Source organism: Bubalus kerabau, chromosome 23, assembly GCF_029407905.1.
Source record: "Bubalus kerabau isolate K-KA32 ecotype Philippines breed swamp buffalo chromosome 23, PCC_UOA_SB_1v2, whole genome shotgun sequence".
Taxonomy (NCBI): Eukaryota; Metazoa; Chordata; class Mammalia; order Artiodactyla; family Bovidae; genus Bubalus; species Bubalus kerabau.
The window spans coordinates 38,775,745-39,034,356 of NC_073646.1; the positions used below are offsets into that span (position 1 = coordinate 38,775,745).

At 49.4% G+C, this 258,612-nt stretch overlaps 6 protein-coding genes and 5 long non-coding RNA genes across 17 annotated transcripts; 3 read left to right on the forward strand and 8 right to left on the reverse strand.

Moving 5' to 3' along the window:
- The first annotated feature begins 23,104 nt into the window (after positions 1–23,104).
- Positions 23,105–50,344, forward strand: TECPR1 (tectonin beta-propeller repeat containing 1). 3 transcript variants are annotated; one of them, XM_055561800.1, is made up of 25 exons: positions 23,105–23,196; positions 27,931–28,166; positions 28,522–28,704; positions 28,955–29,077; positions 29,905–30,030; positions 32,500–32,674; positions 32,796–32,896; positions 34,070–34,171; positions 35,347–35,492; positions 38,283–38,596; positions 38,926–39,071; positions 39,496–39,651; positions 40,115–40,264; positions 40,353–40,510; positions 41,314–41,441; positions 42,253–42,355; positions 44,816–44,912; positions 44,987–45,066; positions 45,659–45,715; positions 46,118–46,298; positions 46,586–46,721; positions 47,490–47,582; positions 48,262–48,368; positions 48,528–48,647; positions 48,810–50,344. In XM_055561800.1, the coding sequence occupies exons 2-25, from the start codon at positions 27,942–27,944 to the stop codon at positions 48,951–48,953; spliced, it is 3,351 nt and encodes a 1,116-aa protein (XP_055417775.1). In that variant the 5' UTR covers positions 23,105–23,196; positions 27,931–27,941; the 3' UTR covers positions 48,954–50,344. The 3 variants fall into 3 exon arrangements, with proteins under 3 accessions (XP_055417775.1, XP_055417773.1, XP_055417774.1); XM_055561798.1 differs by lacking the exons at positions 48,262–48,368; positions 48,528–48,647; positions 48,810–50,344 and having other exon boundaries at positions 47,490–48,236; XM_055561799.1 differs by lacking the exons at positions 46,118–46,298; positions 48,262–48,368; positions 48,528–48,647; positions 48,810–50,344 and having other exon boundaries at positions 47,490–47,668.
- LOC129637589 (uncharacterized) lies at positions 45,689–46,719 on the reverse strand. Its single transcript, XR_008707539.1, has 2 exons — positions 46,581–46,719; positions 45,689–45,773 (listed from the first exon to the last, which is right to left on the reverse strand). It is a non-coding gene; the product is annotated as an uncharacterized LOC129637589 (long non-coding RNA).
- A 2,398-nt stretch (positions 50,345–52,742) lies between the features above and the next one.
- On the reverse strand, positions 52,743–53,376 carry BHLHA15 (basic helix-loop-helix family member a15). Its single transcript, XM_055562437.1, has one exon. The coding sequence runs from the start codon at positions 53,304–53,306 to the stop codon at positions 52,746–52,748; it is 561 nt and encodes a 186-aa protein (XP_055418412.1). The 5' UTR covers positions 53,307–53,376; the 3' UTR covers positions 52,743–52,745.
- A 2,844-nt stretch (positions 53,377–56,220) lies between these two features.
- On the reverse strand, positions 56,221–130,268 carry LMTK2 (lemur tyrosine kinase 2). Of its 2 annotated transcripts, none has more exons than XM_055562484.1 (14): positions 129,879–130,268; positions 104,744–104,868; positions 101,431–101,575; positions 99,406–99,479; positions 98,879–98,997; positions 94,949–95,036; positions 85,572–85,708; positions 78,220–78,304; positions 77,153–77,274; positions 72,853–73,002; positions 68,626–71,566; positions 60,174–60,306; positions 59,727–59,966; positions 56,221–58,942 (listed from the first exon to the last, which is right to left on the reverse strand). In XM_055562484.1, exons 1-14 carry the CDS (start codon positions 129,961–129,963, stop codon positions 58,914–58,916), a joined length of 4,473 nt encoding a protein of 1,490 aa, XP_055418459.1. In that variant the 5' UTR covers positions 129,964–130,268; the 3' UTR covers positions 56,221–58,913. The 2 variants fall into 2 exon arrangements, with proteins under 2 accessions (XP_055418459.1, XP_055418458.1); XM_055562483.1 differs by having other exon boundaries at positions 129,873–130,268.
- A 3,924-nt stretch (positions 130,269–134,192) lies between these two features.
- On the reverse strand, positions 134,193–137,411 carry LOC129638035 (uncharacterized). Of its 2 annotated transcripts, none has more exons than XR_008707666.1 (3): positions 137,282–137,411; positions 136,773–136,915; positions 134,193–136,345 (listed from the first exon to the last, which is right to left on the reverse strand). It is a non-coding gene; the product is annotated as an uncharacterized LOC129638035 (long non-coding RNA). The 2 variants fall into 2 exon arrangements; XR_008707665.1 differs by having other exon boundaries at positions 136,773–136,987; positions 137,282–137,384.
- A 4,575-nt stretch (positions 137,412–141,986) lies between these two features.
- LOC129638036 (uncharacterized) lies at positions 141,987–148,777 on the reverse strand. Of its 2 annotated transcripts, XR_008707668.1 has the most exons (4): positions 148,584–148,777; positions 147,288–147,405; positions 146,715–146,911; positions 141,987–142,102 (listed from the first exon to the last, which is right to left on the reverse strand). It is a non-coding gene; the product is annotated as an uncharacterized LOC129638036 (long non-coding RNA). The 2 variants fall into 2 exon arrangements; XR_008707667.1 differs by lacking the exon at positions 148,584–148,777 and having other exon boundaries at positions 147,288–148,549.
- A 50,031-nt stretch (positions 148,778–198,808) lies between these two features.
- Positions 198,809–204,364, reverse strand: LOC129637292 (uncharacterized). Its single transcript, XR_008707418.1, has 4 exons — positions 204,276–204,364; positions 201,416–201,518; positions 199,975–200,779; positions 198,809–199,820 (listed from the first exon to the last, which is right to left on the reverse strand). It is a non-coding gene; the product is annotated as an uncharacterized LOC129637292 (long non-coding RNA).
- On the forward strand, positions 199,898–203,773 carry LOC129637291 (oncomodulin). The gene is made up of 5 exons (XM_055561295.1): positions 199,898–200,033; positions 200,662–200,729; positions 201,406–201,538; positions 201,991–202,100; positions 203,490–203,773. The coding sequence occupies exons 2-5, from the start codon at positions 200,669–200,671 to the stop codon at positions 203,513–203,515; spliced, it is 330 nt and encodes a 109-aa protein (XP_055417270.1). The 5' UTR covers positions 199,898–200,033; positions 200,662–200,668; the 3' UTR covers positions 203,516–203,773.
- Positions 204,365–206,827: 2,463 nt separating the features above from the next.
- Positions 206,828–217,645, reverse strand: LOC129637591 (uncharacterized). 2 transcript variants are annotated; one of them, XR_008707541.1, is made up of 4 exons: positions 217,552–217,617; positions 217,095–217,224; positions 208,167–208,431; positions 206,828–207,128 (listed from the first exon to the last, which is right to left on the reverse strand). It is a non-coding gene; the product is annotated as an uncharacterized LOC129637591 (long non-coding RNA). The 2 variants fall into 2 exon arrangements; XR_008707540.1 differs by lacking the exon at positions 217,095–217,224 and having other exon boundaries at positions 217,556–217,645.
- A 22-nt stretch (positions 217,646–217,667) lies between these two features.
- Positions 217,668–233,502, forward strand: CCZ1 (CCZ1 homolog, vacuolar protein trafficking and biogenesis associated). Its single transcript, XM_055561801.1, has 15 exons — positions 217,668–217,857; positions 218,804–218,901; positions 218,995–219,088; positions 219,486–219,563; positions 220,620–220,667; positions 221,243–221,326; positions 222,670–222,845; positions 224,440–224,521; positions 226,418–226,479; positions 226,784–226,895; positions 230,301–230,334; positions 230,916–231,033; positions 231,801–231,959; positions 232,227–232,354; positions 233,153–233,502. The coding sequence occupies exons 1-15, from the start codon at positions 217,744–217,746 to the stop codon at positions 233,206–233,208; spliced, it is 1,443 nt and encodes a 480-aa protein (XP_055417776.1). The 5' UTR covers positions 217,668–217,743; the 3' UTR covers positions 233,209–233,502.
- Positions 233,503–234,128: 626 nt separating this feature from the next.
- Positions 234,129–258,233, reverse strand: LOC129637433 (radial spoke head 10 homolog B). The gene is made up of 20 exons (XM_055561584.1): positions 257,942–258,233; positions 256,173–256,525; positions 254,189–254,264; positions 252,901–252,969; positions 250,964–251,137; positions 250,672–250,757; positions 249,946–250,066; positions 248,214–248,390; positions 247,063–247,222; positions 246,335–246,456; positions 243,930–244,119; positions 242,468–242,582; positions 241,205–241,284; positions 240,956–241,104; positions 240,125–240,232; positions 239,059–239,202; positions 238,356–238,481; positions 236,910–237,003; positions 235,463–235,661; positions 234,129–234,480 (listed from the first exon to the last, which is right to left on the reverse strand). Exons 2-20 carry the CDS (start codon positions 256,427–256,429, stop codon positions 234,312–234,314), a joined length of 2,616 nt encoding a protein of 871 aa, XP_055417559.1. The 5' UTR covers positions 256,430–256,525; positions 257,942–258,233; the 3' UTR covers positions 234,129–234,311.
- Between the last annotated feature and the right edge of the window lie 379 nt (positions 258,234–258,612).

Sequence of the window (258,612 nt, forward strand, 5' to 3'; positions counted from 1 at the left end):
CGGGCCTCACACCCCGAGGAGACCCCCAGACACACGAACACGCAAGACTCCCAGAGGCGCCGCGCCAGCGCCGTCACCTCATGGCTTGTTGGCCGCGCCCTCCCAGCGCCAGGTCCTGATCTCGGAGGACGGAGACCCCAGGCCCGCCAGGCGTCCGGGGGCCCGAACCCACCCGTCCCGGAGGAGGGCCGGGGCCCATGGGCAGGGGCGGCCCGGAGGACGGGCCCGGCGGCTCGGGTCCCCGGGCCGCCCCTTGGTCGTCTTCGCCAGGGGCGGAGGACCGGGGACTCAGCCTCCAGAGCGACTTGGGTCGGGGTCGGGCAGCGCCCAGGGTCAGTGGAAGAAGCTGCGGCAAGCCGGGCCTGCTCGCGCCCAGCTGGCGTTCAGTGCCTCGGTTTTATTTTGATAAATCGGTCATGTATGGGGTTGTGGCCTCTGATTACAAATACTGCCCTGTTGGGGACGGCGGGCGCGGTCCCCTGCTCTTCCTGGGTTCACAGTCTTCCCAGCAACTCGGAAGTACTGACCCCCGGTCCATAGTCCGGAGACAGCTCAGAGGAGAGGAGGGACCTAAACGGGACCTCCAAGGCCTCTGGGCTGCACGCCCTCTCGGAAGCCCTGGGCCTGTCGCACGCCAGCGCGTAAGAGTTTGGTAATAAACTTGAACCTGACAGACGTGCATGCTGGGCCACACCGTGGCTCCCCGCACCCATTCCCCGCCTTCTGCAGCATTTGGGGTTTCCCAGCCTTTCTCACCTGACCAGCACCCTGATCTAGCTCAGGGACAGCTCTCAGAACCCCCCTCACTTTTAACTCTTCATAAGACAGAATCGTGATTCTTTATCAGGAGTGTAGCTCCTGGGACCCCATCCACACCTGTCATCCCAGTGCTGCTCAACTGCAGGCCTCCCAACAAGCCTGTGGGGAGGGACAAGGGGCAGCCAGATGGGGGTGGGGAGGGCTCCCAGTCCAGAATGGAGGCTGGACTCGAGAGGCCAGCGACTTCCGGCCAGAGAGGTCTAGGGAGGCCATGCCTTCCCAGAAGTCTGAGCTGTAACCAACCACAGAGTGACAGCAGTGAAACCAAGAGCCCCCCCCCCACGCCGCGCCCCCCTCCCCCCCCGCGCCCCCTCCCTCCCCCGCCGCGCCCCCCTCCCCCCCCGCCGCGCCCCCCTCCCCCCCCACCGCCGTGCCCTACTCCCCCCCCCCGCCGCGCCCCCCTCCCCCCCCACCGCCGTGCCCGCCTCCCCCCCCCCACCGCCGCGCCCCAGGGAAAACTGAGGCCAACCCAAAGCCTCACCAAGGAGAGAGAAAAAGTAGGCTCTGGGCAGGCCCCCTAATACTGGTCAGCTGTGGACACAAGGTGGGGGGCATCCTTCCCCCGTCCCCCCCTCCCCTAAGCCTTTCCTATCCAACTCCAGTTAAGTTGGCAGATGTTCCCTCAATTTCAGGGTTAATTTTCCCTTTCTCCAGTGTCTTTGTTTACAGATCAAACTCCACAGAACCATAGCCTTTGGCTCCCTTCTCTTCCTATAACAGATTTCTACCCCCAGCGGTGCCTCCACTGGAGCTTGGAAACCCTTATCTGTGAATGAGAGGACATGGGGTTTCCCAACAAGCAGGCCCCTCCCCATCACTGAGCCAGGTGATGGGAACCTGCTCTCCCAGCTCCGCCTCCCCACCCGAGCACAGATTGCAAGGGACAAAGATAACTGGTCAGGGACGCAGAAGAGAAGCAGCCAGACAGTAAAAACTCACAAAGGCAGCGCAGCGAGGCTTGAGCGGTCATTTAGAGGTGCCCATGGGCCCTGGCTGCCTCACCTGGAAGGAAGGCCTGGGGATAAGCATGCCTGGAAGAGTGAACTGCGGTCCAGAGAGCCGCAGCCACTACCTGCTGAGACACCAAGTCACCTGCCATGGCCGGAGCCCCGGGGGGAGGCCGAATTGCTGGGAGCTGAACAGGGCAGTAGGAGCATCAGATTTACTACTAGGAAAATGACTGGCAGCAGCGTGGAGTGAAAGGAGGCTGGGGAATCAATGGAGAAGGGACAGCTGGGGAGACAGGAGAGTCAAGGTGTGAGGGAGATGGAGAGCCTGTTAAGACCTGGCAACTTCCAGAGTGGATATGGGAGACTCCGGATGCTCAGGTTTCTGGCTCAGGTGATGGTGGTGGCTGTGGATTGAGAGGAGCCAGCAGAGAAGACACTGCACTCCCAATGCAGGGGGCCTGGGTTCGATCCCCGGTCAGGGAGCTAGATCCCACATGCTGCAACTAAGACCTGGCACAGCCAAATAAATGATTTTTTTTTAAGGTATCAAAAAAAAAAAAAAAAAGGGAGCCCCAGGGTGGACAGGTAAGGAGGCAAAGGAGCCCAGCAACACTTGAAACTTACATACCATGGAGAGAGACTGAGCAAAGGAAAGCATGCGCATCTGAGAGGCACTGCCCTTCAAATACAGACCTGAGACCATCTCAGTGACCGCTCACCCCCAAGTGTTCTGGAGCAGACACTCTGCCCCAGGAGGCAACACCACCAGTGACTGCCCAGCTCATGGAGCTGATGCTTTAATGGGCCGGGGCTGCAAAGCGGTAGGTGCTGGGGGTTGGGTGAGCAGGATGGGCCGTGTTACACTGGTATTCAAAGCAGGCCAGGCCGGAAGGTGCACAGGTATAGAAGGAGGTGGGAGACTTTACCCACAGGAGCCCAAAAGGACTAGCTCTTGTGTGTTGCGAGTTTGCGCGTGTTTGAATGGAAGGGGAAGTAACAGCAGGTTTGTAAGTTGGTGGGAACAATCAGATGCTGAGGGGGAGTGGGAGGAAGGGCTGGGGGAGGGGGAGAAAGGGGATGGGGTCCCTGGCGGGATCCTGGAGACGTGGGTGCCTGTGCAGGTGGCGCGTGGGTGGAGGGAACGCTTTCTTCCAATGGCCTCTGTGTGAAACAGGAAGCAAGACCCGCTTCTGGGAGTAACCTCACCTCCAAGCCATCTCCTACCTCAGCTCATCCCGGGGCCATCCCAAGAAGTCCCCCAACCACTTAACGAGGAAACCCGGGCAGAGAGGTGGCGGGGCCTTTCCACGGTCCCCGAGCCACAGAAGGTGGGTCTCTGCATCCCAGATCCAGTACTCCTGACCCTAATGAACCGGGCCTCCATGCCAGGTGCGCCAGAGAAGCCAGCCACTGGATGCTCATTTTAACAGAAACATGTTCTTCAAGAAGACTTGGAAACATACCTCCTCAGGCTTCCCTGATGGCACAGCAGTAAAGAATCCGCGTGCCAGTGCAGGAGATGCAGGTTCGATCCCTGTTCCAAGAAGATCCCACATGCCGAGAAGCAACTAAGCCCGTGTGCCACAACTACTGAGCTTGTGCTCTGGAGTCCAGAATCCGTGACTGTGCAAGCCTGCAGGCCCTAGAGCCCATGCTTCCGCAGCAGGAGAACCATGGCAGCGAGCAGCCCGTGTGCTGCCAGGGGGCCACAGCTAGAGAGAAGCCCACGCCGCAGCGAAGACCCAGCAAAGTCAAACATTTTTTAAAATAGAAAAAAAAAAAATACCTTCCTCCTGTGCATATTTTTCAGATCGCTGAAATTCTGCTCCTAATCCACTTTTACATCATGAGTACATTAACCAAAAAAAAATATATCTTAGCATTGCCAGTTCCACAGAAGTGAGATTATGGTTTTAACTGGTATGTGTGCATGTTTTTGCTGTGAGCCCTCAGCAGGGGACATGGTTGGGTCCACGTGGTCAGGTAGTGGACGCGCTGTCCCCTGGCTCGGGAGGAGGGTTTTGGAGGGGAGGGCAGAGAAGCTGCCACTGTCCTCCCTGCAGACCTTGACAGTCACCAAGAACTGTCCTCAGCTGTAGTCAGAGAAAACCAAAACCAGGATGGTGCCCTTTCTGGCAGGCTTTGAGAAGTGCTAACAGCCCATCACATGGGCTGCTCACACATTCAAGAAGTTACAATCTCACATGGTTGGGATTGTGGCAAAAAAAAAAAAGAAGGAGGAAGCAAATATCATTTCAAAATCCAAGACTGTAGCTGATTACAGACTGCCTGGCTCAGAGAAAGCCCTTACCAAATATCTGCTAAATGTTGCTCTTAGATAAACATCGAGTTTTCGGTTTGATGGTAAGCCTGTGGCAAGCCTTACAGTTCTACTAGACAAATCTTTCTAAATATTTTATAAATTAAGCACAGATGTTTTTTATACCACACAGGCGACAATTTTATGCAAGTCACGTGGTGAGTCTTGCTGAAAGTGAAGGCAAGACCTCATCTGGTGCACTTTGCAGATACTGCATTTTTTTTTTAATTAAAGAAAGCGAAGCCCATGGCAAGTCTGTCAGAGCCAGTTTTACAGCAGCACATGCTCACCTCGTGTCTGAGTCCCATTTTGGTAACTGTCCCAAGGTTTCAAGTTGGTTCATTATCACATTTGTGATGGTGATCTGTGATCGTGATCTGTGATGTCACAGCTGTGACTCACTAAAGGCTCGGGTGTTGGTTAGTATTTTTAATAAAGTATCTTTAAGGGATGGGGATGGGGAAGGAGGTTCAAAAGGGAGGGGATACATGTATACCTATGGCTGATTCATGTTGAGGTTTGACAGAAAACAACAAAATTCTGTCAAGCAGTATCCTTCAATAGGAAAATTAAGGTGTGTATGTTTTTTAGACATAATGCTATTAGACCACAGGGTGTTGTAAGCATAACTTTTATATGCACTGTGGAAAGAAAAAAAAATTGTGACTCACTTTATTGCGGTGAACCAAAACCCAAAATACCTCCGGGGTCTGCCTGGATGTATTACTGTATTTAAATCCATACTGGGACTTCCCTGGTGGTTCAGTGGTTAAGAATCCGCCTGCCAATGTGGGAAACATGGGTTCGATCCCTAGTCCAGGAACGAAGATCCCATGTGCCATGGGGCGACTAAGCCTTCGAACCACAACTACTGAGCCTGTGAGCTGTAGAGCCCGCGTTCCCCGAGAAGAGAAGCCACCGCAGTGCAAGCCCGCACACCGCAGTGGGAGGAGCCCCCATTCGCCTCAACTAGAGAAAGCCCACTCGCAGCAACGAAGACCCACTGCAGCCAAAAATAAATCACTTAAAATAAGATCTAAAAGTAAGACACCTTCACACCCTTCATTCTCTCAGAGGTGGGCCTCTCTGCATAATCCTGCCCAGAGGAATGCATTCTCGTGCAGTGGACCACAGAAATCATCTCTTGAAGTCAGAATTTCCTAGTAATTCTCACAGGAACAGAGTCAGTTGTGGATGGCAAGTTTCTAGCTAAGTAAGTTGCCAAGCAGCTGTACTCAACACCTCTGAGCAGCCCTGCAGTACCAAAAGATGTCACTGGCGTGTCTAGACCAAGCACGGGCTAAAACATGAGGTCCACACGTTTGTAGCGACCACACGCAAGGTGAACCAAATGCCTCTCATCACTACCGCGTTCAGAGGAGCAGAGCAGGGTGCTTCTGCGGGAGGAAGCGAGCTCCGGTCCCCGCTCTGCCTGTCCCACACGCTCCCCGTGTGACTTGACAAGTCACCTCGCCTCTGGAAGCCCGGCTTCCTTACACAGAGACACTGTACATCCCTCAGGATTATAACAGTGTCCCCTCTCCTGGGGGCAGATTCACCTCACCTTCCATGACAGAATCGCCGTTTCAAGGGCGTAGTCCATGTGTGTCCCACTCGGAGAGTGGGTGGACACTGCAGGGACCCCCACTTCGTATCAGGGCTGTGATGCTTGGGCACCACCCCAACCTGGGGAGACAGTTCATCTCCCCACTGAGTTGGGTCCACTGAGCCCCTGGTGTCTTATTTCTGCCCCCCAGTGCCTGGAACCTGCCGGATGTTCCATGAACATGTAATGGAGCTCAAGGTCGCCTGCCTGGGAGGGTTCACGCCTAGGTCCCTCTGCTCCAGAGACCATGAGGTTGTGCCCCTTGGGCTAGAAATAGGTCTGGATCATTCCCGAAGGCCATTCCCAGTTTTACAAAAGCAAAGGACCCAGGGACTTCCCTGGTGGTCCAGTGGTTAAGACTTGACCTTCTAACGCAAGGGATGCAGGTTTGGTCCCTGGTCCAGAGCTGAGATCCCACATGCCTCATGGCCAAAAATACAAAACATAAAAACAGAAGCAGTATTGTAACAGACTCAATAAAGATGTAAAAATGGTCCACATTGAAAAAGTCTTAAAAAGCCAGTGTCCGGATAGTAGGGAGATGCTTGTTAAGACGACGCCTGCTCTTTGGGACCCGCTCTGTTTTCTGTGATGACAGATTTCCACCCTCTGCCAGATGTTAGTGAAAGGTACTCAGACTGACAGAGGGGATTTCTCTCTGAAATCTGCTGCCTCATGGACTTGTGATGCTTTACCAAAGCAGTGAATTTGGTGACACCTGGGCACCTCTCTGGCTGGGGGCAAGTGAATGACCACTCCCACGCCGAGAGGAGAGGGCACAGCCTGGGGTCAGGAGGGGCCACCCCCCAGCACGTGCTCGCTCAGGGCCCTGCAGGGTGTGGGAGGGCCTCGATCTGCACTCTAGGTCATTACTCTGTCAGCGAGCCCTACAGCTCGCTTTTCCTGCAACCGCAGAGAGAAGCAGAAGAAGCCACGCAGCCCTGGCTTTGAAAACGGGCGGGCCTGGAGGACTGAGGAGGGCAGGGGTCCTCAGGAAGGAGAGGGGACCCTCTCCCCCACCCCCTCCATCCCCGCTCCTACCTGCCGCCTGCACGGTGGACATGGCTGGCTTCAGCAAGGGGCCCCTGGGCGGGAGGAGGGAGCCTGCGGACGGGGCCAGGAAGAGCGCCCTTACGCTCCAGCAGAAGAGAGCAGGAGGCTGGGGGCCACATGAATGAGGGACGCAGAAGGCCCCGGGGGCGGGGCCATCGCGGGCAGAAGGCCGGGAGGAGTGGGGCAGGGCCGGCCACGGGGGCACAGAATGCGGCCTCACAATCTAGGGTTCTCAGTTCTGAGCCTGCAGTCGCCACCGCTGGGAAGAAGCCACAGTCCGGATTCCACCTCTGGCAGCTGGGGCACTCAGAGAGGAGCCCATTTAATACCACTGTCCAGGGGATCCTTGATAAAAGCCACGACTTAGGAGTGGTAGTCTTGCCTGGAGACTTCCGTGGACAGAGGAGCCTGGCGGGCTACGGTCCAGAGGGTCGCCAAGAGTCAGACAAGACTGAGCAACTCACACAAAAATGAGTGGTAGGGGCTTCCCCGGTGGCTATGCCTGCCAACACAGGAGACCTGGGTTCGATCCCTGCGTTGGGAAGATCTCCTGGAGAAGGAAACAGCAACCCACTCCAGTACTCTTGCCTGGCAAATCCCATGGACTGAGGAGCCTGGCGGGCTACGGTCCAGGGGGTCACAGAAGAGTCTCGGCGACTAAGCAGCAGAAGCAGCCCAAGCCCCAGAGCCGCCAGGTGAGGACCCAAGGGGGCAGGCTCTCCCGTCCCCCAGGGCGGCGGGGAGGACTGTCAGCAAGCAGAGCGCTGAGGCCCCAGGAAGCAGGCGCCTCTTGAATGGGCCTGCCGCTCCCTACTTTGCTTCCGTGGTGGCTCCCCTTGCTTTCTGAGGACAAGTTCCTTCCCGGTTTCCAGGGAGACCCAAGGAAAGGACGGGGGTTCTGCAGCTCCGCCAGGAGGAGGGGCCCAAGGTCTGTGCGTGGAGCCAGAGAGGAGCCCAGAGGCGTGCCCCGTGATCACGACCGTCAGTACTTTTAGCTGCTGCCACGAACAGTGCTAACAGGTGTGGCCACGTGAAGGGCTCTGGGGCTCCCCATGGGCCGCCCTGCCCGAGGAACCCACTTCCAAGGCTGGGCTTTCTCTGCAGTTCACACGATTACAGTCAGCTGACCTAGACGCTGCAGCGCAGGACTGGGTCTTTGGTGCCTCCCACTAGGTAGCCCTCACCTCTCATTTAGAAGAGGCGCCCTTTCCTAAAACGGTCTCCTTCTGTCTTCCTACCTGGCGGAACCAGGGCCTGTAGCCTGTTGCAGGTGTAACGGTGTGGTCTCTCTTTTAAAGGGGACACAGCCTGCTCTTCCATCTCAGGGCTGCGTGTCCTGGCCCACTAAGGAGGAGCCCACTTGTGACTCAGTTTCCTCACCTGTAAAATGAGGTCAGTCAGTTCAGTTGCCCAGTCGTGTCCACCTCTTTGTGACCCCATGGACTACAGCACGCCAAGCCTCCCTGTCCATCACCAACTCCCCGAGCTTGCTGAAACTCATGTCCATCGAGTCGGTGATGCCATCCAGCCATCTCCTCTGTTGTCCCCTTCTCCTCCCACCTTCAATCTTCCCCAGCATCAGGGTCTTTTCTGATGAATAGGCTCTCGACATCAGGTGGCCAAGGTATTGGAGCCTCAGCTTCAACATCAGTCCTTCCAATGAACACCCAGGACTGATCTCCTTTAGGATGGACTGGTTGGATCTCCTTGCAGTCCAAGGGACTCCCAAGTAAAATGAGGTACTTCATCAGATCTCTGTGAGGGGACACAACAGCTGAGTGGGCGGCCGTCAGCGGAGTGTGGGGCGGCCTCGGAGCCCAGGCGCTGCTGGGGCCCCTGCGTGGGTGTGGCACACACCACACTGACTGCAGGTGCGGCCCACCTGCCTCCCCGCCCCCAACCCAGAAGTTTTGGCGAGTGGTTTAAGGTGAGAATTGTCATCGCTCTTGTTACATGTATATGCGAGGCTTCCCAAGTGGCTCAGTGGTAAAGAATCTGCCTGCAATGCAGGAGGCTCAGGAGATGTGGGTTCGATCCCTGGGTCGGGAAGATCCTCTGGAGAAGGAAATGGCCACCCACTCCAGTATTCTTGCCTGGAGAATCCCATGGACGGAGGAGCCTGGTGGGCTGCAGTCCATGGGGTCACAAAGAGTTGGATAAGACTTAGCGACTAAAAAAAAACATGCATACATGTAATTTGACAAGGGTTGACTTTTTCCCCACATGGGCTCACCTTTCTGTTTTGTTGTGCAATTTGCTTTTTTCCCTGGAGAGCTTTTGCTCCTCCTTCGAGATCCCATGATCTCCGTCCTCCGTCTGACCAGTATATATGCCCCTGCTCGTTGAAAGGCCAGGCCCCCCCTCAGATCAGATTGCAGTTTCCTTTCCCTTGTTGATGATTTCCCAGGAGTGCCCATGAGCTGTGTACTCTGTTGAACTCAATTCATGTTCAGTGAACCAGATTTTACAAATCTCTCTTTTTTGGCACATCTAAATAACAATTACAAATACATTAAAGTAGTTCTCTTATTAAACAATGTAACCTGCAGTTATAAGTGTGGCATGGTTAGATTCTTTTGATATTGCAAACACCTCAGACAACAAATAAAGCATATATTAATGCAATGATTACCAAGCCAACCTCTTATCCCAAGTAGCAACATCATGGATTTAACTAACATCTTCATTATTCCCTTTTTTTTTCAAATACCTTTTTCAGGTTACAGCTATATTTATTTTGATACTTTTCCAGGACTGAAGCCCCCAGAGAAGAGGAACACCATCTCTCATCAGCTGGGTTAAGGCATTTTGGTTATAGATGGAGGAATTCCTGGATGCAGCGGATCTAGACTGCTCTTCCCAGGGCCATCAGATTAAAGATGCTGTTTATAAGTAAACGTCATTTGCTGCATCGATCAGATTTGAAAGCTCAAACCCTTCACTTAGGTTTCAGTCCTTTTCCAGCTTGTATCTCCCCTAAAACGATGCCATCTGTAGTCCTGCTTGATGGTATTCTGTAACTTCTTATGAAAAAAGCCAAGCAAAATTCTTGGGCCATTACATAATCCATCTCTGGGTTTTTATGTTTGACTAACGCAGTCCTGTCATTATGAATTAGTGACTTGACCTGTTAGCATTATTAAAGAGTTATGTTTGCTCTGTTAGTATTGCGTGAAAATTAACAAGGCGGCCTAATGAAATGAAGGGTTGAGTCCTCCTGGACACCTGGGGAGACGGCTGCAGGATCCGGGAGCACCCTGCCGAGCCCACCCGCTCCCTGGCTGCTCTGTGTGAGTGCTAGGGCAGACCCCTCCTGCTTCTCGAGTGACCACCAGTGTGGACACTTCCCGCTTTCTGGGGGGCCAGTGGCTTTGCCCCTTGGTCCATGCAGTTACTGGTTTCTACTTTGACAGAAACAAGTAAGCAGCATCACTTTATAATGGGAGGAGGAACAGCACAGCTCTATGCTAGCAGCTGCCCCCTGGATTAGCTTTCTGTGCTGCCAAACAGAAGACCACAGACTTAGCAACTGAGCACAGCACCCCATCAGTGGTCTCACAGTTCTCGGGGTCAGGAATCTGGGCTCAGCTTCACTGGTCATCTGCTCGGGGGTCTCACAAGTTTGTGATCGACTGGGCTGCAATCTTACCTGGAGGTCTGAGTGAGAAGGATCTGCTCTCAGTCCATGCAAGCTGCCAGCCGGATTCACTTCTTGGAAGCTGCTGACGGAGGGCACCGGCTTCTTGACTGTGGGCCGCCCTTGGATTTAGAGGCTGCCCATGGTCCCCCAGGGGCTGCTCACAGCCTGGCTGCTTCCGCAAGGCCATCAGGAGAGAGAGTTTCTTGCCTCAAAGACTGAAGTCCCTCTGCAAAGGGCTTTTACATAAATAAGCCAAGCTCACCCAGGATAATCTTCATTCTGAATAACTCAAGACTCAACTGATGTGGTATTGTAATTACACCTGCAAAATCCCTTTCTCTTTGCATTCTTCTGCCAGCTAGAAGGTTGTTACATGTCAGCCCCCATTCCAGGGAAGGGGTTTTATGGGGGGAGAGGCAGAAACCTCAGGGACCACCCTGAGTAGACAGTGAAATCAGTGAAAGCTAAACACAGCCTATCACTCCCCCAGCTGCCCAGGTGGCACTAGCGGTAAATACCTTCCTGCTAATGCAGGAGGCATGACAGACCTGGGTTTGATCCCTGTGTTGGGAAGATCCGCTGGTGGAGGGCCTGGCAACTCACTCCAGGATAGTGTCCTTGCCTGGAGAATCCCCATGGCCAGAGAAGCCTGGCGGGCTATAGTCCATGGGGTCTCAGAGTCTGACATGACTGAAGCGACTTAGCATGCACACAGACACATTACTCCTCCACTTCTGTGTTACAACCACCCTTGTGCACCCTTCACAGTAACGGGTCCCTGCAGAGCATCAGTATGAGCTCATAGGTTCGCCATGGCCCCAGAGGCCACCTCCCTCTAGGCCATCTTTGCCCTGGCTACAGTCAGCTGGCCAAAGTCCCTGCTTCCGGGCCTTTGCACTTGACGTTCGTTTTGTCCACTCCCTCCCCCGCATCCTCACACCTTCGCTGTATCCTGGCCTTGGCTAAACTACCGCCCCATCAGAGAAACCCTAATGCCCCGAAAGCTGCGCTACACCCCTCCTGATCAGATGGCCCCCAGAGCTCCCAGGGGCCCTTGGCTTCTGCCTGTTTTCTGAACCTGGTTTGGCAGCCCGGTGCGGACTCCACAAGCTAAACAAAACCCATCACCAGGGATCCTCTTTCATGGTTTGGTTTGTGACCCAAGAATCCTGAGCGGCCGTGTGAACGTGGGCAAATTACTCTCCCTCCAGAAACCCAAGGATGCTGTCAGGCAGGGCTCAGGGGCTGTGTGAACTCAGAAGACCCTCCTCTTTCCCCAAGAGAAGTACCTGCAAAGGATGGGGTTCACTTGGGCTCAGTTTTTTGAGGATGACAATGAGATACATGTCTATAATATTTGCTAACTTGGCTTCATGTACTTATTTTCAAGCCACATTTGGGATAAATTATTATCTTGAAAAAACTTTTTTCGCTCTTACTTTTCTGGAAATGACTTTTAACTCAAGCGTCTCGTCATCTTCAATGTTGGTGTCGCTGTGACCCCAGAGTTCTCTCTCTGCCTCAGATTCCCAGCTCACCTCATCTTGTCTTATCTTCTGGACTGTTCCAGCTACGGCCTTTTTAAAAATCACGCGTGGGGGACTTCCCTAGTGGTCCAGTGGATGAGACTCCACGTCCCCAATGCGCGGGACATGGGTTTGATTCCACAAGCTGAGAGTGAAAAAGAAAAAAAATTATGTGATGCTGTCGTTGGTAAGTCATCCCACTCATGCAAAACTAGGACCCTCACTTTTACTATACATCCTTTTCAGAAAAGAAAAGGAAAAACCTTTTTAAATTGTAAAATATAAAACAGAGAAAAATATAGAAGATGTAAATGTGAATTATTTTAAAGCAAAACATGTAATCACCACATGGGTCAAGAACTGGAATGTTGGCAACAATCCCAAAGCCTCGGTATGTCCCCTTAGTGGCACCAAAGGCATCTACATCCCGGTTGCTATGGTAACATTACGGTACTCACGGTCTTGATGCTTTGACCGTTAAACATACATCCTTCGATGTTATAATTAAGTTCTTGCCTATTTTTGAGTTTCACCTATAAAAGGATCATAAAGGCTCTCTGGGGGTCTGGCTTGTTTACTCGGCACGTGTTTAAGATCCACCCATGTTGTTGCACTGTTGTGCTTCATTCTGTTTTTGTTGTTACCAATAATATCCCAAATATAAATAAATAGGCCACATTTATTCATCCATTCTACTGGTGATGGACACTCGGGCCGTGCCAGACACGGCTGCTGAGAATGCTCTTGCACCCGCTCCTGCTGTGTGTACTATCTAAGGCGAGGCTGTCCCCGGGCCAGTCCCAGCTTCGGCGTCAGAGATAAGTGATGATGTCAGACCGATTTCCCCAGTGACAGCATCAGCCCACAGTTCCATGTGGCCTTCCTGGGGGGTGTCTCATTGTGGGTTTTATCTGCATGTCTCTGCTTGCTGAGGTCGAGCACTTTTCCCTACATTTACTGACCATCTGTATTTCCCCCCTTTTTTTTTCTTAAAAGTTGATTCGAGTCCTTTGCTTTTTTTTTTAAGTGTTTGTCTCGTTCATACTGATTGACAGGTGTTGTTTTGATAATCTAGATCCTGGCTCTTTGTTGGCAACAGGTGTTGCAAATATCTTCTCCTGCTTGGTGGTTTACCATTTGGGGGTTTCTTTGTTAATATTTTATTTATTTAAAAACTTTTAATTTTATATTGGAGTACAGCTGATTAGCAATGCTGTGATAGTTTCAGGTGAACAGCAAAGGGACTCACCCATACACGTATCCACTCTCCCCCAAACTCCCTTCCCATCCAGGCTGCTACATAATGTTGAGCAGAGTTCTCTGCTATACAGTGGGACCTTGATGGTTATCTATTTTAAATGTAACAGTGTGTATATGTCGATCTCAAGGTGGCTTGCCTTTTCACCCTCTTAATGATCAACAGAAGTTTTCAATTTTAAAGTACTTGAAGGGGGAGAGACAAACTGGGAGATTGGGACTGATGTATACACACTACTATATGTGAAACAGCACTAATAAGAACCTACTGTATAGCACAAGGAAGTCTACTCAATACTCTCTAATGTCCTATATGGGAAAAGAATCTAAAAAAGAGTGGATATATGTATATGTATGTGTGTGTGTGTGTGTGTGTGTGTGTATGTGTGTGTGTGTATATATATATATATATATATATATATATATATATATGTCATGCCCTGTGGGGCCACCCAAGATGGGCGGGCATGGTGGAGAGGTCTGACAGAATGTGGTCCACTGGAGAAGGGAATGGCAAACCACTTCAGTATTCTTGCCTTGAGAACCCCATGAACAGTATGAAGAGGCAAAATGATAGGATACTGAAAGAGGAACTCCCCAGGTCAGTAGGGGCCCAATATGCTACTGGAGATCAGTGGAGAAATAACTCCAGAAAGAATGAAGGGATGGAGCCAAAGCAAAAACAATACCCAGCTGTGGATGTGGCCGGTGATAGAAGCAAGGTCCGATGCTGTAAAGAGCAATATTGCATAGGAACCTGGAATGTCAAGTCCATGAATCAAGGCAAATTGGAAGTGGTCAAACAGGAGACGGCAAGAGTGAACGTCGACATTCTAGGAACCAGCGATCTAAAATGGACTGGAATGGGTGAATTTAACTCAGATGACCATTATATCTACTACTGTGGGCAGGAATCCCTTATAAGTAAATGGAGTAGCCCTCGTAGAGAACAAAAGAGTCCAAAATGCAGTACTTGGATGCAATCTCAAAAACGACAGAATGATCTCTGTTCGTTTCCAAGGCAAACCATTCAATATCACAGTAATCCAAGTCTATGCCCCAAACAGTAACGCTGAATAAGCTGAAGTTGAATGGTTCTATGAAGACCTACAAGACCTTTTAGAACTAACATCCAAAAAAGATGTCCTTTTCATTATAGGGGACTGGAATGCAAAAGTAGGAAGTCACAAACCACCTGGAGTAACAGGCAAATTTGGCCTTGGAATACAGAATGAAGCAGGGCAAAGACTAATAGAGTTTTGCCAAGAAAATACACTGGTCATAGCAAACACCCTCTTCCAACAACACAAGAGAAGACTCTATACATGGACATCACCAGATGGTCAACACCGAAATCAGATTGATTATATCCTTTGCAGCCAAAGATGGAGAAGCTCTATACAGTCAGCAAAAACAAGACCAGGAGATGACTGTGGCTCAGACCATGAACTCCTTATTGCCAAATTCAGACAGAAATTGAAGAAAGTAGGGAAAACCACTCGACCATTCAGGTATGACCTAAATCAAGTCCCTTATGATTATACAGTGGAAGTAAGAAATAGATTTAAGGGACTAGATCTGATAGATATAATGCCTGATGAACTATGGACGGAGGTTCGTGACATTGTACAGGAGACAGGGATCAAGACCATCCCCGTGGAAAAGAAATGCAAAAAAGCAAAATGGCTGTCTGGAGAGGCCTTACAAATAGCTGTGAAAAGAAGAGAAGCGAAAAGCAAAGAAGAAAAGGAAAGATATAAGCATCTGAATGCAGAGTTCCAAAGAATAGCAAGAAGAGATAAGAAAGCCTTCCTCAGCGATCAATGCAAAGAAATAGAGGAAAACAACAGAATGGGAAAGACTAGAGATCCCTTCAAGAAAATTAAAGATACCAAGGGAACATTTCATGCAAAGATGGGCTTGATAAAGGACAGAAATGGTATGGACCTAACAGAAGCAGAAGATATTAAGAAGAGGTGGCAAGAATACACAGAAGAACTGTACAAAAAAGATCTTCACGACCAAGATAATCACGATGGTGTGATCACTCACCTAGCGCCAGACATCCTGGAATGTGAAGTCAAGTGGGCCTTAGAAAGCATCACTATGAACAAAGCTAGTGGAGGGGATGGAATTCCAGTTGAGCTATTTCAAATCCTGAAAGATGATGCTGTGAAAGTGCTGCACTCAATATGCCAGCAAATTTAGAAAACTCAGCAGTGGCCACAGGACTGGAAAAGGGCAGTTTTCATTCTAATCCCAAAGAAAGGCAAGGCCAAAGAATGCTCAAACTACTGCACAATTGCCCTCATCTCGCACGCTAGCAAAGTAATGCTCAAAATTCTCCAAGCCAGGCTTCAGCAATATGTGAACTGTGAACTTCCTGATGTTCAAGCTGGTTTTAGAAAAGGCAGAGGAACCAGAGATCAAATTGCCAACATCTGCTGGATCATTGAAAAAGCAAAAGAGTTCCAGAAAAACATCTATTTCTGCTTTACTGACTATGCCAAAGCCTTTGACTGTGTGGATCACAATAAACTGTGGGAAATTTTGAAAGAGATGGAAATACCAACCACCTGACCTGCCTCTTGAGAAACCTATATGCAGGTCAGGAAGCTACAGTTAGAACTGGACATGGAACAACAGACTGGTTCCAAATAGGAAAAGGAATTCGTCAAGGCTGTATATTGTCACCCTGCTTATTTAACTTCTATGCAGAGTACATCATGAGAAACGCTGGGCTGGAAGAAGCACAAGCTGGAATCCAGATTGCCGGGAAAAATATCAATAACCTCAGATATGCAGATGACACCACCCTTATGGCAGAAAGTGAAGAGGAACTAAAAAGCCTCTTGATGAAAGTGAAAGAGGAAAGTGAAAAAGTTGGCTTAAAGCTCAACATTCAGAAAACGAAGATCATGGCATCCGGTCCCATCACTTCATGGGAAATAGATGGGGAAACAGTGGAAACAGTGTCAGACTTTATTTTTTGGGGCTCCAAAATCACTGCAGATGGTGACTGCAGCCATGAAATTAAACGATGCTTACTCCTTGGAAGGAAAGTTATGAGCAACCTAGATAGCATATTGAAAAGCAGAGACATTACTTTTCCAACAAAGGTCCATCTAGTCAAGGCTATGGTTTTTCCAGTGGTCATGTATGGATGTGAGAGTTGGACTGTGAAGAAAGCTGAGTGCCGAAGCATTGATGCTTTTGAACTGTGGTGTTGGAGAAGACTCTTGAGAGTCCCTTGGACTGCAAGAAGATCCAACCAGTCCATTCTGAAGGAGATCAGCCCTGAGATTTCTTTGGAAGGAATGATGCTAAAGCTGAAACTCCAGTACTTTGGCCACCTCATGGGAAGAGTTGAGTCATTGGAAAAGACTCTGATGCTGGGAGGGATTGGGGGCAGGAGGAGAAGGGGACAACAGAGGATGAGATGGCTGGATGGCATTGCTGACTCGATGGACATGAGTCTGAGTGAACTCCGGGAGCTGGTGATGGACAGGGAGGCCTGGTGTGCTGCGATTCATGGGGTTGCAAAGAGTCGGACACAACTGAGCGACTGAACTGAACTGATATGTATATTGTACAATTGATCCACCTTGTTGTACAACAGAAACACAACATTGTAAATAAACTATACTCCAACTAAAAATTCATCAAAAAGTAAATTGAAGAAAATAAATGCTTTCTTTTAAAAAATTTTTTTTCTTTTTTTAAAATTTTAATTGAAGGCTAATTACTTTACAATGTTGTGGTGGTTTTAGCCATACATTCACATGAATCAGCCATGGGTGTACATGAGTCCCCCATCCTGACCCTCCCTCCCACCTCCCTACCCGTCCCATCCCTTGAGTCATCCCAGTGCACCAGCCCTGAGCACCCTGTCTCATGCGTCGAACCTGGACTGGTGATCTATTTCACATATGGTAATATACATGTTTCAAGCTATTCTCTAAAGTCATCCCACCCTCGGCTTGTCCCACAGAGTCCAAAAGTCTCTTCTTTACATCTGTGTCTCTTTTGCTGTCTCACATATAGGGTCATCGTTACCATCTTACTAAATTCCATATACATTAATATACTGTATTGGTGTTTTTCTTTGACTTACTTCACTCTGTATAATAGGCTCCAGTTTCATTCACCTCATTAGAACCGATTCAAATGCATTCTTTTTAATAGCTGAGTAATATTCCATTGTGTATATGTACCACATTTTTCTTATCCATTTGTCTGCTGACGGACATTTAGTTTGCTTCCATAATAAATGCTTTTAAAGACTCTTGTACAGAAGACTCCTGAGAGTCCCTTGCACAGCAAGGAGATCAAACCAGTCAATCCTAAAGGAAATCAACCCTGAATATTCATTGGAAGAACTGATGGTTGATGCTGAAGCTCCAATATTTTGGCCACCTGATGTGAAGAGCTGACTCATTGGAAAAGACCCTGATGCTGAGAACGACTGAGGGCAGGAGAAGGGGGTGACAGAGGATGAGATGGTTGGATGACATCACCAACTCAATGAACATGAATTTGAGCAAGCTCCGGGAGGCACTGAAGGACAGGAGAGCCTGACGTGCTGCAGTCCATGGCGTCACAAAGAGTTGGACACGACTTAGCAACTAAATAACAAAGTAATTGAGTATATTATTTTTTTCCTTTAAGGTTGGTGCTTTTTGCATCTTTTGTTGAAATCCTCCCTTCCCTCAAGATTGTTAGGATGTTCTCTTATACTGTCTTCATGATGCTTTGTTTGGTCTCGTACACTTAGCCCTGTGATTAGCGTGGTCATGTCTCGGTGTGTGCCCCTTTTCTTAGCATCTCTCCCAATGAGCATCGCTTTTACTCTCAAAAGTAAAAGACTTTACTGTAGAGTTTCCTGTAGAAATTCCTGCAGAATTTCCTTAGCTTTTCTTCCAGGACAGATGATACCTGCGGTGCTGGCCGTGGGCAGGGCTCCACTTCTATGCTAGAGGGTTGCTGATGGGGTCTGGGTTGGGAAACGCCACTCTGGAGTAGCTCAGTGAAAAACTTGGTCAGTAAATGGCTGTAAATGTCTTGACAATGAAGCACATTTTAGGTGCAACTGGAGTGCTGGGAAAATTATATTCCTGGAGTCAAATATACAGAACACTCCTTTTTTATGCAGGTCTAACACAGATCGTGGTCTGGTTTTGAATATTCTGTGAGACTTCAGTGCCATTTGACTTCCCTGGTAGCTCAGAGGGTAAGGAGTCTGCCAGCAATGTGGGAGACCCGGGTTCGATCCCTGGGCGGGGAAGATCCCCTGGAGAAGGAAATGGCAACCCACTCCAGTATTCTTGCCTGGAAAATCTCATGGACAGAGGAGCCTGGCAGGCTACAGTCCATGGGGTCGCAGAGAGTCAGACACGACTGAGCGACCTCACTTCGCTTCACTTAGCGCCATGAGAAGCTCCTCAAACTGCTCTTGACCAGTGGGCATCACCTGGTGGGGTACAGGGTGAAGCATAAGGCAAGTGGGGGGTGGGCCCTGCCTGAAAGGCTTCTGGTGGAGAACAGATAAATGTACAGACCTGTATGCCGACAGGTATATAAATACTAGGGACTTGAAGGTATGAGTGCAAGTTTATTTATTTGGCTGTGCTGGGTCTTAGTTGCGGCATGTGGGATCTAGTTCCCTGACCAGGGACCGAACCAGGGCCCCCTGCATTGGTGGGGAGTCTTTTAGCCACCAGACCACCAGGGAAGTCCCATGAGTGCAAGTTTAAGTTGTTTGTTGGAGGGTAGCTTATGTTAAGCAAATTAACCCGGGCTTCTTGGTCCACTCCTGACCCTTGTACTTCACCACTGACCTCATCAGTTTATCCTCCTTAACCCTTGATTAGCTGCCTTTATACACGCAACTCAAATAAACCCCTGCAGGTTACAGCCTTTTCTGCCTTCTCACCTATTTCTCTCTCCCCGATTGGACCTTTTCATTCAGATGAAGAGGTTTCTTGACCAATCTGAACCCCCAGTAGGGCCGGACACAGTGAGCACTCCTAAAATATCTGTCACATGAACGTTTGACTCGGCCGTATTTACATGACTTTGCATGACTGGGTGGGGGTCAGGCAGCTGACAGTGACTGTCGCTGGCTCCAGGTTTAGCTCGCTGTTTGTTAGAGGTTGTGTAGGTTTTCTCTTAGATACAAAACATCCCCTCTTCACGTGAAGGCACGGGTGGCTGACGTTGGCTGTGTGAATCTGGACATGCACGTGAGCTGCACTTTCTACACAGTGTTTCTGCAAGTTTTTCTCTACCACAGATGGGGGAAATACTACATTTTTAGCTGCTTTATCTCTTAAGTATCAAGTGAAAAACGAAAGTGTTGAAATTCATTTCATCAGCAGAGTAAAGGAAGGAGCTGCATGGCGTGGGCCACCCCGGGGGCCACCCAGCACTGGCTGAGTGGTGAGAAGGGGTCGTCAAGCTGAGGAGCGAGGCTGCCCAGAGTCCTGCCCCAGAAGCGCCAGTTTCATGGCCAACATATGACTGACTGGCTTTACAGAGGGAGGAACGACTGTAAGCAGAATTAAAGTGAAAAGACTGTGTACCGCTTGTGAGTAAGCGTTTACTCCCAGTGAAAAATAATGTCCACAGAGAAAGGAAACATCAGTGGCTAACAAAGAGAAATGCCATTGCAGTTTAAGAACAACCTAAGCACCTCAGCTTAGCTCACGGTAGACAGCCTACCGTGTCACGAGTGGGTGAAGACAGCCCCACACATTGCTGATAGGGGGGCTGAAACGCAGCCATGGGGTGAATGTGTGCGAGTCAGTTCTGCTAATCTCTGCCCTTTCGTTCAGGCTCTTCCAACATTTCTCAGTGTATGAATTTACCCTTCTTTCTGGGGGACTGAGGGAGGGATATTCATTCCTTTATAAAAATCAAGTACCTGTTGTGTGCTGAGCAATCATAAAGCCCTGGAAATTCCAATATAAGTAAGAGAGGCACTCCCTCGGAGATCTTATGGTGTGGTCAGGGAGACAGATGGGAAGACAAACAATTGGCATATGACACAGGAGGGGCTAGAATGGAGAATGTGCAAAGTATGAGGGTGTAGACTCAGGTCTATTTTCCCTTGGTAAGATCTGACCTTTGATCTGAGACTTAAGGTGGCATGAGAATGGACAGTGGAAGAAGGAAGGTGGACAGGACGTGTGGGACAGTGGGGTCTGTGTGCAGGAAGCCGAGGGGTCTGATGGAGCAAGGGAGGGCCCACATATGGAGTTCTGCCAAGGCTCAAGCTGAAAGGTTCAGGGGAGCTGAGGCTACCACGGAAGGGGAAGCCAGGTGGGGGAAGCCATGGGGAAGAACCTCAGGTCTTTCCTATGGTTGATGGGCAACCGCTGGAGACATCCAGTCAGCCCATCCTGGCATCAGTCCAGCCATGCCTCTCTGCTCCAAACAGCAGAGTATACACAGTAATGTCCACCATCCTGAAAGGAGCTCTCTACCAATCATCTGGAAGGGTGCTGGATCCAGGGTTGTTTAGTCTAAAGTGTTTCTGGAACTCTCACAAAGCAGTGATACTAATGGCCAAGTTCACCAGCCCAATTACACAGAGATGATAATAACACTAGAAATATACGAGTCCTCGCTGGGAACCAGGCACTGCTGTAAGCGGTCTACACACACCTCCTCACCTCATCCTCTGCACCACCCAAAGGTACAGATGGTGATGTTTTCCCACTTTGTAGATAAGGACACAGGAGCTGAGTGACTCACATAGCAAGCGATGGACCTGGAATCTGAACCCCGGGGAGAGAAGTGGCAAAGCTAGGATGGAGAAGAAACAGGAAATGAAAGTTGAGATTTTAAAAAGCAGAAACAAGAATGAGGATGATCGGTTGTGGTGAGGACAGAAAAATGCAGACCTCCTGACAGTAACTGAAAGGTCAGCTCTGCAAAGGCTGGAAGGACTGGGGAGTGGGGCGGGGGGGCGGCTGGGGAGGAACACGGGCCCCCAGAAGATCCACTTGGCAGACCCTGAATCCAGGAAAAATGGCACGAACTCTGTCACAGCACAGAACACTGCAAGGACCTTGGAGAGCTCCTAAGTCAATGGCCTGTTCTAAAGCAGAACCCAAGGCCAGAGAGAGGAAACAGCTACAAAGTGTCACGCGCAGAACAGGATCTAGTTCTTTCTACTTTAAGACTAATGTTTCTGCAGACCAGTGGCCATTCACGCTCCTGCTAATAGTACTCCAATTCTCCTCTGAGGAACCACCCCCTCTGTCTGGCTGGGCCCTTATGCTATGGGTCTCAGCTCAGGCTGCTACAACAAAAATACCACAGACTGGGTAGTTAAACAACAAATATGTCTCACAATTCTGGAAGCTGAGAGTCCAAGATCAAGGCACTAGTAGATACGGCGTCAGGGGACAGCCTGCTCCCTGGCTTGAGGACGGCCACCCTCTTTGCTAGAGCATTACAAGAGGCAGGGCTGTGAGGTCATCTCCTCATGAGGGCTCCACCTTCATGACTTAATCCTCTCAAAGGTCCTATCTCTAAAGGGATCCGAGTTTCAATTATGAATCCTGCTGCTGCTGCTAAGTCACTTCAGTCGTGTCTGACTCTGTGCGACCCCATAGATGGCAGCCCACCAGGCTCCCCCGTCCCTGGGATTCTCCAGGCAAAAACAGTGGCGTGGGTTGCCATTTCCTCCTCCAGTGCATAAAAGTGAAAAGTGAAAGTGAAGTTGCTCAGTCGTGTCTGATACCTCGTGACCCCATGGACTGCGGCCTACCAGGCTCCTCCATCCATGGGATTTTCCAGGCAAGAGTACTGGAGTAGGGTGCCATTGCCTTCTCCAAATTATGAATCCTGGGAGAACACAAACATATTATCCAAAACAACCCAGTTCTCCAGGCTCAGTCAGTCCACACATGCCATCCCCTCACAACACGCAAGATTCCGCAGAGCCATCCAGGGTGAACCAGAGGCTTCAGCTTTTTTCCCTCTGGAGACAATCCATGTGGGGCTTCCCCTGTGGGTCCCCAGAAAGGAACAAGAACCAGAGAAGAAGGGAGAGAAGCACAGTCCAACTGATACTGCTTCAGCCTCTGTGTCTGGCTGTGCCTGGCCTTTCCTCAATCACATCTCCTTTTCTGCTTTCATTTTTCTTTCTCCAGTCCAGCTTTGGGGAAAACATAACCTCCTACCTCTCTGGGTTGTTGGAGAGATGAATTGAGAAGGTCCACGTACAGCACCTACACCAGAGGCTTGCACCCATCGAGCACTCACATGTTGGCATTACTACACAAAGCTACCTGGAAGTAGGTCTTCGAGGGTAGTTAAACACTGGCAACACAGAACCTGAACAAAATGGTGACTTGTTATTGCTACCACACCATGTTGTACTCACAAAATCACCTGTCCTGGGATTTTTCTCAAGAAGGTTAAAGCTTTATGTGTAGGCAAGGCGACGTTTCGATTAGGTGGAAACCACCTGGACATCTGTTTTGGTGCCTGATTCCAAGCGCCCACAAGCCGGCTCGCGCCACTACCCCGCAGCCCGCTCCTCCAGTCCCTGCAGGGCTGTGCACCCAGGCGCCTCCCGACCCTGCCCCGCTCCTCGCCTGCGGCCCTGAGAACACACCGCCTGCTCCAATGGGTAGCCCCTGGGGGCGGCCGGCAGCCTCAGGAGGCGACCGGCCAGGTCCCGGGGGCCTGTGGACCATGTGCTGGGCCGCCTCGGCCCCGGGATCGCGGGAAGAGCGCGGAACTACCGCGGCTTCGCAGCACTTCAGTCAGACCCCGGAAGTGGGCGGCCGCGCGACCCCGACGAGACCCCGAGGCCGGCTGAGGACGCAGTAAGCCGCAGCCAATAGCGCGCCTGCAGTCTTTTGCGTCACTGCAAAGCTGACCAATGGGCGCGGGTCTGGCTGCCGCTTCCTGCCCACGGTCTCCTCCGCCTCGAGGGAGGGCCGGGCAGCTCTCCCCCCGCCGAGGAGCAATCGCCGCGACCCCGCCCGCGCGGTGCCCCTCTCCCGCAGGTGAGTGCAGCGGTGGCCGGGAGGTGGGATGGGCGCCTCGGTCCCTCCTGCAGAGGTTGGGGCGGCTGAGGCAGCAACTGCGTTTGTCTCACGAGTGCGGAGTGGGGAAGGGGCTGTGCTGGTGCTCGTTGCTGCACACCCGCGGGCGCACCGCCTCCGGCCCCCCGCCCCAACATGACACCCCAACCAGCATCTGCCCTGGAGTGACTTGGGAAGTGGCTGGAGGGTGGAGAGGATCGAGCCCGTCTCCTCTCCTGTGGGCAGTTATGACAGCAAAGCTGCTTGTCCTGGGATTAGCTCAGGCAGATGGTCAGGGCTGGCGCTGAGATGCTACTGGTGGCCCGGCAAGGGGCCCACCTGTCGCCCCACCACTGGGAACCAGAGTGAAACCAGGCTGACCGCCCAGATCAGAGAGCCGGGGGGTTATTTTCTGAGCTGCCAAATGTGAGAAAGGATGGACCCAGCTCCTCAGGAAGGGCTCAACTATCTTGCATGTCCTTCTGTTTCTTCCCACCGCTTTGACCCTAACATTGCCTTCCAGCAGCCCTCACAATTGTCAGGCAGGCAGTGAGCCGCTTTAGTAGCAAAGGGTTTTCTCTGTACAGGGGATGGGTGTGACAGGGTGTGATAAAAAGAAAAAAAAAAAAACATCAGAAAACCTTGCAGGAAGCAGTCCTAAGGCGATTGGGAAGTAAATGCTTCAGGCTCTCCTTTGGGACTCTCTCCCTTCCTCTACCACACCCCAGCCTACTCTCTCCACCCCCACCTTCCCTTGGGTACCTCCACTTCTCTGAAGGAATCTGTTAATTAACCATGCAGAAAGGCAGATGGTTCTGAGGGTGGCCAGCAAGTCTTCTGAGTAGAATGACTGAGGCACCAACTGGAATTCATCGTGCAGAATTTCTTGGTGAATCGGAGGTCACTTTCTTGGGAGATGTTGCCTCTACCTCTTCACTTCTACAAAACAAAGAAATCCCAGAATTGTGGAACTCAATGCTTCAACCTCCCATTCAAGAGTCCTCTGACCCAGTGACCCGATGTCCCTAGACGTGTTACCCCATCACCTCACAGCCAGAAACTGGCTTATGAGAAATTGTGACCACATCTTGGCCAAGGAGGTGGGACTAACCAAGGATGGCTACCTCCTGTCATCTTTAGCTGGGAAGTGATGGGCACCAGGATTTTCCACTCCAGAGGGAGTTTACAAACATCACCCCCAGGTGAGTCTTTTGTTTGTTAGCTGCCCAGAAGGCTCAATTATGTCTGTTTGGAAATGACCGTTTAGTCATTTCCAAATAACTAAGTTCAACATCATCATTCATTGAGCTCAAGATGCAGACTGGGCCTGACCTCACCAGTTACTTGTACAGTGAGCCAAGAAATCTCTTTGAAGACTGGGTTCACATTAAAAATGTCACCATGGGGGATGCCCGTGGTGGCCCAAAGACTAAGACTCCATGCTCCCACATTCCACATGCTGCAACTAAAGATCCCATGTGCTGCAGTTAAGACCCAGCACAGCCTAATAATAAATAAAAAAATTTTTTATTAAAAAAAAATCACCATGGGAACTGACATACCACCTTTCCCTATGTAAAACTCTTACTTTTCCCCAACAACTTATGAAGAGGATTGTCAAACAGAGTCAAATTGAAAGACTTATACGTAAGCACCCACATACTCATCTTCCACCTAGATTCTACTATTGACAGCTTAACATATTTGCCTTATCGCATACCTGTCCACCTATTAGAAGCTTTGTTGTTGTATTGTTGTGTAGTCGCTAAGTCGTGTCTGACTCTGGGAGCCCGCCAGGCTCCTCTGTCCATGGGCTTTCCCAGGCAAGAATACTGGACTGGGTTGCCATTTCCTTCTCCAGGGGATCTTCCCAACCCAGGGATTGAACCTGTGTCTCCTGCATTGGCGGGCGGATTCTTTACCACTGAGCCACCAGGGAAGCATGACCTAGGACCTTACTTTTAACCTGAAGTATTTGTGACATTTGGCTTCCCTGGAACCGTATTTTCATCTTAGCGCAGGGAGTCAGTGAACGTAGGTGGCAGTGATTTTCTGTAACTTTGAATAAACACTCACTTTGTGCAGAGCACTGGGAGATACAGAGGAAATGAGGAGGTCAAGGACTCAGACTGACCAGAAAGAGCTTTGATTTTTTTGTTTGTTTGTTTTTAAGAGAGAGAAGATTGGCAGTCTGGGATAGTAAATGCCAAGAAGTAAAATGATTTCAGTAACACTTGTTGAGTTCCTGCTGAGTGCTGAGCAATCTGGTATAACTCTGTGCCTAGGTTACCTCTTTCAGGTCTCACAGCAACTACATAAGTAGGTCAGTTCTCCTTTATGCCTTTTCCCGATTAGGAGATTGAGGCACAGAGAGGTTAGTCAGTGGACTTTTGTTCATGCTAGATGGTAGTGGGGCCAGGACCCAAATTCCCACAGTCTGGGTCCAGTGTGACTCTGGGACTCTTGAGTCACAGTGTAAATGCTTCAGGGGGAGAGTGGACCCTCAGGCTTGACCAGGGAAGAGCAGAAGGCATCTGGAGGTACCACAGCTATCTCAGGAGTCCCAGCTCAGGCACCCAGATGAAGTTGCCAGTTTTCAAATGGCTTCAGAAAGCTAGCGTCCTGACTTCCCATGTGTTTGACCTGGATGTTGGTGCCCCAGGTGGAAGGATCACATTTCCACATTCTTCCTGTCGCCACTGCCTGTCCTGGGTGTTTTCCAAAGTTTGGCGCGTGCTCCACCTCCCAACTTCCTATTTATCCTTCAGTCACTTCCTTGCAGCCCACACTCTCTTCTCCATGTTTGTAAGACACACTTTGTTCCAGACGAGCCTAGTTGCTCACAGCAGTTGCTCCTGTTTTCAGAGGTGCTCCGTCACCCATGTTGCCATTCCAGTTGTCACGCTTTCTGTGCCCCCGGGGCATCTCGAGCAGAACAGCCTGGCTCCAGCTGTGAGGCACCCAGGCTCCATCTTTTGGTCGCTCCGGTTTCCAAGTCAGACAAGCTATGTCCTCCTTTTGCGGCGCTGCTCGGTCTTGGGTGTTGGGGCTGCTCCATCAGGCAGAGCTGCTCGCTGTGACTCCCCCAGCTGCCCTCGTCCAGCTGCTCTGTTTTGCTGCCGTAGGTCTGGCCACGTGGCCTTGACGCGGCTCCAGGAGTCACGCTCCAGGGAGCAGCAGCCCCGTCGGCCCCAGGGTTGGGGGGTGGGGGGCGGTCGGTGGTGATGCTGAAAGCTCAGCTTCTCTACACCAGTGCCACACTGGATCTTGGAGGCAGACCCTAATGCTGGGAAAGACTGAAGGCAAACGGAGAAGAGGGTGGCAGAGGATAAGATGGTTAGAGAGGTTCACGCCCAACTCAATGGACATAAACTTGAGCAAACTCCTAGAAATAGTGGAGGACAGAGGATCCTGGCATGGTGCAGTCCAGGGGTCGCACAAAGTCAGACACAACTTAGCAACTAAGCAACGACAACCGAGTTCCGGGTGAAGTTAAAAAGGGTAGCTTTACTGCTCTGCCAGGCAAGGGGGACCACAGCAGGCTAAATGCCCTCAGATACATGTGTCCCCACGTGGGGAACGTAGTGACAAGTTTTGCAGTAATTGTCCAAAGAGGGTGTGGTAAGCTCATGGATAAGCTGATGGGTTGGTGGTGAGGTCAGCACCACCATCATCAGCCTTCAGCGTCATCAACCTTCGGGTCCAATGGCCTGGGGTCTGCGTGCTTGTGCGAAGCATACTACGGTTAATCATTAACTTCTCCCACCTGGAGGGGGTTTCGGTGTCTGCAGGGTAGCTTAAAGGTACTGTGGTGTGTGATGGGGAACCAGGGCCTTGCCCCGAGGCTGCTCTGGACTGTCTCTCCCTGGTCTTGCAGTCCCTCCCTTCCCTAATTACCAACTGCTTGAATCTGCCCCTTGGAACTCAGGGAATGAAGGCTGAATGAAGGCCATCCTCTACAGTCAAAGAAACGGAGGCCCTGTGCCCAGAAGCCCCACGGGGCTCTGTGCGGTGGCAGTGGCAGAGCACAGGCGTGCGCCTGCACACCCTCCACGAAGCAGAAAGGGAAAGCAGAGAAGAAGGAACAGCAGCGGAGAATGGCAGGAGGAGGGGGTCAGGGGGAGGTGGCCACTGAAGGCGGGTGAAGACAGGCCCCTGCCATCCCTGCCACCCGCTCAATCGAGCAGCTCCTACAGGACCACACAGGACTCTGGCTGGGGTGCTGGGCCTGTGCGGACGCCCCTACCAAACCCAGAGGAAGGGGGATCACGGGGGGCCCCACCAACGGGAGGGGGCCCCTGTGCACCAGAGGGTGGGGCCTCTGGGGAGGCCTTTCAAGGATTCATTAGATCTGCAACCCGTCATTTATTCTTTAGACAAGAAAGGTCCAAACTGTGACCGAATGATAACACTATTCATTAAACTGGGGGCAGTAGGTATTTGAATAGTATATATTTTTTTCTCTGGACGTTTTTGTGTATTTTGAGAAAAAAAAAAATCCTTACCATGAGAGGGAGAAAAGGCAAAGAACAGAAAAGGAACCTGGACTGAAGCTGGGCTCTGCCCTTGCTTTGCTGGGGGGTGGGGAGGGTGCTCAGCCTCCTGCAGCAAGAGAGCGTCACCCCGGGGTTCCCTGCCTCGCCAGGCGGTCCCCGGGGCCAGAGTCCTGGACCGGCCGTGCCCACTGATCTCACCCTCCTGCCTCTCTCCCCTCAGCCCCCGCGGCCATGCCCAGCTCGGCGCTGTGGGCGGTGGACCTGTTCGGGAGGGTGTTCACACTGTCCACGGCCGGGCAGCACTGGGAGCCCTGCAGGGACGCCCAGCTGGAGTTCAAGCGGGTCAGCGCGGCCAGGGACTGCTGCTGGGGCATCGCCTGTGACCACCAGGTGTACGTGCTCGTGGGTGCCAGCGACGTCCCCATCCGCTGCCAGGAGGAGGCCTATGAGAATCAGGTGGGTCCGAGGGGTGGCGGAGTCCCAGGAGACAGCCCTGCACCCCCGACGCCTGGCCTGTTCCCGCCTGTTCCCTTCACTCTGCTGAGATCGGGCCGCACAGCCTCTGCAGCCCGCGCCCCATCCTGTCCTCACCCAGGCCACTGGCCAGGTCTGCACAGGCTCCAGGGTGGGTTCCAGGAGCTCACAACAGCCGTGCCCCCCACCACCCAGGGCGGCAGGTCCCTGCCCTTCGGGTTGCGGTTCTGGTGGCCGTCTGCTCACTTCCTGTCCTGGAGACGAGGCGAGGGCCCTGCTAACCCTGGAGAGGCCTTCGCCGCCCGGGCCTAAGGCCAGTCTCTGCCTCCGCCCACAGCGCTGGAACCCCGTGGGCGGCTTCTGTGAGACGCTCCTGCCGAGTGACCGCTGGCCGTGGAGCGACGTGAGTGGGCTCCAGCACCGACCGCTGGATGGGGTGGCGCTGCCCTCGCCGCACTGGGAGTGGGAGTCGGACTGGTACGTGGATGAGAATTTTGGAGGGGAACCCACGGAGAAAGGGGTAGGTGAACTCGGGTCTTGCCGGCGGGGCTCCCCCGTCCCCCCACTGCTGTCCCCAGCGCCCCGTGTCATTGGACCTCGCCCTGGGCCCTGCGCGCTCCCTGCTTGCTGGACGGGGCCCATGGGTGACGCTTCAGGCCACACGCTGCCTCCCCGCCCTTCTTCCATCCCGCTCCCCCTTCCCCAGCTCTTTCCTGGCCTTCCCCGGGAAACTTCCAGAGGCCCCCCCCACCCCCACCTTGATGTTTCAGGGGTGGACGTATGCCATCGATTTCCCTGCCACATACACGAGGGACAAGAAGTGGAATTCCTGCGTGCGGCGCCGGCGGTGGATCCGGTACAGGAGATACAAGTCTCAGGACACCTGGGCCAAGGTCTGGGGACCTGCGGGACCAGGGGGCACGTAGACGGCAGGCCTGCGGTGGGGAGGGCCACGTGGACCCGCGTGCCTAGCCTGGGGCCTGGCCTCTGACCCCTCCAGTGTTGAACACTGTGACCCCATGTCCCTTCCTTTGGGAGGTGGCCACTGCGGGAGCCAGGCCAGACTGTGGCCCAGGGCAGCACAGCAGGGTGTCGCCCTGGTCTCTGGACTGCCCTATCCCGGACTGAGACTCGATCTGGTACATCTTCCTCCCCCACCCCCCAACCCCACCCCATGCGAGAGCCACTCAGGCCCTTGTATTTTTCCAGTGACCCAGAAAAACCAACCAAGGGGTGTGAGGCCTGGACTGGGGTGCTCGGGGGCCTTGAATGAGAGGAAGGCCTCAGACCCTCGCCCGACCTCTCTGGAGGGCCCATGCCATGAGGTGGGGCCGCTGGCCCAGCCTGCCTGGCCCCGGGGTGGGAGCAGCCAGGCAGCAGGGCGACGGCCAGGGTCACGGGAGCCCCCACCCCACGGCCGTGTTCTGGGGTCAGCTCCTTCTCCGTGGCGGATGGAGTCACAGCGAAGTGGGGGCCGCTGTGAGCCCTTGGGGCCAGCAGCCCAGCCTAGGGCTGGTGGAGGGAAGGACACGGCAGAGGGGCCCTCCGCCCGATGCTGCCCGCCCTGTGAAGTCAGTAGAGCCGGGCTAGAGAGCAGAGGGCAGCGTGCTGAGGGCTGGCGGGCAGCCGGGGTGGGGGCTCGCAGGAGCGGACCAGCGCCGCCCCGGGCCCAGGCACCCACAGGCACTGAGGCCTCCTGCCTCTCACCCCCTCGATGCAGATCCCTTCGGAGGACGACCCCCAGCAACTGCCAGACCCCTTCAGTGACCTCTCTGTGGGCGGGTGGGAGGTCACAGACGAGCCCGTGGGCCGCCTGTCCGTGTGGGCCGTGACCCTGCAGGGAAAGGTAAGGCCGCGCCCCAGAGCTGCGGGTGGGAGGTGGCGGACCAGGCCGCCCACGGAGTGGGTGGGGGAGAGGCTGCCCCTGCCGGCCTCCCGGGTGGACGAAGGAGGGCGCTCCCTGGGCCCTCCTCATGTCCTGTCCCAGCAGTGGGGGCTGCCTGAGCAAGTGGCATGTCGCTGGGGGCCCCACAGTCCCCCCTCCTGCGACCTTGCTGTCCTGGGGACCCCCTGGGTCCTCGTCCTCCCAGAGGCCTCTGAGCTCCCTGCGTGCCTGGTCCTGGCCTGTCCCTCCTCTGAGCACTTGGAGCCTTGGTTGGCGCCCACCCTGGGCTGGGTCGCATCAGGCTTGGCTCCTCAGAGCAAGGCTAGGCTCCCTTCCCAGTGCCCTGTGGTGCCTCCCACACAGCAGAGTGTCTAGTATATTAAGGGTGGGTGGGTAGGATGGGTGGATAAGTGGATGGATGCAGAGGGGTGTGGATAGGTGGGTGTGTGTGTATAAATGGATGGATAGTTATGTGGATGAATGCATGGATGGGTGGATGAGCAGATGGGTTGGTAGACAGGTATATGGATGAATGGATAGTGGATTACTAGGTGGGTGGGTGGGTGGGTAGATAGATGGGTAGATGGGTGGCTGGTGGATGGATGGATGCAAGGCTTTTGGATGGGTGGATAGATGGGTGGATGGGGGGAGGTTTAGAGAGGAGAGGAGAGTCTTTGCTCGGGGAGCTTGTGATCTAGGAAACGTGATTCAAAGAAACGAAACGCACCCCTGGCGGCAGCAGCGGCAGCGACACAGACGGTCCTGGACGCAGGTGACCTAACACTCTGACTCCTCAGTGCTCTGAACACAAACTGATCAAAGCTCTCTGGATGGCTTTGGAGCAGTCCCAGCGGGCGTTTATCAGGCCTACCTCCAGGTCCTGCTCGGTCCAGGCCGAGGCCACCCCGTAGTGGCTTTCTCTTAGCCACACTGAAGGGTGCTGGGGAGCTGGACCAGACGCAGCGCCACTGCGGGGCCACCTGGATGCAGAGAGAGGGGAGAACGGGTTTGAGAGCCGCGCCGGATGTGAGCCAGCACTCCCCTATGTCACTCCCGCGGTCCATTAAAGGTGGAACCAGGACCTGGGCTTTGGGCGAAGTTGGGCAGACAGTCGGGTCAAACCCAGCAGGCAGCAGAAGGGGGGCTGCCCAGGACTGGTTCTGCAGTGTGGTGGGCTGTGGGTCCAGCCGCTGGTTTAGTCACTGGAGGAGAAGGCAATGGCACCCCACTCCAGTACTCTTGCCTGGAAAATCCCACGGCATCAGTCCTTGCAAAGAACATTTTGAAGTGAAGTGTCTTTCTAGTCATATCCAACTGTTTTGTGACCCCATGGACTGTAGCCCACCAGGCTCCTCTGTCCATGGAATTTTTAGGCAAGAATACTGGAGTGGGTTGCCAGTTCCTTCTCCAGGGGATCTTTCTGACCCAGGGATTGAACCTAGGTCTCCTGCATTGCAGGCAGATTCTTATACCATCTGAGCCACCAGGGAAGCCCAAAGAACATTTTTGTTGTTGTTCAGTCACTCAGTTGTGTCTGACTCTTTGCAACCCTATGGACTGCAGCACACCAGGCTTCCCTGTCCTTCACCATCTCCTGGGGCTTGCTCAAGCTCATGTCCATTGAGTCAGTGACGCCATCCAACTATCTCTCATCCCCTCCTGCCTTCGATCAGAGTCTTTTCCAATGAGTTGGCTCTTCATATTAGGTGGCCAAAGTATTGGAGCTTCAGCATCAGTCTTTCTATGAATATTCAGGATTGATTTCTTTTAGGATTGACTGGTTTGATCTCCTTGCAGCTTGAAAAGTGAAAGTGAAGTTGCTCAGTCTTGTCCAACTCTTTGCGACCCCACGGACTGTAGCCTACCAGGCTCCTCTGTCCATGGGATTTTCCAGGCCATAGTACTGGAGTGGATTGCCATTTCCTTCTCCAGGGGATCTTCCCGACCCAGGGATCAAACCCAGGTCTCCCGCATTGTAGACAGGCGCCTTACCGTCTGAGCCACCAGGGAAGTCCAACATTCCTAAAAAGGAGGCTTGAAGGTTTTATCTAGCCACCCAGCCCCTGCTTCTCTTAGAGACAGGTGTACTGAGAGCATTTGGCCACTAGAGGGCGCAGGACACCCAGGCCAGGGCTGGAGTTCTCACAAGTCAAGCAGGTGACAAAAGAGGTCTGTCCCCTGGGACCGCCAAAATCCACGTGTCGGTGTCGCATATTCTAGCATAGGCAGGAGACATCTAATCTGGCTCGAGGCTCTGGATGGCAGTGGGGACAAGGTGAGGGAGATCTGGACGGTCCCCTCGAGACCCCGGGTCCTCTGGAGACCCCCATGTTTGGGCTGTGCACAGGCTGATGCCGATACAGCCGAATTCTGGAAGCTGACCCGGCATGGAGCTCTGGCCTGACCCTGCTGGTATCCCTCGCCTCCCAGGTGTGGTACAGAGAGAACGTCAGCCACCACAACCCCGAAGGCTCGTCGTGGTCCTTGGTGGACACCCCCGGGGAGGCGGTTCAGATCAGCTGTGGGCCCCACGACCTGCTGTGGGTGACGCTCTGGGAGGGCCAGGCCTTGGTTCGGGAAGGAATCAACAGGAACAACCCCAAAGGTGGGCAGCTCTGCGTGCTGTGCTGGGAGAGGCGGGCAGGGGGCGCCCGGCTTCAACGCCCCACCCAGCCCCGAGCTCCTAGTGATGGGGGCTGCCTGCACTTCCTCCTGGGGGCGGGTAGGAAGTTCCTGGTCCACAGTGGAGCCGCCCACGTCTGAAAATGGGATCCTGCATGTCTCCACGGGCGTCTGCGTGGTCTGGGCCGTCACTAAGGACCGGAAGGTAAGACGGTCCCTGGGGCTGGGTCTGAGGGCTCAGTTTAATGTTGACAGTCATGTGGGTTTTTGTCCTTGTGAGTGTGGTCTTAACTCTTCAGGGCTGCCCTAGTGGCCTGGTGGTAAAGAATTCGCCTGCCATTCAGGAGACATGGGTTCGATCCCTGATCCAGGAAGATCCCACATGATGCAGAGCAACTAAGCTCCTCGGCCACACCTATTGAGCCCTCGAGCTCCAGAGCCCATGCCCTGCAACGAGAGAAGCCACCGCATGAGAAGCCCTTGTACCACAACTAGAAATAGCCATGCTCACCACGACTAGGGAAAAGCCAACACGGCAACAGACCCAGCACTGCCAGTAGTTAAAAAGTAAAAAATAAAATTGTACTCTTTAGAACATAGCCGGCATCAGTCGAACCCTGTGCATTTTTCTGCTGTTGTCACTGATGATCTCTGAGCTCTTTGGTGACCCCACCCCCGCCTTGCCTGCACCCCTGTACCAAGCACAGAATGACTATCCCTCAACAGGCCATAGCATTCCAGATATCAGAAGCAAACTCTCAGCTAACTGACTGCCTACCCCTCCTTTCCAGAAGTGCTCATTTTTACCTTATCGGAGGGGGAAGACCAGTGAAATAAGCTTATTTTGAGTTGCTTTCACAATCTCTTTTCTTCTTGCTTCCACTATCTCTCATCCCAGGGCATCTTTTCTTTCTTTTTTAAAAGAATCATTTATTTTTTCTGTGTTGGGTCTTGGTTGTTGGGGCTTTCCTCCAGTTGCGGAGAGTGAGGGTCGCCCCCCCAGCCACGGTGCGCGGGCCTCTCACTGAAGGGGCTTCCCTTGTTGCAGAGCCCGGGCCCTGGGGCTCACAGGCCTCAGCAGGTGCGGCTCTAGAGACAGGCTCAGTGGTTGTGGCATTCGGGCCCAGTTGCTCCGCGGCAGGTAGGCCCTCCTGGATCAGGGATCACATCTGTGTCCCGTGCATTGGCAGGGGGATTCTTCACCGCTGAGCCACCAAGGAGGCCCAAGGGCATCCTTTCTGAACGGTGTGCTGTGCTCATCTGTGGTCTGAACCAAAGGACCAAATTACTCATTTATTCTTCCTGAGACTTTAAAAAAAAAAAAACCCTTCCATTTGAGTGGCACTCCAGGGGGGTGTGTTTATTTCTGATTTCCCAGGTTTGGTTCCGAAGAGGTGTCAACTCTCACAATCCCTGTGGCACCAGCTGGATCGAGATGTTTGGAGAAATGATGATGGTGAACGTGGGCCTGAATGACCAGGTGTGTGTGGTTCTGAGCCGTGGTCAGTGGGGGCAGCCTCAGAGCGGGTGCTCCCTGCTCCCTACTGTCCCTTTCCACTAGGCCTGCTCGTGAGGCCGCTAGGGGAGGGGTCTAGGGCCGGCACACACTGCAAGCCCACGAGGGCAGCTGGGGGGCCGCTTCCGGCTGAGCCCCAGAGCAGTGGTCACGAGCACAGATCTGGGCAGGGCGTTCACCCTGGAGACTGGGAGGCGTGCTAAGAGGTATTTGCGCACAGGTTAAGGACAAACATTTTCCAACTCTAGCAGCGGTGTCTCGCCAGCATCACAAACACCACAAGCATGGTTCCTACAGGGTAGCCTCCTCCTCGTAGAGAGAGGTTTGGCTACTTTTAAGACTTGAGGGTGCAGGTGACGCCTTTCCCGCTGCTCTAAAAGCGCTTCTGGGGTGCGGGGGTGGCAGCCTTTCCTGTGCCCACTCACCCTCTTCACCCGCCCTGGTGGGCTGGGCACAATGGGCAGGGGTGAGGTGGGTGCTAGCTGGTGCCCACGGGCCTGATCACAGAGGCCGTGGGCCATGACCAAGTGACAGAGATGCTATGACCTCCGCAGCAAGGTCTCCTGGGGCCACGGCTCTGCCTTCGGGCACCCCCAGAGCCAGGGCCTCTTCTCTGGGCCCCTCAGCTACCCACGTACCCACCTTCCTCAGCGCCCAAAGATAGAGGGCAGGAGGCTTGCTCGGCCATCTTCCCCCTAAAAATGAGATTGGAATCAAGAAGGCTATTTTGCCGCTTCAAAAAGACCAGGAGCATCCTCTGGGTTCACCTGGGGAGCAGCTTCCTTCCCACAAAATGCCACACGGAGGATGGGGACACGGGTGGGAGTCCATCCCCACGCAGCGCCCATGAGCACTGGCACCTCTGTGGACCCTGGTGCCCCAAAGCCCTGAGTCGGCCTGAGGTTGTGGAGCCAGGCAGGGGTCCCTGCTTCCCTGGGACTTGGAGCTGCACCCGCCCCGGCCCCTCTGGCCTCTGCTTCCTGCATCTGAGTCCTGTACTCGGCGCACAGCCCCCAGGCCCTTCCCAGGCACACCCCGAGATGTGTCCTCGACCTGGGGTGCTCGCCCCACGTGGTACCCACCCCTCCCACAAGGAAGGGGGCTCCACACCGCCCACCCAGCAGTATCTCTCTGTGCAGGTCTGGGGCATCGGCTGCGTGGACCGGGCCCTGTACTTCCGTCAGGGCGTCACCCAGAGCGAGCTTAGCGGGAAGACGTGGAAGGTCATCGTCGCCGGCCGGGAGGGCGACCGCTCGCTCTCCGGCAGCTCCTTCAGCCTCCACAGGTGACGGTGACGGGCTTGGCAGGCCGGGCTGGGCGGGCAGGGTAGGAGGAGGCAGGAGAGCATCAGGCCCGACCCATGGCAACCCGCGGCAGTGGGGCCTCCTCCCCTCCTGGGCTGGGGTCCTACTGGGCCCAAGGGCAAGCGCTGCGCGTGGGAGGCAGGAGTGGGCAGCTCGGCGAGGCCAGAGCGTCCGTCCATACGGGGCTTGGGGCTGTCCCGAGCGGGCTGACCGTTGGTCTCAAAGCCTCAGGGTCTGGGCGAGAAAAGGCTTCCTTTCCCGGGCTGCTCAGGCCCTGTGTCCGAGGAGAGGAGAGCAGGAAGGAAGGTGAAGGGTCTCTAAGCAGGAGGCGAGGCCCGGGACTGAGCCCAGAACTCCTGGAGGCCTAACTCCCTGGGACCCCCACGCCCAGCCCTCAGAGCTTCCTTTTCGAGGTTCTGCTTTTCTCGCAAGGTCCCAGGTGTACCCGGTCCTAGCTCTGGGGACCACGCCCTGGGCTCCCTGGGGTTAGAGGGGGGACACGGCCCAGCCCTGCCCGCTGGCCAGGGGAACGCTGGCAGGTGACCCAGCGCCTCAGCCGGCACTGCCTCTGCTCTGTGATGGGGGCTGCCCGCGTTCACCCTCCCGGGCACATGGCCCGCGATCCTGTCTGCAGCTTGGGCCCCCCTCAGATGCTGGTCTCCACCCTCCGCTCCCCCAGCTTGGCGGTCAGCACTCGGCTGCACCGGCAGCCTAGAGGGGCCAGGAGGCTGGCCAGGCGGGGTTTACCTGCGGGTTGCAGTTCTTCAGCCAGTAGTTTTCTAAGCGGTCAGCACATTGGAATCAGCTGAGAACTTCCAAAACCACTGATGCCAGATCTTTGTGACCTTGGGTTTGGCAACGGCTTCTTAAATATGACACCCAAAGCACAAGAAACCAAAGGAAACATAGATAAGTCAGAGTTCGTCAACATTAAGAAAATTCTGTGCCTCTAAGGACACTTTCTGGAGAAGGCAATGGCACCCCACTCCAGTACTCTTGCCTGGAAAATCCCATGGACGGAGGAGCCTGGTAGGCTACAGTCTATGGGGTTGCAAAGAGTTAGACATGACTGAGCGACTTCACTTCAGGACACTTCAAGAAAATGAAAAAATCGAAAGGATGGGAGAAAATACTGGAAATCATATATTTGACAAGGCCTACTATCTAGAATACATAAAGGGCTCTTGCAACTCAACAACAGATAAAAACAACTGCAAAGGGCTAAGGAGGGACTTCCCTGGTGCTCCCGCAGCTAAGGATCTGCCCTGCAATGCCCTTCTTTTCTTGGTTGAGGAACTAGGATCCCACGTGCCACAGCTAGAGAGTCCATGAGACATAAAGAAAGATCCCAAAACGAAGATTTCGCGTGCCGCAACCAATACCCAATGCAGCCAAATACATAAACGTATATTTTTAAAAACAGAGTGTGCATGCCACAATGAGGATCAAAGGTCCCACGCGCCTCAACTAAGGCCCAAGGCACCAAATAAATGAAAAGAAAAAGCAGGGAGGAGAAAGACTTGAATAGATGCTTCTGCATAGTAGGTACGTGAGTGGCCCACAAGCAGAGGAAAAGATGCTTGACGTCACGAGGCATGAGGGAAACACAAACAAAACCACATTACAAAGACAAAACGAAACACGTTGGATACCACTTCACACCCACCAGAAAAGCTATAATCAAAAACAGAGACAGAATCAGTGTTGCCAGGATGTGGAGAAACCGGCACCCTCCTGCCCTGCACTGCTGGGGGTGTGAACGACGCGGCGGCCACTTTGGGGAACAGCGTGGCAGCTCCTCACGAGGCTAAACACGGAGCTACCCCAGGACCCAGCAGTTTCAGTCCCAGAAAGAGGCCCAGAAGAACCCAACAGACGTTTAAGCAAATGTTTGTTCACGAATATTTATCGCAGCACGGATGAGCTTCCCAGGGGTTGCTAGTGGTAAAGAATTCGCCTGCCAGTGCAGGAGACGCAGGTTTGATCCCCGGGTCAGGAAGATCCCCTGGAGAAGGAAATGACAACCCACTCCAGTGTTCTCATCTGGAGAATCCCGTGGACAGGGGAGCTTGGTGGGCTAGAGCCCGTGGGGTCGCAAAGAGTTGGACACGCCTGAGCGATGGACGCACCCCTTATACTCACAATAGCCAAAATGCGGAAACAACTCAAATGTCTGTCAGTGGAAGAACTGATGGATAAAACAGCGTATCCATACAATGGAATATTATCTAACAATAAAAAGGAATGACGAGCTGCCACCCGCTACAGCACAGATGACCCTTGCCATCATTACACTAAGCAGCGGCGGCCACAAAAGGCCACAGTCTGACCATGCCATGCGTGTGAAGTGTCAGGAACAGGCGAGTCCAGGACACTGAGAGCCAGCTAGCCGTTGCCAGGAGGCTAGGGGGAAAAGAGGACAGTGGAGAGTGCCTCTTTAATGGCTACAGAGTTTACATCTGGGGCAGTGAGGTTCTGGAAGTTGGTTGTGGTTCCACAACACTGCAAATGTACTTAATGCCACTGCATTTTATAATTTTAAATGGTACATTTTACATCCCACAATAAAAAAGCCACAATGCTGCCAGATCTCCACCCAAGATACATTGGTTTGGTTGGTCCGGGTGTGACGCAGAGACCTTTCCAAGTTCCCGGGGTTCCTGCTCCCTGGGGAGAAGGTTTTGGTGTCTGTGGCAGAGAGGCAGTGATTTGCCCAGGAGGTCGCACAGTATGTGTTCAAGGGAGTCACAGGTTTGCCCACTTCCTTCCAGCGCCGGCTGCTTCTTTGGCAACGAAGTGAGGGGCAGTGCTGAGTCCTGTGGTCCCGGCGACATGGATGCCTCCTGGGAGGTCCCCGGCCCTGCCTCCAGCCCAGCTGGGCTGCGTGGGAAGGAGTCCAAAAAAGGGCCCAGCCACGCAACTGCCAACTTTCCGGAGGCCACCGACCTCTCCTCGCTGAGGCTCCTCCCGCTAGGCCTGGAGGAGCCCGACAGCGCTGACTGCCACGCACTGTGGGCCTGGGTGTCCGGTGGAGGCTGTGCCGTGGAGGCCCACACCACACTCAAGTGGTTCACCACCCAGTCGGGTAAGTGCAGCCGCCCAGCGCCACAGACGGGGCCCGGGGGGATCTGGAGCAAGCCTGGCGCCCCCACCATGCTCAGCCCATCTTTCTGGAGCCTTCCGCGGCTAGTCGGGCAGTCAGAAGGAAGGGCATTGGCCTGGCACCCCTCTCCTCCCCGTCCCAGCAGGGGCGGCTGTCCCAGGCTGACATGGGGGGACACCAGCTTCCCTACCAGGGTGAATGACGGCAGGGAGGGCTCACAGGACATTTCACAGAGATGCTAGCCTAGCCTTCCGGAAAGAAAGGGCTGAGGCTGGCCTGCCGCCCGGCACTGAGGCTGTGCTGGCCGGCAGGCCTGTGCCCCTCGGTGCAGACGCTCTCGCTGTCCATCACACCGGCCCAGACGGCCGCCTGGCGGAAGCAGATCTTCCAGCAGCTCACGGAAAGGACCAAGCGGGAGCTGGAGAACTTCCAGCACTACGAGCAAGCGGTGGAGCAGGTGCGCAACGCTCGGGGCACTTCCTCCAGCAGGCATCCATTAAGTGCCTGCTGTACGCCCGCCCCGAGGAGAGTTGTGCACGGCCCCACCGTGCTCCCGGCACAGAGGACCTGGCCCTGTCTTGGCTGGTGTGGGTCCCCGCGTTGGGCACAGAACCGCCCGGGGCCTCAGTTTCCCCACCCTGTGCAGAGGGTAGTGGGGTGCTGATCCCCAGACTCACAGAACATGCTGGCTGGGGGCCTGGCTCTGGGCGGGTGTCTGATGGTGTCACTTTTGTTCTTAGGGTGAAGTGGGGGAGGCCAGAGCCCCCTGAGGCAATGAAGGGAGCAGGGTGGCCCTGGGGTGCTGGGTGCAGGGCTGGAGTGTTGGGGCCCCCGGGGCTGGCCTGTGACTCCGTCCCCCTGTGCTCCCGGCTCTGCCCCAGTCTGTGTGGGTGAAGACTGGGGCCCTGCAGTGGTGGTGTGACTGGAAACCCCACAAGTGGATGGATGTCCACGTGGCCCTGGAGCAGCTCACGGGCCACGACGGGGCTCAGGACAGCATCCTCTTCATCTACTACGTGGTCCATGAGGAGAAGAAGGTGGTGGGGGTGTTGTGGAGGGGCGGGGGAGGTGGGGGGGTGTCTGGGGAGGGGCGAGGTACGGGGGGGTGTCTAGGGGAGAATGGGGTGGGGTGTCTAGGGGAGGGGGAGGTGCGGGGGGGGGTGCCGTGTCTAGGGGAGGGGTCTTCCAGGGAAGGGAGCTGGTGGCCGCATCCCGGGCAGTGGGGGCAGCATGTGCCAGCCCTCGAGTTCCAGAGGAGGAAGCAGGTTCTGGAGGCAGAGTCAAACTCCCACCAGGGCTGGGGTTTGAACCAAATCAATCCGGTCCTAAACATCAAAAAGGTCACTCAGGTTTCTGCTCAGGAGCGAGCCCCCACAGTGGCCGTGCCTCCCACTGCGCACAGAGCCCCACCGTTCTGGGGCCCCCATGGCCCTCTGTCCCTGCTCCCCCACGGTGCCAGGCTCCACCCAGGGTCCCGCTGACCCCCCTCTCTGCACGCAGTACATCCATGTGTTCCTCAACGAGGTGACGGCGCTGGTCCCCGTGTTCAGTGAGGCCAAGCACTCCTTCGCCCTGTACACCCCCGAGAGAACGCGACAGAGGTGGCCCGTGCGCCTGGCCGCTGCCACCGAGCAGGACATGAGTGACTGGGTGAGCACGCGGGGGTCCCTTGGCCGGGGGCGGGGGCCGCCGTCTTGGGGCCAGCCCGGCCTCGCTGACCCGCCTGCCCCCTCGCCAGCTCACCCTGCTCAACCTGTCCTGCTGTGAGAGCCGGAGGATGCATGGCCGCCCCTCCCCGCAGGCCATCTGGTCCGTCACCTGCAAGGGGGACATCTTTGTGAGCGAGCCCGGTCCGGACCTCGAGGGCCCTGAGCGCCGGCTGCCCTGCGACCAGATGTGGGTGGGCTGCACTCGACTGGGCTGGGGGCTGGGGGCTGGCCTGACCCCAGATGTGGGTTCCCACAGGCCCGGCCTGTGTGAGGACCCCAAGGGGGCATCAGGAACCTGGCGGGGCCTGGGGGTGAGGCAGGTGTGGCCCCCAGGTGGCATTTAAAACCACAAGGTGGAGTGAGGCCCCCCAGGGGGGCAGTGTGAGCAGAGTCCTGGGACGCAGGGCTCCGACTGTGTCGCTGCCCCCCGTCACCCAGAGCGCATGAGGACCGGGGCACGTGGGTGAGGCCGGGGCCCCGCACAGGAGGGAGAGGGCATGTCTGCTCGCACTCTGCTTGTCCGCTCCTGGCGGCCCTGTGTGCCCGGGGCCCAGACGAGCCCCCCTGCTGACAGTGCAGGGCCTCCGCCCTCAGGAGGCGACCCGGGTGGCCACACACCCCACATCCGGGAGACCATGCCGGCCCATGCGGTGGCTCACTCTGCTCTGCCATGACCCACCCCAACCCGGGGCGTGGGAACTCAAGGTGCCAACCTCAGCTCCCCACAACCGTCCCCGTTACCCACACAGCTCCACGGACAGGGACTCCTGCAGGCCCTGCCCACCGCAGGCCTGACCGGCTCCTGCTTCCGCTCTGGGCCCCCTTAGCTGGTTAATCCCCCTGGTGAAGCCGAGCGGGTTCCCTCGTTCTCAGTCGCGTCCGTCACTGGAGACCAAAGAGGAGTCAAACGGGAACCCTGGCGGGCTGTAGAGGGAGGGGACGAGGATGGAGAGACCTGCTGGACGTGTCCCCCCTCTCCTCACACTGCAGGTTCTGGCGGCAGATAGGTGGCCACCTGCGGGTGGTGGAAGCCAACGGCCGGGGCGTGGTGTGGGGCATCGGCTACGACCACACGGCCTGGGTCTACACGGGCGGCTACGGCGGAGGCTGCTTCCAAGGTGAAGGCAGGCCCCGCTCCCCCAGGCCCACCCCACTCTAATCCCTGGCTGGCTTCTCTGCCCCCGTGCTGACGCTTGGCTGACGGGTGATCTTCACCTCTGCCAACCTCCACGTCCCGGGGCCAAAGCACACGGCGCAAGCCCACAAAGGCCTGGCCTCCGACGAGCCTTCCTGGGCACCCATGGCTGAGCCGGAGACCGTGCAGGTTTCGGGAGGACAGCTGCCGGAACCACAGTCTCTTGATTCCCAGGCTTAATTCCAGTCCCTCTCTAGTGGGGGCTGTGCCTTAGGGGGTGACAGCTTGCTGAACCCCCGTGGGCTCTCTGTGTGCCAGAGGCAGGGATAAATGGAGGCAGAAGCAAACCCTGAAACAGGACACTTCACACCCTGGCCCACACACCCCACAGTGAGGGTGGCTAGCCCTGTGGAACTGTGGTCCACTGAGACCGCTGGAACACACGTCTACACAGGCTTAATGGCATCCCTGCTTGTGAGGCAGGAATTCCCTCTGTCCCCGTCTTACAGATGAGAACATGGGGTTTGTGGGGGTCATGTGAGGGGTCTGAGGCACCTCTGTTAGTAAGGCGTTGGGGGGGCCCTCACACCTGCCGGGTGCCAGGTAAATGAGATAGAAGGGGGAAGAGGCTGGGAGGCTGTGGCAGAAGAGTGGCAGGTTCTCCTGCCCCCAGGAAGAGAGAAACTAGAGCCAGCCAGCCCACCAAGCCCTCCCGGGCTGCCCGCTTGCCTACTCTCACCTGGCTGGGCGGGCAGCAGGTGTGGCTTAGGTGTGACCACCTCCTCTCCCCCCAGGCCTGGCCAGCAGCACCAGCAACGTCTTTACGCAGTGGGACGTGAAGTGCGTCCACATCTACGAGAACCAGCGCTGGAACCCTGTCACAGGCTACACCAGCAGGTAGGCCACGTGGGCGCCTGCGGAAGCAGGGCCCAGTCAGACAGCTGCGTCCCGAGCAGTGGGAGAGCTGGCGTCCGGCCCCCAACGTGGAACTAACTGGATCTGACTGGCTGCAGGATTTTTCCATGAATCTTTAAGTATAACACGTATTTTAAAAACTCACTTATGGAGAGCATAACATATATCAAGCTCATGAAATGTGCATATACATACATGCGGTGAGATGTCTATCGAAGTACATGTAGTCATACATAGACACGGCCACATCTATCACCGTGTATGTGCTTCACCGTGCTAAGTTGCTTCAGTCGTGTCCGACTCTGCAACCCCATGGACTGTAGCCCGCCAGGCGCCTCTGTCCATGGGATTCTCCAGGCAAGAATACTGGAGTAGGTTGCCGTGCCCTCCTCCAGAGGATCTTCCTGACCCAGGCACTGAACTCACACCTCATACTCCTGCGCTGGCAGGCGGGTTCTTTACCTCCAGTGCCATCTGGGAAGCCTGTGTATTACTGACTTATCAGAAATCAAACCCCAACATAATCACTACCAGGGTCAAGAGACAGAACACGGCCACCCCCTCCCCATCCCAGCTGGTGCTCTTTTTTTCAGGGGGGAGAGGGGAGTAATTTGACTTTTTTAAAAAGTTTTGCTTAATGGAAGCTACTGAGGACACTGTAGCCTCCACCAAAAATTATTTTAATTCTCCAGACATGAGGCTTTGGGACGAGAGTCAGTGGCACTGATTGGGACAGAAGTGGAGACACTCTAGAAAAGCCAGATCGCATGCCTCTTCTTAGTTCCTGCTCTCTCAGCATAGAAACATGTTTCTCACACTCGTCCTGGGACATGTTCTTTTGCTTGTTTTAGAAAGTAAACAAGTTGCGGTATTTCTCAGCCCTTAAAGCCGTTGCGTTGAGTTCCAGCGGCCAGAGCAGTCTTATCTAAGTTCAGCGTTGGGGAGCCTCCCGGGAAGACTTTGCCCTGTGGGTTTCTTCTTTCCACTGGTCCTGGTATAATAAAACTACGAGTGTTCTCTCCTAATTAGAGAGCTTTCCTGAGTTCTGTGAGCTGTTCTAGTAAATTAGTTGTGGTTAAGTGGATTCAGCTGCCCCATGGCATGAGGAATCTTCCCACAGCAGGGATCAAACCCCTGTCCTCCGCATTGGCAGGAGGATTCTTAACCACTGGACCACCAAGGAAGTCCTATGTAGATCTTTTAATTTCTTTTTAATAACATTTTGTGATTTTCTAGGAGACGAGGGTCTTGATATCTTAAAAATGGGATTTTTATATTTTTATATGGTTCATATTTTTGATACTAGGATAACTGGCACAAACTTTTTAAATGTCCTGTTTTTTCAAATTGATGAAATACAAAGTAACATGAAGAATAAAAACTCTAATCCCACTAACCAGACAGTAGCCACTTTCAGTGTTCTTCTACTTGTCCCTGTATGCCTGCGTTTGCTGGTCGTGGGGGCAGCAAGGGGGACAGTCAGGCACGTAGAGATGGTGGGTGACAGCCTCCCGACTCAGTCCCCGAGGGTGGACAGGCTTATCTAACCTCTCCTCAGCCGTGGATGTGTGGACCATTTGTGACCTTTCATACGGACAGTTTAAAGGGTTTCCTCACGTGTAAATATTTGTGTCTCTCTGTTCATCTCAGGATATCAGGGTTTGAGCTCTTCTAAGGCAGCTTATACACATTGCCTGCATGTGTTCTGGAAACCTCTGCCTCAGCTGTGTGTAGGGTCCACACAGGTGCTGAGCTGCCTGCCTCTGCCCTTCTTGCTCCCTCGCCCCTTGGTCCTTGGGCTCCCCGGGGTCAGAGCCACCCGGGGAGAGCATGCTGCACTGCGTGTGCTGGGAGTGTCAGGCAGGCAGTGTGGCTCTAACAGAACACCGCGGGCTAACAGCTCCAACAGCAGACGTCCACCCTCTAGGTTCCAGAGGCCTCGGAGTCTGAGTCAGGTGTCAGCAGGTCTCTTCCCCATGAGGGCCGTGGAGAGGATCTGTTCCAGTCTCCCTCCTGGCTGCAGGGGCCTCAGGCGCTCCCTTGGCTGGTGGCGGCATCACTTAGTCATTACATGGCCTTCTCCTGGTCTTCACATCAGCTTCCTGATTTGGGAAGCTTGGGTCCAAGTCGCCTCTTTCGTAAGGATGCTGTCATAGTGGAGCAGAGCCCACTCAGTAACTGTCGCATCTCAGCCAGGCCTTCTGGAGAGACCCCCTTTCCAAATAAGGTCACGCCCACAAGACGCGACCACACACAACATGAGAAGTGGGGTGGGGTCCACAGGCCCCAGGTTGGTGGGCTGGCTGTCTGGTGTCTGGAGCTCCTTCTGTTTCTGCCCGCCCCACCCCTCCCCACAGGAGATGCAGGCACCTGGGCGGCGGGCGGTGGCGGTGCTGTGTTCCCCTCTCTCTGGCGTCACCTCACCCCTGGTGTCCCGTGCAGGGGTCTGCCCACCGACCGGTACATGTGGAGTGACGCCACGGGCCTGCAGGAGTGCACCAAGGCCAGCACAAAGCCCCCGTCCCTGCAGTGGACCTGGGTGAGCTCCGGGCTGGGGGTGGGGCAGAGGTTACAGTAGGGGGTCTGCCCACACCGACCCGCCTGTTCCTCCAGGTTTCTGACTGGTTCGTGGATTTCAGCGTCCCTGGCGGCACGGACCTGGAGGGGTGGCAGTACGCCAGTGACTTCCCCGCGTGAGCATCTCTCTCTGTGGGCAGGGGCCCTCAGGGGGGCTAGAGCCCCGAGTGTCAGGCCTGGCAAAGTCAGGCGAAGCCCCTCCACCCTGCCCAGTGGCACAGGCCCTTCACGGTACACGAGTCACGTTCAGATGGAGGACGGAGCCGAGAAAGACCGAGCCAGAGCCTGAGCTGAGGCTTCTGAGCAGATGAAGTCCGGCGGGGAGGAGGTTTATCCTGATCTGAGCCTTCCCTTTGACCTCAAACCCTGAACTTGACGGCTCCCAGAAGAGTAATATGAGGCCTGGGATGGGGAGGGCTCAGAGGCTCAGAGGCCCCTTAGCTCGAAACCACCACCCCCCTCCAGGTAGCTGCCACGTCATGGCCTCAGTGAGGTCCCAGCCCCAGGGAGACCCTGACCCCACGGAGACCCCCCTCACGAGGGAGGCCTGGGTGGGGCTGGAGGCCCCTGAAGCAGGAGGATGGTGTCCTATGTTACCTGCTGCCCCTGCTTAACTCACTGAGGCCCCGGGAGAAGGAATGAGTGTGCAGCGTTGCTTTCTAGAAAATTCCACAGAATGGTGCTGACTTCAGCTTCTTCCTCTTGCAGCTCGTACCACAAGTACAAAACCATGAAGGATTTCGTCAGGAGAAGGTGCTGGGCCAGGTGAGAAGGCAGGTAACTGGGGGGTGTGGCCACGCCCCTCCCTGCTCGGCCTCAGTCCCTGTGGAAGAAAAGGGGAATTTACAACTGGGGAGGAGAAAACAGGATCAAAATAAATGTCAGCCCAGGAAGTGCCCCCGGGCTCCCAGGGCTGTTTCTGAAGGGTTTGTTTTCAAGAACAAATAAGAGAAATGTCATTGGCAGGGCCCCGCAGGATCTTGGGGGGTTGGGGGGGGGGGGGGGCTGGCTTGGAGTGGTGCCAGGGCAGGGCAGACAGCACAGGAGGGTGGTGCCCACTGGGTCCTCCCAGGGTCAGGGGTCTAGCTGCCCCTTCTGTCCAGAGCAGGTGGCCCTGGGGCTCCCAGCACCACCAGGGTGACAGGGGCTTTGCTCTCTGCCGCTCAGAAAGTGCAAGCTGGTGACCAGTGGGCCCTGGCTGGAGGTGACCTCCGTGGCCCTCAGAGACGTGTCCATCATCCCCGAGAGCCCAGGCGCCCACGGGAGCGGGTTGAACATCGCGCTCTGGGCCATCAGTGACAAGGGGGACGTGCTGTGCCGTCTGGGTGTGTCCGAGCTCAACCCCGAGGTGGGCACCCGGGGGGGGAAACCAGGGTCTGCCCAGCCCGCCAGCACCCGCTTCAGGGGTCGGGCGGATTCTTTCCGAGACACGCCTCCGCCGTGGGGTAGGGCTGGGCTTCGGCCTCCCGGGGCCTGCCCAGGAGGGTCCCTGGGTCCGGAAGTGGCCCGAGGTGGTCTCCAGGCCTGCGGGCGCTTGGAGCTGAGGTCGAGGTTGGCGTGAGGAGCCGTCCGCCCTGGGGCCGGGCGGGCGACAGGCGGGACCGAGCAGCCCTGAGCGTCCCTCCTTCACCTCAGGGCTTCTGCTGGATGCACGTGGGCACCGACCAGCCCTTCACCTCCGTCTCCATCGGCGCCTGCTACCAGGTGTGGGCCGTGGCGAGGGACGGCTCCGCCTTCTACCGCAGCTCCGTGTCCCCCTCCAGGCCCAACGGTGAGAGCCCTCGCCTCAGGCGGACGCCCTGCGCCTGCTGCCGCCGCCGCCATGTTGGGTCGAGCGCGAGGGGGCAGCTACGGCTACTTCCGCTTCCGGGGGAAGCCGGTGGACGGGGCTCCGTTTAATCAACGAGCGTTTACTGAGCACCGCCTGTGGACCCAGCATGGGGCCAGGCTGGGCTACCCCCAGAGTCCACACCCCCTCTGCTGGGATGACCCAGGGGTGGTCACTCCGTGACGGGGTTGTCCTTCACTACCCTCGGCCTCCTGCCCCTCAGGGGACCTGCCTGGGCGCCCCCCCTGGCCCCTCCAGTGTCTACCTCGACTGCTCTCCAGGAGCAAAGGTCATGCAGGCTTGTTCTTGGCTGGACATCTGGACAGTGTCCGGCACAGGGATTGCTGGGTGGGTGGTGGCTGGCTCATCTGTGCCCTCCACCTGGAGCAATGGGTTCGCACAGCAGCCTATGGCTGGATTTCCACTGCATGCCTGGCCGGGTACCTTCCCGTCCCTGTTAGGGCTAGCAGCCAATCAGAAGCCGCCGCAGCCTCGGGAGGGCCCCGGGCAGACCAGGGCATTGAAGGGACAGCAGGACCCAGGTCAGCTCCCGCCGGGCCCTGTCACTGGTGTGGTCCACCCGGTCTGGGGACAGAGGTTGGCTGCACCCGCTCGACCCCGCGAGCTGCAAAGGAGGCCAGGTGTGCCGGGAGCACCTGGGTGACAGGTGTGGTGCTTCCAGGTCCCATCCCAACCCATCTCCCACCGCAGGCGACTGCTGGTACCACATCCCACCTCCTCCCAAACAGAGGTTGAAGCAGGTGTCTGTGGGGCACACCTCGGTGTTCGCCTTGGACGAAAATGGCAAGTGGCTTCTGATCCCCAGGGGTCACCCGGGGAGGGGGTTCCCTGAGCACCCCAATGAGATGAGACCAGACCCTTACCCACCAAAGCCCCAGCATGAGACCTTCATGAGCCCCGTGAGAGCTGCCAGTCTGAGGTCGGCCTCCCCGCAGGCCCTCCCCGGAGTCATGCAGGGTGGGGAGCACCAGCCCCTCCCCAGGTGCTCAGGTCTGCCTGCGCCTTCGGCAGAGAGCACGGCGCCACAGCCCAGGAGCATCTTCTCGATGGTGTCACCCAGGCCTGGAACTCAGAGGTCACCTGCCTGGCCTGGGCCATCCCTGCCCCTTACCCAGGCCACCTCCGAGTGGCTCTGCCCGCGCCCTTTCCTGGCCTGTCATGAGCAAGGCAAGGAGCTGGATCCCAAGGCTCTTATTCCCGCCGGAGTCACTGTGTCGTTTAAAGAACTCCTTGTCCTCAGGTTCTCATGCGTGGACAGAGGACAAGGGTGCCAGCTGGGCCCAGCACGAGAATGATGTAGCGGGGCACAGGCAGGCCTGGGAGGGCAGGGCTGGCCCAGGCTGCAGGCTGATGGAGAGAGAGACCCTCCCCGCCTGTCTCTCGGTCAGACCTCCCGGCCTCGCAGACCCTGCAGGGGGGTCCGGACACTCGGGGTCTCATGCCACTGGCGTTTCTCTCCTAGGGAACCTGTGGTACCGCCAGGGGGTCACACCCAGCCACCCGCAGGGCGATAGCTGGGAGCACGTGTCCAACAACGTGCGCCACGTGTCTGTGGGGCCCCTGGACCAGGTCTGGGGAGACGGGGATGGAAGGTGGATGCTCCCCTGGGGGCAGGGACTAGGGGGGGTCTGGTTCCCGTTCTGGTCCCCCCCACCCCCGCTGCTGTCCCCATGGACCCTGTGCCACGAGGAGGGGGAGGGAGTGGGCTTCAGCGGGTCTCTGTTCCAGGTCTGGGTCATCGCTGACAAAGTCCAGGGGAGCCACAGCCTGAGCCGCGGAACCGTGTGTCGCCGCACGGGCGTGCAGTCCCTGGAGCCCAAGGGGCAGGGCTGGGATTACGGCATCGGGGTGAGCAGGCATCAGGCGGCTGTGCTGGCTGGGGTCTCCAGGCACCCAGGGTTCAGGTGGGGGTGGGCCCTGGGCAGAGCCCCTCAAGGGTCCGACCTGGAGGGAAGGTCTCTGCCCCTTGACCTCCTCGTGGCCCTGGGTGACTCTGTTCTCTTCTCCCAGGGGGGCTGGGATCACCTCTCCATTCGGGCCAGTGCCACCAGGGCCCCCAGGAGTTCATCCCAGAAGCCAGCCAGCAAGCAGAATGGGCAGCCCCCGAGCGTGGCCGGTGGCCCGTGGCAGACCCCCGGCCCCGTCTGCTGCTGAGGCCGCCTCCCCTCACTGGGAGCAGCCGTGGCGCTGGGCGCCAAAGACCAACGTTGATGTGAAACTTCCTGTCGGAGCCGTGCTCATGCAGAACACCCCGAAACGTGGATCCAGGGGGGTGGCGTCACCAGGCCCAGACTCTAGAGTCCATGCAGAGAACTTGGCCTGAGGTCACGGCCGTCTCAGAGGCTCTGAAACGGCCAGAAATGTGAAGCTCTGTGGATGCTGCGTGTCCCGGCCGTGGGGAGAACGTGGGGTGGGGGGCCCCGTTGCCTTGGCCTCAACTGCCTGCCCCCTGCCCCTCTGCCTCCTGCCTTTCGTGGCGGGAGCCTGGAGCCTTCCAGGAACACTGCCCCAGGGAAGAGGACCCAGGGAGCCCCCTTGGCCCTGGATGGCCCCAGATGGCATCGGGACTCTCCTCCTTCCCCAGGAAAAACGGCACCGGGGCTCAGGATGGTTTTGCCTGGGCCTGGTCAGTTCTCAGAACAGGGCTCGCAAATAGGACTTCATTTCCTAAGTTAAGGAAGGGGTTGGAAATAAATGCTGGGGAGGGGTGTCGTCTTCACAGGTTGGACGGAGGACTGCCGGCCTGCTGTTCAGTTGCAAGGTCAGCATCCCCGGCCCTCAGCCAGCCCTTTCCCAGGCATGGTTGGGGGCCGGAGGGCTCCTCTCACGGCAGATCCTGTTGCAGGGGGTGGGGTGGGTAGAGACCACCGGCCCGCGAGAGGAGCCTGGAGGCAGTAGGCCTGAGCCCAGTCCTAGGGAGGCACCCCCCCACCCCACCCACAAGTGACCCCACTCCCAGTGTACAGCTGCTTTTTACCAGAAAAATGGTGCACTTGAAGCCTCAAGTCGGCCTCCCACAACAGGTGATTTGATTCGTCCGAACCCACGTCCCATCTCTGCTCATTTTGAGACCCCCACGAGCCGACTCTGCTGGCCGCCCCGGTAGGCCCACCAGGAGGGCTCAGCTGTGCGCTGTTTGCCTCGTGTTTGCTGCCCAGAAGCTGACTCTGAGGAGGTGTCCCTTGGAGTCCCCTCCCCGGGGGGCACTGGAGGAAAGCTGGCGGCCACTGTCGGGTCGCCTCAAAGTGGGCCCAGGAGGCAGGAGTTGGGGGGCAGCACGGGGAAAGCTCAGGAAGGGTCGGCGCCCTCTTATCTGTTTACACTCAAGTTGTCAAGTCTCTCTAAGTGGGCATTAACGACTGCTTCTACGGTGGCCCTGTTGCTCTGCTGTGAATTGTTGGTTCTCCAGGGCGCCCATTCCGCCCCAGCTCAGCATCACTGAACCATCTCGATTCCTTGGATGCTTTATTCAATAAAAACTTAATGCCAGAATGTCAAGGACATGATAATTTTTTTTTTTTTTTACTGCTACCACTATGATTACAACAGCTCCCCACCCACTGGAGCATGGGGCAAAAGCACCAATCACCCCTGGGACCGTTTATTTTGGTTTCATTAGTATCTGAAGAGGCCATTAAGAAACATGAAAGCAAACTGGGCTCATTTAAGAAACATTTCCACCATAATTACAGCGGGGGCACTGGCCGTGCAGTTCCAAGTAGGTTTTCCCCACAGGCAAGCCGCAGTTCCGGATTCCCTGCGCCCCCGAGTTCACGCAGGTCTAGTCGGCCTGTGGGTCTGTGGCCCCAGGTGCCGGCCCCGGGCTCAGGACACGCGAGTCTCCGACTTAAGGAAACAGCCTGGGGGGGCCAGGCCGGGCGTCCTCACAGGTTCAGCCTGGGCTGGGAGTCCAAGTCGAGGGTCGACGGAGCAGACCCGGCAGCAGGCTCATCCAGCCCCCTCCCCATATTCAACAGTCCGAATCTGGACTGGGACCTTCCGGCCCCTTCGTGACATGGGCACGGGGCAGGCAGGTGCACTCTGGCCTCAGAGAAGACGACAGGGCCCTGGAGACCCTCTGGGAAGCAGATGCCAGTTTGGGACAGACAGAGTCACAAAGGCTCTTGTCCTGCAAGGTGGTGACCCACAGGCCCCCGGTCACCAGGCATGACCTCCTGGATGGAGCCTCTGCTGGGCCGCCCCCACCCCGTGCTTTCGGCTCAGTCTTTGGCTCATTCGGCAAGTTCAGGGACCAGCTGAGCCTGACTTGGCCTCCTCAGCCAGAAAAGAGCCTCCAGGCTTCTGTGTCTTCCTGTCCTGTGTTCCAGGCGGCCCCGCCGCCCACAGCAAGGACACAGGGGCCCCATCTGTCCCCAGCTCGGAGTCGCCCTCGACGTCAGTGCCCACTGGTGGACCCCGACCACTGACCTTCCTGAGTGGCCTCCCCTGGGGGACAAGCCAGGTGCACCTGGGGTCCGTCCTCACCCGTGCTGAAGGTAGGCTGGTGCGAGGGGCTGGGACCGGACCAGGCCTCCCCGGGCAGGCCTTTCAGAGGGCCTGGTCCTGGGGCCTGGCGGTGGCCGGCAGGGGGCGGGTGTCTGGCTGGTGGATAACCTGGAAAGTTGGGACTGAAGCCCCTAATGGCTGTTTCCAGGGGCACCACCTGCTGCCCTTGATGCAGCCAGGGCTGATGCCAAGACAGGCAGGACGTGAAGCGGCTGGGGCCCGGACAGTCAAGTCTGGGAGGCTGATCCTGTCCATCGGGGAGGGGTCCTGGGCTGTGACCACCCGGCCCCCGGCCGGGCTCAGCCCCTACCCACAGTGCCCACAAGGGGCCTGGCCCCTGGGGGCGCTAGGCCAGCTCCAGCCTTTCTGCAGCCCCTGTGGCTGGGGCGCCCACCTGAGGGCTGCCCCGTCCCCTCCCCAGACTGGCCCTGGGCAACTGGACAGGGGAGATGAGCTGCCAGGGCTGAGAGCAGAGTCACCCGGCCCGTCAGGGCCGGCGGGGCGGGAATGCCACAGCAGGAAGTGTGGCCCAAGGCGGCGGAGACCTGCCAGGCCACCCAGACCCACCTTTGAGGAGCACCCGGTGGGGGAGGGGAGCCCCCGCGGCCCCACACGGGCCCCCGAGAGCAGCCAGGACCCAGGAACATCCTGAAGTCTGTCAGACCACCGTCTGCCCAGACCCCTGTCTGCCACGGACAGGACCACAGATTCGACAACGAGCGGCAGACCTGGGGGGACCCTGAGGGAGGCGGGGGGACAGACCCTCCACCTGCAGGGGGAGATCCCCGACCGCTCCGGGGAAACCAGGCCTGAGCAGCCTCTGTCTCTGCTCTCCCACCCGGCCCTGTCTCCAGAGCCCTCAACACCCTGCCGGCCGCAGACTTTCCACAGTCAGGAGCCCCCACCCGGGAGGAGGGAGCAGAGACCCCCGGCCCTCTAGCCGGACAAGCTCCCTTTAGAATCAGTGGGAAGAAACCTGAAGGGCTTCCACCTGACAGGTGCTGAACTAGAGGCTCTGAGCACCTCTGCTCAGCCCTACTCCCCTCTATGTCTTGCGCTTTGTTTGCTCCGCGCCTCAGTTTACCCAGAACGCGGAGGCTGCGGTGTGGGTCGGGGGAAACCTCCTCCCTGGGCCCGGGTCTCAGCAGTAACTGGGGAACTTACCCAAGCCACCCTGTACATGGAATTTCCCCTCGCCTGGGGAGAGAGTGGGAGTGATGAGGATTCAGTGACCAAGGCAGGCCCGCTCCTGCCTACTCGATGAAAAAGCAGGTCCCGGGACCTGGAGGAGCTTTGGGCCTCGAGCTGTCCAGAGCAGCGGCCTGGACCAGACCACGATTCACCCGGCCTGGTCCTGGGGGGCCGGCGTGGGTCCGGGGAGGAGCTAAGCATCCGGGACCCCAAGCCCCGGGCACGGAGGGCCCAGGCCCGGGCAGTGCGCTAGGAGCCCTCACGGAAGCTGTGGATCTGGGTGGAGTATTTCTGCAGGTGGCCCTCGGGCGGGGCCTCGGCGGCCACAAGCGTGCCCCCGGCAGCCTGCTGCTGCTGCTGATAGTGCTGGTAGAGCTTGGGACCCGGCCCGTCCAGGCCTGGGAGGCGGCCGCTGGACATGGTCAGGATGGTGGCGGTCAGCGACTTGATGTAGTTCTTGGCCAGTGTGAGGGTCTCGATCTTGGAGAGCTTCTTGTCAGCACGCACGTGTGGGATGACCTCGCGCAGCGCCTGGAAGGCGTTGTTCAGCTTGTGCATGCGCTGTCGCTCCCGCTCGTTGCTCTCCAGCCGCCGCTGGACGCTGCTTTCCCGCCGGCCCCCAGGCCCCGGCCGCCGGCGCCCGCCCTCCGCCCGCGCCCCCTGCGCCCGCGCCGTCCGGCTTCTCAGAGCCTTGGTCGCGTCCGGCCCGCCTGAGCCCGGCGGTGGCCTGTCGGGCGTCCGCTCCCCTGGGGTGGCTTCTGGGTCTTGTGGAGGTGCCCGGCGCCGGGGTGGCCGGCTCTTGGTCTTCATGGCTCCAGACTGGTTGTCCCGCAGGTGGTGGCTTTCAGAGGGAGCGGGCCTTCGGAGCTGAAATCCAGAACACAGGCCACCCCGCAGTCACTCAGCAGGCCAGGGGACATTCAGGGCAGCTGTCCCCAATGACAGCTGACCGACCACTCATTGCACAGTGACCCCTGAGTCCTTCCCATTCACCTCGCGGCGCTGAGATGACCCCACCCCCACCCCCGGGGCCCCGCTAGACCTCACGTTGACCCCTCAGGCGTTTTCCTAATCTGGTGGGTGATAAGCTTTGCCACTGGGCCTTTCTCTGGCCCCGTGCCCCTCATTGCCGCCTGAGGGCCTCCTGAGCTTAGGTGGCCGGTTGACACTCTGCTGAGACCACCCAGAGGTGCGGCCCCTCCGCCAGAGGCTACGCTGCCTCCTGCTTGCCCGGATGGCCAGGCAGCAGCTCGGCCCCACCACGCTCGCCGTCCTGCCCCCAAGACGTCACACACGCAGGGACACTGGTGCCAGAATGGCTGTGGACCTGAGGCGGCTGTCGGGAGGTCAGAGGTGGACGGTGGCCAGAGCCCGCAGCAGTCCCCAGGCCCACCACGGGGATGGACGGCCGCGGCCCCGGGGGGTGGGGGCGCTGCAGACCCGAACCCCCGACCCAGGTTTTCCCCTCCAGTTGCCACCCCGGGTCCTGCCCCAGGGTCCTTTCCCCGCCGCCCCACCCGCACCCCCACCCCCCGTTACCTGGGGATCCGCGGCCGCAGGCGCTGGGGCTGCCCACGGGGGACAAGGACACGTCGCTTTAGGCGACCCGGGCGGGGCGGCGGCCGCATGTAAATGAGCCCGCGGGGCGGGCGCGGGGCGGGGCCGGAGTCCGTGCGTCCCGCCCGGCTGCGGGGGCGGGGGCGCACCTGCGGGCGGGGATCCGGTGGTCCGGCCCGGCCCGGAGCAGCTTTGGCCCCCGCAGCCCGGCCCGCGGGTCGAATGGGAGCACCGAGGCCTCGCCGCGAGCCCGCCGGCCCGGAGGGGAAGCACCCGGCCGTGGGGTTGTGAGCCAAAGTCAAACTCGTGGAGCAGCCGTTTGGCAGTAATGCTAGGGTCCCCAACTGGCCGCGGCCGCCACCCTGATAGAACAGCAGCCCGGACGCCCCCGCACCCTCACCCCACGTTTCGGAAGGACCCCTGCGGCACCCCGGGCTGCGGGCCCGCCCGCCAAGCCCGCGGCGCCGGCCCAGGTGCGAGGGGGCGGAGGCTGCCCGAGGCACCTGCTCCGCCGCTGGTGGGCGGATCACCGGGCAACAACTGATCAGCGGTTTTCCTTCGGAGGTCTCCGGGGCGCGGCCGCTTGAGCTCAAAACTGGCTGCCACCTACCTGCTCTGCTTAATCGCCCTTGGCCTCAGCTTCCTCACCTTTGACTGGCAGCACTAAACGGTGTTAACGGCAGCAACCGCTCAGGGGTTCCTGGGGGCTGAAGGGAGGCAGCCGGAGGGCAGGTGGTACCCACGGTGGCACACACCGTGGGCTACCACCCCCTCCCGGACTCGGGCCCTGCAGGCCCAGGGTCGGCGCTGTCTCCGCACCTCGGGGACAGGGTCCCTCGCTGCCCACCTTGGGCTCTCCAAATGGGGGTTCACAGGTCTCTTCCATCTACCTGCCCAGGGCCACTCCGCAGTTGGTGTAACCTGAACCAACCGGGGGACAGACCCCTGTTTTGGTACAAGGAAGCTGACTTCCCGGCTGGTGGCAGCTCGGACCAGGACATTGAGGAGGGGCCACTCAGGGCACAGAAAGGCTGGTTTTGAGCTGATTAGCCGCTGGGCTTATTAGAGCTCCATAGAGGCTGGATCTCCGAAATTAAAATGCTTCTGAAGTTCATCCGTAAGTGCAAACACCTTGAATTACAGACACACTTTATAGCAATGCAAACACTACCCACCAGCCCCCCGGTGACTATACAAATCCTTGCTCTTGGGAGGGTGGAAGGGGCTGGATTTAGGTATGGCACAGCAGAGGGCATCCCGTCTCTAGGGACTAGGGCAGCGAGGGACCCGGGGCTTCAGGCTCCCAGCATCCTCTGGGGCAGGGCCAGGCCACCCACCTTGGGCCTCACACAGTGGAACACAGAATCAGTGCAGCGACAGAGTTTATAAATATATAACTATATTTATTTTGAATATTAAATAGTTTTTAAATTACAAGCAATTTATTTGAATCACACTATGCATCAATATACAGTAAAAATCTTACAATTTAAAAATGTACACAATTTAAACTCAAAGTTCATTAACTTGTTATATTGCCGTGAACCTCTTACAACCGAGTCTAAGCACAACAGTGAAACCTCGGAGGTGGGACAGCCCTGCGGGGCGTTGGCAGCTGGGATGAAGCAGTGGCTACTCACAGCGGTCTGTGATTGCCATCCGTCTGTGCCTGTGCCAACCTGAACTTAACCGTGTTCCAGCCATTCACGTAACAGGTTGTTGGTGATTCAATATTGTCAACACATCTTTTGAGAACTCACTTATGTAACTAAAGAGAGCTTTCCTTTTTGAGAGCCAAAACTTGAGCCAAACCCGCCCCCACACCCTTACCACTTAGGAACAGTGTTTCTGAGGTTTTAAATCGGAAGTAACTGCGTACACCCACTCTTGTTTTAAGGCTACCTCTCAGAAGGCTAATGCTCTGAAGCCTCTGGTGATGAAGCCCCCATCTGCAGCCTCACACTCGGTTCACTTGTGGAACTTTCAGAAAACCAGGAGCTGCCTCCCTTGCCCCAGGGCCCTCAGGACAAACTTGCAGTAAGTCATTAACCCCACAGACACCCCATGGGAGGTGGTGATAAAAGGAAGAGGTTTTGAAAGGCATTTTATGGCAGCAAGACAGAGAAAAAGACTTTTCTGAGATAAATCCATTTCCATAGAAACAATCGCCTGCACATTTAAAAATAGAACAGATGGGTTCTGTTCTCCATTCAGCTTCCTGGAGCTTCTTCAGCCTTAAGATGAATGGCTTCTCACCCAGACGTACAGCCCAAGTTTCAGGAGGATCTGGGGGGAGCACTTTTCCTACCCTTCTCTTTCTGGCTTGTGACTGAGTTGCTAGATAACACAAGTTAACACCTAGCTAGGAAGGAGGTGAAGGATAGATTATCATGGGATTTAAGATACGTGAACTCTCCCAAAGTAAGACAGATCCCAAAGGAGGCCAGGAAATACCGCTGTGAACCAGGTATGATGAACCTCACTGACATCATCTAGAGAATCCCACCGATGTTATTTCACTGCGTAACTGAGAACAGGAGTGGTTTAGAAACCCACTACTGGTAACCAATTGAGTAAAACGAAACTGAATCAAACAACAAAGCATGTGCTGACATCTCAAAAATGGGCTGAAATTTTTAATCTACATAATTTCCTGTACATCATTTCCTGTGTATTGCTTGAGATTTTTCAAAAGAACATGTTAATTCACGTGTTTATTATAAATATAAAATCTTCCCAACCATGCAACACCACACTAAGACCTACTATTCCAACCCCCGCACCCACCCCCTTGTATAAAATGTTTTTGGCAATTTATGAGTGATACAGACCTTAAATTAAAATGGGAATTACGTTGTTAAAATCTTAATCGTAGTGAAAAATGTACAGCCCCAGAGAATCAATAAATTTACCCTGGGCTGACTGTATAAGACTATATATACAATGGATCTGCTTGATTTTAGTCATTAGAGCTGAACTCCTTAAACCTACAATTTAAAAAAAAAAAAAAAAAAACCATGAAACTAGTGTAATTGCATCTCATTTTTCTTTCAACCAAGATTGGTAGATGTAAAAACTCAGAACACACAGGAAGTCTCCATAGCAAGAAATTGAGAGTTACAACAGTTTTGGCAAAATTACCTCCTAATGCCGTTAGCTGTCTTTTCGACACGCGCGTCCCTGGGTCCAGCTTGGCAGTGTGCCGGGCTCACCCGGGGGAGGGGGGGGTGCTCCCGCCACCTGGAGTTGGCCTGCTCTGGAAAGTTATTGCTAGTGTAAAAAGGAGCAAGCCCGACTTGATAACGAAGGTCACGATGTACTACGGAAACTCGCCAGCGAACACACCTGCATCGGGGCCTGACGTCCCACCCCCAGCCTGAGGCCTGGAGGGTCGGCCCAGCGTCCTGCTAACACCAGGGAAGCAGGTCAGCACGGGAGACCCCGGGGGAGCGGCCGGCGTGCAGGACCCATGCTCCAGGGCTCCCCGTCCACATGCCAGCCTCCCTCCGCACCGGCTGCACCGCTGTGGGCAAAGCAGAACTCAGGGACCGCAGGGTGAGGGCCGCTTTCCATCACGGACGCCGGGCTCCAGCAAACACCACGACACTGCACTGGACGGGCTTGGTCCTCTCATAGCAAGGGGAGAACTGGGGGCTTAACACAGAAGGGAGGGGTCAGTGCAGGTGAGCCCAGGGAGGGTGACAGCCACTCGGGCCGCCCCAGGCCCCGACAGGGAGGACGGGCTGCTTGTGGCGACTCCCCGGTGTCCCATGTCCCCCCTCACAGTCAAGGGGTGTAGTGAGTACCCATGGTTCCAGACACCAGCCTCACCCAGGCGAGACGTAATCCGGACTGGCTCTGGGGGCTGTGAGCATCTCAACACCTCGAGTGCACAGACAGGAGGAGCCTGGACAGGCCTTGGCTCCCAGAGCCCTTCGCGGAGCAGCTTCTTTGCGCCTGAAGGCAGGCGTGACCACAGGGGCCCCAGGCCACCGCCACCTGCGCTGCTTAAACCCAGCACAGGGGACTCGGGCCCCAGCTGGGAGGGGGCTGGACGTGCCAACTGCAGCCAGCTCTGGGAACCACCCGTTGATTTGTACCAAGAGGGTTTTCTGAAAGTCGGGGGAGGGGCGAGTGGGAGAACCACACAGAGGGGCTGCAAGACCCGTCAGCTCCTCGGAGAAGCCTCATCTACAACAGGGACAAACCACCTTATAGAGAACAGACAGAGATGTGTTTCATTCAATCAACGAAACAGAGCAGTCTTTTTCGACTCATCAAAAATATTTCCTATAAGAACATAAAATACTAACATTCGGAATCATTTATCATTTACGAAAGAGTACCATATGTACAATTCCAACAATTTCTGAAGACAACATAACACTCAAAATACTTAAGCTTTACAAGTACCATGCAGAGCAAACAAACTATAAAACAGAAGGAAAAAAAAAAAAATCAAACTAGTGGGTAGCACCAGCTTGACCTGCCTTATTTTCCTTGAATAATTTAAGATTCTGTACAGTATCAGGGACTCTTAGGACATTTATCCACAGTGCAATTACAGAAAGCAATTAGTGATTTCTTTAAAAACAATAAATATGGCTCACTGGTGCCAATTCCCCTTGTGGTCCGCAGGGCCCTGCACACGAACGGGACACACAGGTGTGTATGCGGAGGACACTCCACGTGGGAACCGGAAGCCACCTGGAGCCCACAGCCCCCACGCCAGCCCTTTCGGTGGGCAGGGGAGGCCTGGGCGGCAGCCGGTACAGGAGAACTGGCCAGGCGCCCGCAGCCTCGTCCCGACCCGGGACACCGCTGCCGGAACAGCCTGGGTCCGTGGGGCCTAGGCATCGCCTAGTCTTTCTCTCCGTCTTCGCTGCTTCCTAGAAGGAGAGAGCAAGCAAAGCTGGGTTTTTAAACGGATCATCAAAGGTAAAAATAGCACGGACTGCGTCTGATCTTCACTGTAGAAAGAGGAACTGAAGCCAGAAGGGCAGCCCTCAGCCACCTGCCCAGCCGCCTGTGGCACCTGCAAGCGCTCCGGCTGACACGTGTGTGCACTCACACGTGGCTCCGTGTCAGAGCTCGGGGCCCCGCACATCTGCCCCGGCAGAGCGGGGTGACGGCCGCTATCTAATCAGCACAGCGAGGCTGGGGACAAACAAGCGGTCTTTATGTTTCAGTTATTGTTTGATCTGCAGACTCCACATCAGAAAGTGTACCTACTAACCGGTATCTTCCGATCTAGCCGTGGGGGAAAAAAGGCTCCATATGCCCAGCGACCACCCCAAGGGCCCCGCCCATTCCCCCTGCCCCGCCCCAGGCCTCCTGGTGTCAGGTGAAGACCAGGTAAAATCAACATTCCCGGGGCAGGGCCCCAGTGGATTTGGGCTCAAGGCCAACATCATAGCCAAGTGTTCTTCAGAGCCCTTCCCTTGGGGGGTGCCGGGGAGGGGAGACGGGAGCTAACAGCAAGAAGGGAAAAGGGAGAAGAAAGGGGGGAGCAGCCCTGGTCCCCCGGCCCAGCGGGGCAGAGACAGTAGGAAGCGGAGAACAGGCCCCAGAGCACCGGGCTGTGAGCCCTTCAGAGGGATCTGCATGACGCTCTCCGGGATGCCGGGACAGCCCCTCAGCCGCGCCCCTGCCCCAGCACCTCGGCCTCCTCACCTCCCTGCTCCATGTCCGAGTCCGTGAGGTGTGTGAGCGAGAAGCTGGCGATGCTGGCGGGGGTGATGGAGAACCTGGAGTAGGGGGCTGCGTGCGGCCAGCTGGGCTCCGCGCTGCGGGGCGGCGGCGGGGAAAAGTACTTGGAGGTCTGAAGGGCCGGCTTGGAGCTGAGGAGGTGACTCGTCGTCCTTGACAGGAAAGGGTCTGGGGAGAAGTCGTCGTCCCACTCGAAGCCTCCACCTGGAAGTAAGCCAGGACTCACCCTCCTCTCCTCCCGAGGAGCAGAGCACAGGGCGGGGCCCACAGACCACCCTGTGCACACGCGCAGGCGTGCCCCCCGCCCCGGTCAGGGGGGTCCCTGAAAGCGGTATGTGGGGTCATTCTCAAGAACAGTTCACACCCCGTGGATCTTTCGCTGCATTCTGAGCCTGCCCCCGAGTGCAGTACCTTCTTCATCAGTGGAGCTCTCAGAGTTCAGGCCCCGGCTCAGGTGCGGGGAGCCCACCGCTGGTGCAGGGCTGCTCCGCTCGGGGCTGCGTGCGGCTCCCCCGCCATGGCCCAGCTCTTTGGTCGGGGTTTCCTGAAAAGCCCAACACAAGTCCCGTCGGCCCACGGACTGAGCAGCTGTGACGTATGCCTCCCACCCTGGGGCAGACAGGGGCGAGTCCCCACCCCCTCCCTCCCGCTGGATGGGCTCGGAACCCCCGCAGACACATCAAGTGGCTCCAGGAGGCCGAGGAGGAGGAGGACAGTGGGCAGGACGGGGAGGACGCTGGAGTGAGGACACCAAACCAGCTGTGCACACAGCCTGCCCACCCACCCCACCCCCGACACTTGGGTTCTGGCTCCAGATGCAAAAGGGGGTCTTCTGATGCTTACAAAAGATGAGAGGAAATTCCAGATTTTTCTCTTTCCCCCGTTCTCTTGCTCCCACCGCCAGCTACCCTGGGGCCTGTGATCCAGAGGGTGCTGAGCTTCGTCTAAAGCTGGAGGAGCGGGCGTGGGGCAGAGGGCAGGGGAACCCCCACCCCTGCTGCCTTTTCCCCCTGTCCTCCGGTCTCGCAGCCACACAGGGCAGTGCAGTAACCCACACCGCAGCCCTCTGGCAGGAGGACCAAAGAGAGGAGGCCCGAGATGCGGGACGGCCCAGGGGCTCCACGGGGAGCAGGGGTCTCAGCCCGGCTGCGCAGGGCAGGCCTGACCCCAAGCAGCTCACCAGGCTTTGGTGGTGGAACTGCGGGGGGACCACTGCCAAGGCCCAGTCTGGCCAAGGGGCGGCACACGCCCAGGACAGGCTCACACAGCACAGCAAAGGCTATGAAAGGGGACCCCCAAACCCAGGGAGGCTGTGTGGAACTTGCGACTTGAACCCGACTGGGTCAATGCCTTCTAAGATGAAAACATCTACATGCTCCACAGAGTCTATAAACAAGACAAAGAATCAGATAATGAAAAAATACAAGGTACAACCTAGAGTCACTCAGCAAACAGAATAAGGAAAACCTGGATTTACAGGAGAAAGGACAACCACCAGATGCCAGCGCCAAGTCACCCTTAGATGCTAGGATTACCTGAAGAAGACTATTATAAATGCGCCCCCATACAGTAAGGGAAAACACTCCGGAAGTAAACGGGAACGTCTCAGCAAAAAGAAGAGTGTAAAAATAACACAATGCACATTTTGGAATAGAAAAATACAATCATCAAAATTTAAAACTTCACTGCTGCTGCTGCTGCTAAATCACTTCAGTCGTGTCCGACTCAGTGCGACCCCATAGACGGCACCCCACCAGGCTCCCCCGTCCCTGGGATCAGTAGCTGGACTCAACAGCAGGATGGAGGTGAGAGAGGACATGATGTGTGCATGTGATCCTCAGAAACGAGCCAACCTGAACAGCAGCGAGAGCAGAGACTGGAGGGGAGAGGGGATGGCGCCTCAGGGCCTATAGGCTAGTTGTTTGGTGACTAAGTCATGTCCAACTCTTTTGTGACCCCATGGCCTGTAGCCTGCCAGGCTCCTCTGTCCATGGGGTTTCCCAGGCAAGAATACTGGAATGGGTTACAATTTCTTCCTCCAGGGGATCTTCCCAAACCAGGGATCGAACCCACATTTCCTGCACTGGCAGGTGGGTTCTTTACCACTGAGCCATCAGGGAAGCCCCTATATAATAGAGACCAAAAGGTGTAACATTGGAGTCCCAGAGACAGAGTGTGGTATTAAAAAAAAAAAAAAATATATATATATATATATATACACACACATAAAATATATATGTGTATGTAAGAAATAATGCCTGGAAACTTCTGAAACCTGCTGAAAGACACAAAACTATGCGTTCAGAAAGCTCTATAAACTTAAAATGAAACAAAGAAATCTATGCCTGTAATCCAGAAACCCATAATCATACTCCTGAACAACAAAGACAGACTCCCGAGGGCAGTCAGAGACGATGCTGAAAGGAAACACTGTGGCCTGAGAAGTCCATGCTCAGGAAAAATATCCTTAAGAATTGAGTGGGAAATACAGAGACTCTCAGGTGAAGAAAAGCCAGGGGAATTTGCTTTAAAAAAAAAAAAAAAAAGGCCAAACAAACAGAAGGGAAATGCTAACAGAAAGGAACCTGGGATGTAAGAAATGGAGAAAGAACAGTGGTAACCGCCTGAGTGAGTCCAGTCCTACTCGTCTGCAGCTCCTGAAAGCATGTCTGATGACTGGGAGTAAAGCAGGGAGCGCTGCGTGAGGGGTGTTCAATGAACAGACGTGTGACACACTGGACAGCTTGAGAACAGGCCTAGGAGAGGATGACGGGCCTGCAGAGCACGGAGGTCCCTACACTCCACTTTACATGGTCAAACACAGATTCTAGGGAGGCTGCGAAATGCATGTACATTGTAACCCCAAGAATATTCCAGAAACTATACGAGAAGAAGATATACAGTAAAAAATACAATAAATAAAGAAGAAGACTGAAAACTGTTCAGATTACCAAAAGGAAAGCAGAAAGAGGAGATCGTTAAGAACTAGTGGAACAAACACAAACACTGAATAAAGTGGCACCCCTACATCCAGACTTGAATAATTCTATTCAACGTAAGCGGCCCAAAATACCAATTAAAAGACAAGAGGGAGGAGGAAACGCCCACTCCAGCATTCTTGCCTGGGAGATCTGCATGAAGGAGCGTGTCAGGCTACAGTCCACGGGGTCACAGAAGAGCTGGACGTGACTTAATGACCAACGATGAACAAAAAGACAACAAATTTCAGAACACCTAAGGCAATGGCACCCCACTCCAGCACTCTTGCCTGGAAAATCCCATGGATGGAGGGGCCTGGTGGGCTGCAGTCCATGGGGTCGCTAGGAGTCGGACACGACTAAGTGATTTCACTTTTCACTTTCATGCACTGGAGAAGGAAATGGCAACCCACTCCAGTGTTCTTGCCTGGAGAATCCCAGGGACGGGGGAGCCTGGTGGGCTGCCGTCTATGGGGTCGCACAGAGTCGGATATGACTGAAGCAACTTAGCAGCAGCAGCAGCAACCGTGCTTTCCAGAAGAAACTGCTGTTAACTACAGGGATGCAGGTATGTATAAAGATGGAAAAAAGCGGCAGCACACAACTACTAATCAAGAGAAAGCTGGAGTAGCTTTATGAATATCAGACAAAGGAATAAAGAATGACATTACAGCATGACACAAAAGGTCAATTCACCAAGAAGATGTACTAATTCTAAATGTGCACGTAGCTAACAAGAGAACTATGAAACAGACAAAGCAAAAATGGACAGAAACGAAAAGAGAAACAGACAAATCCGTAATTACAGCCGAAGACGTCAATGAATACTTGTCACTCAGGAATAGAACAAGTAGAAGAATCAGCAACAGCGCAGAAGAAAGGAACCAAGCGCGTGTGACGTTTAGAGAACAATCCACCCGCCAGAAGTGAAACACACATTTTCAGGTGCACATGGACCACTGACCAAGGCAGACCACATGCTGGCTCTGCAAACAAAACAACGCAGATGAAGGAACTGAAACCCTCCAAAACGTGTTCCCTGACCAAAACAGATTACACCGGAAATCAGTAACAGAAAGGTTAAAAAAAACCCTCCAACCCTTGGAAATTAAATAGTATTTTTTTTTTTTAATAAGTAATCCTTGGGTCAAAGGGAAAGTCTCAAGGAAAATCAGAAAATATTTTGAATGAAAAACGCAACTTATTGCATTAAATGTTAATAGTAAAATGAAAAAAGGTCTTAAATCCCTTGCTTCTACTGTAAGAGTCCAGAAAAAGAGCAAAATAAATCCAAAGCAAGCAGAAGACATAAAAGATAAAATAGAAATTGATAAAATTAAAAAGAAAACAACGGAAAATGTTCCATGAAACCAAACGCAGTTCTTCAGAGAGAGATCAATAAATCCACACAATCTCTTCCCAGAAAAGGGAATACAGCTGACCTGACTGATGCCCGTGGGGCGAGGGCACTGATTCCGGCACAGCTGAGGATCCACCTGTAACTGTACCGTCGCCCCTTGATATCCAAGGTGCTACATTCACAGATTCAACCAATCTTGGATCGTGTAGTATTTGGTAGGTGTTTAGTGAAAAAACCCACGTGTAAGTGGACCCACACTGTTCCAACCTGTGTTATTCAATCGACTGTGACTTTTCAACTCGCTTTATGAGACCAGCATTACCTTGACACCAAACCAAAGACAGCACCAGAGTCAGCCAAGTAGTCACACACCCGCCAAAATTACAGACCAATATGCAGACCTCCACAACATGAAATCCTCCACAAGAGAACCAGCAAGTCAAATCCAGCAACATGTAATAAGAATACCTTAAACCAAGTGGGCTTTACTTCCCAGGAATGCAAGGCTCATTAAATATTGAAAAATCAATCAATGTTAGGTAAACCCTCTATTGAACACTGTCCTGGAAGTCCTAGCTAGTGTAATAAGATAAGAAAAAGAAATGAAAGAGATACAGTTTGGAAAAGAATAAACCTGTCCCTATTTGCAGGCAACATGCTTGATCGTGTAGAAAACCACAAGGAATTTGAAAACAAAATTCCTAGAACTGATAAATCAGTACAGCAGGATAGAGTCAACATACAAAACTCAACCACACTTCTGTATACTGGCAAGGAGCAAATGGAAGCCAAGATTGTGGTAAAGGGGAAAACATACAGATCAATGGAATAGAGCAAGTCCAGAAACAGATCCATTAAAAAAACAATATGGCCATTTAACTTTTGATGAAGGTGCAAAAGCAATTCAATGGATAGAGAATAGTATTTTCAACAGATGGTGCTGGAACAACTGGACATCCATCCGGAGGCAAAACAATGAACCCCAACCTAAACATTATACAAAAACTATCTCAAAATGTGTAACAGATCTAAATGAAAAATGCAAAACTATATAAAACTTTTAGAGAAAATATTCAGGAGTTAGGGTTTGGTGAAGAACTTAGACATGATACCTAAAGCATGATCCATAAAACAGAAAAAAAAATTATAAACTGGAATTCATCAAAATTTAAAAACCCCTTGCTCTGTGAAAGATAAGCTATAGATTGGGAGAAGTATTTCCAAGCCATATATCTGACAAAGGACTCTTATCTAGAACTTATAAAGAACTTCCAAAACTCAAAGAACACAGAGAATTCACCCAGAAAATGGGCAAAAGGGGCACCTCACTGAACACGTGGATAGCAAAGCAGCCCACGAAAAGACAGCAACATCACGGTCCAATAGGGAGATCCAGTTTAAGACCATGATGAAGTATCACTTCACGTCTGTTAGAAAAGCCAAAATAAAAAATAATGGGAATTCCCTGGCAGTATAGTTGTTAAGACGCGGTGCTTTCACCGCCACGGGCCTGTGTTCGTTCCCTGCTTGGGGAACTAAGATCCCACAAGCCACACGGTGCAGCCAAAGCAAAACAAACCACAAGAAACTAGATCTCACGTAGGCTGTCCAGAATGTAAAATGATACAGCCGCTCTGGAAAACAGTTTGTCATTTTCTTTAAAAACTAAACATACACTGTAAATCAACTACTGTTACTGTTCAGTCACTAAGTCGTTGGTCAACTCTTTGCAACCCCATGGACTGCAGCATACCAGGCTTCCCTGTCCCTCATTATACTTCAATTAAAAAAAAAAAAGCCTAAACACACACACACACATCATATAACCCAACAATCACGCTCCTGGGCCTTTATCTCAGAAAAAGTAAAAATTGTGTCCACACAAAAACCTACAGTTGTTCAAAGCAGCTGTATTTGTGATAGCCCCAAAGCGGAAAAACCAAATGTGCCTCCGCAGGTCAATGGTTAAAACGATCACAGGTCCCCAGGATGAACTCGTCTAAAAGGGAGGGGCTACTGCAACAAGCAACGCCTTCTAGGGCTCAGAGTGAAAACAGTCAGCCTCCGAAGGTTACAGGCTGTGTCACACACGCTGCTGGTGGGAATGTACAATGATCCAGGGGTGGTCAGGGCGCAGGAGCGAGCACGGGGCGTCTTCTGGGTGAGGGAGCTGCGTCTCTCATGGTTCTGGGCAGGCTGACACGAGGGCTACAGTTTTACAGCACTGTACAAAAAAGGGTCAATTTTACTGTTTAACTTTTACAAAGCTCAAAAATAATAATAGAAACAGTTGGTATAAATACTGGCCAGCAGGTTAACGAACAACCTGTAACACCCACACAAAGGAAGGCTCCTCAGTGATGCACACGCGGCGGTGGGGACTCCCTGACGCTTGGGACTGAGTGAGTCTCTGGACACTCAAGGTCACACACGGTCTAATCCTGCCGCTTGGCCTTCCGGGGCGGCTCAGTCGTAACGGACCCGCCACCCAGCACACGAGACGTGGGTTCCATCTCTGGGTCGGGAAGATCCCCTGGAGAAGGAAATGGCAACCCACTCCAGTCTTCTTGCCTGGGAAATCCCGGGGACAGAGGAGCCTGGCGGGCTACACTCTATGTTATAAGAGAGTCGGACATAACTTAATGACTAAACAATAACAACACTCCTGCCACTTACACGATTCTAGAAAAGACAGAACTGCAGGTCAGTGGTTGCCAGGGGAGGGATGTGGCAGGAACCAGGGACTTTGTGGGGATGGAAGAGTTCTATTACTCTGGAGGGGGCGGTTATGGAGAGCACTTACGTGTGTGTGTGTGTGAAGCAGTAGGAATTACAGACAAGTTTTGTTTTCTTAAATGCTTTTCAACACTTAGTTTCTGGTGTGTGTATGTGAGAGAAGCGGTAGCAATTACTGAGAAGTTTGGTTTTCTTGAGTGTTTTTCTGTTCTTTAAATTGAAAAAAAAATCTTTCCTGAGAAAGTATTTTTCCTTATGCTCACTGAATTTTTCTTCTTTTTGAAGGAGCGTGTCCTTGTAAACCAAATGAACTAAAGAAACGCAACACACAGACCCCCAGCCCCCTGTCTGCCCCAGGACCTCAGAGTCCTCCCACGCCGCCGCCTGCGCTGGGATGCACGGGACTGAGCTCACAGCTCGCCTGCCCTGCGACAGGCTGAATGGCGTAGCCGTGTGCCACCTCGCCTGCAAGTACGCATCGCCATCCACTGTGACAGCCTTGACAACACTGTGGGTCCAGAGGGGGCAGTGCAAGCGCGGAGGGTCCAACACCCCCACCAGGCTCATGGCAGGGCCCGTGAGGAACGCTGGGAGACCCCCCGATGCACAGCGAAGCTAAGGAGACCCTGCGTGGGAAGGGGGGCACCCAGACATTCACTTGCTGGGCTGTGATGTCACAAGAAAGTTGAGTCAGCATTCACCAAGCACCCGCTGAGCCAGCGGGGAAATAACCAAGGCAGAGCTGCCAAAACCCATGATGCTCAGTGAAAACTCTGCAGCTAAGGAACTCAAACCACTTAAAAACCAAACCACTTCAAAATAGGCTCATGAAGCTGTACAGCAAGAGCAGGAAGGTACCTACCAGCCATCAGTCTGAACCCACGGGTAGCTATGACTCCATGGAAGCTGCATGGGACCAACTGGCCATTGCAGAAGATTTTCAGGACTTTCTTTGGGACCACTTTTCCACTCTATGACAAATCTCACACCTACTGAGCGTGTCTCACACCTGATCTCCGTACCTTTGTTCTCGTGCCTTGAGTCTGGCTCTTATGCGATCCTGCCCCGTCTCCAGAACCCATCAAAACATCACCTCCTCCCCATCAAGTCACCACACAAGTGCAGCCCTTCCGTAGACCAGGCGGCGGCTTCCATGGGGGCTGAGTCCACCTCACTGCTCCAACGAGACCCCCAGACATCTTCCCCAGCACCTGCCCACACTGCTCACAACACACAATTCATAACTCTTTTGTTATTCCACCTACAGGTCATCCGCTCTGTGAAGGCAACAATTCAAGTGCACCGAGAAGGTGAAGAAAGGGACCCGTGAATTTCAACAGCTTTTGACAAAACACAAACGCTGAGGCCAGGTGATCCCTTCTCGTCCTGCCCTGCTGTCTTGCCACCCCCGCCCCTGCTCCACAGGCACCGCGGCTGGTCGGTGTCTCCAGGGCTACCTGTGAGCCTTGGACAGTTCCAGCCACTCCTGAGCACTGGGCGTTGCTGCCGACCGCCCACGGACACTCGTCTGCTCTGGAAGGACGAGTGACTGGGCGGCTCTGCCGGGACACCCGGGAGGAGCATGCAGACCCTTCCCCTTCACGTGACAGGAGTTCCCAGTGCAGACCTCACAAACTGACGCTGTAACCACCCCCAAATTCCTTTTTCTGAGAAATCACAAACAATCAGTGTCCTCAGAACGGCAGTCGGAAAACCCGAGCATGCTCGTTGCCCCGACACATGCTGGAATCTCCAACATGACAACCCAGAGGGGACAGGGAACAGATACCTGGTCAAAGAGATAGACTGTGACGTCGTCGAAGAACGTCACCGCCTTCCTCTCCCTCCTGCAGCCGGGTGGCGGGTCCGTGGGCTTCAGCAGGCTCCGCAGGTGGCGGCCGTCCTCGCGGCTGAGGACCACGGGCACCGGGTGCTCGGCCTCGTCCTCAGACTCAGAGCTCAGGCTGTGCAGGGTGAAGGCCCGCAGGTCCTCATCCGAGTCTTCGCTGTTCTCGTCCTCCTCGTCGGCGTCCATCCCATCCTCGGCGAGGTCCAGCATGCCTGACACGCCAAGCTTCCCCAGGTACTTTCCCTCCACGTCCGGCTCCTTCAGCTTGGGCCCCTCGGAGTGGACGCACAAGGCCTTCTCCGGCGTCGGTGCCGCGGGGTCACCGCAGCGGAGCGGGGCATGGGTCAGCGCCAGGAGTTCATCGGTGTTGGTGCCGGTGGAAGCCAGCGTGCAGGGAGGCTCCTCGGGGGCCTCGAGGTCGTCCCCGCTGCTCAGCTCTGAGTTTTGCAGACTCGAGGGGCTGCCGACCTCGTCGTCGGGGGGAAGTGTGTGTGTGGGAGGGTCAGGGGGAGCTGGTTCTGCAGGTTCTCTGGATTCCAGGTGACGGGAGTTCTGCGGAGCAGGACAGCTAGGGTCAGGCGGGCTGCTGCTGGCGTCCAGGCAGCTGTCCAGGGGGCTGGGACTCTGCGGTGGGACATCAGGCTCAGGCAGGGGCTGGTCCGCTCCCAGGGCCGACACCGAGGTGCCCAGGGCCCCCTCCAACCTCCTGTCGGGCTCAGAGTCGTTGTCTGAGAAGTACGCGGAGTCTCGGTGTGAGCCCTGGGACGCAGGCGCGGTGGTCTGCGAGGTCGCCTCCGTGCCTCTGTGGCTGTCGGCGGCGTCTGAGATGACGATGACGGGCTTGGGAGGCAGCCCGGCGGGCATGTCCTCACCCACTGAGGCGGTGTCGGGCGCCGCGGCACCCTCGGGGGCCGGGTGCAGCGTCCACTCGGGGGACTCCAGGTTCTCCGTCTCGTAACCGCTGTCCGCTGGCTTGTCGGGGGTCAGGAGTTTCTGTGGCGCGTGAGGCCCTAAGGAGCCCAGGAAAGCCTCATGGACGTCCATGGAATCCAGGGAGTCCGGGGTCTCCAAGGACGGCTCAGAGGCGGGGCCGGGCGCCGACAAGCTGTCCTCCAGGAGGCTGTCCTGACTGGCCGAGTCTGAGGAGAGGGTGGACACCAAGCCGCCCTCCTCTGCAGCAGCATCTCTACGACCCAGCTGCCCCAGGACCTCGGCGGCCTCCCAGGCTCTCTCCCGCGGGCCTCGAGGGCCGTGGTCTTCCAAAGGCAGCTGGTTTTTTAAGTTCTGCCTCGATTCTGGGAGGCCGTTCCCTATACTCACCTTGCTGGCAAGGGTGTCCTGGACCAGGCTGGGGTCACTCTGGGCCAGGCTCACGGCCCCCTCCCCGTGCTGAGTCAGGGCCGGGGACCCGTTGCCAGTGGGGGCGGGGGTGTCCGGTGGCGCGGGCGTGGAGTCCGGGTTTGCCTCTCGGCAGGTGCTGTCTTCACAGACACCGCCCTCTGCATGCAAGGGCCTGGCTCCGCCCTGCTTCAGGGCCGCCCCTGGGGGGACATCGTGAGGCGGCACCTGGGTTTCGAGCGAGGTAGGAGGTACCTGCGGCTGTGGGGAGCAAGGTGAGGCCGCTGCCCCAGTGCCACCCTTGGGCGCTGCACCCGACTCCTTGCTGTGCACGCTGACACTCTCCTGAAGTGAAGAGTCGGGTTTATTTTCAGCAAACTTAGGCTCAGCCTCTACAGACTTTCTACTGGGAGTTTCTAACATGGATTCAGGAAAGCCAGCATTTCTGAGTTCTGTCTGCAGATCATTTACATGCTCTTTGCTGGACAAAGAGTCTTTCAGTAAGTTCTTTTCTTGAAGAAATAAAAAGTTTTCTGACAACTCTTCACTGTCCAGCTGATCAAAACCATCTTGGTGTACGAGTCTGTCTGTGGAGTAGAGAGGCTCACAGTCAAAAAGCTTATGGGGCTTTTCCCTCTCCAAGTGGCGTGCGATTACAGACTCTTTGGGGTCATCCAAACTTGAACTCAGGGTGGGAGGCTTAAAGTCATCTTGGACTCCATTTAGTTCCATCAAGTCAAATATTTTCTGGTGACTGGGCAAAGCCTCTGACTTGTCAAGGTCATTAAATAAACTGTTGAAAGGGCTCTCGGGGCCCTTGGTGCTGTGCGCCTCCTCGGGTCTGCTGGCGTCTTTGGGGTCTGCACTGTTCTGGAAGAAATCCTCCTCTGTACTGGACTCCTCAAGCTCCAGGCTCCTGAGCGTCAGACACTGGGATGCGCCATCCCCAAGCCTCTCAGGATTATCCATCTCTGTTGTGAGCAGAGTGGGCGGGTAATCTAGCTCCAAGTTGCTACGGCTTTTTTCTTCTAACTGGATGTAGTAGTCGCTTCCGACAGAAAGGTTGTGGGCGTCGAAAACAGGCACCACCCCGGGGGCCCGCAGGGGGACATCCTGGCCATTGTCATCCTGCTTGCCAGGACCGGGGTCTGAGAGCGAGCTCTCAAACGCTTCTGTGGGGAAGAAAATGCTGGTGTAGGACAAGGCTTCATCCGGGGGGCCCCGGCTACGCTCGTCGAAATGGTCGTGCTTGGCTGCCTCCCAGACGTACTCGAAGCTCAGGCCTTGGCTGGTCTCGGTCACAGTGAGGACCTCCTCCATCTCTCTGCTGAGCCGGTCCCTGGTGAAGTGGTCGAGGATGGGGAAGGCGGCGTCACTTGCATCTCTGCTGTTTGCGGGGGGCTTGAGTGCGTTCCACTGCTGCTCAAAGTCCACTTCCGGGTCCCTCTGGCTTTGCATCCGCAGGTAGGTGAGCAGCCGGTGCACGTCCTCCGCTGCCGGCCGCTTATCTGGTGACAGCCAGCAGAACTGCAAGACTTCATACCTGAGCAAGACAGACAGGAGATTAGTGGACAGATGACAAATTGTTTTAAAACAAGAAAAGACCTCACAACGACCCCCTAGGCCAGCTCAACACCCCAGAAGTCCCAACACTTGAATCACTTTACTGGCCACCAGCAGGAGTCTGGTTCATGGTGAGCTCTGGGGGAAAGTGGAAATGGAGAGAGAGAGAAAATCTGGCCACTGATTTTCTGCATCCTTAGGACCCTGTGCAGCATCACTGCAATTCTTCTGGCCTTGTCGTTTGTTCTTCTGGTGTTTTCCATGCGCTCAGCCACTGAATTTATAAGCAGCCCTAAAATGCTCTCCTCTGAACACAACTGCCATCGGTCTCCTGCTTAGTCAAGGATGCACGTGTCTAACGTATGAGATTTACTCACTCTATTTTGCGAGGACTCACACAGACACAGGCCGTGGTGACTACTCTCTAACGATTCCCCCGACAGAAAGGAACACCACGACCTTCTGCAGCACATGCTTCCCTCAGGCCACCAAAGGAGCTGAGGGTGGAGAGCAAGAGCAGAAACAGAAGCCCAGAGCAGGTGGCAGCCAGGAGATGGTCTTCAAAGGGTTGGCTGAATATGGGCAACGCCTTAAACTGCGGCCGTGAGTGGAAGGGAAGACAGGACGACGATGTCACGGTATTAAATTTACGGCATAAACATCCAGTTATTCTGGGTGAGTTAGTTCTAGCAGGTCGGGTGAGGGGCTGAGCAGTGCCCACACATAAGGGCAACCAGATGCAGGGGCAACGCCCGCTGAGTACCGGGTGACACGGACAGGGGCCTCGACACAGGGGAGCCCGACTCTACCTGGAAACCGAGGTAGAACGGGTCTGGAGACTCTTAAGAAGTAAATTTGTTTTTGCAAATGTCAACACACATTATGCAAACTGCCTCAGATGCCAATTCAAACTCGATCATGTCCGTGCTACCTGTCTCGTCACACGCTGAGTGTCACACATACAGCCTCGTTCAAAAACAATTCCACGATAGCAAATGCCCTTAAACTGATTCTTAGAATTAACTCAGACTTAACAAGTTTCTTATCACATGTATAAGACAGAAATTCCTGCTGGTTCTACACTTTTTTTTTTTAAACAGTATTACATTTTAAAAACTAGATGTTAATTCTAAAATCAGTCATGAATAATATATAAATGATTGCTTTTCATAACATTTACTGTTGAAAATCAGGGAATATATAACTAAGACTTGTGGAGACAGACTTTCTTCGCCTTCTGAGAGAAGGTGACATGTAGTTACCCACCATCTGTCGGAGTAGGGCTGCTCCAGCTGGGGCTTTGGGAGTTTCGTGTCTCTCTCTCGAATGACCTGGTTGAGAACATCTAAGTTGGAGAGGTTGGAATAAGGCTGAGCAGCATTCTCAAAGAGCTCCCAAAGCGTCACACCCAGGGACCTGTGGGGGAATAAAGAAGCACATCTTTCTCTCTTCAGATACTGAATTTGTAAGACCCAGAGTTTTACATGTACAGCCATCAGTCATTTCAAGCACAGGGGGCTACAGAAAAGGTTATTCAAGACAGTGCTTTAACATGACTTAAAAAGCAAGCACTTCTATTAAGGTGTGGACCACAGCAAGAACGCCTCCTCAGACTGACTAACAGAATGTTACTTTAGGAGTTCTGGCCAAGGTAAAAAAAAAAAAAAAAAAATTAGGTGGAGCTAGAGGGAATAATCACAGGGAAGCATTCACATGACTGTCAACTTTAAAACTCAAGGAATCATAAAAGATCATCACAATGGCCTTGAAAGGATTCAGCAACATGGCTAGATACAGGGTACACGCAAGGAATTCTGAGGGTTTTGGTGGGGGGGAATCCCATTCACAACAGTAGTAAGCAGTGGAACTTCCCACATGAACAGGTCTTCCCTGTTGACCTGTGTGTTTCCTCTTGTAGTTATTCAGGGCTTTCTGCTACCAGGAAGGACGACTCTTCACTGCTTGGCGGAAGAGGCCACCTGCCCGGGTCACTCAGTGCGGGCGGGTACCGTCACCACAGGCAAGGGACCACCTGCCCCGCCCGCCCCTGTGCCCAGCGCTGTCCCCTCGGAAATGGCCTTTGCTGGTGGGCCGGGGGGTGGGTAACTCCTCTACGTGGTCTCCGTGTTCCTTCCCACGACTCCCTCCCGTCGCGTGTTACAATCTATTTTCTGCAGTGGCTCCTGGACCTGGCTGGTCATCTGTGTCACCCGGACGCTGGTACTGAGCACCCACTGCTGAGGACTCTTAGCTGGCAGATGCAGGCATGGCTGCATGCTTAGAAAGCTCTCACGTGACTGTGACTCCTGTCAGATGTAGCTATTGATGATTCACATGACGATGACCGACACCCACCAGAAAAATAAGCTGTATTTGAATACATCAATCTATTATTTGACACTGCAGAGTACAATATAACTTACGAGTTAAATTCTCTTTATGCTTATCTCACAAATCAGTGAGTAAATCAACATATTCAGTATCTAGGTGGAGAGGGCATTTCTATCAAGGAAATAAAAGAACCCAAATCTCTAGTCCAGTTCAAGAAGAAGGGAGACGTGCCCTTGGCACAGAACTGCTAGCAGCAGAGAGCTATCTTGGATGAAAAAGAAGTTTAAGACACTGTCAATGACTTTAGGGAATTACCAACTTATTCAATTAAGGAAAATAAAAAGTTTGCATGAAATGCTAAAGACCACAAAGGCAGCCTCTGACTGGGGCACAGTGAGTGTTTTCAGCACCTGATCTGATCCTGGGCGTGCACCTCTGCCCACCTCAGCTTCTCCAGACCCCTGACGCCCTTTCTCTCCCGCCATAAGGCCTGTTCCTGAACCAGCCCTCTCCTCAGCCCCTCTGCTGCTCTTCAGAGAACATGAGGCCTGGGCTTTCTCAGCTCCCCACTCCTAACACCTCTCTCCAGCATCCCTCGTGCGTCTTCTCATGCAGGCCACCAAGGAAGATGAGACGTTTCCCCCTCTTCAAGGCCCATCCTGCGGCTCCCTATTCCCTCGTCTTTCTGCCCAGTCTCCTCAGGAAAAGCGGTATCAGCTGCTGCCCACCATTCCCTGTCTCCCTAAGGACCAGTGGCCTGCTTTCTTCTGGAAGGAAAAACGTGCTGTAGCTCTTCTCCCCTCTTCCACCAAACTCATGGAACCAAGACCCTCAGGTTCAGCCCCAGCACAGGGCAGTGTGGTCCCCGCCTCAGGCAGAAGCTGACACCACCAGCAGCCCTGCCCCAGGGCTTCTCGCCCACCACAAACAACGGGCAGGCTCCGTCTCTGGGAACGCAGGGTGAGTCTTCAGGTCAATCACCCCACTGAGAACAGTAACAATACGGATGATGCGTGAAAAGCAACTTCATATAAAACATATCAACAACAGAGAAGCTGGCAGGGAACTCACTGGACAGAACCTGGAGCTCAGAGAACAAAGGAGAATGCCACGCTGTGTCTGACCGTGGGCGCCTGCCGGAGCACGGGACCCACACGCCTGTCTGTGGCAAGCAAGGCTCAACGCTGCACAGGCCCAAGCCCTGGCCCTGCCCAACAGGGGGCCTCACAGAGACCTCCTCACCATGGTGGGGACAAACCCGCCCCCCAGGAGCCTGGGGGGCAAGCTGGCTTGGCACCGAGGCCCTGTGAGTGAGTGCACGTTTGTGACCGTGAGTGCGTGTGTACATGTATGTTGAGTACACGTGTGTGTGTGCCTGCGGTGGGGGTGGGGAGATGGACAGTCCTGAAGAAGCTGTGACCACAGAGCTGGCCTTACTGGGATTCGCAGCCCAAGCTCACACCATCTGAGCGCCCCAAAGACCTCAGGCTGAATACAGAAAGCCCTAGGCTGCTGTCGTCCCTGCCGAGCCAGGAAACCCAGAGAGCTGACGCAAGCACGGGTGCACCCTCTCTGAGGGAATGTTCTCAAGGCCAGGCTTCCAGGATCCTCACCATCAGAAGGCCCCGAGGAAACAAGGCACCATCAAGAACCAGGAAGATCAAATCCACGAAGACTTCAGATACGGGAATTACCGGATGCAGATCATAACTGAACTTTAAAAAACTCTGGGACAGTTTTTTAAAAAATCAAATAGACCTCCTAAAACAGAAAAGCCAATTACCTGAACTATAAAATTCAGTCGAGAGATTTAATAGAGGAATAGACAAAGCTGAAGAAGGAATTTTAAAAAGACCAAGAATTAGCAGCTAGAGCACAGGTCTGAAAAATGATCTAGAGTATGGCACAGGGAGCTGAAGGGGAGAATAAGAGACAAAAGACAAAACAAGAGGTCGTGACGTGTGTCTAATCAGACTTCCAAAAGAAGAAAAAATGGGGCTGAGGCAGTTATCGGGAGGATAAGGGCTGAGAACACCCACCTAAGATATGAAATGCCAAGCAGAAAAACAAAAAAGTCCACACCCACACACATTACAGTGCAACTACAAAAAACCAAAAGACAAAGAGAAGAGTTTAAAGGCAGCCAGAGAGAAAAAGTCACGTTACCTTCAAAGAGCTTAGGGAGACTTACGGCTGACTTCTCAAGAGCAACAATGGAAGCCAGAAGACAGTGGAGTGAGATCTTCAATACACGGAGAGAAAATAACTGTCATCAAGTAAAAAAATACACTTCAAGAATGAGGACAAAACAGAGGTATGCTCAGACCTACAGAAAAAGACCTGAGAGTCTGTTACCAGGGAGACTGCACCACAGGGAATTCTGAAGGACATACTTCAGACAGAAAGAGAGTAAGCCCCAATAGAAGGTCTGAGATTTGGGGGAAATTTAAAAAAAAAAAAAAAAAAAGCAAAGTGATTTAATTACGTGGATAAACCTAAACAAACACTGATGTTAAGAAAAATAACATCTTGTGGGGTTAAGAGAAACAAAATAAGATACCTCACAATGATAAACATAATTGCATGCGTGTGTGTGTGTGTGTGTGTGTGTGTGTGTGTGTGTGTATGGTGTAAATTTAAAGCATGTTAAAATACCCTGGGGTCCTTGTATTGCTCAGAAAGGGGCCAAAGTAAGAACTACTGTTAGATTAAGTTAAGTATACATGTTATTTCTAGGGTAGCCAATACAATCATAGCAATAGAGTACACAGCTCCCAAACTACGAGGAAAAGAAAAAAAATCCATAAGAAAGTAAGAAGCAAAAAAAAAAAAAAAAAAATAGAAAAAGCAGGACAACAGCACCAAAAAAAAAGTACATATAAATTTAGAAAGCTGTAACAGAAACTGGTAGTCTTACATACCTCTTTCAGTTTTTTCATTCACTCAATTAATATTTATTAACCATCTACTATAAACAAGGCCCTATAGTAGGCAAAGAAAACAGCCTTGGTTCCTGCTTTTATGGAGATTATTACTACTGAATGGGTAAAAGATATTGCACCATTGCAAAAACTGGGATCATTGCTATGATGTCAATAAACTGTCTTTCACATCATCAGTCACTGGTATTCCTACATCTCATTCAATTATACTTTCCCTTAAGAAAGTACTTGAGAAGAAAGAAGTTAGGCTCTTTTAATAACAAAGCCTAATCGAATGGTAAATCGATACATACCAGATATTACTATATTTAGTTTGATCTGCAGTTAGCAGTCTGTCTTGAAAGCTGGTTACTAATTCTGGAGCAGTCCACCGAAGAGGGAAAATTTTTTTATCATCTGTCTCAATATAATCCTCCTGTTTTGTAAGAAAGCACACAGAATTTTGAATTCTCTAACACTTCCAGTGAGCTCAGTAACTTAATCCCAGGTCATTCTCAGAAAACACATACTCTACCCAAAAACACAAGTCAGAAAAAGAAATGGACACAGAGACACAGTTTCCGGGCAGAGGGTGGGTGGAGGGTTTCTCTGAATCAGCCTCCTGGGCCTCATGAGTGGTCTCTGAACCATGAACACCTGCTCAGTCTCCCTTCCTGGAAAAGGAAAGTACGCCGTGTCTGATGTACAGAACGCAGACTCTGAGCAAAATATCTTGTAAACTATGCTGGGCTGTATTCCTGAGCAGAAGAACAGGGTGGTTAATGAGTAAGAGCGCAGGCTTTCGAATTGGACAGACTGTTGAGTCAATGTTCAACCATCTACCAGCTCTGTGACTCTTGAGCAAGCAGCAAACATGCTGAGCCTTACTCCTGACCCGTAAGATCAGGAAGATGCGCCAGCCCTCCCTTTACGGTGAGGACTACATGAGATCATGCGGGCAAGTCCTTCATAGTGCCTGGGTGGCATACAGCAAGTGCTCAAGATACTAGAGCTACTATGGAGACTAAAAACAGACTTACATTTGCATCAATTTTTTTTTTTTTTTTTGCCCCATAGTAAGCCACCGTACTCAGCTGGGCTAAGCAAACACACACAAATAAAAACTTCACAGGTACTTTACTTATTTTCTTTGGGGGATATATTTATGAGAGCTGAAAAACTCAAATTCCAAGCTTACTGATTTGAGCTGAAATTTTACCAAACATGTAACAGAAATATTTATATACGATGCGTATATTCTATTATATAGCAGCAATAATTATTTACCCTCCCTTTCCAAACAGGCATGGCATTTTGTGATATGACCACTTCATGAGCATTAAATTAGATCAGGGAGAGAACCCTTAAACCTCTGGCTTACCTTGTACCTGCTGAATCCTATTCCATAATCACCCACTTTCACATTTAAGTCCGAGGTAAGAAAGCAGTTTCGCAGGGCTAAGTCACTGAAAACAGAAAGAGTGAAGTGAACACGAGAACAAGGCGAATCAACACCCAGGATGACATGACATGGAACTGCTGTGGAAAAAGGTTTTCTTGGGAAATCAGAGTGGTAAGTGTATTGAGTTCCCTGATAAATAATTCATGTTTTAAAATCCTTTTTCATAGAAAAAGGCAATGCCATATTCCTAATAACTTAAAGAATGGAGATGATCAGTTGTTTTTTGTTTTTGTTTTTTTTTGGTAAATCACTCTGACTGCTAACAGGTTAAAATCTAAATGTATTTGTACCTTTCTTCTGCATTGATACCAGACTTATGGCTCATTTCCTGGTATGTTTAGAGTTACCACGGAAGTATTCTAAACTGGCTAATTTGTCTGAATTTATTTTAAATACCTTACATTACCTGAGTAATAGTCTAGTAGTAGTCTCTCAACTGCAAGTAAAGAATAAAGTTACAACTTCAAGCACGCTAAAATAATCTACATTATTAAAAATGTTTAACTCCTTTTTCAAAGATATGCAAGCATTATAAGTGATTTGCTGCTGCTGCTGCTGCTGCTGCTGCTGCTGCTAAGTCGCTTAAGTCGTGTCTGACTCTGTGCGACCCCATAGACGGCAGCCCACCAGGCTCCCCCGTCCCTGGGATTCTCCAGACAAGAACACTGGAGTGGGTTGCCATTTCCTTCTCCAATGCATGAAAGTGAAAAGTGAAAGTGAAGTCGCTCAGTCATGTCCGACTCTTCGCGACACCATGGACTGCAGCCTACCAGGCTTCTCCATCCATGGGATTTTCCAGGCAAGAGTACTGGAGTGGGGTGCCATCGCCTTCCCCAAATAAGTGATTTAAATAAGTGATTTAGCCCCCTCCAATTCACTCTCTTCTCTTCCAAACTCTACCTCTCCAAGAGGGAGGCAAAGAGCATATTTTCAAGACTGACTTAAAACGATTTACTCAGTTTATTTAAGAACAAATTAGTTTTAAAAACTACCTAACTTGAAAAGTAAAAACCTACTTTTTCTAAAAAAAACTTCCCATAGAGACAGCATATTACATTTTTTGGATTTTAGCTTTAACCCTTGGAATTTTTTAAATTATCAATTAGCATATGAATGAAAAAGCCACTGAACTAAAATAGAATGGAATACCTAACTTACAGTTTTAAATCTTAAATAAAAGTTCTCAGAAACTGAATTTCCATAGTCCAAAATTTAAAACGTTTGTCTTTATATGGCCAAAAATAAAAAACGTTATCAAATTATTTTCAGTGATTTTAGTTTCCAAAGCTCGTGTGTCTGAAATAGAACAACGTGGATGAGGACACGAGCGCCAACATTGGTGGCATCCAGTGGCTGGTGCACACCACCACGGATCCCCTCGAACTATCCCGGCTCATGTTCAGAAAGCACCTTACACGCAGGTGTTTCTCCCAGCACCTGATACGTAGTAACTCATTTCATCTTCACAACAGGCCTCCCAGGTGGGTACCAGTATGTTCCCCATTTACAGAAAAGGAAACTGAGGCGCAAGGAACTGAAGTGACTCTGCCAGGGTCAGTATTTCTGTCTCTCACCATCAACGACCGTCAACAACAACCCACGACCAGTCAGTCAGAGCGCACTGCGGTCTGTGCGGCTGGTCCTCAATAAACACGCTGACCGCGTGCTGGTCTCAGTGGACACCCCTGTCTGTGTCACACCGAGGTGGCTCTCACAGTGTGTCACACCTTGTCACTGTTATTATGTTTGTGATGATGATCTGTGATCAGCGACCTTCAGTGTTACTACCGTAATTTTTTTGGCATTTTTTAAGCGATAAAAGTTTTAAGTCCAAGATAAGAAAGCAGTTAGATGTATTCAATTAGTTAGATGTACTGAAACCAGTCAGATGTATTCAATCCCTCCATACACTGTCTTTACAAGCAGTGTTTTCATGGCACTCCACCAGGCCTGTGGAGTGTCTGGGGAAACCTCGGGACACCTCTAATGTTACAGATGAAATGCACGCACACGGGGGGATCAGTGCCCCAGCCCACCACAGTAAAGAGCCTCTCATGATAAAGCGAGTCTATGAACTTTTAGGTTTCCAACTGCATGTTTACACTACACTGTAGTCTATTACGTGTCCAAAAGCAAACACACAAACAAAAAAAATGCTATGTATAAACCTTAATTTAAAATACTTTATCGCTTAAAAAAATGTCAAAATAATTACAATAGTAGCACTGAAGATCACTGATCACAGATCATCGTAACAAACGACGACGACAAGGAGTGAAATACTGTGAGAGCCACCCGACGTGACGCAGACAGGAAGTGAGCAGCGCTGCTGGAGAGACGCACCGCCAGACCTGCTCGACGACGGCTGCTGCAGACTTCTGATCTGTGTGTGGGGGGGAGGGGTGCGTCCAGCAAACCCGTGGTATCTGCGAAGCGTGGTAGAACGAGGTGCGCCGTAGAAACCTCCCATCTCAAGGAGAGAGGCGGCCCCTGGGCTTTGGAGATGAGGAAGGACGGACAGGTGGCCACGTGCGGGCAGCAGAATGCGGGGCTCTTGGCCGCCTGGCCCCCTGGACTACAAGCGGCACATGCATGGCACTGTGGGTCCTGTCCCAGAGGCTCCGGGCACAGCTGGCTAGCACTGCTAAGGCCCCTGCAGACAGACCCTCCTCAACCTTCCCAACACCTCTGTCCTGGGAGCAGAATGAAGATCTGGGTGCCAGGGCCCCTGCACAGGAGCGTGCAGGCATCTGAAGCAGGGTGGCAGCCTGAGGCCACGGTGGGGGGCACCTGCAGGGTGGCCCCTGGCACCTTCCACTCCAGCCACTCGAGCCACTCCAGGGCCGCCAGCCGCCTCCCTCCACACCTTTCTCCTCACACAGGGTCCCTGCACGTCTATAGACATGGGGAACGAGAGGCAGGTAAAAGATGGAAAGATATATGTGCAAAGGGCCTGGGGCTCTCTGTACACGACACTGCTCCTGCAATTCGACTTATGGTCTGAGAGAGAGAGAGAGGAGGAAACACCTCTTGCTACCTGAACACTGGGGTACTGAGGAGGAAAACGGTGGTGTGACTGAGGGAACTTCCTCTAAACTCGCCCTCTACCCCACCCCAAACATCCTGGTCACCGGAGGACAGTGCAAAAACACTGGACAAAGTCAGAGACCGGCGACCTACTCTTGGCTCCGCCACTTGTAACTGCATGACTCTGGCAAGTCAATTAGCACACCAGAGCCTCAGTTCTCCTTGGCAAAGAAAAAAAATGAGGGGGTGTGCGCTAACCTGTAAGAGTTAACACATAAGGTTTTTATAAGAATACAGTTTTTAAACATCAAAACATCAAAGTGTTGTCCAAATTCAAAATGATATAATTCAACTCAATAGTAGTAAAACATACAGTTTTTAAACATCAAAATATTCAAAACATCAAAGTGTTGTCCAAATTCAAAATCATATAATTCAACTCAAAAGTAGTAAAACATACATATTCTCCAAGGTCCAATAATGTACCAAGCTAAAGAATAGGAAAATGTAAAGGTATAACTTTTTAACAGCAGAGGTAACTCTTGACGTCAATGGCTGGTTTGGGTCAGGAAATACAAACATACCTAGTATATTCTTCCTTCAAGTTGAAAAACAGGTCTAGTAGCAAAGCTGCCAACTGACCTGGCCCTCAGAGCCTGGGCTCTGTCCCCCTAGGCGGTAACATGCTCGGTGGCCTCAGTGGTGACTGCAGGGACCCCGCCAGGTGAGCAGAGCAGTAGGTACACAGAAGTGTTCTAAACAGTTTTCCGCCCGGATTCACAAGGAAACATCATGGCTTGTTCTCAGCTCCCACTGACGTGAGAGCTTGTCCACCTCCAGGAGATCGGTCTTGTGGAAACAGCTCAGAGGGGCTGCAGCCATTTTCAAAACCACTCTGTCCTCTATTCAATTAACATATTACCCACCAAGGCTCTCCCAGGAACCTGAATTCCTAATCAAAAGAGCAAGCAACAACCCAACATTACTGAATACTCTTCCAGGGCGCGGCCCACATTGTCTTATGTAATCCTGACAAAAGCACTTCAGGGCAAGATTACCCTGTTTCAGGGAAGAAACAGGCTCAGAGGATTAAGGAAGGAGAGGCCACTTAATAGCTTCAGCTCACTGTACCAACCCGCCGCCAGCAGCCATCACAGCATAAAAATGAATCCCCATGTGGGCTGTGAAGAGACTCTGCCGCTTCCCACTGGAAGGTGGCTGCAGCTCGCGGAGGCAGCGGCTGAGGAGCAAGGCCAGGGGATTCAGACGCAGCACAAAGAGGCAACTGGGCTCATTCAGCGTCTGGACAGCTCTCACCCCTGCTCATCAGGTCAGTCTGCATCACGCTTCTCTTCCCTGACGTCACAGCACAGACAAGGTCTACAACCCAGGCCTATGGCCAGTCCTCCCTAACCCTCTCACACACACCTTCCCCATAAACTGGGTTCTGCAGATGCTGGGCTCCTGTAACACTGGACACCCACACTCTGAGGGATGGAGGACTTACTAACCTCGGTGTTTCTCAGCAGAAAGTAACTTTAAACTTTAAACTGGGAAAATCCTAAAGAGGTCTCGTGTGTTGTTTTGGCCGTGCCATACAGCATGTGGGATCCTAGTCTCCCAACCAGGAATCGCACCTGCACCCCTGCAGAGGAAGCGCTGAGTCCCAACCACTGGACCCCCAGGGACGTCCCTCAGGAGGTCCCTTCACGCAGTGTGGCCTGGGTACACCTTAAGGCCACGGTCACATGGGTCTCCAGCTACAAGAGACACGCCCACGCCGCCCGCTGGATGCCCTGTGCCCTTACTCATCACAGTGGCCTGGTGGCTTCTTCCTGCTCTTCCAGGAAGACTGACAGGCCGGGCACAGGAAGTCCCGGGCACAGGAAGTCCCAGGCACTCGGCCAGCAGGTCAGGAAGGTGCGGAGTGTGGCACCCTGGCAGCCCCTGCTGTTTACGTGGCCTTCATGGCCGCCACGTCTCTGACTGCAGAAACGCAGCCTGCCCAAGACCCAGGCTTAAGTCTCCTCTCAGACAATAAGTAAAAGTAAAAATTAACTGGGAGTACCTTACTAGATCAGCTTCCAGTTCGATGTATGGGAAGTTCTATTTCCACCAACATAGAAAGTTTGACTTTGAGTCAACAAATAAATATTCCAAAGTCCAACTTAAAACTATGCTATTATGTACTCAGTGTCTTGTAACAACCTAGACTGACAAATAATCTGAAAACCATGTATACAACTGAGCCACTCTGCTGTACATCTGGGACACAGCACTGCCGAGCAACTCTACTTCAATTTTATAAAATGCTATTATGGTGTGCTACCAACAAAAAAATAAAGCACACAAAATTACATAAAATATGGCTACTTTTTAAAACAAAATGAAACAGCTGTCAATGGTTTCAGGAATTTTCTTTACCTTGAGTTTATGTACCTGAATTACATCCAAATCATGTGAGTTAATTTATCATCTTTATTTGTTTGAAACAAGATTCAAAAGTAAGTAAAACTTTAACCTAAAGAAACTCACAGGAAGGTAACATTTACTTTGCAGATTTTTAAAATATAATCATAGAAACCAATCTGGGCTTTAAACAATTTCCAGTTATCTCTGATAACTTTATGTTGCTGATTCTGATGGGATCTTCTCTGAAAATGCTCCACTATTTAGGTAATAATCACTTGTGTTTTATAAAAGAGTAACAATACAAATATGCTGGGTATTAATCTGTTACAAGGGAAAAAAACAAAATATAAGATTTTTCCATTATAAAACAAATAGATCTTTATATTTTGAAGTTTTGTGTAAGGGTTTCTGCCTTGGGCCTGAAGAAATTCATAATTTTTTCAGGTCTCTTAAAAAGCACCTTATCAGAATGATCTGCTCACTGTGCAAGTCAAACAAGATAGATATGTAAGAAGAGTGTTAATTTTCTTCTTCCTACCCTGAAGTAATGTTGAGAATTTGATAGGTATTTTTCCATATCTGTTCACACACATACACACAGAGACTCACATAAACCCCCACAGATATAAGCATTTTCTTTTTTTAATGGTGTCGTATTTTAAAAACATTTTATATATGTGTATACATAAAATATACAACCTGTGCAACCTATGTCTCCATGTCAGTACACACAGGTATTCCTTTTCAGGTCTTTCGATTGTTAAGAGTAAAATGATTTAATTAAAGTCAACTAAAGAGACAGCTCAGTGGTAAAGAACCTGCCTAACAATGCAGGAGACTTGGGAGACGTGGGTTCGATCCCTGGGTCAGGAAAATCCCCTGGATGAGGAAATGGCAACCCACTTCAGTATTCAGATGGAGGAGCCTTGGCCGGGGCGGGGGGCGGTGGTCAGAGACATGACTGAGTATACATGCACGCATGCACACGTGCATACACACACACAAACTGAGCACGCAAGAGTCAGACGTGACTGAGCATGCACGCACGCATGCACACGCGCACACGCACACACACACACTCTGCCCAATTTGTCCACAGACGTGAGAAAACATTTCAAACACAAATCAGAGCTGAAAAGGCTGGAGGAGAACAAGCAGGAGTCTCCTTCTGAGTTTAAAGAATCATCATCTCAGGACTCAAAGCCCTTTGCCATCCTAATTAAAACAATTATGTGGATGATCTGAACAAAATACGACGCACTCTGAGAGCTGTGGCTGCTCACGTGGGACCAGAAACACATCTCTAGAGAGATGCGTTACCCCGACCCCAGTGCTGCTCACACCAACCCCAGAACCCCCGACCCAGTCGGTGCGGCCTCTCGGAGTGCCGACCAGAGGCCGACACTGGGACCTTCTATCAGAAGATGACGTCAGGCCCTCAGAGCCCTCCTCCAGAACTGGAGAGGGCCACACTGTGACGACGACGCCCAGTGGGTAGAGGCGGAGCCTGAGGCTGATGCGAGGGGGATGCCAAGGCAGGGGTCCGGAAGGCAGACCAGAACTGCTCCGTCACGACTCTGAGCATCACACCCTTTGGCATGCTTTGAGATTCTAGCAATAACCTCTAGGTCTTAGGCTGTATTGGCACTCTGTTCCCTGGTGCTGGTTTAGACGGAGCCCAGCTCGACCCTTGTTCTGACCCTGGGCAGGAGGGGACGTCTTGTTTATAAATTGAAAGTTGACACCCAAAGCTGGTCCTTCTTGGGCTTCCAGCAGAGCCGGTGCCATGTTTGGGGTTGGGGTGGGGGAGGCGCGCGAGCGGAGGGACCCACCTGTGCAGGAAATGCCGCTTGTGCATGGCCGCCAGCCCCGCTGCGATCTCGCACGCCAGCCTCTGCAGCAGCATGGTCTGTGAGTCCCCCCGCGCCGGCGCCGGCTCGCCGCCACGCAGGTAAGCCTTCAGGTCGCCCTGCAGGAACCAGCGCAGGTCAGTTTCCAGAGAGGACCGGGGGGACAGGCGGGCATCTCAGCTGACCGAGATGCTGACGTGACTTCTTGGAAATTACTCAGATTTGAGCTTAATTAAGAATCTTACTGAACACATTTAAATTTACAAAAAAAGCAATTCCAACCAAATACTTCAAAGCTCGAGAAAATGTCATTCTTCTTTTAGGATCATTCTAAATTCAACATTAGTTTACCTTTGTTATAGAAACACATGGATAACAACGGCTAACGAATAATAAAAATAAAAAGATAATTTTACGCTGACACACACACTTTGCATTTAGTGCAGAGGCACAGAAACTCCCAGGTCACTGAAAGAACAAGATGGAGAGTGAGCAAGAGGAGCCGCTTGTACCACCTCCAAGGCTTCCAGCGGAGGTCACATCACAGAAGCTCTCAGCAACAACACAGAGGGAGGGAGGGGAAGAAAAACGGATGGGAAAGGAAGAAAAAGCATTGTCAAGTGCCAGTAATGGCTGCAATTCTTTGCCGGCTCCCCCACACCCCCTGTGAAAAAGATCACTAGGGCCACTTCAGAAACATTCACGATGTGACTCTAATTAAGTCTGTTCAAAGGACGGGAAATTGAACAAATTCACACTTAGACCCCAGCACACAGGCATTTCAATGTCCCGGGTACCCGTGAAGGAACCCCCACTCCGCCCCCCACAACACACACACACCTTTCTGGGTTTCTGTCCCCTGACTCTCAGGGTGGTATGTCCTGGGGCATTTACCATGTATCTCTTTGGGGAAATACACCTTTGAGGCAATCTTCCATGTTCTGCTTACCACATGATTAAGTATTTATTATGTGATGTAATTCCAAGGTAAAGCTTTATATATAATCAATTAATAAAATTTAGAAAAAGCAAGTCAAAAGCTTTCAGTTTTCTTTACGCATGAGTCAAAAAAGATGCCTGAGGAAGAAAATTCCTTGACCAATTAAAAGAACTGAATGCCTTCCTAACGACTGCTACTGAAGACAGCAAACTGATCAAACCTCCCAAATTAAACTTTAAAACCCAACATTCCTCTGCTGCATTTGTCCACACTCAATACTAAGTGTATTCTAAAGGAACGTCTAAGTCCAAACCAAGAACCTAAATCTGTTTTCATTCCCTGTTTCAATGATCTTTATATGAATGATAATGTTGGTATCATGGGGTTCTCATGGCTGGGAAAGATTGAAGGCAGAAGGAGAAGAGGGTGACAGAGGATGAGATGGTTGGATGGCATCACCGATTCAATGGACATGAACTTGGGCAAACTGTGATAGATGGTGAGGGAAGGGAGGCCTGGCATGCTGCAGTCCATGGGGTTGCAAAGAGTTAGACACGACGTGGCGAATGAACAACAACAACAACGTCGGTATCAATAACTGTTACCATCTGAGCTTTCAAGCGGGAGCCAAGCACTGTGCTGGGAGTTTCTGCACCTGTTACTGCAAATAACTCTCACAATTTGAACCACTTTCCAGACGTGGAAGAGGCTTAGGGAGGGTGAGAACTTTGCCCAAGGTCACAGAACTAACAAACAACGGGCCTGCACTTCCACTCTTCTGTTTACTTGCCAAGAAAATTCTATTTGGTGAGTGAATCCAATTAGTATGCAGATCAAATCAGTTATTTTACAAGAATGAACGAATGTCAAGTCAACTAAAGTCTCTAGGACTGTTCCCGACTCAGCGAGCTGCTCCGCCACGGGAGCTGCCGCCCCAGGCCAGGGTGGGTGCTCACCCCCACCACCGCGCTCCTGCTTCTCTGCAAACACAGCCTTTCCCCTTCTGCACCCCGCACAACTACAAGCTGCTCCAGACGAGAAACACCTTTTTCCCCCTTTAAGAAAAATACATTCTCCTCACCACCCAACCCACCTTCACCCAGGCTAGGCTCTGTCCAGTGCAGAAGTGGTGGGAATAAACCCTGTGTTGGGTGACAATTAAATTAACCCAGAAAAACTCCAGCAGAAAGCATGGGGCCTACAGGCTCATGGGATTTTCATAAGGTAGCCCACACGGAAATGAAATATGAGATCAGAGAACTGAAGTTTATTCACCTTACCAGTGAAATGACAACTTAAAAGGCATCTGTCTAACCCCCTTCCTTCAATGACCATCTAAGGAAAAAACTACCCTCACACAAAAGCAGGACTGTGTTGCTCTGCGTCTGGCCAATGCTCAAAGCAAACAGGAGCTGCCAGCCAACAGCGAACACTTCCCAAGTGATTTTGGCCATGAAGGCAGGAACGGCGGAGTGGGTGTAGCTGTTTTTCAAGGTTACCTAAAGTATATTCCTTACCACTCACTGTTCTTAAGTTATCTTCTCTCCACAATAGGCCACTCCCCAAATTTCACCAGGAGATAAAGTATAATAAACAGAAGGAGATTTTGCTTCAGCTCTGAAGGTTTCCAGCTTGGCAAAAACTCAGTCTCTCCCCACCTGCACTGGGGTGGGAAGGAGAGGGGGAGGGTGAGCACGGCCCAGGCAAACACGTCTCTAACCTGCAGAGTCAACATCAGCGGTTCCTGAGGAGCAGATGAGCTTCTCACGGACGAGACCTGCAATGGGCTGGGAGGGGCCCAGGGCTACTTCTGTGTTCTAGAAAGAACTCCAGCGCTCTCCTGGCACCACCGTGCAAAAGAAAAATCAGTGTAAGATCTTCAACTATAGCAAAGATGTTTCTGTAACGACTAAAAATTGATCCATTCTATCCAAAACAGATAAAGCTGTAAAAATTTAGATATCTGGCTTACGTTTTAATGATGCTTAGTGAGTCGACTGGGATTATTACTTTGGTCTATTACTTAAAAAGAGAAACAATGAGAACAGCAATGTATACTGAAACAAAACAAAGTTCCCTTTATCCAAGTTTTAAATATTTCTCACATTCTCCCTAATGCCCTTCCGTAAAAAACTCAAGAAAACCTTACGACGCTAGATGGCAGCAAAGCGCTGGTACTGAGACCTCAGACGCCAGAGCAGCAGCTTGGCCCCCTCTGTACTGAGGCACGCGGACCTTCAGATGCTTCCTCGGGAGGACCCTCTCAAACCCCAACACCGGCTGCCCTGAGTGCTCTGTCCAGCTTTCCGCCGGACACGGAGAACCATGAATTCACTTCAACACGGCGTAAAGACCCAACAAGCAAACAGATTAGAAATTACAATTGCTCATACGTTTAACAGAAGGATTTGGGAGAAAACTTTATGTTTTTAAACAAAAATTTGACTGAAAGGACGAAGGAATGGCATCGACAGCCACGTGCCCAGCATCCACTGAGGAAATGAAACCTCTGCACCAGGCAGAAGGCCCTGCGAACTGCCAGCCCAGGGTTCTCACTCCTCACGCGGACTGCGCCTCCTGCCCTCGCCAGCACTCAAGACCCGCCTGTCCACGCCTACACCCGCACAGCACCTCCTCTCATCACGAATTACCCTCCCCGAGCCCATCCCGTCTCTGCTCAAAGAATCAGCGTGCACTCCTCTGCCTGCATACCCGGCTCCTGCACCCATCCCACCTCCCTCTTATGGACACAGGGCTTTGGGCCTGCCGGCTGGCCTGCCCCCTACCCCCAGAACCCCTCACCCCCAACAGGCTTGGCTCCAGCTGCTCCCATCAGCTATCCCCAGCCGCTCAGAACCCAGTGAGGGCCTGCTCCTTCCTTCCCCACTGGCCTCCTCCTTCCGAGCTCCCCGGTGGCTCCTCTCCAGGTCCCTGTGCAGAACCTTCTCCCTCTCCCTGGTCAGCAGGCGCCAGCACACCCAGGGCTCTGTCCATGGTCCTCATCCCTCCTCGCCGCGACACCTGTTCCCGGGTGGGCATATCATCCCATGGGCACTGAACATCATCTCTCACACGCCTCTCTGGCTCAGACCCCCCCCAACCCCCGAGCCCCAGGCTCATCTGTCAGCTGCTCACTCGACATCCTTCCCGGGATGCCCAAGAGGCACCTCCAACCCAGCGCTCACAGTGCAAAGCTCCAAGATCTGCTCCATCTCAGGAACTGGCATCTCTATTTCCCCAGGGCATTCAGCCAAAACCAGAGTCCTCATTCTGGAGTCTGCTCTGTCCCGAGACGCCCACCACCACCCATCACCAAGTCCTGGACCTACAGTCAGAGAAAGCCTGGGCCACGGGGCCCAGGGCGGCAGTCACATGCTGGGAAGGAGAGGGCCACTGGCTGGGCCCTGGGAATGTGGCACCCCCCTACCAGCCGCCCGTATCGCCCCACCGCAAAGCCTGATCATGCCGTGTCATCGTTCGACACGTGTCCCCTCTGCGGGTTCTGAGTTGGGGACACTGTCCACGTGTCCCCTCTGCTCCACCGTAAGCCCATGCCCTCTCTCTTCTCCTCACACTCCTGAGGCACAGAGCACATCACTCATCTCCATGTGTCTGGAACGGTCCCTGTGCGTGGGCTTACTTCACAAGTTCATTCATGAACAAGACATGGCATTTCTGAACAAAAGGCCAATTCAGGGAGGCTTCCCGCTGATGGAACACAAATGTGCAGGCATTAACCCCACCTGATACAAAAGTATGTAGAATAAAATTAAGCCATCAGTTAAAATCCCCGCTTCGCCAAGGCAAACACGTGACTCCGACAAGGAGGCCTCGAGGAGAAGGCGTGGTCCTGGGCGCGGCCGGCAGGGCCTGTCCCTCCCTCGCCGCAGTCTTCTCATCTGTAACATGAAGCTGCAGTGCCTGCTCGAAAGACTCGGTGCCCAGCATGAGGCCCGGCGCTGTCGGGCCTGTCTCCCCGCCAACACCTGGGCGGGCAAGGCCATGCTTCCATCAGCCCCGGAGCCTCTCCTGAGCTGCTGGAGCCAGCTGGCCACAGAAGTGCGTGGAGTCTACCCAGACGCCAAAAACGCTCCCTGGCCAAGGAAAGACTCTCATCTCTGCATCTCCGCTTTGGGGTGTGGGGACAGAGGCAGAACTGCTGACTCTTAATGGAAGCAAGACGGAGCGGAGCGGAACCTGCTTCCTTCTGTCACCTTGGCCTGCAGTCTGACCTCCCAGTGGTTGGTCTCTGCTCGACTCCCTTCCAACTGATCCCTCCCAGCAGACGCCAACCTGCCTCCCTGATCGTGGTACTCTCGCCCACAGGTCCCCAGGCCCCCCCAACCCCACACGTGCACACCATCAAGCTCCCCTGCCTGGCTCACGTGTCCTTGAGACCCTTTCCTGCTGAGCAAAGTCCATCCACCTGCCCGTCCACTTGCAAACCAAACACCACCTTCTTTGTGAAGCCTACCCCAATGAACCTACTTAGAACTGCTACACAGAACTACCCAAACCTTTAAATTACAATCTTTAGAAAATAAGAAAAATGAATAAACCTAACTACCATTTCCTGAGCACTTACTATGTGCCCAGCGATTCATATTCACCATCTTATGGTTGGGCCTGGGAGAGGCAGGATCACGCCCACTTTACAGATGCCTACACTGAGGCTTCATGAGGTTAGGGCCTTTCCAGGGAGACACACAAGCAGGTGGCAGGACGAGCGTGTGAAGGCAGGCCCGCCTGGCCCTCCGGGTGGAAAAGGCAGGACGGGGGTGGCTCGCCATGCTCCCCAGAGCGCGGGGCACAGCCCTTGGTTCCCAACAGGTGCTCACACACTTTTGCTGAGTGATCCTGACCCCACTCTCGCTGCCCGCCCACAGACACACCCGGGGCGCGCCACAGCCCCCGTGGCCACATGCTCCACACGGCGCCCTGCGCTGAGCCCTCCGCCCACGAGCACTGCACCCACCCTCGGCAGGACATGTTGGTGGCTGCCGGCCAGCTACCAAACCCTGCAGACTTTTTTACTTCTTTCATAAAAATTCTAAGAGAAAGTGTTTTTCAAAAAGAGATCGGTAATTCCATCTCACAAGAAATGACCTAAGTAAGTACGAAAACATTCTCTCCTTTCTCCTCAAGAGATGGTATCTTTGAGCATGCTCCCCGCCTGGTGACGACGCAAGAGGCCAACGTGCCCTCGCCAGCTTCTGACCTGCTGAGAACCTGTGAAGACAGTGGCCCCTGTCACGGTGGCTGCGGCTACTCATTCCCGAGCCTGGGCCGGCAGCCTCTGTCCTCTGGACCCTGGCCAGAGGGCACCTCTGCCTTGGATGGCGTGCCTCTGCTCAGGCTGGCCTCTTTCTGGGAGGGTCCTGGGGCACCCAGGCTGGGAGCAAGGTTCAGGGGAATCCAGGCTTCGGGGTGCTCTGGGGACATCCCTGCAGTCCAGGCAGGCAGGCGTCTCCAGGGCTCATGGGCCCGATGTGAGCTGAGCATTTCTGTCACCCAGGCTCTGAGCATGCTGAGCCCAAGACCTGATCACAGTGCCCCCAGTGAGGCCCAGCCCCTGCTGCTGGGGAGCTGGTCTCTCCGACATGTACTAGGGTCCAGCGTTGATGAGCAGGGAACTGCCCTCAGAGATAGATGTGACCCCACCAGGGGCAAGGTGGGGGGCTCCCTAGGTCAACAACCTTTCCTTAACATGAGACTGGTCATTCTGAGTGCTGACCGACAGATTCCACCAGCACCCCAGCCTCTGCTGGGTGTAGGTTACACTGGTAGAGCCCCTTACATAAAAGTAAATGATCACCAATGTCTTTTATGTGATAAAAACCACGTAACACAAGGCTACCCCCTCAACCACTTCTCAGTGTCCACTTCCACGGCATTAAGTCCATCCACACTGTCGTGCAGCCCTCACCCCCATCCACCCTCAGGACTCTCTTCATCTTCCCAAACTCAGACTCTGCTCCCTGCTAAATAGCAACTCCCCCAGCCCCTGGCACCCACCCTACCACCTTCACCCTGGAGGGGCCACTCTGGGAACCTCATGCAAGTGGACTCCTACAGTATTTGTGTTTTTGTGACCTAGCTTATTTCACTGAGCATAATGTCCTCAAGGTTCATCCATATGGCAGCATGTGTCAGAATTTCCTTCCTTTCTATGACTGAGTAATATTCCAGTTCATGACAGACCCAATTTTCCTTACCTGTTCATCCACTGATGGATCCCTGGGCTGCTTTTGCCTCGTGGCTACTGTGAATAATGCTGCTATGAACACGGGTATGAAAATGAGACTCTGTGCTCAACTATTTGAATATGTACGTAGACATGAAACTTAACTCATCACCTGAACCCATTCAGAAGAAAACATCAAGCTTTTACTATTCCAGGAAAAACAACACTGCCCAGTAAGACTTTCAGGAATGCACAGACTGGGTGAAGAATAAGAAAATGCCAAAGCACATGAGCTGGTTTTAGAAACCACCTCGATTAGCCTGCAAATGTGCCATTTCAGGAAGATGGTGACTCCCACTTATTTGTCTTATGCTCGCTCACAGAGAGTGCTCCCATTGCTGTTTATAATCAGTATCAGGAGCCAATTAGGGAACCAAAAAAGACACCATTAAATATCTCACAAAAGCAGAATTTTGACAAGCAGACCTGTCTCATCACGTGAAAATGCATCTTGGGTGTGCTTTCTCCACAGGCTGGGTCACCTGTCACACTGGTCACCCAGAGCTAGGTTAAAAGGAGTTATTTTCATATTCTATTTAATGATAACCAAGGATCATGCATATTATACCTCTGACAACACTGAGATAACCAAAATCAACTGTGCAATAAAACTGTCAGAAACACGACGGGGAACTCCTTCCCCACTGTTCTCACACCTCTATGAAATACTGGGCTTCCCTGGTGGCTCAGACAGCAAAGCGTCTGCCTGCAATGCGGGAGACCCGGGTTTGATTCCTGGGTTGGGAAGATCCCCTGGAGAAGGAAATAGCAACCTACTCCAGCACTCTTGCCTGAAAATCCCATGGACGGATGAGCCCGATAGGCTAGAGTCCATGGGGTCACAAAGAGTCAGACACGACTGAGCGACTTCACTTTCACTTTATGAAATAACCCGGCTAAATGGCAATTGTCACATATCTGCTCCCTCTAAGCAGGAGACCCAGAGGACAATGACCAGTTTTCTCTTTGGGTCCTGTGAGAGCAGGGAGCTGCCTTTCTGCAGCAAGTATTCAATCAGGAAGCAGCCTCCATGAAGGGAGAAACCGCCGGGGGCCACAGAGAACAGTGAGATTAACTCTGGTTTCCTTACAAGGAGACAGAGCTCTAGCAGGTGTCTCCGGAGGAGAGTGAAGTCCATTAATTTTAAACTTTGTTACCTAAAGGTGCATGTTGCAACTTCTGGTGTAACCATACACCAAATTAGAAACAGTATCTACAATAGGAGATGGGGAAAACTAAAACAAAAAAATTTAAGAATCCAAACCAAGGCTACAAAAAGAGCAAATAACAGAAGTTGAATCAGGTAGGAAAAACAATAAAAAATAGGCAGGTAACATTCTAAACATCACAGCAGGTATAATAAATACAAATGGACAACCTGTTCCACTTTAAGTGACCAAAACTGACAGATTAAAAAAATTCTAACAATAAGCTATTTACAAGAGATGTCAACCAGAGAATTGGCAGAACCAAACCAGGCAAATTCTAACCAAAAGAAAGCTGGCATAGTTATATTAATATTGTTAAAAACTATCCTCAGTAATGCTTTTAATGTTAGAGAGAGTCCCTTCATAATAATAAAAGTTTCAAATTACTGGAAGTTATATCTATTCTAAATTTGTATCCCTGATGCGGTAGGTATCAAAATGTATGAAACAGAATAACTAGAACTGTAATAAAAAAAAAACAAGGAAAATACGTAATCAGAAGATTTTAACATGCCTCTCAATACCTAATAGAAAACTGACCCAGGCTGCCTCTGCTCTTGCCCCCTCTCCACAAATGAGGAGGAAACAGATTTGAACAGCTTCATAAACTTGACCCAAAAGACCCACACAGACATACTGTACTGATCACCAGAATACACATTTCCCGCAGCAACTACAACAGAATAAAACGCTGACCCTGGAGTGGAGATGAAAGTAGCCGGGAAGGGAGCTGCATCCGACCCCGAGCCGATGCGGACCACTTTGCTCAGGCACTGAGGCTGGGGGAAAGGGCGGGGAAGAGTTTACTGCAACATAATCCACTGAAAGCGAATATATACAGTTTGTTAACCATGTTTCTTTGGAATAGAAGTGAAAGCCATCCCTCATCCAGCATTTCCATCTGCCAGAAACACTTTGGTTAAAAACTTCTGAAATACGTGACCTTGAGCTTGTACTAAAAACTTACCAGGTCACAGAACTCGAACACCAGAAGATAGGGGATTGCTTCTACACATTGTCCGACACACTGGAGGACGTTTGGATGCTGAAGGATACTGGTAAAAAATAAAAGTCACAGCAGTGTTCGTGAGGGAGCAGGCCAATAAAACTGTTCAAACAGTATCCCCAAATTGAACATTCTTAACGATTTAAATACGATCAACTGAAAAGTGCACCAGAAGATTATATTTAACAGATGCATTCTAAGTTACGTATTGATTACATAATTCAAAGGCAAGCAGGTGAACATTTTCACAAATTAAAACAACTTATGTCATCAGAATCTTTTAACTCTGGTAATTTAACTTTATAGCTATCATTTTGAAGCAGCATTTAAAAGGAGGAGGACTATATTCAATAAGCATTTCAATCTACATGTTAAGTAGTTCATATACTGTTTTTATAAATCATTGTATATGCAAACATTTTGGAAAAATATGTTGTCTAAAAGCTAAAAAAAAAAAGGATATGCCAAAATGTTTTTTTTTTATCTTTATTTTGAAGACAATAATGAAATAAGAATAAGACAATAATGAAATAAGAGTAAGTTGCAAAGACAGTACAGAGAGGGGCCCAGGCTCCCTTCACCCAGTTTTCCTTCCTGGTGACACCTAACACAATGCAGTCCTGAAACCAGGGCACTGACGCTCGGGAGCAGTGTTCTGTGTGCGCCTGGGTCCTGTTGCCAAGTGTGTAGATTCATGCAACCACTACACAGCAGAAATACACAACTGCCCCCCACCACGAAGCTCTCTGTGCCACCCTCCATGGTCACACCCTGACAACCCCCACCAGCCATCCCTCGGCCCTGGCAACCACTAATCTGGTCTCCTTTCCACATGTCTCATTGTCAGAAGATTATGTAAATGAATGTATGTAAATGAAATCACACGGTGTGTGGCCTTCTGAGGTTGATTTTTTCACTCAGCATTAACGCCTTTAGGATTACCCAAGTTGCCACCTGCATCAGGGGTCCCTCCTCATTTACCGCTGAGGAGAATTCCATGGGTTGGATGGACCACAGTTAGTCCAAACCAGTCACCTAGGGATGGCATTTTAGTTTTCCCAGTTTGAGGCTATTATAAACAAAGCTCCTATAAACAATCATGCAAGAGATTTTGTGTGGAAATAAGATCTCTGAGATAAATGCCCAGGATTGCAACAGTTAGATTATAGGATGTGATAGTTAATTTTGTGTCAACTTGGCTGGGCCACAGTGCACAGGTATTCGGTCAAATGTTATCCTGGACACTTCTGTGAGGGCGTTTGGGGACGAGACCATCACTAAATCAGTTGGCTTTCAGTAAAAGCGGACGGTGCTCCATCATGTGGGTGGGCCTCGTCCAATCAGGTGAAGACCTTAGGAGAGCAAAGACCAGCCTCCCCCAGTGAAGAAGAAATGCTGTGAGCGGACGGCCTCCACGCTTCCACTGCAACAGTGGCTCTGCTCGTGTCTCCAGCCTGCTGGCCCCGCCCGGCAGCCTTGCCCGACTCCGTAACTGCATGAGCCATTTCCTTAAAATAAATTACCGACCTGCCTTTCATCTGTCGACCTACCTACCTATCCATCTATTTATCTACCTACCTATCCATCTACCTACCTGCCTATCCACCTACCACCCACCTACCCATCTACCTACCCACCCAGCTACCCAACTACCCACCCACCCACCTACCCATCTATCCACCCACCTACCCATCTACCCACCCACCCACCTACCCATCTATCCACCCACCTACCCATCTACCCACCCACCCACCTATTCATCCGTCCGTCTCTCCACCTAGCTGTCCACCTCTCTGCAGACCCTGCGGCTCGTGTTTCTCTGGAGAGCTGTGACTCACACATATGGTGGGTCAGTGTATATTATAGTTTTTTAACAAAGTGTCTGCAGTGACTACACCATCTTCACCTACTTTGAAGAATTCTCTGGTCAAACTGTCCAACCCCAGAGATTCTTTTGGAGAGTTTTTAGGTTTCAAACTCCCTTTCTTTAATAATTCTATTCAAATAACCTATTCCATACTGAGTTAGCTGTGGCGTCTTGTGCTTTTTGAGTAACTGGTGCATTTCATCTAAGTTGTCAAATATATACACTAGAGCTGCTGGTCCCGTTCTATCCTCTTGATGTCTGCAGGTCTGTTTCATTCCTGGTATTAGGAATCTGTGTGTTCTCTCTCTTCTGTTCTCTGTCAGTGGTGTTAGAGGTTTTCCAACTTTACTGTCTTTCCAAAGAGCCAGCTTTATGTTTCACTGATTTTTATCTACTGTCTTTCTGCTTTCTGCTCTTTTCTTTAATATCCACTCCTGCTTGCATTGAGTTCATTTTGCTCCTTTTTTTTCTGGTCCCTTAACGTATGAGCTGAGATTATCGATTTGAGACTCCCCTTTTCTAATGTCATCCGACCCCATAGGTAAGATGGTGCTTCCCTGTCCCTGCTTTTGAGACTTCGTGTCTTCTGTTTTCAGATGTTTGACTATGATGTGTGTTGGCACACATTTCTTTGGGTTTATCCTGTTTGAGATTTGCTCCATTTCTTGAATCTGTAGGTTTGTCTTTGCAAAATGTGGAACAATTTTCAGTGAATACTTCTTTAAACATCTTTTTAAGCCATTTTCTATCTCCTTTCAATCTGGGACGTCGTGATCTTTTGTTCAAGTCCCCCAAGTCCTTGAGGCATTTTTCATTTTTTTAAAGCATATTTTCTTTTTGCTGCATGAATTGGGCGATAAATATTTATCTTCAACTTCACTGATGTTTCTCCTTTGTCCTCTCCATTCTGCTGTTGAACTCATCCATTGAGTTTTTATTTTGATTACTATATTTTTCAGTTCTGAAGGGTCCATTCAGGTCTTCTTGATGTTGTCTATATCTTTGCTGAGGCTTTGCATGTTTTCATTTGTTTCAAGGGCATTATAATTTAATTGCTCACTGGAGCATTTTTACAATGGCTGCTTTAAAATCCTTGTCAGATAATCCAAACATCACTCTCATCTTGGTGTTGGTATTTGTTGTCTTTGTGTATTTATTTTATTGAAGTATAGTCGATTTTCAATGTTGTGTTAATTTTTGCTCTACATCAACATGATTCCGTTTTACAGATACACATGCTTTTTCATATTCTTTTCCATTATGATCTATCTCAGGATATTGAATATAGGTCCCTGTGCTGTAACAGCTCGACCTGGATGCTTACCTGTTCTCTATACAATACTGTGCATCTGCTAATCCCAAACTCCCAGCCCGGCCTTCCCTCAGTCCCCCTCCCACGTGGCAACCACACTTCCATTCTCTGCCTGAGTCTTTCTGTTTTGTAGATACGTTCGCTTGTGTCATACTTCCAATTCCACACGTAAGTGATATCGTATGGTATTTGTCTTTCTCTGTCTGACTTGTTGCAAATGGCATTATTCCCCTCTTTTTTGTGGCTGAGTAGTATTCACTGTATATACTGTGCATACCCCCTTCTTCATCCACTCATCTATGAACACTTAGGCTGCGCCTGTGTCTGGGCTATTGCAAACAGTGCTGCTATGAACATATTGGGGTACGTGTACCTTTCTGAATTACAGTTTTGTCCAGATATATGCCCAGGGGTGAGACTGCTGGATCATATGGTAGCTCTATTTTTAGTTTTCTGAGGAATCTCCATACTGTTTTCCATAGTGACGGCACTAATTCACATTCCCACCATCTGCTGCCTTTTCTTACTTGTGCTGAGCTTTTCTTGCAAAGATGAGTAATCTCTATTGACACCTGGACATATTGGGTCTTGTGCTATGAGACTCTGGATCTTATTTAAATTGTGTATTTTACAACCAGAAATCTCAAAGTGGTTTTAAACACCTGATTTTCAACAGACCACATTTAAAAAACATATGCTATGGTTTACTTACTAGTATGGTTCTCCATTTTTCAAAAAAGTGTCTTGTTCCTTTGGGCTTGCGCTTGCTTTTAACTCCTTCACGATTACTCTCGCTACACTAGTGCCTGTGTAGATCTCTCCAAGGAGCACCTGAAGCCAAAGATGAGAAACGGAACAGCTCTTCACGACGGTTTTCACTGTAACCATGCTATCTTCCATTAAAACGTGCTCTAAGTGTCATACGGGGAAGTAGGGGAAGGAGGAAAAACAAATAATTGGAGGACGATGAAAAGCTTCTAAAATTCCCATCTCTTTTCCGTTCTTATGCCAACAATTAGAAAAGGCTCTGATAAAGGAACAGAAGGCCTTCTTGAGGAAACTCACATACCCAGAAACACTGACGCTCACACTCCTACATGGTTTCAGGGGCCAATGGAGAAGGTCAACTGATGCCACAGTGTGTAGAGAGATGTGCAATGTCACGCACAGTAAGACTTGAGCAGCTTTGCATTCTAACAGTGTAACAGGAGGGAAAGAATGAAGGTGAGCAGACTTTACCTTTCCAAACCAGCCATTCCCAATTTCCTGTATGTAGTTCAGACTGTGGCGGGCAACTTGGGACTTCAAACCTTCTGTAGGAAAAAGAACATTCAAGAAGTAAAGATAAGTATTTAACAAAAAGACATAATAAGTATATTACCTATAAAGTACAAATGCTAATATAAATTTAACATTTGTGATAATAAAGACAGAAATAAATACTTAAGGGCTTCTCTGATGGCTCAGCGGTAAAGAAACTGCCTGCCAATGCAGGAGACACAGGTTCAATCCCCGATCTGGGAAGATCCCACATGCTGCAGAGCGACTAAGTCCATGAGCCACAACTATCGAGCCTGTGCTCCAGAGCCCTGGAACCGCAACTACTGAGTCCTCCCAGAGCTGCTGAAGCCCGCACACCCCAGAGCCTGTGCTCTGCAACAAGAGACGCCACAGCAATGAGCGCTGCCCCATGCAGCCCCAGCGCTGCAACCAGAGAGAGGCTCCTGCTTGCGGCAATGAGAGAAAAGCCTACGCCCGGCAACAAAGGCCCGTCAGAGCCAAAACATAAGTAAACAAAATTATTAAAAAAAAGAAACTTTTAAAACTGACAGTATTTGTGAAAAAGTATCCTGCCCTGACTCTGAGCTCCAGCACCAAGTACTCTGATCAACAGCCCTGCTGTAACCACCAGTCACCACCACTCACTGGCCTTTACTTTTACGGGGGTTGGGGGTGGGGTGGGGAGTAGGGATCTCTAGACTGTTCCTCTCTGGAAACACTGAAACTCTTGTCACAAACTCCACCTCATCAGAACTCTGGAAGACGGTGAAGGTTTAGAGCAATCAAAGGGAACCAGGAGAAAGGCCACTGAAGAAGGGAGAATTTCTCTGTGGCCTTTCATTCACCTACATCCCACCTGCCTCATAGCACATCTTAAAAACAAGCCATGTGCCAGAGTGGGTGCTGGTCCCAGAGGGAGCCGAGTGCCCTCCTTCCCCAGGAATCGTGTTTCTCTTGACCTGACCGGGGCTTCCCGGAAGGCCTGCTGCAGGGGCACCCCTTCTTCCACTGAACTGGGCTCTATCAGGACGAGGAGGCTTCATGTGCCTCAAAACAACGAAAGCCAGGTGGACAAGGTGCTGCCCCCTGGGGCAGAAAACAACTGAGGCAACAATAAACCAGCTGGAGTTTCTACAGAAAAGCTCAGTGAAAACTGGGGTGGGGGGAAGGAGCTCTTTTTAAAAAGCTATTATTACACATACGGGGCAACCTAGAGAGCCGTGTGCATCCTCAGGGAAGGACACCTGTGCAGAAGAGGCCCAAGAACAGAGGTGTCGCCTCTGGCAGGGGCTGAGGCCAAGGCAGAGCTGTCAGCAGCCAGGCTGGGCACTGCCGGCACAGAGTCAGGCTGTCAGCACCCAGACAGCACCTGTTCCTTGCTCCCTTTTTTTTTTTTGCATATCATGTTATTCAAAATATCCAGTTTTCAACAGAAAATTGCAAAACAAATAAAGAACAATAAATAATGGTACATGAACTGCTACAAAGGAAATTTAAAAGAAAGTGTCCCTGAGAAAACAGACACGAGCCTTATTGGACAAGAGCTTAAATCATGTGTCTTAAACACGCTGAAAGGGCTAAAGGAAACCACAGGCAAAGAACCACAGGAAATTGAAAGAAGACCAATAAAGTGACAGAAATTATTAAAAGGAGCCAAATAAAGTTTTAGAGCTGAAAGTGCAAGAACTGAAAAAAAAAAATTCACAAGAGGGATTCAACAACAGATTTTGGATAATCAGTAAACTTGAAGGCAGGTCAAATGAGATTATCCAGTCTGAGGAGCAGGAAGAAAGAAACAAATTGAAATGTCAATGAACTTAAGTGTGACCACCAGAATTGAGCTTCACCAAAGAGCAGAAGGCAGAGAAATCAGCAAGCAGAGGAGACCCACAGTCCAATCATTTTATGATTAGTAGCAAGGCTTCCTTTCTCAGGACTCAGAAGTTATTCATGGCAACATGACATCAGGATGGAAGCCCTTACCTACAGAAGGCTGGAACTGTGATGGGGCTGGTAGTGAGACCGTTGGTACTGAAAGTGTGAAGACTTCTGCTGGAGACTGGACAGAGGGCGTGTCTTCTGCTGGTGGTGTAAAATCAATCTCATCATCAAAATTATCTTCAAATTCCTAAAGCAAAGGAAGAGCGATGCTGTATCTAATATAAATCAGCTTGAGAGCAAATACCAAAGATACATGCTAACATGTAAGACATAAACATTTATTCACTCATTGGGAACACCCTGCCATTATTTTTTTTCCAACTCATGTTGCCTTCAAGCAAAAAGCATAAGTAACTGTGTTCTGTGACTCTAAACAGAATAAATAAGATCTGAAAATCAATTATATCATATGTAACTTTTTAAACTGATCAACTTGGAAGTTAAATGCAAAATTATCTAAAATGACCCCTAGAACTTATAATTTCCAGGCTCAATATTTGAATTTTAAGTTACTATGAAAGTGAAAGTGTTAGTCACTCAGCCATGTCCAACTCTTTATGACCCCATGGACTGGGGCTAGCCAGGCTCCTCTGTCCGTGGAATTCCCCAGGCAAGAACACTGGAGTGGGCTTGCTGTATTCTTCTCCAAGGGATCTTCCCAACCCAGGGATTAAATCTGGGTCAGTTTAAGGCATTCTTTTTACTACTATTATTCACTTTCACAGATCTCTTTGCATACTGAATAAAAACATTTATTTTTCGATTGTGTATGTATTTCTGGTTTCTTGTAATTTCAATCAAAATAAAGACAGTTAACAGACACAGAAAAGATATTTTTAAGTGAGTCCTATTCATCTTGCAAGAGTAACAATGCATAAACGTACGAAACTAGATAGAAAGACCATCAGGATCTGAACCATGAAGGTCAGTATTAAACTCTGAGGCACGTAAGTGCAATAAACATTCTAAGAACGCCTGGCTTTCTAAAGATGGTGACTTTAAAATGGAGGCTGCACCAACCGAGCTGCGGAACCCTTTTAAGTGACTCTGTCCAGCAGAAAGCTACCCTGACTCCTGCTATCATCATTCAGTGAGCTGGGCCTGTCTTGGTGTCCGTGTTAATTTAACATAGATACAGACAACTATCAAGGTCACTCATTCAGATAATTAATGAGCATTACCCCGCCAGGCGCCATGGCAGAAGCCAAACAAGACTGTTTTCCAGCCCTCTACGCGACCAAACTCTTTTCTACCACCTCCCTCGACTCCACCACGTGCACGGGAGAAGCTGCCGGGTGTAAGGATGGATGTGGCTGATGTAACATTTTATGTCCTCATACCTGTCACAGGTGTTGCCAAATGCGTTAGGACACCATCACTGTCTACTGGGGAGGGGACAGGAGGACACTCCCATCTGTGAGGTCACCCCTGAACAGAAGAGTTTCACCTGGTTTTCCCTTCAGACATTCCTCAAGGTTCTCTTGTTTAAGAAAAGACTTCACTCATCACTCCTAACCTGGGCAGTGCGTGATATACCATTCAGATCAGATCAGTCGCTCAGTCGTGTCCGACTCTTTGCGACCCCATGAATCGCAGCACGCCAGGCCTCCCTGTCCATCACCAACTCCCTGAGAGAGGTAACACAGCTTAACAGCAACAGCGATGGGGCCGTGAGGGGACACTGGGTCACTCTGAGCTATGCCCTCCACTGCCTGGACGCGCTCCGGCAGGCCACCGGCTTGAGCAGGCTGCAGCCTCCTGGTTGGTAAATGACTTCCCGGGGCCGATCGGTTCTGGAACGCCACCCTTCTAAGTCTAAAGAAGACCACGAGTGCTAGACGGTGACTCCCTCCTTCTTCCATGGTCTGAGGCTGGGGAGGGTCTTCTGTCCAGTGTGGGCCCTGAGCTGCTGCAGAAGTCACCTGGGGAAGCCTGATAAACACACACTCCCTGAGTCTGCGTCATCACGGACGCCCTGGGCCCACGCTGAGCATCAGGGGGTAACAACGATTCAAGGCAAGAGTGAGGTCTCGTGGCGTGCGAGAGACTGGCTTTCGGTTTCAGAAACACTGATCGGCCTTCACGTCTGTCCCCAAAGGGCCAGGTGTCTGTGCGCGGCCCCTCAGCTAGACTGAGCGCCCGCCGCTGCGCCCCCAGGCGGTGCAGTCACCAGGGCCCCCCAGACGGGTCTGCACCGATTCCAGGGCCTCGGCGTTCATGTCCTCTGGGCGGGGAGTCTTCTAGAGACAATGACCCATGCTAGGGAGTTTTCCTCCAGCCCCCTTCAGCCTTCCTCTCCCTGAAACATGTGTAACACTGGCGTCCAGCCAAAGGGACAGCACGTCTTCCATCCTCAGAGCTGCCACCAAACCCAAGGTAAAGGGGACACACAGAGGAAACAGGTGTGAGGCTGGAGAAATAAGGTCCACGTGTCCACAGAAAAGGCTCCCCCCGACCCTAACCTCAGTCCTCAGGGCTCGTGGGCAGCCCCACGACTGTCATCAGGCACTAAAGCTCTATCTGCAGGACCACTTTCTCTGCACACACATCCCTCTTTTTCTCCTTCTTTCATGTACTCCTTTTTAATAAGTCTTCACTGAGCCCTAAAGCATGCCAGCTGCAAGTTCTAGAGAGGATATCTCAGCTGGTTTCCAGCAGACTCCGCCCAGAAGCTACCAGGCCAGCACCTCTATATTATCACACACACACCGCCCACCACCAGCTCCCACTCCGGGCCAGCTTTGTTACCAGCACTGCTCCTTCCTGCTCCTCAGGGAGCTCAGGGCTTGAGGTAAACGGAAATATGCTGCTCCTGACAAACAGGAGGCACTGGGCGGTCCCCTGGCTTCAGTGATTCAACAACCACAAATTCACCAGCGCTTGCAAGTTTAGAAAAAGAATCAAAACTGGCCTTCTCCCCACAGGCCTTACAGCAAGTGAACTGAATCACTGTTCCTTATTCCTCACTCAGAAAAACTTCCATTAAAACAGGCGGGCAGTTACTGTCCACGAGGCTCCAAGGCCAAGCTGGCACCTGCCGCCAGGGGGCCAGATGCAGATGGCCTACCGCACTGTGTACCACACTCCACCCACACACAGCAGTGACCACTTGCTTCCATGCGGTCTGGGGCTCACGTGGCCACAACGACAGAGGTGAGAGCTAAGACTGCATGGCCCACAGCACTTACTATTTACAACAGCTCTTTATTTCACTTTAATAGTTACTATCTGGCCCATTCAGGAAAAAAAAAAAAAAAAATTGCCACCCCTGTTCCCCAGGGACCATGATATACAGCTATTCTATCGATAAACATATCAGGGGATGACTTTAAAAGTTCCTCCCATCTGTGCTCACCTTAAAGTCTATTTCCGGGTCCTTACAGCAGGATACACAGTTTGCAATTAACACTATTAATATCATTAAACTGCCCACAGAGAGGATCACAAAAGATGTGGAAATTTCTGCAACAGGTGCCTCCCCTGGAAAGAGAAATAAACAATGTTAACACAGGCATTCCAAAATTGACTTTAATAAGCGAATCAATGTATTTTCTGCCAGATATAAATGGGATAAATAATATCCCATTAATAATATGGGATAAATATTATGGGATAAATAATATCCCAGTTAATAAAATAATTCTCAAATGCTCAAGATAAAGCTGATGACCAACCTAGGATAAGAAGTTGAGAGAGTCTTTTTTTTTTTTTCTAACTTCTCATTTCGAAACAATTTTAGATTTACAGCAGAGTTAGAGAGACAATGCGGAGCGTACCCGTACACTCTTCCCCCAGCTTCCACTAGCCTGAACATCCTACATGGCGCGTTTATCAGAGCTAAGACAACGACACGCATACTACACCACCAGCTGAACCCCCAACTGTACCTGGACTTTACCAGTTTTTCCATCAACACCCTTTTTCTTTGCCAGGATTCAACCGGGGCCACCGATGTTCCATTTACTCATTATGGCCCTAGTCTCATCCAACCTCTGATGTCTCTGTCCGTGCTTCAAAACTGTGATGCTTCTGAAGAATAGCTGTCAGTGACTTTGCAGACTATCCCTCAACTGGACTTTCCTGATGTCTTCTCAAAACTGGACTGAGGTTACACGTATGTGGGAAGAATCTAGAATACGGCCGGGCGAAACGTCCTGCCCGTGACATCGTATCTGGGGCACGTGATGTTGGCACAACTCACTACTGGTTACGTGAAGCCGGGTCCCAGGGTCCCTGGTGGAGACCACCACAGTGAACAGTCTCCTCTTCCCTTTGCACATTCCTCTCTTCAGAAGCCTGTCACAGAGTCCAGGGCACACGCCCGGGGAGGGGAATTCAGCTGTGCTTCTTGGAGGGAGCAGTGTTACTGGGTGTGCAGGGGTAGGTTAAAATGACTACAGTCGCTGATAACCTGGGGGGACATGCTCTGAGGCTCCGCCCACACACTGGGTCCACACACTGTGATGCTCTAATGGTGATTTTTCTATTTCCCTTAGTCCTTAAACACATATTACTTGGGACTCTTCTGTAAAGGGAGAGCCGTCCCTCTTCCTGCACTTTTCAGTCATTGATAAAGTTATGAACTCATAGATATTTATTCTGTTCTATACTTTGGGTGATAAGCCATTATTCTCATGACTCTGCAGCTCAGACTGTTCCAGCTTTGGCCCCGTGGGGAGCTCTTTCAAGCTGACGCTTGGGTCCTTCGGACATGCCCCCCTCTTTTTTTTTTTTTTAACCTCCAACACTTCCTTACTCTGGTGCTACAGGAGGCTCCAGCCCCTGTTCTGACTTTAGAATCAGCCACTTCTCCAGGGAGCCCCGGTCATGACAGAGAAACTGAACACAACACACCTTCGACGACAGCCTGTGACCCGCTTCTGCTTGGGGGCGGGGACAGCTCAGAATAACTCCTTCATCTTTAGAGGGCTGTTTCGAAAAGAATCTGCAGTAGACACTGCATGTGAGCCACTAAGAAGAAGCCTGCAACCCCTGTCGGGAGCATAAAGACTCTGACAGCTCACTTTCAGCAAAGGTTCAGTTATCTAGACATCATCTTATTCAAGTAGGCTCACTCTGAACCTTTCTATTTTTTGTTAGAGCAAATCGTTCAGTCTCACCTACTGGTGTTTTACAAAGAAACATACTTTTCTTTCTCTCCTGCTTTGAGATACAACATATAGCACAGTGTACGTTTAAGGTGTACAACATGATAATTTGATATACATATATATTGTGAAACGATTGCCACGGGAAAGTCAGAAACAAACTTTTCCACCTATGGCTAATTATGTGTTCAAAGGCACCAAGGAGGAAGCCTGGAGACAAGTGAAGGAACGATGCCACCATTTTCCTTAAACAAGACAACAGCACGTGAAAAGAAAACAAACATCGCGCACATTCCTATGTGAGTAAAACACATTCTCAAACATAACATGACTTTACTGAAGAGCAAAGAGGCCTGCACATCAATGCAGGACTAAGTTCTTTTCCAACAACAAAAGGTGTATTTGAGACAGAGCTCTGTGAAGCCTGCTGTGCTTGGGGGTTCGGAATCCACCGCAGCCTTCCTTCCTAAAAACAACACGGTTAACCAAGGCTTGTCTAGAAGCTGCAAGCCCTAGACCAGCAAGACTGAACACAGAGGGAAACCCACACGGGAACAAAGAAGACCACAGAACTCACCCACGAGGGACACTGACATCCATCTGGGAAAGCGAGCTAAGCGAGAAGCCCGAGCGCAGGGCCGGCCTCCAGGAACCGAGCCCAGCCTGGGCTGTGCTGCCCGCTGGTGCTGGCTCTCAGAACCGTCTCACTCCCCTGACTCGTGCACTAAGGGCCAAAGACCACTCCTGAGGCTTATGCAGCAAAGCGCTCGCACATACGCTGTGTCACACTGATCTTTAAGACGTGGTTTGCCCGCTGCGGTTTAAGACCGCCACATGTCAGGGGGATTTTACGCTTGAGAGGAAGCGGTTTTCATTGGCAGCATTTCTTCTTTCTTAACAGCAGAAAAATAAGGGAATGTTATAACTGGCCACATCTGAGATATCACAAAGGATAAGTGCTATTTTCATTTGATCATCAGGACACCAGCTCCTGTCCCAAACAAGGACACCGACGTGCCCAGGAACACGAGGTGAGAAGGTGGCCAGGCCAGACTGGGTCCAGGGTGCTGGACACAAGCCCTCCCCTCCGCCCCAATTCGCTCAATATCACATTGTTCCGTCTCATTGTTTTTAACATTCAAAAACAGCCTAACCTAAGTGCTTCAGACGGAAGCCTCTCACTATAATTAGAGCAGTTCACAATTTTGGGGCTCCCCTCCAAACTCCACAGAGTGAACAGTAAACAACTCTTCCCTCTCTTTTCATCCTTTTTATCATTACCATCTATCATAACATTTGATCAAAACTGCCTGAGGGCCAGCTCAATGATCTGATTCATAAAACTATCTCCTCTGAGTCATCAGGTAGGCATGAAAAGTCATACCCGTGTTAAAAATAACTAGTCATGCTGAGTTTTGCCCGTCCATGATAATGTATTTATTTCTGTTATGACACTGCAGAGAGGGAGCTCAAACCCTCCCTGGACTCTGTGACAACCTAGAGGGGTGGGATGGGGTGGGAGGTGGGAGGAAGGTTCAAGAGGGAGGGGACATACACATACCTGTGGCTGATTCATGCGGACGCGTGGCAGAAACCAACACAAGATTGTAAGGCAATTATCCTCTAATTAAAAATAAATAAAATTTTTTTAAAAAGACCCTGCAGGGGCCTCTGCTCTGCTGGACTCAGATTTCTTCAATGTACACAAGTCTACTTCACCTCAGTGTCAGCCAGTCCACTGAGAGGATTCTAAATCAATAACCTGAAAAATTTACTAGGTAGCCTCGAGCAGAAATTTTCACAGTTTTACTTCTAAAAACTATTTCGTTGACAGCATTTTTCTTTTGATTGACCCAAAGTATTGTGATTTAAAAAGAGAGAAAAAAAGCTCTGTATATCAACAAAGAAAACTTCCATACAAAAAAGAACTTGCATAAAATGAAGAAATCAAACCAGCCTCCCGTGGGCTGCAAGGTGAGCTGGGTTTGCACAAACCGCAGAGAGGAAGCAAATTCTAGACATGAGGAACTACAAGAAAATCCCCTGTGGCCCCCAAGGTCAGACTACAAACCAGGCCCCTGGAAGGTTCCTGGTTGTGACAGTTAGGCAGGTTGGAACTGTAAAGAAAGACAGCTTTCCTTTGACGTTCTCAGACTGAAGCGTTCAGAAATGTGTAAGTCCAACCAATCACTGCCTAAGGAAAAACATCAATAATGACAGGAGTGTCTCCTCCGCACATCGAGGCCGCCTGGCTGATTACAAACTGGGAACAAGGATAATGAGAGGTTTGGGGTGCTTCGTACGCCTCCTCGAGACTCCGATGCAAAAACACACAGCATCTCAAAGGTACAGCCGGTGTAAGTTTTCATTTTAGTTCCCAAACCATTTTAATAGATATCTATCCAGCACTTGATTTAATAAGTTAGAAAACTTGAGAGACTCAAAGAGGTAGGTGCATATTATCTGTTTTAGAGACAGGTAATTTGGGGAACACGATTTCTCAGTAATGACTCAGAGTAAGGGAGGTGTGCCACCCGATCATTAATTCCACCATTATAAAGCCCTGCCTAGAACCCCCATCAGAACTTGAATATATGCATAATCAACTGAAGAGTCACCTGTGAATCCATTTTCAAATTAGATTTTTTCAAGGTTCACAGATAAAAAAGAAATGATGATCAGTGTCAAGACCCACAGGGGATTGCGACGTGCTGGCCTTCTCATTCTGTCACTCCCTCTTCGGTTACCAGCTGATACGCTTTTACAAAGAAAACTGCCTCCTATTTACTATTCGGTTGCTCAGGGGTTCAAGTCATAAAGGGTGAGACTGAAGCTTCAAATTCTCTAATCATACAGTTCCTCTATCCACCAGTCCCTATCCTGAAGCTACATAGGGACCTGCCAACATTCGTTCCAACACTCTCACAAGCTGGAATTAAGATTGCCGGGAGAAATATCAATAACCTCAGATATGCAGATGACACCACCCTTATGGCAGAAAGCGAAGAAGAACTGAAGAGCCTCTTGATGAAAGTGAAAGACGAGAGTGAAAAAGTTGGCTTAAAACTCAACATTCAGAAAATGAAGATCATGGCATCCGGTCCCATCACTTCATGGCAAATAGACGGGGAAACAATGGAAACAGTGAGAGACTTTATTTTCTCGGGCTCCAAAATCACTGCAGATGGTGACTGCAGCCATGAAATTAAAAGATGCTTGCTCCTTAGAAGAAAAGCTACGACCAACCAAGACAGCATATTAAAAAGCAGAGATTACTGCTTTGCCAACAAAGGTCCATCTAGTCAAAGCTATGGTTTTTCCAGTAGTCACGTGTGGATGTGAGAGTTGGACTATGAAGAAAGCTGAGCACTGAAGAATTAATGCTTTGGAACTGTGGTGTTGGAGAAGACACTTGAGAGTCCCTTAGACTGCAAGGAGATCAAACCGGTCAATCCTAAAGGAGATCAGTCCTGAATATTCATTGGAAGGATTGATGCTGAAGCTGAAACGCCAATACTCTGGCAACCTGATGGGAAGAACCGACTGATTGGAAAAGACCCTGATGCTGGGAAAGATTGAAGGCGGGAGGAAAAGGGGATGACAGAGGATGAGATGGTTGGATGGTATCACTGACTCGATGGACATAAGTTTAAGCAAACTGCAGGAGTTGGTGATGAACAGGGAAGCCTGGCGTACTGCAGTCCATGGGGTCGCAAGAGTTGGACACAACTGAGTGACTGAACTGAACTGAATATTCGCTTCATTAACATAAATTCAGGTGTGGTGGAAGGGGCTTGTCATTAATAACAGATGCTATCATTCCTCCCAGTCAGGAAATGCCCAGGGGTTTAGGAACTCTGGGCCAGAAAAGGGGACAAAGACCAAATGGATATTTCCTTTTATGTCACAGGTATATATAGCCTAGAAAAGGAATCAGGAAACTATGGTCAGTTTGGTCAGGAAACTACCGGTCACTACCAATAGCTCAAAATGCTGCCCACTGTTAGTTCTGGTATGGCCTGCTAGCTAAAAATAGTGTTTACATTCTTAAATAGTTGTTTCAAAAAAAAAAAAAACAAAAAACAAAAAGAATAGTATTTCGTGGTTGTTGTTTAGTCGCTAAATCAATGTCTGACTCTTTTGCTGCGAACCCATGGACTATAGCCCACCAGCCTCCTCTGTCCACAGAGTTTCCTAGGCAAGAATACTGGAATGGCTTGCCACTTCCTTCTCCAGGGGATATTCCCCACCCAGGGATGGAACCCTTGTCTCCTGCATTGGCAGGTGGATTCTTTACCGTCTGAATCACCAGGGAGCATTATGCATGATGGGACATTCACTATCAATAGCTAATAATGCAAAAGAGCCTCTTGATGCGGAGAGTGAATAAGAGGAGAGCGAAAAAGCTGGCTTGAAACTCAACATTCAAAAAACTAAGATCATGGCATCCAGTCCCATCACTTCATGGTGAACAGAAGGGGGAGAATTGGAAGCTGTGACAGATTTTATTTTCTTGGGCTCCAAAATCACTGTGGATGGTGACTGCAGCCATGAAATTAAAAGACACTTGCTCCTTAGAAAGAAAGCTATGACAAACCTAGACAGCATATTAAAAAGCAGAGACATCACTTTGCTGACAAAGGTCCATACAGTCAAAGCTATGGTTTTTCCAGTAGTCATGTACAGATGTGAGAGTTGGACCATAAAGAAGGCTGAGTGCAGAAAAAGTAATGCTTTTGAATTGTGTTGGAGAGACTCTTGAGAGTCCCTTGGACTGCAAGGTGATCAAACCAGTCAATTCTAAAGGAAATCAACCCTGACTATTCATTTGAAGGACTGATGCTGAAGCTCCAATACTTTGGCCACCTGATGTGAAGAGCTGACTCACTGGAAAAGACCTGATGCTGGAAAGATCGAGGGCAGGAAAAGGGGATGACAGAGGATGAGATGGTTGGATGGCATCATTGACTCAATGAATGTGAATCTGAACAAACAGTGAAGCCAGGAAGACTGAGAAGGACATAGAAGCCTGGTGTGCTGCCGTCCATATGATGGCAAACAGCTGGACACAACTTAGCAACTGAACAACAATGATTCAAAAAGACAATCTGACATTATGTGCCTCCAGATGGAGAAACACACCATCACCCACTACAGAAGTACTGCCCAAACAAAACAACCCAATAGTAACAAAATATCAAACTTGTATCTGACCAAGCCTCCAGGTCTAAATACCAATTAACAGGAAATAAAGAGAACAATGGAATGTATTGAATTCCGTAACAAGAACATAACCAGCAAAACTCAGGTTACGAAAAACACTCAAAGAGAAAAACCTGATGTATTACAAGGAAAGAAAGATGAAGAAGGAATTAGAAGAGAGTTTAAGAAAGACATAGCAACAAAGTACAATGTACAGGTGTTATCTGAACATGATTCAAAACCGTAAGAAAAAAAAAAGACAACACTGAGACAGCTGGAAATTTGTGCACTGACAAGGGGCCGCGTGAGAGAAGCATGGTTTAGTTCTCCCGGGAAGAGTGCGGCACTGCTTCTGTTTTTAAGAGCAGTCTTAACCTCTTACAGATAGTGACCCACTTAGCTATGTCTGAAATTCGCTTCAAGGTAGTATGAGGGTAGAGAAAGTGATGGGGGTAGCATGAAGCAAGCTGGCCTCCAGCGGATTCAAGCTGGGTGAAAGGTGCGCACACGGGAACTCACTGTAGCCCCTGTCTGGTCTTATGTATGTTTGAAGTTTTTCATTTATTAAATAATTTCTTCACATCTATTAAGTAAAGCTTAAATAGGGGGGAAAAAAAGTAGCTATAACAATTTACAATCCGTGTGTTAGTTTGCTGGAAACACTGTCCCGGAGCACGAACTGGCATAGACAGTTCTGGAGGCTGCAAGTCCCAGATGAAGGGTGGGCAGGGCTGGTTCCACGGGGCTGTGGGACGCGGCCTGCGGCTCCCCGGCATCTTCACACGGCCTTCCCCCGGTGCCTGTCTCTGTCTGTGTCCAAATGTCCCCTGTGCACAAGGACACGCTCATGCTGAACCACAGCCCTCCTCACAACCTCATCTGCACCTCGTCACCTCTGTAAGACCCCGTCTGCAAATCAGTTCACACTGAGTTATCAGAGGTTAGGGCTTCGGTGCATGAATTCGGGATAGGTGTTCGGTTTAACCCATCTGCAGGCCGTATGTTTAAATGAAAACAAAAAAAATCAGCGAGAACAGGTCAGGACAGTGTCACACGAGGTCACCAGGGGGCCAGAGAGGGCGCCTCCAGGGAGGACGCCAGGGGTGCTCTGTGTTCTCATCTGTCTCAACAGAAGGGTTTCCTGGGTCATCAGCCCAAAGTCCAAGCTCCTTAATAAGCCGTGCAGAGTCCCCGGCCCTCTAGACCCTGGCCAGGCTCTCCACCCGGAGCAAAGGCACTCCCAGTCCTTTCAGATCGACCCTCTGTCACCTCAGCCTTCAAGTTCACCTTCTCCCCCTCCCCCAAAATCCATCATAGACCTACCGGTTAACAGGATAAATTCAGACTTTTGGGGTCAAACAAATAAGACCAAAAAGTAGCATTCCTTGTGCTCTTGCTCAGCAAGGGTTCTCCCATCACCACACACTCTCAATCCACAGCCTGGGGTCCCGCCCCCGCCCCCGCCCCCGCCAGTTTCCCACTGGCTCCTCAGCTCACACACAGCTCCCCACACTCTTCACCTGTCCATTCTGCAACGCCTGTTTAGCCGCAAAACTCTTCCACGTCTTAAAAGCTGCGTTTCCCGGAACCGACGTTCTCCTGTGATGAGAATCTGTCCCACACACCCCGCTCTCCGCAGGTCTCCTCTCCCGTGAAGCCGCCAGAGCGGTCCCGCCGGCGGCAGCAGGAGGCTCGGAGGCCCCTCTCCCGCATGGGCGCCGGACGCGGGGAGGGCCCCGCACACAAGGAGCCCCCGGGGCCTCCTCCGACACTGGGAACGGGAACCGCAACGGCCGCCTTCACAGACGCAACGCCAGCTCTGTGCGGGTCTGACGCGGGGCGGCAGCCTGCCCGGGTCCCGTAACGGACCACCACGGCCGGCAGCTTCCGCAACCGCTGCGCACCCTGCAAGCTGGAAGCCCAAGCCCCAGGCCGGCGGGGCCGCCTCCTCCCAAGGCCTCCCCCGGGGCCTGCAGACTGCGACCGGCTGCTCGCTGCTTCCTCCGAGCGAGCGCCGAGGGCTCTTCACTTCAAACCTCCTCTTCGAGTGAGTACCCCAGGCATACTGGGTTAGCAGCTAACAGCCTCGTTTCTAACACAGTCACTTCTTCAAAGGCCTGGGTCCTCCGATACAGTCACCTTTCCAAGTTGGAGGGGGCTCAGTTGGGCCCCTAACACGGTAAATGGATTAATTTAGGAACACCGTCCCCCCTGGCAAGGGACCCCTCCTTGTCGGCACCAGAGACAAGTATCCACTGCCTTCCCCTTCCTTGCTGGCTTCCCAGGAAGCTGTGGTGTGAAAACGGGAACGCACTGAACAGCCGTCTGAGTGAGTGCCACAACACACGCATCACCCTTCTGCTCTTCACCCTCACCCTCAGGAGACACACGTGAGACACTCAGGTGTCCACTTGACAATTAAAGCTGGTGCCCACCGGACTGACCAGGCAGAACTTGGGGAAGCGAAGGACCGGCAGTCTTCCAAACCGGTCCTGACATCCAGTCCATCTTCCTCTTCCAACATCCTAACAAGTAGCTTTCCTCCCTGGAGACGAGTCGAATGAATTATCTTCATACTACTTGAGGAAAAATATGGAGACCACCAGAGCAGATCACACATTTTTATTTAACGCCTCAAGATTATAGACCCATCTATCAACAGTTTCCTGTACATGGAATCTTCAGTCACTAAAGGTTTTCCTGGCCTCTCAACCTAACAATACACCTATTTATAATAACATTCAACACTCTAGACCGTCTCCGATGAACTCTAATATGAGGCAGGGAAAGTGAAGCCCAGCACTAAATATATCCACCGCACAGAACAACAAGTAGCGTGCTGACATGACGTGGATGGATCAGAGGTTCCACAAAGACCCAGAAGCCAGGACATCAACAGCCCAGAAGAACACACCACGCGGTGTGGTCATCAGTGGCGTGCTCTCCAAGGTGAGCCCAGCCCCGTTTGCTCAGCTGCAGACGTGGTGCGCTTTGAGTACCTGGGAATGAGATCATTTCAGATGAAGCTGCTGTTTCTCTCAGCCGTTTCCAATAAAATCTGTTACCAGAGGCTCGTTTCATTCCAAGTTTAAAAGCACTGACGAGGACGGAGGCTACCGCAAAAGAGCGACGCAGCACGGTGGCATGGCTTGGTCAAGGGAACACCAGGTTTAGACGCCGCCTGCCAGGCGCCGAGGCCCCACACCACAGGAAAACGGCGGCAGGAGCCACACTTATGAACCAGAATCTTAACTAGGTTGACAACATAGCCGACGAGCGGAGTCATCCACGGTGTCAGATGTTTGTAACACTGAGTCAGGACCTCCCTGCGGTCCGGGACGCCAGCTCACCACCAGGCGGCACTGGTCCGAGAAGCAGAAACGCAGGGCCAGTGTCCCAGGGCTTCGTCCCTCACAACCGGCCCCTTCGGTGCACCACTGACGTCGAGGGAAGGGACCTTCGGTCTTTCCATGCAACTTCCCGCTGAAGCCTGCAGCATCGTGCAGGCAAGTCAATGGCAGTACTGTGTTCACAACACTTAGCTAACACTTTCTGCACAGAAGGCCAAAAAGGAAATGAGAGGTGACCTAGATGCTCCTTACTTCCCAGGCAGGGCTGACCCTTAACGTCCTAGAAAAACATGCCCACCTGTTTCTCTAAAATTTCCTACAACACCTTGATGAAGCGAATGGTCTTAGAACCTTTCTGACAGGAATTCCTAAGGTCTAACTTAAAACTCTTGCCAATATAATTAAAACACATTTCCAGGCAAAGTGTGTTTAAAACTTCTCTCTTCGGAAGCAGATGGTGTCTGGATGCTGCTGGACTGGCCAAAGGGACGGATGGACTGGGGCAGGGGTACAGAAAATTCACTGTACTTTTCTACTTTCACAAATGTTCAAAATTCTCCATAATAAAGCACTACCTTCATAACTAAGCCGGAAACTGCTTACACCACTGGACAAGGTTCTGCAGAGCATCAAGGGGACAGTACCGAGGGTCTCCTACCTGATAATGCCCTGATTTTTGTCTTTATATTATACAGAAAAACAAACCTAATCACAATTTAACCCAATACAACTGGGTGTTTCCAGACACTTAGGCATCCAGCCCAAGACAAGAGACCTACAGATAATCAGAGGAGTCCTGGGGCCAGCATCTCTCTCGTGGAAACGGCTATTCCATCACCTAACTGTGAAGTTCACCCATCAGGAAGCGACCCCAACCCCCAAGATGTTGGCTCATTCAGCAAGTGTTCACCAAGCATCTCCTGCAGGACAGATACAGCTGCAGGTTTCAGACGCACGGAAGTGGGAAGAACGGAGCCCTGCGCTTGCGGCTTCTGCTCTCCTGCAGGGAGATGGACCACAGCAAATTAAAAAGCATCCAGTACCTGGGATGGTGATGAGCCATGTGGAAAAATAAAGCAGGGGAGACTGTCAAGTAATCAGGGAACACATTCTCATATTAGGGAATTCACACGAGAGATGATGGTGGTTTGGCCCCAGGTGGTTAGGAAAACAGCTAACACTTAGCAGTGCTTACTATGTTCCAGGCACTGTTTTAATCTCACCGAACCCCACAACAACCCTCTGTGGCGGGGGGGGAGGGGGGGGTCTATCTGAAGCCCCACGCTAAAGAGAAGAAGCTGAGCCTTGGAGAGGCAGAGCTGCTTCTCCCAGGTCACAGAGCTCTCACGGGGTGATGCCCAGATGAGTGGGGAGCGGGAGGCATGCCTCATTCCGGGGCAATGGGGCAGGGATGCCCAGGACGTGGGGGCAGGGGCGACACAGAGTGTGAGGGGAAGGGTCGTGAAGGACCTCCCATCAGTGCCCCTCACTCTTCAACACAGGCAGGCTCTCAAAGATGACCTGACGTCTGAGAAAACCCTCCTGAAAAACGGTCAAAGCAAGTGACGGACCCAGAGAGAAAAAGGGGACTTGAAGGAGGCAGACGATACAAGGGTTTAACAAAAAAAAAACTATACAAAACTATAATTAATACCCTCAGAAATAAAAGAAGATACTACACTCATGAGAAGATGCTATTTAGAAGGGGGTGGGGAGGAAAAACTCCTGGAAATAAAATGTAATAGAAAAAAACAAAGACAGCCGCAGAGAAGCAGGAAGAGATGAAACACGAACAAAAAGGAGCGTCAAGACTCACTCCAAGGAGCCCAGCACTGAACCAAGAGAAGTCCCAGAAGAGAAAGAAAAGGTATCTTTTAAAATGTGTGACGAGATTCTTCTGGAACCACACCCTCTCTCCACATTCAAGAGACCCACAGAGCACCTGTCTGGGTGAGAGGGGCGAACGGCAAAGACTCACGCCAAGGCATCGCCTTGCCACTTTCCGGAACGCAGAGACGAGGTCCCCAAAGCTCCCATCCCGGGAGGGGAACCAAGGGCACACACGCAGGAAATCAGGTGCCCCGGGCCCGGCAGCAGAGCCCCCGCCTGGGCCTGGCCTGGCACAGCCGCTGAGCGGAGATTCAACTCTTGCTGAGGAGGGCGGGACGAACGAATGACACACGCATGAAAAACTCAGGAAATGACAACAACGTCCAGGAAACACAAGACATGTCGGAGAAATTTAATCATCAGAAACACGATAGGGCCAGCTGTGAATAATCTGTAGTCATAAAAATATGAACGCTGAGTGCTGATTTAACCAAAAAGTGTAAACAATGATGCTGAGAAGGGGAAGAGTGTATGGGTACATACATTCTCTTCTTCCACGGTAGAAACTCAGTATCTACTTAAACCAAGGAACAGTTCTTCAGCAAGATGAGGGGGAGCAGAGAGTAAGGATGAGGAAGGACAGGACAGGGGCTCACCGGGCTATTTTTATCATAAGCTCTGGAACACTTTCACTTTACAAACATCCACGTGCATTAACTTATACAAACAGAGCGCACCGGGGGAACGGAACAGAAAACAGAGGCGCTGGGGCGGGGGGACAAAATTTAAGGAATGGGATGAAGAAACAGGGTCAAACAGGAATGACGATGCTGTGGACACAGATGGAGACACGGGGCACAAGCTGCACAGAACGCAGAGGAGGACGGCATTTAAAAAGTGACTTGGAAAGAAACGTGGTGATCAGTAGCAAAAGAACTGAAAGAATGGTTTGCACTTTTTTTTTTAACTACTCCTGAGGCCCTTGGACTGCAAGGAGATCCAACCAGTCTATCCTAAAGGAAATCAGTCCTGAATATTCATTGGAAGGACTGATGCTGAAGCTGAAACTCCAATACTTGGGTCACCTGATGCGAAGAGCTGACTCATTTGAAAAGACCCTGATGCTGGGAAAGATTGGGGGCAGGAGGAGAAGGGGACGACAGAGGATGAGATGGTTGAATGGCATCACTGACTCAATGGACATGAGTTTGAGCAAACTCTGGGAGTTCGTGATGGACAGGGAGGCCTGGTGTGCTGCAGTCCATGGGGTCACAAAGAGTTGGACACGACTGAGCGACTAAACTGAAAATTTATACTAACGAAGTTATTCAAAAGTAGAATAAAGCTATGATACAGAAAAACTTACACGTTAAATAGTCATCTAATATAAGTAAACCAGGAGAGGGTCCAGGACAGGACCCAGAAGCTGCTGCAGCTGCCTGAGTCTTGGGAGGAAGCAGAGCTGAGGAAACACAGGGTCAAGGGCACCCATCAAGGCGCTGGTCTTACAGAGCGGGGAACATGTGTCCAGGACGCCAGGCACATTTCCTGACACCTGCCTGAGACGCTTCACCACGTGTGCACAAGCCATCTGCTCACCAGCACTCTTCTTGGGATCCACAGCCTCCAGCAGATTCCTGACAGGGTCCAGGCCTCATCAGCACTGATTTAATCATAGCACCTAAAGTATTTTTCGTGTTCACAAGTGAGTATTTACAAGTTTATGATTAGATTTCTTTCAAGTCAGAAATATTTTTTATCGCCTTTAATTAAACACTGCAACTCAACTCAGAGGCAGCAGTGGTTGTTCTCAAAAATTAAAAAAAAAAAAAAAGATGAATGTGCTTTTCTGAGCCTTATTATGGAAGTCAGCATGTCAGTCTCCTAACTCATAAGGAATTATATTTACTATTTCAAGGGTCAACTAAACAATAGATACCTCTGAATTTCACCCAGGACTTTCAGATAAAAAAACAGAAATAAATATCCAGAGGAAAAATAACCGGGAGCAGCCATGCACGTGCATCACTCTAATCAAAGTGTCCTGTGCGCACGAGGCAGAGCGCCTGAGAACTGGGCAGGCGGGCGTCAGGTCCCCTCAGCCCACGATGAAGTCGGGCTCCCACGGCTCCACGGCGTTGAACCGACTGCTCCCCCTCCCTGGGCCCCACCTCCCTCCCGAGAACTGGCCTTTCTGCTCTAAAGTTCTCACACAAAGATTTTATAAGTCCAAACCTGGACGAGTCCACCAAGTGTCTCACTTGAACAGTGAGTGAAAAATGGTGAAAACTGGTTATCAGATCTTTTATTGAAGTTAATTTCTTCTTTTTTTTTTTTTAAAGCAAACCAAGTTGAATTACAGACTTCTAGCGTGTACCCCGGCAGCAGGCCTCTGGCGGAGTGTTCTCAGGGCACTATTTTCGTTAAGTTTGTTATTTTTCAGTGCCTCACCAGCAATCAGTGTCCGGGTGCGCTGAGCTCTAATAACGGTCTGAAGTCAGAGTCGGGGTGGGGGGGTAGGGCGCGGGGGGTTCTGGGCCCGGAACCGGCAGGCTGCATCCTTGGAAAGTAACACTTGCTGCTGACGCTGAACCGCTCCAGGAGGCACGCTGCCAGGCAGCCCTGGGAAAAAGGAGTTTTTTTCCTCCTGCTGGAAGGAGCGCAGGTTGAATTTATGGAGGGTTCTGAGGAAGAATCTGCAGCGTGAAAGATGCTTTAAACTTAAATTCAGAGACTAATCTGAGAGGTAACCAGTAGATCACAACCTTCGGTGTTACAGTAAGAAGCTGAAGCTACAGAATTTTACAATTACTGGTTGGTGAGAGGAGATATTTTAAATGTGCAGAATAACTGCAAACTCATCCACCTCTGGCTTCTAAGTCCAGAATGGCTTAGAGATTCACTCACCATAATTAAAGGCTGCAATTACAGCACGTTAACGCAAGCCTCCTGTTCAGTGTAGCAAAAAGGGAAAAAAAGACATTTTCAGAATGGACTTTGAACATGGACCTCCAAGAGGGGGAAAAAAAAACTGAGTTTTTAAAACTGACATCACAGTGGTTTCACTTTTGGATAAGAGCAACTTCTCTCTCAAAAATCACTAGCCTAGATGCTTAAAATCAAATTCTTTTCTCCTAGGTAAGGCATACATGTTGCAAAAAAAAAAAAGTCCAGAATTATCTGTACTAGTGTGTGGGTCTATGATGTCCTTAATCAAACCCAACTCATTACACAGATGTCACACTGAAGCATTCTGAGAGCGAGTTTTCTTTCTTTAGCTCATCATATTTTATACATATCAATACACTCACAGCAAATACATTAAAATACATCAACAAGCCGAAAAAAAAAGTCACCTGTTGAAAAATATAAAATGGGCTACAAATATGAAGCTATTCCAAAAGAATCCGGCTGAGAAAAACTAACCTTTTTTTATAGTAAAGTGTTAACAACATGGTTATCACACCGCTGTCCTGTAGGTTGAGAACCAGGGGCTCTCACACGGCGTGCACACCCGTCACCCGGGGAGCCAGGAGCGTCCTGAGTTCCACCTGCTCGAGCCAAGTTTCCCTGCCGGTCTGGGCTGCAGCGGGCTAAGACCCGGCAGGCCGGGGCAGGCCCATCTGCACCACGATGCACTCAGCTCACAGCGCTGGCAGCTGACTGTCAGGCCACCAGCTCACAGCTCTTTTACTGATTACTTATGCAGAGTATTTATAAAATGTAAAGAGGTTATTATTTACACCGCCTCCCAGAGAAAGGGTTAAAATTACAGGGGAAAAGAAAAAAAAGGCCTTTGGAGTAGTAGGTGGTGTGTGTTCTGCCCTGAAGTTTTTACATTCCTTTGTGGTTATAGCACACATAACTTCTCACAGGAAGATTCTTCAGAACAATATTCATGTACGGTGATCAGGAGCAGAGATCTCTTCAGATCTTGAGTGTTGACATTAATTTTTTAATTTTAAATTGTTCTTCCTTCCTTGAGTCTCACAAGCTCCCCAAGTTAACAGGTTCCTATTAAATAACTGATACTATCTCACCTCTAGTAGAAGACAGGCTTCCCAGGTGGCTCAGTGAGAAAGAACCTGCCTGCCAAGGCAGGACACACAGGAGACGTGGGTTCAATCCCTGGGTCGGGAAGATACCCTAGAGGAAGGAATGGCAATCCACTCCACTGTTCTTGCCTGGGGAGCCCCACGCACAGAGGAGGAGCCTGGCGGGCTACAGTTCAGGAGGTCACAGCGAGCCGGACACGACTGAACGACGGAAAGCACGTGCAGCACGATCAAGCATTTCGTGTTCTGTGGCTAGAGAAATCATCACAGAAGTATTACAAATGCAGATTTCTGGGCCAACCTCCAGAATTCCAATTCAGCTGGTGCATTTGGGGGCCCCCAAATCTGCATTTCTACAAGCACCCAGCTGATCTTCACATAAGTGATTCTGTTTTATAAAAACAGCTTTATTTTTTCCTGAAACATTTTCAGCTGAACTGATACCATGGCCGAGACTGATATCAAACCAATGGGGGCCGCCAGGCAGGTGAAAAAGGCACAAGTGAACAACATTATAAATTTAAAGCTGCTCTGCAGGGTGACAGGCACATGACGGTTGGTTATATTCTTTATTCTACTTCTGTGTTATGTTTGAAATGTTTCATAATAAAGAAATGAAAAGAAGCCAAAAGCTCTGTAAAAAGATCAAAGCAAGGCTCCAGCCCTCTGTGCTCTTCAAGTGACTTGCCACTGGACATTTCATCTGAACTTTCACCAATTAAAGGTGTTGCCTATAATCCAGTTCAACAATTTCCAAAGCTGTTAAGACTCCCTGAAGTAATTCTAACTGTAGCCTTAAGCTTAAAAGGTTTCCCTCATCTTCTTCTAGATGAGGCTGCTCTTGAAGAGAGTAAATAAAAGTTTCCAACAATAATATTTGCTCTAAAAATAAAACTAACTTCTTGCCAGTACCATTATACCACAAGCACGGGATGTACAGTATTTACGATGGTGTTAAAAAAAGTTAAAAGGTGGCCAAGTGACAGGGTCCAACACGCACAGGGTCCAACACGCACAGGGCCGCCCCTCCTTAAGAGGCCCTTGGTCCCGCCAAATCCCTCGCTTGCTCTCTTTCCCCAGCACCTGGCATTAGGTACAGGAAGCAGAGGATCAAAACCCTGTTATAAGCAGTAGCAGTGGGCAAATCCGGGGCCCAGACCCCAGTTTCTAATAAAAGGAAGCCCTGGAGACGTGGACCGGAGCAGGGGAGCCACAGTTTCTCACAGGGCCGGAGAACAAGGAAGTGCTTGGGAAAAAAAGATGGATGTGTGTCTGCAGGACATAGGAGCCAACTGAAAGCGCTCCCAATGGCCCATTTAAGCAGCAAAATAAATAACAGTATTGAATTATAACCCAAAGTGTAAAAATCAATATCCTCATGTGCATACTGATATAAATAATTGAACAAGGAAATACACAGGGAAGAACAGTTAAATCTGCTACACAGAATCCTGAGTAACTTCCATAGATGCTTCTCCCTCAAGGAGGTGGTGAGTTGCTTGCGGGGGCCGGGCACACGTGCGGTACAGAGAAGGGCATGTGTGACTGGCAGAGGCGGCAGCCGACAAACAGCACCTCAGCCAAGGGGCCAGGGCCCATCGTCGTGAGAGCACATACCCTTGACATGACGTGATGGGAACGGCACTGTCACTCTGCGGGCTCCCTCCCACACAAACACAGCAGCCCAGCCTCATCCTGAGAAAAACATCAACACGCACCAGCTGGGGGGATAATGCTACAAAACACCCGACCAGTACTCCGCACGGTGTCAAGATCACCAAACACAGGGAGCAGACTGGAGGGGCCCAAGGAGATGTGACGACCAGACACACGGGGGATCCCGAAACAAGAAAAAGGATGTCAGGGAATCAGGAAAGAAACCTGATAGAGTCTGGGCGCTGGTTAATAATCATGCATTAGAACCAGCTCCTGGTTGTTACAAATGTCAAAAGGGAAAACTGGACAAAGGATACACAGGGACTCTTTGTACCATCTTTGCAACTTTCCTGTAAATCTAGAATTGTTCTAAAAGACAAAAATTTACAACTAAAAATAAAACAACTATAAATGGCCTCCTTCCGGGTGAGGGACGGCGCTGGCTGAAGGTACAGTTAAGAGAATGAGAGGCTCTAAGCTGACACCCTCTCGTCTTAACACATGGACACTTGAGTACTGGTCTGGGAAACTCAGTTCTCCAGCACCACCTTCATCAAACTTCAGCATCACCCACAAACTTCAACTAAACGTGGGATACCATGCAATCACGAGCAATACTGAGGCTTGCAATCCCGGTGAAGAGACAGGACTTAGAACAGGTGGTAGGAAAAGTCGTGTCTGACTCTTTGTGACCTCATGGTCTGTAGCCTGGCCAGGCTCCTCTGTCCATGGAATTCTCGTGGCAAAGAGACTGGAGTGGGTTGCCATTTCCTTCTCCGGGCGATCTTCCTGAACCAGGGATCAAACTCTGGTCTCTTGCATTGCAGGCATTCTTTACCATTTGGGCCACCACGGAAAGGCGGGGGGGAGAGATAAATTAGGAATTTGGGATTAACACATTCACACATATTTAAAATAGATAACGAACAAGGACCTACTGCAGAGCAGAGGGAACCCTACTCAATATACGGTAATAAGCTAAATGGGAAAAAAATCTGAAAAGGAATAGCTATACGTGTAACTGAATCACTTTGCTATACACCTGAAACTAACACAACTTTGTAAGCCAACTACACCCCAATACATAATTTCATTTACAAAGGTGGTATTTGATAAATGCACATGGTAGGCTTGTACCACAAACCCAAACCTTTTTTTGATGACACAGCTCACCAGTAAGTTTTCTCTGTATTTCTTCCATTTCTTGTAAATTTGTTTACAAAATCATACAAATGCATTTGTGTACCAATGTATTCTATACCTTCACGAAAGCCAACATTAAGGATGAAATGAAAATAAATTTAAAAGTTCCAATGTCAAAAAAAAACCAGTTTCCACGTTTTCATCCTGCATCCCCTGGAACCTCCTGCCCCACAAGGGGACACTCTAGGGGTTCATTGGGGGAGGTAAACACTAAAGTGTTAGTTGCTCAGTCGTGTCCCACTCTGTGTGACCCCATGGATTGTAGCCGTCCAGACTCCTCTGTCCAAGGACTTCTCCAGGCAAAAATACTGCAATGGGTTGCCATTCCCTTCTCCAGAGGATCTTCCCGACCCGGGAATCAAAGCCGGGTCTCTTGCATTATAAGTGGATTCTTTACCATCTGAGCCACCAGGGAAGTCCAGCAATCTCTAAGCCTGGGCAAAGAGGTCTTAGCAGGGAAACTGGGGTTGTTGAGAGGTTTAAAAGAAAAGAAAAGACAAAGAGATGACAGCACCTAAGAGACACATGGCGAAGAGTCAAGCACCTGTGAACAGAATGTGAAGCACTGGAAGACGGGAATCGCAGCAGCATATTTTGCAGACACTGAGCAGATCAATTTAGCTAGTAAGAAAGTGCCTTGAGGGGAATTCCCAGGCAGTCCAGAGGTTAAGACTGCCCCTTCCACTGCAGAGGGCCCAGGTTCCACTCCTGGCCAAGGAACTAAGATCCCACAGGCCTCTTGGTGCAGCCAAAAAAAAAAAAAGCACGATGAAGCAGGGTGAGCGGAGGCCAGGGCAGCAGAAACCCAGCTGCAACGACCTCCCTGCCCAACGCTGCCCAAGCGGGGGCTGTAGGCTGGAGGCCAGGGGCTATCCCAGCCCCACCCCAGCACAAGGAGTCTGATCTGATGGTAACTCCAACCTTTTAAAACAAACATAATATAGTAAAATGAAAATGTGCCAAGCTGCCAAAACCAAAATGGAACGTTTACCACCAGCCGGCTGAAGCCCCAGGGAGGCAGAAGGGGAGCAAACCGCTCTTATGCAGCCAAGAAATGGCAGAGGCTTTCAGAGGAGGAAAGGCGCACACCGGGCTGTGGGTTCAGGCACCTGAGACGTTTGGCATCAGCTGTTCTCATGTTTCCCCACTTGAATCACAATAAAGTCAAATTAAATTCGCAATCTCTGCACTGAGCTAACCTCTGCACAGAACCTTCTTGTGAAAGATTGAGGTTATTTTTCTGATATGCCTGTTCTCTCTGTGGCAAATAACTGTAATGCCAAGGCATGGTTCCAAATTAGTCATTCGCTACAATTTAAAAATACTTCACTCCAATATTTTGCCCCGACACAGATTTCATCGCATTTCCTCAGGGTTCTTACAGTGTCTTCATATGAGGAGTCACAGAAAAATAGAGATTTGAATCTAAAAACCACCTCAGATACAGTAGTCTGTTTTCTACCAGGAACGCTTGTCCAGCTTCTCCTTTCTATAATATCCCTTTCCCCATGTCTGAGTAATACATAAAAATTTTGGAGTGAAGCAACGCTAGAAGCCTGCAAACACACATGATTTTAAGAGTGAGTGAGTGAGAGAGAAAAAGCAAGTCTGTCACATTCATCTCTCCGAATGACATTTTCTAAGGGGAAACCTCAGCCCTGGGCTGGTCGGAGCAAAGCCCGGGTGAACCTGCTGCCTTCACGGATGCTTTCTGCGAGTGTACAATTTTTGTTTGGGATCAAACCAACTTAGATCACCCGCGGTTCCTTTAAATAAGTTAAAACCAGCAGTCGTTCACATCCAAGAGCTTTAGTCATCTTGACATTCAAAAACAGGTTTATTATATAAAAGCACGCTGATCCAGATCATCTTAAAAATTTCTAGCATAATTCCCCAAGGCTGTGAATTTCAAGATGCAACAACACCAGCCTATAGATCATACTTCAGTAAGCCAGATTTCTCTCTAAAGGATCTCATCTTCACCCATCACAACTTGTTATTTTGAGAAACAAAGACTTTTTTTTTAACATCTGTAAGTTTCAGGCACTCCATGTTTAAGAGGCTCCCATGCTGAGTTCCTTCTTTGACAACAGCACCTACCATTAGTCAACTCTATGATGACCCACCAAATCTACAAAGAAATCTACACTGTCAAGGGCCTGACCTGTAGCAAACATGGCTACATGTGATAGCAACCCCTTAGGTAAATATTATCACTATCCCTTTTTAAAAAGTTGAGTGAGTACTAAGAAGCTCGGAGAGGTCAAGTGACAGGCCAAGGTCTTAAAAGCTACTGAAGTGGCAGAGGAAGGTCTCACACCCAGACCAACTCCATAGGCCAAGTTCTGGCTGCAGGACCTGCTCCTCCTATGATTGGTGCATGAATTTTACTCCCAACCGGGCTGAAAAGTTGGATTCTTTTTATATGCCTGCCTGTAAGGACTTTTTTGAGGACTTGTCTGTTTAACCACTTCAGAACCCTGGGCATCCCCTACGTGACATTTACATTACAGGGTGGTTTATTATTATTATTATTATTATTATTAGATATACAGCTGCTATCTCTACGCCCACAGGAGATACAGAGGGCCCAAGGACTCTAAATTTCAAGAGAACTGCATCAACAGTTAGCAAAACTGCAGAGATTTGATAACTTCAATGCTGATGCTATAAAGTTGCTGGCCCTATTTCCTATTACTAGGCAAATAAGAGTACTTATTTAACCCCAAAGTATCACGAATTGAAAGCAATTAACAGCGTTTCCAGCCTAAATCAGATCTCAAGCCTCACAGTCATGTAGACTGACAAGAATCTGCACAAAAAACCTGCTGAAAATAATTTTTCTCAGAAGCTGTTAAAACAAACAAAAATTCACACTTTAAAGAGCACTTCCTTTACTTCAGAAATCTTTTTCAAGACACAAGCTTGTTTGTTTAATCTAAAATAAAAGCCCAGGTTTCACAAGCTACTGTTTAATCAGTAGCTGAGTCCCACCGGGTTCACAGACTTCTGTGAGGTCCTGTATCTGGAGCTGCTAAAAGCTTCCTCTGTGCTCTGTGACCCAACATGCCACAGAATAATGCAAGTGGGTTTCCCAATCTCACCACTATCCTGGTATTAATAACGAGCAGTGGACTCAGAGGAATGCCTCACGTGTACCCGATCTTTCTTTACGACGTGAATTCAGAGTCTTGCAAAAGGCACCTAAGTATTTTCCAAGAGAAGAAAGGTAGGAATGACCGGACTGTAATCTTAGTTTGGTAACTGAAGTGCTTGAGTGTGTCTAAAAAACATTCGGTAACTGAAGAGTGTGTGTTAAAAACAGTGGACTTCCTCTCTTTACATAAGCTTCCTAAGTGAGGACCAGCTCTTGCAGAAATACATATTCTCAGAAAAGGAGTGCCCCCTACTGAAGAGTGTGTGTGTGTGTGTGTGTGTGTGTGTGTAAATAACAGTGGACATCTTCTCTTTACGCAAGCTTCCTAAGTGAGGACCAGTCCTTGCAGAAATACAGATTCTCAGAAAAGGAGCCCCCACCCCAGGGAGGACATAAGGGACGTAAGTGATAAAGAGATCCACCACCGCAATTCAACCAAGAAATGCCTTCGTGCCTGATGGCAAAGGCAATCTGCATATTCACAAAGCTCACCATGACCGATGGGTAAATGATCTTTTTTCAACTTCAGAATCTAGAAACGATTTTGGATGACAAAGAAATCTTTGGATAAATGAACTTCGATTTAAAAGCCAAATTTTAGTTAACCATCTCATTTCCCAATGGCAAAGGCTAAATTGCAAGTATTTTTTCAAACCTATTGTTGATAAGCCATGCTTTCTCCAAGACACTACTAACTAGTTAGAACTTTAAGCAGCATTAAGATCAAGGGGGCAAAGACCCAACGCAGTGGATCTACTCGGAATCTGAAAGTGGCCAGACTTCCCTGCGTAAGGAGTACAGGCCCCCAGTTAATCAAAAGCTTTAAAAGTTACTGTTTTCAATGTTTAACTGTTTTTTTATCTCCCATGTATGTTCCAGAGGGCTTCTTCTTTCTTGATCATCGAGCTCAAAGGTTTCTTTATTTCTCTTGATCTAATACATCTTGGTCAAGAATCCATCTCCATTACTAGTATTAAAAATCTCTTTGGAACGGAAATACAAACTCCCAGATCTATGTGAGATTGTGCTTCCTTCCCAATAATTTAACCCGGGCAGGTACTTGTCATCCACATGCTGCAAGTCTCACCATAACACCCTCCAAGCAACGAACACGAAGGGAAAATCTACAAGAGCTGTTATATGTCACCAAATAGCTCTTTATGTTTTTTTTTAATGCCAAGATTTGATATTTATATTTACAGATTAATTTTCCCGATTGCTGTCTCACTCCAACAAAAACGTCAATTTTTTTACTCATACCTCCATAAAATTTGAAAAGAAGGGAATAAAATACATGTTAAGAGATTTATAGGCAGACACATTTCCAAAGGTTCCTACATAGAATCTGTTCTCCAAAATATGTAAAAGTTCGATGAACTGCAAAGTCATCTGGACACGTCCTGAATCCCTTCTGCATCCATATTCTTTATCCACTATCCTACTCTGCAGATAATTTTCCATTTCACCATGAATATCTTTCAATATCAACATCGACATTCCTCCCTATAGTCTTTTATAACTTCCCAGGTACTTTCTGGGACTCTTACCTGGGCTGCCTACACACTCCTCATAATGTTCGCTCTTCTTATCTATCAGATCAGAAAACAGCATTCACCTCACAAATATTTAAGGCAGTGGCTGAAATTTAGTGATACACGATATGTTACAATGATAACAGTTAATACTCCACTAAAGGGCACTCAATGACATAACCTGGTGTGTCTCTGGAAATAATTATATTTAGCTGCCATTGTAGATGTGCTTGAAAAATATGTCTTTACTAGAGACAGTACCTTCTACATTCTGTACCCAATTAACATCATTCTAAAATAACTCTTGACCTCAAGAGTATTCTAAACAGCTAAGAGACTTGATATGGTAAAGCAGAAAAATCACACAAGTAGGGGAATCTAAGACCTGGGTTTTATTTGTGGCCCCACCTACAATTTAGCTGTGTCACCTTGGGTAGGTCATTGGACCCCCAGGGCCTCACTATCTTCAACTGCAAAACGATAAAAATTGGACTAAATTTTCTTTAAGGCCTCTTCCATCTCTAAAATTCCATGATTCTGTGAAATTTCAGTCTCCTCTCAATCCAAACAGCAGCAGCAGCAGATAACAGCAAATTAGCCTTGATTCTTTTTTTCCTTACAAGAAAATTATCCAACTTGAGATGTTTTCCTGGATTGAAGTTTTATAGGGAAAAATAAACCACAAACGAAAACGATGGGAGAAAAATAAAAAAGAAAATCACACACTGACATAGCTAAAATAGAAACTTCAATCACCCCCTGGGCCATTTTGTCAATAGTTATTCAAAGGCTGCTACTCTAATCACTGGCTTCCTAAAACAAAGATATTTATAGAGCTGCTTCCTTCTCATCCCCAGAGATCCAATTCTAATAAAAAGCACAGCGTTTTGAAATCAATTGACAACTTCGGAAAGAGTTGCAGGGAGCGAAGGAAACTCTGCGAAGCTCTCCAAACTTATCTGCATTTAAAAGTACGATTAGGGCTAAGAAACGGTTCTTATTATAAGATGCGAGCGGCGAAAAAAGCACAGGAGGCAGGTGACATCTGGGGAAGGAAGCAGAACTGCGGGAAGCGATGTAGGCTGAGGACCTTCGGGCAACAGGTCCAGAGCCGGGACCGCAGCCTACCCCGGGGAGGGGCTGGGGGCTGCCGCCCGGCTAGCAGCCTTCCCCGGAGCCCCATCCGCAGCGCCTCGCCCCCGCTTCGGCCCTGGAGAGGCAGCCCGCCCCCACCTCACGCCCCTGCGGCAGAACCTCGCCTCAGCACGGGCTCCGCCGGGCCTCCCGCCCCGGGCAGGCCCTCCGCTTCCTCGGCGCCGAGGCCGGGCCGGGCCCGCCGCCTCCTCCCCGGCCGCCCCCCGCCACCGGCTGCCCGCCCAGGGCCCGCTCACCTGCACCTGTTTGCGGAAGTGGCGCGGCCCCGGCGCGGCCCACGGCCAGGAGCAGCAGCAGCAGCAGCGGCAGCGGCGGCGGCCCCGGCATCTCGCCCGCCGCGCGGCCCCGGGGGCCGGCTCTCGGGTCGCCCTCCCTCCTGTCCGTCGGTCTGTCCCCCGGTCGGTCCTGCCTCCCTCCGCTGCCTCAGCGGCACCCGCGCCGGCTGCTCTCGGGCACGCGTCGCTTCGGCCACACCTCAGCCCGGCTCCTGGTCCGCGCCCACCGCTCCGACCTCGGAAACACCATCCTTCCCGCCCGCCCGCCTGCCCGCGCCGCCGCCTCTCAGCAGCAGCAACGGCAGCCGCTCTGCGGAGCCGCGGGCCCCGGCGGCCGCGCTCCCACCGCCATGATGGGCTGCGTCATGTGACGTAGGGCGGGGGGTGGGGGGGTGGGGCGGGACGCCGTGATAGACAGCCCGTCCCGCCAGTCGTCAGTTCCACACCGGCCCGGGAGACCCCGCCCACCGCCCTGGCGGAGGGACGGTGGCCGCCGGTGCGCCCCCTGCAGACACAGGCGTGCATGGGCAGCAGGGGATGCCAGCAATTATTTAAAAAAAAAAAAAATTTTTTTTTAAAGGTAAGTATAAGAAGACAATGAAAAGCATCCAGAATCCGTCCTGAATTTTTTTCTCAGTATTTTAAAAACGTGTAAAAATAGGCCCCTTTTGTCTTCAGCCTTTTTTACTCGTAATAGGCGTTTTAGATTCTTCTTAGGTTGACCTATTCAGCCACGGAGAAGCTTTGGGCTTTTTAATTTCAGTTCGACAAGAATAGAATACTGTCTCCCCTCGCGCCCGCTAATTCAGCTCCTGAGATCAAGATGTTCCCCTTGACATGAGTGCCCTTCCTGTCCTTTCTTTGCCACCTGGCACACTCCCTTTCCAAGGTGGAGACTCACCTGAAGAATACAGTCATCTAAGGAGGCCTCTCCCAACCCCAGGAGAAATGACTGTCATCTCCTAGTCCCCTGCCGTGGCCCTGGCCCCACTGCTATCCCGGCTGCCAGGCTGTATGGTTCCTGCGACTGTAAGCTCCCTGAGGACAGGAACGGTGCATATGTCAGCTGTGGGTGCCTGGCATTGGCGGGAGGCCTGGCTCCAGGAGGCATTCTCTACAGGAGTAGTGCCTGGCCTGGTGCCCGCCTCTCCCCACCAAGAGACAAGGCCCAGCCAGCAGGTGAGGAGAGACCATCCTGCCACAGAAAGGCAAGAGAAAAATTATTTTCCAGGTAGAAGTAACAATGAGCAAAAGCTTGGAAGCTGAGAAAATGCTGGGCTTTTCCAGAGAAGGCACTCATAGTCCAGTGTGTGCATGAGAGGGACTGACTTGAACCTTATCAGATGGGGCGCTACCAACTGGCTGCAGGGGGGCCTCCGCAGTTCTCCAGACGCCTCAAGTCCGTCTTGAATGCCAGCTCTCTGCGGTGCTGATCCCTTGAGGACACACAGACCATGTCCAGGGAATATTTGTTGGACATATAAGGCAAGACAATAAACACCTAAGTAAACAAATAGCTGGAATGTGGAAGCGCTGGGTTAAAGCATCCATGGCTGTCTGCTGATCTCTATGTGCAAAAGGAAAGGAAGGCAAAGGTCGAGAAACGAGACACAGTCACCTGTTATGCTTCTACTTTCTACTGGGATCAGGAAGCTCCGGATTTTGAGTTTCAGGGAGCCGGCGAATGCTCACGCTGTTGTCCCGGGAGGAGTCCCTAGATTTGTTCACAGCAGTGCTGGCCCAGCCAAAGCCCTGCCTCTTAATTAAAGTGCGTTCCAACCACAACACATCAGATCACAATCCCAAAGCAGGTTTCGTTATTATTCAAGTGGCCCAAAAGTTTTTTAGAAAACGTGTTTCCTTTCCACTTCACAGAAGAGGGGTTAAGGTACACATTCCTTGGACGGTGTCTAATGGAAACCTTTACCCAACAAACTACCTCACTGCTCACACCTTTGCCCAGTACTTCTCTTGAAGTCTTGAAGACTTCCAGATAGAGAATTTACAAAGCAAATGAGAACCTGTTTGCTTTGTTTCATTTCCTCTAGGAGTCACAAAACAGCCTTTGGAACAACTTGGGATTGGATCCCTAAAATGAGGAGCCATGTCTTCAGTATTTCTAAGGCTGTTCTCCCCTGCGCCCAGTCCTTTCCAATGTTTCTTTTAAGCCAAGCCACCACTTGAATGACTACACAGCCATTGTCTGTCCTGCCGGCAAGCTCAGGCTGAGGGCTGGATTCACGGGATATAGATTTTGTTTAGTACTGCAGAAGTGTGCATCTCTGGGGATCTGGCATTCAGCAGGTACCCCAAATGTTTGCAGGGCTGAACTGGATTGAATGGGTGAATCCAGAGGGTTCTGGCAGTGGTATCCATAAGGGTCCTGTCAGTTCAGTTCAGTCGCTCAGTCGTGTCCCACTCTTTGCGACCCCATGAATCGCAGCCCGCCGGGCCTCCCTGTCCATCACCATCTCCTGGAGTTCACTCGAACTCACGTCCATCGAGTCAGTGATGCCATCCAGCCATCTCATTCTCTGTCATCTCCTTTTCCTCCTGCCCTCAATCTCTCCCAGCATCCGAGTCTTTTCCAATGAGTCAACTCTTCGCATGAGGTGGCCAAAGGACTGGAGTTTCAGCTTTAGCATCATTCTTTCCAAAGAATACCCAGGGCTGATCTCCTTTAGAATGAACTGGTTGGATCTCCTTGCAGTCCAGGGGACTCCCAAGAGTCTTCTCCCACACCACAGTTCAAAAGCATCAATTCTTCGGCACTCAGCCTTCTTCACAGTCCAACTCTCACATCCATATATGACCACTGGAAAAACCATAGCCTTGACTAGACGAACCTTTGTTGGCAAAGTAATGTCTCTGCTTTTCAATATGCTATCTAGGTTGGTCATAACTTTCCTTCCAAGGAGTAAGTGTCTTTTAATTTCATGGCTGTAGTCACCATCTGCAGTGATTTTGGAGCCCCAAAAAATAAAGTCTGACACTGTTTCCACTGTTTCCCCATCTATTTCCCATGAAGTGATGGGACCGGATGTCATGATCTTCGTTTTCTGAATGTTGAGCTTTAAGCCAACTTTTTCACTCTCCACTTTCACCTTCATCAAGAGGCTTTTTAGTTCCTCTTCACTTTCTGCCATAAGGGTGGTGTCGTCTGCATATCTGAGGTTATTGATATTTCTCCTGGCAATCTTGATTCCAGCTTGTGCTTCTTCCAGCCCAGCATTTCTCATGATGTACTCTGCATAGAAGTTAAGTAAGCAGGATGACAATATACACCTGTCAGTGGTATATAAAAAGACAAAATCCTAAGTGTTGGTGAGAATGTTTAGGAATTGAACCCCTGTTCTTTGCTGATGGGAATATAAAATGACACAGCCGATTTGGAAAATAATCTGACAGTTCCTCAAAATATTAAACATACAGTCACTACACAACCCAACAAATCTACTCCTAGATATATACCTACTATAAATGAAGACATATGTCCACATCAGACCTTGTCCACTGATATTCATAGCAGCATTATTTATATTACTAAAAGATGGAAACTACACAAATGTCCATCAACTGAAGAATGAATCGACAAAATGTTATATCCTTGAAGTGGAATATTATACAGCAATAAAAAGGAGTGAAGTGCTGATACATGTTACAACATAGAGGAACCTTAAAAACATACGCTTAGTGAAAAGAGCCAGTCACAAAAGTTCATATATTTTATGATTCCATTTTTATAAGGTATTCAGCTTAAGCAGATCCATAGAGATAGAAATTAGGTGTGTGACTACATAAGGCCAAGGCAAGAAATGAGGATTGACTGCTAATAGGTATGGGGTTTCTTTGGGGGCTGTTTGAAATATTCTAAAATTAAATAATGATGATCATTGCACAACTCTGTGAATATACTAAAATCAATTTTAAAGGAGTAAACTTTGTGGTTTGTGAATTATATCTCAAAGTTATTATTAAAAACAAAGGTTACAAATACTAAAAATCAATTATGTTACTACATTCACTGTTATGTATGCTTCGGGGTTATTTACATCTATCATAGCTATACAACAGAAATGCTGCATAACACTGTACTGCTGCCCACTTCTTGCCAGCTCTGACTCCTGTGCTGTCATGCCTGTAGCTTGAGTATTTACACCATGGAAATTGGCAAACAGTACCAATCAGAGCTCTTTTCCCCTTAGAGAACCACTTGTTATTGGTCTTGCCATAGGGCACCCTCCATAAGCTCCCTATGACTGCCCCTCCCTGACCTGAATCCTTTCTGTGGTTGCATTACTTTAATTCAGCTCTGAGCAAATAAAGAGACCACACAGCTTGGAAGTCACCTCCTCCTAGTCCTCCACCACTGAAACAAAGGCCATGCACCTTATCCCCAGCTCTCCTTCTAAATGCCTTTGTGTGACATTCTCACCTTTTGTTGCCTTTCAGATCCTTTGTCTACAGCTGAGTCAGGGGCAGCTCACCGGAAGTGGTGGCCATTCAGAGCCTAGAGTCCCCACCCATTTATGGAGGGGGGGAAGGGCACCAATATGGTAAAATGAATGAATGAATAATGCTATCCACAAGATAAGTTACAGGATTTATAAAAACTACTCAACAGACAGTGAGGTTCAGGAAGGAGATGCCACTTTAAAATCACGTTATAAGCATATTTTCCCCCAGGCTCAACAGGGTGAAAGCCTTCTTGTGGAAGTGAGTTTTACTCACCAGTGACTTATGAATCACTTTCTATGTGTCAGGTGCTGCTCTAAGCACTATGTAAGTAATAACTCTTTAAACTTTATCTAATTTTAGGATATTCTCATCATCCATAAAAGAAACTCTGTACGCGTTTGTGGTCACTCCCCATTGCGTCCCTCCTCCTAGTCCTCAGAAACCACGCATCTACTTTTTGTCTGTATATCTGGCTGCTCAGAATCTGGCTGGCTGGAGTGGATCCATGAGAGGGCTCCAAGGCGCCGAGAATGACGAAGACATTAGACAGACGGACCCTGAGTCTCTGAATGACTTTGTGCAGCAGAGCTCCCAACCCAACCTGCCACCACATTAGACTGTGCTGTGCCGAGCATGCCTGCTCAAAAGAGTATGACTCTTGGCAACCCCGTGGACTGTAGCCCTCCAGACTCCTCTGTCCATGGGATTTTCCAGGCCAGAATACTGGAGTGGGTTGCCATCCTCCAGGAGATCTTCCTGACCCAGAGATAAACATCTCCTGTGTCTCCTGCATTGGCAGGCAGATTCTTCACCACGGAGCCATCTGGGAGGCCCTTTGTCTCTATGGATTTACCTACTCTGGGCATTTCCTATAAATGGCATCATTCAATACGTGGCTTTCTGTGACTAGTGTAAGCTACTGACATTCCCTTTTTACAGACGAGAAAACTGAGAAACAGGGGTTACGTACTTCAGTGAAGGTCACACAGCTAGTAAGTGGCAGAGGTAGGATCCAAACTCAGGCAGCCTGGCTCCAGAGTCCTTCCTGAGTTTCACAATGAAAACTGAATAAAGTCAGGGACTTCCCTGGTGATCCAAGGCTAACACTCCACATTTCCAAAGAAGGGGACTTGGGGTTCGATTCCCGGTCAGGGAACTAGATCCCACATGCTGCAACTAAATATTCTGCCTGCCACAACGAAGATCAAAGATCCCTCGTGCAGCAACTAAAAAAAATCATGCACGCCGCCACGAAGACCCAATGCAGCCAAATAAATAAATATATATTGTTTAAAAACTGAGTAACGTCAAAAGCATATACTGAAGACCTTTTGTGGATAGGGCTGTGGGCCAAAGTGCCCTACGTGCGCCCCCAGGCCCTCTTAGGGCTGCTTTCTGGTGGGGACTGAGGTCGGGGTGGGGGAATAAATGGTATCTGCAGGCAGTAGTTGTTCAACAAAGTAAATCTGTCCACTGCGAGAGACAGAAGCTCCTCCAGCGATGAACGCTCGGGTTTCTTTTCTCTTTGGCCTGCCCAGCAGCTAATTCCTACCCCGTATTGAGAAAGCAACTGATAGGAACCTTGGCAGTCGGGAGGTCACCTGCCGCCATGAGATCTAGGGAGCAGGCGTGCGCTCTGGGGCCCCAGTGGCCAGGACACAGCGTATGGTTCCAGGTCCAGGGTGGTGTCGGAAGCTGCGTCATCCTTACACTTCCCTCCTGCCCGGCCCCCTTGGTGGCTGCTTGCATCCCGGGCCTGAGCCCGGCTCTTCTGTGGCCGTCCACTGCTCTTCTGCCACTTCTCGGCCCTGTGCAGCCTCTCAGAGCATCACCAGAGGATCCTTGAAACCAAGTCTCCGCTTCCTCTGCCAGGATCCCTGGCGGCGCCTCCTTGTGGGTCCAGCCAGCGCCGCGGGCCTGCTCTCGGATCAGACCCTCAGGAATTCGTCAAGCGTCAGCTACAGCTGGTCCTTGTACTGGGCGTGAGAGAATATGCTGGGACATCTCGGCTTGCTGCCTCCCGTGGTGACCTGTCCCTGTCACTGTCTGACCCCTGACTCCATGCCATCATTCCACAGAGCCGTTTTCACTCTCTGAGCTCATTGGCGTATTGCCTGTCAGCCTCCATTGAAACAGAAGTCCCGTGAGAGGACCCCTCTCTGTTGAGTTATCGGCTGCATCCTCACTGCTGGAACGCGCCCGTCACCAGTGATCTCCGGCCACCACTATTGAGTGGCTGTGGGTTCGTGGTGTGTCGGGACCCAGGTGGGCTGATGCCCAAGTGTCCAGCCAATGCACCACCTCATGGCCGGCAGGCTGAGCTAGAGGCAGGGCTGGATGGGCACCCACCCCCACACCCCAGAAGCTTCTCCGGAAAATCTGGTGTAGGTTGAACCCTCTTACCCTCGTTCGGCCAGATACAGGGTTTTACTGTGATGCCTTCTGCTTCTCTCTGGGCTTCCCAGGTGGCACAGTGGCCATGAATCCACCAGTCAATGCAGGAGACACGAGAAATGGAGGTTCAATCCCTGGATCGAGACGATCCCCTGGAGTAGGAAATGGCTAGTTGCTCCAGAATTCTTGCCTGGAGAATCCCATGGAGAGAGGAGCCTGGTGGGCTACGGTCCACGGGGTTGCAAAGAGTCAGACGCGACTGAGTGAGCACACACCCAGCATCTCTGTCACCTCCACTCCGCTCTCATCTGACCACCGCCACCCGCAGGGTCACCACGTCCCTCTGCACCCCTCCCTTCTGCCCCCATCCACCTCCCGCAGCGTCATCTTCCCAGGCGAAGGGAAGATGCGTCACTACTCTTCCTAAAGGCATCACCTGCGCCTGTCCACCCAAGGCCTCCTACTGGACAGGCCGGCAGCCCTTCCTGCCTCTATTCTACTCACATGGAGCCTCTCACCTTGGAGGTGTTCCCTCCACCTAGAAGGCCCTTCCTTCTTGCTGTTGATGCAACTTGCGTCTGCTCTCCACACGCCTCTTCAGGTTCCTCCCCCAGTGTCTGTGGACTGAGGGCTTCTCTCGGGCAGGGCGTGTGCTCTGCTCTTCACCCATCACTCACTGGTGATGTCAACAAACGTAGGAGGTGGTTGTGATGCATTGGGCTGGGCTCCAGGCACCAGAATGAACACGAAGACAAGGCCTCTGCTGTCAGGAGTTAGTGTTCTGGGACAAGGAGAGCTAGGCTGCTTCGGGAGGCCCCGCCTGGCTGGCTCAGTGTCCCTTGCCCCAAGCCCGTAAAACAGAGGCTGACATACAGGGGTGACCACCTGCGTCAGCCCCGCCAGGCCGGCCTGTGCAGGGGAGTTTCACGAGGGCGGGGCTGGCACATGAGCCCCGGGTGGCTGGGCTGGTCGGGTGGGGCCTCACCCGGACCCATCAGCTGGTGAACGTCATCCTTCTTCGGCACGGGGCCAGAAGGGGATTTCACGAGGCGAGGCGTGGAAACTTCAAGGCAGAGGGACTCCTAGCTTCCAGCAATACCACCCAGTCCCATCTGAGGTGCCTGAGGTGTTCCAGAGAGGGGGCAATGGAAGGGGAACTTTTATTTTTTTTGTCTGACCACAAAGGCTGGGGAAACAAAGCCTTGATGGGACCCCAAAGACAGCGACAAATAAGGAATCAGCTCTCCCAGAACCAGACTGGCCAGAAAGGGGGCTGGAGTCACCCAGATAAACCACAGGCCGCTGTTTGCAGCTGGTGCCTGATCCTGCAGGGCTCTTTGGGACTCCTCGCCCAGTAGGAAGCCTCGGATCATGGGCGGTGCCCTGCGCTCCACCCCAGCTGCCGGGGCCCAAGTCAGGGTGGCCCAGGTGACTTCCTGCTCCTCCCCGTGCCCCACCTGCTTGTGCCTGAGGCTGTTTAGGGTGGTTCCTCCGACAGGTGTGGTTCCTTCTCTGATGCTCAATGATTTTATCACTTTCTGGCACAGGGAGCTGTGGCCATTTTTTAAATTGCCAGGCTTGATTGGAAACGGCCTTTTTGCTGCTCCTTGCGCACCTGGTTGTAACCATGAACCATGGCTTTTCCGCAAGGGTGAGTGTGTGTCCCTCTCTCCGATTCCAGGGACAGACAAACCAGGCACCGCTGAGGATGCTCCGTCATGAGCTGTGCCCTGGAAGACACATGGATGTATCCTGTGCGTTACTCCACTGCGTCCCAGAAGGGCCCTCTGGGACTGGAGCCGTGCCCGTTTTGCAGGTGCGGGAAGTGGGGCATTTTAGTTTTCCCTGAGGATGAAGAGACTGTGGGATGATTTGGGGGGCGGAGCTGTTTGTTTCTGGCTGTTCTGGGTCTTGGTTGCAGCTCAGGCTTCTCTAGTTGAGGGCAGTAGTTGCCTCACAGCACGTGGGATCTTAGTCTCCCAACTGGGGATAAAACCTGTCTTCCCTGCATCAGAAGGTGGATTCTTAACCACTGGAGCACCAGGGAAGTTCTCGAGCAGCTTTTGATCAGCAGCAGGAAGGGCTCACAGGGAGGCTGACCTTCCTCCATGAACTTCACTTGGGTCCAGGGCCACAGTCTCCCTCCTCACTCCTGGTTTCTTCTTGGGGAAGAATGGCCTTGCCCCAGCTGTTCACCTGTCCTCAGGGACAGCAAGGCTGCCGCCAGTGGACAGGTAAGGCTCGTCTCAGTCCAGAGGGGCTGGCGGGACCCCAGGAAGGACACGGCAGACGGGGCCCTGGCGTCAGGGACCGACAGCAGGTCTGTCCTAGGACCTGAGAGGACGAACCACCTCCAGCAGCCGTTCAGCTGGAGACGGAGATTTCTGGCTCCTGGGAATGCCAGGCGTGGGTGTGTGGACACCTCCGGGCACCCCTGGAACCGGCCTTTGTCCTCCTCTGCCTGTGCTGTGTTTATGTGGGTCATGCTCGGCCACACCCCAGACTCCTTTGAGTAGTCAAAGGAGTAGTCCCATATTCAAGCACCAGGGATTTTCTTCTTATCAAGATGGATAAGGAATAGGAGCCACGTAAGCTAACGATTCCCGGGCAGAAAACCAAGCGCGAACTCCTTTACCCTTCAAGAAAGCATTGCAAGGACTTCCCTGGGGGCTCAGCAGTAAGGAATCATTTGCCTGCCAATGCAGAAGACATGGGTTCGATCCCTGACCCGGGAAGATCCCACATGCCTTGCGGCAGCTAAGCCCGTGTGCCACACTATTGAGCCTGTGCTCTAGAGCCCGGGAACTGCAAGCCCTGAGCTCAGGTGCCAACTCCAGAAGCCCTTTCGCCTTAAGAGCCAGAGTTCTGCAACAAGACAAGCCACTGCACTGAGAAGCCGGTGAAACTAGAGAGGAGCCCCAGCCCCCCGCAACTGGAGAAAAGCCCGTGCAACGATGAAGACCCAGCACAGCCAAAGGAAACGAATAATAGAATAGAAAGCATCTCAAGGAAAAGACGCGAGGCCTCCTGAGCCATTTATATCCAGGCTGGTGAGAGAGCTGAAGGAGGAGGGGAGGGGGACTGTGCCCAGAGGTTGCCTTGGCTGATGAGAGGCCTGGCCAGGGAACCAGGGTCCAACAGGGCTGGCCGTTTGGTACCCAGAAGGGTCTCACGGCCTTGCACCGGCCCTGAGCACAGAGACGCGAACGGGGAGGCATAAAACCCAGAAAATCACAATTGCAGTAAGGCCACATGAGAAAGGGAAGTGTGAGGCAGGAGACTGAGCCTGGCCAGAGGCCAGAGGCCAGAAGGCCTTAAAACACAAGAAGAGGGATCAGGTAGAAGTGATCGGACTGGAGTGACCACATGAACGAGGGGAAATGCCATGTCACCATATTAAGTCAGAGGAGGCAGCATAGTCCCATATTCATATTCATATGCAAATCGTTCATATTCATAAGGACTGGGAGGAAGTCACCAAAACACTAGGATACTAACATGGTTATCCCTAAGTGCAGAACTATGGATGCTTCTTCATTTTTTTCTGCCTTCCTTTATTTATTAATTTATTCATTTCTTTCTTTTTTGGTACTTTCTCACTTTTCTATAATGAGCCTGAAGTATTTCTTAGGGGAAAAGGGGAAGCTTTGCTTTCTGTGTGTGTTTATTTTTGTTTTTAAGCCGAGAGGTTTTCACAGACTCCACTCAGCGACATCCAGTCAGGGACAGAGACCTGGTCACCAGCCATCGCCTCCCGAGTAGAGAATCGTGAAGAATTTTTAAAACTGGCTTTCTCTCGTGGAAGATCTTCCAGGTGACCCGGGGACGATAACATCCGTTTCTAAACATTTGTGTTGATGGCGCGAGGGTGCCGCTGCTCCTGGCTGAGCCAGTCCGTGTTTTACGGTACACCTTGGGCTCCGCTCGCTTGATTACCAGCTGTTATCCTCACCCAACTCTCCAAATCTGCTGCCTGCTGCGAGGTGTTAAAAAAAAAAAAAAAAATGCCCTTTTTTAGAGAGATAATTGACTCGGCTGAGGGCAGTGGAGCGTTTTATTTCTGGTGGGGTGGTTGGCCACGCTCCCTGTACTCTCTTCGCATCTGACTCGAGGTTGCTGTTGTCTGGTGGTGGCGGGAGCTTTTCGATTGGGCCCTGCTGCGTTGTTTCTGAGCAAGGTATAGAACCGCGGAGACGAAATTGTATTTGTCGTGTCTTCATTCAAATCTGGGTGTCTGTGTCTGTGTGCAGAGAGAAGCTGGAGCCGCTAGCTCGCTTCTGTGGGGACGGACGAGACATCCTGTGCAGGTTTTGAAACATCACAGCAGAGATCGGCACCTCTCCATGAGTCTGGTGTGACGACTCGGGGGGTCCAGGCTCGAGGCCACCTGCGTGGGCTGCCTTCTTTATTCAAGAACAGGGCAGGGCTGACTGGTCAGTCTTCTGTGTATTGATTACAATTATCAGTGGACTGAGAGAGATGATGTTTTGGCAGTTGGTTACTTGGCTTCAGTCCTGCTAACATAGATGCAGCAGAGAGAGTCTTTGAAGACCTTGGACTCTCAGCAAGCAGACGTTTTCAAATGATGATTATGCTAAAATATACAAAGCATGGAACGCGGCGCTTGATTTTTAGATGAGCAGGTCGGTGGCATTAAGTGCATTCACGGCGTTGTGCAACCATCACCACGATGCATCTTCAGAACCTTTCCATCTTTCCAAACCAAAATGCTGCCCCCGTTAAACAATCACTCCCCATCCCCCACCTGGCACCCACCATTCTGCCTTCTGTCTTGATGAATCTGACTCTCCTAAGTGCCTCATATAAGTGGAATCACATAATATTTCTCCTTTTGTGACTGGTTTATTTCGCCGAGCATATGTCTTCTAGCTTGGCCCATGCTGTAGCAGGTATCAAAATTTCCTTCCTTTTTAAGGCTGAGTAATACTCCATTGTAAGGAGAGATCACACGGCGTTTATCCATTCATCTGTTGATGGACACGCAGGTGGCTTCCACCCTTCGGCTGTTGTGAATAACGCTACTTAGGGACATGGATGTGCAAAGATCTCATGTCCCTGCTATCAATTCTTTGGAGGTTTATATACACCCAGAAATGGAATTGCGGAGCCAGCAGGCATTTTATTTAATATTAATAAGAAATGGAGACGAGGCCAATTGGGAAGTCCTCTGGCTCCCGGTCCTTGGTGTCAACAACACTTGCATCCTGGAAGGACCCCAGAGGTTTAGGAACTGCAGGACCACAGAACCGCAGAACATCGGCCAGAGCTGGAAGGGTGTTCAGAGGAGTGGAGCCCAGCGCTCTCGGTGGACGAAAAACCTGCATTGAGTTCAGGTCTCATCATGAGGCTCCTCTGTGCTGGTCGTGAAGCCCGAGCCCTTCTCCTCTCGAGGATAAAGAAGAGAAAGCCAGAACTCCGGAGCAGGAGTTTTAGGGGGGATTTTCTGCTGGATCGGGGCTCCCTGCTCCCTGTGACCAGCTCGCCACACATGCACACACTTCTCCTTGGGATGGAGGTGAACCTCACAAGGCATCACGCAGGCTCGGTGACGTCCCAAGGGACAGGCAACATTAAAGCATTAAAAGGCGCAACTGATTAAACCCTGGAGATGCGCCCCGTCCATCAGAGATTCCCCTCCACACAGACATAAACCAGAGGCTCTGTTCAGCAAGAAGCTATCTGAGGCTGTGGTTTGGCGACAGCTGGGGGGAATGCCAGAGATGGGTGGGGGGTGGCTCTTATTCTTTCTGGCTCCCGGCACCAGCACGGACAGGGAGGCTGCCGAGCATTTCCCAGCCTCCTGTGAAGCTAGGGTCCTGCCTCGTGACCATGTTCCACCAATCGGACTCACAGCTGCCTAGTCAGAGCCTAGAGAGAGAAGCAGGTAGCAAGCACACCCACTTTGAAGTGGGGTGTCTGAAACTGCCTCTAGTGCCAGATCGGGGGGAAGCAAAGGGGTTGCCGCTCACTTCTAAAGGGGTGTCTGACCTAAACTGACTGCAGTGTGCTGGGGGCTTGTTCCTGGTGGTGGAAACTCCAAGCCAGGTTCTCCAGTCTTCCTGGAGATTCTGTGAACACCCTTTATCCATGTTCTGCTCAAACCGGCTAGAATTAGTCTCTGTGGTTACAACTGAGAACCCAAGCTGATTCATCAGATTACTGGTTATCAGTTAGAAATTAGGTTCAGCTGTGAATATGGGTGACTCCCAAATAAGAGAGCCTTAAACAAGACAAAGGTTTATTCCTTTCTCATTTAGAAGTCTGATCAAACAGTCTTGGCAGCACAAAGGCCTCAGATATCCTGGCTCCTTTTTGTCCCACTCTGCCGTCCCTAATGGCAACCCACTCCATTGTTCTTGCCTGGAGAATCCCAGGCACGGGGAAGCCTGGTGGGCTGCCGTCTATGGGGTCGCACAGAGTCGGACACGACTGAAGCGACTTAGCAGCAGCTGCCATCCCTAGGGTCTGGTCCCACCTTCATGATCCAAGGTGGCAATCGGACCTCCAGCCATCGTATCCACATTCCAGATTACAAACTGGAAGTAAGGACAAAGAAGGGACAAAAAGTTTGTGACGGCTATCTTTCAAGGAAGGTTCTTGGAAACTTAAACCTCATTAGCCATTCTGGAATTTGATAGTGGGTAATGGCTGCACTATCAAAGCAAGAGAGTTCCAGAAAAACATCTATTTCTGCTTTATTGACTATGCCAAAGCCTTTGTGTGGATCACAATAAACTGTGGAAAATTCTGAGAGATGGGAATACCAGACCACCTGACCTGCCTCTTGAGAAATTTGTATGCAGGTCAGGAAGCAACAGTTAGAACTGGACACGAAACAACAGACTGGTTCCAAATAGAAAAGGAGTACGTCAAGGCTGTACACTGTCACCCTGCTTATTTAACTTATATGTAGAGTACATCATGAGAAATGCTGGGCTGGAGGAAGCACAAGCTGGAATCAAGGTTGCTGGGAGAAATATCAATAACCTCAGATATGCAGATGACACCACCCTTATGGCAGAAAGTGAAGAGGAACTCAAAAGCCTCTTGATGAAAGTGAAAGAGGAGAGTGAAAAAGTCCCTTAAAGCTCAACATTCAGAAAACAAAGATCATGGCATCCAGTCCCATCACTTCATGGCAGATAGATGGGGAAACAGTGGCTGACTTTATTTTGGGGGGCTCCAAAATCACTGCAGATGGTGATTGCAGCCATGAAATTAAAAGACACTTACTCCTTGGAAGGAAAGTTATGACCAACCTAGATAGCATATTAAAAAGCAGAGACATTACTTTGCCAACAAAGGTCCATCTAGTCAAGCCTATGGTTTTTCCAGTAGTCATGTATGGATGTGAGAGGTGTACTACAAAGAAAGCTGAGTGCCGAAGAATTTATGCTTTTGAACTTTGGTGTTGGAGAAAACTCTTGAGTCCCTTGGACTGCAAGGAAATCCATCCAGTCCATCCTAAAGGAGATCAGTCCTGAGTGTTCATCGGAAGGACTGATGTTGAAGCTGAAACTCCAATACTTTGGCCACCTGATGGGAAGAGCTGACTCATTGGAAAAGACCCTGATTCTGGGAAAGATTGAGGGCAGGAGGAGAAGGGGACAACAGAGGATGAGATGGTTGGATGGCATTATCAACTTGATGGACATGGGTTTGGGTGGACTCCAGGAGTTGGTGATGGACAGGGAGGCCTGGCGTCCTATGGTTCATGAGGTCACAAAGAGTCGGACACAACTGAGCGACTGAACTGAACTGAATGGCTGCACAACTTTGTGAATGACACTGAAAACCACTGAAATTTCCTTTTTAAAAAGTGTGGATTTTATGATACACAAGTTACATTTCAATTAAAAACAAAACTCATTGGTCAGAACTTAGACATGTGGCCGTACCTAGCTGCAAGGAAGCTGGGGAATGTAGGCTCTTTGTCTAGGTGGCTGCGTGGCCAGCTAAGACTTGAGGCTTCCATTTACTGGGAAATTAAGGACCAGCAGATACGGTAGACAGCTGGCAGCCTCCGCCAGAGTGAAGAAACACAGAAGAGCATCTCCAAGCACTTAGAAGGTTTGGGTCTTATCCTTCAGCACTCCCATGCCAGCCAGAGTCCGAGAATTAGTGCCATTGTTTTCATAAACACACATCCCCCCGGTTTCTTATGACTAAGCCCTAGTCAACCAAGAGTAGGGAATTTTAGCAAGTGGCCTACAAAAGACAAGGTGAAGATGCCTCGCTGATAGAGGGCATGAAGACTATGCTCATCCCAGGACTTCCCTGGTGGTCAGTGGCTAAGACTCCACACCCCCAGTGCAGGTGTCCAGGCTTCCATCCCCGGTCAGGGAACTAGCCCCCACATGCTGCAACTAAAGCTCCCATGTGGTGCAACAGAGACGGAAGGGCCTGCATGCCACAGCTAAGACCCAGCGCAGCCAAGTCAAGAAATTTTATATTAAAAAGAAAAAGAATGCGCTCATCCCGAGAGCCCTTCTATGTGCCACTTTTGAGATCTGGGCATCAGAAGTCAGTGTGGTACCCAGACCAGAGGCATCAACATCACCTGGTAACATGTTGGAAAGGCAGCTTCTCAGGCCCCAGCCTGGACCTCCAGCAACAGAAACTGGGGGTGGGGCCCGTGATCTGTGTCTAAACCAGCCTCCGGGGGGTGGGAGGGGATAGATGCTGATGTTTGAGAGCTGCGCCTCCCAAGGCCACATATGAGGATGCAGGACCTCTGCCGCTCACATAGCTGTCTTCACAGGGCTGCCTTTTGTCCCCGAGTGTAATTCCCAGCATCCAGAGCAGTACCTGGCACATTGTAGGTGCTCAAGAATTATTTGTTGAATGAATGAGATGCTCCTGGCTCTCATGAAGGAAGCGGTCCATTGAAACTCATTGCCGATTTTGCCTTTGCTGGGGGGAACATGGTTCACCACCACCCACCCACCGTCATTCCCTGTCTCCTACATCACATTCTACATGAGACATTTATCTTCAAATTTAGGGCCAAAAAAGCTTGCTTCCCCGAGAAATACATATTTTATCAGCCAAGGTCCCTCAGGGTCCAGATGGCACCCTCAGAATAGAATCATTTTAGGAGAATTTATTTACAACGGAGCTGTTTACAAAGGTGTGGATGACCACAGTTGCGTTATCAGCCCTGGCTGGAAAGAGGAGGGAAGCAGGGGTTACCACAACCCAGGAGGGGAGAAAGCTAGGGACGGAGGGATGACCTGCACTTGAGATGACAGCCAACTCACGGCTACTTGACCTTGAAGGATGAGGGGGAGATGACTAGCCCTACCTCACTCTCCTCTCACCTCTGATCTTGTGCCAGATCTGGTGGAGTGAACCCAGCTAGAAGCCGGAGGGCACAGGAACCTGCCGGTGTGGTCTACACGGCTCCACTTCCCAGGGCAGAGGATGTCCCAGGGAAGGGCTGAGAGTAGATCTGATGCAATAAAGGGGAGATGTCTGGCATCTCTGATAGTCAGCATATGACTGATGGTGTTCCCCTTTTCACGTTGCCTGCCAGGAAGCTCCGAGCCAAATAAGAGAATCGTGTACAGCAACTATGTCAGCCTTTGACTGCGTTTTGACTTTGGTCCCTAGCTGTCACTCACCACCCCCCCCCCCCATTTAATTGGCCCTGATTCCATCCTCCTGAGTTGTGATGATCTTGTTGCACCATTTCCCTTCGCAAGCCATCTCAGACTCGTGGCAGGAATCCTGGCACAGATATGAGTTTTTAAAATTAAAAATAACATCAAATGGCTAATCTGTGCCAGATTTCATAATAGGGGCAGCAGGATGTAAAAAATAAAATAGGTGAGATGCAGCCTCTCTCCTCAAGGAATCCACGTCACCATACAAAGTAACTGAATTTCACATTTAAATGTGAACAGCCGCATGTGGCTAAAGGCTACGTACCGGACAGCACAGACACAGCTCCACAGAATTCCGTTCTCTCTTAGTGGCAGCGTCTTTTGATTGACACATCTTTCTAAAAGGCAGATAATTCTGACAGCTCACCAAACGCACCAGGGCCATCACTTGAAACATTTCCCACGCGTATTTTTCGGCATTTCTGAGAAAAGGTTCATCTCAGAGACAGGCAGGAGCGGGGACTAAATATGCAAGGAGAGAGGAGGGTGGACAAATATTGGGGGAATTTATAAAGAACGCTGACCTACAGGAAACCAAAACACTTCTACACAGAAAACAAAACCATCAACAAAATGAAAAGGCATCCTTCAGAATGGGAGAAAATATTTGCAAATCGTATATCTGATAAAATGGTTTATGCCCCAAATATATAAAGAGCTTATACAACTCAACAGCAAAAACAAACAAATAACCCAATTAGAAATTGGCAGAGGAACAGAACGTTTTTTTTTTCCCCAAGGACAACATACAGGTGGCCAGCAGGTGCATGCACAGGTGCTCAGTATCTCTGATCGCCAGGAAGATGCGGAGCAAGGCCACAATGAGCTCTTGTCTCACCTGTTAGGAGGGCCGTCGTCAAAACGACCAGAGACAGGTGTTGAGAAGAGGGAAACTTGCGCTCTGTCGACAGGGATGTAAATTGCTGCAGCCACTATGGAAAGGAGTATGGTGGGTCCTGAAAAAGTTAAAAAGAGAACTTCCATATGATCCAGCAATCCCCCCTCTGGGTATTTATCTAAAGGAAACAAAATCACTATCTTGAAAAGTTAGCAGGATGGAGTGAAGAGGGCAGACCAGTCACGAGAGAACACTTGCACCATTCAAGCAGGAAGTGATGGGCTAGGTGGCGATGGCAGAGATGAAGAGAAAGGAGAGGACTGGAGAAACCCTCCCTAGATATAACTCAGAACACGGTCATCAGGACTTCCTGGTGGTCCACTGGCTAAGAATCCGCGCTCCCAATGCAGGGGGCCTGGGTTCCACCCTTGGTGGAACTAGATCCCACATGCCACAAATAAGATCAAAGATCCTCTTGGGCCTCAACTACAATCTGGCGTAGCCAAAAAAAAAAAAAAAAAAGAACGTGGTCATCAATTGTATATGGGAGGAGGGGAGGCAAGCGAGTGGCTCTGAGTTTCTGGCTTGGGCAGCTGCCCATTTGCGTTAGCCATGGCCCAGCCCTATACACACACATATTAACTAATTTAATCTTGCCATCAACCCAGTGAGGGAGGTACTGTCACCAACTTGATTTTACAGACAAGGAAATGGAGGCAGAGAGATTAAGTAACTTGCCCAGAGGCACACAGCAAGCTGGGATTCATACCCAGGCAGCTAGTTACAAGGTCTAAGCTAAATCATCACACTACATGGAGTCTCTGCAGTAAACGCCAGACTAAGAAAAAGAAGAAGAGAAAACAACCCCAGATATCTGTATCTATGGATTACAACTGTGTACAAACCCAAGGCTCTCAAGAAAGATTAAAAGAACATTCAGAGAGATTGTGGGATTTAATGATGTGTCGGTATTTTTTTCCTTGAAATTCACTTGAGTTTCTCGTTTAAAAAAGATAAGTCTGGGACTTCCCTAGCTGTCCAGTGATTAAGATTCTGTGTTTCCACTGCAGGGTGTACAAGTTCAATCCTGGGTCAGAAAACTAAGATTCCACATGCTGGTCCTGGTGCAAAAAAAAAAAATTTTTTTTTTTTAATCTTAAAAAAAGGTCTAGGGTTGTAGAACCTCTGAGACAGACAGTAGTCAAAGGTTTCTGTCCCTTATCACCAGGGCTTGATGTGGTGTCTGCAGAATTCTCCTTTATTGCTACAAGATTAAATGCTGCCTGGGGGTCCTACCTGTCAGCCAGAGCTGCACTGAGGAGGGGAGAGTGGACCCTGTTGAGACTCCTAAAGAGGAGACTTTCCCTCAAGTCACCGTGAGGCCCAGCGTGTGGTCTCTGGCCCATCTGAAAGGACGCTGGGACACTCTGAACCTCTGAGCTCGTTTACTCAGACATGCAACGCCCAACATTGCCTCTTTTTCCTGCAGTTCAGGTTCTATGAGCCGGGGATGGAGTTCCAGGTGGATTGATCGTTCCCCATCTCAGCCGTTTTATTCCATCACCTGGGCGGTAATGAGGCAGATCTTGGGCCGGGTTAAACTGACGTGGTTCCCACCGTATCCCCAATGGCTGGATTCAATGCTCACTAAAAATGCTGGATAGAGACTGATTGACTGACTGCTAGAATGAATGAACGCATCGAGCAATAATGAAACCGTGTTAGAAATACGACGTGATTGGGGCTGTAAATACGCAGAGAGCCCCCAAGGCACCCAGCCAGCTTGGGGGTCCCGCACCGGGGAAAGCAGACTTCTGGAGTGACTTAAGGACAGAGCTCAGGGCTCTCTGTACAGGGGAAGACCAGGGGCGAGTGTTCGAGCTGGTGTGTGGCGTGTTGCAGGGTGTGTGCCCAGAGGGGGTGGGGGTGGGGAGAGTAGAGGCTAGACCACGGGGTGAGGGGGCGATGGGTCCAGGGCTTGGACTCTGTCCAATTCACCGTGAGGGACCCCCAAGGGTTTTTTCACTCAACTTCTGGCCGGAGACATGTCAAACATACAAACGTAGACAGTGGACTATAAGGACAGCTCCCCATCCCCGCCCCCCAGCACACATACTGGTCACCAGCTTTAGCGAACTTTCAACTCAAGGCCAACCCCCGTCTCAGCTCCACCTGCCCCTTGCCCTCTTACTCGGCAAATTCTAGACACCCTACCTTTTTCATTTGCCAATATTTCACCTGGCACCGCCAAGATAAATGTGTCTGATTTTAAAAACAATCCACAATACCACCATCACCAAAAATAAACAATTCCTTAATATCTTCAACCCTCCACTGAAGGTTCGAAATGGAGAAACAGATAACACAGTCTGATTGACGTCTTATGGAACTGGGGAGGAGGGAAGAGGAGCGGGGAGAAGGGATGCGGGAACCAGCTGGGAGGCTGCACGTTCCACCAGGGGAGAGCTGACCCCGGCCGGGACATGGGCTGAGCTGTGGAGACGACGCAAGGGTTCAGGTGTGAATGGCATTGGGGGGTACAGTGCCCCCCATGATGTGGGGTAGAAAGATCCCCTGGAGAAAGAGATGGCTACCCACTCCAGAATCCTTGCCTCGAAAATTCCACGGACAGAGGAGCCTGGCAGGCTACTGTCCCTGGGATCGCAGAGTTGGACACAACTGAGTGACTAAGACTTTCACATGTGGGATCTGCTTCAGTGACCAGGGATCAAACTCACGCCCCCCGCACTGGCAGCACAGAGTCTTAACCACTAAACTGTCAGGGAAGTCCCGCTCCTTCCAAACATTCTTGTTTGGAAAGGTTCCCAGATGCCCAGGGAGCCACTGATGGGCAAGTTCAAGGAAGACTGATGAGAGGACCATGAACAGGGTCCCCCAGTGTTTCTGGGGACTCAACTGTGGCTTTTCAGACCTGCCTCCCTGGCCCCTTCTTGGCTTTGCTGAAAGGCAGTGGTGATTTCAAAGCCACCAAAGTCAGCTTTATGCTAAACAGTTCATAGGCAGTAAAGGACTGATCCCATCCACAAAGAGGTCTGGCCTTTGCCCTTGGATCCTAGGCAGTGACCTGTAATCCGTGGAATGTCTGTGCTGATGATAAGAGTGTCTTCACTTCCTGGAGGCCTTGGGCCACACCAGGCAGTCTAGGAATGTGGCTAATGGCAGGGCCTTGGGGCACACCACCTGATCTGCCTCTTGAGAAACCTGTATGCAGGTCAGGATGCAACAGTTAGAACTGGACATGGAACAACAGACTGGTTCCAAATAGGAAAAGGAGTACGTCAAGGCTGTATATTGTCACCCTGTTTATTTAACTTATATGCAGAGTACATCATGAGAAACGCTGGACTGGAAGAAACATAAGCTGCAATCAAGATTGCCAGGAGAAATATCAATAACCTCAGATATGCAGATGACACCACCCTTATGGCAGAAAGTGAAGAGGAACTAAAAAGCCTCTTGATGAAAGTGAAAGTAGAGAGTGAAAAAGTTGGCTTAAAGCTCAACATTCAGAAAACGAAGATCATGGCATCCGGTCCCATCACTTCATGGGAAATAGATGAGGAAACAGTGGAAACAGTGTCAGACTTTATTTTGGGGGGCTCCAAAATCACTGCAGATGGTGACTGCAGCCATGAAATTAAAAGACGCTTACTCCTTGGAAGGAAAGTTATGACCAACCTAGATAGCATATTGAAAAGCAGAGACATTACTTTGCCAACAAAGGTTCATCTAGTCAAGGCTATGGTTTTTCCTGTGGTCATGTATGGATGTGAGAGTTGGACTGTGAAGAAGGCTGAGCGCCGAAGCATTGATGCTTTTGAACTGTGGTGTTGGAGAAGACTCTTGAGAGTCCCTTGGACTGCAAGGAGATCCAACCAGTCCATTCTGAAGGAGATCAGCCCTGGGATTTCTTTGGAAGGAATGATGCTAAAGCTGAAACTCCAGTACTTTGGCCACCTCATGCGAAGTGTTGACTCATTGGAAGACTCTGATGCTGGGAGGGATTGGGGGCAAGAGGAGAAGGGGACGACAGAGGATGAGATGGCTGGATGGTATCACTGACTTGATGGACATGAGTCTCAGTGAACTCCGGGAGTTGGTGATGGACAGGGAGGCCTGGCGTGCTGCGATTCATGGGGTCACAAAGAGTTGGACACAACTGAACGACTGATCTGATCTGATCTCTGATCTGGGGCCATACAGTATCAGCTTGACTTCTAGAACGCAGGTGTTATTCACATTTCACCAACTGTCCCACGGATGTCCTTTTTTCTGTTCCTGGGGCCAACCCGGGATACCACGATGCATTCAGTCACCCAAAGTGCTTTTTTCTTCCAGTTTTACTGAGATACAATTGACACACCACACTAAGTTTAAGGTGTTCGACGTGGTGATTCGACCCACATACATCATAAAATGAACACCACAATACGCTGAGCGAACACGAGAAACTGGCAGCTAGGCAAGTCCTGATGGCTCTGGGCTGGGTGTTGCAGAGGCTGGGGGTCAGAGTTCTATCTTGTTGTATGGTGTGGCCATTGTTGGTCTGTATGTATTTGTCATTCAGTCACTCAGTCGTGTCCGACTCTTTGCAACCCCATGGACTGCAGCACGCCAGGCTTCCCTATCCTTCACCATCTCCCAGAGAGCGCTCAAATTCACGTCCATTGAGTCGGTGATGCCATCCAGCTCTCATCCTCTGTCGTTCCCTTCTCCTCCTGCCTTCAATCTTTCCCAGCATCAGGGTCTTTTCTAATGAGTTGGCTCTTCCCATCAGGTGGCCAAAGCATTAGTGCTTCAGCTTCAGCCTCTGTATGTATATTCAGGTCCGTATGTATATTCAGAGGCGGTCCCTGCCTGCTTCACTATTGATTTCTTCTGTCTCTTCTCTTTCTTTGGCAAAGTGTGGGCTCTCCTTGATATACATGGGGACAACCAACCACCACCAGGGCTGTGGGCTTCCCGTCCACGTCCAGGGAGGGATTGGAAAGCTGTTTCCATCTTTCTCCCAGGAGCCCCCAGCCAATGGGAAACTAGGGCGGTGCTGGAGGAGCAGACCACCCACCCCAACTGCAGGCAAGGAGGAAGGGCATTATCTGCCGAGGATTTAATAACAATAAGCTTGATCCGATGTTCGTCTGATTTTTATCACCTTGTGCCAACAACTCTCGGTAATGTCAATGATAAAATACTCCTCTTTGGGAAGAAAAAGGATTATGGTTGGTTTACTTTTTGTTCAATTTGCTGCAGTTACTGTTGGGTTTTAAAAACACAGATGTAAATTCAAATTTGCATATCTATTTCTTTTTTTAAAAAAGATTTGTTTATTTATTTGGCTACGATGGGTCTTGGTTGCGGCACTCAGGATCTTCAGTCTTTGTTTCTGCATGAGAACTCTTAATTGTAGCATCCGGGATTTAGTTTCCTGACCAGGAATCAAGCCCAGGTCCTCTGCTTTGGGAGCTCGGAGTCTTAGCCACTGGGTGACCAGGGATGTCCCCCACATCTTTATTTACAAGCACTGCGTTCTCCATGGAGGTTAACGCTGAGCTCACACTTAGGCAGCTGGTCCCACCGGGCACAGACCACTTTGGAACGGCGCAGAGCTGTTAGAGCCAACTTTTGGTATCGTTTGTGTCTCTCCCCTCTGTGGTGTTTCTTCATCTTCCAGGGACAGAGATTATAAAGACCAGACCCAGAACTTGAGTTTCTTCAGTTTTGTCCTCTCACGTGACCACTTGGGGATTTGCATTTCGTTTTAGAACTGTGAAACAAAGTGCGAACTGCAAGGTGTGATGTTTTTATTAAGTGTTAGCATTTAGTTCACATGTGAAATAGTTTACTGATTTGGGATCACATTTTCAAAAATAGAAATGAATTTTTTCCTAAATTGTTGATGGCTTGAAAATCAAGGAACAAATCTAGAAAATAATTATCTTTCCATAATTATTACTGAAAACAATTTTGTTTTATAGAGAAGGGGAGTGTTAAAAATAATCCGAGCAGGGTACTTCCCTGGTGGTCCAGTGGCTAAGACTCCACACTCCCAATGCAGGGGGGCCAGGGTTCGATCCCTGGTCGGGGAAATAGATCCTGTGTGTGGCAACAGAGACCTGGCATAGCCAAATAAAAATAATTTGGTCAGCATCATATAAACTTGGCCCACCAAGCCCCAGGGGCTGGGGGGAGAGCATGGGTGGGCCTTTGGGGGCCATGCAAATGTTCTGAAACTAGACTGAGATGGTGTTTGTACAACATTGTGAACGTAATAAATGCCGCTGAATCGTTCACTTTAAAATAGTTTCGTGTTGTGTGGATTTCATCTTCATAAAAAAAGAAGGCAAAAAAAAAAAAAAAGTAACAAACTTCGTGGGCCTCATGTAAGAGGTACAAACCATGGGATGCCGGAGACGCTGCCTGCTTCTCCCCGGCGGGAGCAGGGAGAGGCCGCAGGTCTGCCCTTTCAGGAGGCTGTCGGCCTGGGGGTGAGCAGCCGGCCGCCCCGTGTGATGCCAGGGCAGCTCTGCTTGGTCCTAAGTTAGAAGCAGGCACGCACAGTCAGGAAGGGGCAGTTCTCGGCTGAGTCCCCGCCGGCTGGCGCTGGGGGCTGCAGGGGTGGTGGTCAGAGGTCTCCTGTCACCTGCGGTCTGCCAGTTGCGGGTTTGCCTGCTGAGTTTCCGTGGAAGGCGCGGGCAGTAACGCTCCTGTGCCCCCACGAGCGGTGAGTGCCGTGGAAGGGCGAGGTGGCGGGGGAGCAGGTGAATTGTCTGGCGGTGAGTGCCGTGGAAGGGCGAGGTGGCGGGGGAGCAGGTGAATTGTCTGCATCCAAGAATTCGGGTTCTGAGCGGCAGCTCTGTGCGGGCGGAGCCCTAGGCTTTCCGCTTGCCTCGGGCAAGTCCTGGGGGCTGCTCCGATTTGTGGGCTGAGCGGCGCGTGCACCCCCAGTCCAGGGACCGTCCGGGACACGCCCCTCCTCCCGCCCCTGCCCATTCGCCTCTGCGCCCCGCCCCTGATCTCTCAATGCCTTCCTTTCACCCTGAGACCCGCCTGCCCTCGGCCCCACCTCCACAGGGGGACCCTGGAGTGGGAGCTGGGCTTCCCTAGGTGGAACATTCCTTCCTGGAGGGGTCCTGCCCCACCCCCAAGAAAGCAGGGGCTCCCGGTGGGGGTTGGGGTGGGGGTCGGGGGTGGGCGAGACACGCCCAGAACACCTGGGCCCATCTGCCAGGATGCCCCATGTCTCCCAGTAGGACGAGACTCAGCTCCCTGGGTTTCCTTCCTGTAGAAAACAAAAACCCTCCATTGACCTAAACCTGAAAAACAGGCCCGGCGCTGCTGAGGGCAGGCCCCGAAACCAGTGACATTCTTCTGTGTAACGCTGGGCTCGGAAATCAGGGCTCCTAACCTCCGTTCCTGAAGAATATTCACGTGAGCGCTTCAAGGGGAAGGCCGGAGCCAGGGGCTAAATGGTGCTTTCTCAGAAACTTCTGAGCCCAGGAGCACCCGGAGTGCTGCAGGAGAGAGAGCAGGGGAGCCCCACACAGCACCAGGCTGGGGTGGCCTGGATCCGCCCTGTGATGGGGGATACACTGGGGCATGGCCAGCGGGTCCGGTGTGTGTGCAGCCCAGTCTGACCGAGGCGCTCTGTCTCCCCAGTGCCCCCTGGCCCAGGCCCCACCACTTTTTGCCTGGGGGGTCGGAAGCAGCACCCCCCCGACCGCCTCCTCCTTGCCTGCTGGGGTGGGTTCAGTAGACACCGGGAGAAGCAGGTCACGTGACGCAGCCAAGGAAGGCCTGGGGCCACACAAAGCTGGAAGAGGCAGGAAGGAGCCTGGCCCCGCTGACACCTCAATGTCGGACTCTTGACTCCCGAATACAGCTTCCCAGGTTGCACTGGGGGTAAAGAACCTGCCTGCCAATCCCTGGTGGCTTGGATGGTAAAGAAGCCGCCTGCAATGAAGGAAGCCTGGGTTTAATTCCTGGGTCGGGAAGATCTCCCTGGAGGAGGAAATGGAACCCACTCCAGCATTCTTGCCTGGAGAATCCCATGGACAGAGGTGCCTGGCGGGCTCCAGCCCGTGTTGTCGCAAAGAGTCGGACACGACTGAAGCAACTAAGCACGCATATATGCACTCCAGAATAAGAGAATGTATTTCTGTTGCCTTAAGCCTCCAAGTTCGTGTGCTCTATTACTGCAGACCCAGGACACTAAAGCGCTTGCCCTCCGACCTGCTCCCTGTCCCCACCCTGGGGGGGATCGCGAGGTCCCTGCCCCACAGTATCAGGCCCCTGCCTGCCTCTCCAGCCACCTCTCCCTCCCTGGACTCCACCCCTGAACTGTCACTTCCTTGAAAACTTCCATTTCCGGAAAGTTCTGTTCCCAGAGAATCTGCTGAGTTTGTTCCCACCTCAGGAACCTTCATGTTGATTGTTCCCTCTTCCCGGAACGCCCTTCCTCTGGGTCGGTGGATCTCCACAGGAGCGATTTTGCCTCCCAAGGGATATTTGACTATGTCTAGAGGCATTTCTGGTTTCCGTGACTTGGTGCAGAGGTGGGGAGGGGAGGGCGGAGGTGGGGGCTCCTCATCACCCCGCAGGGCACGGGACGCCCCCACGGCCAAGAGTTATCCTGCCCCAACGTCCACAGTGCCGAGGCAGGGCAACTCAGCTCCAGGCCTCTCCTCCACTCACTCCTCTTTCCGGCCTCTGCTCAAAGGCCACCTGTTCTCAGAGGCCCTCCAGACCATCCTACAGAAACGGGGTACCTCCCGTCACCCCCGACCCCATCACACAGCTTCGCTGTCTTCGTGGCCGCCCCATCATTGTCTGAAATCATCTTGCTTGTTTATTTTTACTTGACGTCTGTCTTTACTCTGCTAGGACACCCCGGCGGATTTCACAGCCACTGAGGATGGAAATTTTTATTGTCTAGCCACCTCCCTACCAGTCCTCACCCCCAAAGCCCCCAGGGAGTCATTAATTGAAGGTCTATTCTTTTCCACTTAGCTAACAGATACTCTTTCCCTTCTCCCGGGTCTTTGTGTAGAGCTGAACGCTGCTGGCCTGAACCTGTCTGAAAGACCGTCACTGGCACAGTTCTTCCAGCACTTTCTAGTCCTGCCAAGGCGATGACGGAGGCTGTGGAGGCAGGTCAGCCTCACCTCGCATGAAACAGACAGTCCACCCCGAGTCCACCTTCCCAACTGCGTGTTTCCTCCTGGTCTAGACACGGGGCCCTAGAAACAGGAGATGCTGGCACCCAGGTCCCTGACCCTTCCACTTCATTCAGAATGAGAACCCCAAGATAACAGGAAGGGAACTGTTATGGGCTCAACTGGTGTTGTTGTTTAGTCATTCAGAGGTGTCCGACTCTTTTGGGACCTCGCGGACTATAGCCCTGCGAGGCTCCTCTGTCCATGGGATTCCCCAGGCAAGAGTGCTGGAGTCTCCTCCCAATTCATGGGCTGAAGTCTCAAGCCCCAGGACTTTAGAATGTGACTGTAGTTGGAGACGGGGCCTCTAAAGCGGTGATTCAATTAAATGAGGTCATATGGGTGGGTCCCAAACTCTTATGACTCATGTCCTTATAATTAGAAGACAGAGAAGCACAGGGGGAGACCAGGTGGAGACATGGGGAGGACTCGGCTGTCTCTAAGCCAAGGAGAGAGACCTGGGAAGAAACCCACCCTGTTGACACCCTCATCTTGGACCCCCTCCCCACCGGAGCTGTTTGAAGATTAACTTGTGCTGTTTAAGCTGCCCGGTCTGTGGACTGCTGACAGCCCTGGCAAGGAGACACAGGGGCCAACCCCTCACTACCTGTGTACTCCTGGGCACGTCTGCCTGATCTCCCCACCGTTCACTTTTTCCATTGGTGAGATGGAGATTGTAAGACTGATACTATATACCTACTTTATAGAGCTGTTATGAGCAGTGAATGAGTCAATATTTCTTGAACCCTAAAGACGTGCCAAGCCTTTGCTAGTGATTTATTATGCATTTATCTTGTTAAATCCTCACAACAATTCCTTGAAATAACTTGTTATGCCCATGTTTATGGTTCGGGAAACTGAGATCCAGAGAGATCACGTAACCTGCCCAGTTTCACACTGTTGATAAGTATGGTGTCTACTTTTATTGTGACAAAATATAAATAACATAAAACCTATCATTTTGATCATCGTAAGTAATACAGTTCAGTGGCCTTAGGCACGTTCACGGTGTTTGTACAACCATCACCAGTATTTCCAGAACTTTTTCATTATCCCAGACAGAAACTTCACCCCTATTAATCAGTAATTCCCCATCCTCCGTTCCTTGCATTGTCTTTGCTTTTTAATGTTTGGGTCCTGAGCTGGAAATCTGGAAGGCCAGGTACCAAAAGCATCTCATCCACTCACATGTCAGGCCACTGATACTGGCTGGAGCCGCTGGACTCTTAGGGGAGTGGGGCTGTGGGCTGGAACACCTACACGTGGCCTCTTCAGGAGGCCTGGGCTTCCTGCAAAAATAGTGAGTGGATTCTGAAGGCAAGTGCTGAGAGAAAGGGAGAAAGAGAGGAGGGGGCAGGGGAGAGGGGGAGAGAAGGAAGAAAAAGATGAAGGAGAAGCTGCATGTGTTCTGTGACCTTGTCCCAGAAGTCACATGGCCTCTCTCTGCCCGTGCTGCTCCACTGAACAGGGCAGCGCCGGGTCCAGACTCCCAGGGACGGCACCCTGACTCCACTTCTCGGGGTGGGGCGGCAAGTCAGTCAAGTTCTGTAAGAAGAGCACGGAGGATGAATAAATACATTGGTGAGGCCATCTTTGGAAAACACAATCTGTTGCGCATGAGGAGGCCGAATACATAAGTGCTGGGACATTCCTAAGTATGGATATGACCGTGGAGGGATGCGGCTGGGCGTGGAGGAGCTGAGTTCTGGGCTTAGCAGGAATATAGGATTGTTCATAGTGGGGAAAAGGTAGTGAAGGTGGTCAACGCAGCCTGGAGAAGGGCAGAAGGCTTGGCTACTTCTGTTTGTCACGTGTGGCCAGCGCTGGGAGGTGGAGTCCATGGGACTCAACAAAGTGATGCCTTGTGACCAACAGAGCCGTGACCATCCAGCCCACATGTGTGGGAGCCAGAGCAATGAGCCCAACAGAGAGCCAACGTGGAGATAAGTTTAGAATCTACTAAGTTTAGCAGAATCTAAAGGTGGTCTCACAAATTAATGTGGAAGGGTTGGCTGCTTTGATTAATGATGCTGGGACAATTAGGTTATTGTGAATGAGAATAAAATTAGACTTCTTAGCTCCTACTTTATGGTATCGAAATACATTCCAGATGGATTAAAGAGTTTAACTAAAAGCCATAAAGAAACAAGACATTTAGTAGAAAATGTTTATCTGATCCTGGGGAGGGGAAGGTCTTTCTGAGCATAAAAGGGAACGAATTATCAATAAAGGAAGCAACTAATAAGAAATATACTCTGTGGAGTTGTTTGTAAAAAAGGAAAAGTCAGGATCTACTTGAAAAGAGGTTAAATAAGTTATGGGAGGAATTTCCCTGGAGGTCCAGTGGTTGGAACTATGCACATCGACTGCACGGGACATGGGTTTGATCCCTGGTTGGGGAACTAAGATCCCACAAGGCAGGTGGCAAGGCCAAAAAAAAAAAAAAGATAAGTTATTGGATATATCTATTGGAGATAATAGAAAATATATATTGGCCTACATGGAAAGAAAAAAACTAAGGGACATGTTCATGCTGTATTAAATGAAAAAAGTGGAAAGCAGAATATTATAATTATATCATGCATATTAAAAAGCAGAGACATTACTTTGCCAACAAAGGTCCATCTGGTCAAGGCTATGGTTTTTCCAGTGGTCATGTATGGATGTGAGAGTTGGACTGTAAAGAAAGCTGAGCGCCGAAGAATTGATGCTTTTGAACTGTGGTGCTGGAGAAGACTCTTGAGAGTCCCTTGGACTGCAAGGAGGTCCAGCCAGTCCATCCTAAAGGAGATCAGTCCTGAGTGTTCATTGGAAGAACTGATGCTAAAGCTGAAACTCCAATATTTTGGCCACCTCATGCGAAGAGTTGACTCATTGGAAAAGACCCTGATGCTGGGAGGGATTGGGGGCAAGAGGAGAAGGGGACGACAGAGGATGAGATGGCTGGATGGCATCACCGACTCAATGGACATGAGTTTGAGTAGACTCCAGGACTTGGTGATAGACAGGGAGGTCTGGCATGCTGCGATTCATGGGGTCGCAAAGAGCTGGACACAATTGAGCGACTGAACTGAACTGATACTTTGCTGTAATTTTGGTGATGGCTGAGGTTCCATTGCTTACCATGTATTCAGCACTGTGCTAAGCGTTTCATATGCATTATGTTATTGAAATTGAGGTAGGCACAGCTAATATTCCCAATTTACAGGTTAGAAGACTGAGGTATAGAGAAATTCATTCCTTCGCCTGAGGTGGCAGTTAAGCAAAGGAGCTGGCATTGTTACCCAGGTGTCCCCATCTCCAGAGCCCTGGCGAAAATTCACTTGACAGCTGTGAACTTCCAATTTTGTAAGAAACCGGCCCCTCAAAAACGAATGGAACAGAGGGAAACTGGAAGGATAAAGGTTCAAATGTCACCTCTAGTTATGGGTAGGTGGTGAGGTGACTTTCCATACTTTCTACAAATTTAAAGAAAAACAAATTTATAAAACCCATATAAAAGAGTCATGTGCCATATATAAGTCCACACAGGCATGTCCTAAAGACTTTTCCTCTCTTGGGGTCTCCAAGGAACCTGTAACCGTGGGCCCTGGGGGTCCCCATGAAAAGACACACCCATAAATGCCCTGAGCAGCACAGGGAGCCAGAAGACGCCTGGAAAGCCCTTCGTGGTGAATAGCTGTAGTGGAAGTCTCATGAAAGCGGTTTCTGAAATGCATTGCCACTGCCCTAAGGGCAAGGGACCTGGGGCGACAGGGAAACGGTGCTCTTTATATTTAAGGAGAGCCCCTCAGTGCGGCCCCTCCGACTCACACCTGAGGACCCCTCACAGGGCGCGCCACCAGAAAGGCCGCCAGGTGGCGCGCGGGAGCCCGACTCGCCGACTGGTCCAGCCGCAGCACGACCCTGGTTGCCATGGATACAGCCGGGCGGGAGCGGAGTCCCGCTGGATCCGCGAAGGAAGCGGCCCGGTCTCAACTGTCTGCCACCCTCCTGTTAAAATCCCCACCCATCGCCCCCAGTTCTGTCGCCCCACCCCCAGGCCTCGGATTCCCTGTTTTTAAAAGGCAGGGACTGAGGAGGAGTGAAGAACAAAAGGGAAACATTTTTAGGGCTGCTTTTTTCTTCTTATCACTAATTATGGAACTATTCAAACATACAGACAACTACATGGAGTGAAATAAACACTCATGCACCCTCCACCCAGAATAAATACGTGTTAACGTTTCCGACTTTCAAGAAATCCCCTTTGCCTCCCCCCTGGAGCTCATGTTCCTCTGCTTGGAGGCCAGCCCTACCCTGAAGTTGCCTGTATCTTTCCTGCCCAGGCTTTTCTGCTTGAACGACCTCAGTAGTATCCATAAACAATGGACAGCATTGTCTTTTGTGTTTCCAAATGCACCTTTTCACACTAAACAGTCTTCTCACTGCTTTTTCACCCAGCATGTTGAGATTTATTCTTGATAGATGTTCATTTTAACTGCCTGAAAGTCCTTTGTTTTAACATATCCATTTTTGCTTTGCTTAAGTATGGCCATTTCTGTTACTTCCAATTTGGGGGCTATTACAAACAGTGCTGTAGTGAACATCCTTGCAGTTTGTGCCCAGTGACCCATGCAAGACATTCTCTCTGGAATATATCTAGAAACACAAGTCCTGGGTGGTGAGGGATGAGCAGCCTCCAGTCTCTAGGCCTTTTTGTAGTGAGTGAGGCAGTCTCTACCCCCACCAGCAGGCTGCGAGTTCCCATTTCCCCAAGTCTGCATCAGGATTTAGTGTTGTTATCCTTTCCATTTTTCAGTTTGATGCCTTCCTGACTCCTCCTCAGGGAGGTGAGAGGTGGCTCATTGTTAACCGTGACTGACCTCTGAACTGCATCCCTAGGTGGACATTTGAAAATACATCCTGCAGCTTCTCCTTTTGCACAGACCTGTGGGGAGCAGGACAGGCTGCCACCCTGGGTACCACCAGTCTTCTCCAAGTGCCCACAGTGTCGTCAGAATGAATGCCCCTGCCTACACTCCTTGTCACCTCTGCTTGTCGCCTTCCTCCCCGCCTGTCTCCTTCCTCACTGTGTTCGTAATCTGCCAGCAGAGTCAGCAGAACAGGACCAGCTTCCTGGACGAGTGACACGAGCTGCTGGCAGGACCCCATGCTCAGAGGAGCCCCACATTCAGCTTCATGCTCTGCTCTCACTCTTGAAACTCTGAATAGTTTTCTCCTTGTACTTGTGTTTGTGGGTGGAGTCAGATGGAACAATGGAGCAGGTGTGTGAACAGGGGCGATGCCTGAAGCAGGCACATTCACGGTGGTTGGTCACCCCATGTGTTTAATGACATTCCTGATGCTGATGGACCCATGAGGTATGGGAGTTCAGGGAGGCTCAAAGCTAGAAGGGGTAAGCAAAACGGGGCCCATCCATGCCATGGAATGTTACTCAGCCTCAAAAGGAAGAAAATTCTTCCTCTTCTTGTTTGCTGCTCAACTTGCAGGATCTTGGTTCACCAACCAGAGGTTGAACCCAGGCCCTCAGTAGTGAAAGTGTGGAGTCCTAACCACTAGACCACCATGGAATTCCCTTTTTAAGGAAAAAAAATAAAAATGTTGCTTTCTCTTTTTTGGCCACCTGCATATAGTATCTAAGTTCCCCAAGCAGGAATCAAACCCGTACCTCCTGCAATGGAAGTGTGGAGTCCTAACCACTGGATGGCTAGGGAAGTCCCAGCCTCAAAAGGAATAAAATTCTGACACCTGCTGGAATATGGATGAGCCTTGAGGACCTTGGGCTCAGTGAAACAAGCCAGTCACAAAAGGGCAAATGATGTAATAATATGATTCCACGGACATGAGGTTCCTCCAACAGTCACATTCAAGAGACAGAAAGCAGGAGGGAGGTTGCCAGGGAGTGGAGGAAGGGATGATGGGGGGTCGCTGTTCAATGGAAGCAGAGTTCCCGTTTAGGAAGATGGAAAAGTTCCAGAAACGATGGCAGGGATGGCTGCACGGCAGTGTGAATGCCTTTAATGCCGTTGAACTGTACTCTTAATAAACAGCTAAGATGGTAAATATTATGTTAGATATATTTTACCTTAATAAAAACCGTCACCAACAATCACCAAAGAAAATCCACGCGCCTTGAAATCAGCTGGGACATGTTTCCCGCTAGAGGAAAGGCAGGTGCAAATGGCAGCCTGGACCTGGGAACGTGCCAGTATAACCCCCGCGAGGGAGCCCAGCACCCTTATGTGCAGGGCGCCTCGGAAAAGACCGAGGCGCTCTCCCCGCCAGCTCTTCAGAGCAGAGGCCGGAGGCGAACCGCCCGTCTCCCTCCCGTGAGGCTTCGTCCTCACTCTCCCTCTCAAGCTGTATCAGCTGCATTGTCACCAAACAAAGGGAAGAACAAACAAAAATCCTCCACACCAGCGTCCGGCCTTCGCTCACCTATGGGTGTATCTTTACACAGTTTGAGTCAACACAGAGACACTTCTGGATCCTTCCTGTTTTACTTTAATGTGGACATTCTGCATACATGGCTGCAGCCCCCGTGGCGGTTATTTTTAAGAGTTTTTAACATCCCATCTGGTCTTTGTACCATCATTTATTTTGCCCTTCTCCTACTTTTGGACGGGTGGCCTGTTTTTAAATCTCTCACCCCTTTAAGGAGTGGCCTAGCCAGCTGAGCACTTTCCTGCATCAAGATTTCGTCCTTGGGCTTCTTCCAGTGGTTAAGAATCCACCTGCCAACCGCGCAGAGGACACGGGTTCGATCCCTGATCCTGGAAGATCCCCCATGCCGCAGAGCAACTAAGCCCATGCACCACAGCTACTGAGCTCACACCTCCTAGAGCCTGCGCTCTGCAACAAGAGAAGCCGCTGCGATGAGAAGCCCGACCGCTGCAAACGGAGAGTAGCTCCCGCTCACTGCAACGAGAAAGCCCGCGGTCAGCAACGAAGACCCAGTGCAGCCAAAAATAAATAGATAAATAAATTTGAGAGGGTGCATGCTGACCACATCCCAGACAATCTCCAAGAACCCCAGGAGCTAAAGCAGCCGCTCAAAGGGCCAAAGCTGGGGAAGGACCTGAGCCTTTAGAGAACCCCAAGAGGACCCCCAGAAGGGAGCAGACACCATGTGGCACAGACACCTACATGGGCCGTATAGGATGCTACCAAACTTGGCAAGGACAAGTGCAAGTTCAGGGGGACCAGAGCCCGCCTCAAGTTCCATAATTTCCCAGAAGGACTCAGAGAACTCAGCAAAGCCACTGCACTCCGGTGATGGTTTATTACAGCAAAAGGATATATATTACAGTCAGCGAAGGGCAGAGGCTCACGCAGCAGAGTCCAGGCGGGTTCCACACACAGAGGTGGTTAATATCCAACGTGTATAACATTATATATGTTGGCTAATAACCCCTTATCAGATATGAGCTTTACAAAGTGGGAGGTGAGGCCACTGGCTGAGGTGGTGTTGGGAGGAGGTAAGGGGCAGGGGTCTGAGGGGGGAGGAGAGAAGGGGGAGTCTGAAATAGTTACTGCAGAGTGCAGGGGAGCCACGGGGCCGCAGAGTCGCCCAGGAGCGCTTTGGGCCCTGGGCCATGGCCATGGAGGAGGCGCATCAGAGCCCCGCCCTCCTGCCCCACCCCCACCTCCACCCCCTCCCCAGCTGCTCAGGGCCAGACCCGGAGAGAGCACCTTCCTGTGCCCCTGAAATCCCGCCACCCAGATCAGCGGGCCACTGATCGGCATTACTAAGTGGTACCAATGTACATGTGGTAGAGGGTGTCCATGTGTAGACATCTGAATTTAAAAGATGTCAGTCTACAAACCGCCAGACCTCAGCCCAGGGAATGGAAAGCATCTGTGGGGTGCGTTCACGAGATCCAGGGCTCTGGGAGGGTGGCTTTCGAAGCAGCTTTGTGGTCGTCTCCTTCTGATTTCGAAGGACGGCCTTGTCCCCACGGCCGGTCCAGGTGGAGAACCAGAGCCCACCTCCTGCCTCCCCCACTCCAGCCCCCGTTGGCGCCATCTGTGCCTGAGAATGGCTCGCCCCACGTGGCTGGCTCTGTTTCTGAGAATCAGCCAGGGGATGAAGCATCTCTCATGTGGAGCCCATGGGAGAACCACACGCACGAAGCAAGCAGACCAAAAAAAAAAAAGGAGGTCCAAAATAGATCGTCTACGGCAGAGAATGACTTAGTGCCAGAATGGAAAAGACTGACCGAAAGGAGCCATTTCCAGGCCCCCTGAGGGAACACGCACGTGGAGAACGGGGAGTCCAGGGGCAAGAGCACAGAGAAGGGACCCAGGGGTCCTCTCCGGAGCTTTCTCCACGTGGGCAGTGCCGCCTTCCCCCGGGGCCACATCGAGGAAGCGCAGGAGCCTCTAGGCAGGGTGACACTGGGAGCTCTGAACCTCTCTCCTGGGCTGGTCTCAGCGCTGAGACCAGCCCAGCCCTGGCGAAGCCACCACCCAGGGCTCTCTGCCTAAAAGAGGTCCGAGAGCCACGACCCCAGGAACAGCCTGCCTTTCTCCAAGGGGGCCTTAACCCCAAACAGTGAGTCACTGGGGCATTATTTCCAGATCGATGTGGGCACCTGGGGGCGGTGCAGACGGCCAGGCTGCAGACACCATCTCCCAGGATGCACTGAAGGCAGAACCTGTGCGAATCACTTGGAAGGAAGACCTTACTAGAAAAACACAATGATACGCGTGTCAGGACACTTCTAAGAACAGTAGGAGAAAAACCATGGGGGTTTCCAAGAAAATGGCTTTTTAAACGTTAAGCAAAACCACAGGCAGCAAAGGAAAAAATAGATAAATTGGAATACCTCCGAATTTAAAACCTGTGTTCATCTAAGGACACCATCAACAGAGTGAGAAAGTAACCCATGGAAAGCAGAGGAATATTAGATGCAAAGCTTATGTCTGATAAGGGGTTAATATCCAACACATATAAAGAACTCCTACAATTCAACAATCCCCCAAACAATATGGTTGTGCTGTGCTTAGTCACTCAGTCGTGTCTGACTCTTTGTGAACCCATGGACTGCAGCCTGCCAGGCTCCTCTGTCCATGGGGATTCTCCAGGCAAGAATACTGGAATGGGTTGCCATGCCCTCCTCCAGGGGATCTTCCCAACCCAGGGATCTTCATATAATGATATGATTAATAATGCGCAAAGGATTCAAGTCAACATTTTTCCAAAGAAGATATACAAATGGTTCACAGGAAAAGATGCTTAATATGTCTAACCATTAGAGAAATGCAAATAAAAACCTCAATGAGATACCACTTCACAGCCAGAGGGTGTCTACTACATTAAAAAAAAAAAAAAAAAAAAGACAATGACAAGTGCTGATGAGTATGTGGGAAAATTAGAACCCTGGTGCCCTGTGTTGGGAATGTAAAATGATGAAGCTGCTGTGGAAAACAGGAGGATGTTTCTTCAAAAAACTAAAAACAGAATTACCATATGATCCAGCAATTTCACTTCTGGGTATACATGCAAAAGAATTGAAAGCAGGGTCTGAAGAGAGATTTTCCCACCCATGTTCATAGCAGTGTTATTCACGATAGCTAAAATGGGGAAGCAACCCAAGTGTTCATCAGCAGATGAATAAATAAGCAAAATGCTATAACAATGGAATGCAATTCAGTGACCCCTGGGCAAGTGACTTAATCCCTCAGAGACTTTGTTTCTTTATCTGTAAACAGGTGAGTAACACCAACATTTACAAGCTTGCCTTGAGGGTCTAACTCTGAGCCGTCCAGCGTGAGAGCTGTCTCTGTGCTGTCCTGTCCGACTCTTCCCGACCTGTGGACTGTAGCCCTCCAGGTCCTCTGTCCATGGGATTTTCCAGCAAGAATACTGGAGTGGGTTGCCATTCCCTCCTCCAGGACATCTTCACCCCAAAACTGAGGTGCTGGGGCTTCCCTAATGGTTCAGCTGGTAAAGAACCCGCCTCCAATGCAGGAGATGCGGAGACACAGGTTCGATCCCTGGGTCGGGGAAATTCTGACACCTGCTACAACGTGGATGAACTTTTGAGGACATTGTGCAGAGTGAAAGAAACCAGTCACAAAAGGACAAATTCTGTGCGATTCCGCTTAGATGAGGCACCGGCGGTCGTCAAATTCATAGAGACAGGAAGTGGAATGGTGGCTGCAGATGGGGGCAGGGGAGGGAAGGGAGTTAGTGCTTAACAGGGATAGTCTCAGCTGTATCGATACAAGTGTTATGGGAATGGATGGTAGTCATGACTGCACAACAATGAGAATGAACTTCATGCGACTGAATGGTACACGTGAAAATGGTTAGGATGGTCAATTTTATGGCATGCGTATTTTAATACAATGAAGAAAATTTTTAATTAAAATACAGAAACACTACTGAACTTCAAAAATAAATAAATAAATAAGCACAAGAATTCCTTTCATCAGTTTGGGGGGAACTGCCAACCCAAGGGTCAGTCAGCAGCTTTGGGGTCAACATCAGTGAGGGTCCCCAAGAGCCCAGGAGACAAGACCCCCTCCACTCACAGGGAGGGAACAAACCAGAGAATACCACTCTCGTTTCCTCTTTTCAGCATCCAAGTCTACACTGTGTCTGTTCCTTTGCTCCCGAAACAAAACCTGAGCTGCCGGGGACAGGACCTGTCTATCTTGTCGATGCTGGCCGGCAGGCCCCGTCCTGGGCACCGTCTGTCTGCTCACAGTGGGGGCGAGTTAGCACATTTCAGAGCCTCTCTGCTCCCCTGCTGCCTGCTCGGCTCTCGGCTCAGCCTGCATCCTGGGGCGCAGCCCAGCATGTTGTCCTTTGTCCTTGGCTCTGCACTTAAGGAGAAGTTTAAACTTTCTGCTTAAATCATGAGAAATCCGATCTGGCCAAGAACGCTCCCCAGATTTAGACACTTTTCCTGGTTTGTTTGCAAATATCAGGTGCATTCCCTCAAGATAAAAATAGCGAGAGGTGATGACTTGGCAAGTCATGCTGCCACGGGTCCCCTTTGGATGCCAGGCCTAGGGTCTCTGCATGGGCTTGGCTGAGGGTGCGTGACGGTGGGAAATCCTGCAGGAGGCGGCACCCTGCTTCCTGGTCACCCGGAGCGCCCCATCCAGGGGCACCCAAAGGTAAGCCTGCAGAATCTCTCCACCTTTCTCCAGGAGGAGCCTGGAGGCCAAGTTTGTGCTGCCAGACACATGGGGGAGAAGTGATTTCTACTGTCAAGTCCCTGGAGGGTGGGGACTAATTGGAGAACTGAGGCCGGGGGATCAGGTGCTGAGCGTCTCTGAGGGGCCTTTTCTCAGTGGGCTCAGCAACCTCTTTCAGGCCAGACCCTAGGGATGAACTGACAGGAACAGCATCTTTGGACCAGCAGTTTCCCCCTCGGTACCATGTGCCACGACGCCGTCAACAAACTCACCCCAAAAGATCCCTCAGCCACGAACTCTGCCCTTAGGACCAGCAAGCTGATCCCGGCGATGGCATGGCTGACGGTTAAGAGCCAGATCCTAGAGTCAGCTGCTGCTGCTGCTGCTAAGTCGCTTCAGTTGTGTCCGACTCTGTGCGACCCCACAGACAGCAGCCCACAAGGCTCCCCCGTCCCTGGGATTCTCCAGGCAAGAACACTGGAGTGGGTTGCCATTTCCTTTTCCAATGCATGAAAGTGAAAAGTGAAAGTGAAGACGCTAAGTCCTTTCCGACTCTTAGCGACCCCATGGACTGCAGCCTACTAGGCTCCTCTGTCCATGGGATTTTCCAGGCAAGAGTGCTGGAGTGGGGTGCCATTGCCTTCTCCGCTAGAGTCAGCAACCTTGAGCAAACCTTTTCACCTCACTGAGCCTCAGTGTCCTCATCTATAAGATGGGTATATTAAAAGAATATTCTCTCCTAGGGTCTGTTGTAACGTTTGAATGAATTAATTTACATACAAGGCACTTTTTAAACAGCGCCTGGCATTGGAATAAGCTCTATATGATGTTATTACTGTTACATTTTAACAAGTGGAGACAGACTCCTTGCTCCCCTCAAAGTAAACCAATGCCTAAGATAATTTCAAAGACATAACAGCTATGAGGAAAACAAAACAGGGAAAGCAGACTCAATTTGAGAGAAAAATAATAACATGCAGATCAGGACGTTCCTAAGGTCTGTAGGAGAAAAACCATGGCGGTTTCCAACTGCATGGTCTTTTAAATTTTAAGATTCAAAAATCAAGATTTAATTACCTAAGAAATACACGGCTTACACATAATACCCTCTCCATGTGAAAATTTGAAACGTCACATATCAGCTGGCCTGAAGTAGCTCCAGAGAGGGGCTGGGACTCGCCCAGGTCCCCACCCACATCCCGGGCATCTATTTTTATTGATTCCTGCCTGCGTCATCCTGCTCCCAGGGGGATGGGTTAGTTCACAATAGAGGACTTGCGTTGGCCGGTCATAAAAGAGATTTATAGGTTTTCTGACCCGTTAATTAGATAAGGGCTTTTGAGTTCCACAGAAAGGCCGCACTGACACCTGCTCTCTGAGGGGAAACCTTTCCCAGGCAGAACCCCAGCCCCACCACGGCTATTTCTGGCTTCCTCGGGGAGGAGTCATAATGACAAAGCAGAAAGGCTCTCCCTTACCGCCCTCCGTGGCTGCAAACCCTACACCTCTTTCCAAAGCATTAGCTCAGCGTGGTGGTGGCAGGGTCCAGGGATCCACTTTTCTTGATTAAACAGAACGCACCTGCCGACCAGCAGATCTGGAACCCAGGCTTGGTGCTGGGCTGGATTCAGCGTCTGTGGGGTCCCGCTGGCAGGCAGGCAGTGCCAGTCAGCCCCGGGGCTGGTGGGCAAGAGGGCATGTCCTGTCCCCAGCCCATGTGTGGGTGGGTCAGCACCGGGCCAGGCCCCAAATGTGGGGTTCTTTTCTGAGGACGCCTCCCTCATCCCCAGACTCCAAACTCTCAGGCCTGATTTTGATTTCAAGTGTTAGCAGAGGGAGACTAGGGACAAAACAGTCCGGAACAAGGAGACTCCCTCTTGCTGGTTATTTCTCGGCCCAGCCATGCCGATGACCGATACTGTCTTCCCAAAGGCCATGGAGGCTGTTTTCCACGGGCAAAGGTGAGAGGTCTGCTCTCTTCCCCAAGACGGGGGTCCTGGGGTGTCAGAGCAGCTGGGCCTTAAGCACTCAGTCCAGTCCTCTTGCTTTCAGATAGGAAAGCAAAGAAACTGAGGAAACTGAGGCTCAGAGGGAGCTGGTTTCCCCAGGGCCATCGCAGGGCTTCCAGATGAGGAAACTGAGGCTCAGAGGGAGCTGGTTTCCCCAGGGCCATCGCAGGGCTTCCAGATGAGGAAACTGAGGCTCAGAGGGAGCTGGTTTCCCCAGGGCCATCGCAGGGCTTCCAGATGAGGAAACTGAGGCTCAGAGGGAGCTGGTTTCCCCAGGGCCATTGCAGGGCTTCCAGATGAGGAAACTGAGGCTCAGAGGGAGCTGGTTTCCCCAGGGCCATCACAGGGCTTCCAGATGAGGAAACTGAGGCTCAGAGGGAGCTGGTTTCCCCAGGGCCATTGCAGGGCTTCCAGATGAGGAAACTGAGGCTCAGAGGGGGTCAGTTTCCCCAGGGCCATCACAGGGCTTCCAGATGAGGAAACTGAGGCTCAGAGGGAGCTGGTTTCCCCAGGGCCATCGCAGGGCTTCCAGATGAGGAAACTGAGGCTCAGAGGGGGTCAGTTTCCCCAGGGCCATCGCAGGGCTTCCAGACTCTGCTGCCGGCCCAGAGACCACAGCTCCTCCCACAGCATCTGGGATTCAAAGGCAGCAGATCACCTCCAGAGACAGCACAGGATCATGAGTAAGTGCACAGGTCCTGGGCTCAGTCTGCCCAGCCTCAGCCTCTGCTTGGCCACTTACGAACCCCAGGACACCAAACAGCCATTTACTTCCCATTTAATAGCCATTCAGCATTAGGGAGTTTGTGTGTAAGACAGAGATAAAAATAGAAGCTGTTTCATACAATAGAGCCCACAATCTGACATGTGGTTAACCGCTCAGTAACTTCTGGATATTATTGCTATTGATTTCGACATTTTTCATTGAGACTTCTTTGTGAATCAGAGAAAGTTTATATTCTGGGAAAGGAAATGAGACTCTTCTGTTGCTATCTGTGGCCAGGTCTGTAAATCTGAAATATTGCTTCAGTTGCCATTAGCAACCAAGCACACCTATAGTCTATAAATAAAAAAGTCTATTTGTGATGACTACTTCTAGACGTGGATATCTTGGCTCCTCTAGAAAAGGATATTTGATATGAGTGTCTCAGATGGTACAGAATCTGCCTGAATTAAGGAGACCCGGGTTCGATCCCTGAATTGAGAAGATCCCCTGGAGAAGGGCATGGCTCCCCACTCCAGTATGCTGGCCTGGAGAATTCCACGGACAGAGGAGCCTGACGGGCTGTAGTCCATGGGATTGCAAAGAGTCAGCCACGACCGAGAGACTACAGAATCACACGGGACAGAGAGACTAATGCTTTCACTTTCTATAATGATTACACACCAAATATATGTGTGCGAGCTAAGTGACTTTAGTCCTCTCTGACTCTTTGTGACCCTATGAACCATGGACTGCCAGGCTCCTCCATCCATGGGATCTTTCAGGCATGAATACTGGAGTGGGTTGCCACGCCCTCCTCCAGGGGATCTTCCCCACACAGGGATCGAACCCAAGTCTTTTATGTCTCCTGCAGTGGCAGGCAGGTTCTTTACCACTAGCACCACCTGGGAAGCCCACATACATCCTATAAAAACACCAAATCCCTTCACAGCCACTAGTACGGTTAGAGCAGCATTATTCACAATAACTTGAAGGCAGAAATTAAATGCCCACCCCTGGGTGAGTGGACATATCCTGGAATCTTACTTGACCATGAAAAGGAATGAAATACTGACACCTGCTACAACATAGATGAAGCCTGAAAACATTATGCTCAATGCAGTAAGCCAGACACAAAAGGACAAATACTCTAAAATTCCATGCATATGCTATATTAAGAACAGGCCAATCTATAAAGAGAAAGTAGATTGGTGGTTGTCAGGGGAGAAAGAAGGGGGAGAGTGAGGAGCAATGGCTTATTGGTGTGGGGTTTCCTTTTCAGGGTGATGAAAATGTTCTGGAGATAGAGCGGTGGGTGTACAACATTGTGAGTGTGCTTGATTCCACTGAATTGTTTACTTTTAAATGATTAACATTATGTCGTGTGAATTTCATCTCAATACACACACCCATTACCCGCCTATAAGGAATTTTCACTGGGATAGCAGATAAGGGCCGAGGGCACTGATTTAAAGTTGGGCCACATCTCAAGTGAAAGAAAAAATAACTCTCAAGGGTCTCTGTAGTTTTTTGCAGAATCTGGCAGCTTTAATCACAAAGCTTTCTTTTGCCAGGAGGGCTTATCCAGCAAGAACCCTGATGCTGTCAGGGAGGCAGGACAAGAGTGGCTTCACTGGAGAAAAGCACTTAGGTAAGAATTCCCCAACGTGACCCTCATTTATTATTAATATTATCATTATTTTTATAGAAGCCCCAGTCTAACATATTTCAAGATCTTTAATTTCTCCAGACCTAAGCCTGTAAGCAGGGCTGTGATTCTCAACCAGGGGTGATGTCACCCGACCTGGAGATGTCTCTAGTTGTCACAACTCGGGGGGAGAGTTGCTACGGGCACCTGGTGGATAGAGGCCAGGGATGCTGTTAAACATCCTCCGTGCACAGGACGGCCGCCACCGTAAAGGGTGATCCTGTGAGAAGCCCTGCAGTGGGGTGGTGGCTTGTGTGTATTGGGAGAGAAGACCTAGACCCTGGGATCCCCAATCCGGAGTAACTTTCAACCTTTTTTAAAAGGAAGACTCTTGGTTGGAAGAATATATTTACAGATTCTTAAGGCTCCACAGACCTCTGTCTGAGAAGCAATGACTTCAGAATCTTAATTCTCATTCAGTGAAAATCTGTCGATTGCAAAGTTATCATTAGAATAAAGGGTTGGTGCTTAAACTGCTAAAATGATTGTTTAAAAGACTGGAAGGTGGCCCCAAAGGAACTTTCTGGGGTGATGGAAATGTCCCCTGTCTTGATCTTGGTGGAGTGTATATGAAAGAAATCCATCAGAATCTATACACCACAATGAAAATAAACAGCTGGGGAAATTAGGGTAGCTGAATGGGATGTAAATGGAATAAACTTTATCAGTTATTGTATAATTTCACCCTGATGTACCTATATTTCCTTAATATCCAGAAAAAGACATTTTTTAAAGTAGGGAAAAGGAAGGACTAATAAGCAAATGCAACCTGCAGAAAGACCCCTTCATTTGCACACCTGAGCCAGGTCCATGCAGGCAGGCAGAGGAGGGTTGAGAATTAAGCTCCCCAAACAATATTCCCTCCAAACACAAGGCTTGGGACCATGTTGAGCTAGTTCTGAGACCCTGGGGCAAGTTACTTAATCCCTCAGAGGCTTTGTTTCTTTATCTGTAAAATGGGTGAATAACACCAATATGTACAAGCTGGCTTCGAGAGTCTAATGCTGAGTCTAATCCAGCATGATAACTACTACCCACTAATGTCAGTTTCACTGTAAATACATTTAAATTAAACCTCAGTCCTCCAGTCCTACTGGCCACATTTCAAGGGTTCAGTAACCACATGTGGCTAGTGGCTCCTACACTGGATGGCGCAGCTACAGGACACGTCCATAGTGGTTGAAGTTTCTGTTGGACAGCACTGGTCTGGGGCACGACACTGCCTGGTCTATCATTAGGACCCAAGCAGGCCAGCTGTGATCACAATTATGATTCACCGTGAACTCTCAAATCTAACACTGCAGGGCTGAGGAAAATGAGGGGAGAGTCTCTTGCTGAGAACTCAGAAAAAGGAGAAGAAATAGTGGAAGTTTTGGTGGTGAGGAGAAGAGAACAGCGCTCTCACAGCTTCAGCTCCCCTCCAGGATGGATGCTGGTCAAACACCCACCTGGCATCAGTAGAAGGAGACCCCAGCGGCACACGTGCACACCTCTCCCTTCTTCAGAGACAGAGGCCACGGAAATGGTCAGGAGATCTGTGGTTACCTTCACGTTGTGGGATTGGCAAGGGGTGTGGCTCTCCATCCATTGGATACGATACTTCTGAATCATGAAAAATGTTGCTGAGATAACCTTCATTTGTTCTGGGCAATTCTATTTCTAAAATTCAACTGCAGTGATTAAAAAGGTGTGTGTGTGTGTGTGTGTGTGTGTGTGTGTAGTGTGTAGTCAGCTCTTTGGAGCTACAGAGAAAGAACCAGAATTATTTTGCCCTTGGCAGGATCATCCTTATTAAAACCTGATTTCATTCACTCCACGGAAGTGAAGCCTGGGGGAGGAGGTGAAGGATAAATGTGTCTGGGGGAGCTTTGGGCAGCATTTTCTAATTTAGGGAACCGGGGTCACCTCCTCGGGACTGCTTGATCCAGCTGCCAGCTTGGGGTCCGAAGTGAAGGCCAACGGGGACCTCCACTGGAAGTCCGGTTCCCTGGACGCACGTGGTGGGGGGTGGGAAGGGCAGGGTGTCTGGCTGCTTATTGCACGTCAATGGCAGCCCAACATGCGAAATCCCATTTCAGCACCTTGCAAGGCCCTCTGCCAAGCACATCTATTTTGGACTCCCGCAGCTGCGATCACACTCTCTGGGCGGGCGTGAAGAGAGGAACATCGGGACTTTCCAACCCCACGCACAAGGGCACTCTTTCCTCCCAGCCCCTGAGTCCTGTCGATGGCGCCCCTCCGTTCCGAGGACCGTCCACACTGTCCATGGGCACTGTGAGGTTGACCTGTCAAGGGGTGGTTGAACCATCAGTGTGCAATTAGCAGTTTCTTGGGTCATTTGAGAGCACCCTCCGCGTATGTGCACCCAGAAATGCCACCCTTGCGGCAGAGGGGACTATGATACTCCCTGTCTGTAAGAGACCAGAGCAGTGCTGTAAATGGGTTATCAAGTGCCTCTCGCTCCCTTGGCAGAAAGCCTTGAGGGAGAAGGAGCGACTCTGCACAGCGCAGCAAAGTGGGGTACGAGATGGGGCTTTTGGAACCCTGAGGTAACTGGCTCAGCTTGGGTCCAGGGCAGACACCCAAAGGTCACCTCCTCCCACCTCCCCACAGGAGAAGCCGGGAGTCCTGGTCTGTCCCGAGGAGGTGAGCACCAGAGAGCCTGTGGGCAGCTAAAAACCCAGGTCATCCCCAAGGTCGTCAGTGGGATTTACCATCAGTCCCTGACCACGTCTCCAACACGACCCCATTGTAGGCTGCGCTGCGGCGCCCGTGGACCGAGACCAGCCTGCAGTGCTTTGATTGACCCACGCAGAGTTGGAAAAAAATTGCCCCTAACGGCCAATGTTGAAAATGTTGGAGATTTCATGTGGGGGGAAAAAAAGGCCCTGTATTTTCAGATTCTCTTGAAAAATCAGAATCTCTGGTCACACTGAGCCCACATTCAGGTAAGTGACCAAAAGGCTGGGGTTCAGGGGTGGCTACCGGCCTTAGAGTTGGTCAGCATGCCCAGGGCCTCTCTCCCAGGGGCCGCATCAGCCCAGACCCTGTGGGTACATACGGACTCCATTCCTGCTCAGGGACCGCAATTACTCCCAAAGGCGGTTGCAACCAGGAAGGACTCCTCAGGGCCCTCGCCTGAGTCTCAGGACAGCCTCCTAAACGTTTATGAGGTACTTTCCCACACATAGCCTCACTTAACTCTGGTAAAAGCCCTCCAGAGGGAAGGGAAACATGGTTAATTACCTGCAGGGGGAGATCATCAGCCCAGATAAATCTGCCTAGGCAATGGCCTGAGATTCCTGCAGAAGGAATCTCACTGGGAGGAAGTGGCCCGGGTTATCAGAAAAGATGACCTGGCTTGGATCACTGGGGACTTCTAGTTCCTGGGTTGAAACAGTGATATAGCGAGCCCATTAACTGTAGGGTCCAAAGGAACTGGGTGAGTGGAGAGAGAGTTAGGAGCCAAACGGTGGGAGTTGATGGAGGCGGGAGGCGAGAGGTCGTGCGGTGCGGCCAGGGCGCAGCCCCGCGGGCAACAGCGACCCCTGGTGGACGTGACGAAGCAGGCTCCCCAAGTTCCCTGAGCCTTCACGTGAAACGGACCGACAGCTGGGTGGGCAGCGCGCACCAGCCAACGCACAAAACCCGTGGTTTTAAATACCTCTCCCAACAACCCTGTGATTAGTGCTATTATCACTATTCCTTTCCAAGGCTGAGAATCGAGTCAACGTCTTACCATACCCCATGGGTGAGTGAAGTCGCTCAGTTGTGTCCGACTCTTTGCGACCCCGTGGACTGTAGCCCACCAGGCTCCTCCGTGCATGGAATTCTCCAGGCAAGAATACTGGAGTGGGTTGCCATTTCCTTCTCCAGGGGATCTTCCCGACCCAGGGATCGAACCCAAGTCTCCCGCATTGCAGGCAGACGCTTTAACCTCTGAGCCACCAGGGAAGGCCATTACCATACCCCATAGCTGTGCGGATTTAGAGCAGAGGCGACCTGGCTACCCCACCCAGTGCTGCTGCTAAGTCGCTTCAGTCATGTCTGACTCTGTGCGACCCCATAGACGGCAGCCCACGAGGCTCCCCCGTCCCTGGGATTCTCCAGGGAAGAACACTGGAGTGGGTTGCCATTTCCTTCTCCAATGCATGAAAGTGAAAAGTGAAAGGGAAGTCGCTCAGTCGGTCCGACGCTTAGCGACCCCATGGACTACAGCCCACCAGGCCCTCCGTCCATGGGATTTTCCAGGCAAGAGTACTGGAGTGGGGTGCCATTGCCTTCTCCGCCACCCAGTGCAGACCCGCTTAAAACATAAGCAGGGCTTCCTTGGTGGTCCAATGGTTGGGAGTCCGCCTTACAAAGCGGGGGACGCGGGGTTCAGTTCCTGGTGCTCGAAGATCCCAACTAAGATCCCTTAGTTGCAGAGCAACTAAGCTGTGGCACCACAACAACTGAAGTTTGGGTGCCTAGAGCCCATGTTCCCCCCCAGAAGCCCCCACAATGAGAAGCCCACTCGAATCCCAATGAGTGAGTCGCCTCCACTTGCCACAACCAGAGAAAGCCTGCACAGCAACAAAGAGCCCTGTGTGCCTCGACAAAGACCCAGAGCAGCCAAAAATAATTAAAAATAAGTAAATAATTTTTTTAATTAAAAAGAAAAGCAGAAGCAGATCCAGCCATTCCACTTCTGGGGATATGCTCCAAAGAACTGAAAGCAGGACTAGATCTTTGATCCCCCTTGGTCATAGCGGTATTGTTTTGCAAGAGCCAAAAGGACAGAAGCAACACAAGAAGTTTCCACCAACAGATGAACGGTGGTCTGTCCATACAATGGAAGAGTATCCAGCCTTAAAAAGGAGGAAAGTTCTAACACCTGCTACAACATGGATGAACCGTGAGGAAAGGATCCCAAAAGAAAGATAGTCGCAAAAGGACAAATACTGTGTGATTCCACTGAGATGAGGTCCCCAGGGTTGCCGGATTCACCTGGACGGAGAATAGAATGCTGGGTGCAGGGGCTGGGGGAGGGGGTGGGGAGTGAGCGTTTAGTGGGGCCAGAGCTTCAGTTTAGAAAGATGAGACTGTGGAGATCGGGGCGGGGTGGGGGGGGGCTGCAATGTGCATATACTCAACGCTACTGACCTGTGTACTCCCCCCTAACGGAGCAAGGGTCAGATACTCTCCCTCTCTCACTCCCTGAACTCTTCCGTGCCTCACGACACACGTGAAAGGAAAGAATTCTGCTGCTGGGCCCTGATCCAGGTGAGGCTGGTGGGTGCAGACATCTCTCATGCCTCGTCCCAGAGCAGAGCCGGGATCCACTTCGTCACTGCAGACTCGGGCTCAGGGAAGTTCAGGCTTGGCGGGGGTAGGTGGGGGCTCTCCTCTGGCTTGGTGGTCACCTTAGCCAGTGTCACCCCCAACTAAACAGCCTCTCCACATTTGCCACCTTCCCCTCCATCCTGGCTCTCCAGAGAGCGGCCAGGCCCTTTCGGCCAGGAGCGGACCTGGGGCTGGAGGTCTCCTCTGAGCCTGGAGAACTGTGGTTGGAAGCTCCACAGGGCAGCAGGGTGCCGGGTGCCTTTGTGCTGAGAGGAATCAGACTCCTCACACTTTGTCTCATAATCAGCCACTGAGTTGACAGCTTGATCCAAGAATTCTCTGCACAGTCTCTAAAAAAGATATATTTTTGGTCTTGTTTCTTGGACTGCAGTCTTTCGTATTCTTGCCTTCAACGTGTTCCTTCTCAGCCTGATTTACAACAAATTCCTTGCACAGAATTCCCAGGTAGGATGTTCCATGAAGCAGGTTCTTCACGACCTTGGTCTGAATCGAGTCCCTAGGAAACCGTTCACGGCACCCCCCTCTCTCTGAGCCATTTCCTCTATCTGGCTTGGTGGAGGCTTCTCTGGGACTCAAGGGGGACTCTGCTGAAGCCTGTTTTCGGAAGCACGTGTGTGTGTGTGTGTGTGTGTGTGTACTACTTGTGTGGCTAATACCACCACTCACCTCAAATACTAATAATTCATATTTGGAACCAGATGCCGCATTTTACGAGTGGTTCGCAGTTCACAGATGGTGGCTGCGTAAACAAGACTGATGACTGTCTGCGCTGGGGAGCAGCAGTGCGCTCACACGCGCGCCGACGGCATTTCCCCAGGGCTGGCTCGCTCGCTTTCCTTGGATCCGAAACCACAGACTTCCTCGTGTGCCTGCGGGATCTTGTGTTAACGCATTAATGCTTTTTTTTTTTTTGCCGGATGATTCTGAGACATCTGAATATGTGTTCAATGTATATTATAGTTAATACAGAAAAGCAAATACCTTACTCTCCTTGTGGAAGTTAATTTTTTAAAGGGGAAATAAAAGAACATGCGGGATGTTCATCAAATCTGGCAATTCGCATGATGTCATTTTATTTTTTAACAGATTGATGACATTGTGCCGACTTCCCTATGTGGTCAAGACTGTGGATCAAAGACATCACGTGAAGGGAAGATCCTGTGGTATTTTTTTGAATTTATGTGAATCCACTACTTGTAATCCCACATTCTATTTTCATGAGCCCCTATTTAGCATGAGCTGGTTCCCAAAACGATGATATTTAGCCCCAAATAGGGGTTTCAGTTCAGACTTGTGCATTGGAAATAGGATTTGGTGGGAGACGTGAATAAAAAGTAGAGAGAAGTGTAAAATGGAGAAGAATTTCAGGTTAAGGAGCAAGGATGCTGAGCGGGAAAAACTGCCCAGAGGCAGAGCAGCCCCATATGAAGAGAAGGGTCTCTGCCCCCACAGAGTGGTCGGGACCTAGAGCATCTGGAATTTTCTCTGTGGACATCACAGAAGCAGTGGCCTCGGGAGAAGCCAGTGTGGGTAAGACAGAGATGGGCAGAATGGATGACCCTCTAGTCCCTTCTGCAAGAAGCCCAGAAAGGATCAGCAGGCACCAGTCATGGCTGGTGGTCAGCAGCTATGCCTCAAACTGTGTAACACTGTGTGTGTCCAGAGTGGTCAGGTGGTCACCAGAGCCGAGCTTCGGGACCTCCCAGCAATGACCATGCTCCCAGCCCCACTGCACGCCGTGCCAGGATGGGGCACCTGACTGTCGAGACACGAGCACTGGACTCTAACTACCAAGTAAGGGGACAGTCCTCCCAAGGACGCGTCCATGCTGCTGCCAGCTGCTGTTTACAGTTTGCGAGAGTCCCTCAAACCACTCTGAGTCTGGATTTGCTGGAAGGACTCAGAGAACTCACTGCGAGCTGTGGTTTGTGTCAAGGATGCAGGAGAGAGTCAGCCCAGGGAACCGGCACACGGACAGGTCTGGGGGTCCACATGCAGAGGCTCTGCTGGCCCCTCCACGGAGTCACGCGGGTGGCATCACACAGTCGGCGAGGCTCACCCGAGCTCCGGTGTCCAGGGCTTTTGCTGGGGCTCCATCACACACGACCTGATGGCTCAGCTCTCCGGCCCCTCCTGGAGAGGGGGCTACACCTGCCCCCGGATCCTGACAAAGACACTACTTGGCTGTACTTTAGTCATGCTCCTCTGAGCCCTCTTCTCCACTAGGCATCCAAGAATTGCAAACTTTTGACACAAACACTTCTATCCCCATCCCCCAGTTCCCATGCCAAGTTCAGTTCAGTTCAGTCGCTCAGACGTGTCCGGCTCTTTGTGAACCCACGGAATGCAGCATGCCAGGCTTCCCTATCCATCACCAACTCCTGGAGCTTGCTCAAACTCATGTCCATCAAGTCGGTGATGCCATCCAACCATCTCATCCTCTATCGTCCCCTTCTCCTCCCGCCTTCAATCTTTCCCAGCATCAGGGTCTTTTCAAATGAGTCAGCTCTTCGAATCAGGTGGCCACAGTATTGGAGTTTCAGCTTCAGCATCAGTCCTTCCAATGAACACTCAGGACTGATCTCCTTTAGGATGGACTGGTTGGATCTCCTTGCAGTCCAAGGGACTCTCAAGAGTTTTCTCCAACACCACAGTTCTAAAGCATCAATTCTTCGGTGCTCAGCTTTCTTTATAGTCCAAGTCTCACATCCATACATGACCACTGGAAAAACCATAGCCTTGACTACGCAGACTTTTGGTGACAAAGTAATGTCTCTACTTTTTAATATGTCGTCTAGGTTGGTCATAACTTTCCTTCCAAAGAGTAAGCGTCTTTTAATTTCATGGCTGCAATCACCATCTGCAGTGATTTTGGAGCCCGCAAAAATAAAGTCAGCCACTGTTTCCACTGTTTCCCCATCTATTTCCCATGAAATGATGGGACTGGATGCCATGATCTTCGTTTTCTGAATGTTGAGCTTTAAGCCAGCTTTTTCACTCTCCTCTTTCACTTTCATCAAGAGGCTCTTTAGTTCCTCTTCACTTTCTGCCATAAGGGTGGTGTCATCTGCATATCTGAGGTTATTGATATTTCTCCCGGCAATCTTGATTCCAGCTTGTGCTTCTTCCAGCCCAGCGTTTCTCATGATGTCCTCTGCATAGAAGTTAAATAAGCAGGGTGACAATATACAGCCTTGACATACTCCTTTTCCTATTTGGAACCAGTCTGGTGTTCCATGTCCAGTTCTAACTGTTGCTTCCTGACCTGCATACAGGTTTCTCAAGAGGCAGGTCAGCTGGTCTGGTATTCCTATTTCTTGAAGAATTTTCCACAGTTTGTGGTGATCCACACAGTCAAAGGCTTTGGCATAGTCAGTAAAGCAGAAATAGATGTTTTTCTGGAACTCTCTTGCTTTTCGGTGATCCAGCGGATGTTGGCAATTTGATCTCTGGTTCCTCTGCCTTTTCTAAATCCAGCTTGAACATCTGGAAGTTCACGGTTCACGTATTGCTGAAGCCTGGCTTGGAGAATTTTGAGCATTACTTTACTAGCGTGTGAGATGAGTGCAATTGTGCGGTCGTTTGAGCATTCTTTGGCATTGCCTTTCTTTGGGATTGGAATGAAAACTGACCTTTTCCAGTCCTGTGGCCACTGCTGCATTTTCCAAATTTGCTGGCATATTGAGTGCAGCACTTTCACCACAGGACTGGAAAAGTGCTGCACCCCATACCAAGGGATTTGAGCAAACAGTTGCCTGGTGTCTCTGGAATGACCAAGCCACCCCAGAGCCCTGAAGTTCTGCCTGGGAAAGCTCAAGGCGGACAAAATAATTTGCTGCTTAGAGATACTCTGGCCCAACACCTGTTTTGCCTAACAGTTCTCATCAGGAGGAACCAGGAGGGTCTGGGGTCCTTCAAGGACAGTCAGACACCACTGGTTGGGTGTTTCTTATTGTGCTTCCTGGATGAAAACACTTTAAAAATCATTGTGCTAAGGACACTTAACGTGAGATCTCCCCTCTTAACAAATCTGCAAGTGAACAACCACACAGTACTGTTATAGACAAACGTTGAGCAGAACTGGAACTCATGGAACTTCTTACAACCTCCTTTAGAAGCTGGGGAAACTGAGGTTTGGAGAGGGCAGCTGGCCTACCCCGGACAACAGATGAACACGAGTGGGGCTGTGCACAGCGCAGCACTGCCTCGGGCACCTCATTCCGCAGGGTCCTCGTGAACCCTCGAGCTGCACTGAGGGGCAGGTCTCACTCTGACCGTCTGTTGCTGCTGCTCAGTCACTCAGTCATATCAGACTCTGTGCAACCATGGACTGCAGCACGCCACGCTTCCCTGTCCCTCGCCATCTCCCAGAGCTTGCTCAAACACATGTCTATTGAGTCAGTGATGCCATCCAGCCATCTCATCCTCTGTCACCCCCTTCTTCTCGTCCCCTCAATTTTTCCCAGCATCAGGGTCTTTTCCAATGAGTCAGTTCTTCGCATCAGGTGACCAAAGGATTGGAGCTTCAGCTTCAACATCAGTTCTTCCAATGAATATTCAGGCTTGATTTCCTTTAGGATGGACTGGTTTGATGTCCCTGCTATCCACAGGACTCTCAAGAGTCTTCTGCAGCACCACAGTTCAGAAGCATCAATTATTCCACTGGCGCTCAGGCCTCGTCATGGTCCACCTCTCATTTATGGCAATTACAGCTGTGGAAGCAGACTCAGAGAGATGACAGGGCCCGCCGGAGACCACGCCGCCTCTGAGCTGCATCCCAGCTCTTCTGAGGGTCGCCCGACATGTCTTTCACGCGCTTGTGCCAGTCCCAGGGGACGGGAGCAGGGGGTCGGAACCGCAGCCCCCGGCCCCAACAGGGCCCCAGCCATCAGCAAGTCTCCCTCTGCTGGAGATGGCTGGCTTTTGGATTGCAAAGCAACTCATTTGCTGAAACAAGAAAGATGTCTAAATGCTTTGCCAAAAAGAGATTCGGGCAGATGTTAATAAACCTCCAAACTTTCCCTAGCGATGGGTATATGATAATGTTAGAATATGGCTTTGTTAGGCAGTAATACTGAGACGTTCCACGTCTTATTTGCATGTTAGTGTCTATTTTCTTGTTTGTTTATTGTCCCCCTTCCCTGGAAGGTTAGCTTCATGGTAGTGGGGATCTTGTGTCTTGATTGACACTCTATCTTCAGAGTCTTTGTTTTTTTGGGTTTTCTTTTGGCCTAACCTTGTGGCATGCAGGATCTTAGTTCCCCAACCAGGGATCGAACCCATGCCCACTGAGGTGGAAGCACAGAGTCTCAACCACTGGACAACCAGGGAAGTCCCTCTCTTCAGCATCTTGAACAACAAAGTTGTGCTAAATGAATGATATCCCACCATGAGAACAGACACACAAACAACTCTGTGACATGTGCTTAAGCTCCAGCCCAAACCCCAGCTTTTAAAGGAAGAATTTGATCAAATCTGACCTTGATTAAACTGGTCTGAAGACCCTGATGCTGGGAAAGATTGAAGACACGAGGAGAAGGGGACGACAGAGGATGAAATGGTTGGATGGCATCACTAACTCAATGGACATGAGTTTGAGCAAGCTCCAGGGGATGGTGAAGGACAGGGAAGCCTGGCGTGCTGCAGTCCATGGGGTCGCAAAGAGTAGGACACGACGGAGCCACTGAACAATAACAGCAACAACAACCCTGAACATACAACCAAATCTTTCCTTATTTGCTTTTTATTTGGGCAATGTTTAATTGGGCTGCTTGTGATAATGTTTGTTTTAGGAAGGCTTTCACTATGTCCATGTTAACATGTTTTGGTTTTGTGGACTGATTTTCTTCATTTAAATTACAGCTCTCTTGCAGTCATTTTGTGCCCTCTGCTAACGATGCTCTGGTTTTCACTCCAGGATTTTTGTGTCCTCTGACTTGCCTTTCTCTGGTGACATCTACAGGCAGCTGCAAAATTTATGCCACAAAGAGCATTACAAAGGAGGGGCTTCCCTGTGGCCCGGCTGGTAAAGAATCCGCCTGCAATGCGGGAGGCCTGGGTTTGATTCCTGGGTTGGGAAGATCCCCTGGAGAAGGGAAAGGCTTCCCACTCCAGTGTTCTGGCCTGGAGAATTCCATGGAATGTATAGTCCATGGGGTTGCAAAGAGTCGGACATGACTGAGTGACTTTCACTTCACTGGAGAACTCAGGGTTCTACTGGAAATAAATATTCTGACATACACAAACAAGTCTTGAAATTGTGTACTTATTTTTTAATAGGAAGTTTTATTTATCTATTCATTTTTTGGCCTGCCCTGCAGCATGTGGGATCTTAGTTCCCTGACCAGGGATTAAACCCACGCCCCCTGCATTGGAAGCACTGGACTGTCAGGGAAGTCCCCTATACATACTTTTAATCAAAAAATCTTAATACTTTATATAGTCTTTAACCAAAAATTCTCCTAGTAGCTTACAATTTTTAAAAAACTGTGGAGATCTCTTCTACTTCCGGCCAAGATGGAACAGTAGGGACTGGATGACCCCTCCTACCTTAAGCACCTACAAAACTGGATAAAACATAGAACACGGCAGCTGTTAGACAGTGGATGGCAGGCAGCGTAGGACAGCGATCCCTGGCGGAGGGGGAAATGAGGCAGGGAGTTCGCAGGCTGCACTTTGAGGACTGGGGACCTGGGCTGTGCCTGGGAGTCTCTCTGAGTTGAGAGTTTGGGAAGGGCAGAGCAGCAGGAGTTTGCAGGGCAGAGTGCCAGGGAGGAGAGGGCGGTCAGAAAGCCAGCTCAGGAGATTTGCAAAGGAGCCCCATTAAGTCCTCAGCTGAGCATCACCAGCACATGCACACTGGAGTGGGTTGCTGTGGCCTCCTCCGGGGGAACCTTCCTGACCCAGGGATCGAACCCACGTTGCTCAAGTCGCCTGCACTGGCAGGTGAGTTCCTTTCCACTAGTGCCACCTGGGAAGCCCAGACAACCATACCATTATTTAAAAAGTGGCACATTTGTGTCACGCCTAGATGTCTGCGTTCTTTGTTTTCCAAAAATGATTCAAGAACTAAGGATTTCAGTGTTGGCATTATCTATTTACTTAAACGCTAAACTCACTTTCTCTAAATGCACAGGCTGTGTGTTCCCCAAGTGCTAAACAGTCCTCACAGATCCCCTAGGGCACTGCTGAACATGTTTTATTTCCAGAATTTATTCCTTTTTTTCTGTTGCTAGAAGTGATTCATGTTTCTCAAAAAAAAAAAAAAATCGCCTCAGCCTTGCAAGCTAAGGGAATGGTGTGGTCCTCATCCACTGCCTTTGTGATGCTCTAAAAAACGCTGACTTTCAGGCCAGGTCGGGGATATCTCCTCCTCTAATTAGTCAGGCGTCTCTTCTCTCCTCTGTGTCTGGGACATTAATGCTGCTTGGCATCGCCATCTTTCACTCAGGAAGTAACTGTGCATCATTAGTAAAGGCTCAACTCCCGTAAGAAGCAAGACCAGCAAGAAAATTCATTGTGTCCCGGTTTTCTAGACAGCATCCTTCAAGATCGCACCCAGCTGCTTAATAATTTAGCCTTTTGGGCAAAGTTCTCGTTAGAATAGGTCAAAAGCATGAATAATTCAGGCACTGGCGAATCATACTGCTCAGCTGTGCTGACACTGGCCAAAAAAGACCACACGCGCTTACAAGGAGGCTCGAGGTGACCAGATCAGGTGGCTGGGTCATGATGACACCAAATTTGGTTAATGGGAATCCCAGGTCAGATCCAGAGGTGTCAAACTACAGGCACTGCCTGCCATGTTTTGCAGCTCGTTGAAGTCTGAAAAGTCTCATCAAGTAAAAATTCCTGCCAGGAAACCACACTCTACATCTCTAGTTCTTTCTCTATTTCCCCAGTACACTCTTTTAATCCTCAAACCCCAACACATCTTCATCCCCAGCAGGTGAACTTGCTTCTTCACTGAGAAAGTAGAAATCATCAGAAGAGTTTTAGGGGACTTCCCTGATGGTCCAGTGGGTCAGACACCATGCTTTCTGCGCAGGGGACTGGGTTCGATCCCTGGTCGGGAAACTAAATCCCACACATGGAAACTAAGAAGCCCCCATGCCTCAACAAAGATCCCATGAGCCAAAACTAAGACCCAGAGCAACCAAAATAAATAATTTTTTATTTTTAAAGAGAGAGCTTTTTGCTCTTCCCCAATTCCATATGTCATTACCAGCACCTGCAACTCACACACTCTGCTTTTTATTCTATGCATAGATGCTCTAGCCCTGTCCTACCCAAGTCAGTTCCTCCAAGTAGACTCAAGGACCCCGTCCCCTCCTGCCCACTCAAGGACCCCACTCCCTCCTGCCCACTCAAGGACATCACCCCACTCACTCTCCCCTCCCCTTAGTCATGGATTTTTCATTACCTAAGAAATCTTTCTCATCGGCCTACAAATATGCTGTTATTGATCTTGTCTTTAAAACTATAGGAATACCTCTGAGATATTGGGGGTTTGGTTCCAAACCACCGAGATAAAGCACATCTTGCATAAAGCCAGTCATTATGACTATTCATAAAGCCCACCTTTATGATGGGCTTCCCTGGTGGCTCAGAGGTTAAAGCGTCTGCCTGGAATGCGGGAGTCCCGGGTTCTATCCCTGGGTCGGGAAGATCCCCTGGAGAAGGAAATGGCAACCCACTCCAGTACTCTTGCCTGGAGAATCCCATGGAGGGAGGAGCCTGGTAGGCTACAGTCCATGGGGTCACAAAGAGTCAGACATGACTGAGCGACTTCACTTTCACTTTTCATGACTATTCAGTTTCCCAATGCATATAAAAGTTATGTTTGCAGGATACCATAGCCTATTAAGTGGGCAATACCATTATGTCTTAAAAAAAAAAAAAGTCCATACCTTAATTTTAAAATACTTTATTGCTAAAAGAGGCTAACCATCATCTGAGCCTTCAGCAAGTTGTAACAGTAGTGACATCAAAGATCCCAGATCCCTCTAACAAATATAATAGCAGTGAGAAAACTTGGAAATTACAAGAATTACCTAAATGTGACACAGAGACATGATGTGAGCAAATGCTGTTGGAAAAAAAAAAAAATAGCACTATAGACTTGCTCGACTCAGGACTGCCACAAACATTCAATTTGTAAAATGTGCAATATATGTAAGCACAACAAAATGAGGTGTGCCAGTCATTCTCAATACAGATGGCAAATAAACTGCCTTACTTAATTTGGGCAGCTAGAACAGAATACTGCAGACTGGGGGGCTTAAACGAAGGCAATGAGGGCTGGGAAGTCCAAGATCAAGTTGCTGACAGATTTGGTGTCTGGTGAGGACCCTCTTCCTGATTCACAGCAGACCCCTTCAGGTTGTGTCCTCAGCTGGCAGAAGTGGGCAAGGGAGCTCCCAGGGGTCTCTTTGACAAGGGCCCTAACCCAACTCACGAGAGCTAATCGAACTCACGACCTAATCGCCTCCCAAAGACCCCGCCTCCCAATATCATCACATGGGGATTAGGTTTCAGCCTCTGAACTTGAGGAGATACATTCTGCCCATAGCATAGTGACATGAAGAGATGTTGAGCCTCATAGTCATTAGAAGAATGAAGATTAAAACCCCAAGGTGCCACTGCAAACCAATGAAAACGTCTTAATTAAAAAAAAAAAAAACAAAAAACAGAAAAACAGCAGTAGTGTTGGCGAGGATATGGAGGGACTGGAACTCCCTTCGCTGCTGGAGTCACTTTCTCCGTGTGAACCGGAGTTCACACTGATAAGATCTCTCGGGCTCTTAGGATTTTTTTCAACACGCTTTCTCTCCTGAATCTAAAATTCTTTGGAAAACAGGTTGGCAGTGTCCTATAACTACTCTAGGACGCAGATTTTCCACTCCAGCTTCCTCCACTGAAGCGTCGGGATTTGCAAGGCATGCCCTCCCTCCCACCCTACAAAACACAGCGACAACCATGACAGCCACCGCCACCTGCTACAACACAGCCCGCGTCGGCAGCAGGGCTGTCCCCAGAGCCCGCCCCCGCCATGCTCAAGGACCTCTTGCTAAGAAGTTTCTGGGCACTTTTTCAGTAAAAACCTACCCCTGAAGTTTTTGCAATCTGACCAACCCTGTGATTTATTTCATCAACGCATCACTTTTTGATCAAGGGGCAAAAATATCAGGAGATCCCCGAACTGCTCGGGCATATATGAAATCTTAGAGGAGAAAAGAAACAAAATGCTTTAGATGGCTGATTTTTTCATGAACGAGAAATGTGAGCATCTCCATCTCAACTTACTGATGGGCTGGAGGTAACATTTAATGGAGACTAAGTGACTTAATTAAGGAGAAATCGCATGAAACCCAGCGTAAGGAGAGAGGCCACAGCTCTTACTCCAGGGCACCCTCTTCTTATCTGTCTGCTCTTCCCTAACATGCAGATGTTAGGGCAGGGGCAGCTCCTTGAATGGAACAGACATGCCCCCAAGAATCAGATCCCCAGGAAAACCATCCACTAAGAGAAATTTCAAGGAAATTGTCATTCTCATAACAACTGTCGTGTCACGTCATTGAGCATTGCCATCCAGAAGTTCTGGAGACCACAGACATAGGCCCGGGTCCAAATCTAGGAGACTGTTCTAGAGCCTCAGGGCTCCCTCAGGTTCTTATCTAGACATGACCTTGAACAGATACACGAGTAGAAGACGTAGGACACCCTCACACTGACTTTCCCGGCTGTCTGACCTCGGGGAAGTCACCCAAGCTCTTAGAACATCACTTTTCTTGTTCATTCACATAATAAACTTTTTAAGAGTCTCATGCTCTACCGACTGAGCTAGCCGGGCTGCTTACACAATACTTTTAAAATACGACCCTCTATATATAAATTGATTTGCTACTGAAAATTGAAACAGCACATCAAAAAATTTTATTAAAATTCAACATGCTGCTCTGATAATGCTCTAGTCAAACCACCCGGTGTTTCTTTTCTGTAGATTCCTTCCACACAAGTTTAATTTGCTTCAAATTCTTGATACTGGGTTTCCTCTTAGGGACTTGAGGCTTCTAAAACAGGCAATACTTGAGACCTACCAGTGCTTCTTTGTGTCAAGTCAAAGTGGAACTAAAGGATATTCAAGTCATTCAAATGCAATCTACATAGATTCCTTATAAATCACCTGCCTTAAGGCAGAAAAGAGGTGCCTTGCATCACAGGACTCACAATATAGGTTATCGAAATATCGGTACAGTCTGTCCTGTATGCTATAAATTTTTGTGATGTAAAATTTACACTAGCTTGAGTAATAAAAGATCAACTGGTTGACTTACTAACTGACGTAGGAATAATAAACATAAAATGAGTGTGTGCATCACAGAGCCCCTGAGATCTCACTGTGTATGTAAGATAATAGAAACGTATATATGTTGGTTCCTGCCCCTGGCTCCTGGCACAGAGCTCCTGGACGCTTGTAATTTCCTAAGTGATAAGAGCACTGGGAGCATCTTTTGTTGCTAATATTTGGTCTTTAACTCTGGTTCACTACACCACTCATTAGTGCCTTAGAATGTCCTGGGTGATGGGAATCTCTTTTGTTCTAACAAGGGCTCCTGGACAAGGGCTGGTCAACAGAAAGACCAAGCCAGGATTAGAAACTTGGAGCTTCACCCCCACCCCACAGCCTCCAGAGAGGGCAGAGGAGCTGGAAATCGAGTTAATGATTGACCCTGCCTACGTGAGGAAGCCTCCATAAAGCCCCCAGAGTGTGGAGCTGGGGAGCCTCACCTGGTGAACATGTGAAGATGCCGGGGGAGCAGCTTGCCTGCAGGGGGCACGAAGCTCTAGGCAGCTTCCCATCTACCTTGTCCTACGCATCTCTCCCCTCGGGATGTTCATCTGTGCCCTTGATCATATCTGCTTATAATAAACCAGCAAACAGTAAGAAAACTCTTTTCCCGAGTCTTCTGAGCTGCTCTAGCAAATTAATCCTTCTTGGGAAGGGGTCGTGGGAACCTCTGACTTACAGCTGGTCAGTCAGAGGCACAGATGACAACCTAGACTCCAGGTGGACAGTGTCAGCAGAATTGAGTTAAATTTCAGGACACCCAGCTGGTGTCGCAGAGAACTACTCACGGTGGAGAAAACCCAGTACGCAGTCTGCTGTCAGAAGTGCTGTGAGTGGGTCGGAAGGTGAGGGTGAAGGAGACACATGGGAGAGGGTGCCATGGCGGTGATCACACACTGTTCAAGACAGGAGTGCAGCCCACGAACTCCGAAGGCGCGGGTGGACCGGGAAGATGCGAGCACAGCTCAATGTCAGCATTTTCTTCCTACAATGCTCCTCAAAGCCCGAGGAGACCTCTGCAGAGGTTAATGTGCAAATAAACTATGATTGATGTTTGCCATCAATTCCACTGAGTCATTACAGCAAATCTCAAAGAGGAAAAAAAAGACATGAGAAGTGCTGTTATCGTTGGGATTACTTAAGGCATGAGACGGGCAGGCAGAGAGGAGGAACTGTCCTCTCCTGCAATATTTGGGTGAAAAATGCTGTATACTGTCCTCTGAGAGCCAGTAAGAAGGCTGGGGGGAGGGGTACGGGGGGCCCCGAAGGCAACAAGAGGTCTAAGGACACCCAAAATGCCTGTTGGATCATTACTGAAGCCTGGAGCGATGGATCCAACGTTCCAAACACGGGATACAGTCCTAACAGAAAGCTGGAGGAAGAACCCAAAGGGGTAAGAGGAACTAAAACCCAGGAAACATCAGCGTTCTCACAAGTGGGAACCCTTTCCCGAACCTGCACTTTTTCCAAGGCCACTGGCAGCTGGCGTCTTAAAAAAAATTCCTGGGATTTCCCTGGCAGTCCAGCGGTTAAGAAAAATGCCTTTTCATAGCAACTGAACCAAGCTGTGGCTTCTTGTTTGTTTTTGACATTTTTGGCAGAGGAGACTGACGTCTGCAGAGTTCTTTTTTAAAAACAAAACTTTTGTATTTATGTATTTATTCGGCTGTGCTGGGTCTGCGCTGTGACGCGCGGGCTTGTCTGGTTGCCCCTGGCTCTAGAGCTCGAGGGTTCAGCAGCTGCAGCACGTGTGGACGCTCCAGTTATGGCACGCGGGCTTAGCTGTTTCATGGCAAGTGGGATCTTAGTCTTTGACCAGGGATCGAACCCGCATCCCCTTTGTTGGAAGGCAGTTTCTCAACCCCTGGACCACGAGGGAAGTACCTGAAGAGTTCTTTATGCGTTCTCACAGCAGCCTCTCCATTGACTGCAGCCAGGACAGGCCCTTCTGAATAATGATCGTCTCACTGGGACTCTGCTCTCTCTGTCTGACAAAAGCAGCAGGTAGTCCACTCAGTTTAGAAAGAGTGGGGAGCCAGGGAGATTTCAGTAGGAAGATAAGGGCTGGCACATTCTCTGAAATTCAGCTTAGTTTCCTCATCTGTAAGGAAACATGAATACCTGACTTTTGGGAACATTCTGAGCTGTGAGATACACAAGGGTTTAACACACATTTAAGTGGATAGGCTGTGTATGGCTTTTTGCAAGAGCAAAATAGGCAATACATGAAAAATGACTGGCTTTTATTATCTTACATGTCAGCATTGCTGGGTCAACAATACTGTTTAGTTGCTCAGTCGTGTCCGCCTCTCTGTGACCCCATGGACTGTAGCCCGCCAGGCTCCTCTGTCCACGGGATTTCCCAGGCAAGAACACTGGAGTGGGTTCATATTTCCTTCTCCACGGGATTTTCCCAACCCAGGGGTCAAACCTGCATCTCCTGTACTGGCAAGTAGCTTCTTGACTGCTGAGCGCCCTGGGAAGCCCCAACAACGTTTGGATAAATAATAAAACAATGACATACACAATTCATACATTGTTATATTTTAAACCCCCAAAGTTTGTTTTTCTTCCTTTCTTTTTAGCAAACACTTTGTAATTTTATAATAATATTTTCACACAATATTCTACTGTCAATAATAAGCTCAGGGACTAAAAATTAGAGTGCAATTATATTCAAAATATGATGTTTTAATATATTTTCATCAAAAACACATAATAAAGGTAAAACATTTAAAAATCAAAATTATTTACGTATGTTTTCACAAAATTGTTTTCTTCTGAAGCATTCAAAGTCCGCTACAAATAAATGGTAAAATACAAACTATACTTAACAAAAACCAAAATTTTAATCAAAATGATTTAAATAAAATGAAAGTGTTTAATGTTTTAAAATACTTACAGAATTTCATTAAACTTTACTAAATTCTTCTAAAGAGGAAATAGTTCACAATTCTAGTATTCAATGTCTAACTAGTTGTCAATGTAAAAAATCGATACCACACTTATCTCATGTTACATCTAGACCTATACGGACACAAATCAAAAATAACATGAGTTGTTTAATACTGCAAATTTTCCTTAGTCATCATGTGGGATTGTTTTAAATGACAAGCTACTTTGTAAACACCTCTGAAACTACAAATTAAAACACCAAGAGAAGGAAAAAAACAAGACATTCAGCACTACCAGGAAACAATACTTTGTTATATGAGAATCCATCATAGTCAGCGTATCTGAAAAAGGACTTGACAACTTAATTAATTTTGTCTTTTGTTTCTTTCCTAAGATTCCTGCCACTCAGATCTGCTCTCCTCCCCAGTCTCTGAGATCAGGAGTGACACAGACTCTGTATCTCCGGAGTTGTCTTGTTTTGAGGACACAGAGCAAGAGATGTGAAGAAGCTTTTCCCTGGGGCCTGAGCTGTGTTAGCCGGGCAAGCGGATGCTCAGTTACACATCACCCAGGCTCAAATGACAGGAGGGCCCGGATTTCCCTCTCTTTTCCTCTCTCCTTTCTCCTCCCCTTCTTCTTTATCTGTATTTAACCTTCACACACACACACACACACACACACACACACACACACACACACACACCACTACATACAAGCCGGGCTAGTGACTTGTTCATTCATTTACTGAAAGTGTCACCGTCTTGCCAGGTATCGCTCGAGTGCTAACAATCCTAAGAGTAGTCCAGATACTTGTTATGCTAAGTCAAGCTATCCTAATGTGATCATATCTCAAAGTACTATGTCCTGTCTTGCCCTTAGAAATCCCCCAAGTACATATATACAGTGGAATCATTGTTGTTTAGTTGCTCAGTCATGTCTGACTCTTCTGCGACCCCATGAACAGTAGCCCATCAGGCTCCTCTGTCCATGAGATTTCCCAGGCAAGATTATTGGAGCAGATTGCCATTTTCTTCTCCAGGGTCTTCCCAATCCAGGGATCGAACCTGCATCTCCTGCATTGGCAGGTGGTTTCTTTACCACTGAGCCACCTGAGAAGCCACAATGGAATACTACTCAGTCATGAAAAAGAACAAGAAATGCCATTGGCAACAACATGGATATAATTAGAGATTATCATACTAAGGAAAGTAAGTCAGAGAGAGAAAGACAAATACCATGTGATATCACTTATATGTGAAACCTAAAATATGACACAATTAACTTATCTATGAAACAGAGGCAGAACCATGAACATAGAGAACAGACTTATGGTTGCTGAGGGGGAAGGCTTGTGGGAAGGATGGACTGGGAGTTTGGGGGCAGCAGATGTAAGCTATTATACATAGAATGGATAAACAAAAAGGTTCTACCGTATATAGCACAGGGAATTATATTCTAGATCCTGTGATAAACCACAAAGGAAAAAATATTTTTTAAAAAAGAATGCATATATGTATAACTGAATCACTTTGCTATATAGCAGAAATTAACATAACACTGTCAATCAACTATACTTCAATTAAAAAAAAAATTCTCCCTAAGGAAACAGGTCCAGACCACACTAACCCTTGATCTTAAGTCAATTATCAAGAGGAACAGGTGGGTGGGCTTCCCTGGTGACTCAACGGGTTTTGTAGCATGTGGGATCTCGTTCCCTGACCAGGGATTGAACCCAGGAAGTCTGCACTGGAAGCACGGAGTCTTAGCCACAGGACCACCAGGGAAGTCTCTGGACATTGTTTAACTTAAGACTTCAGATTCCCACCTGGCCCACCTTGCAGCTAGTCACGTACCCAGATGAGGCCAGGCCCTCTGTTCTCCACTGCTGGAGCCCCTGGTGCTAGTAAGAGCCAGGCCCTGAGGGCTGAAGCTGAACCAGCCACACATACGGCCCCTGCTTCTCAGGAGATTCCAAGAAAATCAAGAAGTAAACCAAATAAATTCAGACCATGGTAAGCATTCTCGAGAAACCAAACACAGAGTGAGGAGATTAATGGGGCTCTGATGGAGGGAAAAAAATGTTTTCCTCCAATCTCTTAGGTTCAGTTCATGGGACCTGTGAATTAAACTGACAAAAGACAGTTAACAGGAGAAAAGGTAAAACTTTATTTTACCTGCATGGGAGTTCACAGGAAAGAAGGGACACTCAATTACATGCCATCTTAACAAAGAGTATTGAATTCTGGAGAAGTGATTAGACAAAGGGAAGGGGGTTTAGGCTTCTTGGGGTAATAGATCACGGGGAAGTGACTGGGAAATATATGGAGAACTAATGGATGATAAGTTCTTTTAGAAACGTCTGTTTATGCAAACTCCTCTTTGCATCAGCGCTCTACCTTTAAAAAAAATTATTTATGTCTTTGGCCTTGCTTGGTCTTAGTTAGATTCACAGTTTAATGGTCAGAGCACATGTGAAAAGAGAACTCAGAACTCTGACCCACCATCTGCAGCAACCACCCAGTGGAAGCCAGCCTGTAAGTCAGACTTGTAGCAAATGAGACCACCATCTCCAGCAAGTAATCCAGGAAGCCAAACTAATGCCCATAACAACTGGCCCAAAACAGCGGAGACTGGATTAATGACTGACAGCTCACTTCACTTTGGCCCTTGCTTCCAACTTAGGACCAACCAGAGAAAGCCAAACATGCTCCCAACATGCTCACAAAGGATACCCAGCTTCTATCAGCCGGGCCCCGGCTGCTCCCCGGTGACAGCCTCCTATCAGAGCATGCCTGAGTCTTCCTCTTTTTCCACTGTCAAACCTTCCTGCTCCTCTGCCTGCCTTTACGGCCCTGCCAAACACAAGAGATGGTGCCTCCCTTGCAGGATGCTCTGAACAAATAGCCCTTGCCTGTGCTCATTTTGTTTACATCCACATGGGGAAACAGACTTGAGCAAACATAGACTCTGACCCTCCTGGCGTGCATCTTACTTCCCAGAGGGCAAGAGACACGATTCAAGCGACCACAGCAAGTAGGGCCAGCAGCTGTGATTTTGCTGCTGAGAGAAGCATGGTGAGAGAGAAGCACGGTGGTTCAACCACCTGTGAAGTCGGGTCTGACCTACTCTTTGAGTCTGGGATGGCTTCCTGGAAGAAGTAACACTTGAGCACTATAAAGGCTGTGTGTATGAGACACCTAAACAGCGAGAGGAAAGAGAAGAGAGTTCCAGGCAAACACAACAGTAAAACAAGGCCATGGCTGGTGGAAGGGTGGGTAACTTGAGGGTCTGATGTGGGAGATAGGGTGAGATGTGGCTGGAGAAGTCTGCAGGGGATGGATCAGGAAGGGTCTTCAAGGCCGTGGGAAGGACTTTTGTCTTTATTCCAAGGGCAAGTGGAACCCAGAGAAGGGCTTGTGGTCTGGCAGAAGAGGTCAGGGGGAAGGGGCAGAGGGGAGTCATATGCTTTGTGTTTTAGGTTGAATCGTGTCCCCCTAAAAGATACACTGAAGTCCTAACCCGCATACCTCATACAGTGACTTATTTATAAAAAAAGGTCACTGCAGGTGTGCAATTAGTTAAGATGCAGTCATACTACAGTCGTGCGGGCATTTGATCCATTACGACTGGTGTCCCTGTAAGAAGAGGACACAAAGGGGGAAGATGGCCAGGGGATGACGGAGGCAGACCCCAGAGTGATGCAGCTGCAAGCCAAGGAGTGCGGAGGACTGCCCGCAAATAGCAGAGGCTGGAAGAGGCAGGCCAGGATCCTCCGTCAGAGCCTTCAAGGGAAGCAGGGCTCTGCTGCCACCGTGGTGTGGGCTTCTGGCCTCCAGAACTTGAGACGACAGATTTTAAAGCCACGCGGTCCGTTAGCGCAGCTCTAGGGAACTGACACTGCTAGGGTTTTGGAAAGATCCACCGAGCAAGGCTGGAAGGGGAGCCCACGCGGATGAGAGCTGGCCTGTTAGGAGCCCTCCGCGGCTGTTCCCCAAAGAAACGATGGAGGCTGGGGGAGGGTGGTGACAGTGGGGCGTGCAGAGAAGATGAGGCTGAGAAATGGGAGGAGGAGACATCCACGGAGAGAGGACGGAAGTCAATTGTGCTTTTATCTACAGCAACACACACACTGAACAGAGGGCCTCAGACACTTCCAAGAAGTTAGTCACCAGCGAGATAGCTGGGGTTGCGCGTAGGCGGTGATGAGACCTGGGTCAGCCCGGTGTGGCTGGAAAGACTACATTACAGAGCTACAAAATCAGCAGGTGTGTGGGCTCAGAGAAGGGGAAGTCTGTGGGATTAAGAGCCCCAGTAGGGATTTGGATAGAAACCGGTGACTGGGGACAGCATCAGATATCTGAGAGAGAAGTGTGATCTGACAGTCCAGGGCCTGTGGCAGAAGCAAAGCCCAAGCACACAGCTTGACAAAGTACTCTGCTCCCTGCTGCCAGTCTTCCCACTGCAGACAGTGCTAGTCAATCCCAGTATCCATTCCCTTCACTCTGGGAAGTCCCTACCAATCGAGTGGAACGGATACACAAATGAAATACTCTTGCAATTGCAGGACAGGCTGGGATTCACCAGGGGACACTGAGACCCCTCTGGACATTTGCAGACCTGCACTGGGCCCCATGATCCTCAGAAGCACTCTGAGAAGTTGATGGAGCAGGTATTTCCATTACTCCTACTTCCCAAAAGGGGAAACTGGGGTCCAGAGTCACATGGCTAATAAAGGACAGATCTGGGCTCAAATTAAGGTCTATTTCCAATGCTTCTTTCTTCTCTTTCATGGGAATTGATGCCCAAAATAAGGAAGACTACTGAATCAACAATTTTTATTGTGGTAAAATATACATAACATGAACTTTACCTTTTAACTATTTTAAGTGTACAGTTCTGTGGTTTTAAGTGCATCCACGCTGTTTTACAACCATCAACCACCATCCATCTCCAGAATGTTTTCATCTTCCCAAACTGAATCTCTGTCCCCATTAAACACTACTTCCGCTTTCCCCCTCTCCTGGTGGTTACCCTTCTATTTTCTGTCTCCACGATTCTGACTACTCCCAAGTGGCCCCAGTGGTAAAGAATCTACCTGCCAGTGCAGGTAGATTCAACTGCTGGGTCAGGAAGATTCCCTGTAGAAGGGAGTGGTAAACCACTCCAGTACTCTTGCCCGTAAAACCCCATGGACAGAGGAGCCTGGCAGGCTAGAGTCGCAAAGAGTCGGACACAACTGAGCACTGATTGAGGCGCCTCAGAGTAGTGAGATCATGGTTTTTGTCCTTCTGTGTGAATCAACATTTTGATCCCCAGATTGCACGTAGTGGGATTCACGTCAGAATCCTGGTCACATTCTTGATTCAGACATCATTTACTGGGTCTCTGTTTATCTTTAGGTTCTATCAGAAAAACAGCATGAATATCTAAAGTGTCTCGGTTTAACCCATATGCTGTTTTCATTTAAATGAGCAGATTTTTTTAAATGTCTTTCTATGGACAGTTGTAAACCCTGCCACAGAAAGAAAGAACTCAGCCAGTTTCTATGGCAACTTAATGTCAGCAACCTAATTTCTTAAGACTTATTTTCAGAAACTGTGTGTGTTTTTTTTTTTTTTTTTTTTTAAGACTGGGCCAAGTGGATGCTGTCTGGTAATCTTGTTTTCAGGTTCTTTTTGCTGTTTTTATATATCTATTCATCATATACTTTCCAAGCACCTAACTAGATCAGGCGCTGTACTAGGCATTTGGGGCAACATCATGTGGGCAAGACAGAAATGGCGCTGACCTGAGGTTTGGTAATTTAAGAGATGCTGTAGGGACGTAAAAAACACAGTTGTGGTTGCCAGAGGAGAAAAGGGGGGAGGGATGAATTAGGAGTTTGGGATTAACTTATATACATTACTATATATAAAACAGGCAAACAACAAGGACCTATTGTAGCACAGGGAACCCTACTCAATATTTTGTAATAACCTATGAGGAAAAAGAACATGAAAAACAATACATGTATGCACATATAAATATGAATCACTTTGCTGTACACCTGAAACTAACACAGCATTGTAAACCAACTATATTTCAATAAAAATAAAAATCTTATACAATGCAAACAAAAAATGCTGTAGGTGATCCTGAGAGAAACTTTTCATGAGAACACTAGCAAAAGTAGAGGCATAGAAGCAGGGCAATATATCTGGGAGGAAATTGAAGATGGTTGTCCAGATTTATGTACCCCCAGGTAAGAGTCCTGAGATCCTTCTCTAAAAAAACACTGAATAATTATGATTGCAACATGGAATCAGTTTTGACTTTTAAAACACTTGAATTCAGCCTTCGAAAAGAAGGAAATGTCATATGCTACCACATGGATGAACCTTGAGGGCATTTTCCTAGGTAAAAGAGACTAGTCACAGAAAGACAAATACTGGACAATTCCACTTGTAAGGAGCATCTAAAGTGGTCTAATTCTTAGAGACAGAAAGTAGCATAGTGGTCGCCAGGGGCTGAGGGAAGGAGCATAGGGAGTTCTTAATCAGTGGGTACAGAGTTCAGTTTTGTTGGATGAAAAAGTTCTAGAGAGATATCCCTGGCAGTCCAGTGGCTAAGACTCCTCACTTCCACTGCAGGGGGCTCAGGTTTGATCCCTGGTCTGGGAAGTAAGATCCCAAGTGCTGTGGCCCAGCAAAAAAAAAAAAGAAGAAAAAGAAAAAAAGTTCCAGAGGTCTGTTGTCCAACCACGTACACGTAGTTAACACCACTATATGTACACTTAAAAATGGTTAAGATGGCAAATTTTATCTTCTATGTTTTCTACCATAATTTTTTTTTAGAAAGTAGCACAGTGATGGCCACATAAGGACTCAATAAAAGGTTTGCAGAAAGCCAAAAAACCCAAAAAACAAAACAAAAACAAATTATGAGGTCCCAAGTCCTGGCCTCATATATTTTCTGCAAATTTTAGCTATGGGGTTGGGAATGGGTAGTTATTTTCCCCTTTTTTGCCTTTTTAGTAGGTGCAATTTAAAATACAGCTGAGAGCAACACAGATGCAATGCGACATTATCATACTGAGTGGAGTCAGAAAGAGAAAGACAAATCCTATATGATTTTGCTTATATGTGGACTCTAAAATATGAGACAAATGAAGACTTCCTGGGTGTTCCGGTGGTTAAGACTCCACCTGCCAGTGCAGGGAACGCGGGTTCAATCCCTGGTCAAGGAAGATCCCACATGCTGTGGGGCAGCTAAGCCCGTGTGCCGCAGCTACTGAAGCCCACACACTAGACCTGTGCTCTGCAGCAAGAGAAGCCGCCGGGATGAGAAGCCCACGCGCCGCGACCAAGAGCAGACCCTGCTCATCACTGCGACCAGAGAAAAACCGCTCGCAGCAAGGAAGACACGGCACAGCCTAAAAGATTAATTAATATCTTTAATAAAATATGACACAAATGAGCCTATCTGTGAAACAGGAACAGAACCACACTCATAGAGAACACACGGATGGTTGCCAAGGACGAAGGAGCTGGAGGAAGGATGGAGCGGAGGTTGGGGTTAGGAGACGTAAGCTTTTATATACAGAACAGATAAAAACAAGGTCTTACTGCATAGCATATATTTAATATCCTATGATAAACCGTAATGGAAAAGGATATCAGAAAAGAATGTACATACAGGTATAACTGAATCACTTTGCTGCACAGCAGAAATTAACACAACATTGTAAATCAACTATACGTCAACCAAAAAAAAGTACAGCTGAGCAATACCAAAGTCAAGACTTTTTTAGAAAGCCATCTAACCCATCTATCCCCTTGGTGGGACAAGGCTCTGTACCCATCTGACACTGACCCTGAGTCTGTCAGCCCTGGCCTGAGGTCGGCCTCACACATCTAAAGTTTCAGAGGCCAACAACAGACCTGCCTCTGATGGCAGCCACTAACATCTGCGGGGGGAGCCCTTTTCAATCGACAGAGGCCCCTCAGATGTGTTTACCTCACTTCAACCACTGTCTCCTCTTTACCAGGCCTCCGGTGTCTTGACACTTGGCCAGCAGGGTTGGTTTGCAAAATTGAAACCTTAGTTAAGGCTTGTTGAGGTTTGGTTTTGAAAACTGACTGTTCCTACCCACATTCCTTTGAGATATAAATAGAAAAAAAAAAGGTTTAATTAGTAAAGCGAGACATCTGAGCTATGTCCACCTGATCCTTGAAAAGGAAATCTAAGAGGTTCTTCCTATCGCTTTTTCAATCCTATATAAGGTACGTCAGTGAGGTAGCAAAAGCGCACCTGTTTTTTGGCTCCTTCAGTTCTTCTTCCTGATTCTTCTTGGAGGAAAATCTAAAACGGTGAGTAGCTGGTGGACCACCCAGATCCCAGACTCTTCTTTTCTACATGGATTTTAGGCTGGTGCATGCGGTGCTCGGGTTCTTTTCCCATGGAGTTGACACATGGGTGGATTTTGATCTCTGGTAAATGGGTTTTTGATGTCTCTGATTCCCATCCTTCGGGACAGAAGGGCATCCCTTCTGTAGAGGGTCTGCAAGCAGCCCAAGCTCTGTCCTTCTGTAAGTGAAACTTGCAATGTTGCATTTCTCTGGCTAGTGTATTAAAATGCCATTGCATTTGTAACATGGTCTACTTCTGAATGGCTTGTAGATGTTTGTATAAGTGGTTGATGATGTAAATATATATATTTTTTACAAGAAAGCAGCATCAAATCTTTCTTCAGTTTGTATTTTTTAATTTCATCTTTGGCATATATTCAAGAGAGGACACTGAGATGAAGGGGGCTGGAATCTTTTCAGTATTTGGTTTTTATTTGGATATTATGTCTTAGCTGGTCATACGCTTATTACACTTTAAAATTGCTCAACAAATGTGCAGTTTCTGTGGGCCTGGGGGGGGGTGTGCTCCCCTGAGATGTGCATGTTTCTGCTAGGCATTTACCACATCTCGATTATTCTGTGAGAACAGGTGGAAAATGAGCATCACAGATGTCCTCAGTGCTGACGACATTGCAGCAGCCCTGCAGGAGTGCCAAGGTAAAGGGGAAGCAAGGCAGCGGCGGCTTTCTCGCACAAATCGGTAGCTCCTGAAAAGTTACAAAAATTAAAATGCAAACTGGCTGAAAGTGCATGGGAATCAGAGGAAGAACTTATTAACTAGAAAACTACATGATAGAAATAGGAGATCTGAGCATAGAATCCCTTTCTGTATGGTGAAAGAAACTTACTAAACATGAAGGAAAAAAAAGGAATCAGTGGATCCCCGTAGCCTGTTTGAATCCTATGATTGTGTTTCTCTCACCAGTTAGACCAGTGGGGCTGCCATCCTGGATACACATGAATAAAGGGCATCAGGAGGCACAGATGAGAGGAGGCCAGAGAAGGGGAGACAGACAGAGTCAAGTGGAGAGGGAAATCTGGGGAGGGGGAAAGGAGATGAGAGTATGAAGGCATATGGTCTTGGCTGCCTCAGAATCCAGACCCAGTCACAGCCCTACTTGGCCTTTAAAAAAAAAGTTTTTTTTAAACAGAGCATCCCTGTAGCTCAATGATATTGTAATGTATGTAAATGATATGTATCATTGATAATGTAATGTAGTTTTAACTCAATGATAATGTAAAGTAGTTTTAACATCCTAAGTTGACATCACTTTGGTCCAGAGACAGAATGCAGTCCAACGAGCATCAGAATAACCTATTCTCTGTTTTTCAGATCCAGATACCTTTGAACCCCAGAAATTCTTCCAGACATCGGGCCTCTCTAAGATGTCGGCCAGTCAGGTGAAGGATGTTTTTCGTTTCATAGACAACGACCAGAGTGGGTACCTGGATGAAGAAGAGCTGAAGTGAGCTTTGTCCTAAGCCTGACCAGCACCCCGACATTGTTAGGTGGGGCTGGGGTGCAGTGGAGGCCAGTCTCCCCAGTATCTTTCAATGACCAACTCTGATGTTGGTCACTCAGTAGATTCTCATGAAAGAGCAGAGCATGAGGCAGTCCACCACGCTGACTCGCAAAACACTAAATATGAGCACGAAAGACTTGGGGATAAAAAGTTATTAGTCTTAGGAGTATTCCTTGGCAAACTGACTTAATAGCAAACTTCTGAAAAAAAAAAACTTTTTTAAACAAAAGGTCCACTAGTCTCGACAATGAAAGAAACTTTTGCTTGCTAAGATCTTGACTGATTATTGTGGTTGCTAGGAACAGATGGTTTGCTTCAAGGGGAAAAGAAAGGGGCAAACACAGAAATGTGTGTGGGTTTTAAAAACATTCCCCTCAATCTTCACTATCCTGTAGGTTTTTCCTCCAGAAGTTTGAGAGTGGTGCTAGAGAACTGACCGAGTCAGAAACCAAGTCCTTGATGGCAGCTGCAGACAATGACGGAGACGGGAAGATCGGGGCTGATGGTATGTTCACACCTGTACACGGCAGGAGAGACTTGAGCTCAGGCGGCATCCTGGGCAGGGGGGTTAGGCCATGAGGTCAGACAAATACAGGTTAAAACCCCCCTACCTTCAGCTTGCTGAGCCTCAGTCTTTTCATCCATAAAAGTAAAGTGAGGATACAAATGATCTATGTCAAGACTCTGGCATGGGGATATACCATAGAAGGTAGTCCCACTGATCACTGTCTATGAACCAGAAAATACCCTTCACCTGACCACGGTACTAGCTACTAGCCTGGCCCATTATTTGCAAGACACCCTGATGTACCTGAAAAATAATGTTAGGAATCTCCAGCAGTGGGACTTGAGTCTCTCTGAATAAGGGAAGAATTGACATTCTCAAGTACATCTCATACTGAAGTGTCTATTTGATTCTTTTGAGTAGAAAAGGATCTTAGCTTGCAAGGGTTTAAAGAAATATGTTTTCCTGGACATTAGCATACCAAGGAGGCAATACTAAGAGGACACGTAAATCAATCACCATTTGCGCAGCCTTCTGTGTGCAGAGCCCTGTATTCAAATTTCATCGTAACTGCATGTCTGGAGGATTATCTTCATCTGATTCTGTCATGTTACCACATGTTTTACCTACTCCGTGCATGTCAGCTCAGGAGAACTTCTGTGTGTTCCTTATGGTGGTACTAATTAAAATGTAAAAAATCTACTCAAAATGATACCACTATCACTTCCTACAAGGGAGTTAATGTAGCCTGTATGGATAGAAAAATAGTTTAGGTAAGGGAAGGTGGATTTATTTAAACTAACTCATAAGGTGTCACTGACAGCTTTTACAAACAAGCAAAGCTTACTAATAAATATAAAACAAATCCTAGTTTTCAGCTTCACTCTGTAGCATCCACACCTTATTATTATCTCTTAGTAATATAAATTTGGGGGGCAAGGTTAGGGTCCAGTGGAGAAAAGTTAGCGCAAAGTCCCAAACCATTAAATGTTTCCTAAATATACAATAAGTAGCTACCCAACAGAAGGAGGAAACCTCCCATTTCTGTCCTGAATTGACCAGACAAAAGGCTGAGTGAGCACAGGTACTGTGATGGGCTGCTACAATGAATTCATTCCTCGTCAAAGCAAAATGACTGGATTGGCAAGTTCTAACACAAAGGGCTCTGATGCAAAATTAAAGATGTTTGTTACACTAGATTCGGCGGGAGGATGGAACACGCAGGCTGTCAGTCACACCTTGTTCTTTCTGCGCCCTTGGAGGGGGCCATGGCCATCATCTGACGATGTGCTTGGTTCTCTTTCCTCCTCAGAACCCTCACTGGCAGTAGCCTGTCTGTAAAGTGCCAAGCCTTCCCCGCTGACCCTGTTCTCACTTCTTCTGTTCTAGAATTCCAGGAAATGGTACATTCTTAAAGGGCCCAGACTGTGGAGCTAGAATCAGCCGGAAGGCCTCCAAAGCCCCCGGAATTGGGACACCCCACCTCCTCCCCCTAATTTATTAATTTCCCCCAAAATGCTTCTACAGTTTGTCCGTTGCGTTAGTGAGGTCATCTGTGTTAGACAGTCATCCGTGACTTTTTGGTGGTGGGTGTGCCCTAATGACTCCTGTAAGGCCAGACAAAAATGCCTTTTAAAAAAAGTCACCCAATAAAGACACCTTTCTCATCATCTGCTGATGTGTGGGTGTGGTTTCTTCCTCCATGAGGGATGAAAGCGATTTGAAGACCGAGGGAAGAATTTCAGGAAGATTTCTGGTCTTAGCCGAGTGCTAAGCCATCCTTACTTGCGTTGTGCACAACCGCACAGGGAAAGGAGGTTCGGGGAAAAAAGTCACAAATAAATGGTATCATCAGGTTAGGATTTTCTCAGCAATTTATCTGAGTCTGAAAGGCCTATGAAGAGATTTTAGCCAGCGGAAAGTCACGCTTGCTTACGTGTTTTCTGCTACTGGGTGTTAGGTTGTTATAAGAGAGATTTAAGTAAAAGCAAATAGTACAAGACAGAAAAAAGTGCAAGGCTACAATGGCCCTAAAGCTAAGGAAATCTGCAGTGCTGGCTGAGACAAGCAGACATATTTTCAAGCTGTTTTTTTTCCCTTAGGAAAACAGGCTATCAGAGACTTGCTGGCTCTGACCAAATCTCCAGCCACCCCCTTCTCCCCCTCCCGCCTCACCTGCTTCCTCCTTCTCCCTTCTCCTTTCTCCTTTCTCAGCCACCATTTTCCTGGCTCTTATTTGATACCACCTGAACCAACTACACCCAGAATTGCCCGAACATTTGAGGCAAGACTCAGGTTCCCATTACAGGTCTTTCACTAGGGTGGGGCAACCTCAAGCCAGGAAATTCTCATTAGGCTGACTTCCAGGTGGCAGGTTTGAGCTGTTCTCTCGGGCTGACCCTGCGGGTGAGGACTCCTGGGAGGAACGGAGGCACGTTCCCAGAGCGAGTTTACAAGCTCATGCTTCTTACCCCGATACCCAAGCTCACAGTGCCCTGGCCCCTCTTGGGTTTGCCGCCATCCTGCTGAGTGGCTTATCTACTTCAAACTCCTGTTTTTTGGAGTTTGTGGCAGAGCAGATTTTCAAAGTGCGGGCTATGTACTACAAGGGGGTCTCAAGGTGATTTTATGGGGGCAGGGGCCAACACTGTTAAATGTGATAGCCATGTATTTATTTTAACAGGTGTCAGAAACATAAAAGTGGCACAAACTGTATTTTAATATCGCTGCTTTAAAATAAGGCTACTAGACATTTGGAAGCATATCGAGGGACCTCCTTGATGGTTTAGCAGTCTAGTGGTTAAGACTCTAAACTCCCAATGCATGGGGCACAGGTTCAGTCACTGGTCGGGGAACTAGGATCCTGCATGCCACACAGAGCGACCCAAAGGGCAAGAAAAAGTGTACTGATTTGAAGAATATTAAGTCACGCAGAGGGGCTTCCCTGGTGGCTTGGTGGTAAAGAACTGCCTGCAATGCAAAAGATGCAGGAGACGCGAGTTCGATCCTTGGGTTGGGAAGATCCCCCTGGAGGAGGGCACGGCAACCCACTCCAGTATTCTTGCTGTGAAAATCCCAAGGACAGAGGGGCCTGGCGGGCTATGGTCCATGGGGTCACAAAGAGTCGGACACAACTGAAGCGACTGAGCACACACGCACACACGTCATGTAGAAAGGACAGAACCCATAAAGGCCATTTACAGAAGACTCCAACTGGGGAAATCCAGCCCCCAAATGAAGCCCTCTTTGGGGAGGGCCACAGAATGGGTGTGTCCCTTCACAGCCGGCTCTCTTGTTCCCCTCCTTTTGCACAGCTGTGCCCTCACGCCCTCCTCCTCCACATCCCTCCTGGAAGGAATTGGGCTAGTTCCTCTATACCTGTAGCTTCCCTGGGTATGTGACAGTTTCTCCCAGGTACCAGCAAGAGGGCCTTCCAGGCCAATCCTGGGAGGCTTGATCCCTAAAACAATCCACCACCACCACACCATGTGGACACTGATCCTCCTGACATTTCTGTTCACTCCACTGGCTCTCCCCAAGCAAGGGCTTTCAACCCAACAATTCTAAAGGGAGAGCCTTTAAATAACTCAGTGTGATCGTGTAGCCGTCTTCCCTCGGGCTCTGGACACCATATGCCTTGAAGAAACAAGATGAATGATGCTGCTTTTTAGACAGTTTAACTGACTAAGCAATCCATTACCCACTGGAGCAGCAGAAGTAGCCTTACCCCAGCAAGGTAAAGACTGTGGGCTTCTCTTATTTCTTTTCTGTCAAGAGGGCATCTGTATGGAAATAATCACTGGAGGGGTTGTTCAGAGCACCCAGGGGACTTCCCTGGTGGCTCAAATGGTAAAGAAGTTGCCTGCCAATGCAGGAGACCCGGATTCAATCCCTGGGTCGGGAAGATTCCCTGGAGAAGGAAATGGCAGCCCACTCCAGTATTCTTGCCTGGAGAATTCCATGGACAGAGGAACCTGGCAGGCTACAGTCCATGGGGTCACAAAGAGTCAGATACGACAGAGTGACTAACACTCACAGGGGACACTGTGCCATTGAGTCATACCCATGTTCTGAATGTCTTAGGGAAATTGTTTAGAGGATGGATGGATACAAAAGGATGAATTGCCATGTTTTCCATACATAGAAGGAAAGTTATTCATGAACTGAGTTCATTCCACTGTTTCAAAGGGCTTCCCTGATGGCTCAGACAGTAAAGAATTCGCCTGCAATTCAGGAGTCTCAGGTTTGATCCATGGGTCGGGAAGATCCCCTGGAGGAGGAAACGGCTACCCACTCCAGTATTCTTGCCTGGAGAATTCTATGGATAGAGAAGCCCGGCAGGCTATAGTCCATGGGGTTGCAAGGAGTCAGACACGACTGAGAGAGTGAAACTTTGCTTTGCTTTACTGTTTCAAAAGTGTAATTCAAACTATTTTTGCCCATTTCAATTACATTACCTTTTCATTTTTCTAACCCAGTCTTAGGAACTTAATTCCAAAGTCTCTGTCAATGGTAATAACTAGCAAACAAAAGAAGCCATCTCTCTGTATTTAACACCTAAAAGTGTCAGCTGGTACGCTTAAATGAAACAATCTTTAGTGGTCTTTATTCATAGCAATTTTTAACTGTGTTCTTCGGATCTGGGGTGTTTGTGGGAGGGGGTGGGTATTCCACTCTGCAGGTAATAACAACTCCAGGCATTCAGACACATTTGTGAATTAGCACTTTTTATTTTGGGAGTTATTTATCTAGGTTGAAATTTTGTAGAAACATTAGCATTTCCAAATTTTAGCAGTAAGTATCATTTGAAAAGAAGAAAATGTTTTCAAAAATTACCCTAGTTTAGTCATTATATAAATATTGTACAAAGCAATTCCTTTTTAAGTGGTTCCTATTCAATATGTGCCTCGTGGGAAAGAAAAAAGTGAAAGAACATACAGCAACATGTTAACAGCCGCTCTCTCCAGCTGGCAGGATTACAGACCCGTGAGACGAGCCTGGAGGCTTCTAAATGGGGGAGCATAGCAACTAGAGAAAATGAAAATCAAACACAGGATTTACACAAACAGCCCACCTCAAGAAAGCATGTTCTCAGCAGTAGAATGATGATATTTTGACTTCGAAATGAGGGCCCACATTGCCCACTAGGTCACAGAGCTGAAAAACCTGGTGTCTGTTATTTTTCCTAATTGCTTATAAAACAGGGTGGCATCAGGGGCTTTGACTCTTTGTACAACTATAATTTGAGTTTATAATTTAGTAGTTTATAGTTGAATGGAATATGATCTCAAAGGAAGCTTTGTGTATGTGCTTAATTGTTGAGACTAAAGAAAACTATTAAAATACTTCTAATATTAGCATTTTGCTTCCGCTTCTGCACATTATGTTTATACAATTATTTTAACATACAGGTTTTTGCAGCTTGTTCCAGCTCAAACACAAAGTGTAGCAAAACAGTGAAGATGTGAAATATTTGTTGAATTGTTCAGGTTTACAAGCTACATAGTTAATTCTGCACAATGACTACAGTTTAATTTCATGTAATGAGTACTCGGGAATCCAATTTCAAGCAAAAACCTATCTGGTATCTCTTCTGCTAATGTTAAGGTATGGTATTACTTTGCAAACACTTAAGAAGACAGATGAAATTGGAATCACCAAGATCATTTCCACCTGGCCTGTTAATTTATTCACTGGAAAGGCTATTCATTTACACAATGTTTTAACTGGTTTCAAAAAGTCAACTTTTTTGGAAGGGAGTGGATTTTGACAACATTTTTCTTAGGGGTTCTACAATGCACGTAAATAGATTCACACCTCAAATTGTAAGGTATTTCAAACATACATCTGAGACCACAGAGATGTAGCAAACACCTGCGCACCCACCACCTCACTGTACCAAACCTTGGCAGGGGCTGTTCGGCAGGTTTGTAATTTGTCATCTTGCTTAGGCTACAGGTATCTGGTTAGGGTGGGCAGCAAGAGACATCCTGCCTGGGATTTGGAGGGTGGGAGCGAAGCAGCCGTGATACTGGTGCTCTGCAGGTTGGTGGGGGAGTACCTTACCCGCTGGCTCCGCTCCGTGGTGTGGGGATCTCATTCTGTCCCAGCTCCGGAAGCATTTCCTTTACGACAAAGAAATCCAGCTTTGGGAGCAGTGAGAGACTGATAGAAGTTCCAGTCTGTTCCCAGGGGCTCCAGCTTGTCCTCACTCTCTTTACATTCATCCTCCCTTCCTGCCTGCATGCTCTGCAGAATTCAAGCTTCAGCATCAGATGAAGGCGAGAGCCTTATAGAGACTACTGAACCAGGCTTCACTGGTTCATAATACCTGTAATATACATATTTGTATATATGATTATATTTATTACATAATTATATAATACCTGAAAATTACATTATATATAACATACATTTATATAAATATATATTTCCTAGATGATTCTCACTTTCCAATACTGATTTACCAAACTGCCTCAGATTTTTCACTTTTTAATAAAAGAATCCTTTACAAGTGGAAGATCCTTTACAAGTGATCACAGGAAGAGATGGAAATCAAGGGCAATTTTAACTGCAGGAGAGAGATGTACACTCAGGATGAAGGTCACCTCAGAATGACACAGTCTCTGGGCTCTAAGTCAATGAAAAAAAGGTCAATTACTTGACTCAGGGGTCTAATATTTCTGCCAACAGAGTGGGAGGAAGTGGCTCTTTGTACAGGTGGCCTTGGATGTGTGTATCACACCCAGACCTCTTCTCAACAGCTTCCTCTTGGAGCTCAGTACTGAGTGTAGGAAGGAGAGAACTCACTAGAATGTCAAATCAGCCTGTGATCTGAGCTCTGTCTGCACAGCTTGCAGCAGACGGAACTATGAAAGACGGAAGTCCATTTCTCCATTGTCCCTGTTCCCTACCTCCATAATTCATCCATCAACATGCTGTATCCTTTAAGGCAGGCACTGCACTGGACAACGGGAACAAGATGATGACTCTCATCAGTGACCATCTATAGGCTCACATTTTTTGTTAGCAGGGAGACGGACGTATGTGAGGACACGTCCAGAACCTCCCACCCTGGAACTGTGACTTCTTAACCTGGAACAATGCCTTAACGTATTCCCTTGGAGTTTTGAACTCACAGATTCTTTTTCCTTATCTTTATTGAGGTGTAATTGACATTTAAAATTGTGATATATTTAAAGTGTAGACCATGGTGATTTTACATATGCACGTGTTATGAAAAGATTCCCACCAGTAAGAAACACATCCATTGCCTCACATTTATTTTTTAATGAAAACACTTAATTCTACCTTGTTAGCAAATTTCAATTATACAGTGTTATCAACTATAGTCGCCACGTTCACATTACAGCCTCAGATCTTATTCATCTTATAATTTCATTTATTTATTTATGGCTGTGCTGGGTCTTCGTTGTGGCATAAGGGCTTTCTCCAGTTGCAGCAAGCAGGGGTTACTCACCGCAGTGGCTTCTCTTGTTGCAGAGCACAGGCTCTAGGGCACGTGGGCTTCAGTAATCGTGGTGCATGGGCTTTATTGGCCCATATGGCACGTGGGATCTTCCCGGAGCAAGGATTAAACCCGTGTCTCTTGTACTGGCAGGTGAATTCTTAATCATTGGACCACCAGTGAAGTTCCTTATTCATCTTATAAACAAAAGTCTGTAACTTTTATCAGCCTCTCCTTATTTCCTTTACCACCACTACTCCAGTCCCTGGCAATCATTATTCAACTTTCTATGAGTTCCATTTTTTTTTTAAAGGTTTCCTATAAAAGTGATACCACACACTATTTGTCTTTCTCTGTCTGGCTTATTTGACTTAGCATAATTCCCTCCAGTTTCATCCGTATTGATGCAAATGGTATGACTTCCTTCTTTCTTATGGTTGAATAATATTCTATTGTGTACATATGTGTCACATTTTATTCATTCATCCATCAATGGACACTTAGGTTATTTCCACCTCAGATACTGTGAATAATGCTGCAATGAACATGGGAGTACAGAAATCTTTCAGATAATTTCATTTCCTTTGGATATATATTCACAGTGGAATGGCTGAATCACAAGGTAGTTCAATTTTTCGGTTGTTTTTGTTTTTGTTTTTGTTTTTTTTTTTGAGGAAACTCCAAACTGTTTTCCATAGTGTCTGCACCAACTTACATTCCTACTCATAGTGCAGCAGAGTTCCTTTTTCTCTACACCCTGGCCAGCATTTGCTCTTATTCTTTTTTAAAAATAAACCTAACTAGTGTTAGGTGATATTGTGATTTTGATTTGTATTTCCCTGTTTTTATGTATCTATGAAAAATATCATTAGAATTTTGATCAGTAATGCACTAAATCTATGGATCATTTGGTAGCATGGACATTTTAGCAATATTAATTCTTCCAATCCATGGACACAGAATATCTTCCCATTTATTTTGTCTTCAATTTCTTTCAACAGTTTTATAATTTTAAGTACACAGATCTTTCACCTTGGATAAATTTATTCCTAAGTAGTTTATTTTTTTATATACTTATAAATTGTTTTCTTAATTCCACTTTCTGGTATTTTATTGTCAGTGTATAGAAACACAACTTATTTTTGTGTATTGATATTATATATCCTGTAACTTCACTAAATTTTTTTGGGCTCCAAAATCACTGCAGATGGTGATTGCAGCCATGAAATTAAAAGACACTTACTCCTTGGAAGAAAAGTTATGACCAACCTAGATAGCATATTGAAAAGCAGAGACATTACTTTGCCAACAAAGGTCCATCTAGTCAAGGCTATGGTTTTTTCTGTGGTCATGTATGGATGTGAGTTGGACTGTAAAGAAAGCTGAGCGCCAAAGAATTGATGATTTTGAACTGTGGTGTTGGAGAAGACTCTTGAGAGTCCCTTGGACTGCAAGGAGATCCAAACAATCCATTGTGAAGGAGATCAGCCCTGGGATTTCTTTGGAGGGAATGATGCTGAAGCTGAAACTCCAGTACTTTGGCCACCTCATGCGAAGAGTTGACTCATTGGAAAAGACTCTGATGCTGGGAGGGATTGAGGGCAGGAGGACAAGGGGACGACAGAGGATGAGATGCCTGGATGGCATCACTGACTCGATGGACGTGAGTCTGAGTGAACTCTGGGAGTTGGTGATGGACAGGGAGGCCTGGCGTGCTGCAATTCATGGGGTCACAAAGAGTTGGACACGACTGAGTGACTGAACTGAACTGAACTGAACAGGTTTTTGGTAGAGTCTTATCATGTCATCTGCAGGAACAATTTTATTGCTTCCTTTATGACTTGGATACATTTATATTTCTTTACAAAAAGAAATAGTGAGCCTACTTGCTCAGGCTAGGGCTTCCACAACTATGTTGAAGAAAAGTGATTTGAGTGGGCATCCTTGTCTTGTTCCTGATCTTAAAGGAAAAGCTTTAAGCATTTCACTGTTGAACATGATGTGAGCTGGGGTTTTATCATTTATGGCCTTCATTATGTTGAGGTACATTCCTTCTATATCCCATTTGTTAGGAGTTTTTAATCATAAAAGGATGTTGAATTTTGTCAGATGCCTTTTCTCCATCTATTGCAATGATTATATGACTTTTATCCTTCACTGTGTTAATGTGGGAGGTCACATTGATTTTGTGGATGCTGAACCATTCTTGCATCCCTGGAATAAATTCCACTTGATCATGGTATAAGATCATTTTAATGTACTGTTGAACTCAGTTTGCTAATTTTTCTTTTTTTTTTCATATATGTCCAGCAGGGATATTGGCTGTCATTTTCTTCTCTTGTAGTATCTTTTTTGGTCAGGATAATGCTGGCTTTGTAAAATTTTAGAAGTGTTTCCCTCATTTCTATTTTTTGAAAGAGTTGGAAAGGATTTGTATTGATTCTTTAAATTTTGGTAAAATTTACCAGTGAAGCCATCTAGTTCTAGGCTTTTGTGGTTGGGAGGTTTCTATTATTAATTCAATCTCCAAATGAGTACTTAGTCTGTTCAGATTCTTTCTTCATGATTCACTCTTGGTAGGCTATGTATTTCCAGTGACTTACCCATTTCTTATAGTTTATATAACTTGTTGATGTAAAACAGTTCATAGTAGTTTCTTGTGACACTTAGTATCTCTGCATTATCAGTTGTACTGTCTTCTCTTTCATTTCTGACTTTAAGTCCTCTTTCTTTTCCTTAGTTTAGCTAACAGTTTGTCAATCTTAATCATCTTGTCAAAAACACCAGCTCTTAGTTTCACTGATATTTTCTATTGTCTTTTTAGTATTTATCTCATTTATTTTCAGTATGACCTTTGTTATTTCCTTCCCTCTAGTAAGTTTAGGATTAGTTTGCTTTCTTTTAGTTCCTTCAGATTTAAAGTTAGATTGTCTATTCGAAATCTTTGTTCTGCCTGTAGGCATTTATTGCTATAACCTTCCCTCTTGAACTGCTTTTGCTGCATCCAATTAAGTTTTGGTATAGTATGTTCCCATCGTCATTTGTCTCAAGATTTTTTATTTCCCTTTTGATTTCTTCTTTGACCTATTGGTCCTTCAAAAGCATGCTGTTTCATCTCCACGTATATGTGAATTTTCCAGTTTTCTTCTTGTAACTGATTTCTAGTTTCATACCATTTGTCAGTGGAAAAGATGCTTGATATGATTTCAATCTTCTTAAGTTTATTAAAACTTACTTGGTGGTATAACATATGATCTATCCTGGAAAATGTTTCATGTGTGTTTGAGAAGAATGAGTATTCTGTTGCTATTGAATAGAATGTTCTCTGTATGTCTTTTTTGGGTCATCTCGTCTAACATGAAGTTTAAGTCCAATGTTACCTTAATGATATTCTTTCAGGATACAGGACAGTGAAATTCATACAGTCAGAGCAGCCTACTCCCTTGGCACTGAGTCCAGGTATACACCCACTAGGGGGTGCTCTCGAACCTATTAAAAATTTTTTTTTTTTACTATGTGCATTGGAACTTGTGAGTAACCCTGTTGACTATCAAAGCCAAGTAACGTGAGGGTCTATTCCTTGGGGGTGTGTACGTGTGTTAGTCACTCAGTCCTGGACAAATCTTTGCAACTCCAGGGACTGTAGCCAGTCAGGTTCCTCTGCCCATGTAATTCTCCAGGCAAGAATACTGGAGAGGGTTGCCATTCCCTTCTTCAGGGGTTCTTCCCAACCTAGGGATCGAACCCGGCTCTCCTGTATTGCAGACAGGAGTTTTACCATCTGAGTCCACCAGGGCTTCCCTGGTGGAGATTCCCTCCCAGTTGTATGGTGCTGCACAGAGGGTGAGGCTCAGACTTTCCTATCCATTTTGCTGTGGCTATTTTCTCATTCACCTCACATATGGGAGTCTCACCTCATATTTAGTTGGTCTCTGGATTTCTCTCAGATTAAATTTCTCTGTGTGTAGCTGTACATTCACTACATTTGGGGAAGGAGGGAAGATCAGAAACCTCCTACATCTCCATCTTGGTCCCCTGCTTCTGAGTTCACAAATTCTTTGTGCAAGAGATCTAATTTTCCCTTTTTTTTTTTTTTTAATGATTTGGATCTACTTTTCTATTTCTGTTACTGGACATAGATTTGAATTTCGTCCTGCTGGGAGACAGAATCATAATTCAGGACAATGTCAAGAATTCAGCCTCTTCACCCTTATTTCCCTAGCTCACAAAAGAGGTGGGTAATGCAAGGCCCGGCATGGGAAAGGAGTATCTGGTGCTTAGTCCATACGAGTGACCACTGAGTCAACCTCATTCCTCTCCAGTCTTCTGGACTTCAGCGGTGGGTCCACCTAGGCCACAGCTAGTTTCTCTTTGTTCTAATCTTATGGTCTCTCAGGTCTGGCTTTCTCTGAATTACTTCCGTGTACAAGTAAAACATTTAGTTGCTTCCTGTGTCAAGTACCACTTACTGCCTAGATGCCTAGACATTCATGTGGCCACAGCTATTCCACTGTTGATGCATCATGCTTGACAGAGGGGCACTCTGCAAGACCTGCCACTTTCCCCATTCCACAAGGAACAAGGTATACACCTACACCCTCTCTCCTCTGAGACCTCGAAACACACCTAAGTGTCTATCATGCTTACTCCACCCACCTCCCACCCATGCACACCCTATGACTGTGAAAAAGGAGGATGCATCACTATCTAAGCTTCTTGCTTCCTTAGCTTTTGAAACTTAAAAAGCATTTTGATTTCTGATTTTGTTTGGTTCATTTTGTTTTGATCTCCTGTGGCGATCGATGCAACTGACTGACTGGGGCATAGAATGCAAAGTAAACAAGGAAGTAAAGGCATGCTGGGGAGACTGCAATAAAATGTTATCTCACCACATTTTTATTGTAATTGTACTTTGCACATTACAAAGTACTTTCATTTGTGTCATCTAACGTAATATTTGCAGTTCTCCTTTGAGGTAGGTATTAATCTCATTTTTCAAAGGAAGAACCTGGAGCTCAAAGAAGTGATTAATCAAAGGTCATATAAATGGCAAGTGACAAAATCAGAACTAAAATTCGGCTGTTCAATCTAAGCCCCAGGCTCCTTCTACCACTCTTCCAAAAGCATTTGCTCTGGGACAAAGGAAGGAATTCTTTAACCTGGAGTTTTCAAATTATGCTCCCTGGAGCTGCAGCGTCCTGTACAAGTGCTTTAGGGTCCCTCAAGGAGACAGAGATGGAAGAGGGGCAGCTCTTGGAAAAGGCCAGCAGAAGGTTTTCTTAGGTCTCATTTCTGCCACTCAGCCTCACATTCAACCAGGGTAGCTCTGTGTCTATTTTGTAGAAGTTTCCATGGACTTTGGGGCAATAAAAGGGGGAAAGGAGATTTTGCTACCTTAAAATTCTTTGAAAATTATTACTGTAATGTCAAAACATGTCTTCCTAACAAAAGACTGTCATACACTAAAGCAAGCTAGTTGAGGGAGTCTTTCAAGAACAAGTAATGACAGCAATCTTGTTGAATAACAATTAAGGGCTGGGGCTTAATTAACAATTAAGGGCAATTAACAATCAACAGGAGCTATTCCAAATCCTGAAAGATGATGCTGTGAAAGTGCTGCACTCAATATGCCAGCAAATTTGGAAAACTCAGCAGTGGCCACAGGACTGGAAAAGGTCAGTTTTCATTCCAATCCCAAAGAAAGGCAATGCCAAAGAATGCTCAAACGACCGCACAATTGCACTCATCTCACATGCTAGTAAAGTAATACTCAAAATTCTCCAAGCCAGGCTTCAGCAATATGTGAACCGTGAACTTCCTGATGTTCAAGCTGGTTTTAGAAAAGGCAGAGGAACCAGAGATCAAATTGCCAACATCCGCTGGATCACGGAAAAAGCAAGAGAGTTCCAGAAAAACATCTATTTCTGCTTTATTGACTATGCCAAAGCCTTTGACTGTGTGGATCACAATAAACTGTGGAAAATTCTTCAAGAGATGGGAATACCAGACCACCTGATCTGCCTCTTGAGAAATCTGTATGCAGGTCAGGAAGCAACAGCTAGAACTGGACATGGAACAACAGACTGGTTCCAAATAGGAAAAGGAGTACGTCAAGGCTGTATATTGTCACCCTGTTTATTTAACTTCTATGCAGAGCACATCATGAGAAACGCTGGACTGGAAGAAATACAAGCTGGAATCAAGACTGCCAGGAAAAATATCAATAACCTCAGATATGCAGATGACACCACCCTTCAGCAGAAAGTGAAGAGGAACTAAAAAGCCTCTTGATGAAGGTGAAAGTGGAGAGTGAAAAAGTTGGCTTAAAGCTCAACATTCAGAAAACGAAGATCATGGCATCTGGTCCCATCACTTCATGGGAAATAGATGGGGAAACAGTGGAAACAGTGTCAGGCTTTATTTTTCTGGGCTCCAAAATCACTGCAGATGGTGACTGCAGCCATGAAATTAAAAGATGCTTGCTCCCGGAAAGGAAAGTTATGAGCAACCTAGATAGCATATTCAAAAGCAGAGACATTACTTTGCCAACAAAGGTTCGTCTAGTCAAGGCTATGGTTTTTCCTGTGGTCATGTATGGATGTGAGAGTTGGACTGTGAAGAAGGCTGAGCACCGAAGAATTGATGCTTTTGAACTGTGGTGTTGGAGAAGACTTTTGAGAGTCCCTTGGACTGCAAGGAGATCCAACCAGTCCATTCTGAGGGAGATCAGCCCTGGGATTTCTTTGGAAGGAATGATGCTAAAGCTGAAACTCCAGTACTTTGGCCACCTCATGCGAAGAGTTGACTCATTGGAAAAGACTTTGACGCTGGGAGGGATTGGGGGCAGGAGGAGAAGGGGACGACAGAGGATGAGATGCCTGGATGGCATCACTGACTCGATGGACGTGAGTCTCAGTGAACTCCGGGAGTTGGTGATGGACAGGGAGGCCTGGAGGGCTGCGATTCATGGGGTCACAAAGAGTTGGACACGACTGAGCGACTGATCTGATCTGATCTGATCTGAAGGGCTGGGGCTACTATACATACAATTACAGTCCCATTTAACTCTTTTGGATCTTAATTCCCTGAACAGGGATTGAACCTGGGGCCAGGCAGTGAAAACACCAAGTCCTAACTACTGGACCTCCAGGAAATTCCCACTCATTTTATTCTTAAAGTGAAATTTCTACTAGAAAAGCATTTACTATTAGTTATTTTACATATTAGGCACAGAGACTGGAGACACCTTACATAATGGGTCCAAGAACTTCCGCCCAGGGAGTGACAGAGCTAGAGTAAGGACCCAGTTCAGTCTCACGCCCAGATTCCAACACCGCCTCCCTAAACATGAAGGTCTATTCTATTAAGGTGGATAAGAGGTCCTATTTTCACACCTAATCTGTGAGAGACAAGGCAACCTAAACTAAAGTCTTGAGTTTGGCCGTGCGGTCTGCGGCAAGGGTTTGAACTCCAAGTATCAGAAGTCACGAGCGGTTCCAGCTCCCCCAACCCACAGGCCTCCAAACCTAGTGAATCCCAAGGGCTGGCAAGGGCGATGCCCTGAGTTCCAAGGCGTGGGACCAGGCACTGTGGGGAGAAGGCCACGCTCTGGTCCCGCTTTGCCACACACCATGCTCGCCACCTGCAGCTATCTTTCTCCCTGAAGGCAAAGAAGTCATGAGAGGCACAAAGTCACTTGACGTCTCTCAAACGGGGATCTAAAAAGACCAACAAACGTGGTGGGACCCTGTGGACTATGAAAACGGGCAAGCTACCTGACTGAATACACTACCACCCCAAACGTTGGGCCTTCCATTGCACCTTCACAATCCCTTTCACACAAAACAAGGCCCATTTCATTTTTCTTCAAAAACGTAATCCTCGCCTTCAGCCAGGGCAGAAATCCGAGGGGGTAAAAAAAAAAAAAAAGACAAAAACGGTTTCACTTCAACTTAACTCTTACAGTATCGACAGAAAAAACACCTACCCCGAACACAAACGGGAATGAACCCACATGGGTGCGCCAAAAGGGAACGCTGGGCTGCGGATTCTTCTTCCGGGCCGGCGGCAACCACTTCCGGGGGGACGGCGAGTGAGGCGGAAGTGCGGTCTTCCGGCGGCAGCTGTCTCTGGGCGGGCCGAGGGAGGCTCCCGAGGCTGGGGGGCCGGGCCGGGATGGCGGCAGCGGCGTCCGGGGCCGGCGCAGGAGCGGCCCAAGAGAAGCAGTTCCCGCCGGCGCTGCTGAGCTTCTTCATCTACAACCCGCGCTTCGGGCCGCGCGAGGGAGAGGTAAGTGGAGCGGGGCCGCGCGCGGGCGTCCGTGGGTGGCAGAGGGCCCCGGGTAGGGGGGCTGCCGGATGGGGTCCGGCCCGGGCAGCCGCGGGGTGCGCCTGGGGTCGTCGCTTGTCAGTCTCCCCTTATCGACTGGCCTTTATCGGACTGTTTTGTGCTGGGTGTGCTGCAGGGCCCAGACAACGCGGGCAGGGTCTGGTTGCAGGTCCCAGATGAGTGCCTGTGTATTGAGTGAAGGTTCGTCGGGTTAATCACACAGGTGGAGTCTCTGTTCTCTTTAACATTAACCCTGGATGATTAAAGTTGAGCTTTTGTCTTTGTTGCTGGAAGTCCCCCGCCTAGAAACTAAAACAAGAGTGTGAGATGGTAGTCCTGTAATGCAGGCTTGGCGGATCTTCGGAAAGTTTTTTTTTTTTTTCCGAATTAATAAGTTAAGTCGGATGGGAGTGGTTTTGTTTTGGTTTTTTATCATTACTTGTTTAAGGTGGGGACGGTAACTTCCTCAAAGGATGTCCGGGGCCAAGTTTTGTTGGCAGGAAATCACGGTCCTTTTAAAGGCTGCCAGTCCAAATGCTTGTGAACTTGCTGGGTTTAATTTGTGGGGAGGTGTATGTCTGTGCACGTGCACACACTTGGTTTCTTACAAGCGTTGATGTATTACGAATTAGCATGGAGAAAGAAATCCAAAGATGGAGTTTTCAGCATCGTTGTCTAATTTAGTTCAGATGGCATACGACTTACCAAATATCACAATTGCCTTTCATGCAGGTGGGCGTTTGTTACACCTTGAAGAGAAGATAATCTTTGTTTTTCTAAAAGGGGCCTTTGTTTTGTCTTGCCAGCTAGCACATATGACATGAGAGGTTGACACTAAGTATTGTCGACAGCTAAGACAGGCAAAATGCTTATGTCAATGTTGTGATTCTCTCTCTCCATACTTTAGGAGGAAAATAAAATTTTGTTTTATTATCCAAATGAAGTAGAAAAGAATGAAAAAATTAGAAACGTTGGATTATGTGAAGCTATTGTACAGTTTACAAGGTAATATCTTTCAATGTGCTTTTGCAGAGCTCAGTGAGTTCTTAAAACTTCCACTGGGGGATTGTCACTAACATATTCTTTTACCGTTTTTAGGACCTTTAGTCCATCAAAACCTGCAAAATCTTTACATACGCAGAAGAACAGACAGTTCTTCAACGAACCAGAAGAAAATTTCTGGATGGTCATGGTATTTACATATATAGTATACTTTTCTGAATTTGTATTATACAGTTATGGGTGATCTTTACCGTTAGGAATTCAGGGAAGTCCTCTGGTCATTGCATCAGAGGAGCGTTGCAGTACTGCTGCTGCTGCTAAGTCGCTTCAGTTGTGTCCGACTCTGTGCGACCCCATAGACGGAAGCCCACCAGGCTCCCTTGTCCCTGGGATTCTCCAGGCAAGAACACTGGAGTGGGTTAGTTACAGTACAGTCAGTAGCAATTTAAAAATCAAACTCCTGTTTGGTGTATTTGTTTTTGGGGGCTCCTTTAAGAAATTTTGGTGTTGGGACGTGTTCAAGTTTATTTAAGTTAGGGGAAAATTTAAAAACGCATATAATTGATTCCTTAAATCAAAATTTGTAGGTTGTTCGGAATCCTATCATTGAAAAGCAAAGTAAAGATGGAAAACCAGTTGTTGAATACCAAGAGGAGGAGTTGCTGGTAATGTGTCATTTTTTATTTCATATTTTTAGGAAAAAAATTGTTACTATCTTGAGTGACTGACTTGTTCAGATTTAACTTACGTCACTTTGGCAGAAGTTTCTCAAGGTCGGCACAGGGGAATGTTGTGCTTGTTGTTTCCATGAGCACAATCTTATAAAAACGTGTATGTGCTCTCTCTTACCACTGCCTTCCTCTATTCAACTGTGTTTGATGCCCTCCTAAAAATTAGACTTGTTTGCTCAGTCTTGTCCAGCTCTTTGCAACTCCATAGACTGTAGCCTGCCAGGCTCCTCTGTCCATGGGATTTTCCAGCCAAGAATTACTGGAGAGAATTGCCAAACTAGGCTTCAGTTCAGTTCACTCGCTCAGTCATGTCCGACTCTTTGCGACCCCATGCATGGACTGCAGCATGCCAGGCTTCCCTGTCCATCACCAACTCCCAGAGCTTACTCAAACTCATGTCCATCAAGTCAGTGATATCTACCCAGCCATCTCATCCTGTCATCCCCTTCTCCTCCTGCCTTCATTCTTTCCCAGCATCAGGGTCTTTTCCAGTAAGTAAGTTCTTCCCATTAGGTGCCCAAAGTATTGGAGTTTCAGCTTCAGCATCAATCCTTCCAATGAATATTCAGGACTGATTTCCTTTAGGATGGACTGGTTGGATCTCCTTGCAGTCCAAGGGACTTTCAAGAGTCTTCTCCAACACCACAGTTCAAAAGTACCAATTCTTGGGCGCTCAGCTTTCTTTGTGGTTCAACTCTCACATCTTCACATGACTACTAGAAAAACCGTAGCTTTGACTAGACGGACCTTTGTTGGCAAAGTAATGTCTCTGCTTTTTAGTATGCTGTTTATGTTGGTCATAGCTTCTCCTAGGCTTACTGGTTCATAATTGCATTTAAATACCTCTTTGTTTCAGCACACAACTATTATAGGACCATGTGTATGAACATCATATTGCTTTACCAAGAGTCACTATACCTTTACTATGCAATCGATAATTTTTTTGTTTTCCCTCGAATGAGATCTGTGCTGTTTCTGTGCTGTTTGTAGGACAAGGTTTATAGCTCGGTGCTCCAACAATGCTACAGCATGTACAAGGTAAGCACGACATGTTTTCTAGGTTGAGAGTCTAGCCAATTACCCCAATTTATGTGGGTCATTTAAAATAATTCTTAATTCTTTATCATGACTGTAAGGTGACTACGTGTCTGTTATGGGGAGAAAGTAATGGGGTCTGTGAAGCAGTATTGAGGTTTACGCCTGTACCAATTCATGCAATAAAAAGCCCTTTTCTTTTCCCCAACTTGTCCTAAGAGTATATCTACATCAGTGAATGATAGAATCCATGTTCTTAAGGAAGGTAGAGAGTGCAAAGATTTGTATGATATAAGGAGTCTAGCAATATTATTTATATAAAGTGAAACTTAGATGTGAGTTCAGATTTTTTAAAAATGCCCAGAACAATTGGGTGATTTTACAAAAATTTCAGTATCCCTTAATAGTGTTTTGGTATTTTGTGACTTATAACTCAGACTTTCTAATGTAAATATTTTCTATATTCAAAAAGAATTGCGGGATGAAATAAGCGGAATTATGTAAAAGAGAAAGAAGAACTTGTCATATTGGGAAACTGAAGGAAAAAATTTTTTTTTCTTAATCTTTTACACCATTAGCTTTTTAATGGTACATTTCTGAGAGCCATGGAAGATGGAGGTGTCAAGCTCCTAAAAGAAAGATTAGAGAAATTCTTCCATCGAGTAAGTATTCGGAATTTTATTTGTAATCTTGGTAATTATCAAACTGACTGTTAGAGAAATACAGACAAGTTTGCTTCTCACATACAAACAAACCTAGAAATTGGAGTTGGCGTGGAGACTCAGGCATAGTGGGACGGAATCAGACCAGTGAGGAAATAGATTAGATTTGTATTTGTTTTTTTTTTTTTTTTTCAGTTTTAACCTTTAGTTTATTTTTTATTTATTTATTTTGCCACATGGCAAACGGGACCTTAGATCCCCAACCGGGGATCAGACCTACGCCCCCTGCATTGGAGACCCAGAGTCAAACACTGGATCGCCAGGGAAGTCCCTCGGTTTGTGCTCATGAATCAGAGCTTCCTGATAGTTGTGCCCAGCTCCTTAAAGCACCTTGGAGATGTCTTCTGGCTTCATCCTTGACCCACCTGTGTCTGTCAGTGTGGGCTTACTCCAAAGCAAAGCAAACTTCCTTGGGGTGGATTGGTTAATTAGCACAATCGCACGTTCTCATGATCGATTGTGTTTCATTAAACAGGCGTCTTCTGTACTGACTCGAGGTGAAGTGTGCGGCTGTGACGCAGATTTTCCCCTTAGTGGTCATGAGTGTGACCTTTTCCCCTACATTGTTCTCCTTCTCCTTCAGTGTCAGTTTTGCATATTTTACCCTGAAAAAAGTGAAAGTGTGAGTCACTCAGTCATGTCCAACTCTTTGCAACCCCATGGACTGTAGCCCACCAGGTTCCTTTGTCCATGGAATTCTCCAGGCAGGAATACTTCCCAACCCAGATTCTTTACCATCTGAGCCACCAGGGAAGTATCCTTGGTCAAATTCAGTTTGTCTTAGAGGAATGAGTCTCAATTGATCTTTCTCCCTATACTACTTTAATGTCTGTTTTTCAGTTATTTTGTTTCTATGAATTACTTTTGTTTCTTCACTTTAATGATCATAATTATCGACTCTGACTGTCCCCTGGTTCCTGTTCTCGTCTTTATTCCTCTCCTGTCCATCATCACTGACTGCATGCCCTTCCAGTGTGATTTTAGTATAACATGGTCCATAATACCATGTGCAGAGCTCAGTCTAATCTGAATAGCACTAATAAGGAATTAACACCTCACAGAGAGAAAACACAGCTGAAAGGACGCTAATTACATTGAACTTAATTTTTTGAAATTGGTATTGATTCCATATCCAGTTCCCTGTGGTTCACCTCCATGTTGATCTTGTAAATGTGCTGTTTGCTAGCGTGTAATTGTACCACAAATTAAGACCTATTATTTTCAGCTGCCAGAGTACTAGCTTCTATGCGCTATTCGTAAGTTTTATGCTTTTTTTCCTGCAGTATTTGCAAACGTTGCATTTGCAGTCCTGCGATCTACTCGACATATTTGGTGGGATCAGCTTCTTCCCGTTGGATAAAATGACTTATTTGAAAATCCAGTCCTTTATTAACAGAATGGAAGAAAGCCTGAGTATAGTCAAGTACACTGCCTTTCTCTATAATGATCAGCTCATCTGGTAGGTACTCCCGTCTTTTAGGATCGTAAAAACAGCAGTGACTGGATTGATAGCAGGTTGTCAAACTGGAAATAACAGCCGGGGGTGGGGGTGAGAGTGGGGTGGGGTGGGAAGCGCCTTTCTAGATATTGTCAAAATAAGGCAGTGATTGTTTAAACCAAAATTAGGGTAATTTTGTTTAAAATTACTGAGCAGGGGAGTTTAAAACTGGTTCCATGAATGATGGAGAAAATGTTAGGTTTAAGACTCCCATTTTGATTTTGGTATTTTTCCAAAAACATCTTCAAAGAACTAGCATAATAAATGTGATTTTCATAGTTTCTTTTAAAGAAGCTAGTATTTTAAAACATCCAAGAAGTTAAAGGTACTATAAAATCAGGAAATTAACTCGCTGTCATCAAGCTGTATTTGGGTCTTGTCTCCTAGGGACAAAAACATAATTTCTTTGATAAAAGTGTTGCTACTTAAGAAGCAAAGATAAACTGTTACTAAATGTTCTCAATGACCGAAGACTAACCCCGGAAGAGCTGTGTGAATGTGCATGAGCCCTCCGGGGCCCCAGCCGCGTTGGGGGCCAAGCTGTTTGCAGCTGAGAGGGGTCTGCCCTGGATGAGCCGCTGAGGTTCCTGGGGACGGGGCCCGCTGAAGGCCCTCTCGCTCAGAGCCATTCCATTTTGGGGTTTGTGTTTCGGGCTCGTTTGTGCTCTGTGAATGTTGATGGCAGGGAGTGTTCCTGTGCTGACAGGCCAGGCTGCTAACATAACCTGCGACTTACCTGGGAAAGAAGAGAGGGCCTCAAGGGCCTCGGGGGTGTCACGCAGAGGCTTGGTTTCTATCAAGGGAGATTTCAATTTAATAGGGAAAAAAAAACCCAGATACAGACTCATTGTTTATATCCTTACCTGAAAAACTGATTTTTTGGAGAAGGAAATGGCAACCCACTCCAGTGTTCTTGCTTGGAGAATCCCAGGGATGGGGGAGCCTGGTGGGCTGCCGTCTCTGGGGTCGCACAGAGTCGGACACGACTGAAGCGACTTAGCAGCAGCAATGACTATGTTAATCCAGCTAAAGACTAGCCAGGGGGGTACTCTTTCTACCCACTTCTGATGCCTATGTCAGAAGCTTTCTCTGTCTCCTTTATACTTTAATAAAACTTTATTACACACACACACACAAAAAATGAAAAACTGATTTTGGATCAAGTCCAACAACACCTGCTGGATTCTCTGCACTTTTCCACATGCCACTTACTTTTGTCTCATTTCAGAGTGGATGGTTTCCCCGAAAGTTTGTTTGTTTCTCTGCCCGCTTTTTGCCTACTCTGAAATTGAGAGAATTAAAACCCACATACATGTCTGAGACATAACAGGACCAAGTTCCTTGTCCACAGCGTACACTGTATTCAGGGTGGTGGGTGAGAGAAAGCGTGACCAGTAGCCCAGAAATCTGGTACCTGGAGCAGAGTGGCCATCAGCTGCTGATGCTCCCTGGATAATCCCACGTAAAGAGTCAGAGATGATGTTTAATCACAAAACAATGGGAAGACGGAAGACCAATTCCAGGCTTTTAACACAGTACTTCTCTGATGTTGCAGGAGCGGATTAGAACAAGACGACATGAGAATTTTATACAAATACCTCACCACGTCTCTGTTTCCAAGGCATATCGAACCTGAGGTATGATGGGGTACTAATCTCTAGAGAGACAGATGGATAAATAGGTACTTAGGGGAGTGGAGGGACGTGGTGGGGGGGCAGTTCTCATCTATAGTTTACACTATTAATGTGATGTTCAGTGATGGAGCTGTCTGTCAGTATCCATGGGGAAGTGCTAAGAAAAACCCTGATACAATGTAAATGTTACATAAGTAGGTGCCAGCATGTGGCAAATTCACATTTTGCTTTCGGAAACTTTGAAGCTTTTTCTCCCTGACTGTTTTCAACCTGCAGTTGGTTGAATCCACGTAACGTGGAATCCACAGGTGTAGAAACCTCTTATGTCACTTAGCACGGAGAGCTACGTATGCCAGCTTTTCTGCATTTTGTTCAAATGCAGTTGCAGAGGTGTAAGAGGGAAAGCTGGATCTTTAGGCTGGGTTCTGGGAGCTCTCAGAATGCCCGCGATCTTAGACAAAACAGTGATCTTTGCACCTACAAACAGGAGATCCAGTCCTGAGTTGATTTTATACTGCCGCCTGGCTTTTCCACTCTGGCACTGACTCTCCCACTTTTCTGCAGAAAACTGTAAATAATACCACAGTGCTTTCCCCAAAGCATCCATTTTTAGCTTTAATTAGGTAAAGTATTCATAAGCCACGAAATTATCATTTTGACTCAAGGGTGAATGCGTGCACACGTGCACACACACACTCTCCCTTGCTCTGTTTTTTAAGGCCATGACTTGAAACAACAGGAAAATGTCTTTCAGATAAGAAATCTCAAGGTTTTGAGAAGGACCCAGTCCTGCCCTGACTTCCCTTCTAGGTAGTTTGAATACAGTGGCTCATGTTGCTGGAGTATATGCTGTACACCAGACACAGTATACATACCCAGAAAGCGTGCATTATCTCATGACATCCTGAGAGCTGGGGACCTCACCTCCATCTTACAGAAAGGAGATCCCCATGACTCACCCAGTGCCCCCCAGCTAGTACGCGACAGAGCCAGGACTTGATCTCTGGGTCCGCTTGATGCTAAAGCTCCTGCTTTCAAGCACACCCTCAGAAGGACCCTCAGGAGACTTTCCCACGGAGGGGCGGTGCTGTTGTAGCCGCTGAAAACTCGTGCTGCTTTATTAAACGTCTGAAGAGCCAGACTTCTAAAACAGACGCGTACAACGGGGCAGCGGGAACACGGGCACGGGAGGACTTGGGTCAGTGCAGGCTGCATCTGTGAGTTAGCTGTGTGTCTCACTGTCAAACTTGACAGTGCATTTCAATCTTTCAAGTTGTATGCTAAAACCTTACATAGGCTAGAAGAACATCAAAAAGTTTTAGAAGAATAAACTTTAGCTAACATGCTTGTTAGATTTGGATTTTTTTTTTCATTTCCTACACATACTGAAATAGTGTATCTTCAGCAGAGGAAACCAGGAATGTGATACAAATAACCTATAAGGAGGCACAGTGTCATGACCAAAGGCAGGGACTTTGAAGTCAGACAGGCTTGGGTTTGCTACCCGGCCCCTCCACTCAGGAGCTGGCCGCATTGGTGAACTTCTTCAAACTTCAGTTTCTGCTTCTGGAAAATTGGGAGAGGGCATTCCCCACAGGGGTGAAGCAAGATGAAATTAAGTAATTGATGTCATTGCCTAGCACGCGTCAGCCTTCTGTTATTGCTGTCAAGCCCATATGTGGAACTTGGGGTACAATGAAGTTCTGGTTAAAACCAGTGAGTCCTTTCTGTTCCTCTGTAATCCTTCTCCCCCTGCTGCTTTTTTTTGGTGGGGATGAATATGGGAAACTGATACAGATACATGGCATGGAGTCAACCAGTAGATACGAATGCTGTTTCTCAAAGCGTTGAATATAGAAAATCTAACAAGTCACTTGTCGATATTAAATCTGTTTACAGTTGGCGGGAAGGGATTCTCCAATAAGGGCAGAAATGCCAGGAAACCTCCAACACTATGGAAGGTAGGACTCCTGCCCTCTGATAGACAGTACTGGATTTATTATCTTTTCTGGTAAAGATAAAATCACAAACACTGAATTGCCTTTGTGCTGCTTTGCTGACAATAATCAGCAAAGGAAATCCTTTTGGTTGCAATGAATTAAAATTATTCTTTTTTTATTTTCTGATATGGTGTTTTCTAAGTAGTATCTAGCTTCCCTAAAAAAAGGGGGTGTGTATTACCACCCTTTATAGGAATGCACTGTTTATATATTCCTGCTTATATCTGCCTGATTGAATCAACGCATCTCTGTGCTTGCTTTTCAGATTCCTCACTGGCCCCGTGAACCTTAATGATCCAGAAGCAAAATGCAGATTCCCCAAAATTTTTGTAAATACAGACGACACTTACGAAGCTCTGCACTTAATTGTTTATAAGGTAGCAGTCGTCTCTCGCTCCAGGGTTACAGGTCGATGCTAAAGTAGATCTTTCTGGCACAGCTTCCACCTGGTACACCAGTCGGTGTGCAGGCCTCTCACATGATCCTTGGAACAGTGTCCTCACACGTTCTGGTTATTGTAAAACTCGAAATGGGTGCTTTCTGGAGTAAGAGGTTTATTTTCAGTCCCCATGGAACAGCTCCGTGATTTGTGAGAGGGTCACTGTCTGCGGCCATGACTCACAAGTCCTGCACGTGAACAGGTCAGGCTGTCAAGGCCACTGTCGTTTGACGCCTGCCCACCCTTCAGTGGATTCTGCCTCCGCTCTGCTTTTAAAGCTGTGGGCTCGCTGATTTATGAGGATAGTCTGAGTTTCCGTCGGGATACTGGCTTGTCAGGATGTAAGTTTACGTTGTTTCAGACTCTGCAACCCCATGAACTGTAGCCCGCCAGGCTTCTCTGTCCACGGGATTGCCCAGGCAGGAATACTGGAGCGGGTTGCCATTTCCTTCTCCAGGGGATCTTCCTGACCCCGGGGTTGAACCCGCGTCTCCTGCATTGCCAGTGGATTCTTACCACTGAGCCACCAGGGAAGCCCCCTGTTCATGTCAGGTTGGGTGGTTTTTATTTGGCTACGTCGGGTCTTAGTTGTGGCACAGAGGGTCTTTGATCTTCGTGACCAGGCGCAGGCTTCCAGCTGGCCTCCGGACAGTCGTGCAGACGGCACAGCACCTGTCTCTCCCAGCAGAGCCAGGTGACAGAGTGTAGGGCGTGTTGCCTTCCAGGGAGGCTCACCCAAGCCTTGACGTCCAGAGACTGGGTGCAGGCCCCGCTGACCACCCTCGTGGCCGACTATCTGTAGCTGGCCTCCCAGAGACCTCCCGGAGGCCCAGTTGACCTGCGTGAGCTCAGGGCCATGAGGGGTTGCTGGTCTGTTCTCTTTCATTTTGAAGTCTTCTCTTTGTCTGGTTTTGGTATAAGGTTGATATCCTGTTTTTGAAGGCTTTCTGAAGGACAGGTGTGAATTCTTCAAATGTTTGGTCACAGTAAAGCCACCTACATCTGGACTTGTCTTTGGGGACGTGTTCAACTCATTAATGTCTTTACTTATTATTGGTCTTTTCTGATTTTCTTTTCCTCTGAGTCAGTTTTCGCAGTTGTATCTTTGAGGATTTGTCCGCTTTAGGTTGTTCAGGTTGCTGGTGTTGGCGTTGTCGTACCAGGCTTGTACTGCTGTCTCTAAAGCCGGGAGTGCGGTCTCCCCTCATTCCTTTTAGTCATGTGCGTCTTTTCTCTCCTTGGTCTAGATGGTCTCTAAAGCCGGGAGTGCGGTCTCCCCTCATTCCTTTTAGTCATGTGCGTCTTTTCTCTCCTTGGTCTAGATGGGCCAGCTAAAGGTTTTTCAGTTTTGTCTTTTCAGAGGATCGTCTTTTGGTGTCATTTTTTCCTCGTTTTTCTGTTCTCTGTTCTAGTTTATTTCCGTTCCAGTCGTCATATCCCTCCTGTTTGCTTTGTGGCTGGTTTGCGCTTCTTTTTTCCAAGGTCTTAAGATGGAAGGTTGTTACTGATTTGAGGTCTTGCTTCTTTTTTAATATATGTATTCACAGCTGTAATAAAAGACTACTAAGTTGTAGTAGATTGCCTTTTATAAGCGTTTCTCCATCTGCTGTCTGCCCTGAGAAAAATTTCCCTCTAGAAATTTGATTGTTTTTTATATTTTTCTCCAACTACGATGTTTCCCTGGGGAGAGAGATTATTAATATGTGGATCAGGGCGGTGAATCGGGCAGGATTATCTGTGAGTTGACAGTTGTTGAGAAAGTGATGGTCCTTGGGGTTTGTGTGTTACTTTTCCATGTACATTTTTAATGTATTTGAAATTCTTCAACTTTTTTAGTAGACTTTAAAAGGGCCATTTTTTTGTTTTGTTTTCTTTAAATAAATTTCTAAGGGGTCAGGCACACAAATGTCCGATGGCAGACACAAGGGAGGCAAGCTGGGTCGGGGTTCGGGACCCTGTGTCACACGGAGGGCCCGCGTCCCAAGGAGACCAGGTGGTGGCCAGAGGGAAGAGCCGTGGTCCCAGGTCTCTAGATGCCTGAGGAGAGGCTGGAAATTGGGATTTTGGTAGCAAACTAGTTGGCATGTAAGAATGACTTGAAACAAAAAGAAAGACCTATATTGGGTGGAACCGGCCTGTAAGCCACCCAGTCTGCAGCCTCTTTATGGGCAAATAGTAATTACTGTTCAGTTACAGAGGAGCATAAATGTCATTAGCTTTGACCACGCAGACATGAAGTGAGAGCTGAACAAGGCTGAGAAAGGGAGGTGCGGAGAGGCGCAGGGACACGGGGAGGTTAATGCCCTCATGATAGAGCGGCTGTGACTGGAGGCGTGAGGACTGAGCCGTCTGAGGCTGCAAGGTGACCATCCAGCGGAGGAAGTAGAGTAGCTTAAACTGGGCGGGGGGCAGGGGCGATGGCTGAAGAGGAGCCGCATCCGTCGTGACAGCCAGGGTGATGGTGCTGTAGCCATATTGTCTAGACAGTCACAGTGGTTGCCGGGGGAGCAGGCAGGCCTCAGAGGAGGAAGCCTTTTGCATTTTCATCACAAACCTGTATGTTCTTTTTTGGCTGCCTTGAGTTCTTGTTGAAGCACGCAGGCTTCTCTGCTTGCAGAGCACGGACTCTAGAGCATGTGGGCTCAGCTGCCCCAAGGCACGTGGAGTCCTAGTCCCCTGACCAGGGACTGAACCTGTCCCCTGCCCTGGAAGGCAGATTCATAACCACAGGACCACTAGGGAAGTCCCAAGCCTACACATTCTGTTTTGGCCTTTTTTTTCTTTAACACTATTACACGACTTTGATAAATGTAAATATTTTTTGGCTGTTTTATTTACGCTCTGGCTTGCTGTAGGTTCCCACTACTTACTCTCATCATAACTGCAGTATTTGTTATAATAAAAAAAGCAAGACAGGTGACATTAATTTGCTGAGGGTTTTTTCAAACACACACAAACAGATTAGAATAATGCGTACCCAGGTGCGTATCACAGAGCTTGATTAGTAATATGGTGATAGTATCTGTCACCTCTACACATTTTGTCTCTTTGTTCGAGCATTTTAAATTATCCTGTCATTCCCCTCAGAGTTCATTTTGCGTCTGTAACTACTAAGGGCGTCTGTTTTAGCGTCCGCACTGCCATTATCATGCCTGCCCAAAATAAATAATACTTTTCTAATATCATCTAATATCCAGCTCCATCTAGGTTCCTTCAGTTGACTTTAGAAAGTCTTTATAAAGTTGATATGTTTAAAAAAAGATTCAAACGAGGCCACTGCGTTCAGTTATTTCAGTCCTCTTTTTCTGTACCATGTCCTAATCTTGGTTTCTTTTCATCCCAGGCCATGAGCGCAGCTGTGTGCTTTATGATCGATGGTAGGTACACACATGTGTCTAAGCCTTGTCTCTCTACACTTTGCTCCCTTCCATTCCTGAATGATAGATATGTTGTCGTAGCAACGCCGAGGCCGCAGTAAGCCCTGTCGCCCATCGAGGGCCTCTGGTGTTTCTCATATCGCTAAAGTCCCAGCTTGCCTGCTTCTGTGCCTTCTTGCCCATGATGCGATCACAGGGAGCGCCCGTCTCAAAGGAGCTTTAGAATTAAGAGAGGTAATACATGTACGGACCAACGGTACCGGGCGGTGCGTGCTGCTGTGGTGTTTGTGAAACAAGTATCTGACCTCCTTTTACTGAGGGCAGCCAGTCAAGTTGACCACCCCGCAGGGCATGCTGCAGTCCACATCCACAGTGTGATGAGTCTGCTTCTTTTTCATCTTAAATATAACTAATTCTGAGCCCTGTGTCTCTTCTGTTTCGGGGGAGAGGGCTCTGATCATTTCCTTGTTTTAATTCCCAGATCAGTAGTTTGCGTATTGTTGTTAAGACAGTGAAGTGAAAATCGAGCTCGTTAACCCCTGGCCCCCGACACTCACTAGTATTTCTTGAATTACTCGTAGCCTCCATTCAGCCCACACTGGATTTCTGCCGAAGACTGGACAGCATCGTGGGGCCCCAGCTCACAGTGCTGGCATCTGACATCTGTGAGCAGTTTAACATCAACAAGAGAATATCTGGGTTTGTACTCTGCTTCCTGGTTACTTTCGAGCATTTAACTGGCTTTGGGTGAATCAGGGTGGCTTTTACTTAGAACGTGGATGCTGTTTTCTGAATCCAGATGACACACGTGCTGTTTGGCCCTGTCTGAAGGGCTTCCTGGGGAGCTGTTCCCGGGTTTTTCTGCCCCACGATGGTGGCTGGGGCTGGGTCTTAACGCATCCCCTCTGCCCTCCCCGATGGCGGGGTGAGTGTGTGGGGTCAGGCCTGCCAGCTCCGCCCCTGGTCTTGGCCTCATGCACACCTCCCCATGTGCCCCGCCCAGGCTGTGAGGTCCACGCTGGCAGTGGTGGTCAGCAGGGCTTTGCTTTGTGCAGACGGAATGCACTCAGCCTCTTGTGCAGAAGTGTTCGCAGTAAAGCCAGCTGTGACGTGAGCCAGTCCGGGTTTTTCTTTAGTCGGCAAATAACTGAGTGACTACTGTTTATAAAACACTGTACTTGAAAGAAAATCATCACAGTTAAAATATTTTGGTTTTTAAAATGCATACTTGAGCTCAGTGGGAAATTCAGTCATATTGAATACGTCACAGATATCCAAGAAGTTACTGCCGAACGTTGCGTCTTAACTGAGGTTCTTGATTTGAAGGCCTAGCCGTTGAAAACACCGTTCAACGCGCAGGGTTTTGACACTGTGGCTGTATAGTTGGGGTGATGCTATGATATTTCAGAAACTTTCTTTTCCGTGTAATTGTTCTTTCAGAATGTCTGAATAACATGTGTTCACAGGTCTGAAAAAGAACCCCAGTTTAAGTTTATCTACTTCAACCATATGAATTTAGCAGAAAAAAGTACAGTTCACATGAGGAAGACACCCAGCGTATCACTCACATCTGTCCATCCGGATCTAATGAAGATTCTGGGTGACATCAATAGTGATTTCACAAGGTAATTCTCACCCCCTCTCCAGTTAGGTGTCTGCTCTCTAATGAGAATCAGCTCCAAACACCAAGTGATCCCAGGCCCCTTCAGAGGGCCTGACCACCTTCTTGGGCGAATGTCATCAAGCCCGGGAGTGGCTGGTCACTCACAGGGGACTGACTCCCTGACCTTTTCAGGTAGCTCAGGTTTCCTGTTTCTTATTTCAGAATGTTTGTCAGAGTCCAGCTGTATGTATAAAATAAACAATTGAGTCTTGAAACTCCTGTCTTACAGAGTGGACGAGGATGAAGAAATCATCGTGAAAGCCATGAGTGATTACTGGGTTGTTGGGAAGAAGTCCGACCAGAGGGAGCTGTATGTTATTTTGAATCAAAAAAATGCAAACCTGATTGAAGTCAATGGTAAGTAGGGTTTGGTGTCTGAGCAGAATTTTAATGCTGCTGATGTTTCACAGACTCTCTCTCTTCAGTGTGCTATGGAGCATGTAAACAGAGCAAACGTGACTGTTAAGGTTCTTAAGCAGAGGCCCCTGTTGCTCAAAGGAAACCATCACTTGGTCTCTTTTTCTGTAACTTAGTTCCTTGAAAAAGTATGTGAAAAACTTACCTGTTTCTTGGGAAACTTGATACAGGCCAGAAGAAAATTATTTTCTCTAATGCTGAAGAAAAAATCCCATGGCTTTATACACCATGTATTAAAATGTGCATTTTGAGAGATCCCTGGTGGCCTAGTGGTTAGGGTTATTCGTTGCTGCATTAGGAACGACAGCAGTTAATACACGCCTCGTTGAAAACTGGAATTGAGTTTAACATCCAAAGAATGATGCCACTGTGGAGCTCCTGGTCCTCAATTCAGGGCTGCCGCTCAAGTTTTTGTGTGCTTGTGTCAGATTCCTCAAGATTTTAGAAGTTGTACTCCTAACCCCCAACTCATGGATGTCTTAGGCACTTTGGGTTTGTGCTCTCTCAGGCCTAAAGAAGAGATGCTAAATAGTATCAAAGTCTCCTGTGTGTCAAGCCTTTTTATCTTTCTCTCGATTTACAAACACATCAAGGCTTCTAAGATTTAAGGTCAAATTCGTTGAAGACCTTTATCTCCAACTTTATTCCCAGAGAATTATCAGAATAAGGTACCAATCTATATCCTATAGCCTCTTAAGTGAGAATTTCTTCCCTTACTGTTTTCTGTTCTTTTTGCAGAAGAGGTCAAGAAGCTTTGCGCAACGCAGTTCAACAACATATTCTTCCTGGATTGACTTGACAAGGGCTCCATGAAACATCTTTTAAAAAGCAACTCGGCAGGCATGCTGTTTTCCACGGCTGGTCATTGGTCATATTATTGACTGGATTAATGACAATAGTAAAGCAATACTTGCTCTGAAGAGTCAAATTTCTACTCAGTCTGATGATTCCTGAGGTTTTTAGATTTTAAATATTTATGTGGAATTAAAGGTAGTCGGCTACATCTCTTGTCATTCCATTCTTTTGACATTATGTGAATATTTTACTGGAAAATAAGACTAATAAATTGTTTAAAAAGTTTGTAAAAATCCTGGTCTTGCCTTGAGTCTCTGGTTGCTGGTTTCTAGACCAGGGAACTTTGAAGGGGAGGAAGAGGTGAGTCAGCCCGTTCGCTTGGTGACAGGTGGATCTGGACTTTGCCACCACCTCCAGCATTTTCTGTTTCCATTCTTTTTTTCCCCCTTTTTCCCAGCCTTACGTCTGATGATCGTTTCCTTCCTTTTTGGTAGTTTGGAAGCTCTAGGTGTATTCTTATGCTTTGGGTGGTTCCTCTTAATTAACAGGACTGTTAGCTGTGACACCTTCCTAACAGAGACCTCAGGTCTTGGGTTAACCTCCAGCTGTGCCGCGGGCTCTCCATCCTTGTTGTTCGGCTTCTGGTCGGCGCAGTGGTGCTCGCTATGCTGTGGGAATGGGTGGAGAAGGACCAGGGCAGAGGCCACGGAGAGGCAGCACCTGAAGGACAGGCAGGCTGTGGACCCGGGGCGGTTCCCAGGGCAAAGGAGGCGTGCGGCCTCGGAGAGGGTTGGGCTGCAGAAGCGTGTAAAGGGCTTCATCTGCTCCCGCTGTTTTCTAGTAGGTTTGATCAGATTCTAAGTTTAATCACCAGTGCTATATTTAATTCAGAAAAAAAGAAACAACGAATACACGCTCATTCAATACCCCCATGTGTGTATTTCATTCAGCTCAGCTGTCAAAACAGGCATTTCGGTGATCCAACCACATAGAAACCCTAAACCCAGTGGGCCCAAACCCCGGTCTTCAAGAAACACTCAGACAGGGTTTTCTCCTTTCACACCTGCCTGTTCTTGCGGCTCGTTTACAAACAGAGTGACGTCTACTTTTTCTTTTTCTTGCTGGTGATGGACTTGCTGGACACCACTGTGTCCTCTTTCGGGGGGCTCAGTGTGAAACTCGAGGAGGGGGCGTCCACCGGTTCCTTGATCACGGTGATGTCCACCTCGTAGTCTTGTCTTTTGGCCTCTTCCTCTCTCAAGCTGTTCAGCCTAACAAGAAGCAAACACAAGAAAGTATCATTTTTTTCTTTGAAATTTCGAAACCAGGTTTTACGCTGTCGTGTAAAGTAGTCCATTCCTGGAGCTCAACAGTGTTTGTCATCATTTTGCCTGAAATAAAAAGTCACGCCATCGACATCTCATCAGTTCAGACTTTGCGCACATCTTAGGTGACTTGTGAAGTACCTGACTCTGCAGCAACTTAGCTAGTACACAGCCCTTTTAAAGTCCTGCTGTAGCTGATAGTTCTTAAGTCTAATGCTGTCCTCCACAGGCCAGTGGGCTCGTGATGCCCTTCACAGGTGAGCATCCGCACTCGAAACTGACCTGTGTGTGGGGCTGAGCCTGGACACTGCGGCCATGCCTGCATGCTCACCACGCCCCAATCACGGTTCTGTTTCAGAAACATGCGCTACCTCGGTCCTCACAGCAGTCCTACGATGGGTCACCCCCACCTCCACAGGGGCAGAAATAGGCACACGGGGACAGACCTTGCCCAAGGTCACCCAGGTGTAATAAGTGGTGGGGCTGGGATATGACCCAGGGCGTCTGGGTCTATGTCACGCTGTGTGCCTGTGGATGCCTGGGGCCAAGGGCGTCGTCGCTCCCTTAGGACATAACAGGCAGCCACGGGTTCCCAGCCCCACACGAGGGCATGCCACTCTTTGGAAGTTGTAGACTCGTGTGTGTGTGTGTGTGTGTGTGTGTGTGTGTTGTTTTTTAATTTATTTGGTTGTACCACGTGTTCGTTGTGGCAAGTGGGATCTAGTTCCCTGACCAAGGATCGAACCCAGGCCCCCTGCGTTGGGAGCGAGAGGCTTAGCCACTGGACCACCAGGAAAGTCCCTGACATCGTAGCCTTTTAATGAAAGTGTTTGGTCTTGAAGCTCAGCGTTGCCACAGAGGACAGGAAAGAAAGATGACCAAGAACCCAGGAGGGAGGGAGGGAGTCAAGAGGTGTTTATCAAGTTACCTGGCTTCCAGCTCCTCGTTTTCCATCTTCCTCTGAAGGGCTATTGCTTCATTATGCAGCCTGTTTTCCTTTACTTTCTCCTTGAGGGTTTCTTCATGTTTATGTGCTTGGAAGAGAGTGTTCACAAAAAAGACGTACATATTACTGATCCATGTGTTGAATTTTTCCTTTTGTTCATACTTGTATTTTTCTTTTTTCCCTGCAAGAAAGGCTGATTGAAATGAGCATTGATACAGTCTTGAGTAACATTGGGAGTGTGCGTTCCCGTTCCCGGTTCTGTCACTGCCTGTGGTGGGCTGAGTGTCCTCGTCCCCCATAAGGGTGACGCTGTGCTCCTCATGGGCTTGTGGGTGTTAAGGGAATGCAAAAGGCTTCAGGGACGCCCCCCCTAGAACAAGGATGGCATCAGCTGACCCCAGCTATGATGGTCAACACTTCCTTCAGGCCTCCTGGTACCTATATTTTTTTCTAAAATAGCTTAACTATTTTGGTTTTCCAAAATTAAAATCTTAGAAAACTTACAACATTCCAATATTTTCAGAGAAAGGGAAAAAAAACCCTTGGCTTTTGACTACATTGTCTTTAAAGGCAGTTTTAAGAAAAAAACTTTAAAGGATTTTAGAATTGAGTAAGAAGGTAGGTAAAATTACTGACTTGATAAGGAATATAGCTTCACGTCTACTAAGGCAGCACCCATCCACTCTGGAATGTGTTTAAAATAGTTGATTCCAGGAGGATAATGCTTTGGATAGTTGTGTAATATCAGTAAGACTGGGGATCTTTCAAGACGGCATTTGTTTTTTGACTGTGTCCATTGCTTGGGCTCTTTGACGGCGGGGATGGGAGAGGAGTAAGGGCGCAGGTCCTGTGGAAACGCAGGGCTCTGTGACCAGACCAGTCTCCCCCGCAGGAGCCACTGTGAAGGGCCCAGAGCGGAAGACATGGGGAGAGCCTTGATGCCAGTGCCAGAGCTCACGAGGGCGAAGGGACACAGCCACAAAGACTGGCACAGCAGCGTTCCCAGCGGCATTCTTTATGACAGCCAAAACCGGAAACCACCCGAGTGTCCGTCAGCTGACGAGTAGGTAAAAATGGGGTAGAGCCGCGCAACGGAATACTACTCAGCCATACAGAGGAACAGAATACTAATACACGCTACCACGTGAATGAGTCCCAAGGCAACTGTGAGTGAAAGAGGCGGGCATAAAAGACGGATGATTCCGTCTATATGAGGTGTCCAGAAAAGGCAAATCCACGGAGAGAGCGAGCCGCGGGCACCAGGTGGCCCACAGGCGCCCCCCCAGCGCTCCAGGCGTCTCACCCACACCTACCGCCACCCCGAGGCCAGCTCCCCGCGGTGGTGACATGGCTGTACCTTTTTATAACCATGATGTCATTTACAAGCCACAGCTTGCTAGTACCAAGGTTCTAGAATTAAAATACTCACCACTTTGAGATAAAAGGAAGGTCAGCCCTTTTCCTGCAGATTTAAAATTCACTTTGGAAGTTTTTCCGTCACTTACAGATTTCTTGATTTTAGGCTTTTACATAAAAAAAAAAAATTTTTTTTAAGAAATCATAAAGCAAAATATGACTTCTGCATCATTATAGACTAACACTAATTTTCTATGTTGTAAATAATCAGAAAAGTATTCATGAGTCTGACATCCTTATGCTAGTTTGACTTTTTAACCTGCATATTTGCCCTATTAAGGAAATGAAGAACAGAGCTGCTGTATCCACTGAAAGGCTCCTCCTCCAAGAAACCAAAGATTGGACACCACCCTGGTCTGTTGGGAGAATGTTTATTAACCATCTCTCAGTGGCTGTAATTACCTCACACATGCTGTATGCATGCACATCTCTGCCTCCGGTAGATCTCACCCGTGAGCCCCAAACTGTCTCCAGCTGCCCGTTCTGTCACCACCTGGACATCTCCTCAGGCACCTTAAGTTAGCATGTGTCCAAACCCAGGTCCTTAGGTTTTCCCCCCAAAACTCCTCTCCCCTGGTTCTCCCCTTCATGATAAACGGCAGCTCTATCCTTTCAGTTCTTCAGGCCAAAAAAAAATCTTAGAATCCTCCCTGCCCTCTCTTTCTCTCTCAAATTCCGCAGCACTCAAAAAACACCGGCAGATAATCCCAAGCACTTCCTCACGGGTCTGTCATCAGCTCAGTGGCTGGGAGCCAACTGACCGCCCTGCTCGCGGGCCTCTGTCTCTCTCCAGCCACGTGCCCCTGGCCGGGTGCTGCCTCAATGGTGCATCTTCCTGGGCCGCCCCGACGTGGCTGCACCTGCTGCCACGCTTCCCGCCCAGCCACACAGACGCATTCCCGCCTCAGGGCCTCCACGCAGGACAGACTCCCTCCGCTGACCGCTGGCTGCGCTCAGGGGTCACTTCCTCCCAAGACCCTCCCTCCGCCCACCCTGTCACTCAGCCTCCACCGCCGCCCCGCTTCTCGTCACATCCCCGGTGCCTCCGAGTGTGAAGCAGCAGAGCAGTGCAGTAGCGGGCCACACCCTGGAGCGGAACTGCCCCAGCGCCGCTGCTTAGCAGCTCTGTGACTAAGGGGCAGGTGGGCGAGCCACCCTGCCTCTCTGTGCCCTAGCCCCTCTCTGGAGCCGATGGCAGCACCCTCCAGGCGTCTGGGCATTAGATGAGCAGGACCCTGGCAAGTGCGTGGCACCAGCTGAGCACCCCACAGGCGCCCCCTCTTCCTGTCCCTGTGTCATGACGCCCCTCTCCTCCCCAGAAGGTGAAGCCCACGAGAGGACAGGCTTCCTGCTCCTGCCAGACCCCTGGCCCCAGAAGCGCCCTCACCGCACAGCCAGTGCGTGCCCACAGCCGATACCGCAGCCTTGGCTGTCTTCCCGGTTGCCTGTCAATACACACCTCTGACTTCCTTATCTTGCTGATGTCGACCAGGACTCCCAACTTGCTCGAAGATGACTTGGTGCTGCTGAACTGAATGTCGGACTCCTGGCTTGCTACTGCGCTTGGACTCCTGTTCTGGGTGTTCTGACCAATGACAGACACACAAGAGGGCTTCTGGTTTCCATGGAGATGCACAGGCCTTTAATGCAGTATAACTGATTCACGATAAACAACACCTAAAGCGTGCCGTGACGGTAAGTACGGACGCGTCCGCACCTGTGAACCCATTGCCCCAGATGCTGTAAGCCTCGGGCTCCAGCCAGTGCTCCCTGCCCCCGAGGGTGTCAGCAGGCACTCTGACGATTGTGATGGAGCTCCTCTAGCGTGGCTATGAGTCTGCTTCCTGGGTCAAGACCAGGAAATACATTTCCCCTAACTTACAAAATAAATAACGTAAGTGACCTTTCCCGGTGGTCCAGTGGCTAAGACTCTGAGCTCCCAATATAGGAGACCTGGGTTCGATCCCTGACTGGGGAACTAAATCCCACATGCTGCAACAGCCAAATAAATAAATACATTAAAAAAAATAAATAAATACTTTAAGACTTCACTAGTTCTTTCCTGAAGGGTCACAAAACCCCAAGATAGTTCTGATGACGGTTTAACCATTCCAGAATAAAGCCCTTCCTTACTCTGTCGATTCTAAGATATTATCTGTTACCTGAGCTGTCACTGGGTAAGTGCTTCCAGCTTTGTTAACAGACAGGTCATCATTTGGGAAATCTGAACAGAATTTAGTTGGTGGCTCAGGAACACAGATGAGGGCGAAGCTTAATAGAGCTTCAAAGAATTCCAGGAAAACCAGCTGAAATGTAAGAAAATATAAAAGGGTCAATCCTCACACAACTCGAGGTGGGCCAGAGGCTCTTACGAGTGTTTGTCTCTATTCTCCAGGAAATGCCGCCTTGTTCAACACTCGGATGCCACGGGAGCACACTGGTTTGCAGTAAAAACTACAGCCTTTAAGAGACCTGTGAGGATGTATGTTCTCTCCTTAGGTCTCAAAGTCACTTTTCTATTTGATGGGAACATGTTACTGTATATTCACTCATCGAGGACCGTCACTATAAGAAGTATTTCCTCTTTTCCTGAACAACGAGAGCAGTGGCTCCAGTGACAGCTGACATTGGAATGGCTAAGAGACACTGAGACGACGTGACCGTGTTCTGCACGGAAGAAGCACATGAGTTGGTGAGGGGTAGACTGGGAAAGGAAGACTGTTGTGGTTTGAACTGCGCCTCCTTGGAAAAGGGGTTGGGAGTCCTAAGCCCCAGTATCCTCATATTTACAGATAATTGAGCTCAACTGAGGCCGCTAGGGTGGGCCCCAGTTCAATATGGCAGCCGTCCTCATAAGAAGAGGGAGACCGTTGGCCCCAAGACAGGCACACAGAGAGAAGACGACCACGACGGGCCAAGGAGAGGGGCCTGTAGGCAACCCTTTGCCACAGCCTGCAGCAGGAACCAGGCCCACCAGCACCTTTCTGATGCCAGTCTTCAGAATTACAGGCAGGAAATGGCTTACATATGCCAAAGAAAAAAAGAAAGTTGGGGAAGGGGTGTAGTGAGTACAAATGTTCGGAGGCAGGAGTCTGGTGGCTGTGACCAGGTGGTCAGATCTGGACTCAGAGAGGTGGCCGTGCTGGAGACAGAATTTGTCGTTGGTACCCAAGGCAGAACAAACAGCCTGAGTTGGATCTGGGCCGTTCGTGACACCTCTTTACAAACCTCAAGTTCAAAGTTACTGTCGATTCCATCATACATGGAAGGATTATCCTCTGCTATGACCTCCACAAACTTGGTTGCTGTCAATTCTTTATTTATCATCTTAAAGCTCTGTAAAAGAAACAGCCAATCAAACCATAATGGCTGCTGACTACAAACAGCTATATATATATATGTACTTTTTTTTTTTTTTAAACTTTACATAACTGTATTAGTTTTGCCAAATATCAAAATGAATCCGCCACAGGTATACATGTGTTCCCCATCCTGAACCCTCCTCCCTCCTCCCTCCCCATTCCATCCCTCTGGGTCGTCCCAGTGCACCAGCCCCAAGCATCCAGTATCGTGCATCGAACCTGGACTGGCAATATGTACTTTTAAAAATGTCACAGTCCTGCTGAAAACGAGGATGAGGGGAAAATGCGTGTAGGCAGGGCCCTCCCTCCACACTGACCCTTCCCTCCAGACTCTGTCCTAAGAACCCGGAAAGCTGGGTTCATGTCCCCAGGCACAAAGAGTTAGGAGAACTCCTCCGTTGGAAACCTGAACATCCTGGAGAAGAGGTCTATGGACAGTGGGCTGAGGGGGCGTCGGGGGAGCTGGGGCGGTTTCCCGGCTCGCTTACGCCACAGTGAAACCCGGTCCTGGACCGGTACCGCTCATCCACAGAGCTTCCCATCAGCCTTAGCATGCCACAGTCCTACCTGTGGGTGGACAGCCCAGGTGCACCACTCCCTTGTTCCTTGCACATCACAGCTAGACTATTTTGCCTTTCCTAAATTAAAATCAAAAACGGCTACAAACAGAAAGCCACGATGCACCGTGCGTGGCTACCCTCAACATCCAGAGGAAGTGTCTCATGCTCATGGTAAGCTCGTGCGGAGGGGCCGCGTTCCGTCTGCAGTGCGCCGTGTAGATCTCCCAGCACTTGTCCACGTAAGTCATCGAATAGAGGGTCCGCTGGGCCTCACAGAATAAATGGCCTGAAGAGGGAGTGGAAACACTGACACTCAAAACGATGATTACAGAACTCGACGCTGGAAACAGTTAAGGTCCATATAATCCTACGGGCTCTGTATTTACCTTTTACACGGCACGCATTGGGGCGGATGTTCTCATTCATCAGTTTTTTAAAGCACAGAAAGAGCGACGGGCTTCGGTCTCTGTGGTTAAAAGGAAACCATTATCACTCCTCCGTTCAGGAGATGGAACTTAATCCCCCGCTCTTGGAGGGCCGAGTGACCTCGTAACTGGCTTCTCTAACAAGTAGACCGAGCACAGAAAGGGGAGAGCAGTAAGTCTGCACTAGAGAAACCTGGCTGACAGCGCTGAGTCACGTGCTCACAGGTAACATCGCCAGTGATGAGACAGACTGATGTCACGTACCCCTGATATGATGGTATTCTTCCCACAAACCCATAACCTCAGGGTGATGACAGAAAAACATCAGCAAAGCAAAATTGAGGGACATTTCATAAAATAACCGATCAATATTCTTCCAAAGTGTCAAGGTCATAAAAGACACACATAAAAAAACTATCAGAGTTGTAGGGGACTAAAGAGCCAAGTCAAAGGAAAACACCCTCATGCTGGGAAAGACTAAAGACAAGGAAAGGGGGAGGCAGAGGATGAGATGGTCGGATAGCATCACCAACTCAATGGACATGAATTTGAGCAAACTCTGGGAGATGGTGGAAGACAGGGAAGCCTGGCGTGCTGCTGTCCATGGGGTCACAAAGAGCTGGACACGACTTGGTGACTGAACAACAACAACAAGAAAGGAGATATGACAACAAACACCAAGGTGGGATCCTGCATTCGGTCTTGGAACAGACAAGTGAAAACCTCAGAAATTCAGTTAATCAAATGGTAGCGATGTTAATTCCTTCATTTTAAGAAGTGCACCGTGATTCTGTAAGACCTAATCATTTGGGGAAGCAGGATGCAGAGCATAAACCAATTGTCTGTGTTAACCTGGCCACACTCTTGAAAGTCCACAATTATTTCAAAATCAAAGGTTTTTATATAAAAAAAAAAAGGGTAAGTATCAAATTTGCTCTGAGAAAGACAGGAAATTCTAAGGAAGAGTTGGTGGTGACTATTTCTGAGTAAAAAACTTGAGGGCTATTTGCAAAACTGACATGTGACCTGCATGGGAAGAGTTTTCACAATTTTTAACTTTGCTTCTCATGGTCTGGATGACTAATGTTTGTAAGAAACTTTTGTTTCTAATACTTCAAGAGTACGAAAAATAATCATGAATATCAGAGAAAAGAGAACGATATGACAATCGTGATGGTTCGCTCAGCCCTCATCCTATCCCAGGGGCCCAGAAGGAGAACTTACTGGTATTCTTTGTGATGAATGTGGTAAGCCAGCTGCAGGAGGTAATTCAAAAATGTCCTCAAAAGTAATGTTGTAAATGGAGAGTGAATTTCTTCCACTGGTATGTCGTTATTGGCTAAAATAAGAAAATTGGAGAGGATGTGATGGCTGAGAGGGTAAAGAATCCACCCGCCCATGCAGGAGACACAGGAGATGTGCATTCAATCCCTGAGTCAGGAAGATCCCCTAGAGGAGGAAAACGGCAACCTGCTGCAGTATTCTTGCCTGGAGAATCCCATGGACAGAGGAGCCTGGTGGGCTATGTGATTAATGCTGCTAATTTTTAATGGGTTTGAAGTATGCTTCAAAAACTAAAATTTGCAGTTGATACACACACAAAGAACACCAAGTGAGCAAATGCCATTGGTAAATGCCGCCCACAGATTTGCCTGATGTACATGTATTAGTCGCTCAAATGTGTCCGACTCTTTGTGACCCCATGGACTGTAGTCCTGCAGGCTCCTCTGTCTATGGGATTTCCCAGGCAGGAATACTCGAGTGGGTTGCCATTTCCTCCTCCAGGGGATCTTCCTGACCGAGGGATCAAACCCAGGTGTCCCATATTGCAGGCAGATTCTTGACCATCTGAGCCACCAGGGTTGATATTAGCTCTATCAAGTAGGTAATTTGAGACCTTTGAACCTGCCTCCCACAATTCAGCTGTAGGGAGTAAAACCTTCAAAACTGTTAATTTTACTGCACGAAATTTTTAACCTGAAATCAAGCCCAACCTAAAATTACCTAATGCCTTTTCTAGGCTATTCCAAGTCCTCCCTGATCTTCTCTGCTTCTGACCTTACAATTTGGTGGTGTTTTTTTTTTATAAAAACTATAGATCAGAGGACCTATGCATATGTATAGGACAGCATACACTGTCACAGAGATATTTAATTATGAGTCACTGAGGCTCGGTGGGTTTTCAAGGAAACGGTCCGGGGATTGCTGGGTACTGACGTGGTAAAGGGCATTACCGTGTATGTCCTGTATACTACCTGTATAGCTAGCATACTCGGTAAGAGCCAGATGGTAAATATTTTAGGCTTTCTGGGCCAGAGAGTCTGTGCCATAACCACTCAGGTCCGGTTTTGCAGGGCAAGAGCAACCACAGACAAGACATCAACAAGTGAACATGGCTATGTTCCAATAAAACTTTATTTATAAGAACACCCAGTAGGCTGGATTTTGCCCATGGACCCACTTTGCTGACCCTGCTATGGATGGTCTTTGACTACTGCTGTTATTTCACTAGATTCTCTCTTCAGTTGCATTTTAAGCACCTTGGGGACAAGCCCACATGTTGCCTCCTGGAACACCTCTCCAGACATGTGCCTTCCTCGCTCCCCCAACATTTCCTACCTGGTTTCAAGGTGCTGAGATGTTATGAGACCCTTTAGACCAGACAGGAAGGACCTGGAATACTCACCACCAAGCACCCTGTCCATATCAGCAAGGGTTATGTTATGGTGATGGAACTTGCAGTCTTTGAGAAACCTCCAGAAGTGAAGTTTTGTCATCAGAAAGGTGTTATCCAGGGAGCGGTCACAGCCCAGGCTGCTGTAAAAGTTATAGATTCTTCTTAATTCCGTAATGTTTCTTAAGATAGTGTATTCTACCTGAAAAGAGAAAACCACACAAATCTCCAACCGACCTGATAAGAACAAAGGTAAAAGAAAACTTGCTTTCTAAATTAAACGAGGTCACACATGCAGTAGCATTCACCTCTTACCACTGCAAAAGCTCAGGGAATGTTATAGTCTCCCTAACCATTCCGAATGAGAATGGGAAGACATGCTGTTATCCCGACAGTGGAATTACTTCCCTACAGCTCTGTCCTACTCTACCCTGTTTCATGCCATCTCCACGGCAGCAACAAAAGTCTCTCGTCTACAGATCAATGGCTCAGTGGTGAAGAATCCGCCTGTCAACGCAAGAGGCGTGGGTTTGATCCCTGGGTCAGGAAGATGCCCCTGGAGGACGAAATGGCCACCCACTCCAGTATTTTTGCCTGGAGAATCCCATGGACAGAGGAGCCTGGCGGGCTACAGTCCATGGTGTTGCAAAGAGTTGGATATGACTGAGCAACTGAGTGTGTACAAACACACACAAACACACACACACGTCAATATCCCTCATGGACACAGGCACAGAAATTCTCAACAAAATAACAGCAAGCCAGGGACTTCCCTAGTGGTCCAGTGGTTAGGACTCCGTATTTTCACTGCCAAGGACAGGGGTTCGATCCCTGGTTGGGGAACCAAGATCCTGCAAGTCACGTGGCCAAAAATATAAAGACTTTTTTTAATTAGCAAACTGAAGGTAGCAGTATATAAAAAAGAATAATACATCAGTACCAAGTGGGGTTTATCCTGCGATGGCTACGCTGGTTCATCATGTGAGAACTCAATCAGTGTGATTCATCCCACCACATAATCACACCAATGCATTTGGCAGGAACTGTTAATACCCCTTCATGATAAATACCCTCGGCAAATTAGGAATAGAACGGAATGCCTTAACCTGACAAACAGCAGACAGAAAGACATACAACTAACATGCCACGCAACGCTGAAAGCCTGAGATAGGCGACAGTCACATCCACTGCTTTACTCACACCCGCTCTGTCCCCATTCACCGTCTATCATTTTCCCCAGGCCCTTGGTGGGCTTATGCTGCCCCCAGACTCCTCAGACCCACAGAACTGCAGCCTACACAGTGTCCTGTTTCCCCAAACCTTGTGTCCCATGCGTCACCCTCAGAAATAAAAAAAAAAATCAGAAAATGTGATGAATGGAATTTGGGGTCCCTATGGAGACAGGGAAGTCCCAGCTGGGCGGCTCCATCAGGCATGTGTCACTCTCAGCATCAACTCCTGCCTTTGAAAATTCAACTCAATTGGATAAACAAGTGGAGTTGGCCCTATTGAAAACACTGCCCTAGAGGACATGGAATTTTCTTCAGGAAGCTTAAAGTCTAGTCGAGATCACAAGACACATATACAGTAAGGAAGTCTCCTTACAGAACAGAGCCAGGGAGGGACAAGACACGGAGTCAAGGACAAAGTGGCCTGGAGGGCCGGTGACTGAAATGAGCTCTGGAAAATTGAAGAGTGGGTCGGACTTCACAGTCCACAATCCTCAGATGTAAACAGCTGGTTGGGATTAGACACATACTCACGAAATGAGGTCCAGCTCCACAAAATTTTTTCTCTAAATATTTCGACATTGTGAATAATTTCTAAGGGTCTGAAGTTCTTTTGAATGCCAGCAGCCTATGACAACACACAGCAGAATGAATGTGTTCCAGAGTGAGGTGACCACAGCCTTGGCCTTCAGACCAAGCCAGCAGGGCAGGGGTTGACTGACCCTTGGAAAAAAAGTGAAAGTCAAAGTGGTAGTCACTCAGTTGTGTCCAACTCTTTGTGACTCTGTGGACTGTAGCCCGCCAGGCTCCTGTCCACGGGATTCTCCAGGCAAGAATATTGGACCAGGCTGCCACTATCCATCTGTAGGGGATCTTCCCAACCCTGGGATCGAACCCAGGTCTCCTGCATTGCAGGCAGACTCTTTACCATCTGAGCCACCAGGGAAGCTCTGGGTAATTCACTGGGTCCTTCCATCCGAACTTCCTTTTTCTCAGGAAGCCGGCTCACTCACTTGGGATCCTGGAAAATTAAACAAGAGGATATTTAAGCCAAGTGACTCCCAGGTGTATAAAAGATACTTGATACAGAACAGCAGTCATCAACAGTATCTTCCCAAGACTATGGAGAGTCTGCTAAGATTTAAGCCCCCAAAAAATATATATATTTCTAACAAAGAAGGTTTTTACCTGCTTCTTTTCTTCTGACTGGTCTCTCTCAGGGTACATTTTCAGCAATAAACTGAGATCCAGCTCGAGGCTCGAGCCTAACAGGGAATTACTTTCATTGCCATCAAGCTTTCTCATGATTTCTAGCAGATGAAGGCAAATACAGGGGATAATTGTGAAAAGCAACACTGAAATGTCTCAAACGTTATGTCAAAATGATTTTCTGCAAAAGTGTGACACAAGAGTATTCAAAAACCTACAAGAAGGCAGTTGTGGGGACTTCCCTGGTAGTCCAGCAGCTAAGACTCTGCACTCCCAATGCAGGGGGCTGGGGTTTGACCCCTGGTCAGGGAATTCAATCCCATATGTCCCAATTTAACAAAAGATCCTGTATTTGTAACTAAGACCCCTCACAACCAAATAAATAAATCTTAAAAAAGACAACAGTTGCTCACAGGAAACTTATGTTTTCTTCTGAAATATTAGGTACATGTTTTGATATCAGTGATAAAGAATCTGCCTGCAATGCAAGAGACCAGGGTTCGAACCCTGGTTCGGGAAGATCCCCTGGAGAAGGGAATGGCAACCCACTCCAGTGTTCTGGCCTGGAGAATTCCATGGACAGAGGAGCCTGGCAGGCTACAGCCCATGGGCTTACTAAGAGTCAGACACGAGTGAGCGACCAACACTTTAAGTCTGATGCAGCGTTACACATCAGCCTCCTCCAGCTGGAAGCGGACGCTCCCTACCGGCGCTGGTGGAGGGCTTGCACCACTGGCAGCTGAAGGCACTCTCTGAAGTCGAGTCCGGGTAGCTCATCACTTCCCCTTCCAGATTCAGAAACGCCGCTATGTGATCCTCGGAAAACGGGCCATCATACACACGCCCGTTCTTGAAGGTTAATCGGCCCTGCAGAGAGAAACACAGCTGTTTGCAGCTTAGGGAAAGATTTTTAGAAACCATTGGTAAATTTACATCAATATCTTTTCAACAGGAGGCTTTCATTTGTTAAGATCTGCACTTAGTTCACACACAGCCAGGCTCATAGAGTCTCAGGTCACCGTGTAGACCCTCTCTCCAACTCCCCTCTTCCTCTCCTCTCTCTGTATATCCCCCACCATCTCTCCATAACCCTGAGCACCCCTAGGTCACAGAATGTGGCTTATTAAATAATGACCAGCAGAGGTGCCTATCACAGAATGGGGACTAATCTTGATATTTGTCGAACCCAGGCCAATAGTTGGTCTGACTCAGAGGTGGGCAAATGACCCAATCCAGCTCAGTAAAGCTAAAGACATGTGTGGAAAATTTCTGCGAAAGGAGTTTCTTCTCTCCTTCTACTTAGCGGGGTATGTAGGCGAGAAGCCTGGAACCGCAACAGCCCTCTTGCAGTCGTGAGGGAGGAATAATAAGGCAGCATAATAATGAAGCTGACATGGTAGGAGAGACATGGATGGATGGAAGAGAAAGATTTAAGCTAGATTTTCTGGTACTTGCGACCAAAACCACCCTAACATACACCACAAATTAAATAAACTCTAAATATACAGGAAATTGATGATACGTTAGAAATTACTCTGGTGGCACAGATGGTAAAGAATCTGCCTGCAATGCAGAAGACCCAGGTTCAATCCCTGGGTTGGGAAGATGCCCTGGAGAAAGGAATGGCAACCCACTCCAGTATTCTTGCCTGGAGAATTCCATGGACAGAGGAGTCTGGTGGCCTACAGTCCATGGGATCACAAAGAGTTGGACATGACTGAGCAACTAACACACCACACAATCATCTTAACAAATCGGTAAGTTAGCCTACGCAAAATGGCTAATACAGTTTCCTAGGTAGAGAAAGTCACGCCTTTACATAATCTTTAAGATGCAACCTTCACAGGTCTATACTTACCATGCCATGTTTTTTATTGGAGACCCACTCTCCCTCATACATGGCTCCACTGGCATAGTAGAACTTTCCGTGGCCATGGCGGTGTCCGTTCACAAACTCTCCTACGTATTCATTTCTCAAAGGATACTGGGAGTAGGGGATTCTCTTTAGAAACCATGTGTGTGTGCCAAGGCCGTTCTGAAAAGAAGGCAAATTTCCATGAGAAAAACTCAAAACATTTCCTCTTTTTACCTGAATCTATTTAAATAAGGTATGAATCAAATACAGGGACTCATTTGAAGGGGCGAAAAGCATGGGCATTGGAGTCGCACAGACTCGGTCCTCACAGGACTCATGGGACTGAGGAATTTACCAGTCAAAGAACCTAACTTGTGTGCCAGACCTTTAGAGAAAACTGCTGCTGCTGCTAAGTCGCTTTAGTCGTGTCAGACTCTGTGCGACCCCAGAGACGGCAGCCCACCAGGCTCCCCTGTCCCTGGGATTCTCCAGGCAAGAACACTGGAGTGGGTTGCCATTTCCTTCTCCAATGCATGAAAGTGAAAAGGGAAAGTGAAGTCGCTCAGTCATGTCCGACTCTTAGCGACCCCATGGACTGCAGCCCACCAGGCCCCTCTGTCCATGGGATTTTCCAGGCAAGAGTACTGGAGTGGGTTGCCATTGCCTTCTCCAAGTTAGAAAACTAGATGCTAACAAAACAGCACTTTTTAAAAGGCTGATCTAACCATAGAGAGAACGGAATAATAATGCCATCAGCAACATGGATGGACCTAGAGACAACAGGACCTGGACTGAAGTCAGAAAGAAAAAGACAAATACTGTATGATATAGATCATACGTGCAATCTATAATACAACACAAATGACTGTATCTACAAACCAGACTCACGGAACAGACCTGTGGTTGCCAAGGGGAAGAAGGGGTAGGGGAGGGAAAGACTGGGAGTTTGGGATTCACAGATGCAAACTATTACATACAGAATGAACAGAGAATAACTTTCCACTGTAGTGCACAGGGAACTATATTCGGTAATCAGTGATAAACCATAATGGAAAAGAATATGAAAAAGAATATATATAACTGAATATATATATATAGATAGATAGATAGATAGATAACTGAATCACCATGCTATCCAGCAGAAATTAACACAAAACTGTCAATCAACTATACTTCAGTAACTTTTTTAAAAAAAGGCTGATTTAGGGACTTCCCTGGCAGTCCAGTTGTTGAGACTCTGCACTTCCACTGCAGGGAGTATGGGTTCAATCCCTGCTCAGCGAACTAAGATCCCATATGCCACGTGGCACGGCCAAATGATAGAAAAAGGAAAAGAAGATTGAAAACTTTTAAAAGGCTGATTTAGCCGAGTAATCATCACGGGAGTTTCTAAATTTAACACTGCCTGAATTTCAGATTGCCACACGATACCCAACAAACAATTCCCGGGCTGAGAGTCAGCAGAGCGTCTGCCACTGGGTTGCTGCCTCTGTTGTTACACGGTGGCTCAGTTGTGTTTGACTCTTTGCGACCCATAGACTGTAGCCCACCAGGCTCCTCTTTCCGTGGGAATTCCCAGGCAAGAATACTGGAGTCGGTTGTCATTTCCTTCTCCAGGTTAACTTCCTGGCCCAGGGATCGAACTCATGTCTCCTGCATCGCAGGCAGATTCCTCACCGCTGAACTACCAGGGAAGCCCCGCCTCTGGGTGTGTTCTGCTAAGACCCGCTGGTACCTGGACCCCGTGCTTCCACTGACCAGTGTACTCCTCGTTAGTCGTCAGCCACCTCATCCTACCTTCCCCGTGGCGCACGTTGTTCTCCCACTGACCCTCGTATATGTTCCCGGACTTGTAACTAGGTGCACAGATCAAACAATTAAAACCAGTTATCTCACGTTCCTTTACCTTAAGGACTTTATCTTAAACTTTCTCCCTAAACGACTTTGAAGAAATCCAGCCCTTGTGCCCATACAGTCTTCCCTGTATTTAAATTTAGTCGATAGGCATGAAGTTTGCAAAAGTGATTCTCCCAGGGGTGGTGGTTGTGGAGGGTGGGTGGGGGGAGGATAGATGACTATATAAAACCTTTTGATCGTTTAATTATCTGACAAAGTGGATAAGAATAGTGCTTTTTTAAAAAATCTTTTAAAAACAATTCCCTATACTATTATGGTTAATATTTTGGTTAATATTAAAATTTAAATATTTAATTAAAATAATTAAAACCAAAATATTGGTTAACATTTTGCCCCAGATATTTTATTTCTTTGCCCAAAATATTTGGTTCCATCAGCTGAGTCTAAATATTCCACCCTGCTTATACAGCAAATATATTCTCTGTAAGTTCTGCACCTTATCTTTAAATAGCCTCAGGGAAAAGCTATCTGGGGCCACAAATGCTTTTTGCTAGCACCCGAAACACGGCAGGGGAGGGGAGGGGAGGAGACCGCAGACACCTACCATCTTATCCCCCAGCCCTTTCTGATGTTGTGTATCCAATCTCCTTCATACCAAGAGGTGCCCTCTTGATTATAATAAATGGAGCCCTAGAACAAGGAATACCATTAAAAAAAAAATCAAACCTCATAGAACTGGTTTTTTAAAAAGGTAAAGATAGAAACATATGATTTTATGGCATCTAAAGGATGTGGAAGATGTCACCCTTACAACATCTTCGGTAAGACATAAAGTTGGGCTCATGCTTCCGGTGTGTGAGTGAGGACGTGGTCACGTGTGTGGCTGCCTCGCCCACCTTTCCGTGTCTCTTGCCGTGGCACCAGTGGCCGATGTAGGACACGGGCTGCGTGCTGCACTTGAACATGCCGAATCCGTGCCTCATGCCGCCGACCACTTCTCCTTCATAGGTGCTGCCATCTGGCCACGTGAAGATGCCGTGGTTCATGGGGATGTTCTTCACAAAGTCGCCCTGTGGCAACACGGCCATCAGAAAGAAGCAAGCAGGGAGATCCCTCACCTGGACACGCGGAGACCATGCCAGCCTTTCCTCCCAAGGCAACGGCTGAGTAACCCCCGAGCCCCTAGCCCCCTCCTCCCGTCCCCGCACAGCCCAGCCTCCCTCACCGGGTCCGGCACGGAGCAGAAACCCAGGCAGAATGAACGACCAGGAAGGCTGTGAGCTGACAGAGCTGCAGGAAGCCAGCAGAGGACATGGTGCAGGGGCGCCTCCCAAGCCTGGCCTTGGCAACTCTGGACTCTGCAACCCGCCTCAAGGGAGGCTAATTCACTGCTTCCCAGGAGTTGCTGACCATTAGCCAGGCTCAGTGATGGCCAGTGGAAATTCTAACACTCTGCAGACACATCAGCTGACCGCCTGCCCTGGGGGCGCCTTCCAGATAATCCCCTGTGGTCGGAGCCCTGGAGGGGTGCACAGCACAGGGTTCTGCACACCTCAGCCCAGAGGCTTCGGGTTCCTCTCCAGGAACGTGAGCCTCTGGAGGTGAGATCCCACCAGACGTCCCAGGAGGCCAGGGACCTTTCTGAGGACACGTCTGGGGGAGCAGGAACCCTGCCCGTAAACCCTCCTGACTGGGCTGGTGTGTGTGTTGGAGGGGGCAACGTCTATAGAAATCAGCCCCACCTGACCTTCCAGAGATGATAAATAAACCAGAGGCCAGGCCAGGTGGCAGGGTTTGGGGGAAGAGATGCGTTCCTGGGAAAGCCTGGCCTGAAATGGCAGTTGGCACCCAATCCTCTGGTCGCTCTGGACCTTGGGTGCTCTCTCCCCTCCATGACGGTGATGGGGGATGCCCTCCCCTTGCTCTGCCCAGCCCCGTCTTCCTGCTGCCCAGTCCACTCAGCTGCCAACCTGGCCCAGACGTGCCTGTTTCCCTCCCCTGGCTGTTTGAATATGTGCATCATGCCCTCCATTTTAAATACTTTCATTACGACTTACAAACACCATGGCGTTAGCAGCTCTGCAACTGTGATTTTCAGAGCAGCGTTTCAGGCCCACCCACACTGTGTAGACACTGATCTAAAAATACATATTCCCCTCAGCCCTGCAAGATGGGATATGTGAAACCCCTATCATGGAACATAAGTAGCCAGTAAAAATCAATGGATCTCAGTCAATGGATGTGATTTGATCTCTAGAAAAATATAGGGGCAGAAGAGAGGGTATAATGAACTATCTCTGGGACTTCCCTGGTGGCCTAATGGCTAAGACTCTGAGTTCTGAATGCAGGGGGCCGGGGTTCGATCCCTGGTCAGGGAACTAGATCCCAAAGGCCGCAACTAAGACCCAGTACAACCAAATAAATAAATAAAAAGTAAGTAAATAAAGTACCTCTGTTTATAAAAAGGTGGTAGAGGCTGAAGAATATCTCCGAACAAATAGACAGACAAAACTGGAAACTGGTGACAGTTTACAGAGGGGCCCCTAGCGTAACGACTTACTTGTCACCTCCATTCTTTGGGTCTGTGGATTTTTTTAACCCATGTGCTGAGCAATTTTTATGAAACTAGCTTTTTTTTTTTCCTTTTGGCTCTATCATGCAACAGGCCAGATCTTAGTTCCCCAACAAGGGATCGAACCCAGGTCCCCTGCAGTGGAAGTGCAGAGTCCTAACCACTGGGCCGCCCAGGGAAGACCCTGATACTAGCTAGGAGCCTGTGGGAACCTACCATTAAATTACATAGTTTAGAACTGCAACATATTATACGCTTTACCTCGTATTTCAATCCATCAGCCCAGATGTAAGTCCCCTGTCCGTGCATGAGTCCTTCGGAGAACATGCCCTTCAAAACAGAACAACAATGCCTTAGGCCCTACCTTGATTTCATACAACAGCCACCCAAGGATTCAGCTCTTAAAAGGGAACCGTGTTCCACAAAATGCTGGTCCAGCTGGGAGCTGGTACTGCACTGGTGTCCATCTGGTTCTAAAAAGGATCTGAGGAGTCCAGAAAAACCCAGGTCCCTAAAACTGACACCAGGCGGTGCTAAGCAGTTGTTAAACTGAGCTATGAATTCAGCCTTCCTCTCCTAACTAAGCTGTTGGAAAACTACCACTCGAACTCATATGCTTTGGGTTTTGCATTTCAAACTTTAAAGGTTTTTTTTTTTTAATTATTTAGACCAGATGTCCTCAGTTGCTCAGTCGTGTCCAATGCTTTGCAACCCCATGGACTGTAGCCTGCCAGGCTCCTCTGCCCTTGGAATTTTCCAGGCAAGAATACTGGAGTGGGTCACTGTTCCCTTCTCCAGGGGATCTTCCCAATCCAGGGATCGAACCCAGGTCTCCTGCATTGCAAGCGGATTCTTTACCAGCTGAGCCACCAGGGAAGAATACTGGAGTGGATAGCCTATCCCTTCTCCAGTGGATCTTCCTGACCCAGGAATGGAACCAGGGTCTCCTGCATTGCAAGCAGATTCTTTACCAACTGAGCTATCAGGGAAGCCCAACATTATTGAAATTTACACTAAAAAATAGTAAATATTTTTTCTTAAATGGTAAATTTAATGTACATTTTACCACAAACTTTTAACTTATGAAAAGCATACATCAATACAGCAATGTAGTCCTAAGTAAAAAAAAAGATTCAAGATGTTATCTACAAAATCAATATGCCCATGTAAAAATACTGATTCATCCATTCAGGAAATAAAAGGGACACAGAAAACTGAAAAAAATTATGGCAAAAGGATGCTGGGATTTTAATTTTACTCTTTGTTATTTACTTTAGTGACCTTAATGTTGTTTGTACAATAAATAAAAATCAGGAAAAGGAAAAAAAATCTAAAACTGGGAAAAGGAAAAAAAAATCTAAAACGATTATTTCAATTGTATTGAGTCATGTTTTTGCCTTAAAATATGTACTCGGAGTTCACAATAAAATCGGCATTAAGTATTTCCAATTCCTTCTGGAATTGGAATTAGAGGGCGTTTCTGAAGACGCAAATCTAAGATGATCACCCACACTGTCTGCCTTGCCCAGTTCCAAAACGTGTAACTCACCTGGTAGGTACAGCCTCCTTGGAAGATGGCAAACCCTTCTCCCTCATACAGTCCACGGACCTTTTCCCCTTCATAGCTGCAATGAAATAAAGCTCAAGGCAGTGAATCATGTGAGGAAACCCCAGTGACTGGGCGTTAAAATACAAAAGGGATATCAGTGAAGACGTGCAAACGATATCTCACGTTCCCCCAACAAGCATCACCTCCACGCCCCCAGGACCACTGTGTGCCTGCCCTTTCTAAGTACTGGGGCTTGGGCTGTGAACAAGTTCCTGCCCTCAGAAGCTTATGGTCCAAAGAGGAGAGACAGACAATCAAAAGGAAACAAATGAATAAGATAATTCCAGACCACATTCACTTTTTGTGAAAGAAATGATCGGGGAATGTCACCCTGAATGAGGAGGAGGTTACCTGGTAACAAAGAACCTTGAGAAGAGGATCCCTGAGAGGAGGGAACTGCAGGTGCAAAGGCTCTGAGGCAGGAACGAGCCCGCCGCCGTCTCAAGTTCAGCTGCATGGCTGGACCACACCGAGGAGGGGAGTGATGGGAGGGAGACCAGGGGAGGCAGAAGCTGGGTGGGCAGGCAGGTGGGCTGAGATAAAGACTTGCCATCAAGTACAAAGCTCTAGAAGGAATCATGAGAAGGTTTTCAGAACTGGGTTGGACAGGACCAGATTTACATCTTAAAAAGATCGCTCTGGCTGCTTCAGAGAACAGACTGGGGGGGTGGAGAGTGAGCTGCCGGGAGGGGAGCAGTGGGCGGCGAGAGAGATGAAAGCGTTGGGAATATTCCGGACAGTTTTCCATCTGGGGTGTGAAAACATTCTGGAAACGGACAGTGGGGATGGCTGCATAACGTGGAGAGTGTACTTAATGCCTCTGATTTACACGTAAAAGGATTTAAAATATGTATATTTCACTATGATAATTTTAAAACTTTTTTTTTTTTAAGATATATTCTGGATGTAGAACCAATAGGGCTTGCTGACGTGCTGGCTTTAGGCAAGGAAGGTGCCAAGAACAGTGCCCAGATTTGTAGTTCTGAACTGATAACATGTGATTTCATCACCTTGCTCACCTCCAGACTCTGAGGCGAGTGAGGTGGAAAACAAATGGCCCTGTGACAGCCATGACCACACTGGGCATATTCCAAGAATCCAGAGAAGAATAAATATTAGAAAACCTATGATGAGGAGATTAGTTCTACGACTTCAGGCCTGGATGTAGGGAAATGGTGATGCCCTAAGAGAAACAAGGACCAAGGGATGAACCCACAGCTGGGAGAGAAACAGCAGCATCCAGAGAAACCTTCTAAAGTGCGAATTCTCATTTATTTCCCCCCATTAAGAACCTGAGGCTCAGAAAGGTTCGGCGATGGGGCTGGCATCCTGGAGCTAAGACTCAAATCCTGACTGTGTTATTTCAAGTCCTGCAGTGTTTGCTTTGGGACGCAAGCTCAGTGGACGATGTCCAGTAGGGCATTAAAAACTTGAACCAAAAACTCATGGAGACGGAACAATGCTAAAGGCATAGATGTTTACAGTCATCTAGGGAGATGGAAGGAAGGAAGGGAGGGAAGTTGCTCAGTTGTGTCCGACTCTTAGTGACCCCATGGACTGTGGCCCACCAGGCTCCTCCGTCCATGGGATTTTCTAGGCTAGAGGACTGGAGTGGGGTGCGAAGTAAAGCTATAATAAGAGATCATCCACAGACAGAGAACAGACAGCATGGAAGTCGGAGTCAAGGGAATGTGGAAAAGGCAGTTCATTAAGTCACCTTTCAAGAAAAAAGAAAAGTCAAGACTCCCCTGGTGGTCCAATGGCTAAGACTGCGTATGGGCTCCCAGTGCAGGGGGCCTGGGTTCAGTCCCCGGTCAGGGAACTAGACCCCACTTGCCGCAACTAAGATCCCACATGCTGCAACAAAGACCCCACACAGCCAAATAAGTACATAAAGAAACATTTAAAAGAAAGAAAAAACCACCTTTCTACTATGAGTTTGGTCAGAACGGGCTCTTCGTACTGGGTGGTATCTTCATTCGGCAGACTGTCGCTTTTGACCTCTCTCTTGACTCCCGGGTCCTTGGGCTGCACGTCCAGTGCTGGCGCGGCACTCGGCGACACGTCTTGCCTAGGGGCGTTGCCATCTTGTTTGGCAAACTCGGGATAATCTGAGGGAGACGAGGGAGAACGGACAGACTTGTCCCCCTTTTTATCTGCTTTTTTCTTTTCTTTCACCATGGCCTTTAGAAGACCTAAAGTTCACTTTATTTAGATAAGTATCCAATGACTCCTTCAGTTGAAAGCTGTGCGTTTCAAGGATTTGGGGAGTTTTATCTGAAAAATAAAAATTATGTCTCTGAATACTTAAGGGTTTCACTCATAGTTACAATTTTAATCTTTTTAAAAAGTTATTTATATTTATGGATTTGGCTGAGCTGGGTCTTAGTTGTGGCATATGGGATCCAGTTCCCCAACCAGGGATGGAACCTGAGCCCCTGGCATTGGGAGCACAGAGTCCTCGTCACTGGACCACCAAGAAAGTCCCTACAATTTTAGTTGTACAACCCCAATGTCATTATCATTCTCTTCCTACAGCCTGAAAAATTAATTACAAGGATCAAGTAGCACCAGGTTATAAAAAGCAATTTCAATATTACATTGTCCTAAGATTTTTAAAATTGGAACCACCATCTATCATTTCTTTTCAACTAGTGTTCCAGTAAGAAAGGCAACCCTTTGTGGGAAAAAACATCAACCTAACCTCTAAAATCTTACCTACCACCAGTTCATACTGTGTAAAAGCCCATCTCTGTACATCCGCCTGGCAAAGTGCTCAGGAGCTGAACCCAGGCTCCTGCACCGTCCCCTTCCCAACCGTCCTTCTGCTTCAGATGTCAAACAGGAAAAACAGGAACTTGTCTGCTTATAAGGATTAAATAAGACGATTCACAAAATCAATTATTCTGTCACTTTCCTATTGCCATCGGCTACCTACTCCCTGGGACAGCATGATAATAGATTGAGGCCTCCTATGTCAGACAAGAAACCTTGTGTTAATCATTTGCCCAGGGTCCCAGAGCTGAGGGGCGGGGCTCTAAAGCCATAGTATTTGTGGCCCCCCAAAATCGGCCCCACTGAAGACATCCCAGTACATCAAGCAGGAGGCAGAGGTGAGTCCCGAAAGACAAGGCAAGACCCCTCTCCCTGTGCCTGAGGGGAGCAGCGGCTGCTGAATGCCTTCTGCCTGCCTGGCACTCTCTGGCCACCTGATTTCCGCTCACTCCCCCCAACCCCCCCAGGCTCTGCTCTCACCAACATGGTCCAGCTCCTCTCTTCCTTCAAAACCCCATCACCCTTTCCAGCCCAGCACCCCCACCTCAGCAATGACAGCGAAGCAAGCCGCTGAGGCTTCTAAACTCGTCTTTACCACAGGCTTTCCGCTCCCCCATCACCGGAGTCTGAACTACTAATAAAGCAAACTTCCTTTCTCGTGGCCTGTTTCTTACCAACTTTTGTGTATCTTCTGCTCTCCCTGAGTTGAGGCTGTATTACGGACAGTTTACTTGCCTTAGCACGAGAGGGACTCGCATTCTCTGGGCCCAGGCTCCCAGCTCGGTCCTGTCCCTTCCTACGCCCTCCCCGCCCACCGCTCACCCGCTTGCGTCCTCGGAGGCCGAGGAAGAGCCGAACCTGGCCGTCACGCAAAGAGGGCCGCACGCCTGGGACCCCAGGACCCCCGGAGGCACTCACCTCGGTGGAGACCCAGAGAGGATCCTGCCTGGACGGAGGCAGCACGGCGTCCAGACCCGGACGGTGTCCAGGCAACCATGGGCCCCGCCCCGCCCCGATCTTAAAGGGGCCACGGCACGTGCTTTGCCCTTCAGAGCAGGTAGCAATATGGAACCCAACTGACCTGGGTTTTCCCTCCTCTGCTAATTGCCCTGCGGCCTCTCTCAGCCTGTATCTTCGCCTTGCTACTGTTAAATCACTTCAGTCGTGTCCAACTCTGTGCGACCCCATAGACAGCAGCCCACCAGGCTCCCCTGTCCCTGGGATTCTCCAGGCAAGAACACTGGAGTGGGTTGCCATTTTCTTCTCCAATGCATGAAAGTGAAAAGTGAAAGTATCTTTGCCTTAACACAAGACTAACTCAGGAACTCAGCTGTTACTTTTTCATTACTGCCATAAACAAGTTACCCCAAACTTACTAGCTTAAAGCAACAGATTTATCATCTCACAGTTTTGGGAGGCGTCCAAAAGGAACGGGTTTCTTTGGCAGCTCCAGGGAGAATCTTCAGGTTTCTAGAGGTCACCTTCCTCTATCTTTGAAATCAGCATCATTTATCTCTCTGGCACAGCTGGGGAAAGTTCTCCATTTTTTAGAAGACATGGGCTAGACTGGGCCACAGAACCAACCCAGG

Excerpts from the sequence above, each read along its gene's own strand:
- BHLHA15 (XM_055562437.1), bottom strand. The coding sequence starts at position 53,306 with ATGAAGACCAAGAGCCGGCCACCCCGGCGCCGGGCACCTCCACAAGAC.
- LOC129637291 (XM_055561295.1), top strand. The coding sequence starts at position 200,669 with ATGAGCATCACAGATGTCCTCAGTGCTGACGACATTGCAGCAGCCCTG. Across the intron at positions 200,730-201,405 it reads AGCCCTGCAGGAGTGCCAAG|ATCCAGATACCTTTGAACCC; the intron begins GTAAAGGGGAAG and ends TCTGTTTTTCAG. Across the intron at positions 202,101-203,489 it reads CGGGAAGATCGGGGCTGATG|AATTCCAGGAAATGGTACAT; the intron begins GTATGTTCACAC and ends CTTCTGTTCTAG.
- CCZ1 (XM_055561801.1), top strand. The coding sequence starts at position 217,744 with ATGGCGGCAGCGGCGTCCGGGGCCGGCGCAGGAGCGGCCCAAGAGAAG. Across the intron at positions 224,522-226,417 it reads CAAGGCATATCGAACCTGAG|TTGGCGGGAAGGGATTCTCC; the intron begins GTATGATGGGGT and ends ATCTGTTTACAG. Across the intron at positions 226,896-230,300 it reads TGCACTTAATTGTTTATAAG|GCCATGAGCGCAGCTGTGTG; the intron begins GTAGCAGTCGTC and ends TTTTCATCCCAG.
- LOC129637433 (XM_055561584.1), bottom strand. The coding sequence starts at position 256,429 with ATGGTGAAAGAAAAGAAAAAAGCAGATAAAAAGGGGGACAAGTCTGTC. Across the intron at positions 248,391-249,945 it reads AGTGGAAGCACGGGGTCCAG|AACGGCCTTGGCACACACAC; the intron begins GTACCAGCGGGT and ends CCTTCTTTTCAG. Across the intron at positions 242,583-243,929 it reads TATGGACAGGGTGCTTGGTG|CCAATAACGACATACCAGTG; the intron begins GTGAGTATTCCA and ends TTCTTATTTTAG.
- LMTK2 (XM_055562483.1), bottom strand. The coding sequence starts at position 129,963 with ATGCCGGGGCCGCCGCCGCTGCCGCTGCTGCTGCTGCTGCTCCTGGCC. Across the intron at positions 98,998-99,405 it reads GGAATGGCTGGTTTGGAAAG|GTGCTCCTTGGAGAGATCTA; the intron begins GTAAAGTCTGCT and ends CTTTGGCTTCAG. Across the intron at positions 77,275-78,219 it reads TAGGATTCAGCAGGTACAAG|GAGGATTATATTGAGACAGA; the intron begins GTAAGCCAGAGG and ends CTTACAAAACAG.
- TECPR1 (XM_055561798.1), top strand. The coding sequence starts at position 27,942 with ATGCCCAGCTCGGCGCTGTGGGCGGTGGACCTGTTCGGGAGGGTGTTC. Across the intron at positions 30,031-32,499 it reads CCGTGACCCTGCAGGGAAAG|GTGTGGTACAGAGAGAACGT; the intron begins GTAAGGCCGCGC and ends CTCGCCTCCCAG. Across the intron at positions 46,299-46,585 it reads TGTCCGAGCTCAACCCCGAG|GGCTTCTGCTGGATGCACGT; the intron begins GTGGGCACCCGG and ends CCTTCACCTCAG.